Source organism: Heptranchias perlo, chromosome 20 (assembly GCF_035084215.1).
Source record: "Heptranchias perlo isolate sHepPer1 chromosome 20, sHepPer1.hap1, whole genome shotgun sequence".
NCBI classification, from domain to species: domain Eukaryota; kingdom Metazoa; phylum Chordata; class Chondrichthyes; order Hexanchiformes; family Hexanchidae; genus Heptranchias; species Heptranchias perlo.
Genome location: NC_090344.1, coordinates 42,676,553 through 42,964,910, shown reverse-complemented (window position 1 = coordinate 42,964,910; position 288,358 = coordinate 42,676,553). Strand labels below are relative to the sequence as shown.

At 45.4% G+C, this 288,358-nt stretch overlaps 1 protein-coding gene across 4 annotated transcripts; it reads right to left on the bottom strand.

The window, feature by feature from the left end:
- Positions 1–78,088: 78,088 nt before the first annotated feature.
- On the bottom strand, positions 78,089–286,782 carry LOC137335746 (transcription factor COE2). Of its 4 annotated transcripts, XM_068001077.1 has the most exons (17): positions 286,650–286,782; positions 279,465–279,583; positions 277,285–277,441; positions 275,772–275,835; positions 274,668–274,723; positions 271,637–271,710; positions 252,787–252,855; positions 138,867–138,948; positions 134,788–134,905; positions 121,704–121,834; positions 120,570–120,696; positions 107,867–107,955; positions 104,539–104,604; positions 100,553–100,730; positions 95,621–95,806; positions 90,360–90,542; positions 78,089–78,336 (listed from the first exon to the last, which is right to left on the bottom strand). In XM_068001077.1, the coding sequence occupies exons 2-17, from the start codon at positions 279,527–279,529 to the stop codon at positions 78,305–78,307; spliced, it is 1,677 nt and encodes a 558-aa protein (XP_067857178.1). In that variant the 5' UTR covers positions 279,530–279,583; positions 286,650–286,782; the 3' UTR covers positions 78,089–78,304. The 4 variants fall into 4 exon arrangements, with proteins under 4 accessions (XP_067857178.1, XP_067857177.1, XP_067857179.1 ...); XM_068001076.1 differs by lacking the exon at positions 286,650–286,782 and having other exon boundaries at positions 279,465–280,030; XM_068001078.1 differs by lacking the exon at positions 286,650–286,782 and having other exon boundaries at positions 90,360–90,449; positions 279,465–280,030.
- Between the last annotated feature and the right edge of the window lie 1,576 nt (positions 286,783–288,358).

Sequence of the window (288,358 nt, the reverse complement as noted above, 5' to 3'; positions counted from 1 at the left end):
AAAAACTGAGTGGAAAAGCAGTTACCCACAGCAACACTTCCACATCCACATATGAATTCCAGCATTATTTGGGTCCTATGCTTTTGGCTTGGGTTTCACACTCTGTACAACACGACAATTATTTATTACTGAGTTGCAGTGAACTGAAAAAATGGAATGTGGTTTGGGAGAGAAGAGGTAGAACTGTTCCCCTTCCAAATCCAAAACGTAAGTTTTTCTTGGGTTGCTTCCAATGACCTTTAACCCTCATCTTCCTGACCCCCATCCAGATTTGGGAGCAGTCAGCCATTTTGTTTGTGCAGGAGAAGCAAGCAACTACATAATGAATGGCTTAAAATGCTCAATATTTCAAAACCTTTGACCAGGCAAGATGAGGTGGAAACCGTTCTGCTCGACATGTGGGCCAAAGAAAACAAAAAAGAAAGATTCCTTTTCGAACTGGATACTTGTTCCTATCTGCTTGGCAGGAGTTCAACTCTGTGCTGTAGCACAGAGTAGTAAGACAACTAAACCTCTTCAGCTTAGAGACAGTTCACAGCCAACATAAATACTAACAGTTTGGGAGAATTTTTTGAGGAGGGAAAATAATCAATGTGCCATTTAGCGCTTGCAGTAGGAATGCTAAATCACTCGCTTGTTTTTGTACAATGAAAACTTTCTTCATGATGTAAATTTTTTGATAAGTAAGGACACGCAAATGTTGGCAATAAAAAAAATGTGTTTTTTTATTATTCTGAGGAAAGTGGCTACCTGTACAAGTCTAAGTTTGGGTCACTGTGAGATGTTTCGAAAAATATGTAGCAGTTAGTGAATGTTTTTGCTAAGAATTGCATTTGTATCCATTAACCCTTCAACCGCCGAAACAATTGGGTTGAGCAAGTGGACCGAGGCCGAAAGCATGTTTCCGTATTCCAAGTCATCTGTGAAAAAAGTGAGTTCAGGGCAAAGGTTGCAGTGGGAGGACTCAGTCTGTCACTTCCTTATCATGACTGCCATTCAGTGCAGACCAAACAGTATGCAGTGTTCATTCTAACATGTCATTTTAATCTTCACGAACTGAAAACTTTTTGACTTCTTACTATGTTTGACAGAATCATAAGATAGGGGAGTTGATTTTTTTCAAATTTGTTCATGGGATGTGGGCGTCGCTGGCAAGGCTAGCATTTATTGCCCATCCCTAATTGCCCTTGAGAAGGTGGTAGTGAGCCACCTTCTTGAAAACTGGGTAGCTTGCTCGGCCATTTCAGAGGGTGATTAAGAATCAACCACGTTGCTGTGGGTCTGGAGTCACATATGGGCCAGATCGAGTAAGGACAGCAGGTTTCTTTCCCTGAAGGGCGTTCGTGAACCAGATGGGTTTTCACGACAATCCGATAGTTTCATGGCCACCATTACCGATACTAGTTTTTTTTATTCCAGATTTTTATTTAATTGATTGAATTTAAATTCCCAGCTACCGTGGCAGGATTTGAACTCATGACTCCGGATTAGTAGTCCAGTAACAGAACCACTGTGCTGCCATACCCATTCCAGTAATCTTTGATGAACGCAGTACAATCCACGATTTAATTTTCCAGATTCATTTCAATACCATATTGACCCACAATAAACATCGCATTAGCTCTGTGTTATGTTAATACTTGGCTGCCTCTATTTCTTTTTAAAGTTTCTCCCCTCCTCTCCTGAAGACGCTGACTTTTGCCCGAATACTGTTGCACAGCTCCTGACCTACAGATATCTCTGCCAAGTGGCCGTTCTTCAAGGGTAAGCCTAGACATTATCAGCAGGCTTTGGACAGCATCATGGTCTAGCCTGCACAAATGAGTGCACATTCTAGCAGGAGTTCCTGGATAGCAATCAAGAGCAGGAACCCTGCCTGATTGTTGTATCCTATAGATTCCTGGCTGGCTCTGAATCCTGTAGATTTCTGGCTAGCTCTGTCTCCTCCAGATTCATGACTCATTGTGTATCCAATAGATTGCTGCTTGCCTCTCTATTCAGTAGATTCCTGTCTATCTTGGTATGCTATAGATTCTTGGCTGGCTCTATATCCTGAAGATTGCTGTCTGGTTCTGTATCGTATAGATTTCCAGCTATCTTGTATCCTATAAGTTGCTGGTTATCTCTCTATCACGATGAATGCTGATGCCTTTGTGTCCGATAGATTGCTAGCAGTCTTGTATCATATAAATTGCTGGCTCTGTATCGTAGAATGTTGGCTGCGATCTGGGTCTTCTTCCCTTTGTTATTACAGTGCTTGTGTAGTTCAATAAAGGGATATCACTCAAAACTTACAGACTTACCAATTGCCCATGGAATTGGAGATGTCTTTGGGAGTTGGGACCCTACAGGGCATGATTCTGTCAGCACAGTGGGCATTGTTTCTCTTCTGTCAATAGCTCTGGCTGATTGGAAAATCTAGTGGGAAAGATACCACTCAGTGTAACACCAAGCCCCATGCAGACCAAAAGGTGCCAGGTTCGATCATTTGTCTGGGCTCACTTAGCAATTTTCAGCCTAGATAGCAGTTGGGGAGCTACTGGCCTCAGTGAATCTGGGCAATGGGGAAAAAAAATCAGCCAGTGTTCTCACTCCAGATCGCTATCAAGTAACCCTTGCTAATAAATGGCAGTGCGTGTGCATGACGACAGGATAAGCCCAATCTGTGATGCCCCCACAGTTGAACCTGCTGACACTCTAGCCTAGATTTTCTGATCGGTGTTATTTGAACAGCAACATTAGTCCATTTAGAATGCCAGTATTGAAGTAAACCTGATTGGCAAATCTAGACCACAATGTCTACGCTGACACATGAAGAGCAGTCAGTTGGGTGAAGTACAAGAGGGAAACCAGGACCTGCGGGACCGTACCCCAGCCTTTAAGAGTGGAAGGGAGAAAACTGGCCCAAAAAAAGTAAAAGAAGTCTCTTTAAAATATTGTGCACTTTGATTTGTGCCTCTCAGTTTCGATGTGAGATTTACTGCTTGTTCTGTACAAATTACAGGTTGTAATTGATATGGATAATCTGACTTGTTTGTAAGGTTTGTGAAGTGAGTTAGATTTTGACCTGTCTGGATCACTTCTACTAAAGCCACAATGGGCCTCGTAGCTCTTGTAAAACAGCTCCATTGGAACCAGCTATGTCACCTGCCAAAACGGCTGGAGCTCGGCCCTCGACCCCTTTAATTCCAGGACAGATTTGGAGCACCCCAGCAAGATTGAAGCAAACTGCATGTACAGCACATTTGCACAGCATATTTGTTCAAATACTGCATTTATGACTATGTTTCTGGCTGCAGGAATGTAAAAACTGAACTGTTCTTACACGGTCAGGCTGAAAGTTCACACCACCTGTATTGTACCAGCACAGAATGGTAATCCCGTCATACAGCCCTGTCACTACATGTGCTGGTCTCAGTGCCTTGCCTTCAGAGGCAGCAACCAGATTGGTGATCTTTTTCTCCAATACACCACCTCATTTAATGAAGGGAGTGCATGCTGGCTGTCAGAGGTATGCCCACGGCATAAACCTGGAATTAGACGGTATTTCCAACCGCAGGCAATGATTGAACCAGCACTTTCTGCTGATGTTACTCCAAAATCTAAGGGAGGGAAAAAATTCAGCCCGTGTACCTGTTCCTGATCATTTTCCAGTGTGGATGTCGGGTGAGGCCAGGGATTGGCTTGCGTTCCTCTCCACAATCAAAAGCCTCCCGACACTCGCACATGAAAAATAGCTATCCGGTTGAGGTACCTGGGGCTTGTGGAACAGCACCCCAGCAATAGTCAACACTTTTAGGGGAGGAAAGTTCTTTGTCAGCTGATTGTAACTGTACATCTCCAGAACAGAACTAGTTTCGAATCCACAAAGTCTGATGGGACCGACAGCATGCAAACTGTCTACATGGGAGGTCACAACAAGCAACTATTGAAATAAATTCAATTTATATTCACCTCACAGATGGTCATTAGTCTTCAAATGAAAAAAAATCTGAGGAGCTGTATTACAAATCAACCTTTTACTCACCCAGGACGGTCATGACCTTCCATGAATACCTTAAGTGTCACAGCGGAGGTGATGCAAGAGTTTAAGTGAAGGAAACCGTATAACAAATTCAAACCTACAGGTCAATTCACATTATACAACTCAAATTGCAAAGTATTCGAATTACTGGCTTGCAAGGAGGAACATAATGCAGTATTTTGGAGGGAACTCTGACGGCTGTGGGGGTCAGTCCCTGTGTACGGTGGTGTAATGGTTATGGTACTGGACTAGTAGTCCAGAGAACGTGAGTTCAAATGCCACTATGACAGTTTGAGAAATTGAATTCAGTTTAAAAACTGTGGTGAAAGTACCGCTATCAGTAAAAGTGACCATGAAGCTGTTGGATGATCGTTAAAACCCAACTGGTTCACTAATGTCCTTCAGGGAAAGAAACCTTCCGTCCTTACCCGGTGTGGCCTGTACGTAACTCCATTTGCACGCCAACGCAGTTGACTCTTGACTGCCCTCTGAAGTGGCCTAGCACGCACCTCAGTTGCATCAATCCATTTGCGGGGCAACTAGGGATGGGCGATAAATGCTGGCATAGTCAGTGCCACCCACATCCTGAGAATGAATAAAAAAGACTGGCTGCTGTGGTACTGATCCACACAGGCCAGAAAGGTCTTGGGATTCAACCCTGGTCTTGAGTTAGCTGATTTTAGTCGGAATAACAATTGGGAGCTAGGCTCGGCCAGGGAGGAGGGAAATTGACCAGGATTCCTGTTCCTGATCACTATTCAGTGAGTCTGACTGGGAAATGCATGTTTGTGGACATCAGGTGAGTATAGGATAGGGATTGCCTGTGATGCTACCACGGTTGATCAGCTTGCCGACATGCTAAGTCCAGGCTTGCATGTTAGGAGTGGCAACTTGAGTGAGGAACCATGGTGCTGTATCCCAGCAAGGGGCAGCACTGTCAGGAGAGGAGGGAATAAAGGAATTGATTTGAATCCAGTGCTTCTTGCTGTCTGATTCCAGCTAACACACTCAGCCCTCTGTTGTTACTGGCAGGGCCACATCAACATTAAAAAGGTTCCGTTGCAGCTTGGTTCTAATTATCAATGATGCTTGCCACGGCCTCCCTTTCTCGCATAAGTCAAACTGTTTGTGGAAAAGCCAAGTGCAGTCCTACTGTACCACACACGCGCACACACCTGCATGTGCCGAGCCTTGCTGACATCATTCTCTTGGAATCTAGCATTCCCGAGTGTCCTATTTATATCCTGCAATGCCCACACGCTTCCCGTGTGTGTTTAGTTTGTTAAGGCACTCATATTTCCTCTCTTGTAGTGGCTCATATTTCTGTTTTTCCTGAATTCTCTCTATTCTTAGTTATTAAATCACTTTCAATGCAGTAATTGGAATTCTGACTGATATGAAGCAGAAGCCATACATCATTGTATATGTGGGATATAAAACTGCCTCCAAGAAACTCTGTTTCCTCTTGCCAAAAACTTCCTTTCCCCCAATTACTCTCAACTCTTTATAAAACCCAAATATCTCTAATACTTGAATACTGCTCCCGTATCTGAGGTGACACCCCTCTTCTGTGGCTGAATACGCTGCAACAAAAACCTTGTCAACTGACAGCTGATCCATCTCTTACCTCTAGCTTCCAGACCTCATTTCAAGCGCTCCTGTCTTTTTTTCTATCTTATCAACACTAGGTTGGCCATTGCTCCTCTGTTCTTTCCTCTCTTGCTCCTCTTAAGTTCCTAATACACTGTCGCAGCTCTATTCTTCCACCCATTATCCTTATTCTGGTGAATTCAAGACTCATCACACAGTCTCCTGCGTTAACTTACTGTTTCCCAGAACCTCTAAACTGGAACTCCATATCTCCTTCAGTATGCACTTCTTCCTACAATCATTTCAATGTCACTACTCCTTAATTTACTTCATCCCCATTCCTATTCTTTTCCACCTTGGTTATTTCCTGCACTGTGGGCGTTGGCCCGTCACTCATTTTTCTCAGTTTAAAAAAATGTACCTTTTCTTTCACAACAATTATTTAGTTTGTGCGATGGTCATGCCAGAAAATTCTCAGGTACAGGATAACCCACAGGCTGGAATACTTTACACACAGGATACCACACAAGCTGGAGTACTTTACACAAAGGATAACACACAAGCTGGAGTACTTTACACAAAGGATAACACACAGGCTGGAGTACATTACACACAGGATAACACACAGGCTGGAGTACTTTACACACAGGATAACACACAGGCTAGAGTATTTTACACACAAGATAACACACAGGCTGGAATACATTACACAAGATAACACAGGCTGGAGTACATTTCACACAGGATAACATACAGGCTGGAATACATTACACAGGCTGGAGTACATTACACAAGGTAACACACAGGCTGAAGTGCATTACACACAGAATAACACACAAGCTGGAGTACTTTACACAAAGGATAACACACAGGCTGGAGTACATTACACATAGGATAACACACAGGCTGGAGTACATTACACATAGGATAACACACAGGCTGGAGTACATTACACACAGGATAACACACAGGCTGGAGTACTTTACACACAGGATAACACACAGGCTAGAGTATTTTACACACAAGATAACACACAGGCTGGAATACATTACACAAGATAACACAGGCTGGAGTACATTTCACACAGGATAACATACAGGCTGGAATACATTACACAGGCTGGAGTACATGACACAAGGTAACACACAGGCTGAAGTGCATTACACACAGAATAACACACAAGCTGGAGTACTTTACACAAAGGATAACACACAGGCTGGAGTACATTACACATAGGATAACACACAGGCTGGAGTACATTACACATAGGATAACACACAGGCTGGAGTACTTTACACACAGGATAACACACAGGCTAGAGTACATTACACATAGGATAACACACAGGCTGAAATACATCACACACAGGATAACACACAGGCTGGAATATGTTACACAAGATAACACACAGGCTGGAGTGCATTACACACAGAATAACACACCAGCTGGAGTGCATTACACACAGGATAACAGACTGAGGGTGTTATGCACTGGATAACACACAAGCTGGAACGTATTGCACACAGGATAACACAAACTGGAGAGGATAACATAAAGGCTGGAGTGCATTATACACAGGATAATGCACAGATTGATGTGTGTTATGTACAGAATGAATGTGATAAATAGAGGATACCGCACTGGTATTGTTTTGGAGTGTGTTGCGTACAGGATAACACACAGGCTGGAATGTGTTACACACGACAATGCACAATTGTTAACCCACTCATTTTAAAGTAAACAGTTTAATACATCTGTTAAAATAGCAGAGAGAGGAATTTAATATGAACATGTTTACTATGAATATGTTCATGCTATTGTCTTTTGGCAATGTAATCTCTGTCTCCATCGGCAAAAGAACGCAGAGTCACACTTTCAACTATGGTATGACTATTTCATAAGTATGCCTTATAACTTGGTTGAATCTGACCCTATTTCGGAGTACCGTCTGTAATTCTTGTCACCTAATCAGAGAAAGGATATTAATGCCCTTGTCAGGGTACGGAGGTGAACAACAAAGATTATTCTGGGTAAAAATAGTTTTATTTCTGAGAAAATTGGCCTTGTTTCCTTTGGAAAAGACAAGACTTTGAGGAGATCGAATTGAAGTCTTCAAGACTTTGAAGGGAGTTTACAAAGTTCATCTGGGAAAGTTGTTCCCTGTGGCAAAGGATTCAAATACGAGGAACACAAGTTGAAAAAAAATGAAAGTTGAGAGTAAGGGAAATCAGGCAGAACTTGTTTTACACAAATATAATTGTGAATCAATTAACACGAAGGTCGTTAAAGTAGACATAGTTGCATTCAAGAAACAGTTGAATGCGTTTCTGATGAGAGAAGGGTTTCATGTGGTGAGAAGGTGGGCAGCTGGGGTTGTGAACTTTTTTACATGGGACAGTCTTGTTGGGCCTTACGGTTTTTCCTGTTTTTAAATAAAATACATGTTATGTATTACTGGCTTGAGTCAGCATTCAAACTTAATACTTGGACCATTTATTAAAAAACTTTGGTGTGGTCTGATTCTGGAGATGGCTTTCTGATATAAACAAAGCCATGCAACATCTGCAGTGTGTGGGAGTTCATTATGCTAATACTGAGTTTACTTGGCTCTTGAATGAGCTCCTACTCCTACACTCACTCTCATTCTTTCTCTTGTAGAATTGTATGTCTCACTCCAGCCCTGTTTGTTTAAGGATCTAGCTGATTATTTGGCAGTCGCCGGAAGCTTTGTTTGGGGATAATGTTCAGAAAATGCTGAGCTTGGCAGACTTTTTGTAAAACCACCATCAGAAATATGGAGGTGGGCTGGTCTCCAGGGATAGATTGGGATCGAAAACTACAGTGATAAACTCAAATAGCTTTAGAAGAAAATAATAAACATAGTGTGACTAAATTGGTGTTCTTTTGCCATATGTGTTCTGGTGGTTTGATATTTTAACCTTAGGGTGGAGCTCACAGAAATTCAACCATTGGTATACTGAGTTCCAGCTAAGGACCTTCGTCCCTTGTGATCATTCTGAGATAGGTTTTGCTCTTTGTTTTTGGTGAAGAGGAACAGTAAGCCTATTTTTTACAGCATGGATTTACAATTTTGATCCAGAAAAAACACAGAGGAAATTCCCCCTTCCCCTCTCCCTTTTCACCAAACTTTGTTGACCTTTCCAGGGATGTTGGCTTCTTTCCCGGACCTCACCCAAGAGGCCACTCTTAATGGTGAGCCTAGACATTACATCCCGACGGCCTATTCTAACATAGAAGCATTAGAGCTGAGCCCAAACCTGCCCTCACCTCACATCCACACACAGAAACCTTGCAGCAGGAATCTCTGGATAGTGATCAGCAGTGGGAAGCCTGGCTGATTGTACCACCAGGGGCACTCGGAGCAATTGTAGCACCTAAACCACTTTAGATAAATAGTTAACAAAATTTTCTACCAAGGAAGTACTAATTTTCAGAAAATAATTTCAAGAGTGTTTATAGTGCAAACTCATTTTACTTGAAAGGTCTTCCACAATTTTATGCCAACCAGCCCATGACCCCGCTCGATATCAGCAGAATCATTTGACAACTTGGCTTTGAAAACAAACCCTAACCTGTTTAGAAGGCAATTCATTCTGAGTAGAATGTTAAAAGAGAACAAGTGCACTTCCTCCTTCCCTTAAAGGCACAATACCTTATGTGTCACATCTGTGCTGACACACAATGCCTCTGTCTCTGTGAGGAGCCTCACTTCTTTTTGAAGCTTCCATCCCCCCTTTACCTCCTGATCCAGCTGTGATCAAGCACTTGTCATAGGTACGAATCAGCAGTCTACCCTTCACCAATTACCTGCACTACAAAATCTCTGCAATAGACAGTTTAGATTTAAATGCTTTACACAGTGGGCGGTGAATACAAGGAACAGAATATATAGAGGCATTGGATGTAGATTGCACTGGAAAATTCAAGTGGGAGCTGGGTAGTTATTTGACTGAGAAAGCAATTGAGGGGAATGACAGATAAAGTGCATGATAATTTTGAAACCTTGTGATCCTGTGTATTCCTATGTTATGCTTCCACCTTGACTAAATCTGAAAACCAGATTGGGCTAAGATAGGAGTGAGGCAAGAGTACTTTATCTCACCTACCCCACAATCGGATCTGTGCCAAATACCTACCCAGTTCCCTCTTGAATTTGCTGATGCTATCTACATCCACTGCCTTCCTGGGCAATCAGTTCTATAAATTCACCACCCTCTGTGTACAGTGCTTAAATCTAAATCATCTGTTCACCTACAAGGAAGGGCAAAAATGTTCCACTATTAAATTCCAACTTTGTGGTTATCCGATTCACATTTCGGTATTTTCCAAAAAGCCAACTCAAAACTGGACTGTATATGAGTAGCGATCTTTGCCCGAACCTTAACCCTTACCAAACCCTAACACTAGCCCTATATATTTCCAATTGGCAGTCGACTGTGACTCCACATAGTGCTGATTGTTCTTCAAACTCATAACTATTTTATATCCCGTTTGCTCTTCAAACTCATAACTATTTTATATCCCATTACAGTGCAAAGAAGAGGTCAGCTTTCTCCTTTTACTATAAACTGTTTGAACTGTGAGTTCTTAACTGTGTACCTTTATAATTCAAACCTAGGGAGCAGGTCTTGGAATAAACTGGCAGTCAGACTCGCGACCTGTCTCCCTGCAGTCTAGCTGATACGTCCCTCTGCCAGCCCTCTGCTTCTCATCTTCTGTTTCTTAATGCGAGGTAAACAATTTTTTTAAACAGTTGCAAGAATGTCTGCACATATGTCTGACAAGTGTGTGCTACACACATAATGTCTGACACACATGTCCCACGTATATGCTATGTCTGACACATTCATCCTACACACCCGCACTGTCTTAATGCAGGTGCTTCCTACATGCACAGAGTATGCATATACATACTTGACACATGATAGCTGACACACACATGCAGCCATTTTGGTTTAAAGAGGTAACTTTAATATCGATGGAGCTGCCCGACAATAAACAACATAGAATCATAGAATCATAGAAGTTACAACATGGAAACAGGCCCTTCGGCCCAACATGTCCATGTCGCCCAGTTTATACCACTAAGCTAGTCCCAATTGCCTGCACTTGGCCCATATCCCTCGATACCCATCAAGGGATATGGGCCAAGTGCAGGCAACAAGCCTCAGCGTAAACCACGTAAGCCCAGATTTTGCTGGAGCGGGGCATCTTGCAGCGTACCCTGTTAGTTAGACGTTATCCTTCAACTTTCAGCTCAAAAAACCTTTGCCCTGCAAGTTGCTGGAAGTGTGAGCTGAGGGCAACGGGGCATCTGGGACCTTAGTGAACGACAGGACCAACGGTCAATCTCCATAACCTTAAGGATTGAGAAAGAAACAGAGGAACGATGGAGAAGGAAATAGAGTGAATTAGAGTCAAATCAGGTACAGAAAGAGAAATAAAGAGAGGGAAAGAAAGATTGGATTAAGAGAGAGAAAAAAGAGACAGAAAGGAAAAGTAAGAAAAATTTTAAAAATTTTCACAGTAAGACTCCAATTGTTCCCTTTCTGGGCTGGAGAGGTTGAGTGGCATTGCAGGAACATAAATCTCGTCATTGAAAAGGTACTTACACTGTTAAGTATTGGCCCTAACTTTCTGCAGCAAGTTTAATGTGCAAATGCAGCAATTTCATGAAACTCACGGGGAGGTTGAGAGCGAGCTGCCGTTTTCGCAAGGCTAACGGTGGAGCAGCACATATCATCCAGCAATTTGTGGAGATTTGCAACTCACGGGGTATCTCTTCCTCGTCACTAGTTGTTGGATGATTTACACATTAATAACCATGTGCCATTAAACTCGCCGTTGTTTTGGCAGCAAAATCTGGGCCATAATAGTCACAGAGTGCTCTCACTTTAAAGGAAGCTGAGGGAATGGTACTGTTTTCTTAACAATGTGCTTCGAGTTAATTGATCATTTAAAAAGGTCCAAACTCGTGATGTAAGTCAGGTTCTCTTGGCAGTAAGGAAAGTGTGATCGCCAGTTAACCAGTGCTGATTGCTCTTCACACTCCTGTCGATTTCATATTTGTTTAACAGTGCTGCACCCGGGTTAAATTGGAAGTGTACAGGTGAGTCCCGAACATGGGCGACTCTGCTCCTGGCATGGCGCCTTGTTCAACAGGAACACAGATTGTAGGAAGGGACACAGAAGTTGGCGCGTCCAATTTGTGGTGCTTCCAATTTTCCAACCAGTAAAATCAATGGCCGAAAAATTAGCAGCTCCACAAACCAGGCTCGCTGACCTCCACGCCTGATTCTCCGATTTGCACTCATGTTGAGTAAGAAAAATGAAGCAAATTAACACAGCCCATTGCTGCTCTAGTTCATCCTTTGCTTCACATAGGACCGACTTAAAGAACTGACTTTGAGCTGAAGGTTTCACTGCATAGGGCCTGGCTCGCTAGCTCCATCATGTGGTCAAGAAAGCAAACAGCAAGGCAAATGAAATCTGCAAATGCTGGAGGTGCGTAGCTGAAAGAGGAAGGCAGGCCAACATTTTGGATCAGTAAGGAGATTTTTAATTGGCGCTGTGCAGAGTCTCCAAGGTCAGTTCTGCTGCACATTTTCTGTTGCTACAAAGGAGTTTGACCTTGCAATGATGCAAAATATCCAAACCAGGGTATATTTGGATTTTGCCTTGACTGTGAAACCTCCTCCAGGGGGTGGTCTCTCACCACCTCAGGCCTGCAGCAAAGCAAGATTTGAAACTTTATTAAAAGTGATTTTTTTTTTTGTCCAATTTTCTTCCCTCCTCTCCAGAAGCTGCTGATTCCTTGCCAGCGTACAGTCCCAGAGGTGCTGGCAGCCCCCCCACCATCCCCTCCTGTCCCGTTCTGTACCTACCCAAGTGGCTATTTTGCATACGTTAGCCTAAAAAATGTGCATTGGCAGAGTGTCCATGGGAGCAGCACAGCTGAGCCCGATCCTGTCCCACCCAAAGTCTGCACGCAGAACTTTCCAGCACAGGTCACTGGATAGCAATCAGCGGCAGAAATCCCAGTTTCCCCCCCACCCCCCCGCTCTCCAGCCCAGAGGCACCGAGACCCATTGTAGTGCCTGTACAGCTGCCTCAGCTGAGATCAGTTAACTTAGCACAGGCCGGTGATTCAACCTGGCAACTTCCTGGCCTGTGCGGCAGTACCACAGCAGGCGGCCAATTTACCCACTGAGCCATCAGGGTCGATGCAAACTTTTCAACTTTAATTCTAAAGTTAAGAAAGAGCAGTCAGCTGTTTTCCCACATTGAAAGCTTCACCAGGATTTTGGTCACTGGTGAGCAGAGCTCTGCAGATGTGTGTGAGTAAATGCAATGCTCAGCTTTTTTCAGAGCGGAGAGTGGCACAGAGCCAGCAGTATATCTGCAGTTCTCAATTAAATGAAGTTAAGCTACAGATCAGCCATGATCTAATTGAATGGTGGAACGGGCTGGAGGGGCTGAATGGCCTACTCCTGTCCCTGGGCAATTTATTTATTTATGTTTTGGTTATTGATGGAAATGTATTTGCTCAGCTCAGTGGGTAAAGCTGGCATGTTGCTGAGCCACAAAGAACACCAGGTCCCAGGTTCCATCCTTGGTCTGTTTTGAGCTAGTTGATCTCAGCCAGCGTGGCATTTGGGATGCTACAACCGAGGAAAGAAATTGGTGTTCTGTTCCACAGGCCCCGGTACCTCACCCAAATGACCATTTTTCAGGTATTAAGCAGGTGAGCATTACAGACAAACGTGATAATGTCTTCACACTTTTCATCAGGAGTCAATGGTGAAAATCCATGGAAGGGAATAGATTGTGTCGTGGTGCAGACATTAGGACTTGGGTTCAAATCCAGCCCAACCTGATGGATCCCAGCTGTAAGAGTTCTGCATAAAATGAGTTTGATGAAGTCTCAATCCAGCTCCTAGTGAGCACTAAAAGTGGAATTTGTCAAGAGAGAGTACTCGGGTGACCTGTCCGGTTGTTTGTAACCTTTGAGCTCAATCTTTGTCATTTTTTTCCCATGCAAGTTAAATCTTCTTTCCTCGGCAGTATCTTTTATTGGGGAAAATAAAGTGCAAAGAATTTTTTTGTTGTTGTTCGGATTATGGGAGTAGGGAATGGGGCAGAGAGAGAGAGCATCAAGAATCGGGGGAGAGAGATGCTTCAGCAGGAGCTGGTAACAATAGTGTGAGTGTGTACTGGGACATCAGCGAGCAAAACAAAGCAAGTTGAGTATCAGCATACTCTCCCGGGAAGTAAGGAAGCCTCACCAAGCCCACTGCTCCAGGCAGCGGAGAATGAATTTTATGTTTTCAAATACAATTTCATTTGCATAACATCCTACCACAGTAGCTGGGCGTATCTGTGGGTAACGGTGGCAGTTCCTGCCACATAGGAGCGTTGCTTTCATGCAGGCAACAGTTAACTAGGTTAGAGGATTACCCCCAGTGACCTTGGCTGGCCCATATCCTGATGTCACCATAACTTAGAGGTGCTTCTCTGGCAACCCAATCCCAGGCTTCAGGATCTTGTTTTCTAGATATTGTTTGGATGGCTTTATTCACCCACCATTGAGAATTACAGAAGTGTTTAGTATGTCGATACGAGCTGTGGGCCCACTCTGTGTAGGTACTAATTATGTCAAAGGTAATGGCACAAATGTCGTCCTATCGTCGAATCAAGCACACCATATTCCAATGCTACTTGGTTACTGGGAGCTGTAGTGAGGCTGTTAATGTTGTTGCTGGCAAAAATGGCCTGCTCGTGAGTGACCAGCTCTATTTTGGGACTGTACTGGTCAGAGACAGTCCCTCTTAACCTCGGTATAGCTCCACCTTAGGGAAAATGGCTGAGCTGACAAGGACAGATTCAGCCTGTCAGTTTATGGAGGGGCTTACAAATTTGTTAGGTAAGTGTGTACCCAAAATTTTGGCTTCCGAGGGACAGATGGGCTGCACTTCAAAAGCTAATCCTGATGGGATAAACAGGCCTCTTTGCAGTGGAATTTAGAGTGTGCTTGGCTAACCTTGTCTAAGTAAAGATACTTCCCTTAGAAGCTGCAAAGTGCTGAGCGCTGAAGGACCCTAACTCAGCAGATCCATCCATCTTCGGAAGGGCTTGCAGAACGGTTTCTTGCTCTTCGTGAATGACTGGAGTATGTCAAACCTCCTCCTTCAAAGGTAGTACAGATCGCTCTGGCAGTGGTGGAGCCTGCTTCCTTTCCAAACTTTAGCAGTTACCTCAGTGCGGCACAGCAATCGACCATAGAGTTGTGAATAGCTTGATGTGTGCTTGTACTTGACAATTGCATTGTTCAACGTCACTGGGGAACTTTGGACTGCTGGCTGGTTACTTTCTTCATCGAGAGGGCTGCTTTTTACCATCTTGGGCCAGATGCTGGCATTGAAACAGATGGTGACTGCCAAGTTAGACTGGGAGATGGCCTCTGTGCTACAAGAGGTCAGCCAGGTACTCAGCCGCCAGCAGAATATTATCGACCACCGAGGCTGATGGGGCAGACTCAATGGCAGATGGCGTGCCGTATGATTTCCTTGTCTTTGAGGCTGAAAGCGTAAACAAATTGAACCTAGAGTGGCGAGCCGCTTGTTCTCTGAACAGCACTCTGTTAGGAGAGCTGTCAGGCAGAGGGCCTTTAAAATGGTGCTTGAAACCTCTTTTGGGGCAATCGAGAAGGCATTATGAGGCCAGGAGGTTGAGTGGGGACATGAAGTGGGATCAGTGGGTTGTGTTCATCGGCGAAGGCACAATATTATACAAAATGAGATCAAGAGTGCGTCAATATCAAGGTGCTAGACGTCTTCCTGAATGGCCAGATATTGCTAATGAATTGGCCATTGTTTGGTATCTGTGAAAAACCACTGCCCATCCTGCATTTAAATCACCTCTCATCTGCCCATGAATGGCCAACCCAATATGGGCTGCCTACAGCAACTATTCCCTTTGAGGCAGCTTCTGCCCAAAACACATTTTAGAACAGCTCGTCTGGGTCCTGTTCGTGGAGTAAAACTGGCCACAGAATCACGAACCATAACAATGGTCCTAGCTGGGCAAGTAGCGAAAACCGCACCGGTGATCTGCTCTGGTGAGTTGTGCGGTTTTAGCTGGTTAAACCCCAGAAATGCCCCTGTACTGACTTGGGAATTCTTTAGTCTTAAACTGTGCTAAGCTGAGGTACGTGGGATGTAGAGTGTGCACAATTTACATTGGGCAAATAGAAACCCTACATGTAGATGTCGGTAGCTTGAGTAGGAGACTCTTAAACATGATTCTGGGTTTCCTTGTGCGTGAGACACCTGGCTGACCGAAAAAACCTCTGTTCAGTGGTACTTGTGGGTCAGTGAGCCAGACCAGCCCAACCAGCTGCAACAATCAACCTACTTTTACTCTTCGGCAAATTATTGGAAAAATGAAACACTTCCGTACTTTGCTGGGTATTTTTTTTCACTCTTGTCGGCACAGAGAAAGAAAGAAAGGAAATTCGTCCAGGAAATGAAGGCAGAAAATTGTGGATTGTACAGGAAAAGTCTGATTATGATCCGGAACGCTGGAATTGTATCAGTGTCAGTGCTGGGAACTCCGCCAACTAGCCGAAAATTTTTAAAGAGTTGGGTCTGACAACGGTGCTTTGGCCTCCTTGATCCCTCAGCATGTTTGCCCTTGTATTTTTGATCCCTCCCTGTGTTTTCCCTCTGCCCCTGACTCAATGCATTGTCCCCCTTATCTCCGATCTATCAGCCTATTTACCCCTCTGCCTCTGACTCTTAGTGTATCTGCCCTCTGTCTCCTATCCCTCAGAGCATGTCGTCTATTTCCCCCCATCATAGTTGCACACTGATAGTCATGGGTGACTCTTTTACAAATGAGTGTTTTGCACTTTTTTGCTGTGACTGGGGGTCTGGCAGAGTGTGGTTGACAGGCCTTTCTTTGTGTCTGTCTCCTTTCTGCCTGAACTTTTGTTTCAAATTGTGAACCTGAGTGAAGCCCCAAGCCGCTTATTGCAGGCATTGCCATTGCTGAAAGCAATAAATGAGGGGATAAATCAAAAAATAGTGGTGAATGAGGGGGTAAATCAAGAAATAATAGGTGACACCAAGGTTGGGGTTTAGAAGCATGTAGATTGTAGGAGGAAGGGAAGCTGCACAGTGAGTTAACTTAACACCTTAAGTTGCATAAAGGTGTTGCACATTTTTGAGGTCCTGGGAAAGAGTGAGTTAGAATTGGAAACAATGAATCTTAATTTCAACATTAGGAGGAGGAAGAGTCTGTAACAAGAGAGGAAAGTTCAGAGGCGTAATGAAGGGGCTTGATCGGGTGGATGCGGTAAGGATGTTCCTAAGGATGGGTGAAACTAGAACTAGGGGGCATAATCTTAGAATAAGGGGCTGCTCTTTCAAAACTGAGATGAGGAGAAACTTCTTCACTCAGAGGGTTGTCGGTCTGTGGAATTTGCTGCCCCAGGAAGCTGTGGAAGCTACATCATTAAATAAATTTAAAACAGAAATAGACAGTTTCCTAGAAGTAAAGGGAATTAGGGGTTACGGGGAGCGGGCAGGAAATTGGACATGAATTTAGATTTGAGGTTAGGATCAGCCATGATCTTAATGAATGGCGGAGCAGGCTCGAGGGGCCGATTGGCCTACTCCTGCTCCTATTTCTTATGTTCTTATGTTCTTATGACCTTATTGGTATTGGTAAAATCGAGAGACGCGAAAGGATGAGATGGAAACACAAATTGAAGGCTAGAGGTGAGAAAGGGATAGCCAATCAGACAAGAAGCTCTTTCTTGTATCCTGTCCAGGAGTTTGAGAAAGTGGTAAAAGAGCCTCCCAGATATGGGAATAGGATTCAGGTCTTGGACAGACTTGGATTCTGTAGAGTAATGGATTATTGAGGGAATGTGCACTGCTTACATCTCCTGTTAGTGTCCAGGATCTTGATTCTAACTCACCCACTCAGCAGTCTGAAATTTGATCTTCATTGTCACATTCACATTAGCCATTAGAACCAAAGGAGAGATGCCAACGAGAGGAGACTGTGTCACTAAAATTGTAAACAGTATTGATTTTACAGCCAGAACTTAGTGTCATACCTGGCAATGGATTGTAATGTAAAACCCAAAACACTTGATAGTGAATCAAGCACAGGCATGTTTGACAGGCCTACACTTCACCAGGGACTCTTATTATGATGCGTTTATGTTCCCTGATTGTTTACAATTTGGCAATTGTTTAAAAAATGCATTTAAAAAAAAATACCCTTTTCAAGTTGTGTTGGCTTCTCTTACCCATTACCTCCAGCCCATGTCCCTCCATTGTTATCGTTCTTCACTATATATAGCATTTATATAACTTGCATTTCTATAGCGCCTTTCATGACCTTAGGACGTCCCTAATCATTTCACAGCAAAGGAAGTACTTTTGAAATGTAGTCACTGTTGTAATGTAGGTAAACACACAGAAAATTTGCACACCCCTGATCTGAGATTTTGAGCTGAAAGCTTTGTACACGGGGCATTGCATTACATCAAAGACAAAAACACATCATATTAACACAGCCCCTGGTAGAGTTCAGGCCTGTCAATCACACCTGTGCTTGATTTACTATCAAACACTGGGTTAAGCAGTGTGATCCATTTCCAGACATAGCAGTAAGTTCTTGCTGTGAAATCTGTGTTTTAGTTCCCAATGTTGTTCACGGTTAAAAGTGAGATGGTCAAAGAACCAGGGCAACATCTTTGGGAAAGGCCTCCAGTGCTCAACGACGAACTCTCTGCAGTTGGTATTGCATGGATTGGCTGCCGTGTTCCCTACAATACAACAGTGACAACGCTTCAAAAAGTACTTAATTGATTGCAAAACGCTTTGGGGCATCCTGAGGTCGTGAAAAGCGCTATATAAATGCAAGTTCATTCTTTCTTTTTCTTATTTTTTTCCCCCTGCCTTTCTCTGTCTTTGTATCCACCTCCATTTTTCTGTGTTTTTCTTTCTCTCTTAAAGTGCACTTTAGATGTAAGATTTCTAACTGGACAGTGAAAGAAAGCAAGAAAGTGCAATGGAGGCATCTCTTTTCCAGCACCCTTAGCAACAGTGCAAGCCCTCTATTACATGGTCATTTACTTTTAATAGAAGGCTTCCACTAATGTTGTGGATGCTGGGGTTGCCCTGCCTGCATTGTGCTGTCTTGAAGAAAAATGCTGGAAATTGTTGACAGGTGCGGGCAGGAGGTGGTGCACTTGATGCAAGAGGGAGATTCCGATGCACAAAAGGCCAGAGTTGGAGGAATTTGAAGATGAGGATGAATATTTTGTTTACATATGTTTGGGGACAGGGAACCAGTGTAGGTTAGCAAGGATGGCTGTGATGGGCGTGTAGGACTTGATGTGGGGCAGGAATCAGGTGTTTTGACAGCATGTCATTTTCAGGCTGTGCTTTCGGACAGATTGAGAGCTGATTTGAAGACTGCGAAATCATGTTGAATTTTACGATCAAAGCTGATGTCTGTGTACACTCTGGAAAGAGCATTTCTTGTTTGGTTCAGGCAAATATCCGGACCTCTCAGTTGCGGTACCGATTTGTGAATTGTGTTGATGTGAGTTGGTTGCATAATGCTCTCTGATACAGATGCAATGCTTTGCCGCAAACAATAGAGTGGGAGGGGGGAATGCTGAAGAGAAGTCATTCCCAGGCATTGTCAAGTCTGGGTACAGAGCATCACGGACAGGTGCCTTGGGACAGGTCAGAGTACCAACCATTTACATCAGGTGCAGTGATATCAAGCTGAGAGAAGGTCAAAAAGGACAATTTCATGGCTCCCTTGATGGTTCAGCGGCTAAATTCAGAGGCACAACCCTGCGTAAAGTTGGGGGACGGGGGCATCAGATTTGGAACAGGGTAGATGGAGGAACATAACCAATGTCCAAAAAACTGGGAGGGGGAAACAGATCCCCCTCATAAACCCCTAGTGGTTGCACCTGTGGGGAAATGCATCACCCTTTGTAATACAGAACCGTACAGAGCAAGAAGATCGCAGGTTCCATCACAGTTTGTGCTGAGTTAGCCAATCTCAGCTGCCGCAGCAGCAGGGACACACCAACTGGCCTCAGTGCCCCTTGCGTTAGGGATAGAAAAAAATCAACCGGGGTCACTGCTTCTGATTTCTATCCCGGGACCCCTGCTGGAAAGTGCACGTATGGATTTCGGGTAAGAACAGGATCGGGTTCAGCTGTGAACCCCAACTGAGATTAAATAGTCTACCCAACATTCACTAATGAAAAATTACCACTTGGGCAAGCAACCAGAGGACAACCAGGATTGTCCTGGAATCTCCAGGAATTAAAGATTAATCTCCTGGACATTGCTGTGAGCAAACTGGGAGAAAGATCATAGGGGCGTTAAAATAAATGGTTGGGTTTTTTTTCATTTTCTTTGAACACTTTTGTTTATTGGTTATAAAAATATTGGAGGTGGGGGGAAAACGGTTGTTTGACCGGGCGGGGCAGTTAGAGGTGGGAGGGCCATGTGACGAAACCTCTAGGAAGAAGTCCAGTCTGAGTTGGAAACCCTACTGTGGAACCGTACCTGAGAGTTCATCAGGACAGGAAAGGAAAAGAGTCACCCTCTAAACAAAAGAAAATCACAAATCCAAACACCTAATTTAAAAAATGCTTTTAATTCTCCATCTTGCAGTATCTGTCCCATGGCTGTGTGTTGTGTGTATTTTGCTTGAATCTCACTTGTCTGTAATGATCATGTGACCAACCCACACCTGCACTCAACAGTGCAGCAACTCAGGCGTCCACATATTTGCCTGAATAAAATGAACCCAGTTTACAATGTACACAGACATTGCCTTCTTTCAAAAGAAACACTAGCGGACTAACGTAGTCTTCGAGCAAAGCCTTTGTTCTGTCACAGCCTAAAAACAGCATGTGCTATCAAAGGACCCTTGGCCGTTGAGCTGCATGGTCAGTATCCTTTGTTAAATATGTAAAGAGTTTTTCCCTCAGGCTCTCGCAAAGGCAGCACTGCAGGATGAAGACCTCGTGGCTCGAGCTGGTACTCGTGGAATGATTAATGACTCATCACGTGGCCGTTATTTTTGGAACGGCCTCGGAGGAGGCAACCTTTTGGAAGAGAAATCATTTTTCTGCCTTCACTGTCCTGTTATTTCCTGCAGCCAGAGGAGAAAAGTGAAACCACATGTTTGGGAAGGAGGGTAGGAAACCCTAGCGAAGACAAATGCAGGCTACTGTCCCGCGACAATTAGTCAAACAGGGATTCGGCCCAGGTGTTCCTGACTGTGTAAATTTGCTATTGGACAATGAAAATAGCAGCTCAGTGTGCTGACAGATGCTTCTGGTGATTTTATGATGTCCACAATATTTGGAACCAACAGTATGGTTTCCCTGAAGAGGCAGAACAAGAGATGTGTTCATAATTTCATTCTTAACTGCTTCACTGCTGGATTCATGCCCACATTCCTTCCCTGTCTCTTTCTGGCAGTTTGTCTCTCCCTCTCTGGTTGATAGTGTTTGTTTCTCTCTGGTAATACTTGTCTCTCTGGCGATGTTTGTTTCTCTCTGGCAGTGTTTGAATCTCTCTGGCAGTGTTTGAATCTCTCTGGCAGTGTTTGGGTCTCTGGCAATGTTTATCACTCTCTCTTTGACAGTGTTCTCTGGCTCTCAGTATATGACACGACCAAAGGAGAGAGGAGTGGATGATGCATTTTCAATGGTGTAGATGGATATGGCAGTGAGGAGCTGAGCTACACAGACCAGAAAGGTCCCAGATTCTCTCCCCCAGCTGTGCTGTTGTAACTGGGCATCACAGTTATCCTCATTGCCTTGGGCTGGAAGGTGGAAATCAGCCAGGGTTCCCATTTCTGATCACCGTCCACTATTCCCTGCTGGAAAGTGCATGTCGGGGATGTTGGTCAGCTTTTGCCAAATGTTTGGGTTGATAATGTCTGAATTGGATCTCCTCGCCTAAAGGTGCTGACTCTTGCTTGGATATAATTCTACAGCCTCTGGCCGCCTCCTGGGAGGCGTAAAAGTAGCTGTTCTTCACGTGTGAACTCCACCAGTGAGTTTTGGCCAACTATTCTACAATGGAGGGCATCACAGCCAAGCCGATTCCTTTCCTCTTCTGATATGCACAGCTGCACACACTTTCCGACAGGGATTACTGGATCGTAAGCAGGAGTGGAAAACCTGAGTTCTTTCTGTCCGCTTCTTTACCAGGGGCATTGAGGTCAATCATAGTTCCATTTCCAGCAGGATCCACTGCCTCAGCATGTAGCGGGGATCGAACCCAGTCATGTCAAACTAAAAAATGAGCACAAACTGACCAACAGTTATATTAAAAAAAACTGGCAACTCAAAAAACAGCTCATCAAAAATAGGCTTCATGACACATATAGACTGAGTTACACATGGGCTTGTTAAAGCTTAAACTGCAGGTACACCCCATATTCCATCACTTTTATTGCAGCTTAGAAACCTAAAGTCCACAAAAGCATAGTTTGGAGCAGTGATGAATTCAAACATTTGCGAAGGAGTATGCGAGTGCTGAAGGGACAAGATTTGTTTTGTAGTTGATGCTCCCTTCACCCCCCCCCCCCCCCCACCACCCAGAACATTTAAATTTTTGGCACTTGGTGCATTTTCTGGCATTTTCGCCCCTAGTTTAATTCTTCCATGCAAACCAAAAAATAATTTCTCCTGGAAGGGTTACAGATATTTGTACAGTGAAAATGAAAGTAGTTGCAGGGACTTCAATATAACTACCACTGGGAATCTATCTCATGATATATCTATCTCAGATACATCCCGTTAATTCATGAACTTAAACCTTTTACAACAAACACCAACACTAACCTGAAGTGGAAAAGCTTTCTGTGTTCACTAGACCAAACTGTCTTACTATCACGTCTGCCTCTGTCCAACACCCAGAGGCAGGTGGGAGATTACCTGGATTGGGGCTGTGTTGGTCCAGGAGAGATAAGGGTGGGCCGAATCTTCAAAACAAAACCTTAGAACTGATCTGACAAAAGGTCCATGCCTGAGACATTCCATTGTCTGTTCTCTCCACAGAGACTGCCTGATCTCCTGAGCCTTTCCAGCATTTTCTGTTTTGGTCTTAGAATTGAGTTCTGACAAAGGGTCAGATCCAAACATTAATTGGTCTTTTGCTGTTTATTTTAAATACTGATCAACCTGCTATGCCTTTCAAACATTGTTTTAAAACCTAGAACCTGAAGCTAGAAAGTATTGTTCACAACATAGAGGATGAACACTTAAAGGGCCTGTTCAAAATTCCTCTCTCTGCTATTCTAGCTCCTTTAAAGTAAATGGGTTAACACTTGCATTGAAATAGCAGATAGAGGAATGTCACTTGGACATGTTAAGTGTTCATAGAATGATACCATTCGGCCCATCGTGTCCGTGCCAGCGCTTTGGAAGAGCTATCCAATTAATCTCACTCCCCTGCTCTTTCCTTGTAGCCCTGCAAATTTTTCCCCTTTCAAGTATTTATTCAATTCCCTTTTGAAAGTTATTTTTGGATCTGCTTCCACTGCCCTTTCAGGCAGTGCATTTCAGATCATAACAACTCGCTGCCGATAAATTCTTTCCTCATGTCGCCTCTGGTTCTTTTGCCATTTACCCTAAATCTGTGTCCTCTGGTTACCGACCCTTCTGCCACTGGAAACAGTTTCTCCTTATTTACTCTATCAAAACCCTTCATGATTTTGAACACCTCTAAGAAATCTCCCTTAACCTTCTCTGCTGTAAGGAGAACAACCCTAGTTTCTCTCGTCTCTCCACACAACTGAAGTCTTTCATCTCTGATACTTCTAGTAAAGCATTCATCGGCTATTATCACCAACAGTACTTTCTCGCTCAGATTTCGACTGTTCCAGTCAAAAAGGTTTATTTCCTTGTACTGTGAAAAAAATCATTACACACTGCACTCATTAAAAAAAGATTCAAGTGCACAAAAATGTGGCTCGCAGGAACAGGCATTGGGGAGCTGAAGTTTGCGCTGTCTGGCTCTGACGGATTGCCTCCGGTCTAGGGTTTGCAATCTCTTGTACCCTTATTGATTATTCACGTCATTCCTCATGTTTTCCTGTGCATGCAAAAATGCACTAATCGTGACAATATAGGGAGATAGAAAGAAATCCTTTACCAATCAGATACAGCACAAGTTATAAAATAGGCAGGTCAGAGGGAGATAACATTAAATCCAGCAGACTGTCAGAAACTTGAAGAGTCCATCACTCCCCAAAGGATCAAAGTACTTGCCATCTCTCCTGGAGAAGTGGACAGGCCTTTAACTGGCGGCAAGGCCTGTACCCAGGTGTGGCCTACATCATGGGACTTTTGCACTGCATTGGGAAGCAGATGCTGGTTGATTAGCGATTCGTCCAGCGTTTCAGTCCATGGCTGTCATCACCTTTATTAATAAATGCTTTTCTTGTTTTTATCTACTGTAGCCACAATGAACTTCCTTTCAACACAGGGTCTGTAACTGAATACTGCTGCGAGTTGAGGAGAAATCCAAACCTTTTTCCCTTCATGTCTATTTTTACTCAACCATAATTTTCGCTCCTTGCCTTCTGACAGAGCTGACGCTTGCTGTGAAATAATTCCACAGGTATCAGCTGCCCTCCAGCACCTCGTTCAAGTGTCCATTATCCATACATGAACCTGGACAGTGAGTGTTAGCAGACTGTTTAAGCCTGACCCTTATCACCTGAAGTCCAAACAGAAATTTTCGAATTGGGGGGTGGGGGGGAGCAGGAGCAGGGACCCTGGCTAATTTTTTTCCCTCTCCCTAACTCAGGGACACTACGGCCAAGGTCTGCCTCCAAGTCCTGCCCATTCATTTGGCAGGCATGGAAAGCATCTTGCCCTTTGAGAGCACCTTTTGAGGCTTCTGACAGTCTTCTGGATTTACTCCCTCACTGCTTTTAACTTCCTCTGATCTGTGTATTTTATAATCCGTGCGACATGCTTGGTGGCTATGGAACTCTTTTATTGTACTTACAATGGAAAGTACTGAGCCGAAGAGGCACCCTTGTGGGCGAACTACTTAATTCGAATTTTTTTTTGCACAATTTAGAATTGTAAGTACATTGTTGTTTTTTGAGCTAAGTATTTGAAATGGGCAAATATAGTAAAACTACTCAATGAGGAAACTTTTTCAATGAAATAGATAGTTTTCTGCAGTGCATTGTGGGATCTCCCAGTTACTCCTATTTCAAAATGGCAGTTCGGCAAATGGTGGAGAGACAATAGGTCAGTCAAACTTTGTTTCAGAAAGAGCCTCTATTGTTAATAGCGACAAAGAATGTTGAAGCAGGATGCTCATTCTGAAACTCAAATTTTATAGGTCTTATTGTGACTTCAAACTCCATTATTTATTTATTGAGGAACCAGATGAAGGTCCAATTATAAGTCACCACCAAAGCAGTAAGAGAGAAGATGACATTAAATTGAGAAGTATCGATGAGATAATGCTAAGCTTGGGTTTTAAAAGCTTGTAGATTGTAGGAGGAAGGGAAGACTGAGGAAGATAAGTGGTTTCGAGGGCCTGGGAAAGAATGTGTAGGATCGAGTGTTTGCAGACAAGGAAAGGAACGTTCCAAGGGAGCACTGACCACTGTAATGTTGATAAAATAGAAGAAGACCGGAAAAGATATGGTAGAGAGTTTGAAACGGTTGCTTAGCAGACACAGGTTTAACAGGAAATTAAGGTGGCAGAATTCAGCAACTCTGAATGATTCAGTGACAAACAGCATCCACCTGGACAAAGGAGGCTGGAAGATACAGCGCTGTGCAACTCTATCCCTCCTGGCTTTTTGTTTCGGTGTCTCACTCTCTCATCTGGACCTGGGAGGGAAGCTGTGAGCACAGGCATTTATCAATTACTCCGTTACCTGGGGTGCTTGTCAGCTACAGCTATCTGGGGTACACCCCGAGCCAGCATTCCACCAGACTGCCATATGGCTGTACCAGCAGGGATCTCTGCTCTGTGGGCACTAGACTTTGTGAGAGAGATAGAGATGGAAACAGACTTAGGGAGTCACACAAAGGAGGAGAGCAAGAAAGGTTTAGCAAGACACATACAGGTAGCAAGACAAAGATAGACTGGGAGAGAAAAGATGTGAGAAAGAGATGAAGACAGAAGGAGCAACACAAAGAGAGAGACATACAGAAAGAGCGTTGGAGGCACAGAGGAAAAGAGACACAAAAGGAGAGAGAAAGAAATAGATGAAAAGAAATGGCCACAGAGGAAAACCCGGGGGAACAGCGAGAGAGAGAACTAAGACAAATTCTGAACTTTTTTCTGGCTGAGTATAAGGACCAGTAAGTGATTACACTGTGATTCTATTGCTGCTTTGTGATGTGGTGTGCGGCTAGTTTGGGATTTTATCAGCCAAATGAATTTGTGTATTGTATTCTGGTGGGAAATACTGAGTGCTTCACAGTACAGGCCAGGGTTACAATTATAATTTATAATCTAACCTACTATATATCTCAGTATATCATGAACTTTGTATTTACAATCTGGACTAATGGATAATAAAGGATTATAAGTGAGCTCAGTGAGGAGGGGTGAAAGTTTGAATCATGTAGCATTAACATCCTGATGTGAGTCGTGTCAAGCTGAATGGCAGCTTCCCTCAGGAGAGTCAAGGAAAATCAATTGGGAAAGTCATGGTAGAGTGGGTTCTAGTGCCTCCTGGTGATCAGCGACAGAATGCATCAGTAACAGTTGCAGGAGCCAGGCCAGCAGGAAGAAGGAAGATTCAAAAAAAAAGTATATAGCAACATCGGAAAACTTACCCATGTAACCTCTGGATCACTAAAGTGAAAGAAGTTAAGGATTGAAAATAGAAAATCATGCAAAATATGGTCAACTAAAAATATCTCATAGTGACTTTAAAAGCACACTTTCCCTATTTTCCCCCCTCCAGTTTTCTCCCTTCATTTCTGGCAGTATTGTCTCCTTGTTAGGGTACAGTTTTACTGGCAGTCATCTGGAACCTCATCCTAGGGGTTGTTCTGACCTGAAACCTACACATGCTCACTTTCCAGCAGGGTTCACTTGACAACGATCAGGAGTGGGAATCCTGACTGATTTCTCCCCTCCTTCGGCCAGGGCCGCTAAGCCCAATTGTAACACCTGTCTGAGATCAGCGAATTCACCAATGGATCAAAAGGAGCACCAACTGGAGTACCACACCCACTGGTAAATGTCGGCCACCAACAGGGCCTTTACTCCTTTACTTTAAGCACTGGTGAGTTCAGTACAAATCGCCACACTTGGATACTTTATTCTGGAGATTGAGGCTTACATATTGGAAGGCAAACAGACATGAGACTAGAATTTATCAGTTTTCAAACATGATTTTTATTGTTAGGAATCTGTATATAGTTAGAACTTTTGCAAGGTGAATAACATGGGATTTAGACATGCAACAAAACAATCAGCAGACAGGAAGAGTCTTTACAGATCCAGAGAACGGAGACTGAATTCTATGTCTCAAGTTCCCAAATTAGCAGCAATTTTCTCTTTTGCCAAAAATGTAACCTCGGTCTCAGCCTGAGAGGATTCCCCCTGGAACTCTAAAACACTGAAACTGAAGCTTGGTTTATTCATAAGGTGCTGAATCAGCAACAGGATCATACTAAACTTACCTGGTTATGCTTGTGAATGTTTCTTTTAAGACCTCTTACAAAGGTGAGGAATCTCAATTTTCAGTCAACATGGGCTCAATTTAGCTGATAAAGTGGGCAGTCAGCACAGAGACCACCAGATGCCTCAGGTAGGAAATAGAAAAATGCCACACTGATGCAGTAGGGGGAGCTATTTTGAGGTTGGGTTGAGAGAAAATATTGGGGCAGTGTGGAGGGAGTTTGAAACAAACCATTCCTATACCGAGCCTGGGAGTGCTTGATGGAACAAAATAGAGGAAGTTTTACACTACCTCCAACCCATGTTCGATCTGATCAAGGTGTTGAAGCTAGGTGGTGGGGGGGTGGGGTCAATTTAAAATTTCAAAACTGAGGTTGATAGATTTTTGTTAGGTAAGGGTATTAAGGGTTACGGAAGCAAGATCGATAGATGGAGTTAAGATACAGATCAGCCATGATCGAATTGAATGGCCTACTCCTGTTCCTGTGTTCCTTCCTATATTCCTATCGAGGGTGGGAGGAGGGTGCTTAGTGGGGCAGTGTAGAGGGACTTTTACTCTGCATCCAACCCATGCAGTACTTGACCTGGGAGTGCTTGATGCTGGCACTGGCTGCCTGAAATGGAAAATGTTCCATTCCCCAGAACGTAGGAACAGGAGTAGGCCGTTCAGACTCAGATGCACACTAGCATACAGGCCCTGCAGTTACTGGTGTTTGTCTGAAATTCTGCTATTTTAGCGGAGACATTGGTCCTTTTAAAATAACTGGGCTAACGCCCTTGTAAATAACTAACAGAAAAACTTCAGACAAACAGGCAATGAGTTTATACATTAGTATCCCACGCCATAATTTAAAAGCTAAAATCTCCAACACTGTCTCCTTTTTAAAAAAAAAGTGCATTGAATTTTTATTTTAATAACGTACACAAAGGAAGTTGCCATATCTGTAAAACACATAGGAATGGCTTGTCCGGTTCTCCCCAGTATTTTATTTACTTTGTAAGTTGATGATGTAAGCCTGAAGCTTGCCCTGTGCCAAGATGATTAATGACAAGACCATGCTGAGGTCAATTAGCCCAGGTCAGCTGAGTGTTGAAAGGTAGCGTCTGTTCTTTTATTGAACACTAAATTCTCGCCATAAATTGTCACCTGGACTCGAGTGATTTATTACCAAGCTATTGCTCTGATCAGGTCCTTTCAGTATCCTGGTCAAGGGGAAAAAAAATGATGCTTTCACGACAAATTAAAGTGTTACAGTTTGGGAGTGCAAAAGCCTTCGGCCTACTTGTACGACCTCAGCTAGTTTGGGGCCTAATTGGAAATGACAAGGCCTTCCTCCTGAATAAAATTATTGTCAACCAAATGGAATGTGAGCATGGAGCAAGGTTAAAATCAGACCTCCATTTTGCAGCTGTGATATACTCTGGGTGGGGGTTGCCTGGAAAAAATAGCAGTTATGAGCTTGAAAATTGAATGAATTTAGTTCAATCAATAAATCTTATTAAAACTGCTAATCCCACAGATCAGGAAATGTAGTGATTCAATACCCAGGCACCGTGTCTTGGAATTATTATATGCTGAATGCCTATGGTTGTTTCCAAAGGGTAATTCTTTGAATCTTTTTGTTTTGCTTGTTTCTTTTTGCTTTCAATTTTCTGCCCTCCTCTCCTGATGGCACTGGCTCTTGCTGGGATTCAGTTCTGTTGGCACTGGCTGGCACCTCATCCAAGTGGCCATTCTCCATGTGTAATCTAGACAGTGCGTGCTGCCATGCTATTCAACTGTGAAGGAATCACAGCTGAGCCTGATTCTGTCCTCACCTGGTGTCCACACATATGCTGTTCCAGCAGCCATCACTGAATAGAGAGCAGCAGCAGGAACCTTGGCTGATTTTTTTTCTCTCATTTTAACTTGAAGTAGAGGAGCAGAGAGACCAAGGAATGCAGATACCCATGTCATTAAAGATGGCAGTGCAAGTGGATCATGCCATTAAAAAAAAGGTGCTTCACGTACAACGCGTTACTTTGAAGTGTGGTTTTTGTTGTTATTTGGCCAAATGTGGAATCCATTTTCCGCTCTGTGGGATCCCACAAACAGAATTGAGGTGATCGACCAGTTAATCTGTTTTTGATGATGCCGGTGAGGGAGGAATGTCAGCCAGGATATTGTGCTAACTCGCTGCCCTTCTTCAAATAGTGCCATGGGGTATTTAACATCCACCTGAACCACATGAGCAGGCAGCTGGGGCCTCAATTTAGCATCTAATTTGAAGGACAGTACTCTTTCAGTAATGCACTGAAGTATTAGCCAAGGTTATGTGCTCAAAACCTGAAATGAGGATTAAGCTTAAAGTGAGAGTGCTACCAACTGGGTCAAGCTAACACAAGCTGAGGGGAAAATTCAGAGAAGAAATGATTGAAAGGCATTGACAGAGTGACAGTGTGTGGTGTATCAGCAGTCTGTAGGGTTGCTGTCTGTTGTCAAGTCCAAAGCCAGACAGGCAGCAGAATATGGTTGACACAAGGAGTGGGATCAGAATTCGAGTTTTGATGTTTGCTGCTGAAAATCCATTGAAATCCTTTCTAACCGATGTCTGCACATCATGGAGGCAGAGGGAATGGAACCCAACATGGACTTTGTTTCAAAGAACACACTTTTAGGGTCAGTTTTCTGAATGTGTGCTATGGGTGTGCACATTAGGGAAACGGCAGCACAGACCCACCAGAGGTGGCGGTACAGTGATATACAGTCAGGAGGGAGTGGCCCTGGGAGTCCTCAACATTGACTCTGGACCCCATGAAATCTCATGGCATCAGGTCAAACATGGGCAAGGAAACCTCCTGCTGATTACCACCTAATGCCCTTCCTCAGCTGATGAATCAGTCCTCCTCCATGTTGAACACCACTTGGAGGAAGTACTGAGGGTAGCAAGGGCACAGATTGTACTCTGGGGTGGGGGACTTCAATGTCCATCACCAAGAGTGGCTCGGTAGCACCACTACTGACCGAGCTGGCCGAGTCCTGAAGGACAGAGCTGCTAGACTGGGCCTGCCGCAGGTGGTGAGCGAACCAACACGAGGGAAAAACTTACTTGACCTCGTCCTCACCAATCTACCTGTCGCAGATGCATCTGTCCATGACAGTATTGGTCGGAGTGACCACCGCACAGTCCTCGTGGAGACGAAGTCCTGTCTTCGCACTGAGGATACCATCCAACGTGTTGTGTGGCTCTACCACCGTGCTAAATGGGATAGATTCAGAACAGATCTAGCAGCTCAAAATTGGGCATCCATGAGGTGCTGTGGGCCATCAGCAGCAGCAGAATTGTATTCCAGCACAATCTGTAACCTCATGGCCCGGCATATTCCTCACTCTACCATTACCAACAAGCCAGGGGATCAACCCTGGTTCCATGAGGAATGTAGACGAGCATGCCAGGAGAGTCACCAGGCGTACCAAAAAATGAGGTGCCAACTTGGTGAAGTTGCAACTCAGGACTACATGTATGCTAAACAGTGGAAGCAACATGCTATAGACAGAGCGAAGCGATTCCACAACCAACGGATCAGATCAAAGCTCTGCAGTCCTGCCACATCCAGTCATGAATGGTGGTGGACAATTAAACAACTAACGGGAGGAGGAGGCTCTGTAAACATCCCCATCCTCAACAATGGCGGAGTCCAGCACCTGAGTGCAAAAGACAAGGCTGAAGCATTTGCAACCATCTTCAGCCAGAAGTGCCGAGTGGATGATCCATCTTGGCCGCCTCCCGATATCCCCACCATCACAGAAGCCAGTCTTCAGCCAATTCGATTCACTCCACGTGATTTTAAGAAACGGCTGAGTGCACTGGATACAGCATAGGCTATGGGCCCCGACAACATCCCGGCTGTAGTGCTGAAGACTTGTGCTCCAGAACTAGCTGCACCTCTAGCCAAACTGTTCCAGTACAGCAACAACACTGGTATCTATCCGACAATGTGGAAAATTGCCCAGATATGTCCTGTCCACAAAAAGCAGGACAAATCCAATCCGGCCAATTACCGCCCCATCAGTCTACTCTCAATCATCAGCAAAGTGATGGAAGGTGTCGTTGACAGTGCTATCAAGCGGCACTTACTCACCAATAACCTGCTCACCGATGCTCAGTTTGGGTTCCGCCAGGACCACTCGGCTCCAGACCTCATTACAGCCTTGGTCCAAACATGAACAAAAGAGCTGAATTCCAGAGGTGAGGTGAGAGTGACTGCCCTTGACATCAAGGCAGCATTTGACCGAGTGTGGCACCAAGGAGCCCAAGTAAAATTGAAGTCAATGGGAATCAGGGGGAAAACTCTCCAGTGGCTGGAGACATACCTAGCACAAAGGAAGATGGTAGTGGTTGTTGGAGGCCAATCATCTCAGCCCCAGGACATTGCTGCAGGAGTTTGTCAAGGCAGTGTCCTCGGCCCAACCATCTTCAGCTGCTTCATAAATGACCTTCCCTCCATCATAAGGTCAGAAATGGGGATGTTCGCTGATGATTGCACAGTGTTCAGTTCCATTCGCAACCCCTCAGATAATGAAGCAGTCCAAGCCCGCATGCAGCAAGACCTGGACAACATCCAGGCTTGGGCTCATAAGTGGCAAGTAACATTCGCGCCAGACAAGTGCCAGGCAATGACCATCTCCAACAAGTGAGAGTTTAACCACCTCCCCTTGACATTCAATGGCATTACCATCGCTAAATCCCCCACCATCAACATCCTGGGGGTCACCATTGACCAGAAACTTAACTGGACCAGCCATATGAATACTGTGGCTACAAGAGCAGGTCAGAGGCTGGGTATTCGGCAGCGAGTGACTCACCTCCCGACTCCCCAAAGCCTTTCTACCATCTACAAGGCACAAGTCAGGAGTGTGATGGAATACTCTCCACTTGCCTGGATGAGTGCAGCTCCAACAACACTTAAGAAGCTCGACACCATCCAGGACAAAGCAGCCCGCTTGATTGGCACCCCATCCACCACCCTAAACATTCACTCCCTTCACCACCGGTGCACTGTGGCTGCAGTGCGTACCATCTACAGGATGCACTGCAGCAACTCGTCAAGGCTTCTTCGACAGCACCTCCCAAACTCACAACCTCTACCACCTAGAAGGACAAGAGCAGCAGGTACATGGGAACAACACCACCTGCACGTTCCCCTCCAAGTCACACACCATCCCGACTTGGAAATATATTGCCGTTCCTTCATCGTCGCTGGGTCAAAATCCTGAAACTCCCTTCCTAACAGCATTGTGGGAGAACCTTCACCCCCAGACTGCAGCGGTTCAAGAAGGCAGCTCACCACCACCTTCTCAAGGGCAATTAGGGATGGGCAATAAATGCCGGCCTCGCTAGCGACGCCCACATCCCATGAACGAATAAAAATAATCACGCTTTTCCGTCAATTAAAATGAACAGATGGAAAATCCAATGCGCTGGGTGGTGGGGGAAGGTCCCCACCAATAGTGTGCGCGTGTAAAATTGGCCCCTTGGTGTCCGGTTTCCATTGTAGAAATATCTGGGACACTCTGCTATTTTGCAGACTGCTGGTAGAGAACTAGAGAGGTAGCATCCTTCAAGAGCTAGTGTATTGTGTTGGAAGATTCTACTGTTTCATTTCACCAAGATTCTATTGCTGTGTAAAGTGGAGGAGATGTCCCCTCTTTTGCTGAAAGCACTGATTCTGCCGGCGTGTATGATTCAGTTCCATGGGCACTGGCAGCAACCAGCACCTTGCTCACACGGCCATTCTTCATGTGAGCTGACCGTGTTAGTAGCCTATTTGTTCATGGAGGGGCTTGTGCCCCCATCCAGTTCTTACCCAACATCCACACATGTGCACTTTGCAGCTCAAGTCACCAGATAGCAATCAAGAATGTGAGCCCAGACTGATTTTTCTCTTCCCCAGCCCAACGACACTGAGGCCAATTCTAACGTACCAATCGTTGCTGTGACTGACTGAGAGCGGCCTTCTCGCCACAGGCCAGGAATTGACCCGTGACCTTCTGGTCGATGTACTTCCCCAGTAAGTGCCTTTACCTGCTAGGCCATCAGGGGAGTGTGCAGTGAAACTTCAGTATTGGCTGATGGTGGACGGAGGGCATTTATTCAAAGTTCAGTGTCCTGAATTGTAATGGAAGCGAAAGAGTTCAGACATCCTGCTTGAGTGCAGCAAGATGGACAGTAAAACAAGATATTTGGAGGAAAAAAAACTTGTAAATAGGAGCAGATTGGGTCCAGTTACTACCTTGACAAGACATCAGTCTTCTCCCATGCTGGCTGGGTTAAATGTGAGAGATTCAACAATGAAGATTAGCTGGTTTCACTTTTTCTCGGCCTACAGGCCACAGTGCTGAACATGTAATTACACACTTACCAGAGGCTTCAGCAGGCCTGATAATTATTCTCGCCCACTGGAGGATCACTTCTGATGCTCCACAATCGAAATGTGGGAACTGCAATATCTTCTAATGCCTTCCGTTGAGATTTGCCCTAGCATGGAACAGAGCCTGAAGAAATGGTGCTTTTCTACAATATGCACTGCCAGTTTGAGAATGGCGTCAGCTCATTTTGAAAGAAGTCAGCCTTGTTGTTACAAAAAGCAAAAAAAAAACTGCAGATGCTGGAAATCTGAAACATAAACATAAAAAATGCTGTAAACGCTCAGTAGGTCAGGCAGTATCTGTGGAGAGAACAAAGGAGTTAACATTTCGACAAAACTGTTTTGACGCAGGGTCCATACCTGAAATGTTAACTCCTCTGTTTTCTGCACAGATGCTGCCAGACTTGCTGAGCGTTCCCAGCCTTACTGTGGGCTTGTTGAGTTGTTTTAGACTATACCAAAATTACCAAGAAAATAGTGGATGACAAAGACAGTGTTCGGTCATCAATGTGATATCCCGACTAGAAAAGCAAAGCCCAACTGATTATTGATGTCCTCTGGACCCCAAAATTTCTTCCAGGTAGCAAAGCTTTCCACTGTGTTTTCTGCACGATATAAAAAACAGAATTTCTTTTGTTCTTTTCCTTCCAATTTCCTCTCTTCCTCTCCTGAAGGATACTAACTCCTGTTGAGGTTATGGCTACACAGGCACTGGCAGCCTTCCAGTGAGTGTTTGTCATCTATTCAACTGCAGGGGCATCACAACCAAGCCCGATCCTGTCCACATATACACACACTTTTCAGCAAGCTCGAGTGAATGGTGATCAAAAGTGGCACGAATCTGGACAGACCAGGAAGGTCACAGGTTTTGATTCATGGTCTGTGCTCGTTAGTTGATTTGACCCAGTATGGGGTCATAGTACAACAATTGACCTCAACATCTCTAGGAAAGGGAGGGGGATAAAATCAGCCAGTTGAGCCAGTCTCGATCCTGTACTGAGTTCACTGTTATGGCCCCCACAGCGAGTCGCCTCTCCAGCAGTCAGTGTGCAGACGCATACGTCAAGAATATCCACTTGGGTGAAGAATCGGAGCCAGCATGAGTTACTGCTGTGACAGGAAGAGGTGGGGGAGGAAAAATACAACACAATGAAAGAAATTGAGTTAGTAGGTCAACTGGGGCCATTTTAGGGGAAAGAGAAATACAGGTATCATTTTGTGCCCTCCACAATCATTATGTTGTAGGTTCGTATACGGTGTTGGATGGTTTCTGATGGCAGCCATATCTCTTCAAAATGTCTGTCGATACTTCCAACGGAACACGTATACACACCGTGACACTACCACCAATTTGGTACTAAATTAGTTAGGAAATGTCACACTGGTGCAGTTAGAGGCACTCTTTGAAGGTTGGGTTTGAGGGAAATAGTTATGCTGGTGTGGAGGGAATTTTACTCTGCATCTAATCCATGCTGTACCTAACCTGCGAGAGTTCGCTGGGTCTGTGTGCACAGAGCTTTACTCTGTATCTAACCCATGCTATACCTGCCCTGTGAGTGTTTGATGGGACAGTGCAGAGGGAGCTTTACTCTGTATCTAACCCGTGCTGTACCTGCCCTGGGAGTGTTTGATGGGACAGTGCAGAGGGAGTTTTACTCTGTATCTAACCTGTGTTGTACCTGCCCAGGGAGTGTTTGATGGGACATTGCAGAGGAAACTTTCCTTGTATCTAACCAGGGAGTATTTGATGCTAACAGCAGATAAATTGGGACCGATTATGTAATTCTGTCACAGTGGTGGCTCGATTGATGCACATCACACATTCAGCACGCTGGTCGCATAGTGTGCAGTTGAACAATGAGAACACATTTCTTCAGCACATTGGCCCAGGTGCAAGGAGCGTGATGATGGAAGGGGCAGGATGTCCAGCAAAACCCAGAAGCCCTATGAACAGGGAAGATTGAACGGCAGGTGGCCAAATACGGGGCAAAAATAATTCTAGCCTTTTGAAAGACTGAAAACAGTTTTAAAATATTTGTCAGGCCTTCAAAAGGTTGTGTAGTGGAAAGGAGGGGCAGGCCAAAAGCAAGGGCAGGCACCAACAATGCAGGAGCATGAAACAGAGCCTGTAGGAAGTGGCAGAGAGGTACTGGCCCTGACCCTGGCACACGAAATGCAGCAAAGAACAGAAATACAACTCATTAGGAAATGGGCACAGGGCCTGCTTTCTCAGTTCGGCAGTTTCATTCTACCTGTGTGACACTGCTCACCTGCGCATAGCACCACAGAATTTACCCCAGAATCCCATTCCCCAGCTCTAATATCCCTAACCTTGATGAACACGAAATTCACAAAAAATTTAAAAAACACAAGAATGTCTGCCATTTAGAAAATGTCAAGTACTTGAGCCTTCAGTATGCCAGAGCCAGAGGGTTGAGGTTGGCCCTACTTGTGAACGATCAATGGTACAATACAATCAGTCCCTCATTCACCAGTCAACTGTCCATTTTCTGGAAAGTGGAGCAGTGACACTTTATTAAATACTATAAGCGATGTGTGAGCCTTGTGAGTTAATTAATTAGACACAATGAGAAATCGGTTCCTCATAATGGGGTTATATTATCAAACACTTTTCAAAGTGGTAACTGAAAAAGAATTGCCTGGTTTCAGTTTTTCTTGTTTGCAACATGATGTGCAATAGCTGGAGCATCCTGTGAGGTGGCATTCAAATATCACACTGTGAGGTGTTGGATTGGAAATTGCCCCTTGGGAATTCAGTCTGAAGCTGTGTAACTGTGAATTCAGGCTCTGCATGGGTAGCCGAAGGTATACTCATTACACTAAGGCCACAGTATCTTGTACATTTACAGCGAGGGCCTGAAAATTGATTCCTCCAATCAATCGCTCTTTCTCATTCGATAATGTTTACCTTTGTCTTCAAATATTTGTTTTATTAAGAAAGACCAAGGCCCACAATGCTGGACACCACCAAAGTTGAAAAGAGAAGCAGAGGAGGTGAGGTAAATCAGGAAGCAGTGATTAGTTGATGCCAAATTTGAGTTTTGAAGACTTGTCAAGAAAGAACTTGCATTTATATAGCATCTCCATGACCTCAGGATGTCCCAAAGTGCTCCACAGCCAATGAATTACTTTTGAAGTGCAGTCACTATTGTAATGTAGATGGTAAGAGGAAGGATCAATTCAGGGAGGTAAGGAGTTCCACAGCTTTGAGATCTGGAAAAGAACGAGTTGAAATGGAGACGGTGCGATGGGTCTTGATTTCAACACAAGGAAGAGGAAAAGTGGGTGGGATGAAATATTTGGAGCTTGTGAGGGACAAGAGAAGAAAGTTGACCTTAGAAGTACCAATAAGATATAGTTAAGAAATCTAGTAAAATAAAGAGATAGTTTGGTGGCCAGAGATGAGAGAAAGATTGCCTATCAATAAAAAGTTTTTCTTGTATCCTAACCAGCAATGTGCAGAATACATTGGAAGAGCATCCTCAGTTATGGAAGCAAGATTCAAGTCCTTGTGACAATGAGTATTTTACTCCCCTCTCTCAACCTTTTGTAAATCTCTGTTCAAAGTTATTTTATCAGAAATACTTTGCCTATTGAGAGTTCAGCCCCAGTGTCCTCTAAAGGATAACGCCTCTCCTGCAGTATCAACCTAGAACTTGAGGTCAGTAATGTTAGCAGACAAAAACTTAGAATAAAGGGTTTAATGATTGTGCTAAAATTGTGGATGGAAGAATGCATTCAGTATTCCCCTAATATCGCCAACAATCACTTTGAGGCTACAATTCTCTATTGGAAAACTGCAGTTTGAAGACTGAAGCCCACTCTATGACTGTAACCAACGTTGGTTGAGAAGAGATTGGCTCTGGTTGGCATCCTTCAAAAGGAACATGCATAAACCAGAAAAGGTGCAGAGTTCAGTCAATAAGACTGATCCCAAGCGGAAAGGGTTGAGCAATGTGAAAAGATTAGAGAAGCTTGGGCTCAAATGTCCAAATAGAATGTTATGGGGAGACCATGGAGGTAAATAAAGTAGTAAATGGTATAGATGAAGTGAGTGCAGAAGATGACTTCAAGGTATGTCAGGCCAATGGGACCAGAGGATGAAAATCTCAGTTAGTGAAAAGCAATTTTAAAGCAGAATAATTGGAAGGGTGATTAGAGTTTCCGATAATCCATCGGGTAAGGTAATGAAGTCATAGACATTAGGGGAGTTCAAGGTGCAGTTATACGATAGGCTGGGTGTGTTGAAATACTGGAGAAAGTATCCGGTTGACCTTTTCTTATATTCTTATATACAAGCCAGACCAACAAGGAATTAGATATATAAAGCACCCCTCGCAGACTACTAGGTAATTGGGCGTATACAAGCCTCAGTCTGCTAATGAACCACCAGAAAACAGATGCTTTTTCAACCCCCTTTGCCCCACCAACAGTCAATCTTAGCTTCCATGTTTGCATTTAATTCCCTACTCAAAAACTTTCCATTGTGGAACAGGGCTGTTAACTGACAGTAAATGAACAAGCGGAATTGTGCATTTAATACAAAGTATTGTGGGAGTGTTTTTGGGTTCAAATTAAATGATCTTGTCCATATTTTCACAGAAATTGTATATCACTGCCATTCATTGTTTTTATCTACGTACTTTTAATTTACAAGTGCATGGTATACAGGGAGATAGTAGGGAAGATATTCCATGTTGTCGGAAGATAAGAGGCATAAAGCAGCAGGGGAGGTCATATGATTTGCTAGTGGTGGTGGTGGGAGGCGGGGCGGTGGTTGTTGGTTGTGTGTTGCATAAGTATTGGGGAGGGTCTGGGATGTTTGGGGAGGGAGCCCCCATCCTTCGTTAATAGACTGGGGATCAAATTTGGGCTGTTCTTGTCTGTGTAGTTTAGTACTACGTTTTTAGCTCCTTGGTCATCAGGGTACCTTGGACCGATTTTATTCAGCGTGTTTATAATGCAGGGAGAAAAGTGCTGAGCTAGCAGTGGGAATTCTCAGCTCCAAGAGCTACCAGGGCACATGCAGGCCCAGGGGTGCTTCCTGTTCCGAGTATAATATCACAGGCACCTGTGAAAGATAACAGCACACACCCTTGGTGCTGTTTATCATCAATATCTTTCAGTTGCTGTAAACATCAATGCATTCATCATCCTGCATTTATGGCACTAATGTCCCATTAAATTGAAACAAAGGTATCATATAGCAACAAACTTATACAGCACAAATCATCACTGTCACTTTACTGGAAACAGAATGTGTTATCCTGAGCTTTTGTTTCCCAATTTCTGTCCAGTCCTGAAGCTGCTAACTCATGCTGGGGTGTGCCCCACAAGTCACTCACTCTCTGATACCTCACTACTTGTGAGCCTGGACAGTGAGTGTCGGCAGTATTATTAGACTGTGGAGGGCATCAGAGCCCTCCTTCCCTCAACGAATGTCCACAGATGCGCTTTTCAGGAAGGGTCATTGTATAGTGATCAGAAGATGGGCTTTGTTTTGTTTCATTCAGGTGAACTGTAGTATCCCAATTGCTACTCAGGCTGAGATCAGCTAACTCAACAGAGATAAAATCAGGGATCCTTCTGCCCTGAATGGCTCAGGACAATACTGAGATTCACGTTCATCCATTGAGCCTTCGGAAGAGAGTTGTCCTGAGCTTTGACTATTGAATGTATTAACCTTCAGTTTTTTATTGACATTGATCAAAACGTTCTTTTTCTCTCTCTCTTTTATAGATAAACTTTTCTTAATGAATTCTCCACCTGTTAAGTTGTGGAATGTTAGTGCTGGGGAATGGAACATTTACCATTTCAGGCACCCGGTGTCATTGTCAGATATTCCCAGGTCAGGTACAGCACAGGTTCGATGCAGAGTAAAGATCCCCCTGTGCTCTTCCCGTATAATGTGCCTCAGCTCCAACCTACAGAAGAGCAGTGCACCCGTGTGAGATTTTTTTTCCATTTCACACGTCAGCCATACTGTGGTTTCACTCAGTGAGACTGCCAATTAGCGGTACATTAGGGGTAGTTTTGCGATTTGGGCCCAGGGCCACCAGGAACTGGATCACGAAAGCCCAAACTAATTTCACATCGGACCTTTACAGCCAACTCAGATGGAAGAAACACTCATCCTCTGGGCTAATTTGAACCCAGGTCGCAGATTTCAAACAAGGGAATAGAGTGAGGGTGGCCTACTCCTGTTACAGTCCACACTCTAGAACATCCAAGATGTGTTGCCAGGCTGTCAGCCCTCAGCAAGATTACAAAGGTTGCAGCGCCACAAAGGTTGCTGGTCCTTAACAGAGGCCTTTACGGTTATTTCAGGAACAGAAGACCTGCTGCCTCTGCACCTCAGTATTTTTATCTTTGCTAAATGTCAATAACCAAGCTTCACACATACTTGGCCTGTCTCTGGATTTCCTTTCAATGCAGTGTTGCTGCCTATTATATTATTAAAAGGTTTTGTTGAATTTGGCAAAGTCTACATGCTTTCTTGGGCCATGATGCAGATAGATACACTGGGGATCCTACAAACACATTTTGTTTGAAATAAATTTTGAGGGTTGACAGGACCAGGGCCTTTCCTTGGTCGAGGAGCACCTTTGGGTGAATAGAGAGCAAAGGGCCTTATTTAGCCCTGGGTTTAGATAATGTTTGAGCAGTGAGCAGTTTCTAGGATTATGATATGGGAAGTCGGGAGCTGGGGTTTCTTTGTCTTTTGAAATTCAACTGCAGAATTAACTGGTACTTATACCAGGCTTGCAGGAAGATATGTTAGGCAGTGGAAAATGTGTTGCCTGTTGAACTCCAGTAAATGTTTCTCTAATATATTCTGCAGTCCCAGCAATCACCTGCTTCAGATAAGTACATCAACAACAACAACTTGCATTTATTTTGCACCTTTAACATAGTAAAATGTCCCAAGGTGCTTCATAGGAGCGTTATCAAACAAAATTTGACATTGAGCCACCTAAGGAGATATTAGGACAGGTGACCAAAAGATTGGTCAAAGAGGTAGGTTTTAAGGAGCGTCTTAAAGGAGGAGAGAGAGGTAGAGAGGCAGAGAGGTTTAGGGAGGGAATTCCAGAGCTTAGGGCCTGGGCAGCTGAAGGTACGGCTGCCAATGGTGGAGCGATTAAAATCGGGGATGCGCAAGAGGCAAGAATTGAAGGAGTGCAGAGATCTCGGAGGGTTGTAGGGAGGAGTGAGGCCATGGAGGGATTTGAAAACAAGGATGTGAATTTTAAAATCGAGGCGTTCCTGGGCCGGGAGTCAATGTCGGTTAGTGAGCAGAGGGCTGATGGGTGAACGGGACCTGGTGCAAGTTAAGATACGGGCTGCAGAGTTTTGGATGAGCTCAAGTTTACGGAGGGTGGAAGATGGGAGGCTGGCCAAGAGAGCAATGGAATAGTTGAGTCTAGAGGTAACAAAGGCATGGATGAGGTTTTCAGTAGCAGATGAGCTGAGGCGGGGCAGAGATGGACGATGTCACGGAGTTGGAAGTAGGCGGCCTTGATGATGGAGCGGATATGTGGTCGGAAGCTCATCTCAGGGTCAAATAGGACGTCAAGGTTGCCAACGGTCTGGTTCAGCCTCAGACAGTGGCCAGGGAGAGGGATGGAGTTGGTGGCTAGGGAACGGAGTTTGTGGCGGGGACTGAAGACGATATCTGTCTTGTTGGATTTGCTCCTGTTGTCGCTGCTGTACAAAAATGAAAAAATCTTTAGCACGATGAGCCTGAGTCCGAAATCAGACAGCTATTGAACAGGATATAAATTGACTTGAATTTCAATAGATATTGCAGAAATCTGCAGCAATTGAAAACATTGATTAAAAAGCTCAAACACATAGCTATGATAATAAGTAATTAAATCTGCACAATATTGGATAGTTCCCTAGACACACTGATATAGTCCACGAAAACTTCCTGGAACTCTCATTCTTTAAAAAATTCCTAATCTCTTTGGCTTCCATTGTAATGACGTTGTAATCTGCTTCTCACATATGCTGGCTGGCAGGGACTAGATCTGAGATTGCTCATTCAGTTACATGTAGAGGCACACAGACCCAGTGGCCTTGTACTGAGCCATGAAGACCAGGAAGGTGCTTTATTCTATTCACAACCTGTGCCGATCTCACCAGGGAAGGAGAAAAAAATCAGTTAGTGTTCGCCACCTCTCGACTGCTATCCAATGACTCCGACTAGAAAGTATATATGTGCAGTCGTTGTGCCCGGCTGTGATGCCCTCCATGTTGAAATATTCTGGTGTCACTCACACTTAAAGAATGGCCACTTGGACAAGGTACAAAAGGACTGCCAATGCTTGTGGAATCATATCCAGCAAGAGTCCAGAAGCAAACCAAAAAAAAAGAAAAGGCATTTGATGAGCAGCCAGCATCTAATTGAATGGCGGAGCAGGCTCGAGGGGCTTAATGTTCTGTTCCTGTTCCTGTGATCTGCGAGCGGTAGGATACCATCTGAAAAGGAGCATTTAATTATTTTAAACCCGATTGTTTCGGTTTCTTCATTGTTGGATGTTGATGAGCTCTAAAGGTTAATTTACAACTCTCCCCCCCCTGCCCCTGCAGTCTTGCTCCCTGTCTAGTTTCAGCTTCAAATACATGCCAACATTACATCAAGCACACCGATATTTATATTATTATTGATTTTATTAATAATAGAATATCCAGTTTGGTCTCCTGATATGTCAGTTAGTAAAAATATACATGTAACTAAGTCATATAGATCAGAGGATCTCAGTATGTGCTAAATTAGCTGATATTGATCAGGGTGGCAGTACAGATGCTGAAATTGGCCTCAGTGCCCCTGATCAGTATCCATTGGCCTATACGTTAATGAGGGAACAAACAGAAAACTTGCATTTAAATGGTGCATTTCACGTCCTCAGAATGTCCCAAAGCACTTCAAAACTAATGCAGTACTATTGAAGTGCAGTCACCATTGTTATGTAGGGAAACCCAGCAGCCAAATTGCACACAGCAGGGTCACACAAACAGCAGATAAATGATCAGATAATCTGTTTTAGTGATGTTGGCTGAGGGATAAATGTTGGCCAGGACATCAGGAGAACTCCCCCGCTCTTCTTCGAATAGTGCTGCGGGATCTTTTACATCCACCCGGGAAGACAGACTTTTAACGTCTCATCTAAAAGACCTCACGTCCAACAGTCGAGCACTCCCTCAGTACTAAACTAAAGCCTAGATCATGTGGTCAAGTCCCCGGAGTGGGCCTTGTAACCCACAAACTTTTGACTCAGAAGTTAGAGTGCTACTAACGACCTCCTTAGTCAAATAATCTGCCATCAGTTAGTGTCGAGGCCGATACATGAGCAATTTCCCTTGACATTCAACGGCATTACCATCGCCGAATCCCCCACCATCAACATCCTGGGGGTTACCATTGACCAGAAACTTAACTGGACCAGCCATATAAATACAGTGGCTACAAGAGCAGGTCAGAGGCTGGGTATTCTGCGGCGAGTGACTCACCTCCTGACTCCCCAAAGCCTTTCCACCATCTACAAGTCACAAGTCACGAGTGTGATGGAATACTGTCCACTTGCCTGGATGAGTGCAGCTCCAACAACACTCAAGAAGCTCGACACTATCCAGGACAAAGCAGCCCGGTTGATTGGCACCCCTTCCACCACCCTAAACATTCACTCCCTTCACCACCGGCGCACAGTGGCTGCAGTGTGTATCATCCACAGGATGCACTGCAGCAACTCGCCAAGGCTTCTGCGACAGCACCTCCCAAACCCACGACCTCTACCACCTAGAAGGACAAGAGCAGCAGGCACATGGGAACAACACCACCTGCACGTTCCCCTCCAAGTCACACACCATCCCGACTTGGAAATATATCGCCATTCCTTCATCGTCGCTGGGTCAAAATCCTGGAACCCCCTTCCTAACAGCACTGTGGGAGAACCTTCACCACACGGACTGCAGCGGTTCAAGAAGGCGGCTCACCACCACCTTCTCAAGGGCAATTAGGGATGGGCAATAAATGCCGGCCTCGCCAGCGACGTCCACATCCCATGAACAAATTTTTAAAAAATGGATACTTTGTCAAGCTATCTGAGTTTGCCTGGTACATGTCGAAGTAAAAAAAAATCCAAGTGGATTGTGATTGAAGGGTGTGTCTTAAAGATTATATACTTGGGTGCAAACACACTGCATTGATTCGCTTTTTTTCTTGCTGTTCTTCATAGCTAGCCGATATGGGCCAACCAGGGGGTGAAAATAATGACATTATTGAGGTGAATTTCGAAATATGGGCTATCTTTTTTGCAGCAGTCCTCATCCTTATTGACCTTTGGCTTCCCTGAACCCACCCTTTCCCAGAAGCAATGAATGCTTCACCAAATCCCACATTAATGAATTCCAAGAAACACAAACTAGCGACTCAAACTTTGGAAAAGGTTAAAATAAAAGTGTCTGCTCTTGGTGGAGAATTGCTTTACCTTATGAGTGAATTTAGTGTAGACGAGTGTAAGCTAACATTCTCCTTAATCCTGTGATGCCTATTTGACAATACTGTTGCCTTTTGTGTGCTCATATTTGGAGCCTAACATTTCATCTCTGTTACTTCAGCTTGTCCCCAGGAGAGTGTGCAGCTAGTAATGATGACTCAGAAGAGATTTACTGGGCTAGTTCCAACCAATCTCATGGTCTCCAAGGGTTTCTTCTTGGCTGCATAAGTGCTGGCTCCACTGTACGGCAGATAAAGCTAGACACTAATTATCTTCTTCTGTGGATGCCTCCAAGAACAGAGCGATACAGCAACGCATTAACTCTTTCAATGCTTCATTCAGGGGAAGTCTGTATCTAGGCTTTAAAGAGCCTCCCCCCCCCCCCACCCCAGAGTTGTTCACGCGGGACCAGAACATTTTAAAAAAATGATTGCAAAACCTAGTCAGATCTGATAGATATCTCCATATTTTCCCCCCCAGCACCTCAAAACTATGGAACCCCTCAGCCTTTCTGCAGACTTTTAAAACCCAAGCCTTGTGTCGACTAATTATTTCTTTCTAATTTACTTGTTTTAACCTTGGATGTACCCTTCACTATGGGCTTTGGCCTTTCACCTTGGGATTCTCAGTGAAAAAGAAAGATAAAGGGCCAAGTTCCATAGTGAAGCACATCACCAAGACTGGAGAGAGTAAGAGAAAAGACTAGATGAATCAGGAAGTAGCCATTAACTGTGCTTACATTTTAAAAGCCTGTAGATTGTAGAAGGAAGGGAAGACTGAAGGATGTGAGGTGTTCCACAGTTTTGAGGTCCTGGGAAACAATGAGTTAGAGTAGGAGACAGTACAGTAAGTCTTTCTTAATCTTCTGTGAGATTTCAATCTCATCTCATGATCCTGGATCAACTCCTATCCAGGCAAATAAGTAGGTAACAAATTTACATTTCCAAGATCAGGATGCATGGTTGAGGAGATAAGTGATAATAGAGAACAGTCAAGGACTTTTAGGTATCAGAATTCTAAAACGTGAGCTGGTAGTTTTTGAAGAATAGGGTTGGGTGAAGAGGGGTGGGAGGAGGCTTGTGTGAGGCATAAACGCCAGCATAGACCTGTTGGGCCGAAAAGCCTGTTTCTGTGCTGTAAATTCTATGTAATTCTATGTAAGAATGGCTGATGAGTGAGATGTGAGAGTGAGAGTGCAAGTAGGTGTTGAAGGCTGGCCACCAAAAGCAGACATTGGGCATTTGTTTTATGGGATAAAACCGATCCACATGTGTATCATCTGATTTAACTCTTGATTTTTAATCTTGTCATTTTTTTGCTTCCCATCCAATTTTTTCCCTCCCTTTCCTTTAGGCACTGTCTCATAGAATCATAGAAAGTTATGGCACAGAAGGCACAGCCCATCTTGTCCATGCCGAAAAAAGAGCTATCCAGCTTAATCCCACTTTCTAGCACTTGGTCCGTAGCCCTGTAGGTTACAGCACTTCAAGTGCACATCCGAGTACTTTTTAAATGAGTTGAGGGTTTCTGCCTCCACCACCCTTTCAGGCAGTGAGTACCAGACCCCTACCACCCTCTGGGTGAAAACATTTCTCCTCAGTTCCTCTCTAATCCTTCCACCAATTACTTTAAATCTATGCCCCCTAGTCACTGACCCCTCAAAGGTTGTAATCTCTGGATTACTCCCAGTGCCACGGGCTAGTGAGTATAGAAATAGGAGGATAGAACAGATGAATGCGTGGCTAAAGAGTTGGTGCAGGAGGGAGGGTTTCAGTTTCCTGGATCACTGGGCCTGCTTCTGGGGAAGGTGGGACTTGTACAAGTCGGACGGGTTGCATCTGAACCAGAGCGGGACAAATATCCTTGCGGGGAGGTTTGCTAGCACTGTTGGGGGGGGTTTAAACTAACTTGGCAGGGGGATGGGATACAGAGTGGAGCTACAATAGGGGGTGATGTGCAGCCAAATATAGAGAAAAAAACAAGTCAGCTTGGAAGACAGGGCAAATATGTGAGGGCAAGGCTGGATGGCATCTATTTTAATGCAAGGAGTCTTGCGAATAAGGTGGATGAACTGAAGGTGTTGATAAACACATGGGAGTATGATATTGTTGCTGTCACAGAGACATGGTTGAGGGAGGGGCAAGACTGGCAGCTCAATATTCCGGGGTACAGAATCTTCAGGCGCGACAGAGGGGGAGGTATAAGAGGAGGGGGGGTCGCAATATTAATTAAAGAATCAATTACTGCCATAAGGAGGGATGATATATTAGCAGGTTCCTCTAATGAGGCCATATGGGTGGAGCTTAAAAACAAAAAGGGGGCAAGCACTTTGATGGGAGTGTACTATAGGCCCCCAAACAGTCAGGGGGAGATAGAGGAACAGATATGTAGGCAAATCTCAGAAAATTGTGCAAATAATAGGGTAATAATAGTGGGGGATTTCAACTTCCCCAATATTAACTGGGATACTCAGAGTGTAAAAGGCTTAGAGGGTACAAAATTCTTAACGTGCATCCAGGAGAGCTTTTTGAGCCAGCATGTAGAAAGTCCTACAAGAGAGGGGGCGGTACTGGACCTAATTCTAGGGAATGTGGCCGGCCAAGTGGAAGAAGTGCTAGTAGGTGAGCACTTTGGTGACAGTGACCATAATTTGGTGAGATTTAAGGTGGTCATGGAAAAGGACAGGGAGGGGCCGGAAATAAAGGTTCTAAATTGGGGGAAGGCCGATTTTAATAGGATAAGGCAGGATCTGGCCAAAATGGACTGGGATCAGCTGCTTGTAGGAAAATCCGCATCGGAGCAATGGGAGTCTTTCAGAAGGGAGATTGAGACCATACAATGGCAACATGTTCCCGTAAAGGTCAAGGGTGGTTCCAAGAACTCCAGGGAACCTTGGATGTCAGGGGATATACGAGAATGGATTAGGAAAAAAAGGAGGGCTTTTGGCAGATACAAAAGGCTAAAGACGGAGGAAGCCCTAGAGGAGTACAAAAAGTGCAGGGAGATACTTAAAAAAGAAATTAGGAGATCAAGGAGGGGCCATGAAATAACACTGGCGAGCAAAATAAAGGAAAATCCTAAGATGTTTTATAAGTATATTAAGGGTAAGAGGATGACTAGGGAAAAAATAGGGCCCATTAGGGACAAAAATGGCAATCTGTGTGTGGAGCCGGCAGATGTAGGAGGGGTTCTAAATGAATTTTTTGCATCTGTTTTCACTATGGAGAAGGACGATGTAGACATAGAAATACGGCAGGGGGACTGTGATATACTCGAACATATTAACATCGAGCGGGAGGAGGTATTGGCGGTTTTAGCAGGCCTAAAAATGGATAAATCCCCAGGCCCGGACGAAATGTATCCCAGGCTACTGTGTGAGGCAAAGGAGGAGATTGCGGGGGCTCTGACACATATATTCAGAACCTCTCTGGCCACAGGGGATGTGCCAGAGGACTGGAGAACCGCTAATGTAATACCATTATTCAAGAAGGGGAGTAGGGAAAAACCGGGGAACTACAGGCCAGTGAGCCTAACATCAGTGGTAGGAAAATTATTGGAAAAAATTCTGAAGGACAAAATTAGTCTCCACTTGGAGAAGCAAGGATTAATCAGGGATAGTCAACATGGCTTTGTCAAGGGAAGATCATGTCTGACTAATTTGATTGAATTTTTTGAGGGGGTGACTAGGCGTGTGGATGAGGGTAACGCAGTGGATGTGGTATACATGGATTTCAGTAAGGCCTTCGATAAAGTCCCCCACAGGAGACTGGTCAAGAAGGTACGAGCCCATGGAATCCAGGGTGCCTTGGCACTTTGGATACAAAACTGGCTTAGTGGCAGAAGGCAGAGGGTGATGGTCGAAGGTTGTTTTTGTGACTGGAAGCCTGTGGCCAGTGGGGTACCACAGGGATCGGTGCTGGGTCCCTTGCTGTTTGTGGTCTACATTAATGACTTGGATATGAATGTAAAAGGTATGATCAGTAAGTTCGCTGATGATACAAAAATTGGTAGGGTGGTAAATAGCGAGGAGGATAGCCTCAGTCTGCAGGACGATATAGATGGGTTGGTCAGATGGGCGGAACAGTGGCAAATGGAATTTAACCCAGAAAAGTGCGAGGTGATGCACTTTGGAGGGACTAACAAGGCAAGGGAATACACAATGAATGGGAGGACCCTAGGCAAGACAGAGGGTCAGAGGGATCTTGGTGTGCAAGTTCACAGATCCCTGAAGGCGGCGGAACAGGTAGATAAGGTGGTAAAGAAGGCATATGGGATACTTGCCTTTATTAGCCGAGGCATAGAATATAAGAGCAAGGAGGTTATGATGGAGCTGTATAAAACACTGGTTAGGCCACAGCTGGAGTACTGTGTGCAGTTCTGGTCGCCACACTACAGGAAGGATGTGATCGCTTTGGAGAGGGTGCAGAGGAGATTCACCAGGATGTTACCAGGGCTGGAGCGCTTCAGCTATGAAGAGAGACTGGGAAGATTGGGTTTGTTTTCCTTGGAGCAGAGGAGGCTGAGGGGGGACATGATTGAGGTGTACAAAATTATGAGGGGCACAGATAGGATGGATACTAAGGAGCTTTTTCCCTTCGTTGAGGGTTCTATAACAAGGGGACATAGATTCAAGGTAAAAGGCGGGAGGTTTAGAGGGGATTTGAGAAAGAACTTTTTCACCCAGAGGGTGGTTGGAGTCTGGAACTCACTGCCTGAAAGGGTTGTGGAGGCAGGAACCCTCACAACATTCAAGAAGCATTTGGATGAGCACTTGAAATGCCATAGCATACAAGGCTACGGACCAAATGCTGGAATATGGGATTAGAGTAGACAGGGCTGATGGCCGGCGCGGACACGATGGGCCGAAGGGCCTCTATCCGTGCTGTATGACTCTATGACTCTATGACTCTATGCTAAGGGAAATAGGTCCTCCCTATCCACTCTATCTAGTCCCGTATTTTATATATCTCAATTAAATCTCCCCTCAGCCTCCTTTGTTCCAAAAAAAACAACCCCAGCCTCTCCAATCTTTTCTCAAAATTCTCCAGCCCTGGCAACATCCTCATAAATCTCCTCTGTATCCTCTCTAGTGCAATCACATCTTTCCTGTAATGTGGTGACCTGAACTGCACGCACTATACTCAAGCTGTGGCCTAACCGATGTTTTATACAGTTCTGGCATAAACTCCCTGCTCTTATATTCTATGCCTCGGCTAATAAAGGTAACTATCCCGTATGCCTTTTTAACCACCTTATCTACCTGTCCTGCTACCGTCAGGGATCTGTGGACATGCACTCCAAGGTCCCTTTGTTCCTCTACACCTCTCAGTATCCTCCCATTTATTGTGTACTCCCTTGCCTTGTTTGCCCTCCCCAAATGCGTTACCTCATACTTCTCTGGATTGAATTCCATTTGCCACTTTGCCCACCTGACCAGTCCATTGATATCTTCCTGCAGTCCACAGCTTTCCTCCTCACTATCAACCACATGGCCAATTTTTGTATCATCTGTAAACTTCTTGATCAAGCCCCCCACATTCAAATCCAAATCATTAATATATACCACAAAAAGTAAAGGACCCAGTACTGAGCCTTGCGGCACCCCACTGGAAACAGCCTTCCAGTTGCAAAAACACCCGTCAACCATTCCCCTTTGCTTCCTGCAACTGAGCCAATTTTGGATCCAACTAGCCACTTTCCCTTGAATCCCATGGGCTTTTACTTTTTTGACCAATCTGCCATGTGGGACCTTGTCAAAAGCCTTGCTAAAATCCATGTACACTGCATCAAATGCATTACCCTCCTTGTTACTGCCTCAAAAAATTCAATCAAGTTAGTCAGACACCATAGGACCATAAGAGACGACCTTCCCTTAACAAATCCATGCTGGCTGACCTTGATAACCTGTGCCTTTCTGAGTGACGATTTATGATGTCCCTCAGAATTGATTCCAATAATTTGCCCACCACCGAGATTAGACTGACTGGCCTATAATTACTCAGTCTATCTTTTTCTCCCTTTTTAAACAACGGTCCCATACTAGGGTACAGTTCAACAAACACTGGCCATCCTTCAGCACCTCACTCAAGTAGCTATTCTTTCTGTGTGAGCCTAGACAGTGAGTGTTGATAGATTATTGGACTATGGGGACATCACAGCTGAGCTGGACCCTGACTTCACGCATCATCCACATACATGCACTTTCCAGCAGAGGATCACTAAATAGGTGACTAGGATTTTGCTCATTACTACCCAAGCGGCTATTGGGGGCATCCATACCAACACTATTTAACATATCTCTGGAAGACTAACACAGAGATTAGAAATGCGTTGTTTCTAATGCTGTTGTCTGTACCGAGTTATTTGATCTCAGCTCGAGTGGCATTAAGGGGGCTACAATTGGCTTCAGTGCTGCTGGGTTAGGGAAGAGAAAAATTAGCCAGAATTGCTTCTCATCATCACTGTCCAGCGATGGCTCCTGGAATGTTTTTGGATATTAAGTGAAGACAGGGCCAGGCTTGCCTATGATGCACTGAAATAGGCTCCTGACATTTCTGATGACCTGCATGAAGAATGGTCACTTGGAAAAGGGACTGGAGGCTGCTAGCACCTACAGAACCATCTCTCTGCAAGAATCAGCACCTTCATGAGACATGGGGAGGAAACCGGGGGAAAAAACGGGCTGAATTTGGGCTATTTTGGTTTTTTTGGATCGGTGTCCAACTGGAAATTAAGCTAACACAACAACTGTCCAAGGGCAGTAAACTCAATTCCTTTTGTTGCACACAATTTGCTTCAAGACCTCCAGAAGTGGGAATGACAATCTGCGTCACCCAGTCTTAATCTGTCAGATCAGCAGCATGAAACTCCCACTTCCAGCTATCCTCCTTTTGTTTCACTCACAAAGCTTTTAGCCGCTGGACACGAGTATTATTTTGAGGCTGGTTTTAGCTGAAGGAATTGCAAGAATGTCAAATTATTCTTCATCAGAAGCCAATCCAAGGAACTTTGTATTGTGGCCAGAGACACTGAAGTGCTATTAGTATCTCTTGTCATTGTATTTTTTCCTTCTAAATAAAAGTATAGAAAGACTCTTTTTAAAATAGTAACAAGCAGCATCTTGATAATTTTGCTGCATAGAGCTACCAAGACCATCTGGGCCTGTTAAAAATATGCAAAACCAATATGAACTAAAGAGGGGGGGAAGAGAACATGATCAAAGTACTTCAAATTATGAAGGAACTGGGGTTGATGGAGAAGTTCTTTGTTTTGAGCCAGTAGAGGAGAATTGAGAACATAATTATTGGTGTAAGGAACTAAAGCCCTGATGATAAACCAGCCCATCGAGCGGGAAAGGGAGGTGGGGCGGCAGGTAGTTAAAATGTCGGTCCGGGGGTTCTGCCATGTTCCCAATGCGTTCCCACCCACGCCATTTTTAATCGCCAAAAAAATTGGATGGCAGCTCACCCCAGGCAGGGCCTACTTTAACAAGCAAAGGTCACAACCCGATGAGGCGATTGGCGCTGCAATGCGATTTTAATTCACTCAAATGAGAGACCCATCGAGCTTGAAACCCGCTATCAAAACCTGGCAGGATTGGTGTCTCGCAGACCTACCGATGCTGTATAAAAGGGGCAAGCGGCTATAGCACAGTGGGTCTTTGGACTTTTGACATCTGGCTTCCTAGGAGTGTCTCCAGCGTCTTTCACGTTCTTTTGCTTTACTTTACCTCAGAAACCTTTCTCCAATCATCATAGCTGCTATTATTGCCAGTCTTTTCTGGATGGAGGAACGGTTGGAGGAAGAGGAGCAGCAGGAGCCTCTGCAGCCTCAGAGGGAGGGAGCCATACCCAGCACACTGGGTGTACAGGCCCAGAGTTCCTGACTGAGGAGCAGTGCCTCAAGAGGCTTCACTTCACCATGTAGGCTGTCTCAGACATCTGTAACCTCCTGCAAGGGGACCTGCTGTCTGCTGGTCCAGGAGGGCCATGCTTTGCCCATGGCTCCCAAAGTCACCACAGGTCTCAACTTTTTTGCTGCTGGCTCTTCCCAGTCTGCCACAGGGGACATCACCCGCATCTCCCAATCTGCAGTGCACAGCTGCATGAAGCAGGTTACCAATGCCCTCTTCGCTAAGGCTAACAAGTACATCATCTTCCTCATTAACCTCAACTGTCAGCAGGAGAGAACTCGAGGGTGGCGGGAGGGGAAGGATTGGCAGCTGTGGCTGGCATTCCCCATGTACAGGGCATCATTGACTGCACAAATGTTGCCATCAGATCACCAGCCAGCAAGAATGGAAAATGATAACCACCCCATCAACGTGCAGCTAGTGGCTGATGAGAGAAACAGGATCTTGCAAGTTTCTGCAAAGTACCCAAGCAGCTGTCATGACACATTTACCCTGAGACACTCCACCATGCCCCCAGTATTTGACCCTCCCAGAAACGTGGCAGGGTGGCTGCTGGGGGGCAAGGGATACCCTCTTTTTTTATTTGTTCATGGGATGTGGGCGTCGCTGGCGAGGCCGGCATTTATTGCCCATCCCTAATTGCCCTTGAGAAGGTGGTGGTGAGCTGCCTTCTTGAACTACTGCAGTTCGTTTGGTGAAGGTTCTCCCACAGTGCTGTTAGGAAGGGAGTTCCAGGATTTTGACCCAGCGACGATGAAGGAACGGCGATATATTTCCAAGTCGGGATGGTGTGTGACTTGGAGGGGAACGTCCAGGTAGTGTTGTTCCCATGTGCCTGCTGCTCTTGTCCTTCTAGGTGGTAGAGGTCGCGGGTTTGGGAGGTGCTGTCGAAGAAGCCTTGGCGAGTCGCTGCAGTGCATCCTGTGGATGATACACACTGCAGCCACAGTGCGCCGGTGGTGAAGGGAGTGAATGCTTAGGGTGGTGGAAGAAGTGCCAATCAAGCGGGCTGCTTTGTCCTGGATGGTGTCGAGCTTCTTGAGTATTGTTGGAGCTGCACTCATCCAGGCAAGTGGAGAGTATTCCATCACACTCCTGACTTGTGCCTTGGGTGGAAAGGCTTTGGGGAGTCAGGAGGTGAGTCACTCGCCGCAGAATACCCAGCCTCTGACCTGCTCTTGTAGCCACAGTATTTATATGGCTGGTCCAGTTAAGTTTCTGGTCAATGGAGACCCCCAGGATGTTGATGGTGGGGGATTTGACGATGGTAATGCCGTTGAATGTCAAGGGGAGGTGGTTAGACTCTCTCTTGTTGGAGATGGTCATTGCCTGGCACTTGTCTGGCGTGAATGTTACTTGCCAATTATGAGCCCAAGCCTGGATGTTGTCCAGGTCTTGCTGCATGCGGGCTCGGACTGCTTCATTATTTGAGCGGTTGCGAATGGAACTGAACACTGTGCAATCATCAGCGAACATCCCCATTTCTGACCTTATGATGGAGGGAAGGTCATTGATGAAGCAGCTGAAGATGGTTGGACCTAGGACACTGCCCTGAGGAACTCCTGCAGCAATGCCCTGGGGCTGAGATGATTGGCCTCCAACATCCACGACCATCTTCCTTTGTGCTAGGTATGACTCCAACCACTGGAGAGTTTTCCCCCTGATTCCCATTGTCTTCCATTTTACTCGGGCTCCTTGGTGCCACACTCGGTCAAATGCTGCCTTGATGTCAAGGGCAGTCACTCTCACCTCGCCTCTGGAATTCAGCTCTTTTGTCCATAGACATGGCTCATGAAACCCCACTGCCACCCCACCAATTCCGAGCAACACAGATGTAATAGAAGCCATGAGACCACCATTATCGTAATTGAGCACACAACGGGGATGCTGAAGATGAGGTTCAGGTGCCACGACAGGTACAGGGCATCGCTCCAATATGCCCCACGGAGAGTTCCCACACAGTCGTCGTGAGCTCCATATTTCACAACCTTGCCTTACAGAGAGGCCTGATCTTGAAGGAGCCAGAGGAGCAGCAGCAGGCCTTGTCGAAAGAGGAAGTCAAGGGGAAGAGGAGGAAGCAACGAGGAGGACCATGTCAATGCCTTGCAACAAGAGATGTGAGGAATCAGCTCATTGCTCAGCAATTCCAGTGACCTGCTCAGACAATTCCTACATCAATGATATACTGAGAATGCAGACTCAGAAGCTGCTATGAAACCACACTGTAAACCGAAATGCCAATTTTAATAAATTTGAATCTGAAACCAAACATGGTAATTACCTTGAATTCACCTCTCATGCAAGTGCTCAACCCATAGTGCTTTTCTTAAAAGGTTTCCTAAGACAACTACCCCAACAAGATGCTCCCCTACTGGATTCAGCAAAGCTGTTGGTCATAGCGAGACCCTTGAGATACTCCTGGCTGGTGACTTCAGGCTGTTGGAGCCTGTGAAGGCCCAGCTGTAGACTGCTGCTGCTGAAGCTGACTTGCTGCCACCATGGTGGGTATTGTTTGAGGGGTGAGGAGGGAGCAGACGTGCTGACAACCTGGGAGAGGGCAACATGTGCCGTTTCCATTGCGGCGCTGCCATCCCCATGTCACTGGGTCTCATCACTTCCACTGATTTGCAACAGAGCAGACCGCAGAAAATGAATGGCTCCTTCAAAGCCCTGGTCTATTCGGTCCACCAGTCTGTCCAAGGTGGACACCTGTCTCTCGATGCTGGAGCCTCGAGTCTGCATGGCAGCCATTTGAGTTTCCAAATGCTGCAAAGCATATGAACATGGACTTCTATTGTGAGGGCCGGGCTGCAGCATTCCAGCAGGTGGCCACACTGTCCAGGGTAAACTGCAGAGTGCTGATACCATGCCTGATGACACCACACAGGCTGGAAGTGGACTCCTCCACTGGGAAGGACACTCGCCCATGAAGAACGAATGATAGATTGGCTTCAAGTGAAATTATTTTCAATCTCATAGGAGACGTAAAGAAAAGACCTGGGGGTTCGTGAAATTTATACTTGGGTATAGTGCCTAAGAGCCTTTGCATAGGGAGTTGAACCTTGGATAGATAGAGAGTAATCTTTGGGCATTTTTTTTTAGCCTTTAGGTTCTTGGGCTGTTAATATCCCTATTTTTTGCATTTATTGATGCTGATATTTTTCCAGTTGAAATCTATATGTTTTCCACTGGGAGAAATCATTCTTATCTCAAATAATGGAGGTGTCACACTTCTGAAATGGATTAACAGCCACTTAACTAGTCTATGTAACACCTGTAAACAATTTTACAACACCAAGTTATAGTCCGGCAATTTTATTTTAAATTCACAAGCTTTCGGAGGCTACCTCCTTCCTCAGGTGAACGATGTGGAAAATTTTCCACATCGTTCACCTGAGGAAGGAGGTAGCCTCCGAAAGCTTGTGAATTTAAAATAAAATTGCTGGACTATAACTTGGTGTTGTAAAATTGTTTACAATTGTCAACCCCAGTCCATCACCGGCATCTCCACATTATGTAACACCTGGTGATGCGAACGGAACTGCAGGGAGCACAGTTCCAGGGCTACTATGTCTCAGTTACTCACAAGAAACATTGCCTTCATGGACAGATCTCTGAAACTGTAAGGGCAGATTTAGCAAGGCCGTGGAACATCAGCAGGACTTTGCATACCGTCAGTTTGTATTGAACAATTGTAGGCTACTTGGTAGCACTCTCACCTCTGAGTAACAAGGTTATGGGATCAAGTCTCACGCTAGGACTTGAACACATAATCAAGATTGACATTTCATTGCAGTATTGAGGGAGAGGTGCATTATTGGAGACGTAAAACTTTGGTTGAGATTTCAAACCAAGGCCATGTCACGCTGTTCAGATGGAAATTAAAAATTTATTTGAAAAAAAGCAGGGAGTTCTCCTGGTGCCCTGGCCATCATTTCTTCTTCAACCAACATCACCAAAAATAGGAAGTCCATCTCATTGTTGTTTGTAGGATCTTGCTGCATGCTGATTACATATCAGTCACTGCACTTCAAAGCAGCCCATTGTATGTGAAGTGCTCTGAGATGTTTCTGAAAGGTGTAACAAATTGCTATATGTAAAGGCAAATTTATTCTTTCCATAGATCTGGTTGAAGAGAAGATAGAGGCTCTTTTCAGCTTAGTGGACATGAATACCAACAAGATCTTGTGCCAGCGTGCCTGGCATGAGCTTGCTGATCGGGTGAAAATTTCGTCCCTGAATCCTCCTGAACATGGATGAAGTCAGGAAGAAGCTCAACAACTTGAGCAAGAGTACAAAGGTAAGCCAACATTAACACATACAAGGGGAGTCAAAGGGCAGGTTTGGATTGTGAAGCCCTTTTTGACGAGTCACTTGGAGTGCAAGTGTCTTATTACCAAATTAACACAAATACGGTAAAGCAATTGAAATGAATGTACACATGGATTAGAAATAGTGCAGATCCACATGTGGGGAAAGCTCAAACTAGATGTTATTGCAAATTTATATTTGTAAGTAAACAATGTCCAATAAAGACAGGTGACTCTCTGGATATGGAGGAGGCCTCATTTAGGAAGGAATTTGTAAACTCGCTGTCATTCATATCCTGTGTTTAAAATAGTGTGAACACATTGGTATACCCTACGCATGGTTTGGAGTAGTCTCGGTGAATGAGACCAGAAGTACAGTGTGTGCATCTCACAGGGATGCTCACGCTGCAACTATGGGAGCCGAGGGTGACAAGGGCTAACCGACTCATTAGGAACAGGACTTTGGACTGCACTGAAAGAGGAACTGCAGCATTTATTTAATTGTAATGTGGATTACTTTGCAGTTCCAGTTATGCATCCTCAGTGTCTCTGTACCTTTCAAATAGTCTTTGTGTAGAACTGTGATATGTAAAAAAAAGCTGTGTTTATGTGCAAAGTTTAATGTGTAACATAATGGAAACGGGTGCCACCAAATATATTGGTGAACTGAATTTACTGTGCGTGTGTGTGTCATTGTGCCTCTATGACTCCCAGGGTTCTATGTGTATTGACTTGACTTCAATAGCCACTCGTAGGAATGTATTCCATACCTTTGTGTGAAAACATTGCCGCTAACCTCACCCTTTATGCTTCTAGCACTAATCCCAAATTTATGCCCCCCCGCCCCCGTTACTGACATATGACATAATTGTGGAAGACGAGTAGAAAGGAAGATTTGGATAACTGTGTGAAATGTTTGAAGAAGTCAATATTTGCTGTATCCCCATTGGACATGACCACATACCTGAAGAATAAAACTAAGCAAAAATAGTGTTTGGACTGATTGTTGAGACACTGCAAGTAACCAGACCCAAAACAGCAAAATGGGGGAGATTATGGGAGAGCTTTATAATAAGGGTCAATTATATTACTATTAACTAACTGACCACTGGTCATGGATAATGATTTACAAAAAAAATTTAATTGCTACATCCTATGTCTCATGGGTCAACATCAAAGGGACCAAAGAGTAGGTGTTGAATAAAGCTCTTAACGTATCAGCTGCTGTTACCTGTTTCCTGCAGATGATGTTTGACCAAAGGAACCTCAAATTTCCTGTCTCAAGACAAGGAATTCCCACTGGTTCCCTGCCACTTCTCACTTGGAAGACAGTAGGTGTGATTGAGGAGTGCCTTATGTCTTAACATGAGAATGGAATTCTAGCTGGGGTGCAGCTGTACAAGGCAAAGCACTTCGCACTTGAACAGCTGACAATGGCTTGTAATGTTAACTGAGAGTCAACAGAAAATTGAGTTCCGAGGCTGTCACATATATTCCAAATGATTTTCAATTTAAAAAGGAATACAACAGAAGCAAAAAGCTGTTGTCAAAACTGAAAATGAGGCACTCCAGTGGCTCAGTTGGTAAAGACACTGCCCAGAGTAGAATTTAGTCAAACATACCATGATGGCTTCAAATTTAATCCCAGAGTGAATGGATCTCAAACAGAGTGGCAGGAGGTGCGTTCCAGTTGGGCTCAGTATCCCCAGACTAGAGAAAGACTTGCCAGGTTGCTTGCTGCTGATTGCTGTCCGCTGGTCTCTGCTGGAATGTGCATTTACTTGCGTGTGTATGGATTTGAGGTGAGGACAGGATCAAATGCTACACTGTCACGCACTGTTGCTGGAATATAGTTCCATGGGCGTGAGATGCTTTCTGGTACATCAGCCAAATGGCCATTCTTCTCGAGTGACCCCCAGATAGTGAATGCAGTAGGCTTTTTGACCATGAGGATTATCGTCACCAACCCTGATTGAGTCCCTACCCAACTTTCCCACATGAGGAGTTTCAGTCCTGTTCACGAGTGGGAACCATGGCTGATTTTTCCTCTTTCTAAACCAGGAGCATTGAGGGCAATTTTAGCAATTCAGCCACTGTCCCAGCTGAGATCAATTTAACTGAGCACAGACCAGGTATTGAACATGGAAACTTCTGGTCTGTTTCAGTTGAAATTACACAGCAGAGAATGCAAATAAATGAACAAACACACTAACAAGGGATAAAGGAAACAGATTCAGAAAAACAACCGAATTGGAGTAATTGTGTGGGAACAGCCACTTGATGAAAAAGTGAGAAATCAATTGTTTTCCTGATTGATGGATTGTAGCTGTGTTATTAACTACACACATACACTGTTAATGCTGGATTTAACTCCGTATTACTGCAATCTCCATTGATGGCTTCTTGGGTAAATGCACCTCCCAGGTGTAGTACTGAGTCATATGGACCAGAAAGGATCCAGGTTTGATTCTTGGTCTGTGCTGACTTAGCTGACCTCAAGTAGAGGACTGGAGGGAAAGTGCGCATCCTGTGAAGATAGAATTGGGCTAAACTGTGATGCCCCCGTGGTTGAATAATCCATCTAACATTTGAATGGCCACTTGGGTGAGGTACTGAGGGTCGCTGGTGTCTGTGAGACTATACCCCAGCAAAAGCTAGCATCTATATATGAGAAAGTTAAAATCACATTTTTAAAGAACACTCCATTGCCTATTATACTGCAACTTGTAAATGGAAAGGTGAAAGTAATCGAAGTCCAGGAGCATGGTTTCAGCCTACTTTAGATAATCACATATGAAGCACTACATAACACACAATCATCAGAAAAGACATTGGAATTTAAACAGTTTTGTAGACAGTCTCCTGGCAAGCATCTCTTGCCAGAGCCCAAATCCCAACTCTCCTGTGAGGTGCGTGATACCAACACTACTGCTCTTAATACATGAAAGCAGAGATCAAAGAAACAGCAACCAAATTGGGTTCCCAAACACTACAACATCAGCTCTTTCCCCAGAGTGTACTGCTAATTATATCTGAGCTCACTGTTTTCCAGTCCGTGCTAGTTTATAAATAACCCTCCCTGCGCTATATGGTTGTTGACAGGCAAAGGTAGGCCATTTCCTCTTATCAATCTGTCTTTGGCAGGATCAGAGAGACAAAGAAACCTACTCTATAATACATTCCTCATCGTTCTCTCCAATTGTTACTTAATACATCTTCTTTCTTTGGCCTTTGCTGTGATTTAAGAGACAGCTCTTCTTTCTTTACAACTGCATTTAACACTATCATTGCTACATTAGAGGATATATGCCAAGGACTCCGATCGTCTGACTCTAATCTATTATGTATCCATTCCTCTCACCACTCCACAATCATTGGCACTGACTACAGCTACCACACTCCCGTGTTCTGCAACTTGCTCCTTAAACCTCCTTGCCTTGTCATTTCGCTCCTCTCCTTCAAAAGTCTCCTCAAGACTTGCGTCTCCGAACCTGCTTTCCATCACCTTCCCTAAACTCTTTCGTACTTCCTCAGTATCCACTGCTCCCCCTGTAAAATACCTTGCGACATTTTGTTACTTGGACATTTTACTCCATTTAAGGCACTATATAAATGCAAGTTGTTGTTGTTGTATATGAAAGTCATTATGTACGTGTTGGTGAGGAAGGCCCCTTTGAGTTATCAAATTGTACAAGAAAATTAAATCAAGGACTGAGGTTGTTCCTCCCTATTCCAGTGTGCACTGATTGTGGTTTCCATTTCAGTGATAAAGCACTTCAACACCTTAGAAGGCCGAAATCATCTGGAAAGAACAATTGAAAAAATAGAATCGGTGTGAAGGATTTAATTCTCTTGTACAATCTGATAACTCAAAGGGGCCTTCCCCAACAATATAGATAATGCCTTTCATAAATCAAAACGTCACAGGGTCCTTTACAGGGAGTAATGCCTGAAACATTAACTTGTCACATCTCTTCACAGCTTTTTCTGTTTTTGTTCCTAATATTTATATTTTAAAATCACTTTCCACTAACTGAAATTTATGGCCACTGGTCCAGCTTTCCTGGCTTATTTTGAATTAATATTCAGAGTTTTCCCCATTTATATCATTTAACATCTTAGTACTTAGTGAGGTTCTCCTGTAAACTCCTTTCTAGATTGGAACATCATCTCTAATCTTTACTCATAGCTCATTCCTTCAATTCAGGATCAGTCTTATTGTTCTTCACTGCACCCTCGCTCCTCTATGCTTTCTGCAGTGTGGTGACCAGAAATTAATGCAATATTCAAAGTAAACTATGACCAATGTATTGTAAAGCCTCTATATAACTTCCAGAAACTTGTACACTGTTGTCGAGGTTATTTATCCCAACATTTGATTTGCTTTCTTGATAGCTTCACCAATTTGTCCAGATATAAATTGAATTGTAGACCTTGGCCACATATCAGAACTCAAAGCTTTAGCCAAGCTTAACTGTTTCCTAAGCTCCTATTATCCCATCCTATGTACTCCTCCTCCTTCTTGCATCCTCGCCTTGTTAAAATCAAGATTCATGCTACTCTAACTCATTCTTTCCCAGAACCTCAAACCTGGAACTTCTTAACTCCCTTGGTCCCCACTTCCGCCTAATACTTCAGGCTTTCAGTGGCAACATTGATACAGAATTGGCTAAGGGACAGGAAACAGAGAGTAGTGGTGAACAGTTGTTTTTCGGACTGGAGAGAGGCATACAGGGGTGTTCCCCAGGGGTCAGTGCTGGGACCACTGCTTTTCTTGATGTATAGTAATGACTTGGGCTTGGGTGCACAGGGCACAATTTCAAAATTTGCAGATGACACAAAACTTGGAAGGGTAGTAAACAATGAGGAGGATGGTGATAGACTTCAAAAGGATATATACAGGCAGGTGGCATGGGCAGACATGTGGCAGATGAAATTTATCGCAGAAAAATGCGAAGTGATACATTTCGGTAGGAAGAACGAGGAGAGGCAATATAAACTAGAGGGCACAACTCTATAAGGGTACAGGATCAGAGAGATCTGGGGGATATATGTGCATAAATCGTTGAAGGTGGCAGGGCAGGTTGAGAAAGTGGTTAAAAAAGCATACAGGATCCTGGGCTTTATAAATAGAGACATAGAGTACAAAAGTATGGAAGTCATGATGAACCTTTATAAAACACTGGTTCGGCCTCAACTGTTGTATTGTGTCCAGTTCTGAGCACCGCACTTCAGAAAAGATGTGAAGGCTTTAGAAAGGGTGCAGAAGAGATTTACTAGAATGATTCCAGGGATGAGGGACTTTAGTTACGCAGATAGACTGGAGAAGCTGGAGTTGTTCTCCTTGGAACAGAGGCGCTTGCAAGGAGATTTGATAGAGGTATTCAAAATCATGAAGGGTCTAGACAGAGTAGATAGAGAGAAACTGTTCCCATTGGCGGAAGGGTCAAGGACCAGAGGACATAGATTTCAAGTGATTGGCAAAAAAACCAAAGGGGACATGAGGAAAAACTTTTTTACACAGCAAGTGGTTAGGATCTGGAATGCACTTTCCGAGGGGGTGGTGGAGGCAGATTCAATCATGGCCTTCAAAAGGGAACTGGATAAGTACTTGAAAGGAAAAAATTTGCAGGGCTACGGGGAGTGGGATTTGCTGGATTGCTCTTGCATAGAGCCGGCGCAGACTCGATGGGCCGAATGGCCCCCTTCCATGCTGTAACCTTTCTATGATCCTATGATTTTAAAGCATAATTGACATTGCCTTATCTCTACTTCTTAAATATCTAATTTTCTAGGCCTCGGATTATCATTTTGGTTTGTTGGTCATAAAAGATGTCTTCAACCTTAGACACTGGCACCTGTTTGATGAGAGATACCTGCAACATATTTTGAGCTGTGTTGTGCCCCAACTGTATTCCCTCCTGTCAGCCCCCCTACGTTGCTGAGTTATGCTACCTTTATTTCTCAATAATAAAAAAATTGGGAGCCCAAGATATAAATGAGTTTTATAGACCCAAATCACTTAATGTTTAATATTTCATCTTAGACCAGCATGTCATGATGCGCATTTTGCTTATAACATGCATTATGCTGTCAGAAATGTTATTTGAGTATTTAAGGTAAGCTTACTGATTTATTAGTGGGATTTTGCTGGCATACATGTTAGCTTGCATTGTGGAGCAGGGATTTTTTTTTTGTGTATAAATTTTGTGCACTAATGAGGGATGTTAGTGTTCGGGAATGGAATATTTTCCATTTCAGGCACTCACTGTCAGCATCAAGCACTCCCAGGTCATATACAGCTTGAGTTAAAATACAGAGTAAAGCTCTCTCCATACTGCCCCATCAAATACTCCCAGGTCAGATACAGAACAGGTTAGATTCAGAGTAAAGCCCCCTCTACTCTGCCCCATCAAATACTCCCAGGGCAGGTACAATACGGGTTAGATACAGAGTAAAGCCCCCTCTACTCTGCCCATCAAATACTCCCAGGGCAGGTACAATACGGGTTAGATACAGAGTAAAGCCCCCTCTACTCTGCCCCATCAAATACTCCTAGGGCAGGTACAATACGGGTTAGATACAGAGTACCGTTCCCTCTACACTGCCCCATCAAACACTCCCAGGGCAGGTACAGCACATGTATGATACAGGGTAAAGCTCCCTCCACTCCGCCTAGCAACGTGCCTCAGTCCAACCTCAGAAGAGCGCCCTACTGTACCAGCGTGACTTTTTTCTATTTTCTACACCAGCCATTCTTGGTCTTTCTGAATGAGCTTGCCAATTTTCTGCTTTATGCCCCTGGAGCACAAGCAGCTATTGTTGGGATACTATCTCTCACCATCACCTGCCCCTCATTTGGAACTTTGCCTGAGACTGTTCGACTGCATAGGCAGTGTTCCTCCCTAACGTTTTGTCAAGAGCTATAATTCACCAAATGTCTTGCTTGAGGGACACTGTCAGGAATGCTGCAATACATTGTAACAGGGTCTTGGAATTGTGGGCCTGTACTAATGATGCAGGACTGAGCTCCTGATTTCAATCATGCCACTGCAAGCAGTTCAGAACTGGAGGCCACGGAGGAGGAAAAAAATAGGACTTATTGTTCTATTAAGTCATTCTATTTTAATTGGTCCCTTGATGTACAGTAAGTGGGATGTCTCCAAACAACATTCCCTTGCCTTCTTTTGCCAAAGGCCAAGAAAAGGAAAGGAGACCCTACTGATTTCCAGCTCAGTCAATATCCATAGCACACATTACAAGTCTACTGGGATGACCCTTGATAACCCGTGCTGGCATCCTGATATTGCAGGTAAATTTCCTGACAGACGGAACAATAGAGCAGTGCAGACAGGAGGCTTGCCTGGAATATCAGGATTCTGGGGGCCAGAACAGGTGATCAAGCTCCTCCCAGATAGACTCTGAGACTTGTGGGCCATACCACAGCCAGGCCCAGAAGCACATGGAGTAGCAGCTCCACCGAGTACCACAGATAAAAGTGGGGAGGACTGCAAGTGGCCCCCTGGAGATGAATTTTTACTGCTGTTGCCATGAATATGTAAATCTTGCATGAGGTCTCAGTACCTCCATCAATAATGTGACTTGATTTTCAATAAGCATAAACTTTTTTTTCCCCCCAGAAATAATCTGAACTCTTAACCCTTAGAGGAATATGCTGATATCCTGCAATAAAGTAAAATGAGACAGCTTTGCTTTACTCATGAAGTCCTGTCAGCTGAGACCTGCTTAATGTTTCCTTGCATTTCTTCAATTCAGCTTTGGTATATTCCACTGTCTAACTCTCTCCAGATGTTAGATACTAGAAAATGTTGGTGCGTTTCATAGCTGCAAAATCCAAAATGTGAAGAGAGACCCTTTTTGAAGGCAGAACTGAATCTCACTTTGGGGACCACATTAAAAGAAGGAATCTTCCCTCTGGGATATTGGGAAAGAACCCACTCTTTAGTTTGAAAAAGAAATTGAAGATTTATAGGTGAAGGGTCATTGTCCACTGTGCAGGACAACATGAAGGTTGAAAGGAGTCGAAAAGAAGGCGAGATGAATCAGGAAATAATCTCTTAGTGATGCTAAGCTTTAAAGGTCTAGTGATTGTAGGAGGAAGGGAAGATCGAGGGAGGAAAGGAGGTCCACCGTTTTCAGCTCCTGGGCAAGAATGAGTTGGAGGAAGGCATGGTGTGATGAATCTTGATTTTAAGAGAGAATATATAGAGGAGAAAGAGAGAGAGAGAGCCATTGGAGGCGAAACGAGTTTTTTTAATTCTTTCCAGGCATGTGCGAAAGGCGCAGAAAGAGCCTTCTCAGATATGGGAGCAGGATTCAAGTCTTGAATTGGCTGGTAGAAAGTTAAGAGATGTTGAGGAGAAAATAAAAAGTGTTTTGCTCTAACATAGAGCATTAAGATTCAAACAAGGAAAGGATAAGTACAACAAAGATCAGGGTGTGTTTAAATTAATAATTCCATGTAGCTCTCGACATCTGAATCCCCTCATCGAGTCAATTAAAACCGCTAAATTATTAATGTCTCGTTTCATCTTAACACTAGTCACAAAGAAATTGCTGCCTCTGATTGTGTTTTTGTGGCCTGTTTAATCACTGCAAGCCCTGGTAATTAAACTGTTGTTCTTGTCTGACAGTCAATAAATTACACGATCTTAATGCTTGGTAATTGCGCAAGCCCTTCCACACGCTGAGCCAATTACACCAGCAATTATATAGCGCTTTGCAAACAAAGGATGAATAATGGAGCATCACGGCTGCCCTGGTGACTGATCTCACACACAATTATGTTTGGGGGTGGGGGGAGGTTTCTGTGTGATAATGCCCCATGGTCTCGTCCCACCCTACCACCGCAACCTCTTCCAGCCGTACGTCTCTGCACACTTCTGCTCCTCCGACAACGGACTACTCCTCATTTCCCGTCTCCTTCACTCCGACATAGGTAGATGTTCTTTCAGCCACTCCTTCTCTAAACCTCCCCTCCTTCACTTGCCACCACCCGCCCTGTTTTCAAAAGACTTCTTAAAAATCTTGTTCTTGACGGTGTTTTTGCCCCTCGCCAAACTCTGTTTCCTATTTATTCTCCACTAGGTGTCCACCTTTTCCTTCCCTCCGCCCCGTAAAGTGCTCCAACATGTTGTTCTCTATGTTAGAATTATAGAAATTACAGACAGAAGGAGGCCATTTGTCCAGTGTGCCAGTGCATTGAACAATGGAGTCGTCTATTCTAATCCCACTTCACCTCGGCTCCCCTGTGTCCCTTTATATTCTTCCCTTACATGTTGTTGTACTTGTAATCCCAAGAAACTAGATTTGACAAATTATTGCTCCTGGGATAGAGCTTTGTGTGATGAGAGCACACATCAGGAATTCAGGCACAGAGGTCAGCATGCTGGCAAATGGGTGGCAGAACGTGTGGGCTGTGTCCAGCTCTGCACCAGAATTCCCAGTTTGCACCAGTGGATTATTGAACTCTGTGCCGAGCGATACTTTGTAAAATTGAACGTATTATTTATATTTCCAGTGCTGCTGAAATAACGAACGTACCCAGCGGCTCAGTCGGTACATCCACTGCCCAAGATGGTTTTGAAGCATGCAGGCCAGGAAGGTTTCAGGCTCCAACTCTGGTCTGTACTGAGCTATAAGGCAGTAAGATTAATGCCTACTGGATTAGGAAGGGGAAATAAATTTAGCCAGACATCCTGCTCCTGATCCCTGTGCCAGGATGTATATGTGTGAGTGTAGGGTGAGAACAGGATTGGGCTCGGCTGTGATGCCTCCCATGGTGAAATAGACTACCAACGCTCACTGTCAAGATGCACATTTGCATAATGTCCACTTGGGCGAGGTATTAGAGATGCTATGGTACAGTACCCTAACAAGAGACTAGCAAAAGTGGGAGAACTATTTTAAACAGATTTGTGTGGAGATGAAATATACCCTTTGACCATGAAAGTGAATCTTGGTGTTTTGTCAGATAGTTGAACGAAATCTTTTGCATCGATCAGTGTGTCCTCATTGTCGGGAGATACTGGCTACTTAGGTAGAATTCGACCCACATAAAATCCTAGCCACCAAATTTTGATAAGGAATCACAATTGCAGCATGTAGAATTAGTCTATCCCTGATAATGCAGTCATTTTTGGCACAAAAAAATTGGAATTATCCAATAATTTGAATTACACAACGTAAATAACAAAAATGTGGGAATTTAGTGCTGAAAAAATATCCGAATTATCAGTTAATTTGAATTAAGTAACTTTGAATTCAGAGAAGCCGATTGTAATTATTTTGAAGTTCTGTGTGTTGCTTTGTGGGTAAATTAATTTACTTGAACTAATGTATTATGATACCAGTCATTGGTCCACTCCCAGATAGTGCTGCCTTATCAGAGTTCAGTTTTCATTGTGTCCTACTGAACAAGAGTTGCAAAAAATATATTTTATTTTCTTGAAGGCTTGTTACATTAATTCCATTCTGACCTGTAGCTAAATTTCCATGCAATATTCGACACGTTCCATGGATCATCTGCACGTAGTCAGTGGTTAGTTAGGCCATAGACTCCTACAACCAGTGGGGGAGGGCTCACTCTGTCACGGAGCTCCCATGTGTAATTGACAAATGGTCCTGAGGCCATTGGGTCCCTGCATAATCCACTGTTTTTGTTCAGATTACAACATTTCCTGTGTTGGCCATAGTGATTGGCAGCACTCCCTGCATTAAAGAGAAATTGTCCCCCGTATGACATCTACACCAGTCAGTAACTGACATCACAGTACAATCAAGCGTGCACCACTCACAGGACCTGGGAGAGGTAGCATTTGCAAAAAAAAACACACTACTTGTAACACTGGAGCAAATGACTCACTTTTGCCTGAAGCATTTGCCCGTGATTGGTTTTATTGTCTTGGGTGGTGTTTTTGTCATGAATCCTCTGTAAATCTATCAACACCTCTCTGTGGAGTTTGGGAAAGCATACATCCAAACACCTTTTTGGAAACACCGGAAAAGTCTGAAAGAGGTTACAGGAAAGCATCTCACAGTGTTAACCAAGGGTCATGAGTAGAATAGCTTCAGACACATCATTCAAACTTTTACATGAAACTCTACCGCAGTGTTCCTCACTGAGATTTCATCAGGGGACAGAATCGTAACCAATGTCTTGCTCAGAGACTACTTTAAAGAATGTTGCACCATACAGTGCTGGGATGTGGGTCTGCACCTGCAATTCCCCACATATTAAGCTCCTGATTTCAATCATTTAGATGATTGCCAATTGGAGACAGGCACCACTGCACAGGAAGAGGAAAAAACCTGGAGGGCCAACGGTTGTATTAAACAGTTCCATTTACATTGGGCCCTTTCACTTGCTGTTTGAAAGCTGGGTTAACCCTGCCTACTAATAGCATTTTCTTGATCTCTTTTGCTGGGGAACAAGAAAAAGAGAGAGAAAAGCACTGAATTCCAGCTCAGTGAAAATCTCACGGCCAGGCAAGCCATGAATGAAGGCTCAGATGCACACGGAGCAGCAGATTTGCTAAGGGCCACAGGTGAAGGAAAGTGAACTGCATGTGGTCTCTGCACCACTTCTTATCTTTGCTTCATTTTTTTCCGTCTTCGTTTACGTTTTTACGCTTCAATCATATCTGCAATTGGCTTGGAGATAAAACACACCTAGGAACAATACAGAGAAGAAAAAGAGCAAAGTTAAGATTGGAAAGGAGACAGAATGAATCCAATGACTAGCCAAGTCATTGGGTCTGGACAGCTGCAGGAATAAAAAAAAAACTTCTCCTCAACCCTCATTAGTGTTGTGGTAATCTCTGATGTTTGGCCTTGTACTGCTTAACAGTATCATGTTACTTTGTCTCTGTGCTATTCGAAGTTGGAACTCCGTGCAGTCATGTCTGTCCCACCTACATCACATTATACCCCTTCCAGCTGCTTCTTTAATGACTTCTATGAGGAAAGATAATGAGGAATTCCAAGGAATTATAACCATTGGTTTGATTGGTGACCCGGATGCCAGTGATAGAAGCAGCTGGACCTTGTCACCAGCTCAAGGCTGGCTCTTCGGTTCGGCGGTTTGGGCTCCATTACCTTAAGAGACCACAAGCTTCCCTGGTTTATTATCAGGGGACAGAGCGCAGTGCTTCTGCCTTGTTAGGTATACCGGTCAATTAACACAAGCTACTGGTGTTAGTTGTCCCTCCCCCAGTTAGCCAACCACCTTCTGCTCTCTTCTAATGTGACAGCAGAATTATGGACTTTGGTTAGCAGAGAGAACTTACTCCAAAAAGCCAATGGTTTCTCTGTTTTCTCCTGTGTTATTATGAAGTTGATTTACAGGTGGTATAGAAGTGGTGAAAATGATCACAAGGGGGAAGGCAGGACAATCTCTGGCAGTGGTGCCTTGGTTCTTAGACCTCCTTTCAGAGTTATGTAACTCAGAAAAGATAATGCGTCTGTGGAGCTGGAGGACAAGATGCCAAATGGAAATTGCATTCACATTTTTTGCCAAAGGTGCAAGGAAGTATATAGGGTCTGAACTATAAATGAAATGTTCGGTAATTCAAAACGCACCACAGTTCAACAAAATAAAGCTGACATTTAATGGTGTCTTTATCTTGTGGACAATGAAGATGGTGTTACCAAGGGGGATGGTGTGAAGATCAAGCATGAATCCATGGACCAACATCCTGGCCCGTGTTCCTCTGTCACAACCCCATGAATCTCACTCTTGCATCAGTTGCTTTTTCACTCCCACACAGAGCTCAGACGTTTTCACCCGGGGAGAATTAGATAGCGTTAGTGAGGATGTGTCACCAAGTGATTCACAGAGTGGGTGAGGATGTCTCACCAGGTGATTCACAGAGTGAGTGAGGATGTGTCACTAGGTGATTCACAGAGTGGATGAGGATGTGTCACCTTCCCAGAGGAGGCTGTGGCGAAGATTGCTTATGGCTTTGGAGCAGTGAGACTCGGTGTCATGGGTACACCTCTGAAAAGGATGTTTGAGGAACATCATACCTACTGCAGTCTCTGAGGTCAGTCTCCGAGAACGTGTGGCAACTGACAGGTGTGCCTCTTGAGTCTACTGCTCTCATTTGCGGCAACATCAAGGTAGCTTTTTCTTCATTGTAGGCATCAACGCAGCGGGTGGCAACTTTACTGGAATCTGTAGCAGACCCCCACATCAGAAGTGGCCAGGGACCAGGTGCCTCCTCCACCATGGAAGCACAGACTGCAGCCCTGATAACAGTCAGGCAGAGGTTAGACAGCAGCCTGAATACTGGCTTCAGACTGGGCCGGGATGCATATTGTCTGTCAAGGCTTTTAGAAGCTGATAGTTGACATTAGACCAGCTATCCTGCTGATCAGTTGGGACACAGACCCAGGGCCCAGTAGAGTGGTGACAGCTGGAATTGATCTGCCTGAGGCTGCCGTTTTTCAGGAGAGGATGCCAGGCCTCTGGCCTTCCCCCTCAGAGCATCATGTCAGAGCATGTAGGTTCCCTGGGCACAAGCTTTTGAGATGCAACTAGCAGGAGCTTCATCCCAGAAGCAAGCTGCCATGAAAAGGGGACTACCTCAGTCATAGAATCATAGAGAGGTTACAGTACGGAAGGAGGCCATTCGACCCATCGAATCCGCGCCGGCTCTTTGCAAGAGCAATCCAGCTAGTTCCACTCCCCCACCCTATCCCCGTAGCCCTGCAAATTTTTTTCCTTTCAAGTACTTATCCAGTTCCCTTTTTAAGGCCGTGATTGAATCTGCCTCCACCACCCCCTCGGGCAGTGCATTCCAGATCCTAACCACTCACTGCGTAAAAAAGCTTTTCCGCATATCACCTTTGGTTCTTTTGCCAGTCACCTTAAATCCATGTCCTCTGGTCCTTGACCCTTCCGCCAATGGGAACCATTTCTCTCTATCTATTATGTCTAGACCCTTCTTGATTTTGAATCCCTCTCTCAAATCTCCTCGCAATCATCTCCGTTCCAAGGAGAACAACCCCAGTCTATCCACGTAACTAAAGTCTTTCATTCCTGGAATCATTCTAGTATGTCCCATGAGCCTTTTGTAGCAGAGGATCAACTAACCATCTCGAGGGATACTGGCCCTTGAGTTGGACCTAGGAGAAGCACTAGAATAGAAGAAAGAGACCCGGGGGACGATGCGTACTTATGTTGAGATTTGTTATTCATGGAGATTAGAGTCACATAGGAAGGAGTGCACTTATTTGGTGTTGACTTATTCAATCAGGTGATTACTGTTGACACGGTTATGCAGGGACAAAGAGGTCTGATATGTTGTAATCTAGGGTGGGCACTGGATTGAAGAATTAGTCCTTTATTTGAAGGTGTGGGAGAAGGAGATGAGGCATTGGTGAAAGTAGACTATGTTAAAACGATGAGAACACTTTTTTGATCAGTGTGCTCTGATGCCCTTGCAGCAGTCAGTGAAGAGTCCCCGGAATGATGGTCATCCTGATGCTCGCTTCCATTTACTTCTGCCTCCAAAGTAGCTAGGGCCATCTCCCTCGGAAGGTCCACATCCAGACTTTTTTGGATGGCAAAGTTGTGCAGGGCAGAGCAAGCTACAACTATATGGGGCACACAAGCTGCAGGATGCTACAGAGCTCCAAATCTGTCAAGGCAGTGAAAGTATCCTTTTGAAACCCTGATGGTGCTCGATGACCACTCTGGTAGAGACATGTACCTGTTATAGCACATCTCTACTGCTGTCCATGCAACTCTGAGACAGGTCATTATCCATGGAAGCAAGGGATACTCCTCGTCACTCACAAGCCATCCGCTGACAAGACTTTCTTCCTTGAAAATTTCAGGAATGGCCGAAATTTTAAGGATGAGCGCATCGTGACAACTTCCATCTTATCTCGTTTGACATGCAGGATCCTTTGCATGTTGTAACACACAATCTGTACATTCAGAGAGTGGAAGCTCATTCTGTTGATGGGGTTAACTGTGGGATCCTGCAAAGCAACGAGTGTCACCTATTGCACCCTAAACCTTGGGAAAACCAGCAACCCCTTAAAGCTGGATGGCCCAGTCTTGCTGCTGCCTTGTTGTGATGCTGAAGGTGCTGAGATCCCCTGTGGCTGCCTGAAAGGACTGGGTGCCGTAAAAGTTGAGTGAAGTCGTCACCTTCATAGCCACGGAGAGAGCAGTGCGAGCAGATGAGGGTGGCTGCAGGTCTTCATACAGTAGGTGGTGGAGTTTCCCTTATGCGCATTCTTCCGATACACAGCTCCTCACTAAGGTCTTCAAAGGATCTGTATTACCTGTATATTGTGGGGTGAATGCTCCTTAAATGCTGTCTCACTTTCCTTTTCCTTATCTTCTCTTGTTGATCCTCCTCCTCTATGATAGTGGCGTACAAAGGTATGCCCATTGGCATTGACGTAACTACTTCTGAGAAGCCCTCACTGAATGTATGTGGGGAGGGAAGTCGTAATCTCCCGACGGTCTCGCACTTCCACAGGCAGTCAGAAGCAAATCCAATGCTGCCTAGGCTGAATATAACAAGAAATCTCTCCAAAATTTGTTCCCAGCTTCAGTGATCACTGTTCAAACATTTCGCAATCTTCAGGCTAAAAAAAATCTCTTCACTTCCGCCAGTCTAAGCTGATTCTGGCAGCAGATGTGCCTTATATCTGTCATTCCGACTCTCCTCTAGTGCATCGTGAGTGTTAGTACAGGAAATTTGGAGTTGCAGCGTCACTAATATATTTAAATTAGGAGCACAGAGACTCTGGACAGAGCATGGGATTGGCCAAATCGTGCGAGGAAATTTGGGAGGATTGATTGTGGGATGGTAACAGCTTCCGCTGCAATTTGCTGGCCAGGAAAATGAGTTGGCACGATTTAAAGCTAAAGAACCGTGGAATTTCAGATCTTGATAACGAACTCTTGTGTAGGATGTAAAGCTGATTAAAACAGCTTGATTCAGCTCCTCAGTTCCAGAGCTGAGGTCAATCTGAGGTCAACAGTAGATGAATCAAGCAAAAATACTTTCTTGCCCAGTTTTCCTCCCTGCTGCCCTGGAGAAACTTGCTAATGGTTCTATGGGTACTGGTCACTTTTGGTACTTCACGTAAGTGGCATTCTTTACATGTGACCCTGGGCAGTGATTGCCAATAAGCTATTCTCACTTGACGGGCATTGCAGCTGATGCCAACCCCATTGTCACCTGATGCCTTCACTTGTGCCCTTTCCAGCAGGAACCCTGGCTAGATTTCCTCTCCCTAGCCCATGGACAATGAGGCCAATCACAACACCACTGAGTGCTTTCCTCACTGAGATCAACCCTGCACACACTACACATACCACCTTCCCTACACAGACAGCAGATGCCACCTTCCCTGCACACACTGCAGATGCCACCTTCCCTGCACACACTGCAGATGCCACCTTGAGCCTTGTACACTGCTCGCAATTTTTACCATCTTTTTCTAATTATTTTTTAAAACTCTGCAGCCAATTCCGCATCTGGAGATTTGATTTCACTCAACCGTCTTTGAGTGATGTGCTGAATATTTCTCTTATGTTCCATCACTGAGGCAGCATTATTGCAGCTTTGGTGACAACTATTTCCACCAAAGCTGTTGTCAGGTTTCCGCCGGGCAGGTAGGGTTAAAATCGACTCCCTGAATCCAGACCAGACCAATGGGATGAAAGGCTCTTATCTCCGGCATGAAATGAGTCTGGGCCAGTCTCAATCCAGCCCCTACTGGATTGAAACTGCACAGATGTGATGGGAAGTTGTCAATTTCACTCAGCTGATGTATTACAACCGGCACTATTCAAAGACTGGGGCTGAGGCACATTGTTGGGGCTTACAGAGGGAGCTTTACTCTGCTGCACCTGTCCTGGAGTGTTTGATACTAACTCTGGGTTCCTGAAATGGAAAGTGTTCTGTTCCTCAGCACTAACACCCTCACCTTGATAAGCACAAAAGAAAACAGTATGATATTTTTTATTCAAATTTTTTTTTCAGATAATTTAAGTTTTTACAAACATAAAAACAAGTTTGCTTTTCTGTTTTAAAAATTGACAATGGCTACATGGGCAAAAGGACAGGCGTCAGAATGAAAAAGACATAACCAGTTTTTCTTTGAAAAAATGCAAAATGAAGTATTTTTTTCTCTCTTGCCCAAATTTCCCCCTTCCTTTCCTGAAGGCACTGAGTCCTTCCTGAGGTGTGGTTTCATGGGCACTGGCTGCTCTCCAGTACCTCATGCAAGTGACCAATCTTCATGTGTAAGCCTAGACAGTGAGTGTCAGCAGGCTACTCGCTCATCGAGGGCATTACAAGCAAATCCCATCCTGTTCTTGCCCAACAGCCATGCAGATGCATTGTCCACCTAGAGTTAGCGGATTGTGATCATGAGCAGGAATCCTCGCTGATTTCTCCCCTGCCTAGTCCAGGGGTGCTCCCCTGGCTGAGATCAGCTAACTCAGCACCGTCCAGGAATTGAACCAGAGACCCTTTGGTCTGCACTGCTTATTAAGCAAGTATTTCAGTTTGCAAAGCAGATTCCTGCAACGCTGAACTGAATCAGAGCTAGCAGACAAAAATATACTGAATCACCTTACGAAATGTCAAGGGATACAAGCGTTTTATGTTCCAGAATTACATGGATCATACATGCAAAAAAAAAAGACCAAAAGGTGCAACAAAATTATTACAAAAAAACTCTTTGAGGAATAAATTTTTCCTTTGCATCATACTGCATTACAAAATTTTAACACAATGGTTATATAAATATTTAGCTACAGATTTCCCCTTCCCCCCCACCCAGCAACAAAAAAAAATCACAAATGTAAGACAGTATTTATAATCACATACAAAACACATCAAAGTCATTAGTATTGAAGGATGGGTCTCCCAGGAATAAATGCAAAAAAAAATACTGGAAATGCACAGTCAGTCAGTCAGTGTCTGTTGGAGAAACCAAGACCCATGATCCTGGGCACCACCAAGGTTAAGAAGAGCAGGAGGAAAGATGAGATAAATCAACGTGTAGTGATTGGGGTACGCCAAGCCTCAGGTTTAAAATTCTGTGAATTGTGGAAGGAAGGGAAGATTGACGGAGGTGAGGAGTTACAGATCTGAGGTCCCATAAAAGAATGAGTTGGAGTAGGAGACGATGTAATGAGTCTTGATTTCAATAGAGTGAGGACGCAAGGAGGAGGAAAGGTGTGTGGAATGGATTTGGAACTTAAAAAGAACAGAAGAGGAAAGTTGAGAGGAATGCCGATCATAATAGTCTGTATAAAAAAGAGAACACAGGTTAATGTTTCAAGTCAGCCCCTTCATCAGTCCAGTTCTCGCAAAGTGTCCTACCCTGTGTACTAACCTGCCTTCTCTCTTTCACGTGCTGTGCATTTCCAGCAATTTTCTTTTTATTTCAGAATTCCAGCCTTGGCATTTTTTCTCTATTTCCCGGGCATGGGGGAGATAGAACCAGTCAAAGAGGCTGGTTTTTAAAATGCCCAAATGAAAAAATTAATCTTCTCCACAGTTGTGAGGAATGATGTCAGGGTTGAAGTGCAAGAGAATATTCTCTCAATTTTTTTTATATCAACTAATCTTTATACAATAAGTTACAGGCTCAGTCTCTCAGTTTAAAGTGACAGTACCCATTTTGGTTCATCTATCCAGCAGGCTGGGCAGCCTATTATATTGTGGAGAACATTGGGCTTTGAATTGGGAGACATCCTCCCTTTCGCTCCACTGTTAAAATCACAGGCCTTGAAATTACACTATGGGATTAACACCTCCACAAAAAAAAGCAGAGAGGAATTTCAGACAAACACATTAAGTGTTCATACACAATTATTCCACAGCCTGGTTTCAAGGCTGTAACCTTTACTGACATTTGCACTCCAGCTTCTATTGAGTGCTTCTTGTCTTTATTGCCTCAGCGAGATGGTTGAGTACCATGTTTGGGGGAGGGGAGGAAGTTGGTCAATTTTCCTGCAGAGTATCTGCCTGCACTGTTCAAGTACATCCCCATGTGGACCAACCAATGAGTGACATGGACATATTCTGGAGGAATGTTCACTGGCAGTATTGTCTCAATCTCTTGGTGAGCAGTCTTTTGTGGGTGTATTGAGAGAGGTGCAAAAAAGAGCAGAAAATAAACTCATTGGAAGAGAAAAATTCTTACAGGACCTAATTTACAACTGCAGTGTTATCCTTTTAACATATGATATGACATCTTATGGAATTTTTAGCCTGAAAGTAAATAATTGTTGTTGAAAACCTATTAGCGCATGGGTTCTTATTAGCCATTCCATAACTGGCATGGGCCTCAAATATCATGCTTATAGTCAAGAAAAGAATGCCTGACAATCTTCACAGAGTTGATCATTTGCTATCCTTAATTTCATTTTTCTCACTTCATATTGGAAGTCTATTTGTGTTAGGTAAAGGGCTCGCAACACTGGGAAATGGAACATGCTTTTTGACCTTTGATCCATAACAGCACCAAATACTTCCTGGTCATAAATGGCACTTTCCAGTTGCTGGATGGAGCTCCCCAACTCACCCTGACAATTAAGTTCAAATCCAACTTAACAATATCAACCTTCTGCTCTACACACTTTATGTCTTAGTGGCCTTTCTCTAAGTGAGGTTGGCAACTATTTATCTTACTAGCACTCAATTTGGAAGTGCGGATTCATGCCTACTGGGGTCATCTCTGCTTCATTTTACTTAGGACCCTTGCTGGCCAACAGAGAGAGGTGACCCTCAATCTGCCTGTTGGGGCCACTGAAACTGAAAGAGTTCTAACTCCATAAAAAGCACTTTTACATTGTACCAGCATTTTATATGTGAAACAAATACAATGAAAGGTTTTCCACTGCAGCACCAATAGAATTGTAGAATCATTTGCACAGGAACACAGATGAAAGAACAAATACGTTTGAAAGAAAAGGGAAAAAAGAGAGGAAAATATTAAAGAAATCAGAAAGAACAAGTTTTGATGAAGGGAATTTGCACAGCTTATTTTCCCCCCGCCCCCCGCTTTTCTCCTGAAGTGCGAAGTGTTGGTGGGGTATAGCAGACCTCCAGTACCTCGTTAAGGTGGCCATTAATGTATAAACCTAGACAATGAATGTCAGCAAGCTGTTCAAGCATTAAAGGCATGACAGCCAAACCTAACCCTGTCTTTACCCAACCTCCACACATACTCACACCACACACACAAATGCACCATACATGCACCGTACAGACAACGCCCACACATAGACAACACTCACGCACCACACAGACAACACCCACACAAACAACATACCACACACACACACACGCACCATTACAGACAACACCCACGCAGACAACACCCACGCAGACAACGCCCACACAGACAACACATACACACATAGACAACACACACACACCACACGGACAACACCCACACAGACAACACCCACACAGGCAACACCAACACAAACAACATACCACACACACACGCACCATTACAGACAACACCCACGCAGACAACGCCCACACGGACAACACATACACACATAGACAACACACACACCACACGGACAACACCCACACAGGCAACACCAACACAAACACCAACACAAACACCCACACCACATGGTCAACACCCACACAGACAACACACACATACCACACACACATACACCACACACACCACATACAGGCAACGCTCACACACCATGCTCGCAGACAACACATACACCATGCATGCAAGCAACACACACACAGACAACACACACACATACACCACATAAACACACACAGACTACACACACACCATGCACGCAAACACACACACATCATACATGCAGACAACACATGCACACCACACACGTGGAACACATACACACCACACACACAGGCAACACCCACACACGTACAACACACACACCACATACACACAACAAATACAAACACACAGAACATACATACACATGCATGCACTTTTTGGCAGGAATTATTGGATAGGGAGCAGGAGCCGAGGTTGACTTTTTTCCCCCTCCCTAGCCCAGAGGTGCTGAGGCCAATTGTAGAAGCACACCGTAATCCTGGCTAAAATCAGCTAACTCGGTCTACACAAGGAACTGAACCTGGGACCTTCCTGTGGTCTATATGGTTCGATATCACACTAGGAGGTGCTTAAAACCATTCAACCTTCGGGGGAGCTTACACCTTTTTAATATCTCTGAATTACAGCCCAGATAAGCTGACAATAAAGGATACCGTCTCTTTAAATTACTGTAAAATTTCTTAAACCTTTAACTTCTAATTTTACCACACACATCAAGCAATGTATTGACACTTTATTCAGCTGCATTTTAAAAAAATTCTTCTATCTGTTTTACTTCAATATCTAGTTTATAAGCCAGCTCTCATATCCAAAGGATTACTTTTTAACAGAAAAGAACTGCCACATTAAACCGTTATACAAAATAGAAAATTGCATTTTTTAAAGTTTTTCTCCCTCCCTCCCCCCCACCTTTTCCATCCCTTCCATAAAGGATTGGAGTTTGAGGAGATTCCTGGAGTACAGATGAAGCTGAGTTTTCCACAACGCTGTGGGGAATTCACTCAGTCCATTAGACGAAGAAAGTCAGCTTTGTTCCTGGCCTCCAAGGGAAGGCCCGCTAATATTTTTGACAGCTGTGGATTCTGGTGATGGTGTTTTTGTAGTGGATGAACTTTGCCCCCTGGAATGCGATATAGTGACAGGAGAAAGCAGTCTCACATCGGAGGAACTACGAGTCCAGTCATGGCTGGAAAAGACAGAGGGAAAATATAAACAAATGCACACATGTACTTGATACATCCGTTCCAGATAGATACAGAACACTGAGATAACATGGCCAGGTCAGAGCTAGACAATTTCAATATATATTTCTAAAATAAACTTCTCTGCTTTTATTTTGGTTAAGGTTTTTGTTCTCCGCTCCTCTGCTGATGGCACTGACTCTTACTGGAGTACAGTTCCATAGGCACCCGCAGTCTTCCAGTACCTCACCAAAGGGGCCATTCTTAATGTGTGAGTCTAGACAGCAAGTATCGGCAGGATATTTATCACGGTGAGCATCACTGCCAAGCCCATTGCTGTCCTCATCTAGTGCCTAGATACTTGCTCTTTTCAACAGGAGTCATCATGGAATGACCAGGACTGGGTTGATTTTCCCTTCCCTAGCCCACAGTTTGCCAAAAGCCAGTTAGCGCTAACTCAACACAAAACAGGAATTAAACTTGGTACCTGGTCTGTACGGGTCAGTAGAGTACTACATTGAGTAGGTAGCCTTGACCCATGAAGCCATCAGGGAAACTGTTTCTTTTATTTAAAGTTTTGAATTAAGAGATTCATTTGAAGCTGTTTTCTCATTCATTCTTGGATGCCCAGTTGGGGTCTGTCAGTTGCAAGGGAGGGTGGTTAAAGTAGCACGTTTGCCCTTTCCTGCCTAACTCTAGTCTCTCTCTTGCTCCGTGACCCCCTTTCACAAGCAGCAGGAAAAGGCCAGTAGGCCCAACAAATATTTTTGGTAGATCAACCTCACCAGCCTTCTTAGAAATCCCTTAATCTCTTCTCTTTCTAGAAACATATCTAATTGTCTCTTGAATCCGTTTATACTTCTATGGCCTCCTCAAGAACTTATTCCGCAACTTTCTTACCCTTCGAGTGAAAAATTCTTCCTGGCTTCCCCCCAACTAATTTTTTTAACTTGCGTATTTGAATCCTTCACAACAATTTTCCTGGATCAACTTTGTAAATTCTCATTATAATTTGGTCTCCTCAAAGTCTCCTCTTTTCTAGAGAACACAAATCCAATTTCCTTAACATTAAATTTCTCATACCCAGAATTATCTTAGTTACTTGCCTTGGTCCCCTCTCAAGGATAATCATATTCTTCCTGTGAGGTGACAGAAGCAATACGTAATACTCCAGCCGGGCTTTGACCAGCATGTTGTACAGACACAATACAGCCTTTTGAAATTTGTCCTCTATCTCTTTGCTAATACAGCCCTGGGCCTTATTTGCTCGGTGAGATGCATCCCACCATGGTGAATTCAGGTATAGATGGCACATGGGCTCTCACTGCAAGCACCATGGTGTGCAATAAGGAGCTTAGCATTCCTTCCTTGACTCACTTTGTTTGATACCCTATTTATATTGTAGTGATACAGCTTTCTAATAACTGCATAAGTACTCTTTTTCCAGTGTTGCCAAACCTATGCCACAATATAAATTGGGCAAAGTCAGCACAGCAGAAACTGATTGATATTACAAAATATAAACAGGATATCAGACTATGGATTTGAATGGTCAATGACGACTCATGCTGACAATTATAAGTATGCTACTTAATGGAATTTCTCAGCAAGCCTCAAACATTCAAACACACATCAACATCGTTCTCAACTTTGTAAATTCTCATTATAATTTGGTCTCCTTAAAGTCTCCTCTTTTCTAGAGAACACAAGCCCAATTTCCTTAACATTAAATTTCTCATACCCAGAATTATCTTAGTTACTTCCCTTAGTCCCCTCTCAAGGACAATCATATTCTTCCTATGAGGTGACAGAAACTATACGGAATACTCCAGCTGGGCTTTGACCAGCATGTTTTACAGACACAATACAGCCTTTTGAAATTTGGAGCATGTTCTCTATCTGCAATGTGTTTATCTCATTCTGGTTATGACGTTCACTGTAAAATTGGTACAAGCAGCCACTTTTGTTCCCCCCTCAGGTGTTCAATGCACTTAAACATGAACAGGCCCTCTGAGCCAGGGGAAGTCTAACTTCATTTTTTTAAGTTTCTGGCCTGCCTGAGTATCAGAACACACAAAGTGAAGTTCGGAGTCAGTCCCTGGGCAGTCATCTTTTGGTTGGAATCTGTCTGGAATCTCGAGCCCCCCAACACACTGAGCGCACAATCTGAGGTGTGATCCAGGGGCTGTCTCCTTTCTTACATGACATGTCTGACCTTTTCATTATTGGAAGTGAGATGGTTTTTATCACAAGGATAACTGTTCAGAATCCATAGTTTGGAAAGCACAACAGAAAGAAAGCTTAACCTTGAGTGTATTTTTTTTACTTCAAATGTATTTTCCAAATTGGATTCAATTCTATTAAGTCAATTCTAGATAAGTTAGTATTTCTATCCTTCGAGATTGGAGGGGGGGGGCGGGGGCGGTGTGGGGGGAGGGGAAGCAAACCATGAATGATCGAATTGGAACCTTCAGATGTCTATCTTAAATTCATCGACAAACAGTGAGAACTATTTCTAATATTTTGGTACCGTTTCATACCGCTGACAGCAGCAGGATTGTCTGACATATCATCTGACATCACTGAAGTGGGGCTGTGTGACCTGATACCTGAAAGGAGGGAGTTTTCTGGTGTACAACCTAATTGAACATTTAGTTTTTTTTATTGAGAAGCCTAGGTGAAAAGCCGAGGCCCCAGTGCAGGCCACCAACAAGGTGGAGAAGAGTAGAAGAGAGGATTAGGTAGGTAAAGTTAAAGGTGAGACCAAGTTTGGGTTTTAAAAGCCTGCATATTGTAGGAGGAAGGGAAAACTGAGTGAGGTAAAAAAATCCACAGTTTTTTGATCTTGGGAAAGAATGGGTTAGAGTTGCAAATGGTGCAATGACTTGTGGTTTAATCAGAGTGAAGATGCAGAGAGGAGGAAGAAGTTGTTAGATGAAGAATTTGGAGTTTAGAAGAATAAGAGAGGAAAATTAAGAAGAACAATGACCATTGCAGTATTTATAAAATAGAGAGAGAGACATGAAAGGTTGAGGTGGAGAGAGAGGTGAGAAAAAGATCACCTATCAGAGGACAAGCTTTTCTTTGTATTCTGTCTGGAAGTACAACACTGCACATGTGCAGAAGAAATCAGCTGTAGTGGTTTATTGAACAACTTCAGGGAACTCAAAATCAGCTGTTTTTCAGCCTGCTGCATGAATGGTGACTAAAAGGGCTGAAATCCGTGTGAAAAATGGATGGCACGTATTATCGGGCTGAAGGGCCTTCTTTGTCCAAGCCTATCTTGTGATTAGAATAGTGTTTCCTCTACACTAATGTTTTCATTCATCTCTCCTCAACACCACTGGGTGTGGGTGTCTGCATTTTCCTGGATGCTTTATTTTGGCAGCTCAACAGTTCTGGTTCAATGCAGTCACTGTGGGATCCAAAACCTCCCTGATTTTTGTAGTGGATTGTTTTAACTAGACTTGACTAAGCTTTCTAAAATGGTCTGTTGCGTAAAGGCACTGCCCGTTGTGTTACTGAGCCCTACACACCAGGAAGATCCCAGGTTCAATTACCAGTCTATGCTGTGTCAGCGGTTGGGATGCTCCAATTGGCCAGAGAGGGGGGGAAATTAGCCGGGGTTCCTGTTCCTGATCGCTATCCAGTGACTCCTGCTGGAATGCATGTGTCTTCTTGGACATCCGACAGGAGAACTGGATTTAGTTGTGATACTCTCCATTCTTGAATCGTCTGCAAACACTCACTGTCTAGGCTCACACATGAAGAATGGGTGAAGTACTGGATGGTGCTGTGGGAGCATTGCTTCGCACCAGTCAGCACTCTCGAGAGCTGGGGAGAAAACTGATAGGGGGGCTGGGGTGGAGGGTGGGGGGATGGGGGGAACTGCCTCAGATTTCCCTCTGGCTGTACATTTTTGCCAAAAGTAAATATTCATGCTTTTCGTTGGTTACCAAAAAAAAAATCAAAACCGTACGTTCCAGAAAGAGTGGGTTAAAAAGCTTAGATTCAAGTGAAAAATAAACAGTTAAATACGTTCTATTTAATGAAGCATTCCGTGAAGAGTGGACCACAGACCAGACTCCCCAGGGGAGACCTCTTTGCTGAAAGCAAGGCTGGAGCAGGTAATATGATCCTGGTCTGCCTGTCTCACACAGCTCAAGGTCCCTGCTCGCTGAAACTCTTTGAGGAAACATCAAGGAACCACAGCTTTCTCTGTCCCTTGCCCTGCTTTCAGCTAAACCTTGATTTGAAAAAAAACATTGGTAATTTGTGTCTTTGTTAAAGTAATCCCATCAGATATGAAATTTGTTTCATAAGCTTCAATGACACAAAATCCAATCGTAATTGGAGGTTCATTAAAGATGTTTCTTTGGATAGCAATCAATACAAGGATCCATGGTTGATTTCCCTCTCCCCAGCCCAAAGGGCACTGAGGCCAGTTGTGGTAACCCCCACTGCCACCCCAGGTCTGCTAACTCAGCACAGATTGAGGATTGAAACTGGCACATTCTTGATCTGAATGGCTCAGTTGCCTACTGAGTTAATTTACAACATCATTACATGACAAAGCAGAGCTCGGCACTCCTGTAAATACGTGGCAGTCATGAGATCACAACAGACTTTCACCATCTCCAATCACTGTCCTTTCAGTTATCTCTTTGCAATTTTCTTACAGGTTGCGTGTAGTTAGTGTCCGGCTGTAATACAGTCTTGGGGTCAGATGTTGTCATGAACAAGTTAAAGTCTCCCTCTCAGCCTGTGATGTCATCCTGAACCTTGAGAGAAGTGTTGCTCACTACTTTTTTTGGGACTTGCTTGAGGACAACTCTCACAGATCGACGTGAAGCAATTTCATGAGTTCTCTCTTTCTTTCCCCCCCTCCCCTGCACCCCAGCTCCAGCAACAATGCAGAGGTGGTGAGCTGTGAATCGAGGGCCAGAGATATGTAAAGCTGTAGGTCTGCTGGGGTGAAGGGGAGCCAGTCCGCAAATGGCCCCTAGGGCAGGGGGTATTATGAGCCCCAGTGGCCTGGAGAAACTCACAACCTTATTACGCACTCATAGCCATCCGGAACTCAACAGCTTGATATCGCTCCCATATCTGGGAAGCTCTTGTAACATCTCTCCCAAAGTCTTAGATCGAATACAAGAGAAAGCTTGTTGTCTGATAGCCTTGTAGCCTCCAAACACTTTCTCTGTCTCCAACACAGTTTTTCCTAACTTTTTTTTAATTCATTCATGGGATGTGGGCATCGCTGGCAAGGCCAGCATTTATTGCCCATCCCTAATTGCCCATGAGAAGGTGGTGGTGAGCCGCCTTCTTGAACCGCTGCAGTCCGTGTGGTGAAGGTTCTCCCACAGTGCTGTTAGGTAGGGAGTTCCAGGATTTTGACCCAGCGACGATGAAGGAACGGCGATATATTTCCAAGTTAGGATGGTGTGTGACTTGGAGGGGAATTCTTTCAAGCACTATGGTTATTTTCTTGTTCGTCTTAAATTTCAAATAAAATATCCCACATGACCTTCCTCCTCCCACAAGATTAATCATATCTCCAACTCTAACTCATTCTGTTCCAGGACTTCAGTCTTCCCATCCTTCTGCAATCTACAGTCTTTTAAAATTCAAGCTTAATATCACTTAATTGCGACTTCCTAATTCTAGTTCTCCTGGTGACACATCACTGCTACACAGATGCTAGCTGTAGGGATTTGGGTGGGGGCTTGTCCGCATAATATTGGCGAGCTAGCCCTATGCCGATTGGGGAATTTGGCGACTCTTCCACAGTCCCAAGCATTCCTGCTCCTCCTGGCTCCATAAATATAATTTAGAAGACTGTTTTTGCATTGGCCTTTAAGGACTGCTGGTGAGGCCGCTCCACACCCATTGGGCCCTGAAAATTATGTCAGGGTCCTACAACCAGTGTAGGACCTCGATTTAAATATTAAAATAAAGCCCCTGGCAGTTTTTGGGGGGAGGTGAGGAGGGGTGGGGGGAGGGGGAGGAGGAGAAGTGCCGTCCGCCCTTTTCCAGGCCCTCTCGAAAATCAACTCAGCTGGGCCTCAGGCAGCCAATGGGCAGGAGATGGTTTTTTTGTACAATTTTCATTTGCCTTCTGCCCCGTTTTTCAGTTCCGTACAGTGCGGTCGACAGATGAAAATTGCCCTCTTTTTCTCTTTGTTACACCGATTATAGACAGAAATTGTGAGACCTTGTCAGAAAACTGTAGCAGTCTGTCAGGGGAGAAGGGATCAGAGGTCGTATACATTAAAACAAAGTAATTGTACAGAAATGGTGGTGCCCTTTTCAGCTGCATTTTTCCTGACTTTGACCTTTCACGTTTTTACTTTTTAAAAAAAAGTGTTTCAAACCAAATGATTTCTAATTTCTCAGGTGAGTTGAGTACAAATTCTGCATTCCTCCTTTCCTCACACCATCTATTCTCCTCTTCCACTTGGCATTCCCTCATGACTGTAGTCTGGGCAGGAAATCTCTTAGCCACACTTCAAATTACAGCACCAGCAACAGAAAACATTATTTATTTATTTTTCTTCATGTGTATTATGACACCAAAATCTGGACAAATAGCAGCCTGACTCCTGGCAGATCATGAGAGGGGGCAAGGCCTTGGAAATTAAAAAAAAATTAATATTCTCCCATTATGACTTCTTTTATCAATTTATCTTTTTTAACTGTTGTTGTTTAGTTAGCTGTATTATTAATTTTGAGAACTGCTGTGTTTCGCTGTAAAAGTCATAAGAGCAAAGAGCTAATGCTATGCAGATCATTAGTTTGGTGGAATATTAAAGGAAGATCTTGCAATTATATACAGCCTTCTGTATCCTCAGGACATCTCAAAACACTTTACAGCCAGCAATTTACTTTTGAAGTGTAGTTTCTGTTGTTTTGTAGATAAATACAGCAACCAATTTGTGCAGAGCAAGGTCCCACAAACTGCAATAAGATAAACGACCAGGTGATCTGTTTTTGGTGGTGTTAGTTGAGGGATAAACTATAATCAGGACACAGGGAGGACTCTCTGCTCTTCTTTGAATTGTGCCATGGGATCTTTTACATCTACCTCAACAAGCAGATAGGGCCTTGATGTTACATCTCATTCATTAGATAGCAATTCCAACGGTGCAGGACTCCATCAGTCCTGCACTGAAGTGCCAACCTGGATTATGTGCTCAAGTCCCAGAGTGGGGATCAAACCCACGATCTTCTGATGTAGTGGCGAGAGTGCTCGTGCCCAGTTTTAGGCACCTTATTACAGGAAGGATGTCAAGGTCAAAATTCACTAAGGTGATACGAGAGATGAGAGGCTTTAGTTATGAGCAGAGGTTAGAGAAACTGGGGCTCTTTTCATTTGAACAAAGAAGTTCAAGAGGAGATCTGGTGGAGGCGTTCAAAATTCTGAAAGGTTTTAATAAATTTGGAAAACCTATTTCTTCTGATCCGTGAGTCGATAACTAGAGGGCGTAAATTTAAGATCATCACCAAAAGAACAAGGGAGAGATTAGGATAATTGTTTTTTTTTTACACAGAATGCCGGACTAGAAACAGTAGGGGAGCACCATAACAGCTTTTAAAAGGTAAATATTTTGAAAAATAAAATTTAAAAGGGTACGGGGAAAGGGCAGGGTGTGAAAAGTGGAAAGCTCTTTCAGAGAGTCGGCACTGGCACAATGGACCGAATGGCCAATTCCAAGCATGTTGCCCTACTTAAATTTCTGCAACTGTTTCATTGAGGTCATTTTCCGTTAAAAGGAGGTCACCATAGAATTAATTCCCACCGAGAATTCTAAAAGTGTTTGCTTTATGAGGCAGAAAGGTCTGAGGCATTAGTGGAAAAAAGATTTTTTTAATGGAATGTAAGTAAACTGAAAGGGGATCATTGGCGTTGTTAATTCTGGACAGTTGTCATTCAGTGCCATGTTGCCATTGTGCGTAAGCGACACAATGACACAAAGCAAGAACAATAACAATCAGGACCAAAGATAGAACCCAGATTCTTCCTGCTCCCAATGCCTCAGTAGCACAATGGACAGCAAATGTACTTGCAGAACTTTGTATGATAAAAGATAAAAGATATTATTGGTTAAGACCCTGACTAACACCACATAATGGAGAGGGATGAGGTTACAAGCCCAATTTCCCACCAATGGAGGGAAGAAAGGGTCCGCCACAAGGATTGTGGGATTGGGATATGGGATTATAAACTGTGACCCTGGAAAGTAATTAACAAAGAAAGACTTACATTTATAAAGCATGTTATTATGCCATCTCAAAGCATGTGCACTGAATTACTTTGAAGTGCAATGACTGTTGTTATGCAGGCAAACACATTTGCACACAACAAGATCCCACAAACAGCAATGAGATAAATGACCAGATAATCTGTTCCAGTGGTGTTGGTTGAAGGATAAATGGTAGCCAGGATACCAAAAGAATTCCTTTGCTTTTCTTTGAATAGTTTAATGGGATCTTTTATATCCATCCAAACCACTGAAGCAGGCAGATAGTGTGACATCTCATTTGAAGGACGGCACCTAATTTAGAACCATAGAAGTTCACAGGACAGAAGAAAGCCATTTGACCTATAGTGTCTATGCCAGCTCTTTTCTCGAGCAATCCAAAACTAATCTCACTGCCCTGCTCTCTCCCATCGCTCTATATCTTCCTCTGCTTCAAATATTTATGGACTTTTCCCTTAAAATATGCAACGGTCTTTGCCTCAACCACTCCCTGTGGTAAAGCTTTTCACGTTCCAACAACTTGCTGTGCAAAGAAATTCCTCCTAACCTCTCCTCACTCTGAGACAATTTTAAATTGATAACCTTCATCACTGACTCCCTAACGAAAGGAAATAGTCTCCCCTATGAGCCCTATTAAGAGCCTTCATAATTTTAGAAAACCTCTATTAAATCTCCCCCTAACTTTCTTTGCTCCAGTGGAAATAGTCCCAGTATCTCAAGTACCTCCTCATAATGATAGTTTCTCATCCCTGATATTATCCTGGAGAATCTGTGCTGCACGCTCATTATGGCTTTAATGTCTTTTCTACAGTGGGGTGCCCAAACTGCACTCTAACTGAGCTCTAACCATCGCCTAGTACAAATTTGTCATTACCTCTTTGCTCTTGTACTGAGAGTGCAGCACTTCTTCAGTCCTATGTTGGAATGTCAAGTCTCAGAGTGGGGTTTGAACCCACAACCTTCTAACTCAGAAACAACAGTGCTACCAAGCTCAACTCATTTCCTGTGATGGGCAGGTTATTCCCAATAGCAAGAGTGCAGAAAACCATTAGAGTGAGCCTATGGCCTTGCCTGTACACCTCAGCTTGAGCAGATGATTTATCTTGTTGAAAACTGAGCAGAGTTTCTTCTTGTTTTTACTTTTTTTCTCTACTTTTTTTTCCATTCTAATTTTCTCCTTGCCTGAAGGTGAGGGGGACTGACAGTTCCACTGGGCCAGACATCCCCTGGTACTTTGCCCAAATGGCCATTCTTCATGTGTAAACCCAAGCACTGAGTTTTGACAGTTTATTTGACCGTGGGAGATGGCATCAGAACTGAGCCCAATCCTGTCCCCACCTTCCTTAAAAATATGCACTTTCCAGCTGAAGTCACTGAATAGAGATCAGCGGCAGGAAACTTGGTTGATATTTCTTTCTTTCCCATTCTCTATGCCAATTGTAGCACCCCACACTACCACTCCAGCTGAGACCAACTAACAGCAAGGACTTGGGATGCAATCTGGGCTCAGCCACACACTGCCTTTCCCAGGTGAGGCAGCTGGGAAGTTAGAACTCCCCTTTTATGGGGAAAAAAAATCAAAGGGCTTACCAGAACCTGACATTCCAACAGGGGGCTGCCATCCACACAGGATAAAGTTAGTTCAAGGAAGTAACACACTGCTTCACAATTCTGTCTCTAAATCAGCTGAAGTCAGAGAAATACCTAAACATTAACTATTGAGAAAGGGATACTGTCCTTTAAATTATGTCATGAATTCCAATTGTGCTTTTTAGTGCATTACTACAAAACACGAGTGTGACTGACAACAGTTACTGAGTTTCCTGGAACCATTAACACATGGTAATTCATCCACTTGGTTTCCTCTTTTGTGCCAAACAATTCTTTTCCCTCAACAATTCTTAACCCTCTATGAAGCCCAAGTCTGTGCAAGACTTGAATACTCCGCCCTGAAATGGCAAGGCCCTTCTGGTCCCTTCCTCTGACTGCTGAACAGGAAAGAAGAAAAAGCTTATTGTCTCATTGATAATTCCTCGCTCCCCTTCGGCCTCCAACCTCTCAGTCGCAGTTTTTCTTGTCTCTCTATTTTATTGATTCTAAGGTGGTCTGCACTTTCCTCTCCATTGCTGCTCGTACTCTCATACTCTTCCTGCATCCTCACTATGCTGAAAGCAAGACTTATCGCACTGTCTCCTACTCTAACTCATTCTTTCCCAGGATATCAAAACTGTGCAACTCCTCATCTCCCTCAGTCTTCCCATCCTTCTGTCATCTTCAGGCACTTAAAACTTAAACTTCTTGTCAACTATCACTGCTTCTTAGAATCATAGAATCATAAAAAGGTTACAGCATGGAAGGAGGCCATTCGGCCCATCGAGTCCGCACCAGCTCTATGCAAGAGCAATCCAGCTAGTCCCACTCCCCCGCCCTATCCCCGTAGCAAATTTTTTCCTTTCAAGTACTTATCCAGTTCCCTTTTTAAGGCCATGATTGAATCTGCCTCCACCACCCCCTCGGGCAGTGCATTCCAGATCCTAACCATTTTCTGTGTAAAAAAGTATTTCCTCATGTCACCTTTGATTCTTTTGCCAATCACCTTTAATCTATATCCTCTGGTTCTTGATCCTTCTGCTAATGGGAACAGTTTCTCTCCATCTACTCTGTCTAGACCCTTCATGATTTTGAATACCTCTATCAAATCTCCTCGCAACTGTCTCTGTTCCAAGGAGAACAACCCCAGCTTCTCCAGTCTGTCCACATAACTAAGGTCCCTCATCCCTGGAATCATTCTAGTAAATCTCTTGTGCACCCTCTCTAAGGCCTTAACATTTTTCCTAAAGTGCGGTGCCCAGAATTGGACACAATACTCCAGTTGTGGCCAAACCAGTGTTTTATAAATTTTCTTGATTTACCTCATCTTCTCCCCTACACTTTTCAACCTTGGTGGTGTCCTGAACTATGGGGTTTGGCCCTCCACCTAGGATTCTCAATAATAAAAAGCAAAGATTTAACAAAAGACAAAAGGCAGTGTGTGTTGGGAGGGGATGGTCAATGCCACCATGTGTTGTTCTGCTGGGAGTCTGACTATGTGAACAAATTGAGACACAACCTTAACTGACCAATGTTGTCGTCCGACTGTGCTCTGCATCCTCAGCCAGCAGAGAGATTTTCTGAGTTTGGGTAGCTCCAAATCAGCTCTCAAGTCAGTTGAAATTGTGACTATTCTCACCCCCCCACCAGCCCCCCCACCCATTACTTTCAATGAGACAGTACTGGATGTTTCACCTTCAGTGACATCATCGAACAGCTGAGAAGCCTGGTGGGCCTCCATTAAAAGACCACGTTCTGAACATATATTTTTGCAATATAAAAGGGAGAGCCGTTTAAATTGAAAGTATTCCTTCTCCTTTAACCTTTCCTCCGAACATCCTGATACCTAGAATCATCTCGGTTACTTAGCTTTCTACCCTCTCAAAGGCAATATTACCCTTCTTATGATTGGGCGACCGGGGGAGGGGGATGGTTAAATTGGTCTTTGGCGACAGCGCAAAACGGGCGGTAGTGAATCTGCAGCCCGTTTTACACCCCGTCTGATTTTCTTTTCCAGAAATGGGATGGTGTGTAAAACGGGCTGCTGATTTGCTACCACCTGATTTGCGCTGTCGCCGAAGACCAATTTGACCCGCCCCCTGATCGCCACACGGTACACACAGTGTTGTGCACTTCTTAATGTACAAATTCAATTCAGGCAAAAGCCGTCTCCTCACCTCGGAATCCATTTCCATTGCCATTGGAGCAGGCCGGGGAGGGGGAACCTTGGGGTCGGATCACCGGTGCAAAGGCGCTCTTCTGTTTCACTGCGGGGAAGACAGAAGATGAGAAGGGAAGAATGGCAGATGTGCTGGAGGACAGAGGGACTGCAGAGGCCACAGTCGGACTGGAAGGCATAACTGCAAGAAATAAAAAAGGGGGAAAAAAAGAACAGCTATGTCTTAGACATGAAGGACCCATCTCCAGTGGAAGCGGAGCATCAGATGTGTGAAGTGAGGTGAGTTTATCATTTCAAGGAGCACCATCTCTGCAAGACAGTATTTGGCAAACACTTTACCCATTTTGAAAATACACCCCGTGACCACTTTGTTGACATTTTAAAACCATTTCTTCCCTTTTCTCCCCTCCTTTCCTGAAGACGCTGACTCTTGCTGGGTTGAGTTGCCGGGGTGTCAGCAGCTCTCCTGTACCTCAGACAAGTGGATATTCTTTATGTGTGAGCCTAGATGGTGAGTGTTGTCAAACTATTCTACTATAAAGGGCATCACAATTGATCCCAAACCTGTCCTCACTTGATGGCCACGCATGCACTGCCCAGCAGGAGGCACTGGATAATAATTGAGGTGATTTTCCATTTTTTTAACTCAGAGCTGCCAAGGTTATTTGTAGCGCCATAACTACAGGTCAGATTCAAACCAGCGAACCCAACACAGACCAGGGATGGAACCTAGGGCCCTCTTGGTCTGTGTAGCTCATTACCATGCTGGATAGTCCATTTACCCGTTGAGGTAGCTTATGCAGATCACAAGGAACGAAGCAACCACTCATGTATCACTGACTCTTAAATCACAAAGGAAAGGGATATAGCTAACTGTTGAAAACAGTGCCTCAAATTATTCAACAGTTCAAAGCCTAGAAACATCCCATACTCCTCCTTCCCTGCCTCAGGATCATGACCTTGTCCCTGCATCTACTGATCCCCATATCCATTGCATGACTAAGACTGCCTACTTTCACCTCCGCAACATCGTCCGTCTCCACTCCTGCCTCAGCCCACCTGCTGCTGAAACGCTCATCCATGCTTTTGCTACCTCCAGACTCCACTAATCCAATGCTCTCCTGGTCGGCCTCCCATCTTCCACCCTCCATAAACTTGAACTCATCCAAAACTCTGCTCCCCATATTCTAACTCGCACCAAGTCCCGTTTACCCATCACCCATGTGTTCACTGATCTACATTGGCTCCCGGTCCAGTAATGTCTCAAATGTAAAATTCTCATCCTAGTGTTCTCGTCCCTCCATGGCCTCACCCTTCCCTTTCTCTGTAATCTCCTCCAGCCCTACAACCCTCCGAGAACTCTGCGTTCCTCCAGTCTGCAACATCCCCGTCTTCCTTCACCCCACCATTGGTGGCCGTGCCTCCAGCTGCCTGGGCCCTAAGCTCTGGAATTCCCTCCTAAACCTCTCCGCCTCTCTACCTCTCTCTCATCCTTTAAGATGCTCCTTAAAACCTACCTCTTTTACCAAGCTTTTGGTCACCTGTATCTCCTTCTTGGGCTCAGTGTCAATTTTTTTTGTCTGATTAGTGAAGCACTTTGGTTTGTTTTACTGCATTAAAGGCGCTATATAAATGCAAGTTGTTGTTGAAATCCCTGGTATTTCTCTTCCATTCTCTTTCTGGAGTCCAAGAGGAAACACTATGGAGGTGGTGCTATCCCACCATTCACTGCAGTAATGAAAGCTTTCTATGAAGCTTTGGGGCTTTCACAACCACTATGCATGCTGGGTCAGCCCTGGTTGCATAGCATTCCTTTTGTTTTCTGACTATCCAATACTTGCAAATCTTACAGCCAAGGTAGGCTATGAAGAGAGTAAGAGGAATACAGAACAAGACAGAAAGAGAAATGCAGGGAAGATGGATAAGAAGGAAGATAAAAGAATACATTAATGCTACTTGAGCATCTCCTGTGGCTCGTGTGATGGATGCAGCTTGCTACTTTCAACCATGTTAACGTTTTTGGCAGGAGGCAACACCTCAGATGCATTGACCACGACTGAAAATCTCACACCTGAAATTTAAGTTTAAGAAGCAGACTCGTTCATTGATCTGTGATGTGCAGCGATGTTTTCAAAAACACCTGACCCTTTATAAACTCCATGAGAATGTCACTTTCAAGGAGTCATGAAGTCACAACTCTGCAATATTGATTTTGATCCTTAGTCAATTTTTGAAATTCAATCAACATTTCTATTTTAAATTCTCGATAGTGTTCCCCAATGATGCAGTTGATAAATGCACTGCTCAGTGTAAAACTCAGCCTTGCAGTCCAGGAAGTAAATGGGAACAACAGAGAACAACTTGTGTCTTAGACTGCTGGCAGGCTGAGGAAAATTTCAGTCTCCCTGTGCTGAACAGTTTGGTTGGTTTCTTGCTCACACTCTGTGACATTGATACAAAACACTAATGCTACAGTAATAAACATACTCAAGCATCAGGAAAAGTCCTATTTCTGGAATAATACTAAAATAGATGCCAAAAAGCTCAATTTTACATCAAATTAAAATAACGTGAACACTTTACCTGTGCTCACCACTTTTTTCCATCTATTCTCCCTTCTCCCCTTTTATCTATCTCCATTTTTAATATTTTAACTTAAAGTATGAAGAGTTCTAAATTATTAACAAAATCACACTGCTATTTCTTTAAATGTATCTCACTTCCTCAGAGCTTGAAGATATCAGACACTACACCAATCGCAGAGGCAGAAATATAATCTACTAGCAGATCTCCTATGGCATTGCTTACAGGACCAAGTGAACCAGGATTAGAGCGTGGGAGAATAATTAAATAATTGGGTATGCAAACGTATTCAGTTCACATTTTAATGTCATACGGTCTACCCTTGTTCTTATATAATATTTTGATATCATCTAATTATATAGCGTTAAAAAGCTACATGGCAACAGAAGTAGAGTTGGTTATAACATCAGAGTTACTTTGCAGGCTGAGGAGCTGCAGTGCCACCACTGGCAGAACAGTGTAATTTAAATGTTTACATGGGCAACTTCCATTATAAATGTGGTCATAGGAATTTATAATGGAAAAATTCATACAAAAGCATGACAACAGGAGTAAAGTTTTGTAGACAGGAAGTTCATGCAAATGTAGGATTTTTAATATGTTATACATGTACAGGAGCATTATACGTAGTAACACACAGTGTGTCGTTATATAATACGTACAGGTGTGTTATACCCCAGTAACACACAGTGTGTTCTGCAATATATATACAGGAGAGCTATACCCAATAACACACAGTGTGTTATATAATATAGGCAGGAACATTACACCCAGTAACACACAGTTTTATATAATACGTACAGATGTGTTATACTTCAGAAACATACAGTGTGTTACTATGTAATATACATATATACAGCTACATTATATTACATTATTGTGTAATTAAACAAAGAGTGTCAGACCAGAAAATTTTGGAAGCACCACAACCCCATGGAACATGGAGCACCAGATTGCACTGCCATCTGCTACAAATCTGAATGCATGAAACTGTCATCAGAAACACATTTGGAGAACTATGGAAGTGGACTAAACTATAATTAAAATTGGAAGACAATTTTATATTGTGAAGAAGTAGAAAGAGGGTCTTTAGAAATTTCTTAAACATCTTAATCTAATTTTAGAGAGCTAATGAGGACAGGTTTGAGCTGGCTGTGATGCCTCCCATGTTGAATACTCTGCCAATGCTCACTGTCTAGGCTTACACATGAAGAATGGCCACCTGGTTGATGGCACCAGAGGGCAGCTTGTTCTTGTGTAACTGTATCCCAGCTTGTATTGGGTCTTCAGGAAAGAAGGGAAGAAAATTGAGGAAGGGGGAATTCCCTGAACATTACATCATCTAAGAGTGTGCAATAGTATGATACCCTCGACCAATATTCGAGGGAGCCATGTGACTAAATATCTGATGAAGAGTTGATAGTCCAAACAGCCATGACAGAATGAACCAACAGTGTCCAAATCTGACATCGTGTCAGCACAATAAAAACAAAGACTGGTGCCATCCTGTGCATTCTTCCTCCTTTGAAATAAAGATTCATCACATTGTCTCCTATAACTCACTCTTTCCCAGGACCAGAAAACTGTGGAACACCTTACCTCCCTCAGTTTTTTCTTCCTCCTTTAATCTGCAGATTTTTAAAACCCAAGCTTGATGTCACTATTTCTTGACTTATCTCATCTTCTCTTCTATTTTCCCAACCCTGGTGGTGTCCTGCAATGGAGCGTGGCCCTTCATCTAAGTTTAGCAATAAAAATAGTACTGAAGTTCTGCCAAGAGGTGTCACATGTAAATACAAGCATATGTCACATTTTAAAATCATGCCAAGGCTTTCATGGAATAGATGATCAATTCCTCCACTTATCTCCTTGGGGTGGATCTTGACTTTGTGTGATAGTGTAAAATGGGTGATAGCGAATCCGCAGCCTGTTTTACATTGAAGCCAATAGAAATAAAACTTGGAAGAGGTGTAAAACAGGCTGCCGACTCGCTATCACCCGTTTTACACTGTCGCACATAGTCAAGATCTACCCCCTTGAATCTAATATTGGACTCCTAAAAATTGGGAAGAACATTTTAGAATCCTCTCCGTAGTTATGCTCCGAGCCATCTGATTTGGGGAGCAATTTTGTTCCCTCCTCTCCTGAAGGCACTGGTTCATGCTGGGGTGAAAGCCAGAAGCCCTCCGATACTGTGCCCAATTGGATGTTCTTCATGTGTCTTCACAACAGTGAATGTCTAACAGGCTTTTTAGAATCATCGTAACTCATCTTGGCCTTCTCTGACATTACCCCAGCACCAGACAATGATTAGGATCAGGAATAATGTGAGTTTTTTCCACTCCCTAGCTTAGGGTCACTGAACCCAACTGTAGCATCCCCACCACTCGCCCAGCTTTCAAACCTAACTCAAGCCATTCAGAAACTGGACTGTACACTCCAAAAACTGGACAGATAGCAACCCTATTGACAATGCAAGATACTGAAGGCCCAATATATCACACATGTAATAACAAAATGGTTGACTCCAGCTTCAGAAAGCCTTCTCCAACCCATCACGCTGGGGTCTGACAAACAAGAGAACCAGTTGGAAGATAAGCTAATGAGAGCGCAGGCGTTCACGGTCTCCAGATCCAGTCCATCACTATGGTTACATTGAGCAAAAATGACACTTACTGCCATAGGGTGAGCTGGCAGGAGAGCTGTTTAGAAATCCAGGGGAACTGGGCACCCCGAGGTTCGACATTGGCACGTTGCTATAGCCATTGATGTTACCACCGACTGTGCTGTAGTTTGACTGTTGTGGCGAGTGGGTGGGAGCGTACCCACGTGGAGAGATGCTGCTGCTGTTGTGGATATAACCTGCCCACATAAACAGAAGAAAAGTGAAGTTAGTGTACCAATACTAAGATATCGAAAGTAGCATTTCGTCAATACCAAAATTCAGTTTTTTGGCTTGCAAACAAATATCTGTTACCGGCTCCATGACTGTGCAACTTCCCCATGCACTGGAGCATTTCAGCTGTCACATTGGTCAGTTTTTCAACTGTCTGCTTGCCAAATGATGGATTGTGGTTTTGAGGGCTGTCACTCCCTTAATAACTCAATTGGTTAACGCACTTCACCGAGTATAAGTAAACCCCAAAGAAAGTCCCAAATTGTCTGTGCTGAATTTGAGAATACAGAGATACTACAATTGGCTTCTGTATTCCTCTGGGCTAGGGAGGGGGTCTTGCATGCAGGGATGTGGCTCTTGATCACTGCTCTGTGAACCTTGTGGAAAGGGTGTGGGTGGAAGTCAGGGAGAACACAATCGGGATTGGCTATGGGAGGATGGCCAGTGTTTGTTGCAAGGATCTTAATATGAGTCAGTGTCATAAGGGTAGGAGGGGAGAAAACAGGAGGAATTAAATCATTTGACAATCCGATTATAGAATTCATGTTGTGTTGAAGCAAACTCAGGAAAGTTGAAACAATAATGACTGAATTCAGGAATGCAGTCACTAAATGCTAAGTGAATGATACTAAGACTGAAGGGGACCTGACCACTTCTGAAAATAAGAATCACTGAAGAAAAGAAAATCCTTTTATTCTGAATGAATGGAGCCTCCATCCTGCTTGCAACTCTTGGTGCCTGACCCGGACTCCCTCTCGCACCATACATATGTCACGAAAGGTCACAGATTGACAGTGACAAGATGAGCATAGTCTGAGACCTCCTGTTCCTCTGCTCTTTCCCCAGCCCCTAGTCTGTTGTCTACAGTGGAAAGCTTTGCTTCAACTGCTGTCAAGCTCGGTCCTATCAAAGCTTTTTCGAATCTATTTTTAACATAGAAGGCATCACAGCCAAGTGTGGTTCTGTCCTCGCCCAACGTCCAAACATATATTTTCCAGCAGGCATCAATGGGCGAATCTTGATTGATTTTCGCCTGCTTATTCTAGAAATGCTGAGCCCCACTGTAGCATCCCCATGTCCCCTGGATACAAACCAGTGATTGAGCTTCCCTCTATGGCTCAGCTACTCACTGGAGCCACAGGCGATTTCCGTCAAAACTTTTCATTGAGATATTAAGAACTCTGTCTGTGCTAAACTTGAAATCCACCAGAACTCCCAAATACCGATATAAGTCAACAAATGGGACAGTTGTCCCTTGTATCGTCCAATCAATACCGTTGAGGTCCATATTTTGAACAGTGCAAAGCCTAATATCATACTTAGGGCCACCCTCCACCATATCCCACTGGTTTGCCTATTTTTCAAAGTGCAGCACACTAAATGCCCTGGCAAGTCTGCCAACAACACATCATCTGTGAAAAGAAGTGCGGCAGCTCTATCTGAAATGTCTGGGACAGATGTTCTGAGACCATCCCTTCGGATGTCACCTAGCAAATCATTGAAGACATCAGATAGGGTGAGTGACAGTGTACGACCATGATATCCTCGGTCAGCCTCCCTCCTTTACACAGATCTTAGAGCTGAAGTACACATCCCATATTTGGCTAGGGCCTCCCACCTCTTCCAGTTTCATCATGAGAGCTGCATGTGGCACTAGTTCAAAAGTCTAATGAAAATCAATGAAAACAATGTAACTGGGTCTCCTCTGAGCCTTACAACATTCAACAATGTTGCATAAACCACGATCTGCTCCATGCATTCCTCAGAAGAACAATATCCAGCCTGTTCCTTTTTACAGGAAGGATGGTGGAAGCAGATTCAATAATAACTTTCAAAAGGGAATTGGATAAATACTTGAAGGAGAAAAATTTGCAGGGCTATGGGGAAAGGGAAGGGGGTGGGACTAATTGGATAGCTCTTTTAAAGAGAAGGCATGATGGGCCGAATGGCCTCCTTCTGTGCTATATCATTCTATGATCCTATGAGCCTCTAACACATCTGATATATGTGCCATGACAACCCAAAGAACCGTCTTCAGAGCCACTGATATCAACAGGATTCCTTGGTAGCTTTTGGCCTACATATGAACCCTCGGGTTAATGGAAACCACAATTGCTCTGGAACACCAAGAGCGTCCGATTCACCAGCCTCAGCTCAGTGTGACGCGCCAACCCTTGATGCTGATCTGTAAAAGTAGTACCATCCCCCAATCCTAATTGGAATAACTTTTTGGAATTTGAGATCAATATCATACATGCCTGCTGTCCGACATTAACTTGGCAATACGGCACAGAGTTCACTTCCTTCCCTATAAAAATACCAATGATAGCAAATGCTTCATCACCAGGTTACTTTGGAGTCCTAATTCTAAAATAGTGTTCTTGGTAATGTAAGGGAGTGAGCAGGTCAATGAAAGCAAGCAACGGCAAGTAAGACAATTTGAACACAAACATGGATATCAAATCCGTGAGATTTTAATTCTAAAATAAAGCTTGTTTAATTGGCAGAAGGCTGAAGTAATACTGAATGATTTGTGAAATAGATTGAGGAGCGTAGGAAAGAGAAAAATTTGATGGGAACTGTTTATGTCGATTCCAGTCACTCCAGGTTAGGATGTTCAGAAATAGCCAGAGGTTTTCCATTTACAGCTGCCTGAAAAGCCTGTCAAATCTGGAATGCAACAGCACGTGTTTAACCACAGGGATTCGGCCAAATAACAAGACAAAACAGATGTGAAGCCATCAGCACCAACAGTAACTCTCTCTCTTTGTCTCTATATGATCTACCATGCTTGGTACCAACAAACTGCACTGCATCCCTCTTTGAGTAAACAAATAGATCGAGTGACAGGTCTGCAGAGTCTTATACAGCATGTCTGTGGGGGTAATAATAACAAAGGCTAGGTTACAAAGGAGCCAGTGAGGGCCAACATTTTTTCATAAGTGTTTGCACAGTTAACAAGCTTCTAGAAAAGAGTCTATTAGCGGGTGTGTATGTTAAACTCATTCCCTACACAACACTGCCATTGTCAAATGACTTTACTACACCATGCGCCCACTCTACACATCTGCAATGTAATGATGTCACATGATGATTTCCTGGGACCACAGAATCGTGGGAGGGGAACTTTGCCAAATAAAGTCTTCAGCTATGACTGTGTTGATAGCTTTTACAGTTTCTTTTATGACCTTTAAACTGATTCTGAGCAAAGAATGAAAGTTAAATGCAGACAAAGTCATCCAAAGGCTGCTGGTCTAAAACATTAGCAAAAGATTTTTTGTGTGTGTTTATAAGAACATAAGAAATAGGAACAGGAATAGACTATACAGCCCCTTGAGCCTGCTCTGCCATTCAATAAGATCATGGCTAATCTTCTACCTCAACTCCACTTTCCCGCCCTATCCCCATATCCCTTGATTTCCTTAGTGTCCAAAAATCTAACGATCTCAGTCTTGAATATACTCAACAACTGAGCATCCACAGCCCTCTGGGGTAGAGAATTCCAAAGATTCCATACCCTTTGTGTGAAGAAATTTTTCCTCATCTCGGTCCTAAATGGCTGACCCGTTATCTTGAGACTGATCCCTCATTCTAAACTCGGGACTCTCCAGCCAGGGGAAACAGCCTCTCAGCATCTACCCTGTCAAGCCCTCTTAAGAATTTTGTACGTTTCAACGACATCCCCTCTCATTCTTCTAAACTCCAGAGAATATAGACCCATTCTACTCAATTTCTCCTCATAGGACAACCCTCTCAACCCAGGAATCAATCTAGTGAACCTTCTTTGCACCCCCTCGAAGGCAAGTATATCCTTCGGTAAGGAGACTAAAACTATACACAGTACTCCAGGTGTGGTCTCACCAGAGCCCTATATAATTGCAGCAAGAGCTCTTGTACTCCCACCCCCTTGCAATAAAGGCTAACATACCATATCCTGCCCAAAATATTACAGTGCTTCCAACCTTGGAATCCAAGCAAGTCAGTTCTATTTGCAGTTATATTGCATACGCGCTGGTTTGTTCTGTTTGCATTTCATGAGCCAGCATTTCAGAAAGGGCTGTTCTCAGCCCTGTTACCTCATTAGTGGATAAATCCTAAATCAGAAAACCAAGATGTGTTAATATCAGCAACTTGAGATACTGTATATGCAAATTACTGGGAGGCCAGATTTAAGCTTTCTAAGTGGCTCGTGACGCTTCATGATCTGCACCTAAACAGTCCATGAGGACTAAAAGCTTGCACACCTGTGCTTTAGAGTTTTTGGGGAGATAAATGCAGTGTTCCCGTTCTCTTGCGTGAGGAATTGTCCAGGTGAAGAATGGATTCAGCCAAAGAATTCCTGTGGCGCTATAATTCTCTGGGATTCTTGGAGTGAGATCTTAAGAGACATGGAGCAAGAAAATGGCATTCAGCATGCCCTTCTCTCCACAGACCCTGTGTGATCCACTCCATCAGGGACTCTACCCAACAAAAGGAACAAAGGATCCACCTTCTTCGAGAAGCAATTATTCAAATACTCCAGAGGGTTATAGTGAAACCTCTTGAGGACCACTCCATTGAAGATCATTAGCATTAAGCACCCTTGAATCCACTTATACTTCCACTTCAATAACCTTCCCTTGTAGGAAATATCCTCATTCCTGCAGCAGAGCAGGTAAGAATAGTTGTGACAGCCTGAGTACCTGAGCTGTACTTGTTCGCTTGCAGCTTACCTTGGCTGTTGCCCTGTGCAGACTCTGAAATGCTGACCCCCAGTTGACTGCTGTAGGAGTTCATCCTCATCATGCTGCTGTGGCTGGGAGTGTTGGAGAGTGCAGGAAGCTGGCTGGGGGTCCGAGGTACACTGTACAGCGCTTCTGCAATGTCAGCTGCTCGTTTCAGGATGAGTTCCTGTAGAAAATAAGAAATCTTAAGAAATGGAAAAGGCCATTAAGCCTAAATCATGACACCGTATCCTACTTTCATTCTTTCTTTCCTGGACACGACAACTCTGGAATTTCTTACCTCCCTCAGTCTTCCCTTCCTCCTACAATCATAAGGGTTTTAAATCCCAACCTGATCTCCTGCCATTGTGTCTATGTTTATGGGCCTTGGCCCCTCAACTAGATTGCTCGATACAAATACTGTCACTTCATGACAGGTCTGAACCTCACCTACTGACCTTTTGACCATATCCCTCAATGCCTTCCCTCTCCAAAAATACATTTAATTGCCTTTTGAATCCACTTATACTTCCACTTCAATAATCTTCCCTTGTAGGAAATGTCAGGTTATTTCCCTCCTCTGATTTTCCGGCATAACTCTCCCAAAGGTGCTGATTTGTGTGGGAGTACAGTTCCACTGACTTTGCGCATCCTCCATTACCTCACCCAGGGTCCATTTTTCACGTGTAATCACCAACAATGAGTGTTGTCAGGCTTTTCAACTGTAGAGAGTACCATTGACAAGCAAGCACGATTTTGTCCTCATCTGTGATGATACAAGTGCACTTTCCTGCAGAATATTGATCCCTGGCGAACCCCGGCTGATTTTTTCTTCTGTAATCCAGAGGCACTTAGACCGATTGTAGCACCTCCAGTACCAAGTGGCTGAGATCAACTAATTCAAAACATACTGGGGATTGAACCTGGGACCTTCCTGGTCGGTATGGCTCAGTACCACATCAGGCAACGCAGTTGCCAACCAAGCCATTCAGGTTTCAGTTAGTCACTTTGGAGACATTATGATTATTTTTTACTTATAGTTTTTTTGTTGTTGCTAAGTGAGTGCCACAGGTTGAAAGTTGTTAGTAAATCTATCCAATCGGTTTGCGAATATGTAATGTAACTCACATTATGAAGGCATCACTCACAAAACTGTTATACGATGTTATCATAATGATAGTGTGCTCTTCTAAACTCTTTATTTCCCCCAAAATGACTCCCCTTTAAGAGGCCACAGCCCCATCTAGATCCTACCGTGAGAAAAGGTTTGCCAAACGCCTTTTCATGACAACAGTGTTTCTTTACCACCTCTTTGAATCTGAAGAATGATGTGGCAATTTTAAATGGAAACTGAGAACATTTATACTGCTGTCAAGCCAGGTAAACTCCAGACTTCCTGGACCGACCAATTTTGTACATTTTCAGCTCACGCACTGTTTCATTGCAATGAACACTAATATTACAGTACTAAATCTATTCCAAAATTAGGAATGGCTTTATTACTGGAATATAGACCACAAATGACTAAAATAAACAACTAAGACACTTAAATTTAATAAGTTCAAAGACTTTGCCTCTTGACCCCTAGTCCCTTAATTCCCTATATTTTCTCTCTTTTTTACTCTATTTGATCTATTCAAAACTTTTTTTCCAGTAACTTTAAAATCTTCAACATTTTTATCGGCTTCATTGCTCCAACTGTCCAAAAAAGAACTTTGGAAAATTGCCATTCGATTAGTTGAAAAGCAGCTCCAAGGACTAAATTTTTGGCCGGGTGTCGCATTGAAGCCATGCCTGTGTCAATCTTTGTCACTTTTTACTGTAACAAGCATGAAGGAAAAGCTGGTGAGAGACAAGTAAACTCATCACTGGCACACAGAAGCAAAGCGCATCCAGAATATATATATCATTAACAAATCTGCCTTCCACTTCACACAGTCCTCAACTGAACTTTAGCTCAATAGGTTTAATTGTTTCTGGACTGTTGCTTCAACCCTCCAATGGAAACAGTTTGGCAGTGAATCAGCAACCCATTTTCAAATATGTTGGGGCTCTTTGCAGTTCTCAGTGAAAATCCTTTTGTTATTTTCAAGTCTCTGTATAGCATTCCTGATGGATCATTGATGTAGGTGCATAGCTTGAGTGGTACTGAGCCATATGGACCAGAAAGAACCCAGGTTTAATCGCCAGTGTATGCTGAGTCAGTTAATCCCAAGGACGCTATGACTGGTCTCAGCATTCCTGGGATAGGGAGAAGAGAAAAATCAACCACTATTCCCTCTCCTGATCATTGCCCATAGAACTATACCCTAGCAAGAGTCAGCACCTTTAGGAATATAGAGGAGGCGAGGGAAAGAAAATTCAAAGAAAAGCATCCATTATTCAGCATCCTCAAACAAGTATCCAACACCAAGGCCTGTCATGTTTCCTCAGAGCTCCCCCTGGTATATTTTCTGCACACCATTTGTCAGTGAAGGAAAGGGTAGTCAACACTCACAAAATCGGCACAGATGAAGACAAAAAAAAACCCCACCCTGTCACTGTAATATGCCAAGAATTGTTGCTTCTGACAGTATGAATGAGCTGGTACTCCAGTACACTACTCAGTACAAGATGTACCATTTTGGATTCAAGCCTAAAACCACAGGCCTAAAACCATCTGGATTGAAGCCTAAGACCACACTGGTACAATGCCAGGCCACTCAGCTGAGCTCAAGTGAACAGAGGCAGCTACAACCTGTTCATTAATCACACATTTGGTTTACACCAAATTGTAGAATGTTAAGTAAGGATTTTCATAGTCAGTGCTGAATATGTACGGCACGCCCTAGTGGCTTTGTTGTTAATGCCAAACTGAATGTGGTTCAGAACCATTCAGACCAGGAAGATCTCAGGTCTGATTCTCAGTTTGTGCTGAGTTAGTTGCTTTCAGCTGGGCCCAGAATTCGGGCTCCACAATTGGTTTCAGTGGGATAGAGAGGGACAAAGCAGCCACGCTTTCCCTGCTCCTGCTCATTATCCAGTAACTCCTGCTGGCGAGTGTGTGTCAACATTGGGTGGAGACATGACAGCTCAGTTGGTCAACTGGCCCCCTGGCATTCACTGCTTGGAAGTGAGGCACTACAGGGCTGCAGGCACTTGTGGAATGTACCCCAGAAAGTGTCAGGAGGGGAGAAAAATTGGGAAAGGGCACTTTCTGAATTTTGACTGCAGTGTGACTCACTGCTGTGAAATGACCCTTTGTATTTCTCCACCTTGCAGCTATTAAAGTGTTACAATCCAAGAGCTTGAAAGGTGCTGTCAAGAAGTATAGGAGAGGTCACCTTTCATTTCCATTTCTCCCCCCAGATAAGCAAGGTATCAGATGGTTAACTTCACAATGAAGCTTCATTGGCAAATGAGTATAGTCTTTTACAGGAGCTATGTGCTACAATGTGAACTGACTGCGGCATTTTTACTCGAAGTTATCATCTTAATGTTTACTCGTAGCACTTTCCAGCAGCATAATGCAGTTTTGAAAAAATAAACTTTATGAATTGCAGTTTTAAAAAACAGGCAGACCAATTTGTTGCTGTAGTGCTTTAGCAAATGCGTTACCAGATGCCACTCAAGAGTCCTGATTTCAAAATGGCTGCTGTGACACTGTTACGGAGAACAGATCAATGAAAATGATTTCACAAAAAAAACAGATTATTCAGACACAATCTTGACATGATTTTTGGGGGATTTTAATTGGGGTGTACAGATCCTTGAAAAGCAAGTGGCTTGTCAACAAATTTTCATTTTGCACCACTTCCTGACCCAAGAGTTGATTCCCATATATCCTATTATATATGATATTGTATTATATGATATGATTTATGATATAATATATTATATTATAATATTCCCAGATAAGTTCCTGTGAAGGCTTTGGCCTGGTCCTGACTCTATTTGATTGACTGCATCTGAAGGCAGGTACTTTCTTAACAGTGGTAACAAACATTCTGCTGCACCTGGTTATTTGGTGGTCCTCCATACAAGGCCTCAACCAGATCTGCTGCTCTTTTCAATAACATCTCCTGTGGGACAAAACAATCAATTAATCTCTAATGCAAACCTGTGAAAGAATCACAGAACTTAACTTAAGCCACAAAGTGTCTCAGAAGTACCGAGCATGTTAATAATAGTGATAACTTGACGACTGTTAAACTGTGCCATTATTTCTCTGAGTTATTAGATAGAGCATTTGGCCTTCACACTGGCTTCCATTGCTTCTCCCTGTTGAACCTGGCTTGTATTCAGTGCAGGAAGAGAGGATGGTTTTCCATCTTAATGAATGTTACGGGAGAGAAGATAGGTTGCCTATGGCAGGACTTCTCCTGATCCACATAAAATTCAGGTTGCAGGGCAACACTGACACAAACTATTGCTTGTTCAACCATTTCAGCTTTGAAAGACAGGCCCAGGAGGCCAAAGAATGGTAGCTGGTGAATTGAGGTCACATGGGACACACCAAACATGGTTGCCAATTGAACACGCCTGACCAAAAAGGCTTTATGTCACAGAATCATAAACATTTCAGACAGGAGGCCAGTCAGCCCATCATACCTGTCGTGGTGCTAAAGCCTTTTACTCCAATCCCATTTGCCTGCTCTTTCCCTTCATCATGTAACTTCTTCAAGTGTTTATTTCATTTCTCTCTTTAATGTTGTGATTGACTTGGCTTCAGTAGTCATTTGTGGTGGTACATTCCTTTTTCTAATAATTCTTTTGTGAAAAAGTTCCCTCTAATTTCCCCTTTTATGACTTCAGAACTGACACAAAGCTTATATCCCTTGGTTACCAATTCACCAACCAGTGGAAATAACTTCTCACTATTTACCTTCTCAAACTCTTCCGTATCTTTGAGCAGTGTTATTAGATCACCCCATAAACTTCCTAGTGAATACAGCCCTAATTTTTCAAGTCTCTCATTATAACTATGGGACAGGTAGCGCGGCCCTGATGCAGTTCCGTGGGGACCACTGCTCCTGAGACGCTGCAAGTGCCTGCACCCAAATGAGCTAATCTTAAACAATAATGTGAGTTCAGCTCATTTACATATTCTAGTTGTGCTCCTGTGCTTAGTGCACGGCATGCCTGGAGCTCCACGGGGTGCTGGGGACAGAATGTTGAGTGTTAGGAGCGATGGAAAGGCTGCTGACTGCTCTTATCGTGCTCTCATTTTGTTGACCAAGAGAACTGGCTTACAGCTCAGTGCTCACTTTCATTCATTGACCATTCGAGGTCCAAGAAACGACGATGAAGGAGGATAGGGGGCCTTATTAGGCGGAGAGGGCCACCCTGAAGGCAAAAAAGTAATTTTATGTAGTAGGCCTCCCCTGAAGTGACCAATCAAAATGTGTCTGGAATGTTGCTGCATTACGGGGAATACATGGTGGGCGCCAAGCCCCAAATTATCGGCCCCTGTATTCTCTCATTACTGGTATCTGTGCTGTACTTTTTTCATTGTTCCAATATCCTTCATACAATTTGAGAAAAGAAAATTATTTTTTAACTAAACAATTGAGAGGAAAGATGAGTTCATTCCACCCAGCTGTTGCTTTATCAGTCAACTGTCAGACACTGAGTAATAAATCCTATACAGCATGGCGTGTGTGAATTGGTATTAGATGTTCTTGCAAAGGTTACAAGCCAACTTTATGAACAGACATTGCTGAATGGAAGCAATGATTCACCATAGTTTAACTGCACATGTGTTAAAGTTAAAAGTCACAATGCACACACCCAGGTTTGCAGTGATATAACCAGCTAACTATGTCAGATCTTGCCCCAGGCCATGTGACAGATTTTGCACGACATTGTAATAAATGATGACAGCATGAAGGAATTCAAATGTTCTTTTCAGGGAAAAGAAATGTAGAACATTTGGTAACATTGCAATGTGAACAGACTCTAATCATTCAACAAACATTTCTGATTGTCTGGCAATGATTCTTGAGATATGTTGACTCAGAACTGTCCATAGTGCTGAAACAGACAGGTGTTGGTAGTCAAGGCCTCCTAATTAGGCTTTATGATTTAAACAGGGCCCCTCTCCACAACAGAACATTTTCAAATCGGTGGTTTATTCCTTAACAAAAAGCAGTAAAATGCAAGTAATCCCTTTTACCATCCCTCCTTCGCCCTCTGCTTTGCAGCGGTCCTTTGGTTTAACGCCTGCTCTCCCAGGCTATATTACTGAGGGTTTCTAGCTCACAACTGATCTCTACTTTTTTTTATGGAAAGGGAAATGGAAAGCCCAGGAAAACAAAAAGAAGATAGCGCAGCTGAAAAATGGCTGAAATAAGTACCGAAAATTGTCAACAAAAAAATTCGAGCCCCTACTAATGATAAAAGTCCACTTGGCCTGTCAAGCCTACTCCATCCAACAGAGTAATCTGTCCTGGGTTAATTCCACCGCTTGAGGAATCTGACAAACCACAAAGATCACTTCCAAGAACAGTGCCCTGTGTCAAATCTCTCCTAGTTTGTCCCACCCAGTAGGAGTGATGCTGTCCATGACACTTGCACTGTCAGAGTACAGCAGTTGGAAGAGGCAGGAGTGTTGGCAAAGCAAAATATTCCAACAGGAGCAAGACAACGTGGCTTCCCACAGTGACTCCTCACACAACTATTTGCTAATATTGCCATTGACGCCTTGGGGAGATACTGAACCAGCGTCAGACGTCTCTCATCAAGGAGGTTCACCTCAATCAAACTATTCACCCTTTAGGATCCCAGGATAGCTTAGCTGGTCATGGGACCACCCAATGTAGTGCTGCACCGTACAGCCGAGGAGGTCCCAGGTATCATCTTTGGCGTGAGGTGTTAGCTGATTTCAGCCGAGGCAGCAGCTGGATTGCTACAGTTGGCCTCGGCACCCTTGGACTAGGGTGGAAAAAGAAAACAGCCAGGTTTCCAGCTCCTAATTGCTATCCAGTGAGCCCCTGCAGAAATTTGTGCCTGTATGGACATCATGTAAGGACAAGATCGGGCTTGTGGTGCCCCTTCATGGTCAAATAGCCTTCCGCTGCTCACTGTCTGGATTCCCGTGTAAAGGATGACTCCCTGAAACCGTATTCCACATATGTCACAGCTTTCAGGAGAGGAGGGTAGTGAACTGAGGCAAAAAATAAATGACATGTTGGAAATTTTTCACATTCAGCCTTTGAGGCTTCTCAGGCCTGTGTGTGTCGACAATGGTTGGACCAGATTTGAATGTAAAATAAGTGTGTTAATCATATTGAGTGTATGTACTCATTTAATTCTGCATGGAGTGAAAAAAGTGGTTATACTAACCTTTGCTAGTCTTTCTGGGTCACCTGGGTGCCTGGGAATGACCTTCTGCAGCCTCTGGAATCCATAGTCTATTGTAGGCTCATTCAGGGCTGTAGAACCAAGTGAGAAATTAATCATTTTAGCTCCTGCAACACTGAATGATATTATACACTGTGCATCAGAACATTAATCTCTCGTGTTTTTTTTAACTGAGAAGGCAAAAGACCCACAGTGCAGGACATCATCATTAAAAAGAGTCAGAAAGAAGATGAAGTAAATCAAGAACTAGTGATTGGTACTGGTTAGGGGATGAATCTTAATTTCACTCATAGGAAGAGTAAGAACATTAAGGTGGCACACTGAAGCTTGGGAAGATCCAGATAGGAAAGTTCAGAGTTGAGGAATGCAAGTTACAGATTTAGTGTGCCACGATGCACCACAAGAACTTTATAGTGAGTTCTGCTGGAACAAGACTCAGTCCCCTCTCCATCCCAAAAGCTTAAGGTGCTCCAGTTGATGGATAAGCAAACTGTCCAAAGAGATTGGAATGTTAGATTTACCAAGACAGAGAGAAGGGGGATGCACAAGCCTTTACCAGAATAACATTGAGTGACTGACACACTTATAGCATTCTATCAGAAGTACTGGTCAGACTGCAAAGTAACTAACAATTTAAACTGTTACCTCAGTCAGAACCCAGTAAAGCACTTTGGTGTGCAGTGTGTACACAATGTAATAGAACAACGATAAGAAGCAACACTTGACCATTGAACTGACATTACCAAAATCTACCAAATACCTTGGTAGTTTTAGCATTTGTACCATTCATTTTCTTGAAATTTTTGTGCTCATCAAGGTGTGGGATGTTAGTGCTGGGAACACAGCACTTTCTATTTCAGCCACCCAGTGTCAGCAACAGCATTCCCACGTCAGATACAGCATGGGTTAGATGCAGAGTAAAGCACCCACTACATTGCCCTGCCAAGCACTCCCAGGTGAAATATAACAGATCCTGAATAAATCTTCCTTTACTCTGCCCCAACAATGTACATCAATCTTAGAATACACCTGAAACTGTCATAGAGTTATACAGCACGGATAGAGGCCCTTCGGCCCATCGTGTCCGCGCCGGCCATCAAGCCCTGTCTACTCTAATCCCATATTCCAGCATTTGGTCCGTAGCCTTGTATGCTATGGCATTTCAAGTGCTCATCCAAATGCTTCTTGAATGTTGTGAGGGTTCCTACCTCCACAACCCTTTCAGGCAGTGAGTTCCAGACTCCAACCACCCTCTGGGTGAAAAAGTTCTTTCTCAAATCCCCTCTAAACCTCCCGCCTTTTACCTTGAATCTATGTCCCCTTGTTATAGAACCCTCAACGAAGGGAAAAAGCTCCTTAGTATCCATCCTATCTGTGCCCCTCATAATTTTGTACACCTCAATCATGTTCCCCCTCAGCCTCCTCTGCTCCAAGGAAAACAAACCCAATCTTCCCAGTCTCACTTCATAGCTGAAGCGCTCCAGCCCTGGTAACATCCTGGTGAATCTCCTCTGCACCCTCTCCAAAGCGATCACATCCTTCCTGTAGTGTGGCGACCAGAACTGCACACAGTACTCCAGCTGTGGCCTAACCAGTGTTTTATACAGCTCCATCATAACCTCCTTGCTCTTATATTCTATGCCTCGGCTAATAAAGGCAAGTATCCCATATGCCTTCTTTACCACCTTATCTACCTGTTCCGCCGCCTTCAGGGATCTGTGAACTTGCACACCAAGATCCCTCTGACCCTCTGTCTTGCCTAGGGTCCTCCCATTCATTGTGTATTCCCTTGCCTTGTTAGTCCCTCCAAAGTGCATCACCTCGCACTTTTCTGGGTTAAATTCCATTTGCCACTGTTCTGCCCATCTGACCAACCCATCTATATCGTCCTGCAGACTGAGGCTATCCTCCTCGCTATTTACCACCCTACCAATTTTTGTATCATCAGCGAACTTACTGATCATACCTTTTACATTCATATCCAAGTCATTAATGTAGACCACAAACAGCAAGGGACCCAGCACCGATCCCTGTGGTACCCCACTGGCCACAGGCTTCCAGTCACAAAAACAACCTTCGACCATCACCCTCTGCCTTCTGCCACTAAGCCAGTTTTGTATCCAAAGTGCCAAGGCACCCTGGATTCCATGGGCTCGTACCTTCTTGACCAGTCTCCTGTGGGGAACTTTATCGAAGGCCTTACTGAAATCCATGTATACCACATCCACTGCGTTACCCTCATCCACACGCCTAGTCACCCCCTCAAAAAATTCAATCAAATTAGTCAGACATGATCTTCCCTTGACAAAGCCATGTTGACTATCCCTGATTAATCCTTGCTTCTCCAAGTGGAGACTAATTTTGTCCTTCAGAATTTTTTCCAATAATTTTCCTACCACTGATGTTAGGCTCACTGGCCTGTAGTTCCCTGGTTTTTCCCTACTCCCCTTCTTGAATAATGGTACTACATTAGCGGTTGTCCAGTCCTCTGGCACATCCCCTGTGGCCAGAGAGGTTCTGAATATATGTGTTAAGAGCCCCCGCAATCTCCTCCTTTGCCTCACACAGTAGCCTGGGATACATTTCGTCCGGGCCTGGGGATTTATCCATTTTTAGGCCTGCTAAAACCGCCAATACCTCCTCCTGCTCGATCTAACTGGAACTAGAAGAGTATCCCAGACTGTTGGGATGAAAGTTTTCGCTGTTTGCTGGCTGTAAGGGTCCTATATGAAATGACTTTAGGCAGTCTCAGCCCAATCCCTAGTGAGTATAGGCACACAGCTCAAAGCTGCCCCTAATTTTATAGTAAATAGTAGTCTCGCTCAGAAAGCCCACATCATGGCAAATGAGCAGAAAAATGTCACATTGGTGCAGTTAGTGGTACTCTTCCAAGGTTGGGGCTGAGGGACCTGATGGGCACATTGTTAAGGCAATGTTGAGGGAGCTTTACTTTGTGTCTAACCCGTGCTGTACCTGACCTGGGAGTGTTTGATGGGACAGTGTAGAAGGAGCTTTACTCTGTATCTAACCATGTTGTAACTGCCCTGAGAACAAAATTCAGCCATAAAAGGCTTTAAAAAGTCCTCCTAATTAAATTTTAAATGAATCTATAGATACTTATTAGATTCTATAAGTAACAATTGTTTTTAAAGTCTAATCATGTTTTACCATTTATCCCATTGAATCCTATAAGATCTCTTCAAAAATTCCATCAAAAAAACCAGTGTGATTGTTGAACAGGGTTTTCTTGGTCAGGCCCAGTGGTTCATGTGGTACCGGCCACACAGAACAGCTATACAGAACAGAAAAGTCCCAGGTTCAATCTGCAGGCTGTGTTGAGTTAGTTGATCTCAGCCAATAACGGTGATATAAATGGCCTCAGTGCCTTTGGGCTGGTGAGGAGGAGAAAATCAGTGAGGCTTCCTGCCCTGATTGCTGTCGACAAATCCCAGTTTCAAGTGTGAGTTCTGGATGTTGGTTGAGGACAGGATTGTGCTTGGCTGTGATGCCCTCCATGGTCAAATAACCTATAAGGACTCACTGTGAAGAATGGCCTCTTGAGCCATAGGGCTACTGACACCTGTGAAACCATATTTCAGCACCTGTCAGCACCTTGAAGAGGGATGGGGAGAAAACTGGAAAAGAAACAAGGACTGCAGCATGGTGAGGGTGGGCCCTCTGTCTTAGCTTCATCCACCAGAGACCCTCTTGTAGTCTGTGTCCTGTAAATCTGGCTAGCTATACAATCCATTGCCACACTGGAGGATTACTTGGGCTATAATGGTCCGGTTTAAATTTCCCATGTACCTTTAAATCTGTCTGTAGTAACTGCAGCCAGGAGTTTAGAGCTCAAAGGAGGCTTTTATAATTAGCTTCATTACTTTGTCAGCACCAAACAACATAAACAACCTGAACCCTGCATGGGTTGGAAACTTCCATCAGAGGCAACACAAGGCACGTGTCTCCATCCTAGTGACACACCAATGGGCTCATTAGGGACTGGTGGCACGCCACAAGTGAAAACAGGGGAAGTGGCATTCATTAATCACGGGCCCCCGCTTCAGCTTTACTGTTCCTGCAATCTAACTGGCAATAGAAAATCCACTTCATTCACCAAACAACAATATTCAGAGCAGATACAAATATCTACAGGAAATTACTCTCTTCTCTTTTCAGTGTCTTAAGAACACATCTCTTGGTTTAACTAGGAGTGTTCATAACATGGCTAGTCTGGCTGATACCCAGAAGTCCTAAACACCCAAAATTGTTCCATGTACGTTTAGCAGTCACTAAAGAGCATTAATATATACACACAGGTAACTGAAAAAGCCACAAATCCAACTGCATGTTCCTGGCAGAATGAGTTATCACCCTGAACCCTACCAGTCCTCATTTGAAAGCTTAGCTCAGTCGCAGCATTCTTGCCTCTGAGTCTTGCCAGTGGGTCCACTGCAGGACCATCTAGGCTGACTCTTCAGTTAGTGCTGAGCAAGTCCCATCTTTCAGATGAGCCATTAAGCTGAAACTCTGCCTGCCTGTTTAGGTGGACATAAAAGATCCCATGACACTATTCAAAGAAGAGCAGGAGAGTTCTCCTGGTGTCCTGGTCAACATTTGTTCCTCAACTCATACCAAAAACAGATTAGCTTTCATTTATCTTATTACTGTTTGTGGGGCTTTGCAGTGAGCAAATTGCGTTTGCCGAGACAAAAACAGTGGCTACACTTTCATTGGCTGTGACATAATTTGAGACATCCTGAGGATGTGAAAGGCGCTATATGAATTCCAATTCTTCCTTTTTTTTATCATCATTTGGGGCAGAGTTTCCAATCATGTAGATCTTACTGTCTGAAGTCCATCACTTTGCTATTTTCCTCCACGCCTTTTCTGCCATGCTTTTGGTTGATGCCAAATTCTCCCACTTCCACTCAGTCCATTGTCTCAGATGTGAAGCAGGTTTTATTATATGTTAAAGATGCTTTACAAATCCAAGTTGTTGTTTGTGTTTCCCTTTCTACAGTTTTCTCTCCTCTTCTGAAGGCACTGACTCTTGCTGGGGTGCAGTTCCACAGGTGCCAACAGTTCTCTGGTACTTCAACTAAGAAGCCATTGATAATGTATGACCTGGAGCGAGTGAGTGATGGCAGGCTATTAAACAGGAACAGCAACATAACCAAGACCAATCCTGATCACGCAACATCCTCACATTCACCTTCCAGCAGGAGTTATTGAATAGGAACTATGGTTCATTTTCCATTCCCAGCCCAGAGTTGGTGAAGCCAAATGTGGTAAAGCTATATTCTGGATGAGATCAGCTAAATCAGCACAGAACCGTGTTGCAACCTGAGATCTTTCTGCCCACACTGTCATTATCAGCCCAGACTCCGGGGCTGTCCTAGTTTTAAAATTATTCCAGCCGTTCAACATATTAAGAATACAAAATCAATGACTGAACCTTCTCCCATTTTCTTGTTCGTTGTCCTGTAGATTGCCTGTTTCCTGTATAAACTGGGACTTCCTGTAGATATTGGAGCACTGAAGCACTTTGCATGCAGCCAAAAAGTTGCACCAACTTCAGAAAGAAGATGAACGAAAAGCCAAGTAAGGGAAGACTCTATTCATTAAGAGCTTGCTAACAATTTCCAACAATTCTCTAGGTGGCGATTTTAATGTTACTGAGAAATATATCCTTGCAAGTAATTTAATAATTCACCAGCGGGAGGAAATGCCAGTGGCAATTACATCATCAGAGAATGTTCATCATCCTGTTTGGGATACTTGCAGGAGAGCTTGCGGTGATAAAGGGCTCCCCAGAGCACAAGCATGTGGCGCTGGAGGTGAGGGGAGGAGGGGGGAGGGTTTAGTGCTGTTCTGCTCCTTGGGTCCATTGTCCTAATAAATTACTGCCTCAGCGACATACAGCTCACAGATGGAGCTCAGCAACACAATTGCAGCTACACTCCAGTGGGAAATTAGAGAGCTGGAATGGGTAACTGTATTTAACCCCTTCTGAGACCCAGAGTCAGCCCGTGGCTGGCTGAGGAATGTGTGGAGAGTCGGAGACCTGCTTCTTAGCCCTGCCTTCCTGCCCCCAGCTCCCAGAAAGAAAAGATCAGGAAACTGTTTCTTAGCAACCTGATAGGATTGATTGATTGTGGAGCTTAAGCATTCAGTTCTTACTGTGCTCAAAGCAGCTTTTGTGTTTTCTTATTCCTGCCATTTTTCTCCCTTGTTTTCTGGCCTCCTCTTCTGAAGGCACTAACTCGTGCTGGGGTACAGTTTCCCAGTTGCCGGCAGTCTGCCAGTTCCTCACACAAACGGCCATTCTTCATGTGTGAGCCATGACGGTGAATGACAGCAGGCTATGCATCTGTTCAGGTATCACAGCAGAACCCGATCCTGCCCTTACCTGACGTCTGAACAGGTCAACTTTCCAGCAGTGGTTGCCAGAGTGTGATCAGGAAGAGTAACCCAAATTTATTTCCCACTCCATAACCCAAGATTGTTGAGACCAATTGAATCACCCTTACTGCTTCCTGGCTAATTTCAGCTAATTCACCACAGACCAATGAGTGAACATGGGATCTTCCTGGCATTCATCCAACTTTCATCTTATCGTAGCTCTTATGCCAGTCCTCATTACAAAGTTGCTTCCCAGTCATCAACTATTTATAAATAACTTAGCAGACAGCCAATGGCATTGCTCATGGTGAGTCAAAAATTGCTCTGTTGTAAGGGCAGGGTGTGAGGTGGGGGCACTGGAATGTGGAAATGGAGAAGTACACATCTTCAGTGAAAGAATTTGGAAAGAAGCTTGTAAGAGTATTCCACTGAGAGAATGAAGTAAGTGTGTACTTGACTGGTTGCTAGTAAGTAAATAGTGTTTCTTTACTCATTGCAGGTAGATTAAAGAATACTACAGCTACTTTAATGATGTTTATATGAACAATCATTGTTTTCAGCAAAAACAAATAAAGCAGCTGCCATTTAATATTCATTACAAAATAACAAGATTCTTCTCTCTTTCTGATTTTTGTTCTCTATCACACTGTTTTGTTCTCTGCTCTTTCACTTTGTATTTATCTGAATCTGTTTCTGTCTCTTTCCCTCTATGTCTTCCTCTGTCTCTGCTTCTCATGCTTTGCTTTTGGAAAAAAAACTAATAATCCTGCTCTAGCTTGTGTCCTCAAACTTCACGTTATACTGTACAGATTACCTGCAATAATACTGATGCATACTGGGAGTTTGCTCTACAGTACACATGCACAGACTGAAGCATGCAGGGAATTGTGGTTTTCTACCTGTGTTAGTTCTGTGAAGAATTACAGTACATAGAGTCTATAGCCATTTGGCCTAACTGGTCTGTGCTGGTGTTTATGCTCCACACGAGCCTTAGAGTGGGGCTTGAACCTATAACTTTCTGATTCAGAGATTAGACTGCTACCAACTGAGCCAAGCTGACAGTATTGGGAAACTGACAGCAGAGATAATAGCCAATATGTTATTTCAGGCAGCATTCTATATCCTTGGCAGCAGTCCACTCACTTCCTCTATGGCTCTTATGTGACTGCTTTCCTCTGTGCCAACAGCTCCTTAGGTTGCTTTGAGAAGATATTTTCAGATGTATTCAAATTTGCAGAGACTGAGGAAATCAGAGTAAATGGAGTGGGCTGTCTCTCTGCAGGAAAGTAAAGGAACTATCAGGACTAGAGACTGACCTTTCATCATCAGAACCCAGGTTTAAAACCAACCCAGATAAGATGAAAGCCTTCCCTTTCTGATGGATATAAAAAGCCCGACATGAAATTTGGCAGCGTTGGCAATCTAATGTAGAGAGCCAGCAATGAAAGTTGGTAAAAGGAGAAAATGTAATAAAGTAGGAGTGATTTTCTGAGCTTTGAGTTAAGTCACCTTGTCAGCCAGAGGAAGCCTTGCTCTGCATCTAACCTGTGCTGTACCTGGCATCTGAGTATTTGAAGGGACATTGTAGAGGGAGTTTTATTCTGCATCTAACCTGTGTTGTACCTGGCCTCAGAGTATTTGAAAGGACATTGTAGAGGGAGTTTTACTCTGTATGTAACCTGTGCTGTACCTGACCTGCAAGGGTTTTATGGGGAAGAATAGAGGGAGCTTTGCTATGTATCTAACCCATGCTGTACCTAACCTGGGAATACTTAATGGAACAGTTTAGAGGGGACTTAACTCTGTATCTTAGCTGTGATGTACCTAACCTGGCAGGGCTTGATGGGGTAAAACAGAAACAGCTTTACTCTGCATCAAACCTGTACTTTTCCTGACTTGGAAATACTTGCACGGCCATTGTCGAGGAAGTAGATGATTTATATATAGGTACAGTATGAGTCGTAGGTTGAAATTGAATTGAGGGGTTCACATGGTTCTATTGGAATGATCTAGTTGTTTAAGGGTTAACTTTGGTTGCTGGTTTACCTCCGTTGATGGGAGCTGCTTTCCTTGTGTTTGGGCTGGCTGGAAAGCACAACTAAAATAGAAAAAGGAAGGAATTGGTCAGCGTGTGCCACTGAGCTGAAGTAATCCTGGGCAGCTAGAGGTGGACTATGGCCGCCTTGTTCTGTGAATTCGCCTTTGGGATCCCTTGGATATTAAGACATCTGCAACAGATGCTGCATGTTGTTGAGTGACTTTTCACTCCTTGGTATCTTGCTGGAGTAATGCAGGACAACCACCTTTAATAGTAGTGACTATGTGCAGTGTATTTCACATTTGCAGCTTGTGTGTGACTGTTCGCCCATCAGGATAACATGTTCCTGTCCTCATTGATGAAGAGGCCTAATAGAACCTGAGGTAACGTTTGTTGCTTTCTCTGACCGTGTTGACGCATTGCTTTGTTAGGCCCTCATGATGTAATAGTAAGATGTGCCTATACTCACAACGTAATAAAGACAAAGCCATTGTTGTAGGTCTACTGTGATGCAATGTGTTGTCTGATGGGGAACTTCCATTCCTCCATAGCCTCACTCCACTTTACATGAGTGATCTTCTACACCCCTGTATCCCTGCGTACACCTCTGCTCCTCTGAGTCCATTTTGTTGCTTGTTCTATGCTTGCTCTGCTCTACCATCGGAGGTTGATCAATCAGTCGCTATACCCTGTCTTGTGGATTACTTTTCCTAAGCCACTTTTTCCTTCAACCTGCCTTCAAATGCTTTTAAACACATCTCTTTGTATCTTTGATCCCTTTCTCTTCTCTAACATCACTGCCAATACATTCCTGCTGGTGTCTCTACTTTGCAAAGTGTTCTGACATCTTCTTTTACATGAGGAGTATTATATAAATGAAAGTCATTTTCTAACGTTCTATAAGATGATCCAAGTCAGCCCACAACAACTAGGCCCAATCCTACATTTTTTGCTCTGAATTTGACTACCAACATTTACGCTGACAATAATATAATGTGAAATGTTGAAACCCCGTTTTATGTTTCTGCACCAAATCCTCAGAGCCTCCAAATGCTAAGATTGTAGAAGAAACGTCTATCAGGTCTTTCGTTGCCAATTTCCAGACTCGTTGCTGTATTGTGACATTTTTGCTGAAGTGATGTTGCAGGACTCCTACTGGCTATCAAATACTCGTTGTGTGTGCTGATCACGTTAAGTGTAGAAATCCCTGAACGTTCATTGCGCAGCGTTTATTCTTTAGGTTCTTGGGTTAAAGGGAAGGGTGCAGACAGACGGGTAAACCTGTCAGAGATGCCCACTGGAGGAAAGTGCATTTTGATGGGTAAACTCCCATGGCACACCAAAGGTTAAACTGTAAAAATCAATGGGTTCTGCACCTTTCATTGTGACATCCCCCTCATCAAATTAAATAGAAAGTGTATCTGAATTTCTTGTCATATTTATATTACGTTTTATTTAATAACTACAGGATGGCATGAAGTTAAATATTTGACAAGCTGATGTGTTCACTGGGGAATTGGACTGAGAGCAGCTCAGTGAATATAGTCAATACTATACTTAGCATCACTTAATCCTCCATAGGGAGTGTTAAGGTTTGCTTTAGGACTTTAATAATGCAAATTTCAACTGGAAGAAAGTCAACTAATCCATACACGATTGAGCCTGAGAAAGCCTCAACATTATCCTGAGAATTGGACTTGTTCCCACAGCGATCCCAGTATTGTTTCCATCCCTGTGCCTTTTTCCTCTCACTTTCAGTCACTTGCTGTTTATAATAGACTGCTCCTCAGTTTCTGTTTCTCTTTTGTTGGCACCTTGAGAGTTTTATTTACCATCGAGACTTTGCTGTTTTTATTTCCTTGTCTCTGTTCTGTCTCTTGCTGTTGCACTCTTTCAATCTATGCCTCATTCTCTGTGTTTGTCTCTTCCCATTTCTATCACTCTCTATGTGCTTGCTTTACCTCCAACTTGTTGGTGATATTGCTCTGAAAGTGTTCTGGGATGGTACAGTTGGTACATAGGTTCCAGACTCGACTATTCCAATGTTCTCTAGGCCGGCCTCCCACCTTGCACCCTCCGTCGACTTGAGCTCATGCAAACCTCTGCTGTCCGTATCCTAACTTGCACCAAGTCTCGTTCATCCATCACCCCTGTGCTTGCTGACCTACCTTGGCTCCCGGTCCGGCAACGCCTCAATTTCAAAATTGTTATCCTTGTTTTCAAATCCCTGCATGGCCTCACCCCCTCCCTATCTCTAACCTCCTCCAGTCCTACAACCCTCCAATATCTCTGTGCTACTCCAATTCTGGCCTTGCGCATCCCCGATTCTCATCGCTCCACCATTGGCGGCAATGCCTTGTGCTGCCTAAGCCCTAAGCTCTGGAATTTCCTCTCTACACCTCTCCGCCTCTCTCTCCTCCTTTAAGACACTCCTTAAAATCTACCTCTTTGACCAAGCTTTTGGTCACCTGTCCTAATATCTCCTTATGTGGCTCGTTGTCAAATTCTGTGTGATAACACTCCTGTGAAATGTCTTGGGATGTTTTACTATGTTAAAGGCATTATATAAATGCAAGCTGTTGTTATCTATTTCTACTTTCCTTAAATACACAGAGAAATGATAAAACCAACTGAGTGCAGAAAAGCAGAGTAAAAGTGCCACAACTTACAGCCTCTGTGTTTAATCACTACTATTAAGTCTCAATAAAAGACATGTGCACAGAGACATTACGCTTGTGGCTCCCTTTCCACCTCTCTTCAAAAGAAATTGGTGTAATATAAGCAAGGTGGTGCTTGTCCCCCAGAGGCTGTGAACACTTCTTACGAGCTGGATTTCCAAGAATGGTGCTTGATGCTGCTGGCTGCCATTTTTTTATGGTTGAGAGTAATGGATGTCTGTTCGGGGAAAGTCTGTCGCAGTCATGTTGTGAATTTTTTTCCCCCAACCTCCACACGTACAGCTTTGCACCACATTCAGTTGTTTCGGTGTTGCAAATGGTGCTCTGAATCCATTCACACCATAAACAGGGCGAATTCAGAGCACACTGCCACTGCAATATAAAACGTGCCCTTATTCCTATCGCACTGTGTTCGCGCGCCCCGTTGTCTTTTCCTCTCGGATCTGTCGGTGCTTTCACATTTCAGCGGGTTCAGTGTCAGGTGATCTGTTCCTCTTGGGTCACATGCAGGCGCGCCTCTGTCAGGTGTTGCGCGGGACTGCTCTCATCCAGCATCGCGGGGGCGGGCCTCCGTCAGCTGCCGCACAGGTGACTGTCCGTCGGATGGCTGCACCGTCTGGTGTAAACACCGTGACACTTGGGAAATGCATTACACATGCACGGAAATGTGGATCTCTCAATGTGCCGTCGGGTTCAAATGAGCCAGGTTTCGAGGTGGTCGCGGGATCCTGCCCAACATATTTACAATCTGTTAAAAGGTCGGTTCCCAAGCTGTCAAGTTTCCAGTTCTATTTTTCCTCCCTTATTTTTTAATGTGGAATTCTTTTGGCGATCGGCCCCATTGGCTGGCACCTCTCGCAGTTGCATTTCCTTATTATACAATGGAGACTGAAAAGTAAAAGGGGGAGAGCAACACAAGGAGACAAAGCGCCCTGACCTTCTGTTTTTATTTGAGAAGTGTAATACTGTAACACATTTTGTATTGGATGCGCTGTGGTTCCATGCATTTTGACATTTATAGCCCATGATTCGAATGCCAATGGCTTTTTTAGCCTTGATTGATGTAGTTTTACATTTGCTTATATACAAAAGTTTGTACGGCCCATTCACTGATGTCGGTGAGAGGAATGGTGGTGGAAGTACCTCTGCATTTTGCATAAAAATGTCAGAATTAGGAATTCATCTTAGATTTCAGACACCCAGTATGGTCATCAAGCACTCCTCAATCAAATATAGCACATATGAAGCAGAATAAAGCTCCCTCTACTCTCACCATTGTGCTCCAGCCCTAATCCCAGAAAAGCAATCCCCTATTGCACTATTGTGGCATTTCTCAATTTCCCACACCTGTGTTTTTTGAGTGTTATTGTCAATTTAATGGCCATTGGTGCTGAATTAAGGGTAGTTTTGGGGTTGCAGGGCAACTGGATTGAGACTACCCTTACAGCCAGCAGACAGAGGAGATTCTCATGCATTACTCCAGTCGTATAGGCATTCATCCCACCGTACCACCCAATTCTTTGACCGTTTTGTGAAAGTCCTTTCAACATATCAAGAAGTCACCCACCTGTGTAGATGAATCTTCCAGGAGCACCTTTGCAAAACTGTTTGGACTTGTAGGACAGTGTGACTTCCACGACTCCTGGAATGTGTCGAGGAGGAGTCTGCACTCGGATGGCATGGGGAGTTATCAGCTGAAAGGCATGAGAAGGGCCAAGTGTTTGGGTATGAATATGGCATTACAGACCTGACTATGCTATCCATAGCCCACCCCCAGTTCTCCTGAAATCCGACTTTAGTGTGTGTGAAGCTATCTATACTCTTGTGTTAATCATTACAGATTAGATGAGAAACATTCACTGCAATTAAAAAGGATTCTACTTTAAATTTATTTTTCTTATTAATATCCCCTTTCATTTTTTCCCCCTTCAACAGACTGATTTCTCTCAACCTGGTTTCTTTTCAGGCCTTTTTTCTTCGATAATCTTCATGACCGTGTGCCAAGTTAGGCACTGCTGATTTTCAATTTCCACTTCCGTGATAGAATAGAAAATTATTCCATTGCTTTATTAAAATATTTTCCCCATCTCCCCTGATTTTCACTGGGGTACAGTCCCATGTACCTCACCTAATGGGCTATTTTTCTTGTGTGAGCCTGGGGAGTGAGTATCAGCTGGCTATTTGGCAGTGAGATGCATCAAGTTGGGCCCAGTCTTATTCTCCCCTGATGTCCACACACGCTCATTTTCCAGCAGGGGTTGCTGATCAGCAATCAGGAGTGGGAACCCTGGCTAACTTTTTTTCATCTACCCAATCTACCGCAATCAACTGCAGCTCCATTCGTGCTGTTCTAGCTGATTTCAGCTAACTCAGCATAGAGCTGGGATTCCCTTGATCTGCGTGGCTCAGTTCTACACCAGGCAGTGGCTTTTCCAATCGATTCATCAGGGAGCCCAGTTATTGCCTAGCTTGCCACCTTTAACGGTCTTTGAAAGTCCTGATGAAGGTATAACTGTACCATGAGTTAGGATAATGGGACTCAAAACAGAATTGTAGGCCATTAATAGGAATACTGGGGTAATTTTCAACTTCCTCCGACACCCTTTATTCACCCTTCCAGATTTTCCTTTCTATTGACTTCTATCTCACTCTGCCAAAATTTGGTAGCATACAAAAAATTGCTGCTCCAATGGTAACCTACCTCACTCCAAACAAGCATGGTGCCAAATAGAACTTGGAGTCCATCGAAAAAGTTGTCCCCGATAATGATAACCATGGCACCCCCAGTAGTCCATCCTTCACTGGGGCTGATTGCTTTGATGCACGGTGTAGCTAAGTATGAGAGTAAAGAAATTAGACGATTTACAGATCATAACTTTCTCTTTCTTCATCAACACTGCTAGAATCATTGCTCCTCTGCTTTTCCTATGGTTCCTCCTAACTTCCAAATTAGCCATCCTACACTTTTCTCCCCCCTGCATTCACAGTGGTGAAATCAAGACTCATTGTGCAATCTCCTACTCATTCTCTCCCAGGACCTCAAACTGTGTGACTCCTTAACTCTTACCCTTCCCTTCCTCCTACTCTTCCCTTCCTCCGACAGTCTACAGATTCCTAATCACTATTTTCTTTTTTTACTTCCGACTCTTTTCAAACTTGAGGCTGTCGTGCAATGTGGGCCTTGGCCCTTCATCTACATTTCTCAATAATAAAACAAATTGAATATGATGGACTTGGTGTCAGAAGATAGTACTTTTAAATTGATGGTATCAGCTTCAGTTAGGTTTCTTAAATACGGCACTTGTTGTCAAAGGAAGCCTACAGCAACCAAAAACCTTTTGAGTAATGAATGATGTCAACACCAAAATCATAACATGACAGGGTTCTTGATTTATGGTGTATTTCAGGAACCCAGTAAGTTGAAATATGTGCCCTACTTAATTCTCCAAAACAATGCTGAGGATGAGAAATTTGAAGAACACAGTTTTGAATGTGTTCTACATCATGTACATTGGGGGAGCTGTACAGGACAGTCAATCTACTACAAGAAGCAAATCATTCTGCTGTTCAAAATATAAACAAAGCATTTCACCCGATTCGCAGTGGCTTTCCCAGGAACTGACATCACCAGCTTTCTGACCATGTTTATTTGGTGTGAACTCATGAAGGGGAGACAAAGCAGTCAAGGTCACATTGGCCAGGTGCCATATAGATATATGTTGCTTGCCGAACACCTTTCATCCACAGTCATATTATTCTTTATTACAAGTGCTACAGAGATAACTAAGATGAACACAAAGAAAATTTCCAATAATAAATAACGCAATACAATCACCTTTCAAACACTTTCATTCAGTGTTTACTCCCATTTGTTCTTTTAGGAATGACACAAGATCCACTTTTCCAGTTGGAGTGACTCATCGGTTCAACTCTCAACTCGTCAACACTGTGTTCTCTGTCAGCTCATTTAAATGAATCACTATTACTATGAATATAGGGAAGAGTCAACAAATGACACAGCAGAGTGCTGGGGAGCAGAGAGCATTCAAGTAGCACAGCATGGATTTGGATTGCAGGGGAGAGTCTACAAATGATACAGCACAGTTCGGGATTAAGGGGAGATTCTACAAATGATACAGCACAGTTCGGGATTAAGGGGAGATTCTACAAATGATACAGCACAGTTTGGGATTAAGGGGAGAGTCTACAGGTGGCACACTAAGTGTTCAGATGCAAGGAATAGTCTAGAAGTGACACAACAGCACAGCGTTGGGATGCAGAGGACAGACTGCAAGTAGCAAAGTTCACTTTTGTGGGTGCATCGTTGATATGCCCCCTTGATGTTTGGTTTCTCATTTCTGTTGTGAGGAGGCTAGAAGTTTCCCAACAGGAAAGGCAGAAAAAATTAGAGGGAATGTTATCGCCATGTGGCAACTGGTTTGAAAGTTATTGATGGAGGCCTGGAAGTAGTCACTGGTTTGGCCTCCAGGCAGTATTCCTTGGAGACCAGGGTAATGGAGGAATAAATAACTTGATAAAGGAAGGGTTTGTACATTTTCATAAACTTCCCTCATGACTTAGCTAACCGTACTGCCTGGTTTCGTACTACCATATAATACGCAGCAATCAGAAACAGCAGTAAGAACTGACTAGTATAAAAATTACAGCTCAAAAACAGCCTGTTTACCAGGAGTTTGACTGAAAGTGCAGTGGGACATCAGATATCAAGCATTCCTTTTTTATTGCAGGGGAAAAGACTGAAGTACACAAAGCTCAGTTTGCAGGAATGGTGGATTTAGAATTACCGATGGGAGATGCAAGTGCTGGAGGCACAAGATTGATTTTCTACAGAAAATTTTGATTTTTGACAGTTCAGGACGTTAAGCATCACGTGGGCACAGTGTAAGAAAATAAAATCTGGAAGGGAGGATTGCACATCCCTCACAGAGCCTGCCAGATTTTCTTTCCATTCATTTCAATGCAAGGAAATTCAGGCGGATTCTGTTACTGTCGTGCAATCCATCCCATCAAGCTTTCCTTTCTGTGCTCTACCTGGACGATGCTCAACCCCCAGGCTATTAAAAACATAAATCCACTTATTTATTTGGTGCATTTTATGGGATTTTGAAGTCTACTCTAATTTCAAGCAAAAATTAATTTATCTTGAAATGATTACAGATATTTTAAACATATGAAAGTAAAAGCAGTTATTGGGACTTCAGTACACTTTTATGGGATCCAGTTCCTTATATTGGGAATCTAACCCCAGGTTACATCGGACCTTTCATTGAACTGAAACCTTTTATAACACATACGTACAATAATCCCAACCAGCAGTGCATTCTACATTCGTAAGACAAAACTGGCTCACGATTGCTGACACCAGGTGGGGAATTACCTGGATTTTTAGTTTTAAGTAGCTCAAGGATTATTGTTGGTGAATAGGCATGTTTGTATGACATTCCTCTGTCTGTTGTTGAAATGAGCCATAAACCTTTTTAAAATAAACAGGTTAACCTTTTGGATGCTGACTGTCAGTTTAAAATGTTGATGCTCATCGTGGATACCAAATGTGTTGCACCATCAAATTTCTCCATAATGATTGCTTGTGAGTAAAATACAGTGTACAAGTCACAGTATTAGTACTTCCCCCCATAGGCATTCAATGTCTAATGGAATTTAGTATCTCTCTCTTTCTCTCTCTCTCTCTCTCACTCTCTTTTTCTCTTATTCTTGCTCTCCCTCCTTCTCTCTCTTTCTCTGTCACAGAGCTGTGAAATTTTCACACCCACTGCAACCACAAAACAAGACTCCAAGAAGTAGGATAAACTAATTTTGTTTCAGACATCCCTAAGGTGTTGCTGGTAAACCCCAGTATGTAATCTTTCAAGCTTTTCTGACACACATGATAGATTTATCAATGAAATAACACCGGTAATGAAGCTTCAACTATCAAGAGGAAAGCTAAAAACAGAATCTTGCAATCATACAGCTATTGTTAAATAACTCCTCTGCAATGAAACTCTCTTAACCTGTGAGTCTTTCCGAATTTTCACTCACATGCGGTAGTACCATCTTAAGAGCATTTGTCATGTAGTGGGATGAAGTACTGTGCATACATCACCAGCTATTAATGCTTCTAAACCACAGTTGTCTGTAAAGCACAGAACCTCCAAAATCTAAGCAATGGATACATTCATGGTATTACATGGTAACGAAAGAAAAAAAAATCTGTATTTATATAGCGCCTTTCATGACCTCAGGACATCCCAAAGCGCTTTACAACCAATTAAGTACTTTTGAAGTGTAGTCACTGTTGTAATGTAGGGAAACACTGCAGCCAATTTTCGCTCAGCAAGCTCCCACAAACAGCAATGTGATAATGACCAGATAATCTGTAATCTGTTTTGGTGATGTTGGTTGAGGGATAAATATTGGCCAAGACACCGGGGAGAACTCCCCTGCACTTCTTCGAATAGTGCCATGGAATCTTTTACATCCATCTGAGAGGGCAGACGGGGCCTCAGTTTAACATTTCATCTGAAAAACGGCACCTCCGACAGTGCAGCACTCCCTCAGTACTGCATTGGTAGTTACCCACTGGGGAGAGGATGGTTATATAGTGGCTATAGCCAAGGCGAGCAGGGTTAAATGAAGGGAGAGTGGGGTTCCATGGGAGGGGGATCCAGAATTGATTGTCCTTGCTAGCCTCCCTGGTTCTACCCTTTACAAATTGCAACTTGTTGCAAACTCCACCGTCCACATCCCATCCCACACTAAGTCCTGTTCCTATATTGCACCAACGCTCACCACCCTCCACTGATTCCCTAAAAATATTCACACATCAATTTCAAAATCCTTATCATCTACAAATTCCTCCTCGTCCCTCACCCCTCACTACCCCTGAACCTCATTCAGCCCTTTATTTTTCGTTCATGGGATGTTGGGCGTCGCTGCACTGCAGCAACTCGCCAAGGCTTCTTCGACAGCACCTCTCAAACCCGTGACCTCTACCACCTAGAAGGACGAGGGCAGCAGGCACAAGGGAACAACATCACCTGCACGTTCCCTCCAAGTCACACACCATCCCAGCTTGGAAATATATCGCCGTTCCTTCATCATCGCTGGGTCAAAATCCTGGAACACCCTACCTAACAGCACTGTGGGAGAGCCTTCATCACACGGACTGCAGCGGTTCAAGAAGGTGGCTCACCACCACCTTCTCAAGGGCAATTAGGGATGGGCAATAAATGCAGCCACGATGCGCTGGTGGTGAAGGGAGTAAATGTTTAGGGTGGTGGATGAGGTGCCAATCAAGCGGGCTGCTTTGTCCTGGATGGTGTCGAGCTTCTTGAGTGTTGTTGGAGCTGCACTCATCCAGGCAAGTGGAGAGTATTCCATCACACTCCTGACTTGTGCCTTGTAGATGGTGGAAAGGCTTTGGAGAGTCAGGAGGTGAGTCACTCGCCGCAGAATACCCAGCCTCTGACCTGCTCTTGTGGCCACAGTATTTACGTGGCTGGTCCAGTTAAGTTTCTGGTCAATGACAACCCCCAGGATGTTGATGGTGGGGGATTCGGCGATAGTAATGCCGTTGAATGTCAAGGGGAGGTGATTAGACTCTCTCTTGTTGGAGATGGTCATTGCCTGGCATTTGTCTGGCGTGAATGTGACTTGCCACTTATCAGCCCAAGCCTGGATGTTGTCCAGGTCTTGCTGCATGCAGGCTCGGACTGCTTCATTATCTGAGGGGTTGCGGATGGAACTAAACACTGTGCAATCATCAGCGAACATCCCCATTTCTGACGTTATGATGGGGGGAAGGTCATTGATGAAGCAGCTGAAGATGGTTGGGCCTATGACACTGCCCTGAGGAACTCCTGCAGCAATGCCCTGGGGCTGAGATGATTGGCCTCCAACAACCACGACCGTCTTCCTTTGTGCTAGGTATGACTCCACCCACTGGAGAGTTTTCCCCCTAATTCCCATTGACTTCAATTTTACTAGGGCTCCTTGGTGCCACACTCGGTCAAATGCTGCCTTGATGTCAAGGACAGTCACTCTCACCTCACCTCTGGAATTCAGCTCTTTTGTCCATGTTTGGACCAAGCTGTAATGAGGTCTGGAGCCGAGTGGTCCTGGCGGAACCCAATCTGAGCATCGGTGAGCAGGTTATTGGTGAGTAAGTGCCGCTTGATAGCACTGTCGACAGCACCTTCCATCACTTTGCTGATGATTGAGAGTAGACTGATGGGGCGGTAATTGGCCGGATTGGATTTGTCCTGCTTTTTGTGGAGAGGACGTACCTGGGCAATTTTCCACATTGTCAGGTAGATGCCAGTGTTGTAGCTGTACTGGAATAGTTTGGCCTGCTGAACATTCAGCCCTGTGTCCCCATACATGCCCTCTGCTTTTCTGATTCTGGTTTCCTTTGCATCCCCCTTTATCTGTACAACCCTTCAGCTGCAGAGCCTTTAACCATTTTGATCCCACATTCTGAGACATTCTCTGCCTTCCACCCTCGTTCAAAAGCCTATACAAAACCTGCCTTGTCAACAACAACTTGCATTCATATAGCACCTCTAACGTAGTAAGATGTCCCAAGGCGCTTCACAGGAGCGTTGTCAAACTTGTTTTCAGTCACCACCCCAATCCTTCTTTGGTTAATTCTTCGTTTGACATTTAATGACATTAAAGTTGCTATATAATTGTAAAGTGCTGCTGTATGTGTGGGAGAGGGAAAAAGAGATAGCTACAAAATGGAGGAGGGCTAATTTGGAATTAACAAGTACAATTGAAATGACGAGATTACTCAAGTATAAACGTCAGTGGCCGAGTCAGGTGAAAAACGGACGCTGAAGGGTCCAATGTGGTATGCAGCGTGTGCGTTGCACGCCGTATTGGTTAGGACGCCCTGTAGTCGGCCAGGGTGCCGGCCTGAAAACGGGGTTGGGCCTATTACCTATGCAAATTGGGAAACTAACACCTATTTCAAATTTGCGAAATTGGTTTTCGAATGACCACAGCATATGCCATGCTTGCTGCTGTCAGTTTTCTTAGTTAAACAGCATCCAAATCAGCGGTCTTCAGAGGTACTGCTGGAAGCTGCCACCAAAAAGGTGTGCCTCAGTCTTGGTGCGTCAGTTCGTGGCTGGAGTCGGGCGTAAGCCAACTTCTAGGCCAGTAACTCAAGAAAGCGGGTTCCTCTTGTCAATTGATTGCTTCAATTAAGAATATTACAAATTAATAGAATTAGAAAGTAAGGAAAAACATATTATAGTTGCTGGTGATTTTGATTTTAAACAGTAACGACTGCTGTGACAGATCTTCCCCCCCATTCCAATAGACCAAGCTTTGAACAAACAGAAGCAGGACCAATGGAAAATTCTAACCATGACCAAAGATTGTGGCAAAGCTGGGTTGCAGTTCCGAGAATAGAGACTTGCCATGAGATAGAGGATCTAGATCAGCGTCCAAGTCCCCAACTGATCTTGGGACACTGGCAGTACCAGAGTTTGCACAGGGACAGGTGAACATTGCTAATCGTTTGTGGTGAGAGATGATTCAGCAGTACTAAGTTTATTGCAATGTCATGACTCTCTATAGAATCAGAGTATTCTATCCTCTGAACTGTAGGGGGAGGGCACATTTATGGATTGATATTCAACCAGGATCTTATTGAATGGCAGAGCGTGCCCAAGGGGGCGTATAGCCTACTCCTGCTCCTATTTCTTATGTTCTTATGCACAGTGGAACCTGGAAACAGCCACATGCCCACAGCACCCCCTCTCCAGCACAACTTCCACCCTCTATAGTTGCAGTGGGACCGACAGGCACAGCGACTGTACTTCTGTGCTGCTGGATGGCTTACACTTGCTCACGAACACGAAGCCATTCAAATGGCCAGAAGACCCGTGCGTGTGCTGAAGACTTTGCCTAGCAGTGTTCTGGGGCAACCTAGGGCAATGCAGACACTTGAAATCCCACTGTAACTTTTGACAACAAATGCCTGTTTTATTAGGTATAATGAAACTGCCCCACACACATTTTTGTGGGGCAGAATCCCTATGCAGGTTCTCCCAGTCTCTCACTTTAACTTCGGCCATTTCTGCCGATCTTCTGCCAAAGTTATGGTGGGAGATGAGAAGAATCACTGCAGAAATGTTTCAACAGCAACTATCCTTTATAAATGGTTGGAGAAGCTAACTGTGGCCCTTCGATAATTATCATGGGTATAAAAGTCACAAGCCCACATTGCAATGGGAACTCGAAAACTAAATACACCACTTGGTAAGGTACTGAGGCATACAAACCAGTCTGTCGGTATTGCAGCTGAGTCCAATCCAATGTACATTTCATCAGTTGACTTTAGACAGTGCAGAGAAGCAGAAATGTTGACTGATTGATTTCGCCGCCATAACCCAGGAGCGCTGAGGTCAATTGTAGCACCCATACAGTCAGCTCGACTGAAATCAACTAACTCGACACAGACCAACGATCCAAACTGCAACTTTCCCCAATTCTCACAGCTACCCGAGAAGCCCCTCTAACAAGTGTTTAGCCAGAAATCGACTCAAGCTCCATTCAAGCTGGGAAATGGATTTAAACTTCAAGGTCCCATTAATGAGAAGTATACTACAAAAGTGTACACAATTTTTTTAGCACTATTGAGATTTTGATTTGAAGAAGCTGACCAGACTGGAGAAAGAGAAGGTCAGCAAGCTCAGTCAAGTTACCCTGTCATTTAGGCTAACGCATGGCACCCAATTTCTCTCCAATCCTCCCATGGTACTGTGCCCCTTTTCCTCTGTCCATGTTCTTTGTGTGCAATTTGTCAAGAAAAATCATTAAAAATAACCAGCTGGAATCCAAATAATTTGCAGATTACCACTGTTATTGTTGTTGTTTGTAAGTTGTTCTTTGGTTTCATGTATTATTTCAATATTCCTCACAGTAAGACAACTGTAAAAGATCATTCATACCACAGCTTATGCTAACCTTTAGCATTTTGGGTTATCTTGGACAAACTTAGCATGTGAAAGCTTGCTGAAACTTAACATCACCTTGCAGAGGTTTTACAAACTCACACTGCCTCAACCTAGCTTACTGCCAAGCATTCAGTAAACTCTGCTTGTGCACTGTGAGCTCCTCCTGTGAGCTGACATTTAAGCTTGAGAGCTTTAAGTGTTATGTAACAGATCACAAGACAGGCACGTTCCATTTCTCCAAAAATATACCAGAAAATGGACCAGAGATACAGAATCTGTGTGGTCCACTGTTGTTGTTAGGTCTGCGGTATTCAACACTGTTGTTAACATATTTAATTTATTTTCCCCTAAGTGGCCATTCTTCATGCAGCTATTCTTCATGAGTGAGCCTAGGTATCGAGTACCAGTTGGCTATTTGACCATGCAGAGCATCACAGTCAAACTTGATCCTGTCCTCACCTGTGGGGACGGTTTCCTCCAATTGCTCTGGGTAGCACCATCATTCCAAATGTGAGAAGATTTACTCTGCTTGGTATTTTGAGTGAAATCATTAAACATGTTCACAACAATGTCAGTACATGTAGCGATGACAGGAATCAACCTTCCACATATCTACATTTGAAGCAAGAGTTATTTTTCTCCCTCCCTAGCCTTAGGGCCACTGAAGCCAATTGTGGCACCCCAACTCTCATCCTATCTGACATCAACTAACAGCACAGATCAGAAATTGAACATGGAAAAGGATATTATTTAAGAATGAGAAGAAATGCTGAAATGGAGGATATAATGAGTGCTAGCTCTCACATGCCATCTTTGTGCACGACAAAAGCAGTAGTCATGTCTATGAGCCACTAAATTATTGATGCTAAAAGGTAAAAATGTGTCTGCTCATATGGCCAGTAGATTAATGACCATGAGGCTCAGTAGAGGCAGGTATGCCTCTCTACTCACTTCCCACTCACATCCTGTTAAAACAGTTCAGTCACCATCCCAGCCATCCCCAGACTAACATTTCCTGAAGTTCAGCTGTACCCACTTAACACGGCATCACAGGGAAACCTGGGTGCACATTTCCACTTGGAGCTGAGCGGATCAGGCAGGGGAGAATCGCAGCCTGTCTTCAACCTCACGATTTCTCACCCTGTCAGAAGCTATATGGTTTCAAGGCCACATCCAAGCTCAATCCATCACCTCCAACTTAGTGCTGACAGGGTCAGAGGAGAGCATGAAGGGTTCTGGCAGCAGGCCAAACATTCGAGCTGTGTCTGGGCTGCTAGTCAATCACTTTCAATCAGTCTTGGAAAAAAAATGGAATGTTTTCTTGCTCTGATTCCTGGGATTTTATTCACTACACAGTGGTCCAGTGACAGGAAATTAACACCACTGCAAATTCTTCACTGACTTAATCATATTTCATGGTAGAATGTTGACATTTTAACTCTTTAACCCATTAAGTCTTGTTAACACTGTGCAGCCTTGCACAGCATACTTCTGGACAACAATATCTTTCCAACAAGGATTTTCAACTGCCTCCCCTGTTGTTCAATGCAAATGCCTTTAGAGATCTTGCAAATATTTCCATAGCACACTCAAACTTTTGTGTATCTGGGCCATTGAGAGACTTTCCTGCTGATTCTGGAGTACTGTGGAAGCTTTGGAAATCTTAGAAACCTTCAAAATCCTTGCTAAGGTTACCATAGAACCTTTGGGGACCTGGACCCTCTGGAGGATTCACTGAAATTTCCATAATGCCGTTGGACCTTTGGGATCCAGAACCTTTGGAGACATCCCTAATGTTTTTGTAATATGTCAAACCTATGCACATCTCATTAGCAGTTCCATCTTTACACTAATTCCAAATCCACTGATTTTCATGTGTATTTATAATATGTGCATTCACTCAAATGTAGGCATCGCATAAGACTATGAAAAAACCGTGATCAACAATTCTATTCTCTGTGGGGAGAGTACTTTGATGTCTGGGAGCCAAAGCTGATGTGTTCAGGAACATTCCCCCTTCAGTCACCATTTGGTGTGTATATTTGACTGTGCTTGAACCATTCCTGAAGGTTGTTAGTCCAGTGTGCACAGTGATGACTATAAAATATATGTGCTCTTCAGCATGACTCCCCTCGCCCCGTTTATTTTTAAGGCCAATTTTATTTCCCTTTCTCAAAAATGCTGTGGTCAAGGTGAGGGATGTTGGTGCTGGGAAATGGGACATTTCCATTGCACACTGTACACATATGTTAATTAAGCACAGAGTAATATCTCCACGTTCTCCTAACTACCCTCAGAAAATCACTCTCTGTTACGCTCATGTGACATTTGTCCATTTCCCACATAAATGAAAAAATTGCTGCTTACGTTCCAATTAGCGGCAGCTTTTGCTCTGGGCTGTGACCTGATGCCCATATCTACTAGGAGTTGGATTGAGACTGTCCTGAATTAATTTCATACAGGACCTTTACTGCCAATAGACTGACTTTTTCCCATCAGCCTGGACTGGTTTTGAGCCTGGGTCCCAGAGGTGGAAATTCATAGAGTATCTCCCCGCATCACCCTTAGTTCCTTTTTATAACTTTATCTTGATTACACTCCCACTCACCTCACAGAGCCGTGGATTAGGCAGAGAATTCTCTTGGACCCAGAATTTTGCTGCTCATTGAAAAAATATTGACCTTAATTTTAAGGTCAGAAACAAATTGTGTCTATGACATATTTTAGGTTTTTTGAAGGTGAGAGTAAATGTTATGCTTCTTGAGGTGAACAATGTCTGTGTATTGATACACTTTCTATTTTTCCATTGTTTTGAGTCAAACACTCCCACCTCAGCGGAAGCAATCAACTGTACCCTGACAATGTGCTTAGAGACCAACTTTAGATGAGCACATCCTTTATTGTGCCGGTGTGATATTTCCATGCCAGCCCTCCCTTGTGGTTTGACTGACTGAATAACACTGCTATTGATGCCAACTTAAGGGCAATTTTTTGGGATCACGGACACCTGCCCACTAAGTACTTGGTTGCTGACTTGAAAAACTTGACAAACTTTTAAAGTATGAGACATATTACATTGGTGAGACCTTTTAAGACTTCCTAATAATGCCATCAGCCCTGGCCTGGAGTTAAATCTATTTGCCCGAGGTGAAAGGACAATGTTCTAACTTGCTATGACACCCAGGCACATTTGTCAAACATTGTGCATAAAATTCATGAAATTAAAAAATTGAAGGATGATCGGAGTAGCCTTAGCTGAGTGGTAACAATCTTGCCTCATAGTCAGACGGTTGTGGGTTCAAGCCCCACTCCACAGACTAGGCTGATGCTTCTTTGCAGTATTGAGGATTTGATATATTATCAGAGATGCCATCTTTCAAACGAGAGGTTAAACCAAGTTAACCTGTTTAGGTGGACATAAAAGATCCTTTTGCACTCTTGCTAACATTTATCCCTCAGCCAACACCATTGAAACAGATGATCTGGTCATTTATCTCTTTGCTGCTTGTGGGGCCTTACGGAGTACAAACTGACTGCTTTGTTTGGCTACATTATGAAACTTCAAAAGTAATTAACTGATTCTGAAGTGCTGAGGATAAGAAAGGTGCTACATAAATGCAAGTTCTTTCTTTCCTTTCAATCTACAGGCTTTTACAACCCATCCATTACTTTTTGATTCACTCCATCTTCTCTCTCCTCTTTCCAACCCTTAGCATCTTGATAGGCCTAGGTTTTGTCATTTTTAAAAAATACCCCATAATCAAATAGTTTGTTCTATAAAGTCTGAACATATTGGCGATTCAGCTTACATTTCTTGGTGTAAGACTTGGGATTAACTGAAATGCCCTTGCCAAAAATATCTTGCAGATCTCTTCTTTTAAGAAAAAATCTTGAGCTCCATGGGACTTTTTTAGATTTTCTCTTTAAAACCTATGAAATGTATCAATGTTTGGATTCCATTTAATATCCGTGCCAGTCTTGCCGACTGAGATCAAAATCCCAACCAGTGTCTCAGGAATGCCACAGCACACTGCACCATGGCCTGATGGGACATGACTCTGTGCCTGTGATTATTCACGCAATGAAGCCCTGATTCTAATCATGTGGGCAGTTGCAAAATAGAGGCCAGACACTTCCCTATAAGAAGAGAAAGAAAACCCATCGAACCAGTAGTACTATTAAGCAGTTTTATTTGAATAAGCTGGGAAATTTTAGATATCGGGTAAATTGGATAAGCTGGGTAAATTTAGATGGGATTAGATAAAGTAAATAAAAAGAAACTGTTCCCATTGGCGGAAGGAACACAGATATAAGGTGATTGGCAAAAGAACCAAAGGCGCGTGAGGAAAAGCTTTTTTATGCAGCGAGTAGTTAAGATCTGGAATGCGCTGCCTGAAAGGGTGATGGATGCAGATTCAATCGTGGCTTTCAAAAAGGAATTGGATAAATATTTGAAGGGAAAAAATTTGCAGGGCTATGGGGAAAGAGCAGGGGAGTGAGACTTATTGGATAGTTCTTACCAAGAGCTGGCACAGGCTCGATGGACTGAATGGCCTCCTTCTATGCTGTAATGATTCTAAGATTCTGTTCTATGATTTTGCCTTTGCCTTCTTCTCATGCGCAGTAATAAATGGAAAAGATACAGCGCTGATATCCTATGGTCAGGTAGGCCGTTACGCGAATCCCGGAGACACACAGATTAGATAAAACTGGACTCACAGTGGACAACTGTTACTCTAAACCAGAAAAAGCATTACATACATAAATAGTGTGTATACTCTAGAAGAAAGGACATACCTTCTGTGGGGTCGAGGCGCCGGGCCCTTCGTCCATGTTTAGAGTTGTTGTGTACAAACATGTTGTCGGAGACAGCCAGCACATGACCATCAACGTTAATTGTTGTTGATAAAACAACCTGTGAAGTAAGATGCAGAAAAATGTAACTTGGTGTGGATGTAGCTTTGAAGACAGTCGTGGCTTATCGTACAGCTTGTGACAAACATTGAGATCTTGAAATTTCGAGAAATAACCAATACTTTGAAAATTGCTAACAGCTGTCAAACCTTTTGATACAAAACCAGTTGACAAAAATGTGAACACATAGAAAAGAGAATAAAATCATCAGTGGTTGGGTTAAAGCCTTCAACATACTATAGAGAAAGTGTATGAGTGTGTGAGAGACTGTCCTGTGCAGCCCCTGTATTGTTTGTACGTAGCAGGTTAGATCATTGTTGCCAATCTTTGAGATATTTCAAATGAAAATCCTCAAGCAAAAAAGGTCCCTTTGTCTTTGATGCCAACTGGCAGTGAAGAGTGGCAGACAGGTAAGAGATAGACTGAGATTGGGAAGAGAGAATAAAGCAATGCACAGGACTGGATGAGACTATTAAAGTCCATCAGACCGATTCCAAAGTCCAGAAAAAATCACGCATCACTCCGTACGTCACATAATTCAATCACTTCCTTCATCAAATATCCATCCATCTCCCTTTTGAATTTGCCAACCTGTTAAACTTGTCTTCCTGGAGCATGTTCCACACATCCACTGCCTCCGTGTAAAGTAGCTAAGTCTAAACTGTATTTTCACCATCCTCTTATAAACTTGTGTCTGTGCCCTCATGAATCAAATATTATTTAGGTTCAGGTGCTTGTTTTTTTCAAGGGCTGGTCTGCTGAGAGAGATATGAGATGCACACCAGTGAGTGGGGAAAAGGAATGAAGAGAGAACGCCTGAGATGACTGAGAAGAGATAAAACTAAATAAGGCACGACTTCCTTTGCCCACTTTCTGAAACAGCATCTGCTTCTATGAAGCACAGTGCTCTGGAAGCTGTGGATCTATCAGTTGAGCAGAAAGTCTTAATGGATTTTTTCCTGGTAAAAGAATATCTCCCTTTAAGCGGCTGCTGCAGCCCTTTAAGTAGTTGCAGCAGTGCCAGACATCCAGTCTCCCCCACTGTGTGAGCTCCCAGGTGACGGAGGATCAAACACTGGGCACTTGCATTGAATATATCAATGAACCAAAAATTCTGACGGAAATGGCTACAGCAAGCGCGGATTGGTGAATTACTCCAATGCACACTGGTCCTGCCGATCAAGCATTGGGACTGCAAACTCCATCCCAGTGACTCATATCTAGTGTGGACTAGATAAAGTGAAATCATAAATCATATGATTTTTTCATACCAAATGCACAGAGGAAATCTATGTTAGAGTGAGAAAAAGGCTCAAAATTCAGCAGAGAGTAAATCAACAGAGAAGAGAGAACTGCAGAAGAAGAGTGGAATGAAGATTAATGCAGTGAAATGGAAGAAAATGCTTGAATGATTGATGGACCAATAATGAATCATTGATCTGGTGGTAACCAGGATCTGGGGTTATAAGAGCTATTTACATGATGTGTGCTAGGACTCAGCACAGTTCATGAATTCAATTAATTTTCAACAGGCACCTGAGATTTTACTAAGTATTGACCTCCTGATCTTGGGTGTATGGCAGGGTGGAGTGGGGGGGGGGGTGGGAGTGGCGGGAGGGTGTGCATTGGGAGAGATAGGAAACAGGAAATATGCAGGTGAGACACCACCAGTCTTGCCTGTTTTCTCGCAACGGGCTCAATAGTGGCACTTGGAGAGCTCTGCAAACAAGCCACACACCGATCTGCTTTCTGTGCCAGCAGAGCGTGGTGTGCCACATAGGGAGATTGTTGAGGGGAATAAGTAATAAACTTCAAAATGGGAATAGGAAAGTTAAAATATTCGTCTCACCATCATGTTTCCTTTCAAAGATCAGTATTGGAGCTCCCCTACTGGCCCAGTTGGTAAATGCACTGGTACATGTGGTAGTGAGCTGTGTCGACCCAGGTTCAATCCCTCGGCTGTGCTGAGTTAGGTGATGTCAGCCAGGGAAGCAGTAATGATAGAATTAGCCTCAGCACCCTGCACTAGGCAAAGGGATAAAAATCAGCCAGAGTTCCTACTCTCGATTGCGTGTGTGCCAGGTCAGGGTAAGAACAAGAACAGGCTGAGCTGTGCTACTCTCCACGCTCAAAGTCCAGGCTGATGCATGAGGAATAGCCACTTGGGTGAGATTACAGAGGACAGCTAGCTTTTGAAAAACCGCATCCCAGCCTTCAGGAGAGGAGGAAAGGAATTAACAAAATTAATTTCTTACATCTGGCAAACATAAAGGCATCTGTGGAAGAGTCCATGTTTGGGATGTAACATAATCTGTGAAATGAGTGAATCAGTCTACTTAATCATTTAAACGAGGTTGTCGTAATGTGTTGCGATTGTTAAGGGGAGGGCCTAGCACTTTGCCCAGTGCCAGCAATTGTCCCTCTTGTCAGTTTCCTGGGTCACTGAAACTGACCCGTCCCATCTGGAGTCCATCAGTCATCTCCCGACAACTTCCTGAAACACCTCCCTCCATTTCCTGTTCCCTTTTCTTCTGCACTGCTCGGCTTTCAAAACTGCAATCCGCTGAACTCATATCCAGGGGGTCGGACACAATCCCACACAAATCCCCAAAACACTGACCATAAATCCTTCCAGCTACAAAAACTTCTTGCGTCTTGGAAAAGCAGTTAGGATTGGGATTTCAGGATATTTTTTCCCATGATCTATATTTTCTGCTTGTGTCGTAATCTGTTAAGAGACTAGTTTCTGCCAAAAAAGCATGTGAGAGCATCATGATTAAATGCAATCCATGTGATGATTTTGGGGTCTTTGTTGGTCAGTTTACCTCCAGTCGATAATGAGATATATTCCAGTCCATTTGATATGTTGTTGAGCTGCCTAATTGTGTTGTTATGACCTTTTTTTATTTTGTGCTGCTTGAGATAAGAGAGATTAATGCTGAGGAATGGAACACTTTATCTGTCAAGCACCCAGTATCAGGATCAAGCACTCCCAGGTCAGATAGAGCAGAGGTAAAAAGACAGAATAAAGCTCCCACTACACTGCCCCATCAAACACTCCCAGCTCAATGACGGCATGGTTTAGATGCAGAGTAAAGCTCCCTCTACACTGCCGTATCAAGCATTCCGAGTTTAGGTACAGCATGGGTTTAATACAGTAAAGCTCACTCTGGACTGTCCCATCAGATGCTCCCAGTTCAGGTACAGCATGAGTGAGCTGCAGAATAAAGCTCCCTCTACACTGTCCTATCAATGTGTCTCAGTCAACATCACCAGAGCATTCCCATTGGACTAGTGTAATAATTTTTCCATTTCCCACCACAGCCATCCTGTGACCTCTCTAAGTGAGATTACAAAATTAGAGATGTTTTTATATCGTCGGCCAATGTGCACTAGAAGCTGGATTGAGGCTGCTGAAACTGATTTTGCATCAGAGCCGCTTAGCCAGCAGACAGTGGAGGTGGTCACTCCATCAGTATGAGCTGGATCTGAACCAAAGTCGCAGAGATGAAAGGCTGGTGTCTCCATCCAGCCCACCCAACCTCCCCCAACGGTGATTTAATTCTGGAATTTCGCAAAGCTCATTTTAAGCCTTAAAAACAAACTTCATTTCTGCCTTTAAGAGGAGTTCCTGGTTGGCTTTGTGAATAAGTTTACCCTCCAATGTGGTATTGAGCCCTACAGACTAGGAAGATCTTGGGCTTAGTCCCCCTTTTGGGTTGAGTTAGCCGATTTCAGCCGGGACAGTGGTAGTGGTACAATTGGCATCACTGGGCTCGTGGGTGCCCCACTGGGCACAGTGGGTGCTGCGACATCGCTGCTGTGCATCATTGCACACATTTTCTTTACAATCCTGAAATCAGTTTACCAGGATGATAATGCCCCTTTCGAGGGCAACTTTCAGCCTGACCTTGTCCTACCATGATACAGTTGGGGGGCGAGTTTGGAATTTTAAGCAGTACCTGGAATCGGCGCATGTCGCGAGGGTTCCCGGCTGTTTTCAAACAGTTCTGATTGCACTTGAGGAAGAACTTTAAGAAGAATCTGAAAACAAAACAAAAATACTTTTTCAATATCACACTCTGAAACAGGCAGAAAACAGTGCTATAAAATCCACTTGTTCCCATATCTTTACGTCACAGGAAAAATTCCCTGTGTGCGGATATATGAATGAAAGTAAGCAAAACTGGCAGTCCACAGCAAAAAGTTGCCCTGGAATTGGACAGGATAAGAGAGGCAGAGAAAAAAGGGGCAGGGAGGAGGAAGAGAATGGCAGATGTACAGCAAAAGTCAAGAATTAGGTGAAGAAAGGGACAAAGGGGAGTAGATAGGTGGAGTGAGGATGTAGGGGCGGAATAGAAAGAGAGGGCCAGGCAGAGGGAAGAGAGAGTCAGACAGATAGAGAGGGAAAAGGGGCATATGGATAGAGGGGAGAAAAATGAAGGGCAGGCAGATGGAAAGAGAGGGCAGATGAATGGGTGCCAAACAAAAACACAGAAAATTCAGGGAAAATATACTAAAAAAATACTTGGTTTTAGGAAAGATCTGGTCAGTCTCTGTGGAGCTTATAGCAGAATAAGGGCTGAATCAGGCGAGGCGGTTCAATAAGTTGTTAAACTTGGTGCCCCTCTTCTCCTGATGGCTTGCAATATTTCCACCAACCAGTGTGGAAATGAGCTAAGCGGAATAGGAAGGTACCAGGATTCAGCCCCAATGTTGTGTTGAGTTCACTGGTGCAGCAGTTGAGATGCTGACCTCAGTGCCCCTGCAGTAGGGAGGAGAGCATCCAAGGCTCTTGCTCCTGATTACTATCCGGTAATTCCTGCGCGTGTTGACACACATGAAGAATGGTCACTTGGGAGAGGTACTAGAGATTAGCCATCACTCGTGGAACCCCTAATTCAGCTCAAGTCAACGCTTTGAGGAGAAAATTGCAGAGAAGAAAAATTAATGGATATATTGTACTCCATTCACAGATTTTAATGAAAAAATTGACATCAGTGTAAAGCCATGCTCCCCACATTATACTAAATGAGAGTAAAATATAGCCCCACGTTTTATATTGTATCAACTATTATTTTGTTGATAACTGAACACTCCTGACAGAGGCCTGAGTTGTATACATGCTTCTGAGTACAAAAAGTCCTGTTATGCTTCAAATAGCCCCTCATCCGCTCTCATGAATTGAGAGCGATTCAATAATGAGGGGGCTGGTGGAAACACTGAGGTTAAGTACCCCGGTGTCTGACTCTGCACTCAGCTGTATCCGGCCATTAACACACAGCTCTATTACTGTGATTTACTTTCACACAACACAATGACAAATCCACTGCCATACCAAGCCCTTCTTTGCTTCAGTATTTACACATGTCTGTGTGTCAGATTCTATGCCTGGTACTCGGTTGCTAAACAAGACCAATATCAAAATATTACACAACAGCCGTACTGGGGTTGACCCCTTACTTTGAACAATAACATTTTTCTTATTAGATTCGCTGTATGATGCCATCAACAGATCCTGGGAATTTCTTAATTTTCTCCCTCCCCCACCAATTCTTCCCCTCCTCGTCTGAAGGTGCTAACTCAGTTGGGGATAGTGTTCTACAGGTGTTCGTCATTGTCTGCTACCTCGCTCAAGGGGCCATTCTTCATGTGTGAACCTGGACAGTGAGTGTTGGCAGGATATTTGACCACAGTTGGGGGACAGGGGAAATTCTGTCCTCAGTCAATGTCCATGCACATGGCAGAGCAACCCCCTGGCTGACTTTTTGTTCCCTTCTCTAGAGTAGGAGCAGAGAGGCTAACTGTAACAACCCCCACTGCCACTCTGGCTGAGACTCGGGATCAAATCTGGACCTTCCTGCCAGTACAACATTTGGGGCTGTGGGGTAGGGGTATATTTAATCACGGAGTTGTTTTTAAAAATGAGTCATTAAATTGATCAGCTAACTCAGCATAGTCTGAAGATTGAATCTTACACTTTTCTGATCTGTATGCCTCAGTTGTGGAAAGTTGTCAACACACAGCCTATACAGCCTGAAGAGTATTATCAATTGGGTTTCTTTCAAAACAACAAGCAGTGTGGTTGTAGACCTGTAATCTCGACATGAAATGAAAGAGGCCAGTGCTAGATTTGTTTGAAAGGATTGAATCTGTCCCATAGCCTGTATACTTTATCCTCTCTGAGCACAGCACGATTTAGTGCCTCTTGGAATGAAGCAACACTTAATCAATAACTAGTCCAAGCGTCTCTCGATCCATATCCAGTAGACAGCCCCAAATTATAACCTTAAATTGATTTAACAAGAAAAACATACTCTGTTTTCATGTCGCTGTTACTTGGACACTTTCGCAGTCACTTTCCGGTGTGATTGTCGGTTGCAAGAGGTGCAGTTTTACTTTGTTTTCTATTATTGCTTGGGATGGAACACTTTCAATTTCAGGTATCCAGTTTCAGCATCAAGCACTCCTAGGCCAGGTACAGCACAGGTTAAATGTCAGTTCAGACTTTCTCTGCATTTCCCCATCAAACACTCCTAGGCCAGATACAGTATGGGTGAGATGTAGAATACAACTTGATCTGCACCATCCCATCAAGCACTCCCAGGTCAGATTCAGGATGGGTTAGATGCAGAGTGAAGTTACCTCTATACTGTCCCAGCAGTACAATGAAGAAGAGCACCACTAATGCCCAAGAGTGATATTTTTCAATTTCCCACAGCAGCCATCCTTTGGCATCGCTAAGTGAGACTGCCAAAGGTCACCAAACAAGCCACCGTAATATTTCTGGGGGTCTAGCGCCTCCAACCAATTTTCATCTGGACTTATTGTTTATATATAAAGAAACTTCATTTTGAGAATCAAGGTAGAAGCCTGTCCTGTACTATAGGATGGGGTGGTCCTAAATGGAGGCCAAACCACATTACTCAGAGAGAGTGGCCAGGGAAAAATCCAGAGAGTACACCGGCCTATGATGATCTCACATGGGCCAAATGGTGAACGGGGCTGAGAGGACAAAAGCTAAGACAGTGATGGCAAAATAACATCCATTAGTCATGGGCTGCAAGTCTCTGCAGCTGTGGGCCTTGCTTAAAGGTGTGCTACAAGGTTAACCAAAGGATGGGCATTCATGCCATGCATTTGTTGAGGTGTTGAGTGGCAAACTAGTTAAGATAGTAGCTTGACCTGAGTATTGGGTGGCTGATACTAGTAGATTTTAAAAAAAATTCTGAGGCAATTAAACACGTGCAGGGCAGGGGAATAACTTCTCTGCCCAGTTAAATTAAGTCACTTCAATTGTCACCTCAGTGATGCAGCTTTGCATTATTTTCCCTGTCCAAGGAGCTGGATGTGAAATTCCATTCAGATACGGCATCAACCCCTCTCACTCCTCTTCCCCAAGAGGTATGGGCTGCAATCTAACCTTAATGTGAGATTAATGACCCTCTCATCCACAAAAATGCCTGATTCTCCTGTGTCATCCTAAACCTTGGCTCAGTGAACTTACCAAGAGAGGTGAACACAACATACGAACATACAGTGGATGAAAACTCTCAACCTGTCATGTAATATTTTCAAAAAACTGATTCAAGTTTCCCAGATAGCTGTGTTCGTAAAAGCAGTGTGGAACTGAGCCAGACAGACGAGGACGGCCCCAGTGTTCGCTGTCTGCTCTATGCTTCGGTAGTCTGTTGTCAGTGGGGGAGCAGGAGGGGCGCTGTAATTGACTCAAAGTCCCTGGCTAGGGAGGGGGGAGGTCAGTCAGAGATCCTGCTCCTGATCGCTAGCCAGTAACCTCTGCTGGAAAGGCATCTGTACATGAATATTGGATGAGGATGTGACTATTCTTGGCCGCGATGCCCCCCCTGGTTGATTGCCCCACTGATGCCTAATGTGCCAGCTTGCGCATGAAGAATGGCCACATGGGTGAGGTACCGCAGGACTGCCGGTGCCTGTTGAACCGTACCCCAGCAAGAGTCTGTGCCTTCAGAAGAGATGGGGAAAAAAATATCACCAGAAAGGGTTAAGGTAGATTCCAGAAGCCCAGCTCTTAAAATAGCAGATGTGTGGCTGTTGGTCCCAGGTGAACTCAAAGTGGTTTCATTTTTTTTCTAGTCACCATGGCAACCACATTTTGTAGCGCAGTCCCACAACCCCCTCAAGACAGACACAGACACGAACTGCTTCACAATCTTTCTCCTCTCGAGCTGACAGACAATGGCTAGGGTTTCCAAAGCATTTTGAACAAATGGAACAAAAGAACTACTTTCCCAATTTATTTGGAAGAAAAAATCTTGGCACTTTTTTAAACTTGTGATGAATGTATCTAAAATCCAGAGCGATTCAGTTCCAGTTCATTGAAACCTGAGAGGTCATAGTTTGAGAAACTGTTACTTGACAAAGCTGATTTGAAGGAGCAACCTTTTTTATTTGTTTGCTAAAAGCAGTGTTTCATCACATGGTGTGACATGTAGTTCTTTTGTCTCTTTTGCCAAAGCCAGATTTTAATTTTATTCATGACATTTCTTTCAACTTCCCCTCTCAAAGGTTTTGATTTCTCATGAGGTTACAGTTACGAGGGTGCTGGTCACCCTCCAGTAACTCACCCGGGTGGCTATTCTCCATGAGTCAGGCTGGACAGTCAGTATTGGCAGTATGCTCAGTGATGGAGGGCACCACAACCAACATCAATCCTGTCCTCACCCGACCACCAGACGTGCACTCTCCCAACAGGGGTTACGGGAGTGGGAATCCTGATTCATGAAGAAACCACTGCGATGGCAGGATGGCAGGATGGTTGAAAAGAATGGGAGAGAAGAAGGGATGCATCAAGAAGTGGTGACTAGGCATTTTTCATGCTTGGGTTTCAGAAGCCTGAGAATTGTAGGAGGAAGGGAAGACTGAGAGGGGTAAGTAGTCCTTTGTAAATACTCCCGCACAATGTCACTTCCTCTCTTGAGCCCTCTCTTTTTGTTAAAAACCCTTTGACCCATAGGTCTAGGTCTGGCCTGGAACTAGTTTAAAAGCTCCTCACTGCTGTGTGATGGTCATGCGCTGGGTCTCCTACCGCCCCCTAAGTCCCTGATCAGAAAACATCTGTTTTCTATAATTCACAAAGCCCACCTCATCCCTTCGCTCCATTTTTTACCACAGAAAAAAAGTTATTTTTTGTTACGGAGAAAGTGCTTGCTGACTGCACGTCTACGATTCCTCAGGTCCTGATAGTTCAAGAACATGTCCTAGTTTCATGGTAGTGGTTTTTGTTAGGGCTGTAAAATGGGTGTGTGAAACTAGGAGGGTGCATATGGTGAATAAAACTGGCATGTTTGCCTTTTATAGGCAGGGAAACCAAAACAAATCAAAATCGAAGGGTAAGTGCCTAATGGTTGGCAAGAATGCCAATTGGTGTAAATGTGACATCACTGAATGAGAGACATTTTAGATTTCCCTTTTTTAGAGTTCTCCGTTCTTTTGGAACTAACATAATCCAAAGGAGGTAGATTTTTGTATTCCACAATATTTGAGGGACACTCAGAAAGGTTACTTCAGTTTTCCAATGAGTGTGGGAAGCTTCTAAGGGATATATTAAGTGCGTAACCCATGAAAGCAGACAGCCAGTCACCTCGCTCATGTATGTTAATATTTCCATCAACTCTCTCATACTCTCTTGACTGTTTCCTATCATTTCTGTGTACGCTCTCTCAGACATCCACAGGCCTGTATTAACCGCATTACACAAGGGACTACTATTGACTGAACCCAGATGGGGGGGTTGGGGGGAGGTTTTGTAGAGAGAACAGGAACCTACAAGGGTTAAGGTATCAAATCTCCGAGGTGAGCAGATCCCTCGATGTATTTGGAAATTCTGCTTTTGTAGTGAAATCATGACTTGGAGAAACCCAGTATTATTACAGCAGTATGTGAGCCATCTTGCAGCTTTCAGTTCACTATCTGAGTTGTGGCATGTATTGTAATTTTAAAACGTTACTTTCTCCCCTTTTCACATCTTTCCAGCCAATTCAGAGAGCAGACAATTCTGTCTCACCTCCGGCCTCTAACCTCTCCTCCTCTCTTCCTTTGTTCTTTGCAACCTTTCTTGTTTCTCTTGTTTATTGGTGCCACTATGACCCTTGCTCCCCTGAACTTTCCTTGCTTGTTCCTTTTACGTTCCAAATACCCTGTCATGCACAGTCTGCCTGTATCCTCACGGTGTTGGAAACAAAACTCATTGCACTATCTCCCCCTCTGGCTTATTCTTTCCCAGGATCTCAAAACTATGGAACTCCTCACTTCCCTTGGTTTTCCCTTCCTCCTACAATCTACAGGCTTTTAAAACCCAAGTCTGATGTCACCTACCCCTGGTCTTCTGTCCTACCCTCTTCAACCTTGAGCTGTGGGCCTTTATTTCTTCCAATAAAATATAGGATGACTCCCAATATTGTTCTTAAAGAAATATGGTTCAGCAGCAGGAAATAAGGTTCTGGTCTCACGGATTGTATCTTGCCATCCCCATTTATAAATGAGGAAAATTGGTTGCATGTCAATTTTCTTGACAATGCCATCCATTTAAAAATAAATTGGGTATATATTAAAAACTGCTTATTATAATTGAAGGAGTTAAATACCAGATATCTTCCTGATAACGAACAATCCAACAAATAAGGCTCACGATGTTCTTTACTTTATTTTCCCAGCACCTTTCCCTTGCCCATGAACTACACGCTCCAAATAGTGCCCTGGCTAAGATCACTTAATGTAACTAGTACTGAAACATTAATCTGTCTTTCTGTTTGAGCTGCTGTGCATCTCTAGTTTTTTATTTCAGACTTCCAGCATTCCTGGTTTTCTTTTCTTCTCATATATATGCTTATATCATTCATAGAATAGAATCATAGAATCTTACAGCACGGAATGAGGCCATTCGGCCCATCATGACTGTGTTGGCACTTCAAAAAAGTTGTCCAATTTAGTCCCACAACTGTAGATTATTGTTAGGAGCTACAGCAGACTCTATCTGGAGCAGGGACGCGAGTTATATTTGTTCCCTAGTCCAAGGGTACTGAGGCAAGTTGTTGTGCCTCAGCTTCTGCCTTGGCTGATATCATCAGGTAACAGCACAGACCAGGGGATTGAATCTGAGACTTCCTAGTGTGCGTAACCCAGTATCACACCAGATACTGTATTCCTGCTATTATGGGAATTGCTCTGAATAATATATACCAGGTGCTGTAATCCCTACTATCACCTCCCAGTAATAAGACTTGCACTACACTGAATATCCTCTGTGTTATATATAGAACCTTATCTTTCATTGTTGCTGCTTGTCACTGAATGTCATGTTCTTGACAATGGGTGCTGTTGGTGAGGAGATGTCGCATCGGAGCGGACATTGTCTGTTATCTGCACTGACATCAGATGTCCACTGGGCGGCTAGAGAAGCTCACAGCACCGCATAAATGTTGGGAAGTGTTTTCTTCAATTTGCTTTGTCAGGCTGACAGAAACATTTAGGCTCGAGCACAAGGGCTTTGTGTTGGGTTTCAAGATGTGTGGTTATATCACTGGTGGCAGGATGGTATTACTTTATCAATCACCAGGAGTAAATTTAAAGATTTGGCACTCTTGGTGCAGAACTATGCACAATGGGAATTTGGGCAAGGAGGTCAGCACACCTGATTTGCAGCTCACATCATTTTCTCTCCATTAATTTAAATTACTTAATTTTAAAGGATAGAAAGCCATCCAAGCCATGAATTGGGTGTGCTGACCTCTGTCCCTGAATTCCCAGTGTGTGTTCCCGTCACTGAATCTTAATTTTTACATCCATGTCTGGTGTCGGAAAATATGAGATGAGCAAACATTTATTTTTTCCAATTTCTCCCGTCGCCTCCTGAAGGTACTAACTGTTTGGGATACCGTTCCATAGGTGCCAGTAGCCTTCCACCATCTTGGCCAACTGTCCCATTCTTCATGTGTGAGACCAGATGTGTCAGCAGGCATTTTGACCACAGTAGAAGGTCATCACAGTTGAGCCTGATCCTTGGCCAATCCCTACGCATGTACACTTTTCCAGCAGGAGTTGCTAGATAATCTGGAGGAGGAACCCTGCTGCTTTTTTCCCACCCTCCCCCTGGGAGGTAATTAAAAGACTCTGAATGTTGCTGGCTGAAGCTCACACATGAACAATGGTGAAATAGGCAAGGTATCGGAGAGTGGCAAGTGCTTGATGGTTGATCCCTCTCTCGCCTCCACCTGTTAACTTCCTTCTCTCTTTCGCACATTTTCTTTTCTCTCTGTATCTTACTGATATCATTGTTAGTGCACCTCTGTACTTTCTTGTCTTGTTCCTCCTCAGCTCACCTCAAAAAATGAAGCAGTCCGAGCCCGCACGCAGCAAGACCTGGACAACATCCAGGCTTGGGCTCATAAGTGGCAAGTAACATTCGCACCAGACAAGTGCCAGGCAATGACCATCTCCAACAAGAGAGAGTCTAACCACCTCCCCTTGACATTCAACGGCATTACCATCGCCGAATCCCCCACCATCAACATCCTGGGGGTCACCATTGACCAGAAACTTAACTGGACCAGCCATATAAATACTGTGGCTACAAGAGCAGGTCAGAGGCTGGGTATTCTGTGGCGAGTGACTCACCTCCTGACTCTCCAAAGCCTTTCCACCATCTACAAGGCACAATCAGGAGTGTGATGGAATCACACTCCACTTGCCTGGATGAGTGCAGCTCCAACAACACTCAAGAAGCTCAACACCATCCAGGACAAAGCAGCCCGCTTGATTGGCACCCCATCCACCACCCTAAACATTCATTCCCTTCACCACCGACGCACTGTGGCCGCAGTGTGTACCATCCACAGGATGCACTGCAGCAACTCGCAAAGGCTTCTTCGACAGCACCTCCCAAACCTGCAACCTCTACCACCTAGAAGGACAAGGGCAGCAGGCACATGGGAACAACACCACCTGCACGTTCCCCTCCAAATCACACACCATCCCGACTTGGAAATATATCGCCGTTCCTTCGTCGTCGCTGGGTCAAAATCCTGGAACTCCCTTCCTAACAGCACTGTGGGAGAACCTTCACCACACGGACTGCAGCGGTTCAAGAAGGCGGCTCACCACCACCTTCTCAAGGGCAATTAGGGATGGGCAATAAATGCCGGCCTTGCCAGCGACGCCCACATCCCATGAACGAATTTTTAAAAAACACCGTTCCAAACACTTTTCCTCCTCCATGCATTCTCGCTGTGTTGAAGTCAAGACTCACTGCACCATCTCCTTCTCAAACTCAGTTCTTTCACAGGGCCTCAAAACTGTGGAAATTTACCTTCCTCAGTCTTCCCTTCTTCCTACAATCTACAAGCTTGATAATGTTCCAATTGTCTTCACTCCTAAACAACTTGTCAGGTTAGAAACTGAATGATGCACTTGCGTGCTTTGTGTATTGTTGATGAAAAATGGGACCCGAGGATGCTGAACTTCAGAATACCCACAAAAGGTGGAAGCCAACAGTGAAAACTAAATATGCTTATAGCAAGATCCTGGAGATGTTTGGTTTCTTCCTAATCTATGGTAAACAATGTACCGCTTCTTTGCTTTGTTGAATAGTTCTTCTATTTTAAAGAGGCTACTTTCTCAACCGGCTTTGGGTCTATGGAACCCCCCTGAGATTAACCCATGCCTGGCTTCTAAAATACTGTTGTTGTCATCAGCAAGTTAATTAAAAATGTTCTTCTGGTCTTTTGTGTCACTCTTTTCCTGCTTCCTAATATTCAGCGATGCAGAAATATTAATTTAGGCCTTTTGAGAGTTAAATTGTATTCTCTTTCTGATTGCAAATAGCTTGCTATAGTCTAATGTCCCAGTATGGATGTCTCAACTGACAGCTCAATGGTTTTATATTCAAATTAAATTCTGACACAATTATTGAAAATAATTCCAAAGCTCCTGGGCTGAGATTTGAGGTGTCGATTTATACCTTAAAGACTCTGAGTTTGTAATTGCAAATGAAGTGTTCTCAAAAGAAGGCCCAGTGAGAGTTCTTCATTGGATGAGAGAAATTATCTTGTCTAGAACAATATAATTTTATTGCAGAAAAGTGGAGCACATTCCTTCAGGTAAATACTCCCACTAATTACTTATATGACAGATGAAGTGCGGCAAACCTAGAAAGAAGGAAATTCATTTAAACTCTTAGCTCTTTTTAACAAGTCCAAATTCATCTCAGACTTAAGAATGCTGCACCCACATTTGGGGAGGGTTTCTAGTATCCCAATCACGCCACCAGACAGGATAAAGAAAAAATACTTACCATCTAATTACTAATCCCTCTCACCTCGAGCCTCCAATCTCTGTCTCTCTATCCGTGTATGTCTCTCCTTTGCTTTCTCTCAGTCTCCACTTTCTTGAGTTTCTCCATCTCTCATTGAATCTGCCAGTCTCCCCCCTGCGTCCTTACTGTGTTGAAATCAAGACTCCTTACAATGTCTCCTACTTAAATTCATTCACTTTCCTCCCTCGGCCTATTCCTTCTGGAATTTACAGCCTTTTACATCCAAGCTAATCATTTCTTGATTTATCTCTTCTACCCTTTCCAACCTTGTTGATGTCCTGCATACCGAGCCCTGGCTCATTTGGGTTTTTCAATAAAAAGTGGGCAGCGGCAGATCCCATCCTAGATTGGGAGTTCTCTGGCTGAAGTAAGTGGAATCTGAAGTTCTCTGCAGTGCAGAACACGACCACAAAGCGTAAGTAAAACATTCTTGGACTGAACACGCAAAAGCGCATGAAAAGCTGTCTGCAGAGCAACAATTGTGTGTTGGGGCTCTTTGGATTGAACCTTATCTCACATGTAGAAGCTGTAGGGACTGAACCCAATTGCATACATTTGAATTTTACAGGCTGATCTCTATATAATACATAGGAACTATATGGACTTGAAACTCATAGACTAAACCCAGTGTCATATAAGAAAACTTAATACCTAGGAAGAGTTTGGATTGAACCCTTCATGATGCATTGAAGATCCAAGGGTTGACTCCGATATACAGTAGACACTACATTTAACAAATGTCTATTTGCCATGCAAAATGCATGTGATCCATAGATTTTTGTTCATTGGGGGTTGACTCTATTTCAGTGTACTGCACAGAGCAGTGTATGTACCATCATACAGCTTGAAACATTGACTACGGGAAAAACATGGCAGCTGGAAAAATAACAGTGATTATTTGGTTGACATTGCATTTACACATTCCTATGATATTCCTTTATTTGCTATTTTAATGAAAGTTTTAACCTATTTACTTCAAATAGCTATAGGAACAATATCCAGTTTTGTCCTTCAGTCTCCATTCCTCACCCGTGTGCTCAAAGATGTTTGACCCTGTCCCTGCTGCAGGCTTTTCACTGTAAAGTCCCATCTCTGTACTCACTGTTGTATGTTCAGACCAAGGCTTTTAACCCAGGAGTTAACGTCTCAGTTTACATTGTGGAAAGAAAGATTTCATACAAACGGATTTGTTCCTGAGTGTCAAGTTGGATCATTTGATAGCACTCTGTCCTCTGAGTCATGAAGGTTGTGGGTTCAAACCCCACTCCAGGACTTGAACGTATAACAATGCAGTACTGAGGGGGTGCTGCATTGGATGACAAATAAAATGGGGCCCTGTCAGCAGATAAAAGATTTCATGGCACTCTTCAAAGAAGAGCAGGGAGTTCTCTTGGTTTCCTCCCTCAACCAACATCACCAAAACAGACTAGCTGGTTACTAATTCATTTGTGGGACTTCGCTGTGTGCCAGTTAGAGGCTGTGTTTGCCGATAAAACAATTACTTCAAAAGTAACACATTGGCTGTGAAGCAATTTGCGAAATCTTGAGGATGTGATAAGATGTTATATAAATGCGAGTTCTTTCTTTGATATCATACAGTGAGATTTCAACTCTATGCAAGTTGAAGTGAAGCAGAATTTAACTGCATGGGAAAACTGAAAATACATAAATACAAGCCGTATCTACACTTCACAGAGAACAAAGGTGTCTTTCATTTGATGTGGAGTACAGGAAGAAAGAGAACACAGGCAACAATCGTGAGTACAATATTTAACCTTCCACGAGGGGACTTTGCCAACCGAAAAACAGTTTTAAATGTTCCGAATTGCATCTAATATCACTAGCATGCAATGATGTAAACAGCTAGTCTGCTCATTATACACAAGCAGGTTTCCTACAAGGTAACACTGTGCACAATTTGGGATATTTAAATCTGCACCTTGTAAGCAGGGATTCATTAAAAAGGGGCGCTTAATAAATAGGGTTGACTGTAATTCATAAGCACTGTATAGACTGAACCAAACATTATACATAGGAGCTGCATACACTATATAAAGGAGATCTATGGACTTAACAGTTTATGATACATTGGAGCTCCATGGGTTACTCCACATGTTGGAACTGTATGGACTGAACCTGACCTTATACAAGAGATTTCTAAAGACCAGACCTTAGATAATGAATTAGAACTGCATAAACTGCACGACACATTGGAGCTACATAGATTGACCCAACATTATAGATAAGAGTTATTTGGACTGAATATTGGATTGTACACAGGAAAACCACAGATTGTACAGGACACATGGGAGCTGTATGAACTAAACATTGCATAAAAGCTACCTCAATATACTAAATAATGTATTGCACATGTGGAAGTCTACAGACTAGTGAATGCACAGTGGCACTCTACAGCACTTAGTCTGTTATGTAATCAAGAGGCGTTGCTTCCCAACACAGAACAATTTTGAAGTATTACAGCAAACATTTAATTGCACTCAGAGAAATTAGATCTTTGCACTACAAACTCCAGCTTCCCAGAAAATAGCTGCAGAAAAATATTTGAGTTCCAAATGTGATGGCTTTTTAACAATACAAATCTGTTTCTCATCAGCAAACATCAACAGCACTGGTTCTCCAACAAACCTGGACCAGTATGTGAGGCAGTAAAAGCAGATATTCTCACTGGAGGGAGGAGAAGAGTGGATGAGGCTGAAGGGACGGGTTCCATGTTGCTCAGGAAAACGAACAGCTGGAAAAAGAGAGTCCAGGGATTGCTCCAGAGCTGGAAACATATTTGTGGCCAAAAGATGAAAACAAAAGAACAAAGGACAGAGAAAGGAAAAGAGCAAAGGGGAAATGAGAACGAAATGGTCTAAGAGGATTTAAGGATGTTATAATGGATAGGAGCAAACACGTAACCATGCAGAAGTGAAAATGGCTGTCACAGCTGCCTACATAACAACAGTCAGTGCACTTCCAAGACATTCATTGTGTGCAAAGTGTGAGACGTTTGAGTGACATGATATATGACCCAAATGAAGCTTTCAAGGTAGCGAGAGGGATTGCATAACTGAATTGAGCAAACCATTCATTATGGCAAAGGGCTCAAACAACAAGGTACAAGAGTTAAACATTTGGAAGCTATCAGTAAGAAGTCAGGCAGAACATTTTCAACTAAAGAGGAATGGAGTAGTGGAATAAGCTGCCAGAGAAAGTCACAGAAGCAGATGGCATAAATGGATTCAAGCGTCAATTAGATATATTTCTGGAAAGAGTTTTTATTGAGGGATATGGTGAGAAGGTAGGTGGATTAATCCTGTTGAACCTTTCTTAAAGGTTCTTATGTTTTGATCGAACTCAGTAATGCATCTGTAACACACTGCCAATGCAGAGCCTGTTGAGTTTTATAATGGTAATTCCTGGCAACTTCCCAGTGTCAGAGAATGCTGCTGAAACCAGGTTTAATGCTCAGTGAATGAAAAGGTAGTTGACTTTAATTAGAGCTCTGATGTGAGTTGAAAATTCATTGGTCATTCAGTCACTTTCTCTGGCTGCCTAACATAATCCACTGTCACTACCTTGACTTCATTCCGAGAGGTAACTATGCCGTTGAGGGCAGAAAGTTCCTGTTCTGAGTGTTAACTGTACCAGACAGGAAGTCCTATTACTAACATTCCTCTCCCTGGATATTCATAAACTCAGACATGGCTAAATAAAGATAAAGGATCAAAAGCATTCCGAAATTCAAGATAGCTGTCGCACCCAATACAAAAAGGAACCTACTATTCAAAAACCATGGTGAAAGGCTACATTTTCAAATTCCATTTCTCAGATGTCTCAAAGCGTTTCACATACAATGAATTACTTTAAAGTATTGTGATTATGATGTAGGCAAATACACCAGCTGTTTTGTGCAGAGCAAGATCCCACATACAGTAATAAGTTAATGTATTTTTGGTAGTGTTGGTTGAGGGAGGAATGTTGGCAAGGAGAATGGGAGAACTCCTTGCTCTTCTTTGAATGACGCCATGGGGTCCCGATCCTCCACTTGAACCTTCGGAGCAAGCAGACAGAACCTCAGTTTAATGTCTCATCTCAAAAGGCAATGTAAACCAGAAAGTATTGGTTGGGTGATTCCATGCTTGGGTTTGGAAGACAAGGTGAAGAAAGAAAGACTGAGGGAGATAAGGTAATGACATCACCTTCAATCAATAACAGGTTAAGATAGTTATGGTCCAGTGTTACCCAGGCAGTAACTGCACTGCTTAGTCTGGATCTAAGGCACAGAGATCAGGACAGTAAGAGGGTTATAACCCAGTACACACTTAGTTTGCTGATCTCAGCTAAGGTGGCAGGAAGGGCACTACAGTTAACCTCACTGCTCTTGGACCAAGGAGGAGAAAAATCAGCCTAGGCCCCCGCTCCTTATAGCCATCCAATGAATCTTGCTGGAAAGGGCATGTGCCAGTTTGAGGACAGGATCAGGTTCGACTGTAAGTCCCCTACGGTTGTTGATATTCACTGTCTGGGCTCACACATTGAAGAATGGCCGCTTGGGTGAGGTGCTGCCACCACCCATAAAACCTAACCTACCCCGATCGACTTTGTGCCTCCAGGAGAGATGGAGAGAAAAGTGTAGGGAATATTTGAAAATCATCCATTCTAATTGTCTTGTTGGACTTTAGTTAGTCATCATTGTGCATTCTATCAATCTTCACATTTACATGACACACAGAGTTGTTTTGAGTCGGGATTAATCAATGAAAGGAAAAATGATCCTTGATCAATACATTCCCACTGACAGTGCCTCATCGAATGTTTGTCAGCTTCATTTAACATAAACTGACTTTTCACCTGCTCCTATACCATATGCAGCTGCAAATTTCGAATTAAAGTAAGAAAATGTGCATACATTATCATATATTATGCTCCAATCCCTCCATTTAACATGCAAATTTCCCAGAATGTTTCTGCACGCCTTCTGTTGCAAATTAATTTTGCAGAATTATAATTAGACTAATCCTGCATAATTAATAAGCAGCCTCTTATTTATTTGTGAGGGAGCTGACAGGATCTTTACCCAGCTCTGTAAACTGATAAGTGACTGTTAGAAAAAACTGGAAGCAACCCTCGTGCTGGTTTCCAGGATGCTGTGGGGAAACGGGATTTATGCTCACAGAACGAAATCGTCAGTTTTGCAAGCTCCAAGGGCTTTTAACTTCCCTTGAGCTTGGAGAACTGAGAGAATGTTGACCACAATACAGTAATCACTGTGTCACAAGACTGCAATTGTCACTGCCATTACAAATGTTTGATGCCAGAAGCTAATGGAACCTGAAATTAAATTTTTCCCCAAAACCTTAGGCCTGTGAGAAGGAATTATGTTCCAGATGTCCTTTTCTCATTTTCCTTCTCTCTTGTACTTGCTCACTTTCTCTGCTGTCTCTCTTTTTTGCTGCTGTAGGTTTTCTCCCTCCCCTTTTTTGTTATCTATCCCCCTTTTTCTTTTTCTCCCCTTTTCTCTGTGTCTCTCTCTACTTTATCTTTTTCTTTCTTGTAGTTTTCTTTCTATGTCTCTGTCTATCTTTCTGTTTTTTTTCTCAATTCTTACGTTTCTTTCTTCGCCCTTCCCTTTCTCATCTTTTTCTGAATCTTTTTTGTGATCTCCCATTTTCTTTCTCACTTTATCTTTTTTGTTTCCTCCCTTTTACTTTCTCTCTTCTTTGTTTTGCGCTCTTTCTTTCTTTATCTTTCCTTCCCCTTTCCTCTTTTTAACTTTCAATTGCCAGATTCCTCTGAGATAATTCTAGACATAAAACTATTGTGATTCCAAATTTCTGTGATGCATTGTCTGAGTTTGGAGGACTGAAACTTTCAAGGAATTGAAGCTACCTTGTCTGCTTTGTGAAGGGAAAGGAATTCCCTTTTTTAGTGTTAACCCCCATTGACAAGTTTTTATTACGAACTTTGTACTCATCAAGTTCAGGGATGTTGGTGCTGGAGAATAGATCATTTTCCTACTGAACATTCATGTATCAAGCACTCTGATTAGGGTTAGATGTAGAGCAGAACTGCCTCTACGTAGTCCATCAAACACTCTCAGATTAAGTGCAGTGTGGGCAAGACGTGGAGTAATACACCTCTACCACTGTCCCATTCCGTATTTCTTGGTCAGGTGCAGCACAAGTTAGATGTTGCCTCAACACCGCTTCAACAACATGCCTCAGCCCTGACCTCAGAAGAATGCCTCCCACTGCACCAGTGAGATACATTTCTATTTTCCACAATTCATAAATATAGACAATGGAGGCCATTGAGCCCATCTCAGCTCATCGTCCAGAGAGAATAAAACCCTCATTCCCCCCATCAGACCATCTAACTGGATCTCATATGAATTTAGAATCATAGAATTATAGAAAGGTTACAGAATGGAAGGAGGCCATTCAGCCCATCGAGTCCATGCCGGCTTGATGCAAGAGCAATCCAGCTAGTCCCACTCCCCCGCCCTATCCCCGTAACTCTGCAAATTTTTTCCTTTCAAGTATTTATTCAGTTCCCTTTTGAAAGCCATGTTTGAATCTGCCTCCATCACCCCCTCTGGCAGTGCATTCCAGATCCTAACCACTCGCTGTGTAAAAAAAGGTTTCCCTAATATCATCTTTGGTTCTTTTTACTCTGTCTAGACCCTTCATGATTTTGAACACCTCTATCAAATCTCCTCTCAACCTTCTCTGTTCCAAGGAGAACAACCCCAGCTTCTCCAGTCTATCCATGTAACTAAAGTCCCTCATCCCTGGAATCATTCGAGTAAATCTCTTCTGCACCCTCTCTAAGGCCTTCACATCTTTCATAAAGTGCGGTGCCCAGAACTGAACACACTACTCCAGTTGTGGCTGAACCAGTGTTTTACAAAGGTTCATCATGACTTCCTTGCTTTTGTACTCTATGCCTCTATTTATAAAGCCCAGGATCCCGTATGCTTTTTTAACCGCTTTCTCAACCTGCCCTGCCACCTTCAGCGACTTGTGTACATATACCCCCAGATCTCTCTGTTCCTGTACCCCTTTTAGAATTGTGCCCTTTAGTTTATATTGCCTCTCCTCATTCTTCTTACCAAAATGAATCACCTCGCATTTTTCTGTATTAAATTTCATCTACCACGTGTCCGGCCATGCCACTAGCCTGTCTATATCCTCTTGAAGTCTATTACTATCCTCCTCACTGTTCATTACACTTCCAAGTTTTGTGTCATCTGCAAATTTGGAAATTATGCCCTGTACACCCAAGTCCAAGTTATTAATATATATCAAGAATAGCAGTGGTCCTCATACCGACCCCTGGGGAACACCACTGCACAGTCCGAAAAACAACTGTTCACCACTACTCTCTGATTCCTGTCACTTAGCCAATTCTGTATCCGTGCTGCCTCTGCCCCTTTTATTCCGTGGGCTTCAATCTTGATGACAAGCCTATTGTCAGATGCCTTTTGCAAGTTCATATACACCACATCAACTGCATTGCCCTCATCCACCCTCTCTATTACCTCATCAAAAGACTGTATCAAGTTAGTTAAACATGATTTGCCTTTAACAAATCCGTGCTGGCTTTTCCTAATCAATTCACACTTGTCCAAGTGACTGCTAATTCTGTCCCGAATTATTGTTTCTAAAAGTTTCCCCACCACCAAGGTTAAACTGACTAGCCTATAGTTGCTGGGTTTATCCTTGCACTCTTTTTTGAACAAGGGTGTAACATTCGCAATTCTCCAGCTCTCTGGCACCACCCCCGTATCTAAGGATGTTTGGAGGATTATGGCCAGCACCTCCACAATTTCCACCCTTACTTCACTCAGCAACCTAGGATGCATCCCATCCGGACCAGGTGACTTATAGTGTTTGCTTCCACTAACCTGTCCAGCAAAATGTTCCAAATGTTGACCATTCTTTGTAAAGAAGTATTTCCCAATGTCTGCCTTAAATACCCTGCCAATCAGATTTAGCCTTCCCCATCGTTCTTGTATCTTAGCTTACTTTGAAGTGGTTAGCTTGCAGTCCTGTGGCCTCTGACTGGCACTGCCAATTTAAGAGTCAATTCCCTGCTGGGCACTCCTCGTGCAGAGCCTCACCCTCTGGGAGCACTTAGCGAAATCACCCGCACGCAGCCCCGAAAATCACGTGCGCGATTTCATGATACGTGCTGCCCCTGGGTGAGGCTCCGCGTGCTCAATAATGCCGATTTAGGGAGCATTATGGTGTTGTGGGCCAAAGATGACCATGAACTGGCCTAAATTGCCCTAAGTTCATTTTCCGTAGGATCTCTAACGCTAGCAAACAGAAGAGTCTTTTATCTCATCCGCCATCAGAGGTAAAAGTATCTGCCCCATTACACTACCCACTCCCCCCAGTCATTTTTTAATACTGATTTTCAAAACATGGAAGAAAAAGAAAAATATAGGAATCTTGTAAAACTCTAAACAGAAAATAAAGGCATTTGTGTTGTGGCACCCGGCTACATACTACCGAACAGGAATTTTATGACATTTTGTGATTTCCAGTAACTTCTTGAAAAGATTTCTGTCTTGTGATTGATGGAGATTAACGTGCTACACTCCACATCATCTCACTCTTGCTGAAAGTGCAGCCTTGATTGAACATCCTCTGATGGGAACATGGTGGAACTGACAGCGTACCACTAACTACTGTCACTTGCACAAAATCAGTTCAGGGTCCACTCAACCAATGGCGATCAGCATCGCGGATGTTTCACACTCGTGCAGAGGCCCACTGGCACCATTATAGATCTGAGCTCATGGTAATACAGTGTGCGCAGAAAGTTTTTTCTGCAGGAGTCAATCCAAAGTGATGGGGGTGGGATAGGGAGGGCATAATGTTGGTATGGGTGTGTGGCCACAGCCATTTGGTTGCACTGTTTCCTTCAATTGGCTGCACAGGAAGTCCTGAACTTGATCAGTTCAGCAAAATTAAGAAGATCAGGAATCTTGGGAATCTTCTGATCTGCCCTTATTGATGCAACAAACTTATCTGCTTTGACAAATAGACTCCCCTGATGCTTAGTTGTTAAATTCATTGGGTGTGCAACAGGGCCATCCAGAGCAGGAAGGTCCTGTGTTCAATCCCCATTCTGTGCTGAGTTACCTTGTGTCAGCAGGAGTTGAGATGCTACAAGTGGCTCCAACCTCCCCCCACCACCCTCCCACCCTTTCTAGGGAAGGGAAAAATCAGCCAGGGTTCCCACTCGTAAATGGTTCCCAGTAACCCTGCTGAAAAGTATGTGTGTGGACATCGGGTGAGAATAGAACGTGACTTGGCTATTAAGATACCCCCTATGACCAAATAGCCTGCCCGACGCTCACTGACTAGGCTCACAAATGGCCACTTGGACGAGTTACTGAAGGGCAGCTGTCGCCCAGCGGGGGATCAACACCTTCAGGAGAAGAGGAAGAAAATCAGGAACAGCAAAAAAAGACAGAATGAAGCATTTTGGATGCCACAAAGTAAAATAAATATAAAGAAAAAACACAATTTGACTGTAATATTAATGTCATTACCCTGTCACGTCTTGTCTAATTTAACAGAAAGAAAAGGATTCAATACAACTTGATGTGTGCTGCTCACACTTAATAAAGAGTGATGGATGAATTTTATTTTTATTCCGACTTTCCTGCACTCGTTACACTGTATGAAGTCTTTAAGGGAAATATTGCCCAATCTTTCTTTCTCAGACAAGCACCCCCAGCGGAGAGCTCACCATATTTAATTCATGATCTCCATAAAGTCGACTGGCTGCTGCAACACGGAGCCTTCCATCAATTAGGCAATTTTGGACCCTGTGTAAAAATCAATCCATTTGCTATTGACTTGAATTGAGGCATTCCACTCTATAAAAAAATCCACTGCCTATATCACTGTTTACAGGCAGAATATCACCTACTGAGATCTTTGTTGTTTTATTTTTGATGGTTCTAACCTGGTTGGGTTAGCAGAGCAAGTGGTACTGCTGACCTTAAAAATCTATTTTGCCATTTCGTAATATAAATGTGTCTCTGTATTGATTGCCTATGTAAGTCAGCACAGAGGTTAGACCCAATGTTCCTGGGGATTGGCATGAGTGTACTCAGGTCTTCTCTTTAATTCAATTACATGTTGATGCATTTCGTGATTTATGGAGGATAATGCACAGGCTGTAGCGTGTTTTGCATGGGATAACCTACATGCTGGACTTTGTCACACACAGAATGACACACAGACTGGAATGTATTACACAATGGATGATGTAGTTTGGAGTGTATTACAGAGACCTGACATGCAGACTAATGTGCATTTCACACAGGATAACATACAGACTGGAGTGTGTTTTTAAGTAACTGTCTCTCTTCCATTGATACTTCTAGGGATTGTACCTCTAAATTTTCCTCTCTTGTTCTGTGAACACACCAGATCCCACACTCTAACTTCCCCCTTTATGTTCACTTTTGAAACCAAGACTCATCACGCCATCTGTAACTCTAACTCATTTTGTCAGATTACCTCAAACTGTGAATTCCCTCAGTTTTCCCTTCCTCCTACAACCTTCTGGCTTTTAAAACTCAAACTTGGCATCACCAAATCGCCACATGCTGGCGTATCTCGTCTTCTTTCACTTTTTTGGCAATTTTCTCCCCTTCTGAAGCCACTGAATCGTGCTGGGATATGGCTCCATGAATACCAGTTGTTCTCCATGAGATTGCCCAACTGACCATTCTTCACATATGAGCCTAGACAGTGAGTATTTCAGGTTATACAACCATGGGGACCAGCACAACCGAGCCCAGTTTTGTCCTCTTGCAATGTGTGCTTTCCAGCAGGAGCCACCCGATAGTAATGGCAAAAAGGAACCCTGACTGATTCTCCCCTCCTTAGCCCAGGGTCACTGAGACCAGTTATACCACCACTACTGCCACCCTGGCTAATTCAGCACAGACTGGGGACTCAACCTTGGACCTTCTGGTTTGTGTGGCTGAGTTACATACAAACTTTAACACCTGAGCCACTGATGGAGCTTTTCTATTGTTTTCAACATTGGTGGTGTCCTGAAATATGGGCCTTGGCCCTTCTCAATAATAAAGTACTAGCCTTGTCTCATTGGTAGCACTCTCGCCTCTGAGTCAGAAGGTAGGGTGTTCAACCTCGACTCCAGGGCCTGAGCACATAATCTAGGCTGACACTCCAGTGTAGTACTGTTGGAGGTGCTGTACTTGAATGAGATATTCGGGTGGGTGGTTTAAAAAAAAAGCCCGTAATGGTAGGGTTGGTATTCTGGACGATGTATCTGAATGGCCTTCATCTCAACCTATCTTGTGATATCTCCTTTAAACCAAACAATGATTTTATTTTACAAAGTTTTTCTTCACTCTAACATCTAATTAGAGCAAGAAAACTAACAAGCAAGTTTTTTTTGGCAGTAGGAGTAACAAAGTGGTGTAATCATCTCTCCTGTCAATATTTTCTCCAATATTGCCCTGATCCCTGGAGTGCATTTCACCGTTTTATTGACAATGAAGGGCTGAGGTATTACAACAAAATAAATATTTTATTGGCCATTGAAGACTGACAGTTTATTGCAACAATATACAAGTCTGCAATGTTATTAAAACAACACATCCGTCAAACACTGCGGCTGCATCCATGACCCCAAATATGTATTGTGTTTCCTGTTGATGAAGTGGTGGTGGAATTGTTGGCGCTGTTATTTGTGTGTGAAATGATGTTGCACTGTCCTTATTCTTTGAAAACTGGAGTCAGTACCTGCTCTGATCGTCATTGGGTAAATGCACCACCCATTGTGGAACTGAGCTATGCTGGGTTCAGTCTTTAGTCTAAGAGTCAGTCCTCTGATCTCAGGTGCAGCAGTTGTAGGGATGCTTCAGTTGACCTCACGGCTGTAGGTCAGGAAGGGGAAAATTATCCAGAGACCTTTGGGGAAAGTGAATTGCATGTTGTGTGGGGACAGGATTGGGCTCGCCAACAATGCTGCCATGGGTGAATATCCTGCCAACTCCTATCTCTGGTCACTTGGGTGAGATATGAGGGAACTGCCGGCGCCCATGGAACTATACCCAATCAAGGGTCACAACTTTGAGGAGAGGAAGACAGAAATTTGTCAGAAAAAAAATTACAATTACTAATTGATAGAGATTGATTGCCATGATTAGTCAACAACTCCATTATCGTTGTTTCGTGCAACTACCAGGATGGTAGAGGGCGAATTCGATGAACCTTGGTCTTTTCTCGCTTCACAATTCCTATGTACAAAATGTAGAATGAGTGCTACCGCAGTGGTTAATTGCACCTGGGACCATCCTGGTTTGTATGGCTGAGTATAAGACCAAGTACAGATTTTTGACAATGAAAAAGCATTTCTACTCAGTTCAAAGCAAAATGGGCTCACATCTGATAAACATAATGCATTCGCAATGTTATTTTTCCATCTAAACTGGCCAGACAGCTGAAAGGGAGTCTAGCAGTGAAAGGGTTAATGAGATGGTAATCTAGTAACAGCATTCTTGATAGCTCAGGGGCAATGGTAATTGAACAGCAATGTTGCGATGGTGGCTGGAGATCACTGCCTCCCCATCTGTTGTGTAACACTGGTTCAACGACCCATACAATGACACAAGCATTATAGAAAAGCCATGACTTTGAGACATTCAGTTCTACATTAACCACTTTGGCATTTCTACCACAATATCTGGTTCAAGGTGCCAGGTGGCAGCTTATTAAATTGGGTGCATATTATGGATTTTGGCAAATTTTCTTTGGGGTGGCACAGTAGACACTGGCAGCTGACTGGCATTGGCAGGAGAGCTTTGGTAAATCAATAGCATAATTGGTAGGGCACTTGTAAACCATTTTGAGTTATGTCTTCTTAATTTTTCTCTCAATGTTTATAGAAAATAAAATTGTGAAAATAGCCCCATAGTTAAATGTGCCACCCGGTGTGGTCATCAGCCGTTCAGGCCACAAGACCCCAGAGTTCATATCCAGTTCACTGCTGTGTTAGCTGATCTCGGCCAGGCCAGCAATAGGCAAGCTGAGATTACCTCAACATCCCTGGGTTTGGTGGGGGAGGGGGGGGAATCAGCCAGGCTTCCCACTCCTGATTTTCCATGTCGTGACTAGAAAGTGTTGTGCATGTGGACATCTGGTGAGACGAGAATCTGACTCAGATGTGCTGCCCTTTACAGTCGAATCACACCTACAGTCGGGATTCACACATGAAGAATGGTCTCTTGGGTGAGGTTCTACTATGGAAGTACAGTCTTCAGAGAGGAGGGGAGAGTAAAAGTTGTCAAATCTGTTAATTTCAGGCTTAAACTCTGCCTTGAAATCACAGCTCAGGATAGGGAACAAACTGATGAACTGGGCTGGGTACTTTATTCTGACTGCATTGTGTTATTGACAGCCGCATTATATCGCTTGGGCTCTGAAACCCGTGATATACTGGCGCTTTCTGAGTGCAACACACGACTGCTGAACAACTATAAAATGGGAAATGAAATAATAATGGTTCCACTCAATGTCTCTTTCCTAGCAGGTGGAACAGCCAGGGGCTTCAGTGGGGCTAGACAGATGCGCATTTAAATGCTGTTGCACAGAGAATGAAAGACAGCTGGCAAAGAATGTGCTACGAGACTGGCTTACGCTTGCTGAGGCTGCAGGTACTGTGTTGCTCTCTGAAGTTACATTTAGAAAGTTACATATGGAAAGGACTATATCTCACCAATTTGTATTACACAAGATATCGTATATTGTATTCCCACTTTATATTTTATACAAAGGACTGCATTCCACGCTGTTCTCTAATCTGTATACCCTCTATAACACAGCAAAGTAAATTGTCCATTCGTATATTTTGAGTTGGAGGACTCAGTGAGTTAGCAGACTGCCCTTTACTCTCCATCATGCCTGGACATGACCTGGGAACGTTTGATGGGGCAGTATAGGGGGATCGTCACCCTATATCTAATTCATGCAGTATCCGAGCTGCTAAAGAGCACGATTATGAAGTGAAACCACAGCCCACTGCCCCAGTGAATGTTTAAAGTCTCACATATGCATTCTAAATGTATTTTTGTTTATTCTTTGTAAAAAGGCATTGTTTTTTGCTGCTGAGCTTTTCCTGTTGGATTTTCCATCCGATGGGTTTATGTCAAAAAGGATTATTTTTTATGAAATTAAGACACAAGAGTTGGGTGTTTTCCTCTTCTATGCTTATTAACCCGTCATTTACTTTAATGGGAGAGCACAGAAGCAGAAAACCTGGCCAAATGGTTCTTTTTTAACTTGAAAGTAAAATATTTTGTTTACCCACTGCCTGTCTCTTGTTTATTATTTAGAAGAATGGCCTTAAAGGCAGAGGCCAGGTTGGCAGCTAAACATCATTAGCGTGCTCCAAATCCCAGACAACCCATGAACAATGCATGATGTATGTATTATATATATTATATATAGAGAGAGAGAGATACACACATATATACATATAGAGAGACACACATATATATATATAGAGAGAAATAGACACACAATATATACATAGAGAGGCGCACACACATATAGAGAGGCACGCACACATAGAAACATAGAAACATAGAAAATAGGAGCAGGAATAGGCCATTCGGCCCTTTGAGCCTGCTCCGCCATTCAATATGATCACAGCTGATCTCTATCTCAATACCATATTCCCGCTCTCTCCCCAAACCCCTTGATGCCTTTTGTGTCTAGAAATCTATCTAGCTCCTTCTTAAATATATTCAGTGACTCGGCCTCCACAGCCTTCTGTGGTAGAGAATTCCATAGGTTCACCACCCTCTGAGTGAAAAAATTTCTCTTCATGTCAGTCCTCAATGTCCTACTCCGAATCCTGAGACTGTGACCCCTCGTTCTGGACCCCCCAGCCAGGGGAAACATCCTCCCTGAATCCAGTCCGTCTAGCCCTGTCAGAATTTTGAATGTTTCAATGAGATCCCCTCACATTCTTCTAAACTCGAGTGAATACAGGCCGAGTTGACCCAATCTCTCCTCATATGAGAGTCCTGTCATCCTAGGGATCAGTCTGGTGAACCTTTGCTGCACTCTCTCTATGGCAAGAATATCCTTTCTTAGGTAAGGAGACCAAAACTGCACACAATACTCCAGGTGTGGTCTCACCAAGGCCCTGTATAACTGCAGTCAGACATCCCTGCTCCTTTTCTCAAATCCTCTTGCAATGAAGGCCAACATACCATTTGCCTTCCTAACTGCTTGCTGCACCTGCATGTTTACTTTCAGTGACTGGTGTACAAGGACACCCAGGTCCCTTTGTATATCAACATTCCCCAATCTATCACCATTTAAATAATACTCTGTCTTTCTGTTTTTCCTTCCGAAGTGGATAACTTCACATTTATCCACATTATAGTGCATCTGCTATGTATTTGCCCACTCACTCAACTTGTCTAAATCGCTTTGAAGCCTCTTTGCATCCTCCTCACGACTCACGATCGCACCTAGTTTTGTGTCATCAACAAACTTGGAAATGTTACATTTGGTTCCCTCCTCCAAATCATTGATATATATTGTGAATAGCTGGGGCCCAAGCACTGATCCCTGCGGGACCCCACTAGTCACTGCCTGCCACCCTGAAAAAGACCCATTTATTCCTACTATCTGTTTCCTGTCTGTTAACCAATTTTCAATCCATGCCAGTATATTACCACCAATCCCATGTGCTTTAATTTTGCACACTAGCCTCTTATGTGGGACTTTATCAAAGGCCTTCTGAAAATCCAAATAAACCACATCCACTGGTTCTCCCATATCTATTCTCCCAGTTCCATCCTCAAAAAACTCCAGTAGATTTGTCAAACATGATTTCCCTTTCATAAACCCATGTTGACTTTGTCTAATGTCGTTGATATTTTCTAAGTGTCTTGTTATCACATCCATTATAATAGACTCTAGCATTTTCCCTACTATTGATGTTAAGCTAACTGGTCCGTAGTTCCCTGTTTTCTCTCTCCCTCCTTTTTTAAATAGTGGGGTTACAATTGCCACCCTCCAATCTGCAGGAACTGTTACATAATCATTAGAATTTTGGAAGATGACATATATGGAGGGGCGCGCACACATATATAGAAAGAGAGGCGCACACATATATAGAGAGAGAGAGGCGCACACATATATAGAGAGGCGCACACATATATATATATAGAGAGAGAGGCACACACATATATAGAGAGAGAGAGGCGCACACATATATAGAGAGGCGCACACATATATATATAGAGAGAGAGAGGCGCACACATATATATAGAGAGAGAGGCGCACACATATATAGAGAGAGAGAGGCGCACACATATATAGAGAGAGAGAGGCGCACACATATATAGAGAGGCGCACACATATATATATATAGAGAGAGAGAGGTGCACACACATATATAGAGAGGCGCACACACATATATATATAGAGAGAGAGAGGCGCACACATATATATAGAGAGAGAGGCGCACACATATATAGAGAGGCGCACACATATATATATATAGAGAGAGAGAGGTGCACACATATATATAGAGAGGCGCACACGTATACAGATAGAGAGGCGCACACATATATAGAGAGACATGCATACATATAGACACATATACACACACACACACACACACACACATATATAGACGCCTACATGATACCAGCTGTGTATTCTGTATGCCTAGCCAGAACATAGCCTGATCATGCGGCTCCAGATCAGGCTCAGATCTGAAATGGAACTGCTCCAGGACACCACCTCCATTGCTGATATCAGGGAATGGCCCAGCAGTGAGGAGACATGGCCCTGACAAGTCTCTGACATATTTGGTGCTTTTAAAAGGGGGTTGCAGTACAAGTGTAAGGAAGTCTTGCTGCAATTGTGCAGGGCTTTGGTGAGACCACACCTGGAGTACTGCGTACGGTTTTGGTCTCCTTATCTAAGGAAGGATATACTTGCCTTAGAGGTGGTGCAATGAAGGTTCACTAGATTGATTTCTGGGATGAGAGGGTTGTCCTATGAGGAGAGATTGAGTAGAATGGGCCTATACTCGCTGGAGTTTAGAAGAATGAGAGGTGATCTCGTAGAAACATATAAGATTCTGAGAGGCCTTGAGGGTCGATGCTGAGAGGCTGTTCCCCTGCCTGGAGAGTCTAGAACTAGGGGGCATACTCTCAGGATAAGAGGTCGGCCATTTAGGACTAAGATGAGAAGAAATTTCTTCACTCAGAGGGTTGGGAATCTTTGGAATTCTCTACCCCAGAGGGCTGTGGATGCTCAGTCACTGAATATATTCAAGACTGAGATCGATCGATTTTTGAACTCTAGGGGAATGAAGGGATCTGGGGATCGGACAGGAAAGTGGAGTTGAGGTCGAAGATCAGCCATGATCTTATTGAATGGCGGAGCAGGTTTGAGGGGTCGTGTGGCCTACTCCTCCTCCAATTTCTTATGTTCGTATGTTAAAAAAAACAGCCAAGATTTTTATAAATATGTATATCTTTTTCCATGTAAAATGAGGGAGTACTTTCAACCAATAATGTTCCTCACTAGGTACCTATACTCCTTTAAAAATGCAGCCGTACACATGAAAACACTGTGGCACTATTCTCTACCACTCCTTTTTAAGCCCCCTTTCTTGATCAATGGGTTCTCATTCTCCCAGATATATTATAGGGTGCTATTGATTTCATCATTTTAACAGCCTTCTATTTTTCCAATGTGTTTTTAACTGTCGCGCACACAGATTGTCTGTAAATGCATCATATGCCGCTTGTTCACGCAGGATGCAAAATGGCTCACCCATAATTACAGTGGAGCCCTGAACAGGTTTGCTCCTAATTGGGGAGTTCTGTTGAAGACGGCATTAAAGCAAATTGACAGTCGTTATGGTGGTATCAAAATGATCATGCTAATTAGCACAAGCTCAGATGGAAAGGGTTTCAGTGCTTGTGCAGACTGGCAGGAGTGTCAACTGAGGATCATTTTCAGCAAATGAGCAACTTGCGCTTCCAACCCAATGTCAGGGCACAGAAGGATCAGCCTCTTGTAATGCATATCCTTGCCAATATTTGATGAACCAAGATCTGGATAAGGGGGAGGGGAGAGAAGGAGCAAGAATTGACAGGAGGCACAGTCAAGTTTTTCACCAATTGAGGAAACTAGGTAAAAGCCCAAGGCCCAATATGGACAGGATGCATGGAGGAGGAATTATGTGTAGGATGACGTATTTGTACCTTAGGAGGAACAGGAGAGGAAAGTCCAAGATTGGGAGGAAGGAGGGAGGTTCGCTGGACAATTTATATTGCTAGTGACAACAACTGCGTTACCCACAATTCAATAGGATTCATAGACTCCGAGGTTTCCTGAATATTAGGGGAGGTCGTCCATGGTCATTTTCTGAAGGCTGGGGAGATGGTTCTGAATCTTCATTGAAAACTGGAGGATAGCCCTGTACCTTTCTTGGATGTAGGAATAATCCATGTCTTCTCTTGATAGTCGGGTGTTTTCTCTTGTGCAAAGTTGTTGGGGGATTATTGTATCAAAAGCAAAATACTGCGGATGCTGGAAATCTGAAATAGAAACAGAAAATGCTGGAGAAGCTCAGCAAGTTCTAGTTCTGACGAAAGGTCATCGACCTGAAACGTTAACTCTGTTTCTTTCTCCGCAGATGCTGCCCGATTTGCTGAGCTTCTCCAGCATTTTCTGTTTTTGTTGAGGTATTATTATGTTGCATTCCTGCTAACATTTACATCTCCGTTGGCATTTATAATTCATTCCACACAAACCGGCTCGACCTTGTGAGACATTACATACATTCTAGAACATTCTGAATGATGTGCTTCAAAGCCCAAGTTGATGTTTTTGATGTAGTAAAAATCCTGTTGAATTTAGACCTTGCTGAATGTGGTCTAATTAAATCATAGAGAAGACTTTGACAGGCTGCAATGCAACACTACTTGCTGTGGGATCCAAGGGGATTTTCCCCCTAAAATGAACACGAATTACCTGTAGGATTTTTTTTATTACAGGATTCTTATGTGAAATAATAGACACCAAAATAAATCCCTGGATTAGGCCACTGGCCGCTTGCGACAGGGGAATTCCATTAGATGATTCCTTGTTTACCTTGTCTGTTCCTGTGGGATTCACCACATAGCCATATCAATAGTCCTGAGCAGATGTCAGAGGCAGGGAGATGCCAGCAGCAGTGCAGCTATCAGGGGGAGAGGGGAACAAAAGAAAAGCCAGCCGGTGCGTGAAACATTGATGCCCAGGTCAGGTTCTGCCAGCTTGCCACGGTCTGGCCTCCCTTTATATCCAAGGCCATTGTCTATACCGTTCTCTTGTATACGAAAGCTGACACTTCTGTCTCTGAAAGAAGAAGGGAGGAGCTGCATGTGTTGATAATTCTATCTTTGGAACATGAACATTTTGCATTAGGGCAGATGAAGTTGTGACCCTGTTTGTGAGAGTGTGAAGACCCCGATTTTAAATTGGGGCGGGGGTCGGGCAGGCGGAGGTCAAGGTGGGCGGCAAACCACCCCGATCTTGGCAGCATTTTAATCCCAGGCCTCACCTACATTGCCTCCGTCAGTCTGCTGCCCGAAGCCAGTGGGAAGCGGCAGCTGGCTGGTAGGCAGCCGGGCAGCAGGGGGTCACAGCAGGGACCGAAGGAATGGTCCCCGGCACTCAGGTAAGTGGCTGGGAGGGGGGGCTCAGGTGGACTGAGGTTTCGCGGTCAGGGGAGTGTGGGGGCAAACCCACAACAGGAAAGGACTAAACTTTCCTTGTGGAACCACAAGCAGCATTCCTGCTCCTCCTGGCCTCACAAGGGAAACCAAGAAAAGCAAAAAATGTGTCTTTTGGGCCTCATCTTGCCTTGACTTCTCTTCCTGATAGGTTGGCCTGGCTTCCCTGCACAGGCCTCTGGTTAAATTGGCAGTCGGGCCCAGATGACATTATCGGAGCCCGATATTTAAAGAGGGACCCCGCTGGTTTTTAGCGAGTGTCCCTCTCACCTGCTCAGAAGAGCGGGTTAAAATCGGAACCTGCAGGATGGATGTGGGTTTAAAGGACAAAGCATAAATGCCTGAGGTAGTTTTGTTTTTGCCATTGAATTTTGGAGATGGAGGTAACTATTTTGTTTTGATTGCAGGTAGACTGAGGTTTCAGCAGGGTAATTCTCTTATTGCTGGCCCACACTGAGCTAACCCTGGCGTTGGGGGGGCTCCCACAGACAAAACTGAAATGTTTGGCAAATCTTGCACATGTCCAGTTGCTCTCGTCTTGCTGCCAGCACTCTGAACCCACCCTGGAGAATAAACAGGAAAATATGGAACACCAGGCCCTCGACCTTATCTTATATCAATTAGAATTTTAAATGGGGTAGTGGAAATCTGGAATTCTCCCCCCCCCCACCCCCCCCCCCCCCTCCAAAAAGCTGTTGAGGCTGGGGGTCAATTGAAAATGTCAAAATTGGTAGATTTTTGTGAGGCAAGGGTACTAAGGGCCACGAAACCAAGTTAGGTCGATAGAATTAAAGATACGGGTCAGCGAACTGAATGGTGGAACAGGCTCGAACAGCTGAATGGCCAACTCCTGTCCCTATGTTCCGAGAAGGTACCAAGTCTGTGTAAAGTTAACTTATTTCAATGGGGAGGCAGAAGGGATGATAAAATTAGCCTCTGCTTCCCCAGCCCAGTGAGGGAGAAAAGTTAACTCAGGTTCCAGGCATTGATCATGCTGGAAACTGTGAGTCGAGTGGGAGAGAGATTGTCAGGTGAGAACAGGATGGGGTCTTCGATGGTTGACTAGCCTGCCTATACTCACTGACTTGGTTGCATTGGAAGAATAGCCACTTGGTTGAGGTGCCAAATGCTGAAAGGTATCTGTGGAACCCCTGCAGGAATCAGCACCTACAGAGAGGAGGGGAGAAAGATGAAAATGGAGGGACAAAAAATATCCCATTTTCAATCTGCCAGCTTATTCCTTCCCCACACGGCGATACGTTCCAAGTAATACCAATCAGAGAGGCTAAATGATTACGTTTTCAGTAATCCTTCATCTTGATGCAGGACACATTCACCATCCACCGTGATAGCAAACAAAATAAAAATACCTTGAACTCTGCAGGATGTATATTCTTTAAAAAGAAATTAAATAATTGATAACCTGGAGCAATATCAAAGCTGTACTCTCAGGCTGCTATGTCTCACTGTGTGAAATATTATTTTGAATCTGTTAGTTTTAGGCAGTAATTATTTTAAACTGCCTCCAGTTCAGGATATTGCTGAGCACCATGTTACAAAACACGTCACTGCGTGTGGCAGGGGCTTTAATTTGCTTATTTGCCATCAGCAGCACCCATGTAGTTCCCCCGCCATCCTCAGCACCCAACAACACCAAAGTGGCAAACCTCTCCATCTCCAATGGTGATCAGGGCCCAAATTTCTGTGGGCTCTGAGACCTGCCATCAGAAGCAGTGAAAAACAGGGCCTCCCTCCTAAGGGGTGCAGTAGAGACCAACAACACACTCCAAGGAAAAATGGGGAAAGTGGCACTTGGTGGTGGCACATCTTGCCTCTCCTGCCACCCTAACCCATAACAAGGAAATGGCTTCACGGGGTGAATTCTGAAACTGGGGCAAAGTAAATTAATCCTAGCAGAGACAAGCTCAATTCAGTACAATCGTATTTTTAAAATATATTTTTGGACGTTATGTGTTTCCCCTCCCCCCTGCCCGTGATCTCTCCAGGCCACGTGCCATCTGTGGGTGGGAGACTATTCTTAGGCCTCTGCCAATCCCACTCTGGAAAGCAGTCACTCAGGAAGAACAGCCTCAGGGATCAGCTGCCTTTGAGTTTCCCACCCTCCTTGTGTTCAAAGGGTGACGGGTCAGCTGGGCTCCTTACAGCAGCGAGGCTGAGATTGGGTACCTCATCCCTTCAGGGTCAAATGCTACACATCAAAAACGAAATCTGAGCACCCCAGACAACTTTACTCCCCCCGGTAAGGCCAGACCACCGGGAGCACTGACGAACCTGCTTATCGGCAGCAGCCCTTTGGGCTCGGGCCCATATTCACATTCCTTTGAAGCCTGTTTTCAGCCAATAAAAACCCCTTTTAAAAAATCCTGCTCTCTGTTCCAAAATGGATGGGAGAAGCAAGGCAGAAGAATAAAAGAGGCAGGTTTTAAACTTAAAATAAACACAAAGAAAAGGGTTAGAATTGGGTGTATGAGTTAGACGAAGTGTAAAATTTTGAAAAAGGAAATGTAAAATTCCACCTACACTGACCATCTTTGTCTTTTACATCCTGAATCTGTTTGTAAGTTTAAAAAGCAGAGAGTGTGGTCGGATAAAATCGTGTTTTAGGTTAAAAAAATTCAAACTGCAAGTGAGATGTATATGACATTGAAGATCGACACTTATTAGCACTTTATTACGTCTCTCAGAGGGCTTCAATTATAATGAATTATTTTGAAGTGCAGTGACTGTTGTTATGTTGGCAAATAGCTGCCATTTTGCACAGCAAGATACCACAAACAGCAATGAGATGACTGACCAGTTAATTGTTTTTCGTGGTGTCGGTTGACAGAGGAATGTTGTGGTCAGGTCACTAGGAGAACTCACTGCTCTTCAAATAGTGACTTGGGATCTTTAACATCCACCTGAATAGGTCTCAGTTTAACATCTCATCTGAAGCACAGTCCTGCACGAGGAATGTCAGCCTAGATCCTGTACTCAGACCCTGGAGTAGGGCTCAAACCCACAACCATTTGACTCAGAGATGAGGGTGCTACCAACTAAGGCAAACTGTTACATATGAAATGTATTGATGGGATTCATTTGGAGATTCAATCACAGATGTGTGTCTCGTCAAACTGTGGTCACATGGAAACCTGTTCCGATCAGTCAATCTTATCAGATGTCTATCACCCATCACTTGATGAAAGAATATCTTGAAGTTTGAAATATTTATCTGAGAGGGAAATCTCTCGTGCTCACAGAATTATTGTAAATTAAAGTTTGACTTGATCCTGATCTGCAGGGAAATCATGACCGCTGTCAGTTGTTCAAAAAAAAAAGTTGAGAACTTCAATTTGATTGTTTTTCAATTTGTCCTCTCCTCTGCTGAAGGTGCTCACTCTTGCTGGGTATGGTTCTGGGGAGACCTGCAGCTCTCCAGTACTTGGCCCAAGTATCCATTCTTCATATGTGAGCCTCGATAGTGGCTGGCAACAGGCTATTTCACTGTGGAGGGCATCAAAACTAAACCAAATCCTGCTCCCTCCTGATATCCATACATGTGACCCTTCATCAACTTTACTAAACTCACTAAATGGAACGTTGGATTAATTTGAGATCTTTTAATCCTTCCTGTGACCCTTGGTCACTCGATAGCTATCTTGCACCTTGAAAGGTTAGTGCACACCTCTCAACTCCAAAGTTTTTTAAATGACTGCCCTGGACTCAGTTGGCAAGAGGTTCATTGTCCTTTGGCACAGAAGAAATGCATTTTTATAAAATGAGTACCTCACTGAAAGAATGAGTTAGAAGAAAGTGTTCAAGATCCTTACTAGAATAGATGTATTGAAGCCTGATGATGTGATTGAGATTAGAACAAACTCTCGACCTAGGGTCACAGGATAGCCCAGGAAGTCATAGCAATAGTGAAAGCCATGTATCAAAACTACAGAGCTTGTCCCATTAAGTACACTCAGGTTAGGTATGGCAAGGGTTAGATGAAGATTAAGCCCCCCCCCGCCCCGTACGCTGTTCCCTCAAACACTCCCAGGACAGACAAACAAACCATCGTTCGCAGCAAATTACCCAGCTTTCAAGAGAACAGCGTCCACGACACCACACAACCCTGCCACGGTAACCTCTGCAAGACATGCCAGATCATCGACACAAATACCACCATCACACGAGAGGACACCACCCACCAGGTGCATGGTTCATACTCCTGTGACTCGGCCAACGTTGTCTACCTCATACGTTGCAGGAAAGGATGCCCCAGAGCATGGTACATTGGCGAGACCATGCAGACGCTGCGACAACGGATGAACGGACACCGCGCAACAATCGCCAAACAGGAGGGTTCCCTCCCAGTCGGGGAACACTTCAGCAGTCATGGACATTCATCCACCGACCTTCGGGTAAGCGTACTCCAAGGCGGCCTTCGAGACACACGACAACGTAAAATCGTCGAGCAGAAATTGATAGCCAAGTTCCGCACCCATGAGGACGGCCTCAACCGGGATCTTGGGTTCATGTCACGCTACACGTTACCCCACCAGCGAACAAATGTTATCTGTTTTTAATATAACGGGTCAGTTGCTGTCTTTTCTATGTTTCTACCTCTCTATCTCTGTTTTTTTTTGTTTGTTGTTTTTTTTTGGTGATTTGTATATTCTGTGAGATCTGGCAGGTAACACCTGTCTGTCTGCACACTGATTGCCTTGGCAACGGGCAGTTGAAAAAACTGTCTGTACTCACCAAGCATTGTTCTGTGAATTATAAATGCGATTTCATCTCGAGGATTTCATTTTCACATCGTTCACCTGACGAAGGAGGAAGCCTCCGAAAGCTTGTGAATTTAAAATAAAATTGCTGGACTATAACTTGGTGTTGTAAAATTGTTTACAACTCCCAGGACAGCACGGGTTAGATGCAGAGTAAAACTCCTTCTATTCTGCATCAACGTGCCTTGGCCTCAAACTCTGAAGAGCCACACCAGCCAATGTATGGTCTCCCTCAATGTGATTGCCATTCAGTGCCGATTGGTGTTAAATTCGGGGCACTTTATGCTTTGGGCCCACGGCCGTTTGAAAGTGAGGAAATCCTTTTGATTTTGTTGCTAAATGTGAAATTGCGAATGAGACCATTCTCATCACAGTGACGTTACCAACACTGCGGCCCTTTCTCTTTCTAAACAAGTGATCACACCTCCCCTTTAAAAAGACTACACTGACATGAACGTTCTTCGGCTTAAATTTGTATTTAAATATGAGTCGTTCACATACAAACACTGAACTCACTCGTACTATATTCCTGTGTGTGCTATTTTTAAACAGGTGTTAACCCCTTTAAACTAAATGTAAATTTTCCATTTGGAATTTCTGGCCTGTAAAGTCAAAACTCTTTCAATGGAAACAATGGGAAATAAGTTAGAACTTGAAATAAAGTAGATCAATTGAGGGTGCGACGAAAACAGGAATTACATTGTCATCACCAATCAGAAATATTCAGTTATCACTCCGTGTTTAATTAATTGCCCCATTTTATCTTACAGAGTGTTCTCTAAGGATAAATACATCATCGGAGACAAACATGTAAATAACTGGCACCAGAGAAACCCTCCCCAGGAATTAGTTTCACTGGGTGCTTTTGGGGGCAAAATGTAGCAGATGCACCATTTTGATTCAGGCTCTGGGTGGGCTCTGCACCTTTGCCTCAACATGAGGGAATGCCCGTATCCAGAATACCAACATAACTTTCGAGCAGCTCCACTCCTGCAAATTCTTTGTTGAATGAAGGACAGATAAAGAAGGTAGTATTTGGAACCCAAGGAGTTTCGCACTGGAAAGCAGCATTCTGGAAGTTTCTATCTCATAGGTTCGTCCTGAGCCCAGTTAGCATTTAAGGAGAGAAAAACATGGGTTTACCTGACACGCAACATGGTTTTGTACTAATGTAAAGAAGAACAAAATGACAAAGAGAGGCTTACAAAATATACACAGTGAGCAACCATGAAACATTCCTGGGAATTGGGACTTCCATCTTCCCCGAAAATGAATATTAAACATGAGCTGTGATTTTCCATCTGGCCCCGTTGTTTCAGACAGCGCTCCCAGGAAAGAATTCAGCTGTCCATCAACTGTCAGAATCTCTCATACTCCAGTCCCAGGGTATAGCGGCCCACCTCATACGAATCGCCTGGGTGAGCGAGGTATTCCGCAGCCTTATTATTGCATTAGATGCAAGTGATGGGATTATTTGACGATGTAGAAGATTAATTTTCTCTTTAGAGCTCAGCTTGAGGCAGCTCTAATCACCGGGAGATCAAATTACCCACTTCTTGTCCTGTCAGTCTTCCTAACTCTGTCTGACAAGAGACATACCACATCTGCTCAAGCCATCGACTACCTGAGTGTTACATGTATGACCTGCCATCAAATATAACCAGATATCTGTTTAATGTCTCCAGTAATAATACAAAAATCAGTTTGTAAATTCTGGCAGCTGTATATTCACAGGAGATTATGTCGGCCACCCAATCTTTCTGTGACCTTGGTTGGTTTTACACCCAGACCAACTTTTATTATTTTAAATGTTTTTTTTTAAAAACGTGAAAGTAAACACACTTCGTCTGCTTCTCATCCACAAACCCAGTTGGTAAACATACCTCCCACTCTGGGACTGAGCCATTGAGACCAGGAAGGTCCCAGGTTCGATTTGTGCTGAATTAGCTGAGTTCAACTGGGGTGGGGTAGTTGTGGGGGTACTACAATTTGTTTCGGCCTCTTTCCTTCGCCCCCCTCCATGTTAGGGTGAAGGAAAAATCAGCTCGGATTTCTGCTCCTCATTTTTATATAGGTGAGAAAGACAAAATAGTTTAAGTACAGCTGGTTGCTACAATTGGGGAATTCAGGACAGGCTTCAATATGTCGAATTACTTTCTCTCATTCGGTTTTCTTTTGGTAGATCTTGCTAAGTTGGAGTAGTATTTTATAATGACAGGTGTGTTACATCCTGTCATATAATGGATATAAAATAACAACGGGAATGTTTACCTCTTGATACCCATTTGAGGAAAGCTGTCCTCTGCAAAGGTGGAGTTATATTTAAACTGGCCTGCCCCTTTAAGGCCATAAAGTGAAACTGGTAAGAGCAAAAATCCGATATTTTCCCTGCTCAACTATTTCCTGTGAGAAAGTGATGTAAATAGGCACATTCTGAGATCCTTTAGAGGCTGATTGCTGTTGCTGAGGGAAATATGCCTGTTAACAGCAGCAATGCCACCTCCACTCCTGAAACTTAGCATATGGGAATGGTCCATTGGCCTCCTGATATAGAGTGGCAGCTGCTTGTAAATTCCAAATGTTGTTCTTGGAGAGCGACCAAAATATGAATGTCAGAAAGCAAGAAATTACTGGATTGCTTCTTTATTTTAAAGATTGTTGAGTTACGTATTTGTTGTTTTATGAACGTGAAATTTGAGTCAATCAAATGCGGGTGCAGCGATTTCAAGTGTGACACTTTAGGGTGGAAATTTGTATGCTTTGCGCCTTTTTTTTTGGGTGCAAAACAGATGCAAAGCGTGCCAATTTAGCAGTGGGAGGGCCTGTGCTCAATCTGTGCAGACGTTGGTGTCATCAACATATTCATGGCACCTCGCCTGTTTGGAGGACCCCTTTTCATATCAGCTCCCGATGGCTCTGCACCTCTCAAGATTCTTCAGCGTTCTCCGCGACCACCAACAGAAGGTAAGTTTGATCATTTCTTTGACAGAAAACCTTCCTGTGAAGCCAGGAGGAGCAGGAGTGCGACCCTTATTCTGGAGGCGTCGCTGGCGTCACAGTACGATACAAAAAAATGTATTTACAAACTTCTAAAAAATTACTCCAGCCCAATCCTACGCCTCTTTGTCCTGCCTTTCTCCACGTCATCTGGAGAAACAGACACGGAAATGACCCCGTTTGTGTGCCTCATGGTCCCACGCACGACCTGTGCAAGCAGATGACTGGAAACACGCGGCCAATTTCTGCTCAGCTGTGCCCACAATCTCGCAGCAACCTTGGTGATTCCACTTGAGATATTTTAATAAAAATATTTCACATTATTTTTAAATTCTACTTTTTTATTAAGCGCGTCAGCAACACCTGTGAAGGGACATTGCCCCTTCAGGACCAGAGGTCAGAGGCTATTTGGGAGGAGCATTTGCTTCATGAACAGCAGTGGAACATTTAAAGGTACAGAATACTGAAGTGTGCCTTCAATGTGCACCTGACTGTTGTTTCTTTAAGGACAGGACTTTATATGCGACAAAAATTGTTTTTTTATTCCCAGATCCAGGCAGTTCCCATTGCAGTGATACAAATATATATTATTTCCACATGGCTTCATCCATGTTTCTGGAATTCAATCCCAGAGGGAAATTCAAAAAGCAAATGACGCCATAAAGTAAACATATCTTAACTTGAGATCAGATTTTATTTTTAATCACAATCAGAGTGATTTTGAGTTTTGCAGACAGATCTGAGAATAAAATGGATTTCAGGGAAGTTGGGGCACGGCACTTGGCCTCAATGATCTTGGGCCCAGAAGAGGGAAATTATCAGCAGGCCTTCTTGCTCCTGACTGTTTCCCAGTGACCACTGTTGGAAAGTGCCCAGACATGAATGTCTAATGAGGAGAGGACAGAGAAGGAGAGTGATGCACCCCGAAGTGAACAGTCTGGAAACTCTCACTGCCCAAGCCCACGAATGATTGATGGTTCTCTGGGAGAGGGACGAGAAAGCTGCTGGAGCTCCTGGTACTGGACCCCACAAAGAATTAAATCCTTTGTGAGAGAGTGGGAGAAAGTTGGAAAAAAATGAAAATATCAACGCAGCACAACCTGGGCCCAGATACTGACCCAGCACATCCTGGGCCCAGATACAGACCCAGCACACACTGTGGGCCCAGATACAGACCCAGCACAACCTGGGCCCAGATACAGTCCCAGCACACCCTGGGCCCAGATACAGACCCAGCACATCCTGGGCCCAGATACAGACCCAGCACACCCTGGGCCCAGATACAGACCCAGCACACCCTGGGCCCAGATACAGACCCAGCACACCCTGGGCCCAGATACAGACCCAGCACATCCTGGGCCCAGATACAGACCCAGCACACCCTGGGCCCAGATACAGACCCAGCACACACTGTGGGCCCAGATACAGACCCAGCACACCCTGGGCCCAGATACAGACCCAGAACACTGTGGGCCCAGATACAGACCCAGCACACTGTGGGCCCAGATACAGACCCAGCACATCCTGGGCCCAGATACAGACCCAGCACACACTGTGGGCCCAGATACAGACCCAGCACACCCTGGGCCCAGATACAGACCCAGCACACCCTGGGCCCAGATACAGACCCAGCACACCCTGGGCCCAGATACAGACCCAGCACACCCTGGGCCCAGATACAGACCCAGCACACCCTGGGCCCAGATACAGACCCAGCACAACCCTGGGCCCAGATACAGACCCAGAACACCCTGGGCCCAGATACAGACCCAGCACACTGTGGGCCCAGATACAGACCCAGCACACTGTGGGCCCAGATACAGACCCAGCACAACCCTGGGCCCAGATACAGACCCAGCACACTGTGGGCCCAGATACAGACCCAGCACACTGTGGGCCCAGATACAGACCCAGCACATCCTGGGCCCAGATACAGACCCAGCACACCCTGGGCCCAGATACAGACCCAGCACACCCTGGGCCCAGATACAGACCCAGCACACCCTGGGCCCAGATACAGACCCAGCACACCCTGGGCCCAGATACAGACCCAGCACACCCTGGGCCCAGATACAGACCCAGCACACCCTGGGCCCAGATACAGACCCAGCACATCCTGGGCCCAGATACAGACCCAGCACACTGTGGGCCCAGATACAGACCCAGCACACCCTGGGCCCAGATACAGACCCAGCACACCCTGGGCCCAGATACAGACCCAGCACACCCTGGGCCCAGATACAGACCCAGCACACCCTGGGCCCAGATACAGACCCAGCACACCCTGGGCCCAGATACAGACCCAGCACATCCTGGGCCCAGATACAGACCCAGCACATCCTGGGCCCAGATACAGACCCAGCACACCCTGGGCCCAGATACAGACCCAGCACACCCTGGGCCCAGATACAGACCCAGCACACCCTGGGCCCAGATACAGACCCAGCACACTGTGGGCCCAGATACAGACCCAGCACACCCTGGGCCCAGATACAGACCCAGCACATCCTGGGCCCAGATACAGACCCAGCACACACTGTGGGCCCAGATACAGACCCAGCACACCCTGGGCCCAGATACAGACCCAGCACACCCTGGGCCCAGATACAGACCCAGCACACACTGTGGGCCCAGATACAGACCCAGCACACTGTGGGCCCAGATACAGACCCAGCACATCCTGGGCCCAGATACAGACCCAGCACACCCTGGGCCCAGATACAGACCCAGCACACCCTGGGCCCAGATACAGACCCAGCACACCCTGGGCCCAGATACAGACCCAGCACACCCTGGGCCCAGATACAGACCCAGCACACCCTGGGCCCAGATACAGACCCAGCACACCCTGGGCCCAGATACAGACCCAGCACATCCTGGGCCCAGATACAGACCCAGCACACTGTGGGCCCAGATACAGACCCAGCACACCCTGGGCCCAGATACAGACCCAGCACACCCTGGGCCCAGATACAGACCCAGCACACCCTGGGCCCAGATACAGACCCAGCACACCCTGGGCCCAGATACAGACCCAGCACACCCTGGGCCCAGATACAGACCCAGCACATCCTGGGCCCAGATACAGACCCAGCACATCCTGGGCCCAGATACAGACCCAGCACACCCTGGGCCCAGATACAGACCCAGCACACCCTGGGCCCAGATACAGACCCAGCACATCCTGGGCCCAGATACAGACCCAGCACACCCTGGGCCCAGATACAGACCCAGCACACCCTGGGCCCAGATACAGACCCAGCACACCCTGGGCCCAGATACAGACCCAGCACACCCTGGGCCCAGATACAGACCCAGCACACTGTGGGCCCAGATACAGACCCAGCACATCCTGGGCCCAGATACAGACCCAGCACAACCCTGGGCCCAGATACAGACCCAGCACACCCTGGGCCCAGATACAGACCCAGCACATCCTGGGCCCAGATACAGACCCAGCACATCCTGGGCCCAGATACAGACCCAGCACACCCTGGGCCCAGATACAGACCCAGCACACCCTGGGCCCAGATACAGACCCAGCACACCCTGGGCCCAGATACAGACCCAGCACATCCTGGGCCCAGATACAGACCCAGCACACCCTGGGCCCAGATACAGACCCAGCACACCCTGGGCCCAGATACAGACCCAGCACACCCTGGGCCCAGATACAGACCCAGCACACCCTGGGCCCAGATACAGACCCAGCACATCCTGGGCCCAGATACAGACCCAGCACACTGTGGGCCCAGATACAGACCCAGCACACCCTGGGCCCAGATACAGACCCAGCACACCCTGGGCCCAGATACAGACCCAGCACACCCTGGGCCCAGATACAGACCCAGCACACTGTGGGCCCAGATACAGACCCAGCACATCCTGGGCCCAGATACAGACCCAGCACACCCTGGGCCCAGATACAGACCCAGCACACCGTGGGCCCAGATACAGACCCAGCACATCCTGGGCCCAGATACAGACCCAGCACACCCTGGGCCCAGATACAGACCCAGCACACCCTGGGCCCAGATACAGACCCAGCACATCCTGGGCCCAGATACAGACCCAGCACACCGTGGGCCCAGATACAGACCCAGCACACTGTGGGCCCAGATACAGACCCAGCACACCCTGGGCCCAGATACAGACCCAGCACACCCTGGGCCCAGATACAGACCCAGCACATCCTGGGCCCAGATACAGACCCAGCACACCGTGGGCCCAGATACAGACCCAGCACAACCCTGGGCCCAGATACAGACCCAGCACACCCTGGGCCCAGATACAGACCCAGCACACCCTGGGCCCAGATACAGACCCAGCACACCCTGGGCCCAGATACAGACCCAGCACAACCTGGGCCCAGATACAGACCCAGCACACTGTGGGCCCAGATACAGACCCAGCACACCCTGGGCCCAGATACAGACCCAGCACACCCTGGGCCCAGATACAGACCCAGCACACCCTGGGCCCAGATACAGACCCAGCACAACCTGGGCCCAGATACAGTCCCAGCACACCCTGGGCCCAGATACAGACCCAGCACACTGTGGGCCCAGATACAGACCCAGCACACCCTGGGCCCAGATACAGACCCAGCACACTGTGGGCCCAGATACAGACCCAGCACACCCTGGGCCCAGATACAGACCCAGCACACCCTGGGCCCAGATACAGACCCAGCACACTGTGGGCCCAGATACAGACCCAGCACACCCTGGGCCCAGATACAGACCCAGCACATCCTGGGCCCAGATACAGACCCAGCACACCCTGGGCCCAGATACAGACCCAGCACACCCTGGGCCCAGATACAGACCCAGCACACCCTGGGCCCAGATACAGACCCAGCACACTGTGGGCCCAGATACAGACCCAGCACACTGTGGGCCCAGATACAGACCCAGCACATCCTGGGCCCAGATACAGACCCAGCACACCCTGGGCCCAGATACAGACCCAGCACACCCTGGGCCCAGATACAGACCCAGCACACCCTGGGCCCAGATACAGACCCAGCACATCCTGGGCCCAGATACAGACCCAGCACACCCTGGGCCCAGATACAGACCCAGCACACTGTGGGCCCAGATACAGACCCAGCACACTGTGGGCCCAGATACAGACCCAGCACATCCTGGGCCCAGATACAGACCCAGCACATCCTGGGCCCAGATACAGACCCAGCACACCCTGGGCCCAGATACAGACCCAGCACACCCTGGGCCCAGATACAGTCCCAGCACACTGTGGGCCCAGATACAGACCCAGCACAACCTGGGCCCAGATACAGTCCCAGCACACTGTGGGCCCAGATACAGACCCAGCACATCCTGGGCCCAGATACAGACCCAGCACACCCTGGGCCCAGATACAGACCCAGCACACTGTGGGCCCAGATACAGACCCAGCACACCCTGGGCCCAGATACAGACCCAGCACACTGTGGGCCCAGATACAGACCCAGCACACCCTGGGCCCAGATACAGACCCAGCACACTGTGGGCCCAGATACAGACCCAGCACACCCTGGGCCCAGATACAGACCCAGCACACTGTGGGCCCAGATACAGACCCAGCACACTGTGGGCCCAGATACAGTCCCAGCACACTGTGGGCCCAGATACAGACCCAGCACACTGTGGGCCCAGATACAGACCCAGCACACTGTGGGCCCAGATACAGACCCAGCACACCCTGGGCCCAGATACAGACCCAGCACACCCTGGGCCCAGATACAGACCCAGCACACCCTGGGCCCAGATACAGACCCAGCACACTGTGGGCCCAGATACAGACCCAGCACACCCTGGGCCCAGATACAGACCCAGCACACTGTGGGCCCAGATACAGACCCAGCACACCCTGGGCCCAGATACAGTCCCAGCACACTGTGGGCCCAGATACAGTCCCAGCACACCCTGGGCCCAGATACAGACCCAGCACACTGTGGGCCCAGATACAGACCCAGCACACTGTGGGCCCAGATACAGACCCAGCACACCCTGGGCCCAGATACAGACCCAGCACACTGTGGGCCCAGATACAGACCCAGCACACTGTGGGCCCAGATACAGACCCAGCACACTGTGGGCCCAGATACAGACCCAGCACACTGTGGGCCCAGATACAGACCCAGCACACTGTGGGCCCAGATACAGACCCAGCACACCCTGGGCCCAGATACAGACCCAGCACACTGTGGGCCCAGATACAGACCCAGCACACCCTGGGCCCAGATACAGACCCAGCACATCCTGGGCCCAGACACAGACCCAGCACATCCTGGGCCCAGATACAGACCCAGCACACCCTGGGCCCAGATACAGACCCAGCACACCCTGGGCCCAGATACAGTCCCAGCACACTGTGGGCCCAGATACAGACCCAGCACACTGTGGGCCCAGATACAGACCCAGCACACCCTGGGCCCAGATACAGACCCAGCACACTGTGGGCCCAGATACAGACCCAGCACACTGTGGGCCCAGATACAGACCCAGCACACTGTGGGCCCAGATACAGACCCAGCACACTGTGGGCCCAGATACAGACCCAGCACACTGTGGGCCCAGATACAGACCCAGCACACCCTGGGCCCAGATACAGACCCAGCACACTGTGGGCCCAGATACAGACCCAGCACACCCTGGGCCCAGATACAGACCCAGCACATCCTGGGCCCAGATACAGACCCAGCACATCCTGGGCCCAGACACAGACCCAGCACATCCTGGGCCCAGATACAGACCCAGCACACCCTGGGCCCAGATACAGACCCAGCACATCCTGGGCCCAGATACAGACCCAGCACACCCTGGGCCCAGATACAGACCCAGCACACCCTGGGCCCAGATACAGACCCAGCACACTGTGGGCCCAGATACAGACCCAGCACAACCTGGGCCCAGATACAGACCCAGCACACTGTGGGCCCAGATACAGACCCAGCACATCCTGGGCCCAGATACAGACCCAGCACACTGTGGGCCCAGATACAGACCCAGCACACCCTGGGCCCAGATACAGACCCAGCACACCCTGGGCCCAGATACAGACCCAGCACAACCTGGGCCCAGATACAGACCCAGCACATCCTGGGCCCAGATACAGACCCAGCACATCCTGGGCCCAGATACAGACCCAGCACAACCTGGGCCCAGATACAGACCCAGCACACTGTGGGCCCAGATACAGACCCAGCACACCCTGGGCCCAGATACAGACCCAGCACACCCTGGGCCCAGATACAGACCCAGCACACCCTGGGCCCAGATACAGACCCAGCACATTGTGGGCCCAGATACAGACCCAGCACACCCTGGGCCCAGATACAGACCCAGCACACCCTGGGCCCAGATACAGACCCAGCACACCCTGGGCCCAGATACAGACCCAGCACACCGTGGGCACAGATACAGACCCAGCACACCCTGGGCCCAGATACAGACCCAGCACACCCTGGGCCCAGATACAGACCCAGCACATCCTGGGCCCAGATACAGACCCAGCACACTGTGGGCCCAGATACAGACCCAGCACACCCTGGGCCCAGATACAGACCCAGCACATCCTGGGCCCAGATACAGACCCAGCACACCCTGGGCCCAGATACAGACCCAGCACATCCTGGGCCCAGATACAGACCCAGCACATCCTGGGCCCAGATACAGACCCAGCACACCCTGGGCCCAGATACAGACCCAGCACACACTGTGGGCCCAGATACAGACCCAGCACATCCTGGGCCCAGATACAGACCCAGCACACCCTGGGCCCAGATACAGACCCAGCACACCCTGGGCCCAGATACAGACCCAGCACACCCTGGGCCCAGATACAGACCCAGCACATCCTGGGCCCAGATACAGACCCAGCACACCCTGGGCCCAGATACAGACCCAGCACACCCTGGGCCCAGATACAGACCCAGCACACCCTGGGCCCAGATACAGACCCAGCACACCCTGGGCCCAGATACAGACCCAGCACACCCTGGGCCCAGATACAGACCCAGCACATCCTGGGCCCAGATACAGACCCAGCACACCCTGGGCCCAGATACAGACCCAGCACACCCTGGGCCCAGATACAGACCCAGCACACCTGTGGGCCCAGATACAGACCCAGCACATCCTGGGCCCAGATACAGACCCAGCACACTGTGGGCCCAGATACAGACCCAGCACACCCTGGGCCCAGATACAGACCCAGCACATCCTGGGCCCAGATACAGACCCAGCACATCCTGGGCCCAGATACAGACCCAGCACACCCTGGGCCCAGATACAGACCCAGCACATCCTGGGCCCAGATACAGACCCAGCACACTGTGGGCCCAGATACAGACCCAGCACACCCTGGGCCCAGATACAGACCCAGCACATCCTGGGCCCAGATACAGACCCAGCACACCCTGGGCCCAGATACAGACCCAGCACACCCTGGGCCCAGATACAGACCCAGCACATCCTGGGCCCAGATACAGACCCAGCACACCCTGGGCCCAGATACAGACCCAGCACACCCTGGGCCCAGATACAGACCCAGCACATCCTGGGCCCAGATACAGACCCAGCACACCCTGGGCCCAGATACAGACCCAGCACACCCTGGGCCCAGATACAGACCCAGCACATCCTGGGCCCAGATACAGACCCAGCACACCCTGGGCCCAGATACAGACCCAGCACACTGTGGGCCCAGATACAGACCCAGCACATCCTGGGCCCAGATACAGACCCAGCACATCCTGGGCCCAGATACAGACCCAGCACACCCTGGGCCCAGATACAGACCCAGCACACCCTGGGCCCAGATACAGACCCAGCACATCCTGGGCCCAGATACAGACCCAGCACACCCTGGGCCCAGATACAGACCCAGCACACTGTGGGCCCAGATACAGACCCAGCACACCCTGGGCCCAGATACAGACCCAGCACACCCTGGGCCCAGATACAGACCCAGCACACCCTGGGCCCAGATACAGACCCAGCACACCCTGGGCCCAGATACAGACCCAGCACACCCTGGGCCCAGATACAGACCCAGCACATCCTGGGCCCAGATACAGACCCAGCACACTGTGGGCCCAGATACAGACCCAGCACACCCTGGGCCCAGATACAGACCCAGCACACTGTGGGCCCAGATACAGACCCAGCACAACCCTGGGCCCAGATACAGACCCAGCACACCCTGGGCCCAGATACAGACGCAGCACACCCTGGGCCCAGATACAGACCCAGCACACCCTGGGCCCAGATACAGACGCAGCACACCCTGGGCCCAGATACAGACCCAGCACACCCTGGGCCCAGATACAGACCCAGCACATCCTGGGCCCAGATACAGACCCAGCACATCTTGGGCTCAGATACAGACCCAGCACATCCTGGGCCCAGATACAGACCCAGCACACCCTGGGCCCAGATACAGACCCAGCACACCCTGGGCCCAGATACAGACCCAGCACACCCTGGGCCCAGATACAGACCCAGCACATCCTGGGCCCAGATACTGACCCAGCACACCCTGGGCCCAGATACAGACCCAGCACACCCTGGGCCCAGATACAGACCCAGCACATCCTGGGCCCAGATACAGACCCAGCACATCCTGGGCCCAGATACAGACCCAGCACACCCTGGGCCCAGATACCGACCCAGCACACCCTGGGCCCAGATACAGACCCAGAACACCCTGGGCCCAGACACAGACCCAGCACACCCTGGGCCCAGATACAGACCCAGCACACCCTGGGCCCAGATACAGACCCAGCACACCCTGGGCCCAGATACAGACCCAGCACACCCTGGGCCCAGATACAGACCCAGCACACCCTGGGCCCAGATACAGACCCAGCACACCCTGGGCCCAGATACAGACCCAGCACACTGTGGGCCCAGATACAGACCCAGCACACTGTGGGCCCAGATACAGACCCAGCACACTGTGGGCCCAGATACAGACCCAGCACAACCTGGGCCCAGATACAGACCCAGCACACCCTGGGCCCAGATACAGACCCAGCACACCCTGGGCACAGATACAGACCCAGCACATCCTGGGCCCAGATACAGACCCAGCACACCCTGGGCACAGATACAGACCCAGCACATCCTGGGCCCAGATACAGACCCAGCACACTGTGGGCCCAGATACAGACCCAGCACACTGTGGGCCCAGATACAGACCCAGCACACTGTGGGCCCAGATACAGACCCAGCACAACCTGGGCCCAGATACAGACCCAGCACACCCTGGGCCCAGATACAGACCCAGCACACCCTGGGCCCAGATACAGACCCAGCACACCCTGGGCCCAGATACAGACCCAGCACACCCTGGGCCCAGATACAGACCCAGCACACCCTGGGCCCAGATACAGACCCAGCACAACCCTGGGCCCAGATACAGACCCAGCACACCCTGGGCCCAGATACAGACCCAGCACACCCTGGGCCCAGATACAGACCCAGCACACTGTGGGCCCAGATACAGACCCAGCACACTGTGGGCCCAGATACAGACCCAGCACACCCTGGGCCCAGATACAGACCCAGCACACTGTGGGCCCAGATACAGACCCAGCACACTGTGGGCCCAGATACAGACCCAGCACACTGTGGGCCCAGATACAGACCCAGCACACCCTGGGCCCAGATACAGACCCAGCACACTGTGGGCCCAGATACAGACCCAGCACACTGTGGGCCCAGATACAGACCCAGCACACTGTGGGCCCAGATACAGACCCAGCACACTGTGGGCCCAGATACAGACCCAGCACACCCTGGGCCCAGATACAGACCCAGCACACCCTGGGCCCAGATACAGACCCAGCACACCCTGGGCCCAGATACAGACCCAGCACACCCTGGGCCCAGATACAGACCCAGCACAACCCTGGGCCCAGATACAGACCCAGCACACCCTGGGCCCAGATACAGACCCAGCACACCCTGGGCCCAGATACAGACCCAGCACAACCCTGGGCCCAGATACAGACCCAGCACACTGTGGGCCCAGATACAGACCCAGCACAACCCTGGGCCCAGAAACAGACCCAGCACATCCTGGGCCCAGATACAGACCCAGCACATCCTGGGCCCAGATACAGACCCAGCACACCCTGGGCCCAGATACAGACCCAGCACATCCTGGGCCCAGATACAGACCCAGCACACCCTGGGCCCAGATACAGACCCAGCACACTGTGGGCCCAGATACAGACCCAGCACATCCTGGGCCCAGATACAGACCCAGCACAACCTGGGCCCAGATACAGACCCAGCACACCCTGGGCCCAGATACAGACCCAGCACACTGTGGGCCCAGATACAGACCCAGCACACCCTGGGCCCAGATACAGACCCAGCACAACCTGGGCCCAGATACAGACCCAGCACACTGTGGGCCCAGATACAGACCCAGCACAACCTGGGCCCAGATACAGACCCAGCACACCCTGGGCCCAGATACAGACCCAGCACACTGTGGGCCCAGATACAGACCCAGCACACCCTGGGCCCAGATACAGACCCAGCACACTGTGGGCCCAGATACAGACTCAGCACACCCTGGGCCCAGATACAGACCCAGCACATCCTGGGCCCAGATACAGACCCAGCACATCCTGGGCCCAGATACAGACCCAGCACACCCTGGGCCCAGATACAGACCCAGCACACCCTGGGCCCAGATACAGACCCAGCACACCCTGGGCCCAGATACAGACCCAGCACACCCTGGGCCCAGATACAGACCCAGCACACTGTGGGCCCAGATACAGACTCAGCACACCCTGGGCCCAGATACAGACCCAGCACACTGTGGGCCCAGATACAGACCCAGCACATCCTGGGCCCAGATACAGACCCAGCACACTGTGGGCACAGATACAGACCCAGCACACCCTGGGCCCAGATACAGACCCAGCACACCCTGGGCCCAGATACAGACCCAGCACACCCTGGGCCCAGATACAGACTCAGCACACTGTGGGCCCAGATACAGACTCAGCACACTGTGGGCCCAGATACAGACCCAGCACACTGTGGGCCCAGATACAGACCCAGCACATCCTGGGCCCAGATACAGACCCAGCACATCCTGGGCCCAGATACAGACCCAGCACATCCTGGGCCCAGATACAGACCCAGCACACTGTGGGCCCAGATACAGACCCAGCACATCCTGGGCCCAGATACAGACCCAGCACACCCTGGGCCCAGATACAGACCCAGCACACCCTGGGCCCAGATACAGACCCAGCACATCCTGGGCCCAGATACAGACCCAGCACACTGTGGGCCCAGATACAGACCCAGCACAACCCTGGGCCCAGATACAGACCCAGCACACCCTGGGCCCAGATACAGACCCAGCACACCCTGGGCCCAGATACAGACCCAGCACACCCTGGGCCCAGATACAGACCCAGCACATCCTGGGCCCAGATACAGACCCAGCACACCCTGGGCCCAGATACAGACCCAGCACACCCTGGGCCCAGATACAGACCCAGCACACTGTGGGCCCAGATACAGACCCAGCACACCCTGGGCCCAGATACAGACCCAGCACACTGTGGGCCCAGATACAGACCCAGCACATCCTGGGCCCAGATACAGACCCAGCACACCCTGGGCCCAGATACAGACCCAGCACACTGTGGGCCCAGATACAGACCCAGCACACTGTGGGCCCAGATACAGACCCAGCACACCCTGGGCCCAGATACAGACCCAGCACACTGTGGGCCCAGATACAGACCCAGCACACTGTGGGCCCAGATACAGACCCAGCACACCCTGGGCCCAGATACAGACCCAGCACACCCTGGGCCCAGATACAGACCCAGCACACCCTGGGCCCAGATGCAGACCCAGCACAACCCTGGGCCCAGATACAGACCCAGCACACCCTGGGCCCAGATGCAGACCCAGCACATCCTGGGCCCAGATACAGACCCAGCACACCCTGGGCCCAGATACAGACCCAGCACACTGTGGGCCCAGATACAGACCCAGCACATCCTGGGCCCAGATACAGACCCAGCACAACCTGGGCCCAGATACAGACCCAGCACACCCTGGGCCCAGATACAGACCCAGCACACCCTGGGCCCAGATACAGACCCAGCACATCCTGGGCCCAGATACAGACCCAGCACACTGTGGGCCCAGATACAGACCCAGCACACCCTGGGCCCAGATACAGACCCAGCACACTGTGGGCCCAGATACAGACCCAGCACACCCTGGGCCCAGATACAGACCCAGCACACCGTGGGCCCAGATACAGACCCAGCACATCCTGGGCCCAGATACAGACCCAGCACACCCTGGGCCCAGATACAGACCCAGCACACTGTGGGCCCAGATACAGACCCAGCACACTGTGGGCCCAGATACAGACCCAGCACATCCTGGGCCCAGATACAGACCCAGCACACCCTGGGCCCAGATACAGACCCAGCACACCCTGGGCCCAGATACAGACCCAGCACACTGTGGGCCCAGATACAGACCCAGCACACTGTGGGCCCAGATACAGACCCAGCACACTGTGGGCCCAGATACAGACCCAGCACACCCTGGGCCCAGATACAGACCCAGCACACCCTGGGCCCAGATACAGACCCAGCACAACCCTGGGCCCAGATACAGACCCAGCACACCCTGGGCCCAGATACAGACCCAGCACACTGTGGGCCCAGATACAGACCCAGCACACTGTGGGCCCAGATACAGACCCAGCACACCCTGGGCCCAGATACAGACCCAGCACACCCTGGGCCCAGATACAGACCCAGCACACTGTGGGCCCAGATACAGACCCAGCACACTGTGGGCCCAGATACAGACCCAGCACACCCTGGGCCCAGATACAGACCCAGCACAACCCTGGGCCCAGATACAGACCCAGCACAACCTGGGCCCAGATACAGACCCAGCACAACCTGGGCCCAGATACAGACCCAGCACATCCTGGGCCCAGATACAGACCCAGCACACCCTGGGCCCAGATACAGACCCAGCACATCCTGGGCCCAGATACAGACCCAGCACATCCTGGGCCCAGATACAGACCCAGCACACCCTGGGCCCAGATACAGACCCAGCACACCCTGGGCCCAGATACAGACCCAGCACATCCTGGGCCCAGATACAGACCCAGCACACCCTGGGCCCAGATACAGACCCAGTACACTGTGGGCCCAGATACAGACCCAGCACACCCTGGGCCCAGATACAGACCCAGCACACCCTGGGCCCAGATACAGACCCAGCACACCCTGGGCCCAGATACAGACCCAGCACACCCTGGGCCCAGATACAGACCCAGCACACCCTGGGCCCAGACACAGACCCAGCACACTGTGGGCCCAGACACAGACCCAGCACACTGTGGGCCCAGATACAGACCCAGCACATCCTGGGCCCAGATACAGACCCAGCACACCCTGGGCCCAGATACAGACCCAGCACACCCTGGGCCCAGACACAGACCCAGCACACTGTGGGCCCAGACACAGACCCAGCACACTGTGGGCCCAGATACAGACCCAGCACACCCTGGGCCCAGATACAGACCCAGCACACTGTGGGCCCAGATACAGACCCAGCACACCCTGGGCCCAGACACAGACCCAGCACACTGTGGGCCCAGACACAGACCCAGCACACTGTGGGCCCAGATACAGACCCAGCACACCCTGGGCCCAGATACAGACCCAGCACACCCTGGGCCCAGATACAGACCCAGCACACCCTGGGCCCAGATACAGACCCAGCACACCCTGGGCCCAGATACAGACCCAGCACATCCTGGGCCCAGATACAGACCCAGCACACCCTGGGCCCAGACACAGACCCAGCACACTGTGGGCCCAGATACAGACCCAGCACACCCTGGGCCCAGATACAGACCCAGCACACCCTGGGCCCAGATACAGACCCAGCACACCCTGGGCCCAGACACAGACCCAGCACACTGTGGGCCCAGACACAGACCCAGCACACTGTGGGCCCAGATACAGACCCAGCACATCCTGGGCCCAGATACAGACCCAGCACACCCTGGGCCCAGATACAGACCCAGCACACCCTGGGCCCAGACACAGACCCAGCACACTGTGGGCCCAGACACAGACCCAGCACACTGTGGGCCCAGATACAGACCCAGCACACCCTGGGCCCAGATACAGACCCAGCACACTGTGGGCCCAGATACAGACCCAGCACACCCTGGGCCCAGACACAGACCCAGCACACTGTGGGCCCAGACACAGACCCAGCACACTGTGGGCCCAGATACAGACCCAGCACACCCTGGGCCCAGATACAGACCCAGCACACCCTGGGCCCAGATACAGACCCAGCACACCCTGGGCCCAGATACAGACCCAGCACACCCTGGGCCCAGATACAGACCCAGCACATCCTGGGCCCAGATACAGACCCAGCACACCCTGGGCCCAGACACAGACCCAGCACACTGTGGGCCCAGATACAGACCCAGCACATCCTGGGCCCAGATACAGACCCAGCACACCCTGGGCCCAGATACAGACCCAGCACACCCTGGGCCCAGATACAGACCCAGCACACCCTGGGCCCAGATACAGACCCAGCACACCCTGGGCCCAGATACAGACCCAGCACACCCTGGGCCCAGATACAGACCCAGCACACCCTGGGCCCAGATACAGACCCAGCACACTGTGGGCCCAGATACAGACCCAGCACACCCTGGGCCCAGATACAGACCCAGCACATCCTGGGCCCAGATACAGACCCAGCACACCCTGGGCCCAGACACAGACCCAGCACATCCTGGGCCCAGATACAGACCCAGCACACCCTGGGCCCAGACACAGACCCAGCACACCCTGGGCCCAGATACAGACCCAGCACACCCTGGGCCCAGATACAGACCCAGCACACCCTGGGCCCAGATACAGACCCAGCACAACCTGGGCCCAGATACAGACCCAGCACACTGTGGGCCCAGATACAGACCCAGCACATCCTGGGCCCAGATACAGACCCAGCACACCCTGGGCCCAGATACAGACCCAGAACACCCTGGGCCCAGATACAGACCCAGCACACCCTGGGCCCAGATACAGACCCAGCACACCCTGGGCCCAGACACAGACCCAGCACATCCTGGGCCCAGATACAGACCCAGCACACTGTGGGCCCAGATACAGACCCAGCACACCCTGGGCCCAGATACAGACCCAGCACACCCTGGGCCCAGATACAGACCCAGCACACCCTGGGCCCAGATACAGACCCAGCACATCCTGGGCCCAGATACAGACCCAGCACATCCTGGGCCCAGATACAGACCCAGCACACCCTGGGCCCAGATACAGACCCAGCACACTGTGGGCCCAGATACAGACCCAGCACATCCTGGGCCCAGATACAGACCCAGCACACTGTGGGCCCAGATACAGACCCAGCACACCCTGGGCCCAGATACAGACCCAGCACACCCTGGGCCCAGATACAGACCCAGCACAACCTGGGCCCAGATACAGACCCAGCACATCCTGGGCCCAGATACAGACCCAGCACACCCTGGGCCCAGATACAGACCCAGCACACCCTGGGCCCAGATACAGACCCAGCACATCCTGGGCCCAGATACAGACCCAGCACACCCTGGGCCCAGATACAGACCCAGCACATCCTGGGCCCAGATACAGACCCAGCACATCCTGGGCCCAGATACAGACCCAGCACACCCTGGGCCCAGATACAGACCCAGCACATCCTGGGCCCAGATACAGACCCAGCACACTGTGGGCCCAGATACAGACCCAGCACACCCTGGGCCCAGATACAGACCCAGCACACCCTGGGCCCAGATACAGACCCAGCACATCCTGGGCCCAGATACAGACCCAGCACACCCTGGGCCCAGATACAGACCCAGCACATCCTGGGCCCAGATACAGACCCAGCACACCCTGGGCCCAGATACAGACCCAGCACACCCTGGGCCCAGATACAGACCCAGCACATCCTGGGCCCAGATACAGACCCAGCACACCCTGGGCCCAGATACAGACCCAGCACACTGTGGGCCCAGATACAGACCCAGCACACCCTGGGCCCAGATACAGACCCAGCACACCCTGGGCCCAGATACAGACCCAGCACACCCTGGGCCCAGATACAGACCCAGCACACCCTGGGCCCAGATACAGACCCAGCACATCCTGGGCCCAGATACAGACCCAGCACATCCTGGGCCCAGATACAGACCCAGCACACTGTGGGCCCAGATACAGACCCAGCACACCCTGGGCCCAGATACAGACCCAGCACACTGTGGGCCCAGATACAGACCCAGCACATCCTGGGCCCAGATACAGACCCAGCACACCCTGGGCCCAGATACAGACCCAGCACATCCTGGACCCAGATACAGACCCAGCACACCCTGGGCCCAGATACAGACCCAGCACACCCTGGGCCCAGATACAGTCCCAGCACACCCTGGGCCCAGATACAGACCCAGCACACCCTGGGCCCAGATACAGACCCAGCACACCCTGGGCCCAGATACAGACCCAGCACACCCTGGGCCCAGATACAGACCCAGCACACCCTGGGCCCAGATACAGACCCAGCACACTGTGGGCCCAGATACAGACCCAGCACACCCTGGGCCCAGATACAGACCCAGCACACCCTGGGCCCAGATACAGACCCAGCACACCCTGGGCCCAGATACAGACCCAGCACACTGTGGGCCCAGATACAGACCCAGCACACCCTGGGCCCAGATACAGACCCAGCACACCCTGGGCCCAGATACAGACCCAGCACACCCTGGGCCCAGATACAGACCCAGCACACCCTGGGCCCAGATACAGACCCAGCACACCCTGGGCCCAGATACAGACCCAGCACACTGTGGGCCCAGATACAGACCCAGCACACCCTGGGCCCAGATACAGACCCAGCACACCCTGGGCCCAGATACAGACCCAGCACACCCTGGGCCCAGATACAGACCCAGCACATCCTGGGCCCAGATACAGACCCAGCACACCCTGGGCCCAGATACAGACCCAGCACATCCTGGGCCCAGATACAGACCCAGCACACCCTGGGCCCAGATACAGACCCAGCACACCCTGGGCCCAGATACAGACCCAGCACACCCTGGGCCCAGATACAGACCCAGCACACACTGTGGGCCCAGATACAGACCCAGCACACCCTGGGCCCAGATACAGACCCAGCACACTGTGGGCCCAGATACAGTCCCAGCACACCCTGGGCCCAGATACAGACCCAGCACATCCTGGGCCCAGATACAGACCCAGCACACCCTGGGCCCAGATACAGACCCAGCACACCCTGGGCCCAGATACAGACCCAGCACACCCTGGGCCCAGATACAGACCCAGCACACCCTGGGCCCAGATACAGACCCAGCACACCCTGGGCCCAGATACAGACCCAGCACACCCTGGGCCCAGATACAGACCCAGCACACCCTGGGCCCAGATACAGACCCAGCACACCCTGGGCCCAGATACAGACCCAGCACATCCTGGGCCCAGATACAGACCCAGCACACCCTGGGCCCAGATACAGACCCAGCACACCCTGGGCCCAGATACAGACCCAGCACACTGTGGGCCCAGATACAGACCCAGCACATCCTGGGCCCAGATACAGACCCAGCACACACTGTGGGCCCAGATACAGACCCAGCACACCCTGGGCCCAGATACAGACCCAGCACACTGTGGGCCCAGATACAGACCCAGCACACTGTGGGCCCAGATACAGACCCAGCACACTGTGGGCCCAGATACAGACCCAGCACACTGTGGGCCCAGATACAGACCCAGCACACCCTGGGCCCAGATACAGACCCAGCACACTGTGGGCCCAGATACAGACCCAGCACACCCTGGGCCCAGATACAGACCCAGCACACTGTGGGCCCAGATACAGACCCAGCACACCCTGGGCCCAGATACAGACCCAGCACACCCTGGGCCCAGATACAGACCCAGCACACCCTGGGCCCAGATACAGACCCAGCACATCCTGGGCCCAGATACAGACCCAGCACACCCTGGGCCCAGATACAGACCCAGCACACTGTGGGCCCAGATACAGACCCAGCACACCCTGGGCCCAGATACAGACCCAGCACACCCTGGGCCCAGATACAGACCCAGCACATCCTGGGCCCAGATACAGACCCAGCACACCCTGGGCCCAGATACAGACCCAGCACACCCTGGGCCCAGATACAGACCCAGCACACCCTGGGCCCAGATACAGACCCAGCACATCCTGGGCCCAGATACAGACCCAGCACACTGTGGGCCCAGATACAGACCCAGCACACCCTGGGCCCAGATACAGACCCAGCACACCCTGGGCCCAGATACAGACCCAGCACATCCTGGGCCCAGATACAGACCCAGCACACCCTGGGCCCAGATACAGACCCAGCACACCCTGGGCCCAGATACAGACCCAGCACATCCTGGGCCCAGATACAGACCCAGCGCACCCTGGGCCCAGATGCAGACCCAGCACACCCTGGGCCCAGATACAGACCCAGCACATCCTGGGCCCAGATACAGACCCAGCACATCCTGGGCCCAGATACAGACCCAGCACACCCTGGGCCCAGATACAGACCCAGCACACTGTGGGCCCAGATACAGACCCAGCACACCCTGGGCCCAGATACAGACCCAGCACACTGTGGGCCCAGATACAGACCCAGCACACCCTGGGCCCAGATACAGACCCAGCACACCCTGGGCCCAGATACAGACCCAGCACATCCTGGGCCCAGATACAGACCCAGCACACCCTGGGCCCAGATACAGACCCAGCACACCCTGGGCCCAGATACAGACCCAGCACATCCTGGGCCCAGATACAGACCCAGCGCACCCTGGGCCCAGATACAGACCCAGCACACCCTGGGCCCAGATACAGACCCAGCACATCCTGGGCCCAGATACAGACCCAGCACATCCTGGGCCCAGATACAGACCCAGCACACCCTGGGCCCAGATACAGACCCAGCACACTGTGGGCCCAGATACAGACCCAGCACACCCTGGGCCCAGATACAGACCCAGCACACTGTGGGCCCAGATACAGACCCAGCACACCCTGGGCCCAGACACAGACCCAGCACACCCTGGGCCCAGATACAGACCCAGCACACCCTGGGCCCAGATACAGACCCAGCACACTGTGGGCCCAGATACAGACCCAGCACACTGTGGGCCCAGATACAGACCCAGCACACTGTGGGCCCAGATACAGACCCAGCACACCCTGGGCCCAGATACAGACCCAGCACACACTGTGGGCCCAGATACAGACCCAGCACACTGTGGGCCCAGATACAGACCCAGCACACTGTGGGCCCAGATACAGACCCAGCACACCGTGGGCCCAGATACAGACCCAGCACACCCTGGGCCCAGATACAGACCCAGCACACTGTGGGCCCAGATACAGACCCAGCACACTGTGGGCCCAGATACAGACCCAGCACACTGTGGGCCCAGATACAGACCCAGCACACTGTGGGCCCAGATACAGACCCAGCACACCCTGGGCCCAGATACAGACCCAGCACACTGTGGGCCCAGATACAGACCCAGCACACTGTGGGCCCAGATACAGACCCAGCACACTGTGGGCCCAGATACAGACCCAGCACACTGTGGGCCCAGATACAGACCCAGAACACCCTGGGCCCAGATACAGACCCAGAACACCCTGGGCCCAGATACAGACCCAGCACATCCTGGGCCCAGATACAGACCCAGCACACCCTGGGCCGAGATACAGACCCAGCACACCCTGGGCCCAGATACAGACCCAGCACACCCTGGGCCCAGATACAGACCCAGCACACCCTGGGCCCAGATACAGACCCAGCACACCCTGGGCCCAGATACAGACCCAGCACACCCTGGGCCCAGATACAGACCCAGCACAACCTGGGCCCAGATACAGACCCAGCACACCCTGGGCCCAGATACAGACCCAGCACACCCTGGGCCCAGATACAGACCCAGCACACTGTGGGCCCAGATACAGACCCAGCACACTGTGGGCCCAGATACAGACCCAGCACACTGTGGGCCCAGATACAGACCCAGCACACTGTGGGCCCAGATACAGACCCAGCACATCCTGGGCCCAGATACAGACCCAGCACACCCTGGGCCCAGATACAGACCCAGCACACCCTGGGCCCAGATACAGACCCAGCACACCCTGGGCCCAGATACAGACCCAGCACACTGTGGGCCCAGATACAGACCCAGCACACCCTGGGCCCAGATACAGACCCAGCACACCCTGGGCCCAGATACAGACCCAGCACACCCTGGGCCCAGATACAGACCCAGCACACCCTGGGCCCAGATACAGACCCAGCACACCCTGGGCCCAGATACAGACCCAGCACACCCTGGGCCCAGATACAGACCCAGCACACCCTGGGCCCAGATACAGACCCAGCACACCGTGGGCCCAGATACAGACCCAGCACATCCTGGGCCCAGATACAGACCCAGCACACCGTGGGCCCAGATACAGACCCAGCACATCCTGGGCCCAGATACAGACCCAGCACAACCTGGGCCCAGATACAGACCCAGCACACTGTGGGCCCAGATACAGACCCAGCACACCCTGGGCCCAGATACAGACCCAGCACACCCTGGGCCCAGATACAGACCCAGCACATCCTGGGCCCAGATACAGACCCAGAACACCCTGGGCCCAGATACAGACCCAGCACATCCTGGGCCCAGATACAGACCCAGAACACCCTGGGCCCAGATACAGACCCAGCACACCCTGGGCCCAGATACAGACCCAGAACACCCTGGGCCCAGATACAGACCCAGCACACCCTGGGCCCAGATACAGACCCAGCACACTGTGGGCCCAGATACAGACCCAGCACACCCTGGGCCCAGATACAGACCCAGCACACTGTGGGCCCAGATACAGACCCAGCACACCCTGGGCCCAGATACAGACCCAGCACACCCTGGGCCCAGATACAGACCCAGCACACCCTGGGCCCAGATACAGACCCAGCACAACCCTGGGCCCAGATACAGACCCAGCACACTGTGGGCCCAGATACAGACCCAGCACAACCCTGGGCCCAGATACAGACCCAGCACACCCTGGGCCCAGATACAGACCCAGCACACCCTGGGCCCAGATACAGACCCAGCACACCCTGGGCCCAGATACAGACCCAGCACACCCTGGGCCCAGATACAGACCCAGCACATCCTGGGCCCAGATACAGACCCAGCACACCCTGGGCCCAGATACAGACCCAGCACACCCTGGGCCCAGATACAGACCCAGCACAACCCTGGGCCCAGATACAGACCCAGCACACCGTGGGCCCAGATACAGACCCAGCACATCCTGGGCCCAGATACAGACCCAGCACAACCTGGGCCCAGATACAGACCCAGCACACCCTGGGCCCAGATACAGACCCAGCACACCCTGGGCCCAGATACAGACCCAGCACATCCTGGGCCCAGATACAGACCCAGCACAACCTGGGCCCAGATACAGACCCAGCACACCCTGGGCCCAGATACAGACCCAGCACATCCTGGGCCCAGATACAGACCCAGCACACCCTGGGCCCAGATACAGACCCAGCACACCCTGGGCCCAGATACAGACCCAGCACACCGTGGGCCCAGATACAGACCCAGCACATCCTGGGCCCAGATACAGACCCAGCACACCCTGGGCCCAGATACAGACCCAGCACATCCTGGGCCCAGATACAGACTCAGCACACTGTGGGCCCAGATACAGACCCAGCACACCGTGGGCACAGATACAGACCCAGCACACTGTGGGCCCAGATACAGACCCAGCACACTGTGGGCACAGATACAGACCCAGCACACTGTGGGCCCAGATACAGACCCAGCACACTGTGGGCCCAGATACAGACCCAGCACACTGTGGGCCCAGATACAGACCCAGCACACCCTGGGCCCAGATACAGACCCAGCACACCCTGGGCCCAGATACAGACCCAGCACACCGTGGGCACAGATACAGACCCAGCACACTGTGGGCCCAGATACAGACCCAGCACACTGTGGGCCCAGATACAGACCCAGCACACCCTGGGCCCAGATACAGACCCAGCACACCCTGGGCCCAGATACAGACCCAGCACACCCTGGGCCCAGATACGGACCCAGCACACCGTGGGCCCAGATACAGACCCAGCACACCCTGGGCCCAGATACAGACCCAGCACACCCTGGGCCCAGATACAGACCCAGCACACCCTGGGCCCAGATACAGACCCAGCACACCGTGGGCCCAGATACAGACCCAGCACACCCTGGGCCCAGATACAGACCCAGCACACCGTGGGCCCAGATACAGACCCAGCACATCCTGGGCCCAGATACAGACCCAGCACACCCTGGGCCCAGATACAGACCCAGCACACTATCTCCCCCTGGACAAATACATGAGCAAGATCTTGAATTTCCACATTACCACAGCCCGACCGTTACTGCCTTTGGAGTGACAGCAAACCGACCAGCTTATTGAAGTATTGAAGTTCATACCCGTTACACTGTTTCCTTATCATTCTTTCTCAGGACCTGCAAACTAGGTGCCCTGACGTCCTCGAGTCTTTCCTTCTCACTACAGTCTGTTCACAACCCAAGCTTGGTGATACCTAACCACTACTTTCTGATTTCCCTCTTCTCGTGTATTGTACTGAACCTCACAGGGTATCCTGCATTCTGGGCTGTTGTCCATGTTTAGGTTTATGTTGGAGATTGTTTCACACAGTGATGTAAAGTGGTATTTTCAAAGTGCCATCATGATGTCGAGTTGGTATTGTCATTAAGTACTGGCAATTTCCAAATTAATTCCATTAGATTTGAAGTAATGGTCGTTCATTATGCGGCCTCAGGGCTATCTGTGATTCACCACCTCCCTTACATCTGTGGCCCTCAGCAAATTTGCTGCTCAATGCATCTCTCAGCCTCCACTCATGGCTGTGGCATATTGACTGAGCTGGGATTCAGTTTTGTTCCCTCCCCGCCTTCTTGGTCTTCAGCAAAAGAAGGTAAGAGAATGGCATTCGGAGGCAGGGTTATCTCAGCTTTCATACATTCAGCATCTGACAGGGCCCCATTAAGTAGAACGATTGGTCCCTGTAGGTTTTTTGGTTTTCCTGCGGGGAGATGCCTGCCCACTGTGAGATGACTGAAATCAGGAATTCACAGTGTGGGGAATAACAGGCACAGGAGACCTTTGTCCCATCACTTCGCAGTGCAGCTTATCACAGCATTCCTGAGAGTGACGTCCAAAAGGGGACCACTGGATTGTGGCCCTTGACAAAGAATGAGTATTACTTAAAATCACCCTTTGCCTTCATTAGCTGTTGCTTCCTGCGTCAAATCCAGTCCAGACGGAAGGATTCTCTCTGTTGCAGTAAAGTCTGAAGCGAAATGACTTTGGGCTGGCTCAATCTGGTCGTGCACCCACAGCACAAAACTACATACAGTTCAGCATAAATTGGCATCTCCCTCAGGAAGGTTCCAGGATGGTTTGGGAAACGGAAAATGCCGAACTGGTGCAGTAGAGGGCACTCTTGCAAGGCTGGGGTTGATTCACGTTGATGGGAGAGTGCAGAGGGAGATTCAGTCTCCATCTCACCCATGCTGTACCTGACCCGAGTGTGTTTGATGCTGACACTGGATGCCTGAAATAGAAAGTGTTGCATTCCCAGCAGTAAAATCCCTCACCTTGAGGAGCACGACGTTTATAGGGGGTGGAGGGGAGGATATCATATTTTATGAAGAGAGAGTCCTTCTAGCCAAATAGGATGTTAAAAAAGATATTGAAGTTGACGATCGCTGAATATCGTCACAGGGATTCACTGAGTTGAGAGGAATTGTACTATTTCAGCCTGGTGAATTGTCATGTCTTCAAAATGCAGTTTAGTTAATTTGTTAAAGTCCTGTACTGATGGAGCTACACTGGCTTTAGCTCTACCTAGTATGTACATCTGTCTTTCATTGAGCAGTATTGGCTACAAGTACTTCCCCTCATTCTCCTGGCCTGAAACCCTATCTACTCTTATCTCTGACACCTCTCAGCAGTTCAGATAGTTTCCCTGTGCCAAGTCCCCATTTCCTGGTGCTGCATTTCCATGCATTTACTCTGCATTCCCTCTCTGTTATGTTTCATTGGACCTTCCCAGTGTGGACCACATCCCAGAACAGCTTCTTTTAATTCTGGAGGAAAGGCTCCCCACGGAGAACTTTTGGAACCCAACACCTAGTAACATGCCAGTGGTCTGCTATTGTTTATGTTACTTAACAACTGTTGCCAACGGAGGCTGCTTTTCTCAATCAATGTGTAAGTTGACAAGAGACTGTTAAACACCAGCTTCCCCTTAGGCAACCCATTAGAGCTGTCTTCTGTACTATTTTACAGAATCACCAGTAATCATCTTTTTCAAAGCCGCTGTCCTGTTTACACAGAGCTTTTTAATTCTGATTTAATCCAGACCAAGGCTTAATTGCCGTTTAATTGCAAAAAGATCCCAAGCAGTTTAATTCGGACTGAATCCAAATTTAAAAGCTGCCTGTGTCCCTTTGAGGGCCTTCCTAGGCCTTGTTTCAAGCCTGCTTTTAAATTTGCACCTCATCCTGATTAATGTGCATTGCATTGTCAGACAGTTCCGGTATTTAATAAAGTGGAATCTATTCATTCAAAGCATTAATTACGGTGCAGAAGAGAGATGGTAACACATTCCAGTGTGTTTATTTCTATACATTGTTTACATTTTCTTTCCTCTTTTACTGAAGGCACATGCTAAATTTAAATCTGAGATGGATAGCTTTTTGGCAACCAAAGGTATTAAGGGAAATGGGCCAAAGGCAGGTATATGGAGTTAGATCACAGATCAGCCATGATCTTATCAAATGGCGGAGCAGGCACGAGGGGCTGAATGGCCTACTCCTGTTCCTATGTTCCTATGTCCTATGTTCCTATGACTCTTGCTGGGGTTCAGTTTCACGGCCACCACCTGCCCTTCAATACCTTATCCGTGACCATTCTTCACGTGGAAGTATAGATGGTGAATGTTGGCAGCCAAGCCCAATTCTGGCCTCAATTGACATGGTAACATTAGGGCCATTCAGCCCCTTGAGCCTGCTCCACCATTCAATTAGATCATGGCTGATCTGTACCTCAACTCCATTTTCCCGCCTTTGCTCCATATCCCTTGATACCCTTGCCTATCGATTTCAGTCTTGAAAACTCCAATTGTACCAGTATCCATAGCCTTTTAGAGGAGAGAGTTCCAAATTTCTACTTTCCTTTGTGCAAAAAAATGCTTCCCAATTTCACTCCCAAATGGTCTACTCTGATTTTAAGATTATGTTCCCTCATTCTTGATTCCCATACCAGATGAAATAGTTTCTCTGTATCTACCCTATCAAATCCTTTTAACACTTTATGCACCCCTCAATATCCTCTCCTCAAAGGAATACAAGGCGAGTTTATGCAACCTTTCCTCATAATTTAACCCTCCCAGCCCCGATTTACCAGCAGGGGGGTCACTGGATTGTGAACAGGAGTGCGAATCTTTGTAATTTTTTATCTTCCTCGTCCAGCCAATTAGAGCACCCCCACCACTGCTCTGTCTAAGATTAGCAGACATTGGAAATCAAACCATGGCATCTTCATGGTTTGTGTGGCTCCATTCCACACTGGTGGGGGGTGTGGGGGTTGCAAAACGGGCGGTACTGGATCGGCTGCCTGTTATACAACCCACATGATTTTCCTTTCCATGTTGACAAAGATACTTCATAAGTGTTCATGAGACATATCACCAGCAGTAATCACTGGGATTATATGCCGACGGATATTAATCTGGCTTCCTCACACTGAGCGGCTCAGTAATTCTAAAGGAGTTAAACTATCAGAAAGTCAGGGGCTGAAAACAGCCTGATTTTGAAGACTTTTAAAAACGGCAATAAATTCAGTTCTCATATTCCAAACTTTCATTTCTAATTTTTACAGTATTTCTGGTGGAAACAGCCACAGACGAAAGATTGCAGCATACCGTGTGGAGCATTCTTAAAGGGCAGTACGTTTTTAGAAGGAAAAGAGCCAGTGAAATCTCAGGTACATTTTGGTCCGTTATGTCAGCCAGAGGCAATGCAGTGAAGTGATTATGAAGAAAATTATGAATGGTGTTTACAAACACAGTTGGAAAACTATGCCAGTTATTCTCCAACTGCAATGTTCCCATTTTAAAGACAAAAATGATCACAGGGAGTTAATGCACTGGCCAGACTTTTTTTTAATATTGGGAAAACAAAACAAAAGACCCATTATGTAGAAGAGAAAACAAGGTAAATCCGAAAGTAGCAATTAGATGATGAATCGCCGGGGTTGATGCATAAGTCAGACAGTGGCAGAGGGCGTTCCCCAGTATCCTTGCTATTGTTTCCCTACCATTCTCCATTTTCACCCAAGATCAGAAGGTATGATGGTAATGTATGCCTCGTGCCAGAATGTGAGTATTCCCTTTGCCCTGCTGCAGATGGAGGTGGAGTAGATGCGAGATCCCCAGTCATTGCAGCTTCACTGTCCATTAGTAGGCTTCGTCCACTCACTTCTCCAAACTTTATGGCCTATACTTTTTTCATTAGATTGTCCAATAAAGGAAGTACAGGCCGATAAGGTTGCAATCAGCAAGAATTAACTTGACGTGGCAAAAAAAAACTCTTCAATTCCGAAGTGTGCAGATACAAGTGAGTCAATATCCAAAGTCGCACACCTGAAAATACCAACACAATTCTTCTTCAAGTTGATATTCCCTTACCAAATGTTGAAATAGTTTTACCATCGTACCCAAAAATAAACATCCCAATCTCTTTGACCCCTGGTTTTCCCCAAGTCCGGAATCCCGGCTCCTCTCTGCACCTTTCATTGGGGGATTCATGGCTGTTGCTGTCAAAACTCTGTCAATCCTGATTGCTTCTGAACATGCACTGGTGAGCATCTCACCTCAGTGCCTCTCTGTCTGATCCTGGTGGTCTTTTGAATCTCACCTGCCCTTGCAATGAACAGCAATTAATTAGACTCAGTCAGACTGTACCAGTCAGGGCATTAACAGAAAACAATTCCTGGTTCCACATATCCAGAACTGAGTCGGATCCTAAGTGGTGGAGTGGTTGGAATGAAAGGATCCCCTTTGTGGGTGAAACCCTGGATTTTCTTATATTTCCCTGTGTAGACTGTAGTTGCTGACTCGCAAATCTATTGAACATCAATAACAACAGCTTGCATTTATGTGGAGCCTTTAACATAGTAAAACATCCCAAGGCGCTTCACAGGAGCATTTTCAAACAAAATTTGACACTGAGCCACATAAGGAGATATTAGGACAGGTGGCCAAAAGCTTGGTCAAAGAGGTAGGTTTTAAGGAGTGTCTTAAAGGAGGAGAGTTAGAGAGGCAGAGAGGTTTAGGGAGGAAATTCCAGAGCTTAGCGCCTAGGCAGCTGAAGGCACGGTCGCCAATGGTGGAGTGATTAAAATCTGGGACGCGTAAGTGGCCAGAATTGGAGGAGTGCAGAGATCGCGGAGGGTTTTAAGGCTGGAGGAGGTTACAGAGATAGGGAGGGGCAAGGCCATAGACGGATTTGAAAACAAGGATGAGAATTTTAAAATTGAGGTGTTCCCAGACCTGGAGCCAATGTAGGTCAGTGAGCAAAGGGGTGATGGGTGAACGGGACTTGGTGTGAGTTAGGATATGGGCAGCAAAGTTTTGGATGAGCCCAGGTTTATAGAGGGTGGAAGATGGGAGGCCGGCCAGGAGAGCATTGGAATAGTCAAGTCTAGAGTTAACAAAGGCATGGGTTTCAGCAGCAGATGAGCTGAGGCACAGGCAGAGACGGGAGATGTAACGGAGGTGGAAGCAGGCGGTCTTGGCGATGGAGCAGATATGTGGTCGGAAGCTCAACTCAGGGTAAAATAGGACATCAAAGTTGTGAACGGTCTGGTTCAGCCTCAGACGGCGGCCAGGGAGAGGGATGGAGTCGGAGGCTAGGGAACGGAGTTTGTGACGGGGACCCAGTATTGAAGAGCTGTCAAAGCCTCCTAGGGGTCACCATCAGGTAATACTCCCTGAACAAAGGGGATTACCCACAAGTATGAATCAGCACAGAAATCGTATTGGAAAAAAGATGAGTTCCCAGGTAATGAAAATATTTTTTAATGTGAATCAGACAACGTTTTGAATTGATTGAACAAAAGGACTGGATGGCACAGTAGATACATACACTGTCCTTTCAACTCTAGGCCTTGTTTTTGAATCCAGACCAAATGGACGAGTTTGAATGTCCAACAACTTCATAAATCACCGTAATTAGTTATTTTAAATAATAAAAGAAAGAACTTGAATTTTTATAGCGCTTCTCACAACCTGAGATCGTCCTATCCCATATACTATACCGCACCAAGAACCGTTCATCCATCACCCCTGTCCTCGCTGACCTACATTCGCTCCTGATATCCCAATTTAAAATTTTCATCCTCGTGTTTAAAATCCCTTTGTGGACTTACCTCTCTCTACCTCTGTAATCTCCTCCAGCCCTACAATCCCCAGAGAACTCTGTGTTCCTCTGACTCTGGACATGTCCATCCCCCCCCCCTCCCCGCCTTTTCCCCATCACTGGCAGCTGTGCCTTCAACCTTCTGGGCCCTATGCTCTGAAATTCCCTCCCTAAACCTCTCCAACTCTCCACTTCCCTCTCCTCCTTTAGGACCTTCCTTAAAACCCACCTCTTTTTGATGATCAAGTTTTGATAACCCCTCGTAATATCCCCTTTTTTGGCTCAGCATCCATTTTTGTCTGATTACGTTTCTGTGAAGCTTCTTGGGACGTTTTTCTACATTAAAGCATTTTATATAAATGCAAATTGTTGTTGTCATTGTCGTCCCAAAGTGTTTCATAGCCATTGAAGTACCACTAAAGTGTAGTCACTGTTGTTATGTAGGGAAACGCAGCAGCTAATTTGCGCACAGCAAAGTCCCACAAACAGTAATGAGATAAATGACCATTTAATATGTTTATTGGTATTGTTGATTGAGGGATAAATATTGGCTCAGACACCGGGAGAACTCCCCTTCTCCTCTTTGAATAGTGCCATGGGATCTTTTACATCTGAGAGGGCAGAAAATCTAGATTTCTGTGTTCCGTGAACTACCACATACATGATGGGCCGAATAGCTTCCTTCTGTGCTGTAAACTTCTATGGTTCGATGCATGTTTGATAGCCCAACAGTTTAGGATGCTGATTACAAAATGGACGCACTTTCTTCACCAGTGAAAAATCAGGTCAACGAAATAGATTTTAGGACAGTGTATTTTTGAATGGATTCTTTGGACAGGTTTTGGACCAGTGTGAGGTTTTCAGATGCCCCTTACCTGCTGTGAAACATCTGGTGGTTGCAACCACTTCAGATTCACTGTCTCACTTGACTATCGATGAGGTGATATTTAATTTTCAGTTTCTACAGGGCTATCAGACTTCTTGGAAAGAATTGCAATGTCAGACAAAGTAGGCCACCTCCCAAGCCTTGGAGTACGCTCAAGTTTCACCTGTTGAGTTGCAAGGAAATATGAAAACTTAGCCAGCAATTGGTACAAGAAAAAAAACTTGGCCTCCATTTATTGCCATTGGCTTGGCTTCCAAGGCCGTCCTCACAGGCTGCTCTGTATCTCCGAGGCACTCTATCCAAACCGCATTTTTGATCCTGCAGTTGAAGAATCTGTTGTTGAAATGCTCTTTACACTTGCTTTATTCTTGCAGAGTCCATCTCGACTGTGTTGGACCCAATAAGTCCCTGAATCTTGGTAAGAGTACCTTCAAATTTATTACATCACTCTTCACATTTGTTTCTACTTTGCTCTTTGTGAGCTGCCACCAAGGTGCCCTGATGGAGGAGAGACGATCACAGATCAGGCACTGCACAGTGCAGCTGCAGAGAAACCCTGAATTTTTTATTTAAGGTTGACAAGCGCTCCGGAGGGTTTGAAGCAGATCTGATCATGTCGACACTACAGTCTTGTTGAATGTAACTATGAAAATCTCATAGATATGAAGACTGGCAGACAGTGGATCATATCAAACAACTTGGATTTATAGGGTGCCCGTTGTATCATGTAAAATCCCTGGGTGCTTTGCAGGAGGAGCGATGGACATCAAGCAGGGAAGTTAGCAGGGGTCACTGAGATAAATGCAGCTGAGGGAATCTGTTTGACCCACCTCACTCATCCTTCCACCATCATAGTATCCGACTGACTTTCGAATAATTCTAGAGTTTTTGCCTCGGCTGATTCGTCCAAAAGACCATCCCAGGAATTAATCACACTGTATGAGAAAGTGCTTCCTGATATCTGTCCTGAATTTGCCTTTTATTAGTTTCTACTAATGTTCCCTTGCTCCACAGCCATGATTTAACAAAGTAACACTCAGGGCTAACTGTTTCTATTCCCCTAGAAGGTTGGCCTTTCATTCAATTCCTTTCAAGGCTGAAGAGTCTAAGTTTTTCTAACCTACTCCCATAACACAATCTTCTGTCACTATGGATCAGCATGAGGCCCTTCTCTTCACTATTCCAGAATTGTACATTTTCCTCGTGCCTCGGCGACCACAGCTGAACACAGTATTCGAAGTACAGTCTGACTCCGGAGCATGATACAGCTTCAGCTTGATGCCCACGGACTTATATTCTGCTGATTTGTCAGTATAACTTGTCATTCTTTTTGCTTTGTTGATCACTCCCAAATCTTTTTCACTCTCCCCGAGCCAATTCAACACCATTCAGTGAGAAGAAAGGTCCCCCGTTTTTTCTTCTGATGTGTAGGTCTGTCATTTATTTCTATTACATTTCATTTGTCAGAATCCTGCCCACTTGCAAATTTTTTCTTGGCTCTTCTGTAATTCCTTGGCTGGTTCATCAGACTCAGCTGACCACTCCCCCTCCCCCACCCTCTTCCCCTCTCACCAGTTAGTATCATATGTGAATTTGACTAACTTACATTGCTTTTGTGGAGCCAACTCACCTATGTAGATTAGAAACAGTAGGGGCCTGACATCATGCTCTAACTTGTGCCTGCTGTTCCTTCTCTATCAATCATATCCAAGTTTTTTCTAGGGTACCCAGTGCCTAGTGCTTTCCTTACCATCTGTTCTGTTTGGGTCAGTACCCGAGAAGATTGACCTAGCTCAGTCTTTGCCTGGTATAAACTCGATGTGGAGATGCCGGTGATGGACTGGGGTTGACAATTGTAAACAATTTTACAACACCAAGTTATAGTCCAGCAATTTTATTTTAAATTCACAAGCTTTCGGAGATTTTCTCCTTCCTCAGGTAAACGTTTACCTGAGGAAGGAGAAAATCTCCGAAAGCTTGTGAATTTAAAATAAAATTGCTGGACTATAACTTGGTGTTGTAAAATTGTTTACAATGGTATAAACTCAGCAGTCCACACAGCTTTTATCGTTTTTCTTTAAGTCACTAATTCCTGTTCAGTATATCATGTGGAACTTTATCAAAAGTTTTCTGGAAATCGAGGTACACTACATCATAATGTCTACTTGGTCAAAAAAATTGGTCAGGCAGGATCTGCGTCTTCTGAAACCATGTTGGCTGCCATTTGCAGGGTTATGCCATTATTTGCCAGCTATGGGACTGTAGTTCCACAGGTTTATTTTCTTGACTTTTTTGAAACAGGTACCATGGTTGTATTCAATCCAATTGGACTCCTCTGTGTCAGAGATTGTGTTATGGGAGTAGGTTAGAAAAACTTGGACTCATCAGCCTTCAATGACTTCCTCATGATGACTGGCAGCATTTTGTAGATTTTGTCTTTATTCTCATTTAGTACCCTTGGGTATATACTATCCGTCCCTGGGAATGATTGGTTTTGAGCTTAATGGTTTCATTCTAAATCACTGTTGGATGAAATACTCTCAAACCAGAAGACCACTCGAATATCCAATTTTCAGAAGTTTCTCGAATTCACAAAGTCTAAGTGAACAAGAAGTTAATTGAAGCTATCTTTAGCATACTTTGTATCTGAGATGCTGGGATACTTTAAATGTGCTGGTAGTCCCTCTGAAGGCTTTGTGGATCAAGGCATTTCCCGGCATGTACAGAGCCACGCAGACCAGAATGCCCCAGGTTCAGTGTTCAATACGTGCTGTGAGTCAACCTCAGCTGGGATGACAGCAGTGGTCGTACAATTGGCCTCAGTTCCCCAAGCTAGAGAGGGGAAATGTCAGCCAGAGTTCCTGCTTCTGATTGCAAGCCAGTAACCCTGGCTGGAAAGTGTAGCAGTGTGGTTGTCAGCTGAGGACAGGATCATGTTGTGACAGTGTTTCCCTCACATAGCCTGCCAACATTCACTGTCTGGGCACACACATGAAGAATGGCCACCTGGATGAGATACCAAAGGGCTGCGAGTGGAACCATAGCCGAGGAAGACTCAGTGCCTCCAGGAGAGGAAGGAAGAAAATTTGAAAAAAAAAATACACGCTACTGACACCTACTGGCAGAGCACAGGGCTGCAGTGTCACTTCTTTTTAATTGTGCTGACACATTCCCCAGTTGGGATATCTTTGATGCCTTCGATGAGGCCCGCTTGGAACATCAGTGTCATTGGTTACTTGAACACACTTCTCAACCTGTTTTGCTCAAAAAAGAATTTTAACTTGTTTTGTGTAAAATACGATCCTAAAATTGGAATAATACCCCCTCTTAATAATAAATTGTGCTGCCATATTTTTTGTTGAATTCACTTTTTTTTGTTGAGAAACCGAAGTGAAGGGTCAAGGCAGATAATACAGGTCGCCGTTTTGGTTGAAAAGGTAAATCAAACAGCGCTGATGAGGTGAAACCAAACTTAGCAAGGGAAGACTGAGAGAGGTGAGAAAGAATGCATTAGAATCACCAGGCATTGTTCTCTGACTATAAATGCGGTAACCTTCAAGGAATCCCACACTTCACCTGACGAAGGAGAAAGCCTCCGAAAGCTTGTGATTTTTCAAATAAAACTGTTGGACTATAACCCGGTGTTGTAAGATTCCTTGCATTAGAGTATGGAATGCTTGGCCACAGGGAGTGGTTGAGGCAGAGACCATTGCATCTTTTAAGGAAAAATTAGATCATTATTTGAAGCAGAGCAAGATACAGTGCTCTGGGGAGAGGGAAGTGCAGTGGGGTTAATTTTGGAATTTCTACAACAAAGAGCTGGCATATGATGGGCTGAATGGCCTCCTGTCATGCTGTAAACTTCCACGATTCTGTGGTTCTAAGATCATAAAGGATGGTGTCCTTGGAGTTTAAGAGGAGCAAGAGAGGAATATTTAGAGAAGCACTGATCACATTATCAATAAAAAATATAGAGAGATAAGAAAGGTTACAACAGAGAGAGAGATTAGAGGCTCGAGGTAAGAATGACTGCCAGAACGGTAGTGTTTGAAAACTGGTGAGATAGCATGTGTTCATGTAGACAGGGACAGACTGCCTGTTTACCAGTGTGTGCTAATTACACTGCACCAGATTATCCCTCTTTAATGATCCCACTCCAGTGCTTTGGCCTGTGTTGTTGCAACAGCTTTTTCTTTCTCAATTTTTTCATGGTAACACATGATGTTTTCCAAATCACTGATTTTAGTAAACATCATTTGTCAAAATATGATTGAAATTCAAACTATGAATAGATTGATATCAATTCCTCGGCTAATGCAAGACATGCTTCACTAGGCACTGAATAATTTGGACGCCGTCGAAATTGCAGACCACCAGCTAATTAAGTAGTAAGCAGGTGTGAAAAAACTAATTTAGAAGATCTTTTTAATTAATATTATTTACTTGTAGTACCCTAATAATTAGGTACTGAACAAATCCCAAGTGGGTTAGAACCTCTGTACTGATTGGAGCATTGTTGAATTTCTTTTGTTGTATTACTTTGCTGTTCTAGCCCTCTGGGTTTGACAACAGACTGGAGTCATTCTCAAGCCTGTCTTTCTGCTGAAATAACGAAGGTGTTTATATGCCATAAAATACCGTATAGAAGTTGCATTTCTCTGTGTTTTTTCTTTGACTTTTACTCCAGTTTTCTTCCCTGAAGGTGATAACTTGTGCTGGAATTTGGTTCCAAAAGCAGTGTCACCTTACCCAATGGCCATTCTTCATGAGTGAGCCTGAACAGTGAGCACTGACTGGCTAATTCTACAAATGTTAGTATCACAGCTCAGGGCAATCGTGCCCTCATCAAACATCCGCACATGGGCGCTTTGTAACAAGACTCACTGGATAGAAACTGGGATTGGTGATCTTGGCTGATTTCCTCCCTCCTCCCTAATTGAGGGTAGGAAATATCCTGAATGTAGCTGTGCTCTCCAATCTATAACAAGTTATGTCAGCTTGGCTCCTTTGGTAACTCTCTCACCCACATTGTTGTGAGTTCAATCCTCACTCCAGGACCTGAGCACATAATCTAAATTGAAACTCCACTCATGTGTTGCATTGTTGCAAATGCTGTCCTTTGGGTGAGATTTTAATGAGGTATTTTCTGCCCGTTCCATTATTTCAGGTGGCGATTTAAAGAACAGCAGGAATTCTCCCAGTGTCCTGACCAACATTCCTCCCTCTACCAACACCACAAAAGCAGATTAACTGGTCACTCATCTCACTGGATCGAGAGGCTGGTGTGATTCCACATTTTTGTGTGTGGGGATTGGGAATGGGAGTTGCCTTCCATTACGAAGAGCTGCCAGTGGGGAATTGGTTTACTGCCCTCCAAGCTTGTTAATAATGAACAATGAACTGCACACGTGCAGAAACCAATGGAACTGGTCTGTAATCAACACCATCCAAACGGGATTGGCTTGGCAGAAACCAGGTGATATTTTGGGCATTCCACATCTTCCGGTATTGTATGAAGAGATGGGAGGAAGGCATGTAACATTGATCAGACTCCTGGGAGTAAAGTTCTGGATCAACTCATTGGGTTCAGGAGCAGTGGCACACATATCGGCACCCCTGTATATGCCTTAGGTGATGAGCTTCTGACCACCAAACCATATGGGTGGGGGAACCTTCGGATCCAGGGTTCAGCCAGTGTCAACAGTTCTGTCATTTGAAATTGAAAGAAGTTGAATTTGTCATCCTTCTCCACCACTCCAAGTGGCCCAAGAGCTCAAAAAGTGTCTGTTTATTGAATGATTGATAATAGATACCCAGGACTGAGTTACAGGCTGGAATCTAATCGAGGGGCTCAGATGGTTTATATATAGAATAATGGATCTACAGAGTGAGTTAAAGACTACATTAAGTTGCATGGATTTAAAGGCCTTAGGGAGTTCCACAGTTTCAAAGACCTGGGAAAGAATGTGTTCGTATTGGAGACAGTGCAGTGAGTCTTGAGGAGGAAGAGTGTTTGGGATGGAGTTTTTGGAGCTTAGGAAAAAGAAGAACGTTCAGAGTAACATCAATAAAATAGAGAAAACTCAAAAAGATTGCAATGGAGAGAGAGATGGGTGGGTGGAGATGAGAGAGGGGTCATCCATTAGAGAACGAGCTTTTTCTTGTATCCCATTCAGGATAAGCTCACAAGAAATGTGGGGGCCGTATCATCACCCACACCCGTGCCATTCTGAGCAAGTGCAGGTGCCCTAAAGAGACAACTTCCACTTTCTCATTGGTCTGAAGTTTCCTGAATCCAATGCTCTCACAGGAAATCAACCCCAGATGTATATTACACTGGCAATGGGACACATATTGTTTGATAATCCTGGCTTTAAATCACATTAATGTCACTTGGAGTGTTCTATCCCAAGAGCTGTAGTTGCAATTTAAAAATGTAAGAAGAATTTTTTCTTACTCTCCTCACCAATTTTTCACTTTCCCTTCCTGAAACCATTGAATCTTTGCTGGTGTGTGTTTCCAGCATTGCTAGTCTCAGTGCCCATTATTCATGTGTGGGGCCTGACGGTGAGTGTCAGCAGGTTATTGGACTGCTGAGCCCAATCATGTCCTCATCCAACATCCACACATGGCCACTCCAGCAGGGGTCACTGCAAAGCGATCAGGAGCAGGAACTCTGGCTGTTTTTTTTACCATTAACACAAGAGCACTGGGGCCAATTGCAGCAACCTTTCTGACTGCTTGCCTCAGTTATTTGTGGATAATCTTTTTAACCCTATCGCAGACAAGAGCGTGTATCCAGGCTCATGATGCACTGTTCCCAAGAACGTGTAACACCACATTGATTGCAATTGAGGCAGGGCTGTCCCAGAATCCATACCCATTAAATCTATCGGGCCAATAGATTTAATGGAAGGTTCTCATAACGGAAATGGGATATTCCTGCCTCTATAGCTTTCTTTTGTGTTCTCTTATTCGCTGGCAAGAGAAGTTCTGGCTATCACTGGAACATGAGGGCAGGAGATCACTAACTTGTGTGTCAATTTTTTGCCAAATGCCAAAGAGCTGGTAAAAGAAAGAACTTGCATTTATATCGTGCCTTTCAGCCAATGAAGTACAGCCACTGTTGTAATGCAGCACAGCAAGGTCCCACAAACATCAATATGATAATGACCAGATAATCTGTTTTAGTGCTGTTGTTTGAGCAATACATATTGGCTAGGACATCTGGGAGAACTCCCCCTGCTCTTCTTCAAATAGTGCCATGAGATCTTTTACATCCACCTGTGAAGGTTGACAGAGCCTTGGTTTAACATCTGATCTGAGAGACTGCACCTATCAACAGTCGAGCACTCCCTCAGTCCTGTATTGAAGTGTCGGCCTGGATTATGTGTTTAAGTTTCTGGAGTGGGACTATGAACCCACAAACCTTCTTACCTTAGAGTCAAGAGAGTTGCCAATTAAGCCAAAGCTGACACCTTAAGTTTGAAGTTAGGCGCTTGCAGTGTTATCTTTTGGCTACTGGACAGTTATCTCTGGGCAGCTGTATCAGTACTGTTCTGCATGGTGGTATAAACACCGATGTTACTCAAGCTGTCAGGTGGCCCCCTGCTCATATATCACGACATGATCTGAGTTCAGCCTGAATAACCAGAACAGGGTGGTGTCAAGAATCGGTTTACTTTTCTCCACACAAAGATCAGGAGCCTGATCTAAAATTTTTGTGTTAATCAAAGGAAGGGATGTTATTGACCAGGAATCGAACATTTCTCTCACTTTTTGCCAGTGTTAGCATCAAGCATTCCCAGGTGAGGTTAAGGTTTAACATCTCAACTGAAAGACTGCACCTTCAACAGTTCAGCACTCCCTCAGTACTGCAGTGAAGTTAAATGCAAAGTAAAGCTCTCTCTAGACTGCCCCGCCCAAACACTCTCAGGTCAGATATATCAGGTCAGGTGCAGAGTGTGCCCTAAAAATGTGCTCGAGTCCCAAGTCCCGACTGCACCAATGTGATATTTTTCTGATGTACTCCGCGTCTAACCTGTACTGTATCTGACCTCGGTATGCTCGATACCAACACTGAATGGAAAGTATTTCAATCCCCAATGCGCAAAGTGCATGCCAAAAAAGATTCCAAAAAATGAAAAAGCTTCCTGCAGTAGCAGTGCCTGCCACTAGATGTCTACACCCAGAGTAACGACCGTGCTGAAATTCACTAAATCTGCGGGAGATGCCTCGTGGAAGAATATAACTCCTACAACCTCTTGAGTCCTGTGAGTGTTGACAGGCTGTTCAGTTGTTGGGACATCACAGCCAGCCCTGCCCTCACCCAACATCCACGAACACATACTTTAAGAGTAGGAATCACCGGGTTGTGATCAGGATCAGGAACCCCGGCTGATTTTCCTCTAATTCTCCTCCCAACCCTCTCCCACCCAGCCCCGGGGTGCCATGGCCAATTGTGGCAGTTTTACTGCCACTACAGCTTGAGTCAAGACCTTCAGAAGAGAAGGGGACAAAAACGAGGACAAGATAGCCAGTAAATTAAATCTAGGCATTGAAAGCCATACATTAAGGAACATTTAGTAAAATGCAGAATTATTTCTTTTTTTCAGCTGGTTTCAGTGGGAGAGGGTTAAACCACAGCAAATTTTGACAGACGTGACTGTAAAAGAAGGAATCGCCCAAAAAACCTGGAAACCATTCACTGCTATCAAATATCGACTGCATTCAATTAAACCAAGTATGTATGGGAACACAGTATCCGTCTTAATACAGGGGTCAAAGTAACAAATAAGCCAAGATTAGAAAGGACAGGGAGCCTGATCCCTCCAGGAATTACCAGGTTTAATGACTTTGCCACATGGTTATTGGAAAGTGAGTGGGTGTCCTGGACCTCGTCCACCATTCATCAGTCCGGTATTTGTAACCGGACCCTGCAATATTCACATTTAGGAAGTTTTACACTAGGAAACATATGTAGAACAGTTAATGTAAGATTGGGCCTTAGGAAACAATGAAATAATTAGAGTGATACTGTTAAACCATTTGATTTCCTATTAAGATTTACACCAGTTAAATCACATTATGCTGATATTATAACAATGAAGGCAATGTCTGGAACTGATTTCTTCACAGTCGTCGTTAACCATTTATGGACTGGATTGATTTATTTAATTCTCCTCCTCTTGGGTTGAGCTGTTTTTATATGCCTTCCAATTTCGTCCCCTCCCCTCCTGAATTGAATGGGGTATGGTCCCACACATACGAGCTGCCTTCTGGCACAATCCGCACAAATGCACATTCTAGCAGGGGTCACTGGATCGTGATTGTGAGCAGGAACCTGGCTGATTTTTTTTCTCTCTCGCTAAGGCAAGTTGCAACACCTCCTACTGCCGCCCTGGCTGAAATCAGATAACACCCCATGGCAATTAAGACTGGGGCCTTCCCAGGCTGTATCGCTCAGTCTGCACGGGACAGTATGTTTACCCAGTGAGCCATAAAGAGGGCTGAAACCTAGATATGTACACATTGAAACAACTTTGGTCTGGTGCTGTACCCTCCCCTCCCCCAATCCCAGGTCTTATTGCTCATTAATAATAAAGATATTCTTAGTCTGGGCAAATGGGGTTAAAGCGAGGGGGGAGATTTAAATATATTTGAGAGAAGTTTTTTCTCCCAAAGAATACTATATTTTCTGCTGGCCTAGTGGGTAAAGACACACCCCACTGCGATACTGAGCCAGTTTTGATCTCAGTCTGCACTGATATCAGCTCGGACGGCAGAAGAGATGTTACAAGTGGGGCAAGAGAGAGTGTGAATTACCAGGGGTTCCTGTTACTGATTACAATCCAGTGAGGCCAGACAGAAAGTGCATTGTGTGGACGTCAGGTGAGGGCCCTCAGATGTGAAGCATTCCTTGGTCAAATTGCCTGCCAGCACTGACTGTCTCGGCAATTATATGAAGAATGGCCTCTTGGATGAGGTGCCGGAAGGCAGCTGACAACAATGGAGCTGTACCCCAGCAAGAGTCAGCTCCTTCAGGAGAGAAGAGAGGAAAGAAAGTGGAAGAAAACTGGGGGAAAGGCATCTATTCAACACACTGTACACAAGTGCTGCTTCTACATCAGACTGATAGGTCTTTGAAGCATAATGCACAAACCAACATGATCTGAGGCAGAGGTGGAGACGGGCGATGTTATGGAGGTGGAAGCAGGCGGACTTGGTGAGGAGTGGCTATGTGGTCGGAAGCTCAACCTCAGGGTCAAATAAGATATTTTAGGAACAGGGATAGAAACATAGAAAAAATTATGGCACAGATGGAGGCCATTCGGCCCATCGTGTCAGTGCTGGTGGTCAGTAAGCTGGTAGGCTATTAAGGCCAAAGAACCAGCCTCTTTTTGACACATCCCACCTATTTCACTTGTCAACTTATCTGTCAGCCGTTTTGCTCTCTCTCTGAAAACACATCTCGTTGCCTCTTTGAACCCATTAATACAACCCGCCTCAATGACTTCCCCTGCTAACTTACTCCACAACTCTTTCACCCTTAGGGTGAATAAGTCCCACCTGAATTCCCTCCTTTCTGATTTTTAACTTGTATCCCCTGGTATTTGAACCTTTCACCACAGTGAACAATTTGCCTGCATCAGCACTGTCAGTTCCCTTTATAAACTCAAAGACTCCTCCTTTCCAAAGAAAACAAGCTGAACTTCCTTAACCTGTCCTGGTAATTTAAATTTCTGATATTTCACTTTTACTGTACCTATGAACACAGAAACAAATGTAGATTCAATGTGGAAAAATGAAGGGAGACAGAAATAATGCAGAGGGTTAACACCCAAAACTATTTTTCTCTCAAAGCAAAAGCTTCCTTCCAATCCCGCACCAAGAATAAGAGAAACATTTGGGCCATGATTGGGATAACAAATACAGACTATGATGGTTCAGCTCTGCAATCCAGAAAATAGAGAGTCCTCAGTAACGTACATAAAATATTAGATGGTGGCATAAGGTGCAGCCAGGATATTACTTCAATCACTGAAAGAATGATAATGTTTAGAACAATTTGCCTTGCGTAGAATAGAGGCAAAAGCATTGGGTTTGTTCAAAATACAATTAGATGCCATCATGGGAGAGTCAGGGTACTATTGGGATGAACTTTGAATGGACAAAATACCTTTTCTCATCCTTGATTTTCCGCATGTCCTTACATTAGGTTCCACACTCCAAGAATATAAGAACATTTCCCCATCAATTTAATTTCCTACATGAAAGTTCTGCATAAATGGTCTTTCACCCCGAAAGGCAATGAAGCAAAATTCTAGAATATGCATTCATCCTCTCATCTCCACGATTCAACTGCGCTCTTCCACAGACAACTTCCACCACTATCCCAGCAGCACATTTAACCATCATGCCCTGTACAATATTAGATCATCTCAATCTGTACTTGTCCCTATAATGTACAATCCCATTCCCAACCAGATATTCATCCAGCTCCTTTTTAAAGGAGTTAATCGACAGCCTCAAGTGCTGTTGCTGAGATAGTGATCCATACCCACTATTTTGTGCAGGAAATACTTCTTCCAAACTCTTAACTTTGAGACCTGTTCATTTTTAGCCTGTATCCTCTGATTCTGCGTCACACCCCCCACCCGCCCCATCAATTGTCAAATCAACCAGGTTGTTTTTGTTCCTCAGATGGTCGGTGGGTAAATGCCCCACCCAGTATGGTACTGGGTTGTAGAAACAGGAAGCTTCCAGGTTGGATCCTGAATCTATATTGAGTAAGCTGACCTCAGCTTCGGAAACAGTTTGGATGCTTGTTGGCTTCGTTGACCTGGGCTAGTGTGGGGTGGGGTGGGGTGGGGAGGGGAGGGGAATTAGTCAGTGTTGCCTTTCCTGATCACTAACCAGTGACTCCTGCTAGAAAATGTACGTTTGTGAAAGAAAGCTAGAACTTGTATTTATACAGTGCATTTCACATTCTCAGGATGTTCCAAAGCGCTGCACAGCCAATTAAGTACTTTTGAAATGCAATCACTGACTGTGTATTCATTGACAAACACAGCAGCCAATTTGCACACAAGGTCCCACATACAGTAATGAGATAAATGACGAGGTAACCTGTTTTGGTGATGTTGGTTGTGGGACATCAAATAAAGGCAAGAGTGACTGTGATGGCCCGCCACAGTCAAATATCCCGCTGATACTCACTGTCTAGGCTAAACAGGAAAAGAATGGGCATTTGAGTGAGTTACTGGAGCGTGATCGACGGTCATGCAACTATACCCTCACAAAGATCAACACCTTCAGGAGACGAAGGATGAAGGAGGAAGAAAAACAGGATGGTACAACCATAAGTGGAGAAAGTTCCTTCTCACTGAATTTCTCCTGTTATTCTGTGGACTCTATCCATAGAGAGCTGAGCTTTTCTCGTGCTTGAAATATTGGCAGGCTGCTTTTTTAAAAAATACCCAAGATTATGCAGTTGAAGTGTCTGGGGTACTTGAACTGACGTACAGCAGAATCAATATTGAATGAAATTTTGAATTTTTAACGTGACACTTTGACACAATCAAACAGGAAGACTTATGTTCTTCAGTGATCCCACAATCCCCTCAAGGTTTGTGAAGGAAATTTGGAAACAGTCTTTTAATTGCAAGGATGCCAGAATCGAGGCATTATCACATTAGAGATTTTCAAGCAAATCCAGGCATTAGTCAGTGTCTCTTACAGATGTGTAGGCAATAGATAATCATCGAACAGAATATTTTGTACAAAAATCTACCCGCAATTAATCTGAAATTGTGGCCTCAAAGTTGAAGAGGGAAGATGCAATTCAGTTTGTTTCAGAGAAACATTTAAACAATTAGTGATTCTCAGTCTATGTTGAGTTAGCTGATCTCAGCCAGTAAACCAGTAGGGGTGTTAAGGTTGTTCTGAGTGCATTTGGGTTAGAGAGCAGAAAATCAGTCAAGCTGCCTGCTGCTGATCACCAACCAGTAACCCCTGTTGGAAAGTGCATATGTATGGTCATTGGGCGAGGACAGGATCAGGCTTGGCGATGAAGCCCTCCACAGTTAAACAACAATCGTAGAATCATAAAATGGTTACAGCACAGAAGGAGGCCATTCAATCCATCATGCCGGCTCTTTGTAAAAGCAATCCAGTTAGTCCCATTCCCCCACTCCTTCTCCATAGCCCTCCAGTTTTTTTCCCTTCAAGTATTTATCCAATTCCTTTTTGAAAGCCACGATTGAATCTGCTTCCATCACCCTTTCAGGCAGCGCAATCCAGATCATAACTACTCGCTGCGTTAAAAAAGTTTTTCCTCATGTCGCCTTATGTTCTTTTGCCAATCACCTTAAATCTGTGTCCTCTGGTTCTTGACCCTTCCGCCAATGGGAACAGTTTCTCTTCATTTACTTTATCTAAACCCGTCATGATTTTGAACACTTCAATCAAATCTCCTCTCAACCTTCACTGCCCTAAGGAGAACAACCCCAGCTTCTCCAGTCTATCCATGTAACTGAAGTCCCTCATCCCTGGAAAAGTAAATCTTTACTGCACCCTCTCTGAGACCTTCACATCCTTCCTAAAGTGCAGTGCCCATAGCCTTTGCTGTATCCAGTGCACTCAGCCGTTTCTTGATATCACGTGGAGTGAATCGAATTGGCTGAAGACTGGCTTCTGTGATGGTGGGGATATTGGGAGGAGGCCGAGATGGATCATCCACTCGGCACTTCTGGCTGAAGATGGTTTCAAACGCTTCACCTTGTCTTTTGCACTCATGTGCTGGACTCCGCCATCATTGAGGATGGGGATGTTCACCGAGCCTCCTCCTCCCGTTAGTTGTTTAATTGTCCACCACCATTCACGACTGGATGTGGCAGGACTGCAGAGCTTTGATCTGATCCGTTGGTTGTGGAATCGCTTAGCTCTGTCTATAGAACGTTGCTTCCGCTATTTAGCATGCATGTAGTCCTGAGTTGTAGCTTCACCAGGTTGGCACCTCGTTTTTAGGTACGCCTGGTGCTGCTCCTGGCATGCTCTTCTACACTCCTCATTGAACCAGGGTTGATCCCCTGGCTTATTGGTAATGGTAGAGTGAGAAATATGCCGGGCCATGAGGTTACAGATTGTGCTGGAATACAATTCTGCTGCTGCTGATGGCCCACAGCGCCTCATGGATGCCCAGTTTTGAGCTGCTAGATCTGTTCTGAATCTATCCCATTTAGCACGGTGGTAGTGCCACACAACACGTTGGATAGTGTCCTCAGTGTGAAGACCGGATTTCGTCTCCACAAGGACTGTGCGGTGGTCACTCCTACCAATACTGTCATGGACAGATGCATCTGCGACAGGTAGATTGGTGAGAACGAGGTCAAGTAAGTTTTTCCCTCATGTTGGTTCGCTCACCACCTGCCGCAGGCCCAGTCTGGCAGCTATGTCCTTCAGAGCTCGGCCAGCTCGGTCAGTCGTGGTGCTACCAAGCCACTCTTGGTGATGGACGTTGAAGTGCCCTTGCTACCCTCAGTGCTTCCTCCAAGTGGTGTTCAACATGGAGGAAGGCTGATTCATCAGCTGAGGGAGGACGGTAGGTGGTAATCAGCAGGAGGTTTCCTTGCCCATGTTTGACCTGATGCCATGAGATTTCATGGGGTCCGGAGTCAATGTTGAGGACTCCCAGGGCCACTCCCTCCTGACTGTATATCACTGTACCGCCACCTCTGGTTGGTCTGTCCTGACGGTTTACCACGGTCATAGTCACATAGGATGTCATTTGTGACTTTGATAAGGGCCGCTGCAGTACCGTGGCAGGGGCAGAAACCTGATTGGAGGGATTCAAACATGGAGTTGCGGGAAAAATGGGCACGGATTTGGGCGGTGACAACACATGTTCAAGGACTTTGGAGAAGAAAGGGAGATTAGAGTTGGGGCGGTAGTTTGCAAGGTCGGAGGGGTCAAGTGTGGATTTTTTGAGGATGGGGGTGGTGACAGCAGATTTGAAGGGGAAGGTGACATTACCTAAGAATAGGGAACCTATTAACAATATCAGCTAACATGAGGACGAGGACGAGAAGTTGGGTGGTCAGCAGTTTGGTGGGAATAGGATCGAGGGAGCAGGAGGTGGGTCTCATGGTCAAGATGAGCTCGGAGAGAGCATGAGGGGAGATAGGAGAGAAACCTTTGGGGAAGTGTGGCTTGGTGAGCTTGGGGAAGGGAGGAAAGCGGCAGAGGCAGCCGAATGGATGGTCTCAATCTTAGCGACAAAACAACCTGCTGATACTCTCTTCGCCCACACATGAAGAATGGCCCCTGAGGGCAGCTGGCACTGATGGAACTGTAACTGGGAAAGAGTCAGTCCCTTCAGCTGAGATGGGGAAAAAATTGATGGAGGAGGTAGGGGAGAGAACAATCCATTTAAAATGGGAGGGAACAATACAATCACATCTTAGATTGTGCTTGAACAATAGCATGGAGAGCAGCCGCCAAAAGGACCCAAGGTCGTAATATCAGGGAAGGGAAAGAAGAAATGTCATTTGCCTGCTGTATCTTCGGACTGTCCCCGGACCTCACACAGACCCTTCGGTCTGGGGAGGGGGGGGGCGGGGGGGGAAGTCGGGGGAGGGGGCCCAGGTGCAAACCCCAATGCCTCGCTCCTTCAAGCGTCCCTCTACTGGGGCAACCAACAGTTGGACGAGCAGAAAACTGCACCAGGAGGCCTGACCTAACAGGTCTCCGCCCCTTTTGTACCTTTTCTGGGAACTGAGCATTTACCAGGTGCTGCAATGGGGAAAATCCACCCAGTATGTTTTATTTTCTCAGAGTCTGGGGATATGCTCCCCCACAAAATGTTGCCTTTCTAGGCTTTACTAAGCGCATCTTTCACCATTTTGGAGTTTACTGTAATTTTGGCTTTCAAGCCAAAAAGAATTTAACCTGGAAGGTTTACAAATATTTTAGATTTGAAAATAAAGTGTTTGTATAAATTTACAGAGTTCCTAACCTCAGATACATCCTGTTAATTTGTGAATGGGAACCATTTAAAACACCTACAATAATGGGTTTAAGGTGCCTGACAGACTGCAGGATGAGCAGTGCCAACTTTGGACCTTGGAATTATTTACTATGCCTCCTATTTTAGTAGTGTCTGCAAATTTGGATGCCACTCCCTCTAGACCTATATCCAAATCATTGATGTACACAGTGAACAAAAGAGGTCCCAGAACATAACTCGCTACACACTTCCAGCCACTCTGAGAAACTGCCCTTAACTCCTACTTTCTGTTTCCTTCCTTCTAACCAGTTTTTAATCTGATTTGCTATCCTCCCAATAATTCCATACCCCTTAATCTTCTCCAATTGTCTCCTGAATAGTACCTTGGCAAAGGCTTTCTAAAGGTCCACGTAAACCACATCCAGTGCCTTTCCCCTATTCACCAGATGTGTCACCGCCTCAAAGGACTCTATCAGGTTTGTCAAGCATCATCTTCCTTTCTGAAATTCAAGTTGGCTGCTTCTAATTATTTTCTCTTCATCTAGATATTTAGTAATGTCATCTTCAATGAAAGATTTCAATCATCTACCACAGATGTTAAACAAACTGATCTGTAATTGCCCAAGTTAGCTCTGTCCTCCAGCACACATCCACTCCATGGCCTCTGCTATTTCTTCCCCCATTTCCCTCAGGATCCCTGGATGTATCCTGTCAGGTCCTGGAACATTGTCCTCCTTTAGTTTAACTAACTTCTCTAAAACTTTTGTATTATTTATTATAATATCTCTCATTTTATTATAGGGTTTATCTCCTCCCCAATATCCTTTTCTTTTGTAAACACTGAAGCAAAATATTGGTAAAGCATCCCTGCCAGTTTCCATTTATGACTGGCTGTTCTTCCTTCTAAAATCTTTTCCAGTCTTTCAGAAATATTCCTTATCCTAGCACCTGGGAGGAAACAAAGTGTCCGGAACTCTTGGTCTGGACTGCAAACGATAGTGTCTTCCCCCTAACAATTGACTCTGCACTCCTAACTGAATTGTTAATCACCAGCTCCCCCCACCCCGACTCCTCGCCCACGAGCTGTCTAATGTTTCTTTGGTGCCATTGTAATCCATTTGATGGTCCTGCCCAGAGTCTTTATCCTCCCCACAGGATCAGTGCTTCAAACTTGTTAAAGAAGATCATTTGCTCTGGGCATTCCTGCTCACACTTGTCCCTCCTCACTTCTCCTGATCTGTGGATAGAAGTACCAGACCATTGTTAATCCAACCTCCTCCCCTTTACCCTTGTTGATACTAGCAGAGTATTGTATGTAAAAGTGCCAATGTACCTGCAGACAGACAGAGAGAGTGCAAACACTGACTGTCTGCATGAAGTACTGGGCACCGCACCTTCGGAAGACATATTAGCCTTGGAGGGAGTGCAGCGTAGGTTTACTAGAATGATACCCGGACTTCAAGGGTTAAGTTACGAGGAGAGATTACACAAATTGGGGTTGTATTCTCTGGAGTTTAGAAGGTTAAGGGGTGATCTGATCGAAGTTTATAAGATATTAAGGGGAACGGATAGGGTGGATAGAGAGAAACTATTTCCGCTGGTTGGGGATTCTAGGAGTAGGGGGCACAGTCTAAAAATTAGAGCCAGACCTTTCAGGAGTGAGATTAGAAAACATTTCTACACACAAAGGGTGGTAGAAGTTTGGAACTCTCTTCCGCAAACGGCAATTGATACTAGCTCAATTGCTAAATTGAAATCTGAGTTGGATAGCTTTTTGGCAATCAAAGGTATTAAGGGAAATGGGCCAAAGGCAGGTATATGGAGTTAGATCACAGATCAGCCATGATCTTATCAAACGGCGGAGCAGGCTCGAGGGGCTGAATGGCCTACTCCTGTTCCTATGTTACTATGTTTCCTATGTTCCTATGATTGGATTGTACACATACTGTATCCACTGTATTCTTCTGTCCACATAAAAATTGCAATCTATCTTTAAAAATGAGGTAGCACTGTACATTGGTTACAGTGATTGCAGTTTTTAGGAAATGGTTACTGGGAGAGAGGGAAGAAGAGAGAGAGAGAATCAGCTTCAATACTGAAGCAACAGTTACCTGAATTAAGTGCTGGTTTTTAATAGCACTTTATAGGAGATCCTGAAATACTTCATCACAGGTCCCAAAAACATCATTTTCAGCCACATGTTATGAGCATTAATGGCGTAGCCGAGGAGAACCTCACATTCAACCAACTGGGACTAGTTTAGGCATTTCCAAACCAGGCATGAGTCACGCTGCAACCATATCAGAGTATGAGCCAAAAGAGGAAAGCCAGAGCTTCCATTCTGAGTTAACCATAGAAATAAAGTGCAGAACCAGAGTTCTGGGAGACTCCCAGCTCTGTTACGAATGTGGCTCGGAATCAGGACCAGTCCACCTGTAGAAAATGACACATCAGCATGAGCTTGAAATCCAGGACGGGGTGGGGGGCAACTCTCTCACGGTATTATTAAACCTGACTCCGCTGAACAACTCCTTTCTAACTTAAAAAAAAACTTTCCAGTATGTGTCCCGGGAAGCACCTGCACACACCTTTACTTTTACAGTTGTAGGCACCTTCCTCACTCCAATCCTGCCCGTCTGAGCACAGGAACCAAGAGACACGACAGCATGTGTCTGTTAAAACAGTGGCACGGGGATTGATGCTGTGATTTAGCACGAGAAATTTCAAGCAGTATATTTGTGTTTGCACTGATTTTCCATATCCAATGTGGGACAAGCATGTATGGTCTGGGTGTCAGTTGGCATGGATGGGCCTACGACTCGCAAAGACCTAACAACCAGCTTCACTCCTTCAATCAGCAGCTCCAGATGCTCTCTGTCATGTCATGGGTAGATCACAATCAGCAGCCGGTGCCTTACTCAGTTGTGCCATTACCTTTCCTGAGTGACTGATTGGATTACACTAAATCACCGCTCGCCTCCGGCACTTTTTGGTAACAAGTTGACCGCAGAACGGAAATTTCACTCTCAAATGAGCAAAACTATATTGTTCTGAAAGGATTTTGTCAGCAACTATTGATAGATTATTATGTATGTGTGACAGCTGTAATGGGGACTTCCAAGATCAATACTGTACTTGTGTGAAGCCATCAATGATTCCGTTGATTAGATCATCACTGTGAGATAGATGGAGAGTCAAAGAACAGTGTTACGGACTGCTGGGTCAGAGGTTAAAGAATTGTTGAACAGCAGAGATTCAGAATTTCCCAATAGCTCAGCAGAGCAAACGCAAAGTGAGACATACAGGCAAGGAAGGTTCAATCTGTGCTGTTAGCTGATCTCAGCCAGAGCAGCAGTCTGGGCACTACGATGGGCCTCAGCACACCCAAGACGAGGGAAAGGAAAAATCAGCCAGGGTTCCTGCTTCTGACCATTGTCCTGTGAGAAAGAATGCATGTTTGATGGTTGGGTGAGAATAGGTGTGATTCCCTCCACAGTTGAGTAGCTTGCTAATATTCACTGGCCAGGCTCACAAATGGCAAATGGCTACTTGGTTGAGGTCGTGGCTGCACCCATTGGACCATACTTAAGCACCTTCAGGAGAGGAGAGGAGAAAATTGTTTGATAAAAAGCAGTAGAGATCTCCAAGGATCCAGCATTGTGGCATTTTACTTATTAGATTTTGACTAATTTTTATTTGGGGGGGGGGGGAGCAGGGTGGGAGTTGTGTTCTTTTACATTTTTTTTCCCTAAAATGTCTACAATCCTTACCTAAGAGGCTTTGAATGCAGACACAAGCTTTCTTACTCAAGGACTCCCCTCACCTTGCAGCAACCTTCCATTTGTTAGTCACAGGCTCCTGTTTCTCCACTTGGGGCTTTGTTGTCCTGGCCTAATATCCAGAGACAGGAATGCCAGATGGTACCAATCTGTTCCAATTCAGAATTCTGTTTACTGCCAGTCAAGTTACATGTAACAACAGAATCACTTTGTAGGGAGATTAAAAGGTGTTAATTCCATCCCTAACCAACTCTATCAAAAGCATGTGTGGAATTGTGCTGTTAAATCCTATTTATTTATATTGTATTATCTGTTCCTTTCTAGTTTAGCTTCCGCCCCATACAGCACCAACAAAGTGTAGGTTCTGGAGCTGATTCTGGCAGACATGTCCTACAATTTCAGTTTTTCCCTCGTTTTTCCCCATTCCTCCCCTAAATGCGCTGACTCGTGCTTGAGCAAGGTTCCATGGGTGGTCCGGAGCCTTGCTCAGACGGCCATCCTTCAGGAGACCAGACAACGAATGTTGGCAGGCGAATCTACAGTGGAGAACAACATAGCCAAGCCTGATCCCATCCAGAGATGCACGCTTTCCAGCTGGGGTCACTGGATAGCGATCGGGAGCAGGGACCCTGGTTGATTATAACCCTCCTTAACCCACGGGTGCTGGATTCAATTGTAGCCACCCACAACTGCCTTGACAGACATTAGCTAACTCAGCACAGACCAGGAACTTCCAGTATATGGAACTCAGGTCAATACTGGGCAGCACATTCAGGGAAGCTTGTACACATTTTCAAAATTAGAAACTTTGCAGAGTGAATGGGGCAAATTCTTTATGCCAAATTGAGAGGAGCTGAAGATTCCTTAAGGAGTGTGAAAGCTGATGGCTTTATTCAGTGAGCAACTGAGCCATGCAGACAAGACGGTCCCATGTTTCATCCATAGTTTGTGCTGAGTCATTGATCTAAGTCGAGGCAATAGGGAGATGCTACGGTTGGGCTGGAGAAGGATAAAATCAGCCAGGTTTCCCCCCATCTCATTGCTATCCAGTGACTCTTCCTGGAAAAGTTTCCTGTGGCAAAGTTGGGTGAGGGTAGGACCAGACTTCACTGTGATGCTGCCTCTGCAGCTGAAAGGCCTTCTGACACTCACACTGTCTCAGCTCACACAAAAAAGAACAGGCATTTGGACAAGGCCTCTCAATGGAACCAAAACTGGGCCGGAGTCGATGCCTTCAGGAGAGGAGAGAAGAAAAAGGAGTATTCAAGGAGTAGCTGTGCACTTTGACTAACTGAAAAAAAAGCTTGGCTTCAGGCACAAAATGAATGGGGGCTTGCAATGAAAGAAGAGGGGAATGATTACAGGCCTCGTACCGGGCAGCAGGGAGATAGAAATGGTCTCAGTAAGAGCTGTACATGAAGAGTGAGATGGATGAATCCAACGATCCATGCTTGTTATTGCTACTTTGTGTTACACAGGCCTGGCTGAATTATTTCTTTAATTGAGGAGCACAGGCCAAAGCCCATGGCGCAGGACAGCACCATGGTTGAACAGAATAGAGATAAATTGAGACGTCGTGATCAGATGACACACATTTTGTGCCAGGGGTTATTTACCAATGCTCCAAGTCCCATAACTGACCTTGTATCCTGCACAATTCTTTGCATGTGTTTACACACCTGACACATTGTAAGATTGAGGCAGAAGGAGAGAGATTTTGTTTTTTTTAATTAAAACATGGATTGGCTACCATCTCATGACTGGAATTTCCTTGTGGAACTTTGCAATTTCTGAGAGATGGTGGCAGTGCTACTCCAGGAAATCTAAGAAGATCTAGAGTAGGACAAGTTTACTCCCATTGTGGGATGGGTATTCTTCTTAATGACACAAACCTAGAAGTGAGTGTGTACAGATATAAATGTTTAAGGCAAAATTATCTAACATCTGTGTAGCATTGAATGATTGAAATGCAAATTAAACAGCTGCAATTTGATCATAAACATGTGAACACATCTCTTAAATACAAAATAGTGAGATACAAAGCTAAATTATCATCAGAGAACTAGGCTTTTCACTTTTAGGGTCAGTTCCACCCAGACTCATGGGATGAACATCTCCTCTGATTTCTGGCTGCAAGGATCCAATGTCAAAAGAGTTCAGGACAGCCCTAATCTGGTTCCTGATGAGCATGGGTCGACAACACAGGACTGCTCCAATTCAAAACTTATTGACACTAGGATAGCTGGTGTGCAAAATGGTACAGTGAGGGCGTTCCTCTGAGGTTGAGGTTGGAGCTGAGCTACATTGCTGAGGCAGTGCTGTACCTGACTTGGGAGTGCTTAATGGGCAGTGTGGAGGGAGTTTTACTCTGTATCTAGTACATGTTGTACTTGACCTGCGAGTGCTTGATGGGGCAGTGTAGAGGAAGCTTTATTCTGCATTCAGCCTGTTCCAAAATCAACCAAGTAAAGATTAACATTCCTTTGCTGTTTGTGGAACTTTGCAATGTACAAATTGGTTGTGTTTGTGTATTTCCTAACAGTCTCTACTTTTGGGGTTATGGACGGTCATCTGTGTATCGCCGAGGGTGAATTGAGACCTTGTTGAGGTTGAACACTCAGCTGCTGTCTGCTGGAGTGCAAACCCTACCACAGGTCATAAAGTGACACACTCGGTGCGATTTGTCTTGCTTGACTCAGAAAACAAGAAAAATGTATTCATGTATGTCCTGCCAGGAAGCCACTGGAGCAAAACGTCTCCTCCCTTCTCAAGGGCAGCCAGGCCACAAGAGCAGTAAAATCTGCCTGAGCCAGGGCTGAGATATTTTTATTGAGAAACCAGGGTGAAGAGCCAAGGCAGGACTCCACCAAGGCGTACAAGAGTAGAAGAAAAGATGCGGTAAATCAGGGAGTTGTGGTTAGCTGAGGCCAAGCTTAGCTTTTAGAAGCCTGTAGATTGAAGGAGGAGGTAAGGAGTTCCTCAGGTTGAGGTCCTGTAAAAGAATGAGTGAGAACAGGAGACAATGTAGTGAATGTTGATTTTATCATTGTGATGATGCCGGGAGGAGGGCTGGAGGCGAGGACGAACGGTTCAGAGGAACAATGACAATCGTCTCAATAAAAGAAAAAAAGCAAGATGAGAAAGGTTGCGACACAGAGAACAAGGGTGCAGCCTGGAGTTGCGAGAAGAATCAATGACAGCAAACTTTTCCTTGCGTCCGGTGAGAGGAGTTCGAAGAGCTCCCCACTAATTTGAGAGCTTTCTTGAACTTTATACATAAGGCTCAAGCTGAAAGGCTGCAGCCCCTTTAGTCTAACAGCGTATACTCTGCATCAACATTTTCTACCATAAACTTACTCAGACTCACCTACTTCAAAGGATGCCATGAACAAATTGAAAGAATATCTTTGGCGTTTGTTTATTTTCTACTCTGTCTTTCACCAATTCTCTCTGCTTCTCTCCGGGAGTCTTTGGCTCCTGCTGAGGTACCGGTCCCGCTGGCACTGACCGGCCAGCCTCTGGCACCTTGTCTATTTCACCATTCTTCATGTGTGAGTCTCAGCCAGGCAGCAGTTGGTGCAAAGCTCCACTGCCTGCCCTCAGTCACCAGGAAGCAACATGTGAGGGAGATGAGGTGCCACTAACTGTACAGTGCAGTCAACAGATGGGGATAGATTTTGACTTTGTGCGATAGTGTAAAACGGATAATAGCGAGTCGGCAGCCTGTTTTACATCTCTCCCGACTTTTATTTTCAATAAAGTCAATGGAAATAAAAATCAGGAGTGATGTAAAATGGGCCCCCAACCAAGAGGAAGCTTGCTAAGTACATGAGGGAGAAAGGAATAGAAGGTTATACTGATAGGGTTCGATGAAGTAGGGTGGGACGAGGCTTGTGTGGAGCATAATCACTGGCCTAGACAGGTTGGGCCAAATGATCTGTTTCTGTGCTGTAAATTCGATGTAATTCTTTGTAAGATCTACCCCGTTGTGCTTACAATAGATCTCTCTGGAAAAGACGCACAGGTCTTCAACTTGGAGAAGAATTTGATTTCCTGGGCCGGATTTAACCCCTTCATCCTCTCACCTATACTCCAAAAGGCAGGACAGCACCCATGCAAGCCCAGAACGGCTTAATCTCACGCAATGATTCATCCGTCTTTGGCGTCCTCAAGACTTTAGATGAATTATTCAAGGAATTTAAAAGTTATGTTCGGGAACCTGAATTGCGTTCATTACAACTGATTGTACGCTATAACAGGACGCAACAGTGTGAAGAGAAACTTCAGGCAGCTGGTATGATGTGATCTGCAACCATCACATGGAGCATTTAAATAGATACACCAGGTAATAGATGAAAGAGTGAATTACACGGAGAGAAATGGGTGGCTGGGAAAATTCCAATGGTAATGGAGGCTGGCAGTGATTTATATTTCGATGGGGTGGGTTCTAACTGTGAAGCTTAATTTGAAAGCTCACTTGATGGGTCACTAAGTAAATGTGCCTGGTGTGGAATTAGGCTGCATGAACCAGGCAGGTTCCAGTTTCAATCTTGTTCTGTCCTTACTTAGCTGATGTTAGCTGGGTAGCAGTTGGAGTACCACAGTTTTCTTCAGCACCTCTGGGCTAGGGAGAGGAAAAATCAGCAAAGGTGTCACTGTCCAGGACTCCTGCTGGAAAGTGGGTGTCACATGAGGGCACCATGAAGCTCAGCTCTGATGTATCCCATAGTCGAATAGCTTGCTGGCACACACGGGTGGCCATTTGGCTGAGGCTACCAGCAGCTAGTGACAGTGGAACTGTACCTCAAGCGTCAGTGCCTTCAGGAGAGTAGGGAGGTAAAAACTGGAATAAAAACAATGAATAGAACCAGAGTTTGTTGAGATTTCTTTTAATTTATACCCAATTAAGAGTTGTGTTCATTACCTGAGACTTACTTTTGAGGGATCAGCTGGATTACCTGTTTACCATCTCCCCTCGGCACTGTGCTAATCATGGTGCATTAACTTTAACAACTAGATACATAACAAGGTATAAGGATCCTGAGGCTGTGTATTCAGTGTACTTAACCCAATCTAAATATAGCTTGTTGGACTCCTGCCATTGGTTTGGGGTTATTTGTCTGAGAAAGTGATATGGAGCTGAAAGTTGTTTTCAGGGGCTTCAGTACATTGTCGGAGGCAGCAGGGGGTGGGGTGGGGGGTGCTATTCACAGCTCACTTGATCCAGAATACCAACTCTGTTGGCTTCCTATCTCGCTGTTTCTTAAATGGGTCCAGTGTCCTGGTCTCAATCACCCTTCCTGGCAACGTGTTCCACCTGTGAAAATAAATACTTACTGGCATCTGTCCTGAACGTTCTCTTCACAACCCTGACCCTGTGCCCGGTCTTGTCCTGTTGCTGTGGTGTATCTGACAGTATCATTCTGGGTTTACTTTCTCTATGCAGTTAAGTATCTTATATATCTCTGTACATCCCTTCTATTACGTATCTTTTCGAGGCCAAAGAATCTTACCTTATTAATTTGTTTCTTATAGCTCTTCCCTCTGACATTAGGGATTAACCTGTTGCTTTCCTCTGCACTGTTTCTCGGGCCTGGATGACCCCCCTTATGTAGCAATGACAGTCCCATTAATTATGGTATGTGAGAACAAATCAGGCTGTTAAAACCCAAGTTGGGTGTCCAAGCTCAGTGCAGACATTGCAACCCAGCACTGCGATCATTGGCCACTTTTCCATTGTTTCTCCCCATCTCCTGTGAAGGTACTGACAGTCCCCCTGTACCTAACCCAAGTGGTCATTCTTTGTCGAATGTCACTGGGATATTCAACTGTGGAGGGCATCATAGCCAAGCTTAGCTCGACACGTAAGTACTTTCACTGGATGATGATCGGGAGCAGGAACTCTGGCTGATTTTCCCCGTCACTGTTCCAAGATACTGATGCCACTCCCCCCACTGTGATTGGGGAAGTCAATCACAGAGACTCTAAACTGTGAAATGATGACTCCAAATGGATGTAAGCAATAAATAGGAGCATTTGGCAAAGTATCTGTAGCCCAGATGTAACATATTATAGAACACATGCTCCAAGTTCTCTTTGTAACTATAAGAGCTCCTGAGAAAGTTTTTTTTACTTGGACAGCACGACCATTTCGAAGCATTTAACTGGTACGAGATGGCCTCATTCTCCAAGAGCATTATAGCTATCAGTACCTCAGCTTTATATTTTAAACATGTTCTTAAGCTTAAAAGATTAATTTGTAGGACAGCTTTAATAAGATTTAAGTGAAATATCAAAAAATATCAATTTTTCCTTCAATTTTTCCTCTCCTGACAGCAGTGACTCCCACTGAGGTCCAGTTCGATGAGCCTAGTCCATTCTCCAGCATGGAACCCAACTGATCATTCTTCATGCATGAGCTGTTAGCAGGTTATTTGAGGGCATCACAACCCAGGCTAGTGCTGCCCTTACTCAACATCCACAAATACACACCTACCAGCAGAGGTTGCTGGAGAGTGTTCTGGTCAGTTTTGGATTTGTTTTGCCTCTATACATTCCTTCCCAATCACAGGACTCTGATTTATCGACCCTCCCCTCCCCCAGTACACACATATTCTCCTGGGCTAGCAAGTGTGTGAGACTGTGAAAGAGAAAGAAAAGAAGAACTTGCATTTATTCAGCCCCTGCTGGGGAGGGGGAAGGTAGATTAATGAGAGTTCCTGCTGTTGATCGATATCCAGTAACCACTGTTGGGAAGTGCAAGAATGTGGCTGTCAGGTGAGGACTGGACTAGCTTCTGTTGTGATTCCTTCCACGGTCAAATTCCCTACTGACACCCCTGTCCAGGCTCACAGTTAAAGAATGGCCAAATAGACGAGATACTGGGGGGACCAGAGGAACAATTCTCCAACAACAGTCAATGTCTCCAGGAGAGGAAAGGAGAAGGTTGGGAGGAGTGAGGGAAATTACAATGCAGAAATAGTTACCAAGTTATTGTCTTCCCTCACTGATAATAATTGTTGATGCTGATGTCAGTTTTAACATGCGCCTCAACTATATTCCAGAAACAGAAAAAAAATGTTGCTGAAAGCACAGGGATGGAGCAGTGGGGCCCTGTTTGATTTGTTAGCCGTGGCTGTCAGGTAGACAACATTTGTTGCAGAGATGTCAGGTATTGAGGATCAATCCCTGAATTCCACAGAGTGGTTCCAGATGGAACTTATTGATGGGTGTCAGTCTCCAGACAATCATTGTGTTTGCATTAGGATCTCATGTTCCCAGCTGCATTTGATCTGCATACAACCACAGAAGGAGCATTTAAAAAGAAACAGGTGGAGTGACTCAAACCACAGCTACCTTCACTGTCTTCGCCTCGCATTTATCAGGCTTCAGTTGCCCTCCCAGTATCCCAGACAACTGGCTATTCAGTTGGTAGCATTCTTGCCTCTGAGTCAGAAGGTTATGGGTTCAAGCCCCACGTCAAGGATTTGAGCACAGAATTCAGGCTGACACTCCCAGTGCTGTACTGAGGTAGTGTTGCATTGTCAGAGGTGCCGTCTTTCAGATGAGACATTAAACCGAGGCCCGTCTGCCCTCTCAGATGGATATAAATGATCCCATGGCATTATTCAAAGAAGAGCAGGGGAATTCTCCCAGTGTCCCGGCCATCAGATTATCTGGTCATTTATCTCATTTGATGTCACTGGGACCTTGCTGTACACAATTTGACTGCTACATTTGCCTACATAACAACAGTGACTGCACTTCAAAAGTAATTAATTGGCTGTGAAACGCTTTGAGACATCCTGAGGATGTGAAAGGTGTTATATCTTATATATGTTCAAGTTCTTTCTTTCTTTCATTCTTCATGTGCGAGCCGAGACAGTGAGTGTCGACAGGGTATTTGACCATGAGGTGCATCACAGCTCAACTTGATTCTGTCCTCACCCAATGTCCACACTCATGCACTTTGCAGTAGGGCAATGGATAACAGTTAGATGCGGGGGACCTGCCTGATTTTGTTCCCTCTCCCTAACTCGGGGGAATTGAGGCCAAATGTAGCATTCTGACTGCGTCCCTGCTGGGATGGGCTGGCTCAGCACAGGCTGGGGATAGAACCTGGGTTGCACTGGTCTGTATGTCTCAATATCAACCTGGGCAGTGCATTTATCAATTGAAGAATTAAAAAATAAAGAAACAAGCCAGAGAAACTGTGCCTCATGCTCAGCTTCGATGTCCTACCATCACACTTACAGCAGTAGGGGTAGTAATCAATTGCTCACAACGCCTGCAATAACTTGCTCCAATGTAGACTAGTTATTAGGGTGTTCACGCAAAAGCAACCCTGGATTATTTCTTGACAAACCCTCGTGACGGTGATGCCACACACGTTTTCTAAACGCTTCAGTGTAAGCACCATTGTGCGTCCGTGACAGTGGCCGCACAGAATGTCTGTGTCTGCACTGACGACAGCCAAAGAAAACTAATTTGAAAACCATCCTAGAAATTAACAGAACGTAAAATTGCTAAATAACAAGCACTCTGGAACACTTTCAAGAGATTCAGGGGCAGCAGTTCTTATTAATCTGTGCTTTGTCTTGTTCAAAACAGTAAGATTAGTGATGTTAATATTATAATTCAGTAAACTGGCTGAGTTTGCTTCTCTTGAAAACCATAAAAGCAATACAGAGGCAAATGTGTTTTCATCCTAATCCCAATGGAACACTTGGCAGGAGCTCTGTTGTTCCCAGAGGAGGGGTCACAGAAGGCGAAGGAACAGGTGGGACACATCCCAAGAGGCCCTGGGTGAGGGGGATGGGGGTGGGGTGGGGTGGGGAGGAATCTGGAGAGTGGGGTATAGAGCCTGCTTTCTGTAAATTTACTAACTGCTAACATTGAGAGATGGATAGCTAGGTGAATTTGATTTCTTTACCCTGGGCCCTCAGAGACCCATTTGGCATAGAAAAGAGAGACAGAGAGAAAATAATTGGGCAGAATAATAAAGAATGGGACAAAAAGCTGGCGTTGCTTTGGCCAGCTATGGCGGGAGAGTGGGGGGGTGCTGCAGGCAGGTGGAGCTCCTTCAGTGTTAATATTCGAGGTGAGTACATTCGCAATGTGAGATGATTTCTTTGCCTCATAGAGGGCCATCTAGTTGCTGTAACTTACCAACGGCAGTTTGCTTGTCCTCATTTGCTGGTGGGGAGGTCTATTGGATGCACGTGAAATATCAATTAATTGATCTAATTGCAAATGCAGAGTCCCAGGGCCACCTTAACACTGTTTTCTTCTGTGCATTTATATTACGATTTCTCATGTGTCTCAGAAACATCTCAAAGTGCTTTGCGCACAAGAGCCATTGGAGACAACAAGCTCTGGCAAGGACCCCACACCCAACTGGTGCAAAAGCGATCAGGTGGGCTCCTTGCCAGAACTTGCTGTCAGCACCTGCAGGAAAATAGTTCCTTTTTAACTGTTAAACTGTTAATCTCCCTTGATCAATAGTTAGTTTTGAAGGGGCAAATAAAGCTTAGCATTTAATGGAGAACAAAACAGTTTGAAGGGAGGCCCGCGTGTCTGCATCATAAAATTCTAATTGCCCACACTCCTTATCAGTCCCCACAGCTCGCCAGACTGCAGAAGATTTGAGCGTGCACTGCAGTGTTGTTCCCCACCCCCCCCCCCCCCCCCATTATTTGTGTTTATCGATGCCAGGTGAGATCAGGATCGGGCTTTGCAGTGATGCCCCTTGTAGTTGAATAGCAGGTCATCACCCACTCTCAAGGCTCTCACATGAAAAATGGAGACTCGTATAATGTACTGGATGGTAGCCAGAATCTGTGGAACTGCACCCCAACAATAGTTCGTGCCTTCAGGAGAGATGGGGGAAGAATTTACAGACAAATGCTGGTGGACACTGAGTGCCCAATGGGAACCAGAGACCAAATCTCCCCTTATTGCTACACGACTCAGCCAATCAGTGGTGTGTTCTCCCTAATCCTAGGAATCAAGCCTTAGTCTCTGAGTTCCCTGGCTCTCTCAGTTTAATGATGGAGGGCAACTTCGGAGTGTCAGACTCTCCGAAGGAAATTGATTGAAAGTTTTCAGATGTTAATCTCCATTGATCAATAGTCAGACTTGAAGTTAAACTGGGATCAATACTGCCTTATGTTGTTTTTCAGAAAGGCTTTTGGACAGAAGGTGTAAACTATAGACCATAAAATGAAAGAGTTGCTGTTGAGCCTATTTATTAAAAAATAAAAAGGATAGAATATTTTATCTGATTATGAACAGCAGTGAGTTGTAAGAGAACATCTCTCCCATCAAAGTGCACTTTTAGAGCCGCTGATTTAGAAATGTCTTTGGCAGACGCTTAGCAGTGTGTTACGGGGCTGTCACATGTCGACGGCTTCACATGACTTCATGAATCTCGGGAGTGACGGGTGGCTCAGTTGATAAGTGTGCTGCCAATCATAGTGTCCCTATTACCAGCTGACGGCTGAGATCGGCAAACTCAACACAGACTGGTGACCTGGTTTGTGTGGCTCACTGCTATATTGGCTGGTGTACTGAAACATCAACATGATCCGTGAAAACAAAAATCTTCCATTCCTTATTCTTTCCTGTGGGGAAACATAAACCCCGTGCTCCTTCCCTCCACAACCCCCCAGCCCCCCCCCACCCACCCTTCATCAGACCCTCTGATTCTCGCCTGTCCCCGGCCCTCACCAGTCAGTGATGCTCCATGGGGGAAGAACAAAAACTGCTTCCTACCATTTTGTTTGAATTGGAGTGCCGAGAGGCAGTGCCGTATTTGCGAGCTATTTAAAGATTGTTTTTGTGGCACTGCCAACTGCATTCAGGTCAGCCCAAACCCAGACTTCCAAATATGGAGATTATTTTTTTAAAATAAATTTCGGTTTATGAGTCAGCTCTCCAATTTGTTTCTCGCACTAAGGTATCAGCATTCGAAGCTGATGGCTGGCCAGCCAAAACTGGTCCAATACCACCAAATCATTGTCCAATCAGCCATCTTCTGAATAAAGCAATCAGTCTGCCACACAAAATCTATCACAAATTCATAAACGACAAACATTCTGCACCAATATTGGTCCCGATGGTGCCATCGACCCTGGCAGTGTGGAGCCCAATAAATATCTTTTTATGCATCTCGTGCAAGTGAAAGGTAAAAACTTTAGTTTTCAAAAGGCCACATACTCTCCCCAGAGTCCTATTCCACACTTTAGGGGCAGTGTAGCAAGGAAGGGGGTCAATCATGTCAATCTCTTTGACCAGTCACCCCTGACCTTCAGTGCTACAAATCACGGCCCTGCCAGTGTTGAGTGATATCCTCCCCACCGACCCACTCCTCGGGCCTGGGGCCGGTGATAGTGCTGAGAAGCCTCAGCACACACAAGTGGAAAACACAGGCTGGGGGGTAGCAGGGAGGAGATATGACCGCAGTGGAATGCAACTAGTAAAAGGCAGGGACTCTCTAAGGGACCCCCAGCCTGTTTGATTTACAAACCCTGCCTAATACACAACAAATGTGATGGCTACAATCACCCTCTAGTTATCAGTAATCTTGGCTTTCTCAGCAGTGTAGGTTCAAATGACAAAATGATCCTATTCGCAGGGTCTCAGCCAGTTGCCAGTAATCCTGGTAGGACTCCAATTTGGCAAGTAGGATTCAATTAGATCACATAAGATACAGCGTGAAATCCTACAAGTCCTGGCCCTGTGCTGGACGGCCTTGATGGCAACTCTTTGAACAAACTGTGAGGGCTGTGCAGGATTTCACTTTTATACGATCCTGGCATCAGTCTTTTATCGGTGGCGCGTCTCCTGGCTATTTAAGATAGAAATTCTGTACTGACTGTCGTGACTTTTCTCCCTCCTCTTCTGAAGGAATATCATTGCAGAGGCATTGGACACACTCTGATAACTCATCTAAATAATCATACTTCGTGTGTGAGCCCGGACAGTGAAATTTGGCGGGCTGTTCAACCGTAAGGTGCATCACAGCTGAGCCAATGTCTGCACACTGACATTATCCAGCAAGCTTGAATTGATAGCGATCAGAATGACGGGATGGGGCTCATGTGGAGAACGCATCCTGCCTGACCAACCTCCTTAACTTCTATGAGGAAGTGATAACTCAAGGAGGCTGTGGCAAACATGATGTGCTTAGACTTCTAAAAGGCATTTGACAGAGTTCCACATGAAAGGCTACTATTCAGCTCAAAGTTGTGGGGATTAAAGGTAAAACTTGGGAATGGATAAGAAATTGGCTGATGGGTAGTGAAGAACAGGTGCTTGTTGAAGGAGTCATGCCAGGATGGGGGATTACTGAATGGGGTGTCTCTGGGCTCGGTGTTGGGAACAACATTATTTATAATTCACGTCACTGACAGCTTCAGGAACTCAATGCAAATCGGTCCATCAAAACCGCTCAATTAGATTCCAGCCTGTACCTCACTCCCAGGTACCTGTAATTCCATACAGTGTCATCCAAATGCTCACTTAGTTTCCAGCCTGTACCTCACTCCCAGGTACCTGTAATTCCATACAGTGTCATCCAAATGCTCACTTAGTTTCCAGCCTGTACCTCACTCCCAGGTACCTGTAATTCCATACAATGTCATCCAAATGCTCGATTAGATTCCAGCCTGTACCTCACTCCCAGGTACCTGTAATTCCATACAGTGTCATCCAAATGCTCACTTAGTTTCCAGCCTGTACCTCACTCCCAGGTACCTGTAATTCCATACAATGCCATCCAAATGCTCAATTAGATTCCAGCCTGTACCTCACTCCCAGGTACCTGTAATTCCATACAATGTCATCCAAATGCTCGATTAGATTCCAGCCTGTACCTCACTCCCAGGTACCTGTAATTCCATACAATGTCATCCAAATGCTCGATTAGATTCCAGCCTGTACCTCACTCCCAGGTACCTGTAATTCTACATATAAACCATCTGAATCCCTTGATTAGATTCTAGCCTGTACCTCACTCCCAGGTACCTGTAATTCTACATATAAACCATCTGAATCCCTTGATTAGATTCTAGCCTGTACCTCACTCCCAGGTACCTGTAATTCTACATATAAACCATCTGAATCCCTTGATTAGATTCTAGCCTGTACCTCACTCCCAGGTACCTGTTATTGTATATCCAAACTATCCAAACCCCTCAATTAGATTCCAGCCTGTGCCTCACTCACAGGTACCTGTTATTCTATATATAAACCATCTGAATCTGAATCCCTTGATTGGATTCCAGCCTGGAGATCACTTCTGGGTATCTTCTTATTGTACATATAAACCATCCAAACCTCTCGATTAAATTCCAGCTTGAGCCTCACTCTTGACAAATGTTATTCCATACATAAACAACTTTAAACTGTGCAAAACTGAAAATTTGGGAAGGATTCTCTCCAATCCCTTAATTTCAGAGCCAGCTTTGTGATAGTGAGTTGCTGTAAGATCTGGTTAATGCAGAGACAGTGAAATCTGAGCTTCAGAAGCTCCCTAGTGGCTGCAGAGAGGCTGACAGACAGGGAGAGGAAGCAAGGAATCTGCCTGTGCATCAAACAGGACCATCCCTGACAGGTCCTGCACCTCACTCCAGCAATTCATTTCACTGACAGCTATTGACAGGTAACTGCACCATCGACAGGCCTCTGATAGCAGATGTGAAGCCTCAAAATGTTTTTTTTTATTGTTATTATCGAGAAAGCTGGATGAAGAGTCAACGCAGCTATATAATACCATCAAGGCTGAAAAGAGTATGGCAGAAGATGAGATGAACCAAGTTGTAATAGTTAGGTGATACCAAGCTTTGGGTTTTAGATGCTTGTAGATTTTAGGAGGAAGGGAGGACTGAGGGAGGTGAGAGTTCCCACAATTTTGAGATCCCGGGAAAGAATGAGTTAGTGTAAAAGGTGAGTCATGATTTCAACACAGTAAGGATTTGGGGAGGAGAAAGCGTGAGTAACACAGACGGACAGACTTGCATTTATATAATGCCTTGTCACCTCTCTCAGTAAGTGCTTCACGTACAATCTTTAGAAGTGCAGGGACTGTTGCTCCGTGTGGGGTGGGAGGGGCATAAACAAGGATTTTAAATGAAAGGCGTGAAGAATGGATGAGTGTGAGTCGCCAGAACAGTTGGAGTCGTGAGTTGGAGGTAAGGGCCATGCTGCCGCCACAGTCGTTTGGACAGGCAGACAGTGAAATGCGCAGCCTGGAGGGGTGGCTTCTGCAAGAAGGGGAAGAAGTCCCTGCCCTTGAGCCATGTTACTGTCAGTGCCGGAATGTCAATATAATCATCCACAATAAAGTCATGGACAGCAAGGGTTTGTTTGTGAGTGAGCAAACATTCTGGAGGGAAATACAGAGGGGGCTATGATTTCTCGTGTGCAGGGGTCGGTGGTGCAAGGGGTGGAAGAGAAGGGGAGGAGGTTGACCCTGAGAAGTGAGCTAGGCGAGATGGTCAACTCGACTGGAGGAAGGGGTAGTTTGGGTTGTTGTTCTTCATGAGGCAGCAATGGGCACCACAATGGGTCTGTCAGAAAATGTCGAGGGAGGTACATTCAAGGGGAATTTGAGCCTGCAGCAGGAGAGGAGGTTGGTTGAAGAATAGTGATAGATAGGGGTCAGGATTGGGGAAGCGAATTACTAGAGAGGGAGACGGGGAAAGGTGGCATAGTTGGATGAGGGAAGAGAGGGAGGCCGAGAATGCCAAAAAAGGAAATAGTGGGCTCAGGTCAAGTGGCAGCCAAAGTATGCATTCGAATGACTCGGGGAATTCTGAGCTCTAAACGTGGTGGAGATTAGGTGAAACAAGTTAAACTGAGGACAGGGAGGAGAGAATATGTATCAGTCTAGATTTAAAGTCTGAGGGCCAGGAATCTCTGGTGTGGTGAAGTTTACTTGTAGACTGGGTGGAGGGAGCTTGTAGGTTCCAGTGGCCAGCAAAGAAAAAAGATCCATTCAGAGTTGGGCAAGGAGAAGGGGTGGGTCCAGGATATGGAACAATTGCTCGAACTAAGTGTAGAAAAGGACTCAATTCTAAACAAAATGAGCAGAATTCAAGGTGGATAAGATGGCATGCACCCCGGGCTGTTGAAAGAAATCAGAGAGGAGATAGCAGAAGATCTGGCCACAACTGTTCAATTTGCTTAAATCTGCAAATTGTGCTGCAGGACTGAAGATTGGCCAATGTAACACGTTAGTTCTAGAATGGAGAGCAGAATAAACTGGGTTAGTCTAACGTCAGTTGTGAGCGAGCTCTTAGAATTCATAATTCAAGATAGTATTAGTGAGTATTTAGAAATGCATGGATTAATGAGGGACAGCCAGCACAGATTTGTTAAAGGCAAGCCATGTTTGACAAATTGAATTGAGTTCTTTGAACAATGGCAGCAGGGATAGATAAATGGAATGCAGTAGATGTACTGTATATGCATTTTCAGAAAGTGTTTGAGAAGATGTCTTACAAAAAGCTTGTTAAAAAAAAATCAGGCAAATGGTATAAGTAAAAATGAGGCAGTGTGGATAGAAAATTGGTAGATTGTCGGGAAATAAAGGGGGTGAATTTCCGAGGGGAATCTCCTACTCACCTGTAAACAGCATTTACGCTGTTTTTCTGGGCCTTCCGTGACTCTTCTGCCAAAGTTATGATGTGAGTAGCAGAACCCCTCGGAAATTAACTCCCAGACAGGTACAGTAAGTTGCTCAGACTGGAGAAGGGTTGAAACTGATGTACCTCAGGACCAAATCATCCATATATGTGGGTCAGTGTTTGGTACCCTATTATAGAAAGGACATTAAAGCCATGGAGAATGTACAAGATAATGCCAGGGATGGGAAACTCTAGTTATGTGAGAGTATTGAGATAATGGGACTATTTCTACTGGAACAGAGAAAACTAAGAGGATATTTAATAGGGTTTTTTTAAAATTATGACGGGTTTTGATAGGTAAATCGGGAATGACAAATTTTCTGGTAAGGGAGTCAATGATGAGTAGTGAGAATGAGGGGAGAGATTTGGAGAAATTTCTTTATGTCGAGGGTTGTTGGAGCATGGAATGCTTTGCTGCAGGGAGTGGTTTGAGCAGAGATCGTTGTATCTTTTAAGGCAAAAAAGGATAAATGTTTGCAGCAGGGAAAGCTACAGGGCTCTGGGGAGAGAACAGGGCAGTGGGATTGTTTTTGGATTGCTCTGGCAAATCTCCGGCACAGACACGATGGGTTAATTGGCCTCCTTTTGTGCTGTAAACTGCTGTGGTTTTATAGGGGCCATTGGAGGAGCAAAGTGAGGCACTGCTGAAGGATAAAACTGGAAAGTCCAGTGGATTCAGGAAGCTGAAGGAGGAGTGGAGAGTTGACCAGGAGCCATTGAAGGTGTAGTGTGGCTTCAGGTGCTAACAGTCGAGGCCAATGGATTCGGAGGGGCAAGGGAGAAGTAGGAGTGAAACCCAAGAGCGGAGCAGTGAAGATCAGGGAGCCAGGGAAGGGTGAAAAGTAAACAACAACAACTTGCATTAATATAGCATCTTTAATGTCAAAAAAGGTGCTTCACAGAGGTGTAATCAGAAAGAAAATGGACATCAAGCAAAAGAAAGAGTTATTAGGAGGGGTGCCAAAGGGGTGGGTTTTAAGGAAGGTTCTAAGGGAGGAGAGGGAGGTAGACAGGCTGAGGGGTTTAGAAATGGAATTCCAGAGCGTGGGGTCTAGGCGGCTGAAAGCACTGCCACCCATGGTGGGGTGAAGGGAGTGGTAGTTACACAAGAGGCAAAAGTCAGAGGAATGTAGAGTTGGCAGTGGTTGTAGGACTGGAGGAGGTCACAGACATAGGGAGGAGCTAGGCAATGAAAAGATTTAAACACAATTTTAAATTTGAGGTGTTGGGGGATCGGGAGCCAATGTAGGTCAACAAGGATGTAGATGATGGGTGAGCGGGACTTGGTGCCAGATAAGATACGGGCAGTGGAGTTTTGGTGAGTTGAAGTTTACGGAGGGTGGAGGAAGGAACTTTGACTTTCCCTCTCTGTAGTCTGGAGGTGTTGAGGTCAACTGATTACTTCAGTTCATGTGAGGAGGGAGGAAAAGATAAATGCAGGAGATTAGCAGAGAGAAGGAAGTCCTGAAGTCATCAAGAACATGACACATGCCTGTTTCACCCCTAACCCCACCCCAAAGGATTTTTTTCATGAAAACCGTGCTTCTTTAAAGGGACTCTCTTAATTATTGGCACAAAAGTATTTTATCACCAAGCCTGTACGGAAAAGGTAATGTAACGCCTGGACAGACTAACTTGGCCTAAAAAGCTTGTAATGTGTGCTTCCCCCAGTTTGGGAAATAATGGAAAGACTACTTTACAACTTTGCCCCTTCCTCTCCTAAAGGTGTAGATGATTCCTGAGTTTGTTCCTCAAGCACCATCCATTACGTGAGCCCACTGGCCTTTGGTTGTGTGTGAGCTTGGTCAGTGAGTATCAGCAAGCTAATTGACCGTGAGAGGCATCACAGCAGAGCCCGATCCTTTTCTCACCCAATGCCCACAGACATCACTTGCTAACAGGAGTCACTGAATCGCAGTTGGGAACAGGCATGTTGTCTGATTTTCCTCCTCCCTGGTCTGGGGATGTTGAGGTCAACTGTAATAATCAAACAACTGCTCCAGCTTACGAGAGGAGAGAAAGAAGAGGGAGGAAGAAAATGAACATAAGGTTCACACAGTGCCCGAAGAGTTAGAATTTTGATGTCGGGGCTGCGCTGGCTGCTTTGGTGAGGTGTAGGGGGGGAGTGGAATGACGTTTTTGTGTTCAACTTCCTGTCACAAACAAAAGGTTAAATCAACATGACCTTTACTGGTCGCCTAGATTGCTAAATAATTTATGTGGTTGACTCAATCACAGGCCACATTTGTTCTGTGGGCTCCTCTAATCATGTCCCTCATTTAGATTCGTACTCGCACCTGTTCGGCAATTAACATCACAGAATTTGTGCTTAAATGCCAGTTTTGCTTGACATTTGCAATATTTCCAATTAGTTTTATACCTGAGTAATTATATGGGGTTATTACCACGTATCAGACACAGCAATGGGTAATTCCCAGCACTTCAATCTTTTTTCCAGAATATTTTTGGAAAGCTGTGAGGGTAAACGTTTGATTAGTCTTGTGTTTTTGTTTAATTTCTGCCCCTCCCCCAGGCTCCCCTTCACAAAATATCATCCTGCACGGTTCCCTATGGACAAAGGAAAATGATATCTTGCTGCAATTTGCCCTAATGTAGTCAGTTCTTTGTTTGATCATTGTTATTGTAAAATCTGACCAGTCTAGAACTACTTTGTTCTGAATTACAAAGCTCCCTGATGCCTCAGTTAGTGAATGCACTGTGGTGTGTGGTACAGAGCCAAACAACAACTTGGACCTTTTTTAGTGCCTTTTGAGAATAATAGAATGATACAGCACAAAAGGAGGCCATTCGGTCCATCGTGCCTGTGCCGGATCTTTGAAAGAGCTATCCAATTAGTCCCACTCCCCTGCTCTTTCCCCATGGCCCTGCAAATTTTTCCTTTTCAAGTATTTATCCAATTCCCTTTTGGAAGTTACTATTGAATCTGCTTCCACCGCCCTCTCATGCAGTGCATTCCAGATCATTACAACTGGCTATGTAAAAAAAGTTATGCTCATCTCCCCATGGTTCATTTGCCAATTATCTTAAATCTGTGTCCTCTGGTTACGGACCGTCCTGCCAGGAATCAGTTTCTCCTTAATTACTCTATCAAAACGCCTCATAATTTTGAACACCTCTATTAAATCTCCCCTTAACCTTCTCTGCTTGAAGGAGAACAATCCCAGCTTCCCTAGTCTCTCCACATAACTGCACTCCCTCATCCCTTTAATGTCGTGAAACACCCCAAGGCGCTTCATGGGGGTGTGTGGTCGGGGGGGGGGGGCGGGGGGAGGATAGACCACAGTTCGGAGTTGGGAGAAGATTACGGGAGAGGGGAGGCTTTTGAAGATGCGGCGTGGTGTAGTGAGATGGAGAGGTACAGGAGGAAAATTCTAGAGAGCACTGGCAGGATGGGAAAAGGAGAGGGAAAATTCAGTGAGGGTTTCTACTTCCTCTCTGGTACCCTCTGAGCTTCCCTCCCACCTGGTCCTATTGGGGTTGAGGAAGGAGTTACATTTGTCATTCAAAGTTCATCTTAAGGAGGGTTGCATGCCTGAAGTTGCAATCCCACCTAGACGGAATTTCTTTTTAAATGACATCCCGTTGGTGACCTTTCACTTTACATAGACCGCTTCATGTCCAAGTTTGCATTTAAGACCTGAAGCAACAGCCATTTCTCCCTATTTTCTCCTCCTGTCCTGAAGGCACTGATCCTCACTGGGGTACACTTCCTCGAGCGTCTCACCCAAGCGGCACTCTTCATGTGCAAGCCTTGACAGTGAGCATCAACAGTGAACGAAAATGTATCACAGCCAAACCTGATCCTGTCCTCTCCTGGCATCTATCCTCACACACACACACACACTCCACACCCCACACCCCACACTGCCCCACACCCACACACAGTCACTGGATAATGATCAGGAGCGGGAACCCTGGCTGCTTTTTTCCTCCCTAGCCCAGGCGGCACTGAGCCCAAGAGTACACCCCAATTGGTTCTTTAAGATCAAATCACTCAGCACAAACCAGAGAATAAAACCAGCGAGTCTGTAGTCTTTAAGTCCTAAAGCTCCATCAGGTGGTGTCTTTACCTCCTGAGCCATCAGGGAAACTGTATCAGAGTTGAGTGAAACTGCATTCTGGAACTTCAAGCTGCACTGGTGCTGGCGAGCACATGATGCAGATTATAGAAAAATATATAGATTTACTATTTAATTTTTTAATGTTTATTCAAGAAATAATATATTGATGAAAAAAATATTTTGAATATTATATTCTACCTTCTCATTCCACTTTATAATAGTCAGATGTTTAGTGATTCAAGCCATATTTTCGAAGAGAGAAATTTAAACCACTTGGCCCTTGAAACACAGGAATTTGTTTTCATTAATCTTTTCCATAAAGAGTTTTATTCTGTTTAGAAAGGTTAAGCTTAAATGATGGATGGGATGCCAATGTGTGCCAATCTGATCTGGTTCATGTTATTCCCTGTGGCAATGCCCATAGGAGCCTGTTCATTGAGAAACCCAGGTGAAGGCCTGAGGCCCACAGTGCAGGACGCCACCAAGGTTAAAAGAGTAGGACAGGAGAGGAAGTAACTCCTGCAACAGTGGTTAGATGATGCCGAGCTTAGGTTTTAAAAGCACGTGGATTGCGCGAGGGAGAGAATACTGAGGGAGGTAAGGAGTTCCTGGGAAAGAATAAGCTGGAATTGGAGACGGTGCGACGAGTCTTGATTTCAGCACAGTGAGGATTCAAGGAAGAGGGACAGCATTTAAGATGGTGTATTTGGAACTTCAGTAGGAACAAAACAGGAAAATTCAAAGGATCACTGACTAGTAGTTTTGATCATTTAGAGAGAGAAAGAAGGGAAAAATATCATTAACACTATTCAGCTTTAATATCTGAGCTCGATGTAATGGTCCCAAACCCAGGGCCAACCTCCAAGTGATGCCTCTGCAAGGTTTTGTCCTGACTGCATCTACCCAGTGTGGTACTGAACCGTACAGATCAGAAAGATCCCAGGTACTGTATCCAGTCTGGAATTAGTAGCAGGGGAGCACCAATTAGTCTCAGCACGCTTGGGCTAGAGAGGGAAAAAGTCAGCCAGGGTTGCCACTCCTGATTACTGCCCCTTGTCTGCTGCTTGAACGTGCTCTCTTGTGAGTGTTGAGTGACAACGGGGTTAGGCTCAGTTGTGGTGCCCTCCACGGGCCTGCATTTTCCTCAGGAATACCACCCATTTTTGGGCGTACAGGGGCGGATAATGGAGCAAAGCGAGGCGAGGAGCTCTTTCTCTGTATCCGTGCCCCTAAAAATGTCGGCCAGAATTTTCTACTTCCTCTTCTCGGGAGCCAAGTGCTCCGGCCCCTGTTTGCCCATCTCGCCGGTGGGAGGGTGGGACATGATTCCATTTCCCTTTGTCACAGCCCGAGCTCCAGCTCCAGCTGCAGCTCAGTCTCCCAGAAGCAATGCCTGTCTCAACAGGGAAGCCTTTAACTTCTTCTGCAAATTTCCACAAGGATTATTTGATGAAGGGAATTGCTTTGGAAGATTCTCTATTTTATTCAGTTGTTGGCCTGCCCTTTTGAACAGTGAATGAAACAATGGCAGACAAGGTACACATAGCACTAGGAGCCCCCCCATAATACCTAAATAATCCTGACCCAGCAAAATAGGATGGGGTTACAGTGGGGTTTTTCCAATAGCTGGAAGTTCTGCCGCACCCGCTTCTCAAGGGAACCCCACTGATGAGAAGGATCTAGGCCTCACTTTCTAAGTTCACACATGAACCGTGGCCGTAAGGGTGAGTGAGGTACTGACCATACCCAGCACAAGTCACTACCTTCAGGCAAGCAGAGAGTGGTGAGAACATGGGACTCACTGCCACATGGAGTAATTGAAGCATTAATGTATGTAAGCTTGATGCATAGAGGGAGGAGGTATTAGATGGATAGGGAGACAGGGTGGGAAGAGGTAATTAGATTGGGAGGAGGCTCATGTGGAGTGTATACATCGGCATAGACCAAATGGCCTGTTTCTGTGCTGTAGATTCTATGAGCAGGGGGGAAAATTGGGACATGAAGAAATAAAATGTTTTATTTTGAGGAAGAGAGCTTTCACGCCAGTCCACTTGTTGGACCCTGTTAAAAAGGCCAACAAATGCACCTCAAAGCTCCTACTCATATGATTTATTTATTTTCTCATGGATTAAGTACTCCTTGCTGTAGACAGATCACAGAGTAAAGCAGAAGGATTCCATAAAGTGTTGACTAACCTCTCAACTGAAAGTGGATGTGTGGGGTCAAACAACCAAACGTGAGGACTGGGCAGGGTTCAAATATAAGAACATGTGGGAATTCTTCATCTTTGCTTCCCAATGGAGTTTCATTATTACAGAGTTAGACCCAAATTGCCAAAGCTTTATTCATGTTAAACCTCATTAATCCTGACTAGAACCCAATTGTGCGGTGGTGTGTACTGAAGTGATGATTTGTAGACACATATTTGGGTATGTTTCGAACACTGTGCACCAATTCATGAAAATACTGGCATTCACAGGCTCTGCAGTCAAGTAGTTAATGGACTGGTAGAAAGTCAAACATAGTTCCTTGTTTTTCTTAAATGATGTATTGTGTTGGGTCAGATTTACTTGTTGACAGTAATTCTCTTGGGATTCCTCAAAAAAAATTAGGAAAACTTTATTTCAGGCATTTCCCAGTGTTCACTCTGAGCTCGGAGACATCTGGTTATTTCATTTCCCAACTGGAAAGAGTTGGGGTTGACTCCTGCCTTGATGGTAATAATATTGGTTAATTTCAAACCCAGCTACAAGGGAAGTAGGAGTTGGCTAACGGCTTGTCCAAAAAATCTCTTCATGTACAAAAATGTAAGCGTGAAACACGATCGTTGAGTTCCGCAGGACGAACAATGTGTTTTTAGTTAAGATGCATGAACAGAAAATATCAAGAATTGTACACTAGTTCAATGTAAATGGAAGACAAAACCTGTTTTTTTTTAGTTGTGTGAGGTAATGGTTGCTTAATGTAATAGAGTTTGGTTTGCTAATTGCTAAAATCACAAGAGTTACCCTGTTGCATTAACCCTTTGGCCTCAATGTGCTTATTTTCTTCTTAACTATAAACTCATTTTACTTACTTTAACAGCACCTCAGGATGCAGCTGTTAATGGCTAACAGACATACTTACAGTTTTCTGAATGTCCAACTAAAGTTGACAATTTGCAGTGTGCAGTGACCTGACTACCATGCGAGCTGGGATGAGTTAACTCAGCACAGACAATTGGACCTGAGGTTTTCATGGTCTCGATGGCTCAGTGTTGTAGGGGCAGTACTGAGTCATTGGGAGTGATTTCTGTCTGTCTACCACTCCGTTCATGCTAAAAACTGGGTTGTAGGCAAATTACATTTTTTTAAAAATCCTACCAACGATTGGCTGCCCAAAGTCCGTCCGACTTGAAATGGGCAGTGGCATTTCGGCCTGAAACAGGCGAGAGCCTTATTTAAATATTTAAACCCTGTCCTTCACCGGTCCTAGAACCTGACCCGATTTTCAGGTACCATTGGGTGGAACGTGTGCCACGCACGCCCTGCCCAGTGGAACTGGATGTAGAGCGGCCTAACCAGCTGCGAAAACAGGGTCAAAATCTCGGTGCCACTGAATTTTGTGGGACATGGAGGAATGTGAATGCTCCTCCTGGCCCCACAAAAAATCTTCCCACCCACTGCCAGCTGCCGTAGGGTGACAGCACTCCCCTTCCAAGGTTTTACTTCCAGCTCTACTCCACGGAGTATCCATTGGATTTCTCCCCCAACCCTCTATGCTCAGCAAGCTGCGCTACAATTGAAAATCATTGTGTTTATCCTCCAGTCCCTCTTCCACGTCATCATTAGCAAAACACCTCTCTCAATATGTTCTCTTTCTCTTTCAAACATTGTAGATGGGAAAATATGAGCACAGTCACCAGATGAGTACACTGCCTAAGGTTGTGTATCTGAATATATATAAAACTTGTGAATATTTCCCGAGTTGCTTGTGCCTGTGGGATTAAATGTTCTGTGTGTTAAGAGGCAATGGACGGTAAAGTTGTCCACATTCCTAGTCTCTGTAGGAATGTTTTAGTCAGTCATTGCTTAGTAAAATGAAGAAAAGGCTGCCTGGCCAATTTGAGGAGCTTCAGAGCTTTGAATCCTGTTTCACCCCTCACTGAAATCAATGGAAAGTAAAGGCTGTTGAATTTTATCATAGGATTAACACCATAGCGTCACTATCAAGTAAGATACAACCGTAGCTCAGTTGGTAATTGCAATGCTGAGCCTGATACTGAACTGCAAATTTACCAGATTCCATGCCTAGTCATTGTTGAGTGCGCTGCTCTCAGCCTGGGCAATGGCCAGAAACCCTACAATTGGCATCAGTGCCCCTGGGCTTGGCAAGGGAAGTTTCAGTCACGGTTCCTACTGCTGATTGCAGGTGCTGTACTTTCTTCATGGAGTCCACTTTTTCTGTGGAGTTCTTAGCTTCTTGTAGTTACTGCAATCCAATCATTTGGACAGAAGTGTTTTACACAGATTTATGGAGACTTCTTTACTTCTTAGAAGTTCAGGAACTCCATGGAAAAATTGGAATCCGTGAAAAGCATAGTGATTGTTATCCAGTGACCTTTGTTGGAAAGTGTGCGCATGCGAATGTCAAATGAAGATGGGTTTAGCCTTGGCTATGATGCCCCATTGCCTGCTGATGCTGACTAGCTTCACATTTGAGGAATAGCCATTGAGCTGAGGCACTAAAGGGCACCCAGTGCCCTTTCCCTTTTGGCCTTTCCAGTAATCTACAACTCTGCATAATAAGAGGACTGCAGCTATATCCAATGGTGCAACAATTACCTTTTGGAACCTTTTCCAGCTAAAGAAATAAAGATAGCAACAATGGCACACAGTTGGATCACATGGCCTCATATTGGGGACCCAAGAGCTTTAAAGCATCTGCTCTGAGCTGGCTTCCAATATAATGAGCAGATTGGCAGCATAACACAGGAAGTGGTTTCATTAACTATTGAGCTGCTTCCTTGACTGATTTTTATTGGCTTGGGGCAAGACAGAGAGTTGGAAGAGGCATTGGATAGAACATAGGTTCATTGACAAGTCTACTGGGTCTTGTTACTCATCTGTAATCATAGCAATAATAAAAAAAAAATTCCATGGCAAAAAATATACCATTTTTCTTTTTAAATTTGTATAGTTCTCAGCATTTTTACTTGGAATTCAGTGGTGTAATAATGGTGTATGGAATGTTCATGCCATGCCCAGTTGATTTGTGGAAAATGGCCAACAGTCCAGTAAAATACTGGAGTATCTTCACACTCCCTGGAACTACTGTTACCAAATGATCTGGATGCCGACAATTGCCACCATTACTGCCGTCAAGGACACCGTTTCCTGTTTTACTTTACACATACCACCGTAACTCAAGAATGTGTTATCCTGATGCCTTGTTCTTAAATCATGTGCCACAACCACCAGCAACTGGGCACCTTTTACCCAGTTGTCACTCCATTCCACATGTATTTCACCACCACCTGCTCACGACCATTGTCAATGCATTATGGCCAGGTGCCATGACCTTCTCACCATACCCATTGTTGCTGAACGATATGCTAAAGGCCACTCCAGGGCACCTAGACTCGCCACATCAAAAAACAGGTCGACAACACAACGCCACAATGACGAAAGCAGCGCAAGCAGCTGCACTGAAAACACGTAACATCACAGCATGGTCAACAATGCCAGGCTCAGAATACTTTCCTGCCATTACCCTGGAGGGATATTTTAAATAAATGAATCACGGCTTCCTACCTGTCGATGATGACGGGATCCGATGGAGTTTCGTTTCTGTTGCCGCAGCTCTTTTTTTCACAACAGCGGCTGGAAGGGAGCAGAGAGAACCATCAGGAAAGCAGCACACATCAATAATGGGCAGATTGGAGCTCCTACCGCACTGCTGTATCACATTTTCATGCTGCGCTCACTTGAATTGTGAAAACACCCAATGCTAGAATTGGAGATTCTATTTTTCCAAATTTGGGCTGTATCTGGGGAGAGCATTTTGATTTGTATAACACGAGATTGGTTATAGGCCTGTATTGGTGGAGGAGCAAATTTCAGTAATGAATTAAAAATATTATAGCCCACCCTCCATGGCCTCACATTTTTTTTATATTCGTACATGGGATGTGGGCGCTGCTGGCAAGGCCAGCATTTATTGCCCATCCCTAATTGCCCTTGAGAAGGTGGTGGTGAGCCGCCTTCTTGAACCGCTGCAGTCTGTGTAGTGACGGTTCTCCCACAGTGCTGTTAGGTAGGGAGTTCCAGGATTTTGACCCAGTGACGATGAAGGAACGGCGATATATTTACAAGTCGGGTTGGTGTGTGACTTGGTGGGGAACGTGCAGGTGGTGTATTTCCCATGTGTCTGCTGCCCTTGTCCTTCTAGGTGGTGGATGTCGTGGATTTGGGAGGTGCAGTGCATCCTGTAGATGGTACACACTGCAGCCACAGTGCGCCGGTGGTGAAGAAAGTGAATGTTTAGGGTGGTGGATGGGGTGCCAATCAAACGGGCTGCTTTGTCCTAGACGGTGTTGAGCTTCTTGAGTGTTGTTGGAGCTGCACTCATCCAGGCAAGTGGAGAGTATTCCATCACACTCCTGACTTGTGCCTTGTAGATGTTGGAAAGGCTTTGGGGAGTCAGGAGGTGAGTCACTCGCCGCAGAATACCCAGCCTCTGACCTGCTTTTGTAGCCACAGTATTTATGTGACTGGTCCAGTTAAGTTTCTGGTCAATGGTGACCCCCAGGATGTTGATGGTGGGGGATTCGGCAATGGTAATGCCGTTGAATGTCAAGGGGAGGTGGTTAGACTCTCTCTTGTTGGAGATGGTCATTGCCTGACACTTGTCTGGCGCAAATGTTACTTGCCACTTATCAGCCCAAGCCTGGATGTTGTCCAGGTGTTCCTGCATGCGGGCACAGACTGCTTCATTATCTGAGGGGTTGCGAATGGAACTGAACACTGTGCAATCATCAGCGAACATCCCCATTTCTGACCTTATGATGGAGGGAAGGTCATTGATGAAGTAGCTGAAGATGGGCCGAGGACACTGCCCTGAGGAACTCCTGCAGCAATGTCATGAGATGATTGGCCTCCAACAACCACTACCATCTTCCTTTGTGCTAGGTATGCCTCCAGCCACTGGAAAGTTTTCCCCTTGATTCCCATTGACTTCAATTTTACGAGTGCTCCTTGGTGCCACACTTGGGCAAATGCTGCCTTGATTTCAAGGGCAATCACTCTCACCTCATCTCTGGAATTCAGCTTTTTTGTCCATGTTTGGACCAAGGCTGTAATGAGGTCTGGAGCCGATTGGTCCTGGCAGAACCCAAACTGAGCATCGGTGAGCAGGTTATTGGTGAGTACGTGTCGCTTGATAGCACTGTCAACGACACCTTCCATCACTTTGCTAACGATTGAGAGTAGACTGATGGGGCGGTAATTGGCCAGATTAGATTTGTCCTGTTTTTTGTTATCAGGGCATACCTGGACAATTTTCCACATTGTCGGGTAGATGCCAGTGTTGTAACTGTACTGAAACAGCTTGGCTAGAGGCTCGGCTAGTTCTGGAGCACAAGTCTTCAGTACTACAGCCGGGATGTTGTCGGGGCCCATAGCCATTGCTGTATCCAGTGCACTCAGCCGTTTCTTGGTATATCACTTGGAGTGAATCGAATTGGCTAAAGACTGGCTTCTGTGATGGTGGGGATATCGGGAGGAGGCTGAGATGGATCATCCACTCGGCACTTTTGGCAGAAGATGGTTGCAAACGCTTCAGTCTTGTCTTTTGCACTCACGTGCTGGACTCCGCCATCATTGAGGATGGGGGTGTTCATGGAGCCTCCTCCTCCTCCCGTTAGTTGTTTAATTGTCCACCACCATTCATGACTGGCTGTGGCAGGACTGCAAAGCTTTGATCTGATCTGTTGGTTGTGGAATCGCTTAGCTCTATCTGTGGCATGTTGCTTCCGCTGTTTAGCATGCATGTAGTCCTGTGTTGTAGCTTCACCAGGTTGTCACCTCATTTTTAGGTATGCCTGGTGACTCTCCTGACATGCTCTTCTACACTCCTCATTGAACCAAGGTTGATCCCCTGGCTTGTTGGTAATGGTAGAGTGAGGAATATGCCGGACCATGAGGTTACAGATTGTGCTGGAATATAATTCTGCTGCTGCTGATGGCCCACAGGACCTCATGGATGCCCAGTTTTGAGCTGCTGGATCTGTTGTGAATCTATCCCATTTAGCACGGTGATAGTGCCACACAACACGTTGGATGGTGTTCTCAGTGTGAAGACGGGACTTTGTCTCCACAAAGGATAGTGCGGTGGTCATTCCTACCAATACTGTCTTGGTCTGCGACAGGTAGATTGGTGAGGACAAGGTCAAGTAGATTTTTCTCTCGTGTTGGTTCGCTCACCACCTGCCACAAGCCCAGTCTGGCAACTATGTCCTTCAGGACTCGGCCAGCTTGGTCAGTAGTGGTGCTACCGAGCCACTCTTGGTGATGGACATTGAAGTCCCCCACCCAGAGAGCATTCTGTGCCCTTGCTACCCTCAGTGCTTCCTCCAAGTGGTGCTCAATATGGAGGAGGACTGATTCATCAGCTCAGGGAGGGCGGTAGGTGGTAATCAGCAGAAGGTTTCCTTGACCATGTTTGATCTGATGCCATGAGATTTCATGGGGTCCAGAGTCAATGTTGAGGACTCTCAGAGCCACTCCCTCTTGACTGTATAATCACTGTACCGCCACCTCTGGTAGGTCTGTCCTGCCGGTGGACAGGACATAACCAGGGATGGTGATAGAGGAGTCTGTGATGTTGGCTGAAAGATATGATTCTGTGAGTATGGCTATGTCAGGCTATTGCTTGACTCGTCTGTGGGACAGCTCTCCCAATTTTGGCACAAGTCACCAGATGTTCATGAGGAAGACTTTGCAGGGTCGACTGGGCTTGGTTTGCCTTTGTCGTGTCCAGTGCCTAGTGGTCCGATGCCAGGGGGTCCGTCCAGTTTTATTCTTATTGTGACTTTCTGTAGTGAGATTGTACAACAGAGTGGCTTGCTAGGCCATTCCGGAGGGCAATTAATAATCAACCACATTGCTGTGGTCTAGAGTCACATATAGGCCAGACCGGGTAAGGACAGCAGGTTTCCTTCCCTAAAGGACATTAGTGAACCAGATGGGTTTTTACGACAATCCAGTAGTTTCATGGCCACCATTACTGATACTAGTTTTTTTAATTTGAGATTTTATTTAATTGAATTTAAATTCCCCAGCTGCCGTGGCGGGATTTGAACATATGACTCTGAATTATTAGTCCAGTAACATAACCACTGTGCTACTGTACCCAGGTAAAGATGCCAGCTTAATATAAAACATACCAGAAGATCCCAGGTTGATCCCCTGTCCCTGGCTGCTGTATTTGGGCCTCTGCCTCTGTGCAGAAAGGGAAAAATAGCTGCGACTACTCTTAATCCGCTATCGAGTGATCGCTGCCGGAAAATGGCAGTCGGGCTGACTGTAGCAGTCTTATCATTTCCCTGGCTGCGATCAGCTAACTCAACACAGGCATGGTATGGCATCTGAGTCCTTCATGGCCTGTATGGCCACATCAGCTACCCACTTAACGTAAAGCTTTTTAAGAGGTTTTGAACATTTCCAAATAAACTCGTTTTTTATAAGCAATGCCAGAGACTGACCAATGAACAGAATCAAAATGCATCTTTATTATTCTATTTTTTTTCAGCTTGGTAACATAGGAAAGTAGCTACCATGCTTTTATTATCCTAAAGATAAATTACGTATTTTTGTTGGATAAATACCAGAATGGAAAACATACTCTGCTCATGTTTTTTTTCCAAAAATGTATGTAATGTTGATTTAATATTGTATGGATACAAACATTAAAATAGTGACTTTGGGAACTGGCATTGGTGTGAACATCCTGCTGTCCCTGGATGTACATTGAGCAGAGTGGGGCCCACAGCTGAGATCCATTTAAATTCCTCATCCGCACAATCTTTGCGGTGCACTTTGCTCATGTCACGGTGACAATTTGAACCACAGAACTTTCTACAACTTTGACCTTCTGTGCATGCATTTTTTTTTCAGAATCAAGCAAATGATCATCAACATCAAAATCCTGCCTGACAATTAATTTGTTGTTGACAATTAGGATTTACTGGAGTGTGGGGGGGGGGGGGAGGGTGGTCGGGGGGGAGGTGGTGGGGGGCGCTGTTCAGCTGGCTTCTTTTTTTAAAAGAATTTTTTCACATTTAATGAATCTTGTCCTTGTCAAGGAAAGGGATGCTAGTGCTGGGGAATGGAACACTCCCCATTTCAAGCACCCACTGCCTGTAGTAAACACTCAGATCAGGTATAATATGGGTTCGATACAGAGTGAATCTCCCTCTACACTGTCCCATCGAACACTCCCAGGGCAGGTACAGCACAGGTTAGATACAGAGTAAAGCTCCCTCTACACTGTCCCATCGAACACTCCCAGGTCAGGTACAGCACGGGTTAGATACAGAGTGAAGCTCCCTCTACACTGTCCCATCAAACACTCCCAGGTCAGGTACAGCACGGGTTAGATACAGAGTAAAGCTCCCTCTACACTGTCCCATCGAACACTCCCAGGGCAGGTACAGCACAGGTTAGATACAGAGTAAAGCTCCCTCTACAGTGTCCCATAAAACATTCCCAAGGCAGGTCCAGCATGGGTTTGATACAGAGTAAAGCTCCCTCTACACTGTCCAGTCAAACACTCCCAGGGCAGATACAGCACAGGTTAGATACAGAGTAAAGCTCCCTCTGTACTGTCCCATCAAACACTTCTGAGGCGGGTGCAGCATGGGTTAGATACAGAATAAAGCTCCCTCTACACTAACTCATCAAACTCTCCCAGGGCAGGTACAGCATGGGTTAGATACAGAATGAAGCTCGCTCTACACTGTCCCATCAAACACTCCCAGGGCAGGTGCAGTACGGGTTAGATACAGAGTAAAGCCCTACTTTGCCCCAACGACGTGACTCAGCTTCAGCCTCAGAAGAGTGCCCTCTATTGCATTCATCTGCCATTTTTCTATTTCCTTCACAAACCACCCTGAGGGCTGAATGAGATCGGCAGTTTTGTGCTGTCGGCCTGTGTCCACAGAGAGCTGCACTGAGGCTTCCCAAACTCATCTCAGATCGGACTTTTAGAGACTTTCTTACAAAAGATAATTTCGAAAAATACTCCTGTCGTGTTTCTTATTCAGACCAGGATATCTGGCAGTGTCACTGCTCTCCCTATACTTCTCCTGACACACATTTTAGTTAGACTGAATCAGTATTTTCTTCTGGGAGTAATTTGAATGTCAAGAAATATATAATAGCAGCCCAGTGATGTCAAACGCTGACTTCTATTTCTGCCGAACAAATAAAAACCAAACTTTTCTTTACTTTAGCGTCAATCAATTTTTGTCGAGGACACCAATCCTAACTTGTGCCTTGCTCAATGGCCATTCTCAGGAATACTGCAACACAGAGTAATAGGACTGGGGTCTGTGCCCACCATTCCCCCACACAGTGAACTCCTGATTTCAGTCAAGCAGCTACAGGGAATTGCCAAATAGAGACCAGGCCTTTCCACATAGGAGGAGAAAAATGTAGGACAAATGATTCTGTTAAGTAATCGTTCTATTTTAATGGGGCCCGTTCCCCTGCTGTATGGAGGCTGAGATAACCCAGCTTCCTAGTACCATTCTCCTGCCTTCTATATCGGAAAAGCAAGATAAATAAAGGGAAGAGAATTGAATCCCAAGGTATATATGGCGCAGCAAGTCTGCTGAGGGCCATCGATGATTAAAGGTGGGTCTCAAATAGCCCTTGGGTTGTGTTGTAGGTGCCACTGATTTTAACATGTCCGACATAATTCAGCTGTGTGGGGACGGTCGATAGTACAATGTGTCACTTGTGGTTGCTCTGTGTCAACTGTTGATCCAACCCTGCTGACACAAAGGGTATGTGGTACAAACAGAGAATTTACTATAAAAATGAGTGTGAGGCAATCCAAACTATAAATAGCTTGGGAAAAAATTGCTGTATTGAACAAACCTAATGATTGTCGTAATGAAGGAACTTCTGCCAGGATCAAGTGAGTGGAGGCCTCCAGTGAAGCATGTATTTGTGTTTGGAACTTCCTGCCATATTCCTTCCCGTCCTCCCCATCTCCGCCCCCATAACTGGTGAAGATATTGCTACATAGCTTCACCAATTTTCTCCTATCCTCTGCTGACTTGCTGGGCTATAAAGGCCGAGGACCCACCGGTCCCTCACCCAAATGGCCACTTTTATCTAGACAAGATCTGTATTTATTAACGACTTCGATGACGGGATGGAGAGCCAAATATCCAAGTTTGCAGATGTCACAAGGATAGGCAGCATTGTAAGCAATGCAGGTGAAAGCATAAAATTAGAGAGCGATATTAATAGATTAAGTGAATGGATTTCAATGTAGGCAAGTGTGAAGTCATCCACTTTGGACCTAAAAAGGATAGATCAGAGTACTTTCTAAATGATGAAAAGCTTGAAACAGGGGCGATCCAAAGAGATTTAGGGGTCCATGTACATGGATCATTAAAATGTCATGGACAGGTACAGAAAATAATCAAAAAGGCTAATGGAATGCTGGCCTTTATATCTAGAGGACTAGAATACAAGGGTGTAGAAATTATACTACAGCTATATAAAGCTCTGGTTAGACTACCCCTGGCGTACTGTGTTGAGTTCTGGGCACCGCACCTTTGGAAGGATATATTGGCTTTGGAGGGAGTGCAGTGTCGAATTACCAGAATGATACCTGGACTCCAAGAGTTAAATTACGAGGAGAGATTACATAAGCTTGGGTTGTATTCCCTGGAAGTTAGAAGATTAAGGGGTGATTTGATCGAAGTTTTCAAGATATTAAGGGAAACTGATGGGGTCGATAGAGAGAAACTATTTCGGCTGGTTGGGGAGTCTAGGACGAGGGGACATAGCCTTAAAATTAGAGCCAAGACTTTCAGGAGTGAAGTTAGGAAACACTTCTACACACAAAGGGTGGTAGAAGTTTGGAACTCTCTTCCATAAATGGCAGTTGAATCCAGCTCAATCGTCAATTTTAAATCTGAGATTGATAGATTTTTGTTAACCAAAGGTATTAAGGGATATGGGGCTAAGATGGGTATATGGAGTTAGGTCACAGCTCAACCATGATCTCATTGAATGGCGGAACAGGCTCGAGGGGCTAAATGGCCTACTTCTGTTCTTGTGTTCCTAACGACTTGCATTGAGTTACAGTGAGTGTTGGCAAGCATTTCCGCCTGTGAGCACATCACAGCCCCAAGCCCAAGACTATCTCGATGGGGATCTGAGAAAAAACCTTTCTTAAATTGAGAAACCGTGGTGAAGCTCCACAGTCCATAGTGCAGGACACCAAAGAGACTGAAAAGGGTACAAGAGGAGAAAAGTTAAATGAAGAGGCAACAATTCGGTGACACCAAGCTTGGGCTTTAAAAACCTGTAGATTGTAGGCGGAAGGAAAGACTGAGGGAGTTTTGAGGAGGATGTTGGAGTAGGAGACTCCACATTAAGTTTTGATTTCCACACAGTGAGGATGCAGGGCAGGGACGGGAGGGGTGGGTGTGGGGGGTTTCGGTCAGTGTGTAGGTTCTTGCATGAAGAACTGCGGCTTGGGTGAGATTGTGAAGCTGATGTCTGTAAGATGTGACTCACTAAGAGTCAGTGCCTTCGGGAGAGGGGGTAACATCCAACTCTGTGTTGGTTTCCCTCATAGTGGATGGAGTGCAGTCCAACCCTTCGTAATGGTTACAGTACAGACAGAACCCCCCAACGCCCCCCTCTCCCCCGCCCCTCCCAATGAGAGTTGTGCTAATTCACACCATCTGTCGGGCTCAGAGCTGGAGAGAGCCAGTAGCACAGCCTTGTGAGTAAGGACACATCTGTACCTCCTTCCTCAGTTGATCATTGCTGTGTGATTAGACAGCTGTAAATCTTGCCTGTCCTCAGCTGAAATTTAGATTTTAACCCTCTCAGTGTTGTTCCGCACGCAATAGAGCATTATCCCTGTACTCTGACTGCACCTTATTATTCTTTAAATCTCAATGCTGCGTTCCTTAAAGAGGAGAACAGACATTATGGCTCCCCAACTGGCTCAGTCAGTAAGGTCCCAAAGTTCCATTCCTGGTCTGTGCTCAATGAGCTAGTCTTAGCCGGGGCAGCAATAAGGGCTACAGTTGGCTCCAGCAATCCCGACAAGGAGAGGGGGATAAAATCACCCTTGGGTTCCGCTCCTGATCACAATCCAGTGGTCCCTGCCGGAAAGTGAGCAGGGGTGATTGCGACCTGAAGCCATGATCAGGCTTGGCTATGAGAGCCCCAACCCAGCAGTCAAATAACCCGATGACACTTGTCTTTGCTCATGCCTGAAGGATGGGAACTTGGTTGAGGTCCCTTAGGACATACCGTGATTCTGGCTGAAAATTGCCCGTGCGTGGGAACAAGAGTGGCAGCACCAACAACAACAACTTGCATTCATCTAATGCCTTTACCGTAGAAAAATGCCCCAGGGTGCTTCACAGGGGTGCAATCAAAAAGTAGATGCTGAGCCAAAGAAGAAGATACTGGGATGGGGTGACCAGAGGTCAGAGGTGGGTTTTAAGAAGGGTCTTAAAGAAGGAGAGGCAGAGGAGTTTAGGGAGGGAATTCCAGAGCGTGGGGCCAAGACAGTTGAAGGCACAGCTGCCAATGATAGGATGAAGGGAGGGGTATTTGCGCAAGAGACCAGAGTTGAAGGAACGGAGAGTTGGGAGGTGAGTGTTGTAGGGCTGGAGGTGGTTACAGAGATATGGAGGGGTGAGGCCATGAAGGGATTTAAACACGAATGTGAGACACCTGTTAAGTCTGGGCTGTGTTGAGTTAGCTGATCACAGCATCGACGGCAATGGGTTGCTACAGCAGCCTCTGGGCCTTAAGCTAGGGAGGGGAAAACATCAGATCGGGTTCGGAACATAGGAACAGGAATAGGCCATTTAGCCCCTCGAGCCTTTCTGCCATTCAATGAGATCATGGCTGATCTGTGACATAACTCCATATACCCGTCTTAGCCCCATATCCCTTAATACCTTTGGTTAGCAAAAACCTATCAATCTCAGATTTAAAATTAACAATTGAGCCAGCATCACCTGCCATTTGCGGAAGAGAGTTCCAAACTTCGACCACCTTTTGCATGTAGAACCGTTTCCTAACTTCACTTCTGAAAGTCCTGGCTCTAATTTTTAGGCTATGTCCCCTAGTCCTAGACTCTCCAACCAGTGAAAATAGTTTCTCTCTATCGACCCGATCAGTTTCCCTTAATATCTTGAAAACTTTCATGAAATCACCCCTTAATCTTCTAACTTCCAGGGAATACAACCCTAGTTTGTGTTCCTGCTGCCGATTGCTGTGAACTCTGTTGGAAAGTCTGCCAGCATGCAAATCAGGTGAGGACAGGATTGAGTTCGGCTTTGACGCCCCCATAGACCAATAGCCAAGTGAAAACAAAACATGCTGCAAATACACGGTGCCTGAAAAGAAAAAAAGACTGGCTCAGACTTTGTGTACACCCATTAAGGTGTCTTTTCTCTTTCAGATGCTGACTGACCTGCCGTGTATTTCCAGCACTTTCTGCTTTAATTCCCTGTACATGAACAATGAACCCTTGGGTGGGGAACCAGTCCATATACCAGTGCACATGGAACTGAGCCCGAGTAAGAGGCAGCACCTTTACACAAGGGAAGAAAATTCAATTGAAGATGAGCTACTCTAAATCAAGTGAACGGTGGCCATTCTTCACCTGAGCCTGGACAGTGAGCATTAACAGGCTATTCAACTGTGGAAGCAATCACAGTCAGACTTGATCCTGTCCTCACCTTGGGTCCACACATGTGCACCATCTAGCAGGAGTCACAGAAACGGGTAGGGCATTGGCATTAAAAAGATGAAGAGCTGCCACGGCAAAGCTCTCTAGGCTGACTGGCCTACTTTTGTTCCTATTCTTCTGTGGCAAACAGAAGCGGGAACCCCGGCTAATTTATTTATTTTCTCCCTTCCCTGACTCAGAACGCTGAGGCTCATGGCAGTGCCCAATGGGCTGCCTCTGGCTAAAAGCAGCTAACACTGCACAGACCAGGGGTCATATCTGGGAGCTTGCTGCTCTATGCCACACCTGACAGTGCATTTACAAAAAGAGCCATTGGCCTCTTTTTGCAAAAAGAGCATTTTACAAGTCCAAATTGTGCGATTTACAATCACAAGTCGAGTAGCTGAGCTGTCACACTGTGCCAGAAACACGGTTAAAAGCAGCACGGTGTGGCTGTCAGATAGGCTGCTGGAAATGACAAAGTAAGAATTGTTGGATTCTTTTTCTCTCCTCTTTCTTAGCTTTGTCTTCCTGTCTTTCTCTTCTTTTTCTCTCTGAATTTCTCTCCATTTTTTTATTTGTCTCTGGGCTGTGGAGTTTGCAAGTGTTTACAAGGTCCTGTAGTTTGAATAGAGTCTTTCACTGTCACTGGGATAGCCCAACCTCTCGTGGAGAACGGGGGATTAAAGGGTGTGAGTTTATAATCTGTGTGAGATTCCCACAGAATGAGGGAAAGTTGTTTGAACCTGGTTTAACATGGGCCTCACTCTATAATGTGAGTCTCCATCCTCTCCCAGCAAAGCACAACGCAGCACAGTCGATCTCCTGAGTCTTACAGCCAGATAGGTTCCTGATTGCCAATCCACCAGTAATTTGTAACGCTTTAATTTCCCCCTGGAACGGTTACATATTTCAATGTAAAACATGAACATTCTTTCCTGCCCAAAATATTTTTTGGAAAAATATAGTTGGCTTTACAATAAAGAATGTTTGTGGACTTGTGAAATGAAATGTGCTTGCGGTCAAGTATTTCAGTGACAGCAAGGGTCAGAGCGAACCTTCTCTGGGACGTTTTACTGTGTGATTTGGAGGAGAGACTACATTAGCAAATGGAGGATCAGGGTTTACCACTGATTTTTTTACTGAGAGCCATAATCCCAACCAATATTTTGCTCTCAGGAAATTCTGCACCACGGTGAATCTGAGCCCGTGATTCCCTGCACAGGGAGCTCCTGATTTCAATCATCCCACTGTGGGCAGACATTTCCCCACAGGAAGATGGAAAAAAAACACTTTACACCTAATAGTTCTGTTTTAAAGGGGTCCTTTCACTTGTTGCATGGAGGCAGGGATATTCCTGCTTCCTGTATCCCAATTTGGTTAACATCCCGCAGCCTGGCAGATCATGGACTGGAGTCTAGAGGCACGGGGAGCAGTAATTGTGCCAAGCGCCACAGGTGAAGGCAAGCTCAGCTGCAGGAGGCCTCTAGGTGGTGCAGAGTGGTTGCACTATCTGTGCTGCATCTAAATCAAGGTGGCTTTTTGGGGTGGCTCAACCTCAATGTTCCCAAGTTGATAGAACAAATACAAATCTATTGCAACATTTCACAAAGATCCATTTTTGAAGACAAGAACTGTGTTTGTGGTCCCCACAGGTTTCGTGTCGATGAGGTCTAACAGTTAATAGAATAATGATGGATGCTACATCCGAGATTATCCCCTTGTGTGTATATTATGACAGGATGGCTCCATGGTCTGACTGGGAACAAGTAGCAATGTGAGGCACTTTCTTTTCCGCTCTTTTTTTTTCTCTTTCTATTCTCTCTTTCTTTTCCGTCTTTCTCTTTCCTTTTTCTTTAACTCTCTTTTTCTCTGCCAAATGCTTTCTCAAGGAAATAGATTTTTGTGAAGGAAAATCAATTGGTGGACAATTAATAAGTTTTGAATTACACAATGATTGTAAAGTTCTGTTGAGGGGCTGGTGACTGTTGTGGCATGTCGCACACTTTGGCAGAACACATAATTGTACAAACAGTGCCAAATTCCAGTCAGGGTGTGAAGGAGAGTGGACCAGGCAGAGATGAAGAGTTTCTCCTCCTGGAAGGGGAGAGTCATAAGGTTGTTATCATGTGACACTGTCAGGTTTCCACCATTGTCTCCATGTGACCACAGAGGCCTGGCAGTAGCCCCAACCCTGCCGTCATAGTAGGGGAGCAAAGGAGACTGCAAACAACAATTTGAAATTAGATAGTGCCTTTAATTGTTGCACAATGTTCCAAGGTGCCTTACAAATGAGGGACGAATCACTGAGCAGGAGGTCTGAGGAGGGCTGGGGAGGTGATGATCAAAGTGGTGGGTTGTGAGGTGGCTTTTGAAGTGTGGAGAGATGTGATTAGAGGGAAGGGTTTGGGAAGGGAATGCCAGTGTGCAGTGGCTGAAGTCTGTCACTGGTTGTGGAGTAGAAGGGAGGGGGGAGCACACCGTAGAGCAGAGTTACAACAAAGGCGATGAGCTCAGACGTAAGGCTACAGAGGTAGGGAGGAAGGTCGTGAAGGGATTTGTAAACAGAGACGGGGATTTTGAAATCAATGTGTTGAGGGAAAAGAACCAAAGCAAAGAATGTTTCAAAAATAATGAAAAGGCATTTTTTTAATATATTCTTTTGAGAATACAAGAATGTTGTCTTGTTTTGTACATTTTTCAAACTTTGTAATTCTCAGAATTTTGGAATCTTTACAGAATTCTTTTTGCAGATGTTAATGACAGAGAGGATCAAAGGTTGCAGTTTAAAGGTTACCAGTAATGCGTGCTGCTTGTCAGAGAAACCAGAAGTAAACGAAAGAACAGTCTTGGATGGAGGGGCAACCATGAGTTGGACAAGAGGTGTGTGCCCTTTGCTTAATTTTTGACAATAGTTGTGTTCCCCTCTAAACCCCAACTCCAAATCTCATAGTTGCCCCAAATGTTCCCTCCTCCTTCTAATTCTTCATAGCTGCTTACATCTCTATCTGTGGCCTATCTTGTCCTTCCGTACTTCCACGATCCTGAATGCCAAAAGCTGTCTGCAATTGGAGACCAATTTTCGGCCCTGATTTTCAACAAATACTATCACTCTGCGCTAGTCGTTTTTGTTTTTGCCTATACTGATTGGGCATGTGAATTTTAGAAATTAAACAAGCCAGCTCTCTTGATACCTTTCTGAGTAAATGCATCACTGAGCCATACACACTAGCAGGATCCCATGACCCATCTGGTAGGTGTTGAATTAAGTGATGTGAGGGCAGCAGTTGGGGTGCTATAATTGCTTCCAGTGCCCCTGGCCTAGGGAAGGGAAACATCAGGGAGAGTTTCCTGATCACTAAGATCTTTGATGAAGAGAGAGAGAGAGAGAGAGAGAACATGTGTGTGCTTTTATTGGGCAAGGACCGGATCAGGTTTGGCTATTGTGCCCCCTTTGTTGTACAGCAAGAGTCAACACTTTCAGGAGTGGCGTTGAGAAATTTTGGGGGGTGCGGGTGGGGAAGAAGAGCAGTTCTGGTATATTCGAACCACCAGCACTTACAAAGTGAAACACAACCGGCTTTTTGTAATGCTGAGCTGACTCTGGTTGGCCTGGAGAAATGTGCATCTTCTCTCCACAACATAATACTGTGCCGAGTCCTGAGAGGGCAGATGGAGCCTTGGTTTAACGTCTCATCCCAAAGACAGTGCAGCACTCCCTCAGTACTGCACTGGAGTGTCAGCCTAGATTACGTACTCAAATCTCTGAAGTGGGACTTGAACCCACAACTTACTGACTCAGAGATGAGAGTGCCACCATTAAGCCAAATCTGACACTTAGCACTCAGTTTTCCGGTCTAAGCTCATTTGTATAATTATTCACAAGGTGCAAACTCAAGTGGATCTACTCTGATAGGAGAGGAAAATTGTGTGGAAGACAAATTAAAAGGGACGGGGAAAATTAAAAAGGAGTGTCACAAGGTGAAGGGACAACAATTCAGAAACCTTCTGGAGAGCATTAAAAGGCATCTCCAACCCATCAGGGTTCTTTGCCATGGCCCAATGGCAGCATGAAGGAGAAAGGAACCCCAGGTGCCTGCATGAGTCTGCAGACAAGTGATGGCTCAGCCCAGCACCGCTGTTGAAGTCAAGGTGATGCTGCATCAGACGCTTGTGCATTTCTATATCCATTTTCTCATTGCACCTCTGTGACGTTTTTCTACGCATAGGGACTATATGAATGCACATTGTTGTTATGAGGAAGGTTGTACTTTGTGCTGCTCCACAGCACCATCCCTTAAGTCAGCACTGCAGCATGCCTGGAAGAAGGTGCAGCCAAATTTCAGGCCACAGCTGACCATTACTGTCCCTGCACATGTGCAAGCTCTGCACAGCATGAGCCACATGCCACATCTGTCCTTGCAGCAGATGGCACAGCTCAGCATCTGTCCCTCTGCTGACCGACAACCCTAAGAAGACAGGTCCCACGGCCTTTCCCAGGTAGGTTTGCCTAGGCCCATAGAAATGGAAGGTGGCATCTCGAGAGGTGGTCAAACAGGTAACGCTGGCTCTTCACCACTCGACCATGCCTTCTTTCATGGTAAAGAACGACAGGGTGCGACTGGAATGCTTCTGAGGAATCTTCCAGCAAGGCGGTTGGTCAGGCATTCACACATCTCATTGTAATGCCACTAGGCATCTGCTGGCAAAGCCTTTTGAATAACATCTGCCAAAATGAGGTATGTTACCTCTCTCTGCCCATGCAGGAATGCAAGTGCTAGCACGACGGCATGGAGCATCTCTTGGACAGCCTGACCTGCTTGCTGTCCCTCTACTGCCCCTCTTTCCTCTCAATACATCAGCTTGGAGGATCCCGAGGAGCAAATCCGCTGGTGTCAACAAACGGAGCTCGGGAAAAAAATAAGTAATTGGCATAAAGGCTCTTGAAAGTTTCAGTGCCAGCAGTTAATAAAAAACAAAAAAAGGGGCCTTTAAATTACCTGAAACACTTACCTGGAAAAAGTGCAAGCCTCTTACATGCATTTCTGCCTGCAGTCCACCCAAGACCTCCTTCCCACCAAGTTTCCATGGGTGTGCTGGGGACCCTGTATCCAAGCTTCCTGCAGGCCAGAAAATGGTGCAGCTTCCTTCCCTTTCCCCTTTTAAATATGCAAAGGAAACTCCCACCTCCTTCAGACGGGAATTTTGTGCACCAGCAAAATTATCCCCTCCCAGAAAGTTGGGCGGCCCCCAAAACCAGCTTATAGTGGGCGGGGACAGAACCCCATTCCATTTGCTGATCTCTACTGCCCCGTTTCCTGATCTTACCGCTCCATTTCCAGCACAAACAGGTCTTTGGAAATACCAAAATCAGCCCCAGTATGTCACAGACAACAAAAAAGAACAACTTATAAAGCTCCTTATCACATCCCTCAGAACTATCTCAATGTGCTTCACGTGTAATGAATTACCTTGAAGTGCAACAACTGTTGTTATGTAGGCAAATGCAACAGCCATTGTGCACACAGCAAGATCGCACAAAAACGACAGTGAGATAGATGACCGCTTATTTTGTTTTCGATGCTTTTGGTTGAGGGAGAAATGTTGACCAGGACACCAAGAGAACTTCCTGCTTCTCTTCAAATTGTGCCGTGAGATATTCAACATCCACCTGAACTACTGGAACAAGCAGAGAGGGTTTTGGATGAACATTTCACCTGAAGGACGGCACCTCTGACAATGCACCTCTCTCAGTACTGCACTGGAGTGTCAGCCCAGATATTGTGCTGAACCCTAGTGTGGTGCTTGCATCCAGAGCCTTCTGACTCAGAGGTAAGTTGGCACAGTGGGAGATACCATGGGCAGCAGTCGGGTACTGTATGTGGAAGATATACTGCACGGAGCCTGCATTCCTACCATATGACAAAGTGGCCAGTGGGTTGCGCTCCCTCAAATCAGTTCATGGTGATATCAGTGTAGGGGTATAGTCAGGAAACCAGTTCAAGGTGATATCAGTGTAGGGGTACAGTCAGGAAACCAGTTCAGGGTGATATCAGTGTAGGGGTACAGTCAGGAAACCAGTTCACGGTGATATCAGTGTAGGGGTACAGTCAGGAAACCAGTTCAAGGTGATATCAGTGTAGGGGTACAGTCAGGAAACCAGTTCAAGGTGATATCAGTGTAGGGGTACAGTCAGGAAATCAGTTCATGGTGATATCAGTGTAGGGGTACAGTCAGGAAATCAGTTCAAGGTGATATCAGTGTAGGGGTACAGTCAGGAAATCAGTTCACGGTGATATCAGTGTAGGGGTACAGTCAGGAAATCAGTTCAAGGTGATATCAGTGTAGGGGTACAGTCAGGAAATCAGTTCAAGGTGATATCAGTGTAGGGGTACAGTCAGGAAATCAGTTCAAGGTGATATCAGTGTAGGGGTACAATCAGAAACAGAAACACCATGCTTCACCATTGAATATTGCGTCAATACAACACATTCAAGTAATATCATTTTAAATTGAAACCGTGTCTTCTAGCACTCAGGGGAGTGAAAGTTCTGTGAAGTATCATCCCGATCCCAGACTGTGCGTGTGGTTCAGACAAAGGTCTGCCTCACAGCACCTGGAACAGACTTTCCCCCAGAGAGCAGGAGCTGCTCTGTTTGTTCTCTGGGTGCACAACACCTGATTGGGCTGGAGCGTGCCATCAATAAGTTCCGCAACACTGCCTCACATCATTAAATGCTATTTTGCACCTGTGAATTATAATTTTTGATTTTCGCATCAATATGGTGGGGGGAGGTGTGGTGAAATTATGAATTATGTTTTCTTTATTCCAGCAGTGCACCTCGCCCTTTGTCTTTGTTTTTCTGCAATTTTCTCCTTTCCCGAAGGTGCTGACTGGCATTGGCATACGGTTTCACACCTGTGATACCTTACCCAAGTGGCCACTCTTTTTGTGTGAATCTCAAAAAGGTAGTTGGTTGTTCGACTACAGTGGCATCACAGCCAAGCCTAATCCTCTGCTCACCAACACACACACACCCACACACACACACACACAAACACACACACACGCACGCACCTTCTAGCAGGAGTTACTGGACAGTGAGCCGGAGCAGGAACCCAGGTTGATTTTTCCCCCAATGGATTGGAGTGCTGATGCCAATTCTAGTGCCCATACTGATGCCTCAACTGAGATCAACTAACTCAGCACAGATCGCACGGGAACCTTCAGGCCTGGTGGTGCATTTTCCAACTGAGCCATCGAGGTGGAGACACATCCTCGTTTTCAAAAATTTTCAGAAAGTGGATCATTCTGGGATGACCATCTGGTGCTAATTTTAAGCAGGTTTTGGGTTGGGTGGTTGACTGTGAAATAAAGGTAATGGAGAATGGATCTTGTGCTGATCACATCTATTCACGTGTGGAACCCTGGCAGATATTTGTTCCTCTCCCCAGCCCAGTGGCTGAGGCCAATTGATGCACCCTTACTGCTAGCCCAGCTGAGATCAGCTAGCTCAGCTCAGGTCAGTGATTAAACTGACAACCTTCATCTACATATGGCTTCACTACACTAGACTGTTAGCCTTCTCTTTCTCTCTTTCTTTTTGACATCGGTGGTTGCAGAAAACACAAAGGAAATCTGAAATTAGCAAATGGAGGAAATTAGATGGCAGAAAGTCCTGGAAAGATTTTGAGGTTTAAGGTCTAAGGCCCGTAATGCCGGACACCACCAAAAGGAAAAGAGTGAAAATGAAGACGGTAAATCCAGACATGGTGGTTAGGTGATGCAAAGCTTAGGTTTCAAAAGCCTGTAGATTAGGAGGAAGGGAAGACTAAAGGAAATTAGAGAGCTGCATCTGCACGCAAGGGACTAGAATACTAGATAATGGCACTGTCTGGAAGGGGACTTCTAATAACATATACCACGGTAATAATCGTCTATTGAAACTGAAATTAGTTCTGATATCACTTCAAGATAAAGTTCATCTGGTGCGATACAACTAGATTTCCTCCTGGGTTGGCCAAGACTGAATTGGAGGGTAATTTTATCCGAAGCTACCTGGCGGGAAACTGAAGGGATTGGATTGGGCACCCGTTTTACCCTCCGCCTGATTTTACTTTCCATTGAAGTCGTCCAATCCAATCCTAGCAGTTTCCTGCTAGGTGGATTTGGTTAAAATTACCCCCTAAAGAAATCCAATACAACGATTTCATTCTGCTCCAATTTACACTTTGTTGCGGGTTAGCTGTAAGCTAAGTGTGGGATCCCACATCCCAAAGTGCATTGCAGACTGACCTATATGAAGTCATTGCCTTATTCTAATAAGAAATCTGAGATGATCCCCCCACCCCCTGGACACACACACACATGCACATTAATGAGTCAGCCTGCAAATGCATAAATCAGAATCTTTAAATCCAGTCTGTTTAAGGGGATGTTGTCTCTAACCCAAGTTTGCTCCACAAGTGTCCCCATCTTCACAGTGTGATAATTGGTCCACAGTACTAGACCCAGGTTAGATTCAGCAAAATGGCAGTATGGCTAGCCCGAAGCCTGCTGTTTGTGTAACTAGAATGGGTCCAGAATCATGATTATAAGCACACTGTAACCAAAGTACAAGAGAATGAGAGGCTGATCTGCCAATGGCTCTTCCTTACCTGCACATCACTTCATGTGTGAGAAGCACCCGGCACATTTCTGGGTTTTTAGTTTGACCCTCGAATATTATTGCCTGCAATGAAAGTTAGAGAATGCTTAGTAACCTCAGAAACACATAGAAGGTAAAGAAAATTAGGAACAGGAAAAGCCCATTGGGCTCGACAAGCACATCAACCCCACCAAACCACCTTCTCACCAGATCTTTCCATCCTTTTTCTCTCTCCAGAAATACGTCTATTTGCCTCTTTGTCTCCTTCAATGTCCTTCCCTGGTAACTTGTTCCACAGCTCGATTATCCTTTGGGTGAACACGTTCTGCCGGACCTCCCTCCTCATTTTTAACTTGTGTCCCTGGTATTTGAGTCCTTCACTGCAGTGAACAATTTGCCTGGATCAACCTTTGTCAATTCCCTTTATAATCTTGAAAACTTCATTTTAGTCACTTTAAACCCTCTTCTTCAAAGAACACAAACCCAGCTTCCTTAACTTTTCCTCAAAATTTAAATTTCCTGATACCTGGAATCATTTTGACTGCCTGCCTCTGTATCTCTCAGCGCTAATGATATCTTTCCAATTATTTGGTAACCAGATGGGATCTGACCAATGCCTTATAAAATAACAATACAACCTCCTTAGGTTTGTGCTCTTAATAAAGTGAAATTAATATATGGATTAAGAAGTTAGAAATCGATCACTGTTCCAAATTTGACCAAACATGTGGGTCAGTGGTTTGCATTCGGTAGTTTATGTTTCCCTTGAGCAGCTTAGTGGAACTTTTTCTTCTTGATGCATTGACGTCACGGGATAATGTGCACAGCTGTTAAATATATCAAACACTTAGGGGACTAGGTGGTGCAGTGGGTTAGACACTATCCTTTCACCTCTGAGACCTGGGTTCCAATTCAGCCCAGACTGATGGGATGAAAATTTCCTCTTGCTGTCAGCTGTAACCATCCCCAAGTGAAATGAGATCCGTCTGTCTGTTGGCTGTAAGTGTCCCAAGTGAAATAAGTTTGGGGCAGTCTCAACCCAGTTCCTAGTGGATATGGGCCAACATCACAGGAGTGGGTGTAGTTTTTCATAAAGTGGCAATCTCACTGAGAGAGGCTCCAAGCATGGCTGGTGTAGGAAATGACACTCTAGTGCTGCAGAGGGAATGTGCTTGGGAAGTTAGGCATTGTAAGAGCAGCACCAAACTAATGCAGTATTTGTCCTGGAAATGATTGACATTGACGTTAAGGGCTAAAAATGGGAATGTTTTCCATTCCTTCAGCACAAAAATTCACCAAATAAATAAGCAAGTTAAAGTAAAGGTCTATCGTATTTGTATTACTATGTGTATCACCACACCAATTACAAATTCACCAAACTGGTCCTACAAAACAAATAGTGACACTTACTGTATAAATAGAATATGTATTAGGATACTGCTCATCTGCACTTCACCTAACATGTCTGGCAGACCAGCACATTTATTTTCCATGAACCACCAGTCCCTGATGTTCTCTGTATATCTCAATGTACATTGTCCCTTTCTCCAGTTTTCTTCCCTTCTCTTCGAGCATTGACTCCAGTTGGTATACAGTTCTGCACCTGTTGATAACTGCACCCTCCTGCACCTTGCCTAAGAGTGAGCGTAGACAGTGAAGGCTGCATATACTGACACCACTATTCCCGGCCAGAATGGAGATGATTGGGTAATTTCCCCGTCAATCATGCCTGGCGACCACACTGCTGTAAGTGACTGGGATTGATTTTATGCACATAATTTGTATTATGTAACTATCCTCCAGTCATCGCATTTTGCTGAAGAAATAATCAATTTGTATTATGTAACTATCCTCCACTCACTGCATTTCGCTGGAGAAATCACCCTGCTTTTATCGGGAGAAGTTGCTGCAGTTTCGGTCATGAGTTCTGTTTGCTGTAGTTCATAATGATGCTTTTTAAATAGAATATGCAAATAAACTTTGTTTGATTTGCTGTTTGCTCAGTAAATTGACTTTGTTTGCTGTAAAATACATTGTCCTGCCTTAAGTCCCACCCCGCCTCCAACTCACTGGCTGCCACAGTGCAACTCATTAGCTGACACAGTGGTGACACACTGGACAATGACTGCTAACAGGCTCTTTGAGCATGGTAGTGTTGCAGCTGAGCCTAATTCCATCTCTACAAGCAAACTTTCGACCAGGGGTCGCTGAATAGTAATCAAGAGTGGCTGACTTTTCCTCTTCCTAGCCTTGGGTTCTGAGATCAATTGTAGCACCTGTATGACCTCCCAGAGATCATCTAACTCAGCACAGACCAGTCTGCATGTATGGCTCAGTTACACACTGGGCAGTACATTTACCCAAGGAGCCACTGGGGCGTTTTCTGTTGTTCCTGGGACAGATTAATAACAAAAAATTATCAGTTATTAAAAGGACTCTGAGTGACAGAACTGAAGATTAAACTGCAAGTCAATTCAACATTTGTCTGTTTGTTCCTGCTGTCATCCAATTTACAACCATCTCTGGGGGGCAGTTTTTATATTTTGGATTGTGATTTGTGGGTGTCACCAGGAATCAATCACCAAAAAGGCAATGTGTTAGTTGCAAAATATCAAATACAGAATTGATCAGTTTGTAAATAATCATATTTGTAATGAAATATTAATTACCCTGCAGGACACAAGATCACAAGATCGGCTCAGATGAAGGGGGGGCCTTCAGCCCTTTCACCCTTTTGATCCCAACCTTCCAGAATACCAGTCTCACTGTCTTCCCATTACAACACAAGGTAGGTAAGATCCTCTGCTCTACGCGTAATCACTGGGATCTGATGTCTGCATTATGTTGTGGTACCCATGCTTTGAATATTGACACAATGAGAAAATAAGGCGAGTGGCTATGGTCTTGCATTACTGCCTTTCCATGTCACTTCCACTCAATTGCCTTCAGAATAGTAACATTATGAAACATTTGGAGAGTTCTCTCTGCCTCTCTGGGAGTGGCATAGATCACATAGAGTAAAAGACAATCAATTCCCGTACCTGTTTGGTCACAGAATCGATGAGTCGCACATACAGGTCTTGTTCCGTTCGCACGCCTGCAAAAAAAAAGTGACACATTAGCAACAAAGAAGTTCTACTTTTTATATCATTTGCAACTGATTGAACAGAAAATGGGTAGCAAAGACACCACTATTGTCATTTCACTGACCTGTACAATTACATAGTTTTTAACTGTATCTTGAATGACTCCCGAGTTTTTGCCTCCATTACCCTATCCAGAAGATCATCCCAGGTATTGATCATCCTTTGTGTGGCCGAGTGCTTTCTGAAACCAGTGCTGAACGTGCCTTTTACCAGTTTGTTCCTATGTCTCTTTGCCCTGCAGTCCTGGTGCTTGGAATTTACCCTTTCTATTCCGTGCGGTAACTTATTTACCTTTATAAAGTCTCCCACTCCATCCATTAAAAAAGTTAAGTGAATTTATAAAAACAGTGAATGAGCTAGTTTAAAATTACTACATGGTGCAGCCATTGGTGGAAAAAAAACCCAGCGGGTTTCTCTCCAAAAATGAACTTTGAATATAATTTATAATTAAGTCTTTAGTACGGTCACTTTTTAACACACCTTGTTGAGAGGGAGTTATCCTGGTCAGTCTGACTAATGTTTTGCGCCTGTCCATTTCTGGTGGCACGAAGATGCCCTCAGTACTGGATGGAGGGAAATCATAAACCCCGCTCTGTCTCCGGACTTGGAGCGTCCATCCCTCCTCCCTCCCGCCGTTAGTTTTACTGTTCGGCATCTGGGTGTTGCTGTTTTGAAGCCGCCCTGTCCACCCAAAGTCAACCAGTCACCGCAGCGACTCCGTTTAGTTTGACGGGTTGGGATGAAATATTTCCGCGACATTTGAAGCAGGCTCGAAGGGCCGCGCGGCCTCCTCCTGCTCTTATTTCTTATGTAAATAACCAGCAAGTTGCTGGAGCGGCTCATGGTCAACAGGTTTGTGGTGTTTTCCTGCGTTCGCTATTTACGCGTTAGCGTTTACCATTCCACTAGATACACTGCACCGAAAATATGAGAAGTTCCGGAAGGCATTTAAGGAACTTGTCGCCCCGTCTACTCGCGGGGCATCCAGGACGGCCTTACCGTTGCTGTAGAGCAGTTGCAGCTTGTAGTGTGTCCCGTTGTTGGTTTTGTCGTTTCCCGGCTCCTGAAAGAGAGATTTCATATAGTTTGGGGATTCATTGCATCCTGATCTGTTATTTCTTTAACGGGGAGAACCGTTGCAGTAGAAAGGATAATCATTCGGGGGGCCTTTCTGGATTAATGACCGAAAATGGACTTAATTTGGATTAATTTCATGCAAAGAGACGAGCCACGATTCTGTCAGTTTAATTCTAATCGAGTATCAGCTCGTAATAACCCGCGGAGTGTCCCCAAATGGAAAAGAGGGATCCTCAAAAAACATCAGTATTAATAAGAACTCATTCAAATGCCGGCTTAGCTGTTGACATTCCAGTAAGGCGCTGGAGTGCAATTGTGTGAGAATCTTCTTCACAATCTTTTTTTTTTACATTTGCATTCCTTTTAAATTGGCTTTGAACTGACGTGAAACTGATCAGGGCGGTGGATTCCCAGTTGCGTAAAGTTGGGCAAAATTGCATCCGTATTTTTAAAAATCACATTAGTGAGTCTGATCCGTTTAACTACATATATAAATGGCCAGGACTGAACATTGCAAATCAGCCTCCTAGTTTTCCGACCCAATTTTCCAATTCCAACTAATTCTGTTCACTGCAAAATAAAAAAAAATAGTATCACATGTCCAAGAGGCAACATTCCACTTAGGTGGTATTTTCTAGTCTTGTTGACGCAAGCAGATGAAAGGTTACTTATATTCCTACAATAAAAACGCCAACGTTCGCCGACTGCGCCTCCACCGTCGCTTCTTGTCGGTCAGTTCCCGGCAAACAGCCGTCAATTTCAATCGTGCAGAAATCGGTGCTCGGAGCTGAGCTTCCGTGAACCGGGAGTATTCCTAGTCCGGACTCTCGCTCAAAACTCAGTGAAACGCTTACAAAAAAGAAAGCGCCAGATGCGGAGGGAGAAAGGGGAGCGGGTGAGACTTTTGATTCGAGTATTGTCCAGATCAAAGCCCCGCACCGATCAATAAAATGTGAAATGCACCTGTCGCGTGAGGGGTGGAGAGCTGACAGAAAGATCCGAGTGAATTATCATCCAGAGAAAATTACACCTGGCTCTAAAATTCCCATTCATTTTTATTACTGAGCACTTCTGGGCGAGCGGCCCAATATACTTTTGATCGTAATCAGTCTTTGAGGCAGCAAGGTTGTTTTATTAAAATATCTGATAGGGCTGACACTTAAAAAGCGGGCGTGTATTGGATTTATAAATTTTGCTTTAACCCACGCGGGTGTGTTTGCTGTGGGGTGGGCAGACTTTGGAGCGTGTCCGTGCCAAAACATGTGGTTTGGTTAATGTGGCAAATGAGAACCTGCTGAAATTCTCGGTGAAACAGTCCGCTCCTTTATTAAAAACAAACTTCCAACACATTGTCACAGTGAAGGTCCAACACCAGGTTTATTGTACTGATTTATTCTATACTCAGGTAAGATGTAAGATGCTTTCTTTTACATACCAAGTCTTTCTCCACGAAGTCTGTGAAAGTGGTTCTCTCGATCTCCACTGGCTGCCCCTGTCTGTCGTAGAGCGCCAGAACGAAGTGGAAGAAATTGGATTTTCTTAAGTTAGACGGGGGCTGTTTCTCGAAGTGAGCCCTGGCCAGAGCCACGCCGCTGAGGAGAGAGGGAGGTTGGGGAGGAGTGGGGGGTGAGAAACATTGATCAACTTTCCAATCGGCTTGGAGACACAGTAATCACGGGCACGCGTTGGTAAATGGCCATTTATCAAACAAGGTGCACATATACAGACCTGCTGCCAACCTATTACAAGATACAAGAAGCTATATCAACCATTCTGTTTACCAACAATACGAGCACATTAAAAGACAGAGAGGGACGGTGTGCGCGGCTGGACTCTCGCCGAGTCTGAGCTTTGTCACCTGTTTATTCGCCAACTCTGTTAGATATAAAATAAGGACAATCGGACGAGCTAAAATAATAAATAGAGGTGACAAGGAAACGAGTGGCAGCTCGGTCACGATCTGACTTTGCAACTGATTGGATTTAATTTGTAATTCTATGCGTTCCACGCGCTGGTATCTTTAGTATTTATATTCTACTGTTAAAGTTGAGGGACTTCTATTCCGCGCTCTGATTCAGCACCTAGGAAGTACGATTGTCATTACCCAGTATGTAGAATTACTTAGACATTTTATGTGAAATAGTTAACAGGTCAGAGGTAAGTACATCGGCGCAACCGATTCGACTTATGGCAAGAAATAAAAATGTTAAAATTAACATGTAACTGGGAGAGGTATTTAGTCTTAAGAGTCGTCTTTGGAGGAGGAGTGGCGTCAGGAAAAGGACCTTCTCTATCCAAAAGGTGAGCTGGACAACAGAATTAAATATAAGAATGTTAAGATCAGAAATGTACGGTCAGAGCATGGATTGAGAGTCAGGCTGGAATGCAGAGGGTGTGGGCGTGAGATGGACATAGAATTTTTGAGGCAGCAACATAACTTTAAACAGCATTAATTGTCAGGAGCATTCAGTGTTTCCTTCATTGTGACTTCAATTGAAGGGTATCGATTCGCTCAAAGCAAATTTCCTGAGTTGGGGAAATAATTCTGTACAAACCTACAGACCAGACGGATGCCAATGGCTTATTTACTTTTTAAAATTTATTCAATGTGGCATGTTATCGTCGTTTTGAGACGTGAAAAATTATTTTGATTTGCAAAAATGAGTTCACGTTTGAAATCGAGCAGAGTTAGGGAAAATCAGACGGTTTGTGCGTATTCTGATTTCAAAACCAATCCAAATTATAAATCCTTCAGCGAGCATATTACTGAATGAAAACAAAATAATTAATATTCTGACATGCCTTTTAAAATATTAATGAAAGTATTGATATTTCTGCATTTTTATATTTACAAAGAAGCTCACAAAACAAACTGAATGTTGCCGGGAAGCGTGGAATCTGTTTTAGACTGAGTGTGGATAAAATCAGCTCTTAAATGTGGAAAACAGTTAATTTCAGGTTGTCAGTTCCATCTGTACAACCATCTCAGGTGTGCGTGTTTTTCCTTCAAAAGACAATCCGTGCATTTTGATGTTCTCGATTCTTGCTGTACTTGGAGGGATATTCACCAATCGGGACACTTAGCCAAAGATTATAACCCAACAATTGCGAGTTAAAAGTTTTTTTTTGTTCATTTTTAAGTTTGTTTTTGCCCTTGTCTTTCCTCAGCTGCACAGAACAATACATAGTGAATGTTAAACACTGCTCGGTCCTAGCTGCAGTTTAACCCTGTATTTAACACATGCTGGTACAATTTTAAAAAAAACAATTAGAAATCTCGTACAGTGCAACTGGAGATGTCAGTTCTATCATAGGGGCACTGTCGCTTTCCAACTAGAACTCTCAATTTCTAGTTTCATAAAATTGATTCCCCCCCCACCCCGCCCCACAAACACACACACACACACACACTAAATTGCAGTCTGTATCCTGAGTGATTTCTCGACGGCTGCATTTAAAATTTCGAGAACTGGAGGGAATGACCTTTTATTATGGTCATTGTTATAAGTTAAACGGTGCAAAGGTGGAGGGAGGTTAATTTGCAGAGCGATTGCCAGCCTTGCCAATGATTATTTCAACTAATAATGAACCTGTCGTTTAGTTTTGGTACTGTACCTCTGCGCCGCTACATTGGCGGCCACCACCCCTACGGTCCGGACCCAAGATCGAACAGCGTCCATTCCACTCCCAGCCGATTTGTCTTTGATATCAGGCCCTCCTCTAGGTAAATGCTCCTGAATCCCAAACATTTAAAATAATAATAGTAAAAAATTAACACTTTTTTTTAACACAAAAAGCACGATTGCAGAATCCTTCAAGACTGGAGTGAGTGGAAAATCCCAGAATCGGAAGCGCTGTGCCTCTCTCACACACCGTTCAAGTTACACAGTTTGCGTTAGAAGTTGCTCTAAAAAGATCTCCGATGCCACAGAGTTCGCTGAGGCGGTTAGCAGTGAAGTTTTTTTGGAGATTTATTCTCCTCTGGGTGCTGTCATCCTTCAAGCAGAAAACCATCGAGGAATCGATCACGGGCTAACAAGCTTCATCTGCCTGCCGAAGACGAGAGGAAATTGATCCGCGCGCACACACACACACAATGTCCTTAATCCAGAGCGGTGGAGATGCAGAGGTGAGGGGCCTTGGAGTCTCTCACCGGCTCTGACATCTATAGCTCCATTCCGCAAAGCCCTGACTCTAATGAATGATTCCCACTGCGGGAGGGCCGCGGCAGTAATTGACAGCTCCGAGGGCGTGTAGGAGGAGTCCCTCGTACATATATGCTTTTTGGATCAGTGTTGGCTATTTTCAGATTGGATAAAGTATGTGATTTATGCACGCCTTCTCTCCCAGCTGTCACCAATAGGATGCAAATTATTACCATAATATAGGAATGGAACGTGGAAAGTCAGTTAAACAATCTTAATCCAAAGATTCTCATAGATTGATCTAGTGTTTGGGTTGTTCTAATCCATTGTGCGCGCGTGTGTTGGGGAGGTCATGCTCCCTCAATCTATCAATTTCTTTCTTGTTCATTAGTTGTCTTTCTGTCTCAGTACCTTTCTTCCAATCTCTGTCCCTGTCACTGTCTCTTTCTGTGTTACTGCCTCTCTCTGTCCCTGTCACTGTCTCTATCTGTGTTACTGTCTCTCTCTGTCCCTGTCACTATCTCTATCTGTGTTACTGTCTCTCTCTGTCCCTGTCACTGTCTCTATCTGTGTTACTGTCTCTCTCTGTCCCTGTCACTATCTCTATCTGTGTTACTGTCTCTCTCTGTCCCTGTCACTATCTCTATCTGTGTTACTGTCTCTCTCTGTCCCTGTCACTGTCTCTATCTGTGTTACTGCCTCTCTCTGTCCCTGTCTCTATCTCTATCTGTGTTACTGTCTCTCTGTCCCTGTCTCTATCTCTATCTGTGTTACTGTCTCTCTGTCCCTGTCACTGTCTCTATCTGTGTTACTGTCTCTCTCTGTCCCTGTCACTATCTCTATCTGTGTTACTGTCTCTCTCTGTCCCTGTCTCTATCTCTATCTGTGTTACTGTCTCTCTCTGTCCCTGTCATTATCTCTATCTGTGCTACTGTCTCTCTGTCCCTGTCACTATCTGTCTGTGTTACTGTCTCTCTCTGTCCCTGTCACTGTCTGTCTGTGTTACTGTCTCTCTCTGTCCCTGTCACTGTCTGTCTGTGTTACTGTCTCTCTCTGTCCGTCACTGTCTGTCTGTGTTACTGACTCTCTCTGTCCCTGTCACTATCTCTATCTGTGTTACTGTCTCTCTGTCCCTGTCATTATCTCTATCCCTGTCACTGTCTCTCCCTGTTTCTATGTCCTTGTTACTGTCTCTCTCTGTCCCTGTCTCTATCTCTATCTGTGTTACTGTCTCTCTCTGTCCCTGTCTCTATCTCTATCTGTGTTGCTGCCTCTCTCTGTCCATGTCACTGACTCTATCTGTGTTACTGTCTCTCTGTCCCTGTCACTATCTCTATCCGTGTCACTGTCTCTCTGTCCCTGTCACTGTCTCTCTGTCCCTACACCGTCTCTATCTGTGTTACTGTCTCTCTGTCCCTATCGTTATCTCTATCTGTGTTGCTGCCTCTCTCTGTCCCTGTCACTATCTCTATCTGTGTTACTGTCTCTCTGTCCCTGTCACTATCTCTATCTGTGTTGCTGTCTCTCTGTCCCTGTCACTATCTCTATCTGTGTTACTGCCTCTCTCTGTCCCTGTCACTGTCTCTATCTGTGTTACTGTCTCTCTGTCCCTGTCACTATCTCTATCTGTGTTACTGTCTCTCTGTCCCTGTCACTATCTCTATCTGTGTTACTGTCTCTCTCTGTCCCTGTCACTATCTCTATCTGTGTTACTGTCTCTCTCTGTCCCTGTCACTATCTCTATCTGTTTACTGTCTCTCTGTCCCTGTCACTATCTCTATCTGTGTTGCTGTCTCTCTGTCCCTGTCACTATCTCTATCTGTGTTGCTGTCTCTCTGTCCCTGTCACTATCTCTATCTGTGTTACTGCCTCTCTCTGTCCCTGTCACTATCTCTATCTGTGTTACTGTCTCTCTGTCCCTGTCATTATCTCTATCCCTGTCACTGTCTCTCCCTGTTTCTATGTCCTTGTTACTGCCTCTCTCTGTCCCTGTCTCTATCTCTATCTGTGTTACAGTCTTTCTGTCCCTGTCACTATCTCTATCCGTGTCACTGTCTCTCCCTGTCTCTGTGTCCCCGTTACTGTCTCTCCTTGACCCTGTCACTATCTCTATCCGTGTCACTGTCTCTATGTCCCCATTACTGTCTCTCCCTGTACTTGTCACTGTCTCTCTGTCCTTGTCGGTCTCTCTGCCTCTAGTTGTTTCTGTTTCTGGGTCTGTTACTGTCAAACTGTCACTATCTTTCTTTCTGTCTCTGTTTATGCCCCTGTCAATCTCTTTGTCTCTGTAACCGCCACTGTCCTTCGTATTGTCTCTGTAACTGCCCCTGCCTCTCGCTCTGTCGCTCTTTCTCCGTCCCTGTTAATCTCTTTCTCCCTCTCTCTCATTTTGTCTCTGTAAGTGCTCCTGTCTCTCTCTCGCTCTTTCTGTCTGTCACTCTCCATCTCTCTCCCGATGTGTCTCTTTCTGCCTCCGTCTCATACACTCACTCTCCGTCTCACGCTGGTTAACTCTGCATCCAGATTTATAAATGTCTATCTTTTCTTCCTACTTCTCCTGGGGTACCTGCTCCATTGGGTTTAGTTGATCTCAATCTTGTAATTCAATCTCCTTTCACCGCGATGCCTTTTTGATTCCTTGATTGATTCTAAATCCATTAAGTTGAGACGTGCAACACAAAACTTTGACCCGATTCCGTTGTGGAAACAGTTTGACGCCGATCTTCAGCCTGACATAAACTCCTTTCACCTCGCCCCGCACATTTACCCGCAGCTGCAGCTGCACTACTTAGTCTTCTTTCTAATAAAATCAAATATGGTTTTAAAAAAAACAATTCCTACAATTATAATAATTACTTTCGAAGTTTCGGTTGAAACAATTCGAGCCCAAACCAGTTCGGAAGCTGGTGAGGGGGGCGAGGTTGTTCTAAATTCGTTTCTCACACAAACACTGATTTTAGCCGACTGTCTTCCATATTTGACGTTACATTTGTTAGAGATTATATGTATATATATTTATCTTTGGTGATTAGCGAGAATATATCAAAATATGTACAGGTCTAGTGATTACAGAAAAGGTATAACAATATATCAGGTCTAGTGATTACAGATAATATATAACACGATAATATATAGGTATGGTGATTAGACGCAATATACAACATACCATGTCTAGTGATTATAGGTAATACATAGCAATATTATATAGATAGAGAGCTAGATAATAGGCGAGAAATGTCAGTTTGATGTTCTTAAGTATTTCTTATGTGAAGATTAATTTTCCTGCTATTATTCCACTTATTAGAAAGATTTCAGAGGTACATGATCAAGTACGGCAGTGTAATAAATTCAAATCAACCTTTTTTATTGGAAAGTACTTTCCAGGTATTCTATGCTTTATGTCATTTTTACACTTGTTTGCAAAATAGAACGATTTGATTGTTAAACAAACTAGGGAGAAATTCTCCGCTTTAATAAGAAATTTGTTTCGATGTTTAATCGTTTCATCACCATTCGCCAGATTCGGACATTGAGCCAGTGAACGGTTCGGTGCCTGTTATCGGTGTCACTTTCTTTTTTTTAAGGAAAGAAGCAGGTTCGTCACGGGTTGCTGGTACATAGTGGAGAGAGTAGGACGGGGTGGAATTGGGATGCGGTGGGAATGGGACTGGGGTGGAATTGGGATGCGGTGGGAATGGGACTGGGGTGGAATTGGGATGCGGTGGGAATGGGACTGGGGTGGAATTGGGATGCGGTGGGAATGGGACTGGGGTGGAATTGGGATGCGGTGGGAATGGGACTGGGGTGGAATTGGGATGCGGTGGGAATGGGACTGGGGTGGAATTGGGATGCGGTGGGAATGGGACTGGGGTGGAATTGGGATGCGGTGGGAATGGGACTGGGGTGGAATTGGGATGCGGTGGGAATGGGACTGGGGTGGAATTGGGATGTGGTGGAAAGAAGATAGGAATGGGACGGGGATGGGGATGGATTTCCACGGACCATTGAAACTCGAATCTGAGTTCTGTATATTGGAGAGCCCGCGGATGACGGGGAGTTAGGATCAAGTAATCGCTTTCACCTGGTGTATTTATTGCAGCCAATTTGCAACACATTTTGGAAACTCTGTCCATTGACATTGAATTTAACTGTTGCGCTGGTGAGGACAGGGTGACTTTATTCGTGCTGTTTATTTGGGTTGGTTGGGCCGTTATTTTTCTGTTCGTTGTTGAAAACGGGACGGTAGACGTTGACAGAAAGGGGGACGCTTGGTATGCAAACAGATTTAGTGACAAACAATGAAACCCTGCTCACAGACCATCTGCCGGAGCGACCCTCAGCTGTCACCCAGATCCCTTAAAGGGGCAAATCCAGCTGACATTTTTTGACGGAAGCTAACAAATTAAGTACAAGATACTGTCACCCCAAATAGCGCAGGGAATAACGAAGTAGGAATCTATGTCGGTCTTTAATAAAATATATCACACAATAACCTACAGTAAACGCCAGAGCGATCATATATTGGACTATTTATAATTCTTTAACTGACATTCATTTTTTACGAAAATAGGTTTATAATATTTCAGAAATAAAATAATTAAATCGACCGGACACAACTATCGGAGATCACCATAACTGATTTATTTATGTTTCTAGTCACTTCCTAAATGTTATATACAGATAGATATAATATATTCACTGGACAGGCCAACGATTTGTCTGATTTATTAATAATAATAGTAAAATGTAGGGAGATTAAACGTTCAGGAAAGATAAGTAGTATTTCAGTTCACAATATTCGCCTGTCAGAACGCAGAGGAAAGTCAAGGACTAGGTAATGCGCCCAAAGCCTCGCATCCAAACTGTGCTGTGAACTCCCAGCCTACCTGACCACCTTACCTGGAGGATCATTACAATCATCTCACGCCCTTTCAGTAAAGAAGTTCTTTCTAATGTATGTTTTATCGTTACTTTTCACTCATTTAAATTTGTGCCCTCTTGTACGTTCCAGATAATTTCGATTCTAATGTTTTTTTTAAAAAACTTTAACGCGCGTTTGTTATGGTGATGATTTCACCTGGCAGCGTAAAAATCAGAGGAAAAGTACTTAGATTAACGAAAATAAATCCGGATTAAATGTGATTTTTTTTTCGAAATCGATTGCAATGAGTAGATATATTTTAAATCATAGTGATCCGAATTATTCCAGACCCATTTATTGTCTGGAAATATTTACTGAAACATAATTCGATATTTTTGCTTTTGACGGTAACTATTTCACGTTGCTTAGATTCAAATATTATTTTCTAATTGCTCAGTTGTGTCTGCAACACTGGCTGTTGGAGACAATGTTAAACAAACAGACTGTTTGTGAGATCAAGCAATGGAGTGAAGTGCAATAAAAGGACAGCTGCCGGGAGTCGGTGAGTAATCTGCTCGAAAGTAATCAGTTGAGTTTAGCCATTGTTCAAATAATAGTTAAAATGCCGCGATCTGAAGGGGCAGTTTTCAATGAGATTTGTCTGTTTGTGCCGTGGGTGTGAAGAATGCTAATCGCCCCCTCCCCTTCCCTCCCCGCCCTGTTGAAATTTTTCGTTGCTGAAAGTGCGAGGCCCGAGGACAATAGGAAGGCGTGTGCCAGAGCCCCCAGGGCCGAAGGGAACGTCTGTCTGCGGGCCATTACCCGGGGGCAGCGAACATTCACCCGGGTCAGAGCACTGTCACCCTGGCCAGGCCCAGCCAGCTGCCACAGGGAAACCGTGCAAAAGACCTGGATAACAATAATCCAGACCAGACACATACGATTATAGTGATAGATATCTGCTCAAACAAATATCGCCGTCCTTTGGAACTTAGAAAATTGCTGCAACTTCTTCCACTATCTGATAATGTGCATTATTATATTAATATAATATATTAAGGTGATATATATATGTTTGTGCGTATTTATGCATTTATATATAAATTATGTTCTTAAGCCCCACATGGTGTTTTCTCACAGGCGTAAAAATTTTCAACCTTCCCTTCCTCCTGCAATCTACAAAGATTTAAAACTCAATTTTGGCGTCGGCGAGTCACAGCTTTGGTCTTCTGTCTTACTCATTTCAACTTTGGTGGTGTCCTGCACTATGGGACTCGGTCCCACGGCCAGCTTTATCAATTAATAATATACATTATACAATGAATGAGGATTAAACATTATATCGTGCTTGGTAACGATAGGGCTAAGTGGCATAATGTATGTGGCACATTGTAAACGAGGATTAAATGTACTCTCTATCAATTTGCTGAAACGGGTGAAAATTAAATCTAACAGATCGAAACACTCATTTACCATTAAAGACAAGAAACTTGTCAGATACACAGATCATTAAAATAGACTAAACAGATACACGTTTACACAAGTACCCGTGTCCCATCTGATAGTTGGCAGTGATTTTTCATATACTGTAGATTAACATTACAATAATGATTCCACAATTAGCATGCGGAGAATATATTTGGGACCGCGCAGCGCCCCCAGTCAGGCTATAATACTCCACTCATAGTTTTATTTTCCTTTTCCAAAGGTGGACTTGTCAATTTCAGGTCAGTTTCGTAGTCCCCTCCTTCCGTCCAAAACCGCGCCGTAAAAAAAAAAGATGATGAAACTGACCTGCAATCTTCCGTATTAACTTCTACTTAGTCCGTTTCGTTTCTCATGTCAGCCCATTCTGGCCGCCCGCAAGGTCTACAGACACTTTGGAGAGGCCGCTTCCGCGAGATCTTATGAAATCAAGAGGAGAAAGTAAGGGTACTGTGTATGGAAAGCGCTACTGAGACACACAGTGTCATCAATATTCTATATATATATACAAAAAAAACAAAAATCCATGCTGCAGTCGCCCTGATTTCGGCTGGTATACCCCTCACTTCGGATGACATTGCATCCTCCCAATGTAAACATATTCTAATCTGACAAAGCGTTTAGCTGACAATTTTATTTCATTTTTGCCCCAACAGTGCGCAGATGGGAGAGATACAAATTGGACGTTTTGAGGAAGCAAGGATTTATTTCAGATTTCACACACACAGCAGACGATGGGGGGCGGGGGTGGGGGACGCAGATAAATAGATTGATTGAATCATTCCTTCTCAATAATCGTTATGTATTTACATGCACTCTCACAATTAGCAGGCAGCAGTTTATATCCCAAAAGAAACGCTGAATATTAAAGCTGTGAAGGATAATTGGACCTCCTGCTGCTTCTGATACGATTATGTCACAGCCCGGGGCGAAGTTTCATTACACACAGTTTTTTTTTTGAACTCACTCTGCATTCATCGATCCGATTAGATATTTATTTATGTGGTGTATATAAATTATTCGTAAAATACATGCGATGTTTGGCCGTTCCGTGGATGCAAAGTTTGCAAAATGACACTCGCCCTCTCCTCCTCATATTCATCTTCAAAAAGGATGCAGGATGAATCCACTCCTTACCCACAACCCACACTTACCGTCCGTCTCCTCAGCAAACTTAATTAGCTGCGAATAATTTAACGACATGCCGTGATTTTATACAAATCAAAGATATTTATTTACCAATTCGGAATTTTTAGGAGCGGGGGTTCTTGTGTGTTTTCCTGCTATGATTTCAACCACCGCTGTTATTATTTTTCCACCTCACAATTTGCACGCGTTGGAATCGTTCTCCAGTTTGTTATGATTTGTGTTATCGATATCATTCACGTCGTTATTGATACTCCTTTAAGATCGCTCTGTTTCCTGTCCCTCTTCCCAAATTGTACTTGTCAATTTCAGATCATTTTCATACGCCCCCCCCCCGCCCCCGCCCCCGTCCCAACTCAGGTTGATTTCAACGTTTGCAGCAGTCATAATAAAACAAGTTTAACAGAGAAACTATCTGCTATGAATTGGTAACACAACAGGGCTCACTGTTCCCGCCCTGAAGTCTCAATCCCACTGTAATTATATGATCAAGAAAAAGTGGGACGGAATTTCAAACATTTTAGAAACATTAAAATTACCCTGGTAGATAGATGGATAGATTGCTAGATAGATAGACTGCTAGATAGGTAGATTGCTAGATAGATACATAGATGAAAGATAGATACATAGATGAAAGATAGATACATAGATAGACTGATGGATATATAGAGAGACTGACACACAAATTCGTTGATAGGCAGACAGAAACACATTGAGTCCGGTGCATTGATAGATTGATACATGGAGAGGTACACACCTGCGCCTAGGCAGTATGTTGAGTTTTCTAAACTCTCTCAGTGCTCTAACGTGCAATGATTTAGCGCCACTCTAACTAGTGCATTCACTTCATTGACTTTCCCTGCGTTTCGAAA

Bases quoted from the DNA above. Each gene is read 5' to 3' on its own strand.
- LOC137335746 (XM_068001076.1), bottom strand. From the start codon at position 279,598: ATGTTTGGGATTCAGGAGCATTTACCTAGAGGAGGGCCTGATATCAAA. The intron at 275,836-277,284 runs GTATGTAAAAGA...TCTCTCTTTCAG, and splicing joins ACTTCGTGGAGAAAGACTTG to GAGCCGGGAAACGACAAAAC. The intron at 274,724-275,771 runs GTAAGGCCGTCC...TTTTTTTTGCAG, and splicing joins GCAACTGCTCTACAGCAACG to GCGTGCGAACGGAACAAGAC.